General features: G+C 47.9%; 4 protein-coding genes and 2 long non-coding RNA genes across 10 annotated transcripts; 2 read left to right on the top strand and 4 right to left on the bottom strand.

The window, feature by feature from the left end:
• Window positions 1–37,818: 37,818 nt before the first annotated feature.
• On the bottom strand, window positions 37,819–98,148 carry RP1L1 (RP1 like 1). 3 transcript variants are annotated; one of them, XM_065518777.2, is made up of 5 exons: window positions 96,809–98,148; window positions 57,681–58,308; window positions 49,952–50,093; window positions 41,343–47,081; window positions 37,819–41,246 (listed from the first exon to the last, which is right to left on the bottom strand). In XM_065518777.2, the coding sequence occupies exons 2-5, from the start codon at window positions 58,287–58,289 to the stop codon at window positions 39,814–39,816; spliced, it is 7,923 nt and encodes a 2,640-aa protein (XP_065374849.1). In that variant the 5' UTR covers window positions 58,290–58,308; window positions 96,809–98,148; the 3' UTR covers window positions 37,819–39,813. The 3 variants fall into 3 exon arrangements, with proteins under 3 accessions (XP_065374849.1, XP_065374848.1, XP_045253791.2); XM_065518776.2 differs by having other exon boundaries at window positions 37,819–41,411; window positions 41,448–47,081; XM_045397856.3 differs by having other exon boundaries at window positions 37,819–47,081.
• Window positions 91,007–92,357, bottom strand: LOC135964616 (uncharacterized). The gene is made up of 2 exons (XR_010577115.1): window positions 91,426–92,357; window positions 91,007–91,190 (listed from the first exon to the last, which is right to left on the bottom strand). It is a non-coding gene; the product is annotated as an uncharacterized lncRNA (long non-coding RNA).
• A 12,388-nt stretch (window positions 98,149–110,536) lies between the features above and the next one.
• On the top strand, window positions 110,537–140,851 carry C8H8orf74 (chromosome 8 C8orf74 homolog). The gene is made up of 4 exons (XM_005562592.3): window positions 110,537–110,622; window positions 114,069–114,261; window positions 137,947–138,353; window positions 140,492–140,851. The coding sequence occupies exons 1-4, from the start codon at window positions 110,575–110,577 to the stop codon at window positions 140,726–140,728; spliced, it is 885 nt and encodes a 294-aa protein (XP_005562649.1). The 5' UTR covers window positions 110,537–110,574; the 3' UTR covers window positions 140,729–140,851.
• Window positions 140,852–164,022: 23,171 nt separating this feature from the next.
• SOX7 (SRY-box transcription factor 7) lies at window positions 164,023–170,854 on the bottom strand. Its single transcript, XM_005562589.5, has 2 exons — window positions 170,538–170,854; window positions 164,023–166,976 (listed from the first exon to the last, which is right to left on the bottom strand). Exons 1-2 carry the CDS (start codon window positions 170,773–170,775, stop codon window positions 166,042–166,044), a joined length of 1,173 nt encoding a protein of 390 aa, XP_005562646.2. The 5' UTR covers window positions 170,776–170,854; the 3' UTR covers window positions 164,023–166,041.
• LOC135964615 (uncharacterized) lies at window positions 169,819–198,631 on the top strand. Its single transcript, XR_010577114.2, has 3 exons — window positions 169,819–169,970; window positions 196,419–196,553; window positions 198,049–198,631. It is a non-coding gene; the product is annotated as an uncharacterized lncRNA (long non-coding RNA).
• A 4,544-nt stretch (window positions 198,632–203,175) lies between these two features.
• On the bottom strand, window positions 203,176–279,469 carry PINX1 (PIN2 (TERF1) interacting telomerase inhibitor 1). 3 transcript variants are annotated; one of them, XR_012417020.1, is made up of 8 exons: window positions 279,314–279,469; window positions 274,270–274,379; window positions 272,719–272,811; window positions 271,502–271,580; window positions 265,979–266,071; window positions 260,059–260,135; window positions 221,541–224,549; window positions 203,774–203,933 (listed from the first exon to the last, which is right to left on the bottom strand). XR_012417020.1 is itself a non-coding variant. In XM_005562590.4 (7 exons), the coding sequence occupies exons 1-7, from the start codon at window positions 279,330–279,332 to the stop codon at window positions 203,418–203,420; spliced, it is 987 nt and encodes a 328-aa protein (XP_005562647.3). In that variant the 5' UTR covers window positions 279,333–279,469; the 3' UTR covers window positions 203,176–203,417. The 3 variants fall into 3 exon arrangements, 2 of the variants coding, with proteins under 2 accessions (XP_005562647.3, XP_015309933.3); XM_005562590.4 differs by lacking the exon at window positions 221,541–224,549 and having other exon boundaries at window positions 203,176–203,933; XM_015454447.4 differs by lacking the exons at window positions 221,541–224,549; window positions 260,059–260,135 and having other exon boundaries at window positions 203,176–203,933.
• Window positions 279,470–288,358: the final 8,889 nt, after the last annotated feature.

Here is a 288,358-nt window from a genome sequence, read left to right as displayed (position 1 = left end):
CAGGCCCAGAGAAGACCAGAACATCGGGATGCTGGTGGGGTGGTGGTGGGGAGGGAGTGGGTTCCTGATCTATCAGGGGCTGCCGTGGAGCAGAGAGGCACATTTACTCTGAGTAATTCAAGGCAGATTCTAGAACCAGAGTGGGAACTCCTGGAAGCCTAGATCCTGTCAATAAAGGATGCCCCGCTATGCTGGAGGTGGACATACAACTCAGGGAAGGCAGTGAGCTCCCACCACGAGAAGCAGAGCAGTGGCATTTAGGAACAAGAGGGTGTCTGGAGACCATTGAGATGGGGCCAGGAAGCTGGGGCTTAGCTCACCCTGGGACCACCCCAGGCCACCCAGGGAGCCTGGACAGAGCTAAAACTAGAACCTGGGGAGTCCCCTCCCACACTCATATTCAACCAGAGCCCAGTTGCCTTGTCAAGGAGCCCCCCAAGTCAAGCCTGTGAAAAATAGGGAGGCCCGGGGGTCCGAGGGCTCCTCCAAACTCAGAGGCAGTCTTTGAGGACTGTTCAGCACCCCACCCCACTCCTCCCGCTCCCCCATGACTAGCACCCGTGCATTTAAATCCGATTCATCCCTCACTGATCCCTCTCACCGCCTGTCTTCTGGCCCACCTGGCTGCAGCTCAGAACATCCATGAGCTGCTGGGGTTCCCCTCTCTGGAACTAGCTCCCTCTTCCTGGGGATTTCTACCTCCCACCTGCCCCCGACACACCCCATGTCCCCGTGAGTTCACCTGGTAACTGTTTTACAGCTCACTTGCCCTGACGAAGCTTCTCTGAGGGGTGTTGAAGGCTCTGAGAAGCACTTGCCTCTGTCCTCATGGCAGCCTGCGGCAGCTCCACTTTGCACAAGTCATTTGCCTGGCTGATATGTGGTGTCCTGGGTGTCCCTGAGTGGCTCCTGACATTTAGGTTTCTACTCCGTATTGTGTGTGTGCATGTGTGTGCATGCATATGTGTGTGCCATGCATGTGTGTGTGTCATGCATGTATGTGCATGCGTGTGTGTGCGTGCATGTGTGCCTGTATGTGTGGGCATGCATGTGTGTGTATGTGTGTGCAGGCGTGTGCCCATGCATGCATATGCATGCATAGGTTTGCATGTGTGTGTGCACTCTCATGCACTACAAGTGGCTGAGTGCCCTGGATGAGGTGTGGAAAGGCCCTTGGGCCCAGGAGGAATAAGGAGTCTGCAGTTCAGGCTGCAGTGTTCTTTGTGAATGGGGCCAGCACAGCAAGTACTGACTGAACCCCGGAGAGATGGAGGCATGTGCTTCTCCCCTACAGCCCGTTCCTTCTTCAGAGGTTTCCTTTGGTTCATTGCTGGTCTGTTTGCTTTTCTTCAGGAGGCCCCCCACTTTAAAGAGACAGAGGTGATCGGGATTTGAGAGAAGAAGAATCTTCTGACTGTGAGAGACACAGATCATCTTAGGAAGCCCTTCCACACCACACAAAGACATGCCCAGGGGGTTCTCACAGTGGCGCTATGGCAGAGTGGGTAGTACTGCCCGGTTTGGCAGCATGGATGGGGATCAGGGCAGGGATCCTGGCTCAGCCTCTTTGCAGTTGTGTGACTTAGGGCAAGGTTAACCTCCCTGAACCCCAACATCCTTAGATGTAAAACGGGGATGTTAGAATCTATCAAGGGACTTTCACAGTGGTTGATGAGACAAAGTGAGTAAACCGTGAAGCACAGCTGGAGATAGATGTGGCAGCCCCTCCTTGCTTCCTTGACCTTCCAAGAGGGCAGGTGGACAGCCCAGGACCACAGAGAGCAGAGCTGGTGTGCAGAGGCCTCTTTGCTCAGCTGTCCCACCCCAAGGCTGGCTCTAATCTGACCCACTGAGGTCTGGGACTAGCAGTAATTAGGGTTATCAGTGTATTTCCTTTTCCATTTTTCAATTCCAGTGGCTGCCAAACTAGCAAAACCCCAGATAAGAGCTAAGAAGGCAGTCAAGGGAAACCTGGACCTTTCTCAGAAGCCACGGTGGGCCGAGGGTCCTACAACCTCACAAAGCCTCACATTCCAGGGACCTGCTCACCCTGCATCTCCGCCCCTATCCCATCTGCTCCTCATTCACTCACTCCTGCAGGCACTGTTTGAGGAGTCTCTGCACAGAGAACAGGTCCTACCCCAGCCTTTTCCTCCCAGGCTTGACAATCCATGTGACCCCTCCCCTTGGCTACAAGCAGCTAAGTAAGGAGGAAGAAAAAGAGACAAAGAGAAATGCCAGCTTTGCTGGGAGCAGTGGCTCATGCCTATAATCCCAGAACTCTGGGAGGCCAAGGCAGGTGGATTACTTGAGGCCAGGAGTTTGAGACCAGCCTGGCCAACATGTCGAAACCCTGTCTCTACTAAAAATTAGCTGGGCATGGTGGTGGGTGCCTATAATCCCAGTTACTTGTGAGGCTGAGACAGGAGAATCACTGGAACCCAGAAGGCGAGATGGTAGTGAGCTGAGATCATGCCATTGCACTCCAGCCTGGGAGAAAGAGCAAGACTCAAAAAAAAAAAAAAAAAAAGCCAGCTTCCTGCAAGCTACTTGCACTGGGGAAGGGACTGGTGCACCCAGCAGCCCTGGGGCTCTCCCCATCATTCCCAAAGCACTTCTCCCATCGTGGACTCGGAATCCAAAGGCAACTGAGTCAGGATCCAGACCCAACTGCCCCCAAGGCCAGGACCCTCTCCCTGCCAGGAGAAGAAAGGAGAGAACTCATCAACTGTAGGATTATCAAGACCCAGAAGAGAAAATAGAAGAAAATCTATTTCCCATGTTTGGGCAGAGGCGGGACCAAGCCACTTGCTGTGGTCAAACATGAGACACGCTCTTCTGTGCCCTCTTTTCAGCACAGGCTCCTCCTTGGGCCTCCTCGTCTGTCCTTATACAGTTCAGTTTAATTAAGAACCCCATTAGTCACCCTTGACAGCAGGTCAAATTCCTCCTCCGCCCCATCCCCTGGCCTGCCTTCGGCAAGAATCTGGTAGGTCAGTTTTGCCAGAATCCCTCCCTTTGATATCTCCCCTTAGTGATTTTCCACCTGCTCACCCGCTAACCTGCTCTTTGGTGATAAGTCCCCACTTATTCTTATGTTCCAAGTTGGGCCAATCTCTCTCCTCTATTGTGACAGTCTTGAAACCTGCCCAGACAGTCCTGAGTAAAGCCTTCCTTACCCTTTAAACACGCATCAAATAATGTTTCCTTTAACAGGTAATGTTAGGTGCAAACACAAAGACAAACAAATGCGTATCTGCTCTGGTCGGGTGCTCTGCTGAATACGGCGCTTGCCTGTGAGTTGCATGAGCTGTGGCGCTGACTCGGTGCCTCGAGGAGCCATTATGGGGCCTTATACCAACGCTGAGTTGTGGCAGGTGGAAAACCCAGTTGTGCGGGAGTTCCCTTTCAGGGAGGAGAGTCTGAGCAGCTCCAGGCAGCAGCCCTGGAGGGGAGCCCTAGCAGAGTGCCAGCTACTGCTCTGTTGGTGGTTACCAAGGCTGGATGCCTCTTTATTGAGGGTCTGACTTGAAAATGGAGCCTCTGCTGAAAGCCACCCTCACCCTGGAGACAGTCTCCCAGTATCGTGGGATGCTGGCCAGGGTCTGTGTTTCCTGGAGCTGTGGCTGACTCTTGGACGCAGATGAACAACCAGGTTTGTGTCCATGTCTTGCCGAGTGTGTGTGTGTGTGTGTGTGTGTGTGTGTTGAGACAGGGTCTTGCTCTTTTGCTCAGGCTGGAGTACAGGGGGGCGATCATAGCTCGCTTGCAGTCTCAAACTCCCGGGTTCAAGCAATCCTCCCACCTCAGCCTCCTGAGTAGCTGGGTCTACAGGTGCACACCACCACACCCACCTAATTTTTTTAATTTTATTTTTTGTAGAGACAGGTTCTCCCATTCTCCCCATGTTTCCCAGGCTGGTCTCAAACTCCTGGTCACAAGCGATCTACCTGCCTCAGTCTCCCAAAGTTCTGGGATTTCAGACAAGGGCCACCGTGCCCGGCTTCTTGTGCTCTGAGTGGAGCTCCTCTCCATGGGCCACATCCCAGCAGAAGATTTCACCCTTCGGTGCACACTCCATGTAATCATTAGCATTTAGGAACTGAAAGAGGCGCTAGAGATCTTGCTCACTCCCTCATTTGACAATTAGGGACTGAACCATTGGGTTACATTCCTCACTCGATGCCAAGCAGAGACTATGTGGGCACAGCCGGGATTGGAATCGGGGTGGAGCTGTGGGGAGCTCCCCTCCCAATCAGCGGGATCCCACAGGCTGCCTGAAAGGGACTTCACTTATTTTTCACCCTCAAAGTTGGGACAAAACTACCCATAAAGTTTTCTTTGTGGGAGGAGGAAAAAATAAGAATTGCAACTCAGCAGGGAATACGATTTTAAAAATAAGTTTTGGGGCTGATGTGTTTAATGCCCGCCCCATGGGGCTCCTGGGCCCATAACTCAGGAGCACAATGGCCTTTCTTGTTATGAATGAGTGTGAGGTGCCAGCAGAGGAAATAGGAAGCCCCCAATATAGTCTGAATGGACCTGTGAACAGGGATAATAAAAGTTGTCCTGGATTTCCGTCCCCACCAGGTGTTTCCGCCGGGACTTCCATCCATTCAGGCTCGGGATGGCCACTGGGGCCAAATCATCCCCCGCCCAGCCCCGGCCCCTTGCCCCGTGCCCCTGACCTCACCGTGTCCACCAGAGGCTCCTTGGGCCTGGGCTCCCAGGACTCTGTGATGAGCATGGCTTGATCCCTATGGCACCAGCTCTGTGGGATCTCTTCTGAAGGAGATGGCGAGGGATGAGGGAGAGAAGGTGGTCACCAGATGACAGCCAGGTCTGCCGCCCTCTCATTCTCCATAGGAGACACTCAGGAGAGGGGATCCAGGTGCACATGGAGACAGGTGGCCACAGGTGATGGGAGGAGAGACACTGGAATCAGGAGGGCCTCGGCAAAGCAGGGAGGACTGGGTTAGAAGCTGAGGAGCATCCATCCCCCTGCAGGAGCTGAGGCACAGCCACTCCAGGGGAACATCGCAGCAGTCAGAGACAGGAGCCTGGAGGCTGCCGCCTCTGACTCGCCTTGTGACCCTGAGCTCATCACTTTCCTCACCAAAGCTGGCCCTTAGTTCCCAAACAAGGAGGTGGGGATGGCCTGCTCACCCAGTGCTACCTGAAATGATCCCAAACCAGATTACACACAGGACACAATCTGTGGAATCGCACACACATCTGTGGAATCGCACACAGGGAAAGGGAGGCTTTGCTCACGTGAACCAGGCAGGACACACAGATGAGGAAAGTCGACCTGGCACAGACCTTAGGGAGGAATGGGGGCCGTGGGGCGCGGGTCCACCACCCTCCTACAGATGTCCGTGGTCTGTGTATTGCAACACCACGCAGGCCCCGGAACCAGGTGAGGGGCCCACTTAGACGCCTTCCTGTCACTGGATGATGAGGAGGCTGCTGGGGTGTGAAGTCTACGCTATGCTTTCACTGCTTCAGAGGAGCAGATTTGTAGACACGCTGCCCTGTCACTCTGAAAGAGGGGGTTCATTCTCTGGAGGTAGGAAATATCTCATGAATGACTTGGCTCTTTACACAGCAGATGGTTTGCAACACACACTGGCTGAATGGACAAGAGATCTTGGACCAGCTATAGTTCTGACCTGCTCAGGGAACCAGTCACTTATCCCCCATCCCCGGTAAGAAGGTTTACCTCCAGAGAACCTGTCTTGACTGTTCCACCCGGGGCACCCTGCTTTGTGTGTATGGATAGCTCACCCCAGTCACTAGGAACATTTTATAGGCACACCCCGTTTTATTATACTGCACTTTATGCACTTCATAGCTATTTCATATTTTTCACAAATTGAAGGTTTGGGGCAACCATGCATCGAACAAGTCTATCAGTGCCATTTTTCCAACAGCATGTGCTTACTTCATTCGCATTTTTAGCAATAAAGTATTTTGAAATTAACGTATGTGCATGGCTTTTTTTTTGGCACAATACTATTGCACACTTAACAGACTACAATGGAACATAACTTTTTTTTTTTTTTTGAGACAGAGTTTTGCTTTTGTGGCCCAGGCTGGAGTGCAATGGTACGATCTCAGATCACTGCAACCTCCGCCTCCTGAGTTCAAGCGATTCTCCAGCCTCAGCCTCCCGAGTAACTGGGATTACAGGCGTGCCACCAACATGCCCAGCTAATTTTTGTGTTTTTAGTAGAGACCAGGTTTCACCATGTTGGCAAGGCTGCTCTCGAACTCCTGACCTCAGGTGATCCGCCCGCCTCAACCCCGCAAAGTGCTGGGATTACAGGCATGAGCCACCATGCCCGGCTGGAAATATAACTTTTATATGTGCTGGGAGACAAACAAACCAAAACAAGTAGTGTGATTAGCTTTAGCTTGATAGTCTCTTTATTGCCATGGTCTGGAATGGAGCCCGCAATGTGTCTGAGGCGTGCCTCTGCCTGGAACGGAGCCTGGAACGGAGCCTGGAACAGAGGCTGGAACGGAGGCTGGCACGGAGCCTGGAACGGAGGCTGCAGTGTCTGGGAGGCGTGCCTCTACCTGGGGTCTGTCTGCTGTTCCAGCTGTTGCAGTATTGCTGGGGCTGGTGGTACAACCTCCAACCGTGAACCCTAAATATAACCACCTCCATGCCCAGCCTCTCTGGGTTCCACCTTCAGAAGAGGTTGGTGAGTCAAGAAATCAGTATTTACAGAAACTACTGGGAGCACAGCAGTCCTCTCACTGAAATTGTTCCCAGGCCAGGTGCAGTAACTCATGGCTGTAGGCCAAGGTGGGTGGGTCACTTGAGGCCAGGAGTTCAAGACCAGCCTGGCCAGCATGACAAAATCCCGTCTCTACAAAAAATACAAAAATTAGCCGGGCGTGGTGGCACGTGTCTTTAATTCCAGCTACTCAGGAGGCTGAGGCAGGACAATTGCTTGAACCTGGGAGGCGGAGGTTGCAATGAGCCGAGATCACACCACTGCACTCCAGCCTGGGGGACAGAGTGAGACTGTCTCAAAAAAAGAAGAAGTTGTTGGGAATATAAGTTCCAACTCTGGGCAGTTCAAGTATCTGATCGGTATCCTCACTGGTCCCCTGAGGGCTTTGGTAATTACTAATTAGAGTTGTGCATAACGACATCCAAGATAATGCACATCGTCACCTTCCCCTGGCCATGATCAGGAGGAGGAGACACAGACCAACAGTTCGAGCTGAAGCAGAGCTATGGACTTTTCATAGCAGACATTTTATTTTTGTTCTAGCAACTAACTGATGTAAGAAGAGTATAGATTATGGTACAGATAAGAACACGGGGGCTCATCGAAGTCAGAAGTCTCATAACTAATGAGTGGAAGAGACAATCTTTTGTCTTTTCAGCTAAGAAGTCAGGTCTGCAGAGCGCTGCCTAGCGCAGTGGCACCGCCCAGAAGATGCCAGGCCAGCTGAATATTGGCCACACCGGGAGAGTCTGTTGAGCTCTGAAGCACCATTGGAACTGGACGACTTCAGTATCTCTTACAACAAGTATGGGAAATTGGCTGTGCCTCTGGGAAGCCAAGTGACCCAGGGCCGCTGCTAGACTCTGCAGGATGCCAGGCCGTCTCTCCTCCATACTTCAGTCTGCAGACGTGTCAGGCTCAGGGCTGCCGGGCGTAAGGCAGATGAGAAGTGTGGTAGAAAAAAAAAGCCACCAAGCTAGATACCAAAAATCTGTGTCGAATCACGGGACAGCCACAGGACAGCCACTTTCTACCCGCGTGATCTTAACTGAGGGGCCCTTGGTCTCATCCGTAAAGTGGAGGAATTCAATTACAATCTCTGTTGTGTTTCCATCCAGTTTTATTATGAGTGATTCTAAAATGGTCCCAGGGCCCTTTGCGGGCCACTTGCACCTTCCAGAAGTCCACCCAGTGGATGCCACTACAATACCATCTTCTTACCCGGAGGAAGAGAGAACTGAGAGCGGGAGGCAGGTGCCATCCCTGAGAGAAGGTTCTCCTCATCTGCTCCAGCTGCCCAAACCCCAGCCATCCTCCAGGTCAAGACCCTGCTCTGAAACAGCAGATCCCAGAGCCACAACCCAGCCTTCCGTGACCCGGCACCCCGCTGGACCCAGTGCACCTCTACCCGCAGGACAGCACCTCCCCTCCCATTCCACTGCCAAGCCACACCCCTCGCACTTTTGCAATTTCCAAGTTGAGGTCTAAGTCTTACCTTCCAGAATGCTCCAAAGGTGCAAACCAGGACAGCCCTACCCCCCATCCCTCCCAGGCTCCCCGTGGCCTAGAATTCACTGACCTTTGGGTATGGCTGTGTTGGCTGTGGATGACTTTCTAATCCTCGTATTTTGGGGAAGGGTGTGGAATGGGAGGTGGGGAGAACTGGCTGCCTGGCGTTGCCTTGTGTTGATGCAGATGTTGGGGTTTTGCACCTGGTTTCTGGACTTTGCTTGCGGTTGCTGCCAGGGCTGTGAGGTAAGTGAGTCAGCCACAAAACAACTGTCCCCAGAGCTGAAAATTCTATCCCAGGAGCAAAGGAATCCCTTTGGAAGGAGGACTGGAATATGACCACCAGCAAGGCTACTGCTTTCATGCCTTCCAGGCAGGGAAAGGGGGAGGCAGGTGGAAGAAACATAGGATGGAGATTTTTATGCCCAGGGCAAATCACCCATGACTCAGGCACAGGTGAGAAAGCTCAGTCCTGACTCCAGCTTGGTGGGAGTGGGGGTGAGGCTCAGATTCAGCAGGGACAGGCTGATGCCATCCCCTTCCTCCCTCTCTCTCTCCCATCCCCCTACCAAATCTGTTCCTTTTCTCCATGTCGATTATCAGGTTATCACTATCTGCAAGCATCTTGTTTGTTACTTGCTCACCATTTCCCTTTCTGCTTCTTGCCGGGAAGAAAGTAATATCGTTTGAATGTATGTCCCTGCCCAAATCTCAGGTTGAAGTGTAGTCTCCAATGCTGGAGGCAGGGCCTGGTGGGAGGTGTTTGGATCATGAGGTAGATCCCCCATGAATGGCTTAGGCCATCCCCTTGGTGATAAGTCAGCTCTGGCTCTGAGTTCACATGAGATCTGGTCATTTAACAGTGTATGGCACCCCTACCCCTCTTTCTCTTTCTCTTGCTCCCGTCCTTACCATGTGACATACCCGCTCCCCTTTTGCCTTCCACCATGACTGGAAGCTTCCTGAAGCTGCCCCAGAAGCAGATGCCGCTGTGCTTCCTGTACAGCCTGCAGAACCTTGAGCCAATTAAACCTCTTATAAATTATCCAGCCTCCCCAACTTCTTTAGAGCAATGCAAGAACGCCCTAATACACCAAATTAGAGTTAAAGGAAAAGGAGGCTAAGAGAGGTTAAGTTATTTGCCCATGACACACAGCTAGTAACAGAAACAAGACCTCTTCCCAGGTCTTGGGACCCCCTAGTTAATTGTTTCCTGCATCATATGTGATGTGCCTCATTGCCCCTTGAAAGGAACGACGAGCTCCTCACCTCCTATCCTCCACGCAGTGAAGCAATGGGAGTGCCCGCAGGCCATTGCAGGCTTCCTTGGTGAGCCTTCCCTCCATCCTGTCAATGGCAGCAGAGTGGACCCAGGGAACAAAGTCCCCAGGTCTGGACTTTCACCCCAGCTCCACCACAGGCAAGGGCCAGTGGCTGAAGATTTTTGAACCCCAATTTTGCCAACCGTACTATAGAAATAACACCTCACATGGTTATGAGAACAGGCAGAAGGGTGGGGAAAATGCCGAGCTCCGGCGGGCTTTCTAAGCACCGCGTCTTCCTCTGAATGTGGAAATAATGAGACCTCACGTGAGAGGTAGGGACGAGGATTAGATGAGGCGATGCGCTTAGAGTCAGTAGAGGACTCCAAGCTGGTTAGCACTTGGCAAGTGGCAGCTGATGTTATCAGTTAATACCGAGGTCTTTCCTGGGGGGACTGCCTGTACCTGCAAAGTGTTCTAGGGGGTGGAGAAGCAGATTCTGAGCTTCCCGTCCCTATGTGAGGGGCAAGGGGAGCTCACACAGCTGCATTGCCTCATGCTGGGTAGTGCACTAAAGACACGTCCTCTGTCCTTCCCAAGGAGGCAGGGCTTCGCGGAGAGATGCCTGATTTTGGAGTCCATCAGAGGGAGGAAACAGCCAAAAAATGAAGACCCAACAGATGAAGGAAGGAAGGCCTTCCCCACTAGCTGCAGAACCTCGGGGAGGTTATTGAAACCTGCCATTCCAATTTCCTCCTTTGCAAAATGGGATCACAAGGGAAGACTTCCTAAAGGAGCAAGCATGTGGGTGGGGCCTGGGAGTGTGGATGAGATCTGGAGGAGTCCAGAGGAGGTGGAGAGGCTGTGGGAGGAGGGTTGCAGGGGAGGAGGGTCAAGAGCAGCTTTGCCCACCTGGGGCATGAGATGAGGGAGCCGAGTCGGGCAGGGCCTCCTCTGAAGCCGAGAGGGGCTGCTGAAGGTGTGGAGCCCAGGAGGCGCCTGCGCTGGGCCTTTGGTCTGTGTCAGAAGTGACCCTGTGGTATCATGGGGGAGCCGTCTGGGAGGCCAGAGACCAGCACCAGCAAGGGCAGAGAGCATGAGGAGCCTGGGATCCAAGCGTGTCTTTCTCTTAACCCCACAGGTCTGGGGGGCTTAGATGTGAACTTGGCAGCCTGGGAGTTTTTCTCATGATTCCCACGATGCCGTTCATGCCAAGAAAAGCAGGGAGAGGGAGACAAAGCCACTGACAAGTCCTGCTCCTGAGAGAGTGCGAAGAATGGGTAGGAGGAGTGAGCCAGCGGCATCTCTTAGGATGGAAATATGGGATCTGGTCCTTCTGAGAGGTGGGGACCAGAGGCCAGCAGGGCAGGAGAAGACTGGGCCAGGAGTGCGACTGGAGCTTCCCTGGGTCAAGAGGAGGAAGGGCCTAAGACTGTGGGACTCAGGGATGGGGTATCGGGAGACAATGCATGCGGAAAGGAGCGCCAGACCCACAGCCTAACAATCCAGAGTCCAGCCTCTGCTGCGGCTGCTGCTCCTCCACGCAGTCAGGGGCACCATCCAGCCGTCGTGAGCTCCGCATTGCATGGGGTCACTTTTGGGCAGTCAGGAGAAGCCTGGGAGATGGTGTGAACTGGCCCAGTTGCCACCCGAGGGAAGTTCTAGGTGCACGTGAGCCAGGTTTGGGAACCATAGGAAGACACAAGACCACAGCAGACACCAGAGTCAGAGGTCCACAATCAGGGAGACCCACGAGGGACACAGGTGTGAGGGGCTGGTGCAGCCCAGCCAGGGGTCCTGTTAGGGAAGAAAAAATAGGACCCCAGGAACAAAGCTAAACAGTGCATGTTCTGACTCCTATGTGGAAGCTAAGAAAATGATCGTATACAAGTAAAAAGTAGAAGAGGGTATTACTAGAGGCTGGGAAGGGAGAGATAAGCGGAGACTTGTTAAAGGACAAAAACTTGGCCAGGCGTGGTGGTCACGCCTGTAATCCCAGCACTTTGGGAGGCTGAGGTGGGAGGATCAGTTGAGCCCAGGAGTTCAAGATCAGCCTGGGCAACATAGTGAGACCCTGTCTCTACAAAAAAACCAGAAAAATTAGCCAAGTATGGTAGTGTGCACCTGTAGTCCCAGCTACATGGGAGGCTGAAGCAGGAGGATCACTTGAGCCTAGGAGTTCGAGGTGGCAGTGAGCCATGATCATGCCACTGCACTCCAGCCAGGGTGACAGCGAGACCCGGTTTCAAAACAAAGAAAAAAATACAACCCACAAAATCACAGCTAGGTAGGAGGAATAAGTTCTAGTGTTCTAGACCACTATAGGGTGGCTATAGGTAATGATAATGTATTATATAGCTTTGAACAGCTAGAAGGAGGATATTGACTGTTTCCAACACAAAGAAATGGAAAATGTCTGAGACGATGGACATGCTAATTGCCCTGATCTGATCACTATATGTTACATGTATCAAAGCATCACTGCATACCCCACAAATAGGTACAATTAAAAAATGTTTTAATTAAAATTAAAATTTTAAAAAGTAAAGTATAAATTAAAAGAAACACAGGCCCCATGCCCCAAGTCCTGGTTTAGTTAGTCTGGGATAGACCCTGGGCATCATGATTTTTTTTCCTAGAAAACTCTCTGGAGTTTTTGTTGGGATTACAGGGAATTTATAAACTTATATTTGTATTTATTTATAAATTTATAAACTTACAAAGTTAAAGTTTATAACTTTATAAACTTATTTGAGGAGTACTGCCATCTCAAAGTTTCAAGGGCAGCACCATAAATATGTTATACCTTCCATTTATATAGATTTTCATTTATATAGATTTATATAGATTTTATATAGAGCTATTTATAGATTTCCATTTATATAGATTTTTTTTTTTTTGAGATGGATTCTCGCTCAGTGGCCCAGGCTGGAGTGCAGTGGTGTGATCCCCACTCACTGTAACCCCCGCCTCCCGGGTCCTGATTCAAGCAATTCTCCTCCCTCAGCCTCCCGAGCAGCTGGGATTACAGGCATGTGCCACCACATCCAGCTAATTTTTGCATCTTTAGTAAAGATGCGGTTTCACCATGTTGACCAGGCTGGTCTTGAACTCCTGGACTCAAGTGATCTGCCCGCCTCAGCTCTCAAAGTGCTAGGATTACAGGCATGAGCCACCATGCCCGGCCTCCATTTATATAGGTTTTTTTTTTACAGCTTTATTGAAGTATACTTGATGCACAATAAAAACTACACTTTTTCTTTTTTCTTTTCTTTTTTTTTTTTTGAGACAGAATTTCATTCTGTCACCCAGGCTGGGGCACAGTGGCATGATCTTGGCTCACTGTAGCTTCGACCTCCCAGGCTCAGATGATTCTCCCACCTCAGCCTCCTGAGTATCTGGGATTACAGGCACACGCCACCAAGGCCGGCTAATTTTTTGTATTTTTAGTAGAGATGGTATTTCACCATGTTGAACAGGCTGGTCTCAAACTCCTGACCTCAGGTGATCAGCCTCCCAAAGTGCTGGGATTATAGGCATGAGCCATGGCATCCAGCCAGAACTACACATATTTAATGTAAAAAAAAAAAAGGCCATGACTCCCAGTCCCAGGGCAGAAGCTAGTTGCTCTGTCTTCCCAGCTACAGAGCTGATTGTGGTCAAAAAGAAGCAATTCTAGGCTGGGGGCACTGGCTCACACTTGCAATCCCAGCACTTTGGGAGGCTGAGGTGGGTAGATCACCTGAGGTCAGGAGTTTGAGACCAGCCTGGCCAACATGGTGAAACCCCATCGCTACTAAGAATACAAAAAATTAGCTGGGCTTGGTGGTGTGTGTCTGTAATCCCAGCTACTTGGGAGGCTGAGGCAAGAGAATCGCTTGAACCCAGGAGGCAGAGGTTGCAATAAGCAGAGATTGTGTCACTGCACTCCAGCCTGGGTGACAGAGTGAGACTCTGTCCCACCCAACGACTGCCCCCCCCCCAAAAAAAAGCAGTCCAGAAAATACTCTGTTTCTGGAGGGAGCTGTATGGACAGGTTTCCTTTCACTCTGGCCTCTTTGCCTAGTCCACATCTTTATTATTACATGTACATAATTGAAAGCTAATTTCTTCACCATGGAGAGATGAGGTTCACAGTAAGCCAAGCTTCATTCACCTCATTTGAGAATCAGGGTGGAATTTTTTTTTTTTTTTTTTTTTACGTTCAAGAACTTGAGATTCTTGAAATGAACCAGCAGCAGTTGAACAATGGCATTCGCCTAAGTTTGAAAGTTATCAACTATAAACAAAGTAAATGCGCATCCCTCCTACCACTGAATTCCACAGGTGATGGTTAAGCAGGGGTTTTGCGGAGGTGAGGTTTGGGGAGATTTAGCGGAATGAGCACGGGGCTCAATGTCACAGGGCCTGGCTGAAACCCTGACTATGGAACTCACCAGGTGTGTGGTTTCAGGTAAGTTACTAGCCCTGCGGGTGCTAGTGCTTCTTGTTTGTAAATGGAATAATGGATACTGTGAACATAGGGAAACTGTCAAGGGTGTGTGAACCTGAAAATGCTTTAGACACCTTAACGGGTATGTAGGGCCCCGGAACTGCTTTATGTGCCGTAGAAATAGGAAGGGTTGTAATTTGGGGGTCTTAGGATTGATTTTCTTGGCCTGAGTTCCCTCTTGCTCAAAGTTGTAAACCAAAAAGTGCTTGGACAGATGTCGATCAAGCTAAAGGCTTCTTTTGCCAAGGTTGAGGATGCGCCCAGGAAGAAGAAACACAAGTTACCGTAGGATCTGTGGCCTATGCTTTTTTGCAAAGACCGTCTTGAGGGCTTCAACATTTAAAGGGGAAAGGATGGGCAGGAGAGGAAGGGGGAAGAAAAGGGGAGGGTAGGAAGTGAGTAAGTGGTTCCCTTCCCCCAAGGCTCTGGGTACCACTCACTGAATCAGTTTTTTTTTTTTTTTTTTTTGAGACAGGGTCTCCCTCTGTCACCCAGGTTGGAGACAGGAACAAAGCTAACAGCACATGTTCTTACTCCTTTGTGGAGGCTAAAAATAAAAAATGATCTCATACAAGCAAAAAGTAGAACAGAGTATACTAGAGGCTGGGAAGGGCAAGGGGAAGGGAGAGATAAGGGGAGATTTGTTAAGGGATACAAAATTGGCCCAGCATGGTGATTCATGCCTGTAATCCCAGCACTTTGGGAGGCTAATATGGATCAGTTGAGCCCAGGAGTTCAAGACCAGCCTGGGCAACATAGTGAGACCCGGTCTCTACAAAAAAATAGAAAAGTTAGCCAGGTGTGATCTCAGCTCACTGCAACCTCTGCCTCCTGGATTCAAGTTATTCTCATGCCTCAGCCTCCCAAAGTGCTAGGACTACAGGCATGCACCACCACGCCTGGCTAATTTTTGTATTTTTTTTGTAGAGAGGGGGTTTTCACATGTTGGCCAGGCTGGTCTTGAACTCCTGACTTCAAGTGATTCACCCACCTCAGCCTCCCTAAGTGCCAGGATTACAGGCATGAGCCACTGTGCCCAGCCAATCCATATTTTACATGTGAAAGTAAATCTACATTTCACATGAGATAAAGTAAGAATGTGCCATTAGAGCTTTGTGTTTGGGAACAAAAGGAAGACTGCTTTTGCGTGACTCAGTTCCTAGCTGAACTTTTCCCTTTAGCATAGTGAGTTTGGTGTCCTGGGATGTGATTTTTTTTTTTCTTTCGTGTCATCCTTGTTAGCATTCACCATTGTCTCCCTCCTCTCCTTGGACAGTAGGGAAGACACAGCAGCCAGGGGTGAAGTCTGGTGGCTGGTCACCGGCTTCTCCTGGTCTGGATGGAGCCTCGTTCTCAGGCAGGGATGGAAGAGTGCACCCAGCAAGCCTGCTCTCCTCCTCCCTGCTGAGAGGTTGCCGGGGAGGCCCTGTGCCGTGAGCTCCTAGGAGGCAGGTAGGGCCGGGGATTCAGGGAAGGATGAATGCAAGTACTCCCTGAGCAAGGCGCTGGGTCACGCCTCTCTCTGGGGTTGAGAAGCTGGGAAGCTCTCAGGACATCTGCTGCCATCTCAGGCTCTGCGGGGTGGGAGCTGTGAGGTGTGCAGGGAGGAAGGCCAGCCTCAGAAAGTCCAGGCTCCCACCTCTGACCCATCACACTCATGCTGCAATCACGGCCAAGTCACACCCTCCCTCTGAGCCTTAGCATTTAGCCTGGAGTAATCTCTGAGATGTATACTAGCTCTAAAAAGCGAATCCCTGCCCCTTGAACACTCAAAATGTATTATTAGTCCACTCCCATCTGAACTAAATTTTGGATAGGGATCCATGGGCTTCTAATACTAATCCTTTGTATCTGATTTTTTTTGTATTTTGAGCATTTTATTTAACTCTTTTTTGTACTTTCTATCTCTCTGCCGAAATTCACCATCATGCATGTTGCATACCTTTTCTGGTATATCTTTTAATATAGTAATTATAGTTATTTTTAAAGTTGCTGTATGATAGCTGCAACATCTGGACCATCTCTGAGTCTGCTTCTGTTGATTGCATTATATATTGACAATTTTGTTTGTTTCATAATTTGAATGGCATCTGTCATGTGTAGAAGAAAAATAGAGACTGAGTAAAGTTGTATTTATACCTGGAAAAAAAATGTATTAGTCCACTCTTTTGTGCTTAGATTTCAGAGTTTAATGCTACAGGCAAGCACTCAGACTGATTCTCTCCTCCGTCCCCTGAATAATTCCGAGAGTTTCTCAGACCCCAGGCCAACCTCCTCTGTCTCTCCTGCCCCTACAATGTCCTACCCAGGCCCTCTGACTCCCCAGGTCCTGTCTGACACCTGTTGTCTCTTCCCAAACAAAGAGATTGAGGCCCTACATCTCCCTCACAGGCTTGTGTCCACCCCAACAGGGCTTTCCTGATACTATGCCCCAACTTGCAATGCACTCCAACCTTTGGTTTAGCCCAAAGAGTCAAATGCTGGCCACTTGCTTTCAGACAGATGTTGGTAGCTAAAGAAAAGATTCGGGGGTTGTAAGATCTACTCGGACCCTCCAGGCCAGAACACATGGGTGATCAGTGACACCGCTGAGGTAGAGGGATTGTGTCATTCTTGGTGTGAATCTGATGCCAAGGGCAGATTAGCCAGCTGGACATGTGTTGACTAAGGGCTTATCAGGGACCAGGACTCTCTCAGTGTCAGACGGCACAGTTTGGAGGACAGGAGATGGGTCTCGCTGCACTCAGCCTGTCCGAGGCATTTGAAGCAGAGCAACTCCATCTTGAGTAGGGATTGGGTAAAATGAGGCTGAGACCTACCAGGCTGCATTCCCAGGAGGTTAAAGCATTCTTAGTCACAGGATGAGACAGGCGGTTGGCACAAGATACAGGTCACAAATACCCTGCTGATAAGACAGGTTGCAGTGAAGAAGTCAGCCAAAACCCACCAAAACCAAGATGGCCACGAGCGTGACCTGTGGTCTTCCTCACTGCTACACTCCTACCAGCGCCATGACAGTTTACAAATGCCATGGCAACGTCAGGAAGTTACCCTATATGGTCTAAAAAGGGGAGGCATGAATAATCCACCTCTTGTTCAGCATATCGTCAAGAAACAACCATAAAAAGAGACAAGCAGAAGTCCCGGGGTCTGTCTATGGAGCAGACGTTCTTTTATTCCTTTACGTTCTTAATAAACTTGCTTTCACTTCACTGTATGGACTTGCCCTGAATTCTTTCTTGCATGAGATCCAAGAACCTTCTCTTGGGGTCTGGATCCAGACCCCTTTCCAGTAACAAGCTGAGCAACTGGGAAAGGGCCAAGTCCAGAGTTCAGACACTTCCTAAAATAAAGCTTCCCCGGCCGTCCTTTCTTCTCTAGTCAAAGGCGCGGCTATGTGTGCAGCCCTCAGAGGAGAGAAAGAAGAAGAGTTGGACACATCGTTAGGGTGCTCCTTCTGCAGACGGGGAAGCTAAGAACTGCACTCAAGGCCTGGCTTGGCCAAGCTCACCCCACAACTGATGGGACCTAGAGTCTTGTCTCCAATCTCAATGCTGGCAAAGATGGGACACCTGTCCCGACCCAGTGCCCTACACAGGCCTTCAGAAGGTCACCCAGAGAGCCAGACACAGGGCTCCCAGGGCGCAGGCCTATAAACAGCATCTGGATCTGGGCATGCACACTCCCGCCCGGCGTACAGGGCGGCGTGCACAATCCCGGGCACAATGAATGGTCCTGTTGGCCAGGAGATGGCTTGTATTCATCTGAATTGCTTGGGTCTGAGCCAGCCCCTTGTCCCCAAGCAATGCCATTTTGGCTATTGTGCCGATGATGGCTGATGATTATCTTGGTTGTTTATCCAGTTGCTGTATAGATTGACTTGCTGAATGTCAGGGTTTGACTGTTTCCATAACAGGAAGCTGCTCACTGTCTCACTGTATTAAGGAACTCTAGTCTACACAATAGAATCCCAACAAAACCCTAAACACTCCATTTGCTGGGGGAGCCTCATTGAATCCAGCTCTCATTGTTTCTTTTATAGGCTGAATCCTGTATTTACAGTGAGAGGGGTGTGTGTGGTTGTGTGTGTGTGTGTGTGTGTGCACGCGCATGCGCATGTGAGTTTAACAAGATATGAAGTCTGGTTTGTCACCTTCCAAGTTCTCCACTTGAACCTGAGCACAGATCAGGGGGCCACGATTCCCCAGACAGAGACCTACTAGGGTGGGAGGGGGTGGGGACCAGCAGGACCCTGCCCCTGGGGAGTCTCTCTTCAGTCCTCCCAGGGTCACCGTGCAGTCAGAGGAAGTTGGAGTTTTTGTTTTCATACCGAGACACAGTCAAACAGTAGAACAAAACTCCCAAGTCAGCGTTGAACCCAGGCGCCAAGACCCTATGGGGAAACAGAAGATGAAAGGGGAGACATTCGGCGCTGGTTTCTGTCACTGTTATTTATGACCTTCTGGGTGGTTCCATGCCCCTGGGAGTTTCCCAGAAGCTCTCCAGGCACCTGGTTAAATTGCATGGATTCCTTTTTGATTTTTATCTGGCTCTCTCCTCCCATCCTTAGCTGCCAAGGAGCTTAGAGGAGAAACAAATGGAGCATGACTGGAGGAGTCTGATCTCCATGAAGAGCTGCCTGCTTCAGGACAGAGGCTTGGTGCACCCGGCGGGTGGGTAACTAGAGCTGGCCAGGCGCTCCTGGCGGGTGCAGGCCTCCCAGTCTAGTACCTGGCACAAGGCAGGCACCCAATTGCCTAACAACCTGAATGCCAAAAGATGCTCCTGAGCGTGCAGTCCCTTGGGGTGCAAGTCTAGATAGAAAGTAAGCCTGGGCTGGGTGCGGTGGCTCACACCTGTAATCCCAGCACTTTGGGAGGCGGAGGCGGGTGGATCACAAGGTCAGGAGTTCAAGATCAGCCTGGCCAACATGGTGAAACCCTGTCTCTACTAAAAATACAAAAAATTAGCCGGGGGTGGTGGTGAGCACCTGTAATCCCAGCTACTCGGGAGGCTGAGGCAGAGAACTGCTTGAACCAGGGAAGGCGGAGGTTGCAGTGAGCTGAGATTGCGCCACTGCACTCCAGCCTGGGTGACAGAGCGAAACTCCGTCTCAAAAAAAAAAAAAAAAAAGAGAGAAAAAGAAAGAAAGAAAGAAAAGAAAAGAAACCTGAATTCTTGGGGTATGACCCCCCCCCGCTACTTTTAAGACTTGAAAATATCATAAACTCGGGTGAGTTTTGGCATTTTTGCCTGATGTAACCATTTAAGTCAGTGAAACAACTTGTCAACTCATCCGCAGTGATTAAGTGGAGGTGTGAGATATGCCTGTCTTCCGCAGCGTGGAGGCCATTCCTGAACACCATTCATTCTCATACGGGGAGGGGGAGAGAGCTACTCTACTCGGATGTTAACACACAGATTGTACGGAGGGTAGTAGTGTCCCAGATTGCAGAGGCTACCTGGCATTAGACGTCCACTACTAGGACCCTTTCTCCCCTTTGCAGTGAGGTGACTGGTCTACCCAGGAGGCGGCTGGTGGAAGGCTGGGGGAGAAAGAAGTGGGACTGTAGGTTCTCAGAGGGAGCTGGAAGATACTCCAGACATCATCTAGTTCAATCCATTTTGCAGGACAGAAGAGTGAGGCTGAGCAAGTCAAGCAAAGTGCTTGAGGTCAAAGGAGGCTGCCCTGCTCTCTTGGCCTATAGAGAGGGGCCAAAGAGAGAGGTAGCATTCATCTGAAAAGGCTAGCTAAGAAGTGAGTGACAGCTCTGCCACCCAGGGAACCAAGGAAGCCAGAGAACATGGACACAGGGCCTTTGTCACCAATGACTGAGCCCGGGTTATTTTAAATTACCATGTACATTGTGGCTCCAAGTGTCTTTCAAAGAAAATTCAGGTTTCCCAGGGAGACATTCAAGTTACATAAAGTACAGACGTCCATGCCTTCATCTCTCTTAAATTACGTAAAATTGGAGGTCCTGGAGAGATAGGTGTGCTTCAATCTTGCTTCTTAGAATAAGCTCCGAATTGACAAAGCCTCCCATTCTGTTTGCAAAGACCTGACCTGGGGAGATATAGACACCAGCCAATCCATTAGATCTAAACAGGCAGAAAAGTGTTTTGCTTTGCTTTTAAAATTATCCAACCAAATTCGGATAGTCTTGCATCCTGGTGCTGACACAGGTCTAAGAGCCATGTAGTCAAACCTCAACCCGATGTTTCACCCTAAATACGTTGCTGAGATGGAAACCTCTGCTTTCGCGGAAGGTGCTCCGTGTCTTAAGGATCAAACTCTCATGTGCACCTTGCTCCACTTGCCTTAGAGGGTTCCCTGCAGACAGAGCTCCCATGGGAAAGCTGTGCAGCCCTCCCAGTTGTCATGCTAGCTGTTTAGCAGTAGAGGGCATTGTTTACTTAAAATCCAAGCATGAACCTAGGCCAAGAGAAAGTTAGCGTTCTGACATCTTAAGAGTGGTCATCTGACCAGCTCCCCAGTCTCTCCCAAACCAAGTCCACCCAACCCGATAGATGAGAAGCCTGTACGTTCAAAGACCTCTCCTGCCTTACTCAGGAACTCGGTGTGGGTACAGCAGATCCTCCCTATCGAGAAACCCTTCAACCAACCTGCACCCATTGTGTTCCATTTCCTCCCGTTCTGTTCCACTGACTTTGAACCTCAGGTTCACATTGCAGCAGATCAGATTACTTCCCCAAAATGCCTTCCCTCTATTATTCTTGTTTACCGGGCATTCGCTACCATGTTAATGTCTCTAGGGTGGAGGACGGGGTAGGGTTGGAACAGGACAAATTGGGCCTAATTTAAACATTGGCAGATTCAATGTAACATTGTCTGAGAGTTCAGGATAAAGCTTGATCTTATAAATGGTAAATAAAGAGCATTTGATTATTTATTGGGTTTACAAGTAGGAAGCCTGGTTTCTATAAACACATGCAAAAATCAGAGTCACTCTTACCAGGCTATGCTTCTTGGAAAAATGTCCCTAAAACACTTGAAACACTGATAATTCTTTCAATATTAGCCATTTCTTTGTGGCTAATGTTAACATGATTTGTGTTGAGGTTTGGCCTTAGTGTAAGGTGTAGTGTGGGAGGTCTGTGGGTAAAGCTAGCAGAGGGGAAGACTCAAAGCACCCGAGCAACGTGTTCCCACAGCCATTTGTTCATGAAATTTGCAAAAGTAAATTTCATCACAAATTGGTGAAGACTGTTGTTTGTTGTCCCTCTGATTTCCCTTCCGTCGTACTTGCCCTATCATTGGGTGGCACTGGCGTGGCCAAGGACATTTTTGAAATCTGCCTAAGGGGATGTTGAGTCGAAGACTTATTTAGGCGAGTTTAATGGGATCTCATCTGACCATCCATCCATCCATCTATCTATCCATGTATCCCTCATCTATCCATCTATCTATTGATCTAACCATCTATCTAGCTATCTAATCGATCTCAGTCATCTCTGTAGAATGGTAAACTGTCCTGGTGTAGACATGGCCTGCAGACACTCACTGGGGACCCACCAGTGCCACAAGGTGAAGGTACAAGGCTGGTCACGGGGCCTCTGCGGGACCCTGCCTTAGGGCTTCAGTGCATATCCAGTGGAAGAGAAAGAAGATTTGAAATGTGCAGACCCAGAAGGTTGTAAGGATAATTTTTCTGGTTTTGTGATATTTGTGGAGTTTTTTAGCTTTTAAAAATGCACTATTTGGGCAAAACTATAGAGACAGTATAAAGCTCAGTGGTTGCCAGGGGTTGTGGGGAGGCAGGACGAACACGCTGAGCACAGAGGATTTTTAGGGCAGTGAAATGCCTCTGTATTATAATGTAATCAGTGGGTACAGGTGATTATACATTTGCCAAAATTCACAGAATGTTCAACACCAAGGTGAACCCTAATGTAACGTATGGACTCTGGGTGATGATGAAGTGTCAGTGTAGGTTAATTGATTGTAAAAAATGCACCACTCTGGGGTGGGGGCATGGTGATGATGGTGGGGGAGGCTGTGTGTGTGGGTGGGGGCATATATGGAGATTCTCATTACCTTCTGCTCAATTTTACGGTGAACCTAAAACTGCTCTAAAATATAAAACCTATTTTAAAATCTGTTATTTGTTGTGATTAACTTTCTCATGCCTAATCAATATGAACTTCTGAGCCTAATTATGCATTCACTGTCTTGGACTCTGCTTCTCCCAGTGTGGAGGTTGTTGGCCACCACAAACCCTGGGTCTGCCCTGTGTGTGTAGCACATCCTTTCAGTTGCACGGCTCGTGCTGACAACCGAGCCACTTTCCCATTCAGATTGTAGCTGTCTTTTTGCTTGTTTTTTTGAGATAGAGTCTTAGCTCTGTTACCCAGACTGGAGTGCAGTGGCGCCATCTCAGGTCACTGCAACCTCTGCCTCCGAGGTGCGAGAGATTCTCATGTCTCAGCCTCCCGAGTAGCTGGGATTACAGTCACGCGCCACCACGCCTGGCTGATTTTTGTATTTTTAGTAGAGACGGGGTTTCCCCATGTTGGCCAGTCTGGTCTCGAACTCCTGACCTCTGGTGATCCTCCCGCCTTGGCCTCCCAAAGTGCTGGGATTACAGGCGGGAGCCACCGCTCCAGGCCCAGACTGCGGCTGTCTTGACGGTGAAGCAGTGTCTCCCATTCCGGCATTCAGCACAAGGCGGGAACGCGTTCTGCGGCTGGAGTCGCCGGCCCCTCTCCTCGAAGGCCCTGACTTCCCTGCAGGGCTGGTGCCGTTGGGCCTGCCGGGCAGGGTTGGGGAGCTTCGTCCTGAGATCGCTGGTCACTTGGAGGTTTCGGGAGAGGCCGTCCTGCCTTGCCAGGCTGGGTCGCCAGGAGCCAGAAGCTTCCCTCAGTCTGGCCATCCCTGTCTGGTGCTTCCATCCTTTTAAGGGCTGAGAGGCCTTACTTCCCAGCCTGTTGGGTACGTTTTTGTTTCTAGAAGTTTCTGAGTTTCCTCCTTCTGCAACACAACATGAATGGGCTTTATATTTTGATATCTCTGAGTTCCTGCTTGGCTAGAGGGAAGGAAATGTTTTTTTTCAGTAACCAAGATTCACGAGGGTGAATTTTTCTTCACAGAAAAGCTGCCATCCAGGTTGTCCTGGGGGTACGAAGCCCTGTCATATCCGCACTCGCCAGCAGAGGGCGACACACAGCCGTCTGCAGGGACAGAGCTGGAGAAGGCTCCAGGGATATGTCCAGGAGCAGCGGGGCCACCAGGCAGCGTTCCCTACTGCACCCAGTGCCTCCTGACAAAGTGGTCCCATCTAAGAAGACAGCAAAAGTGCCTGGGCCCAAACGTCTGAGTCAGGCTGTGCCGGGGGCGTCAGACTCGGAGCATCCCCTGAGCCCCGGAGAACCAGCCTGGCCCTCAGGTCTCCCCTAAAAAGCCCAGGGAAGGATGCAGGGGAGAAACTCCAGGGAGGAACAGACCCCCCGCCCACCTGCTTCTGCCAGAACATCCCAAAGACCTCCCTGCAGCCTTCTAGACCCTACACGGGGCTCTTAGAATAGGGTTGCCCAAGAAAATAGAGAACTCCCAATTAAATTTGAATTCCAGATAAAGAACAATTTGTTAATATGCCTCCACCAAATATTGCACGGAATATGCATATATTTTTAAAAGTGGTCTTTCTTTATCTGGAAATTCAACTTTAACGAGGTGTCTTGTATTTTTTATTTGCTAAGTCATTACCACTCTCGTCGTGAGGCTCCTAGAATATTCTAGTCCAGCACAGACCAAAAGTGGAGTTCCTTCTCCCTTACCCCAGCCGATTCTCCCCAAAACTCCTTGGAGGAGCTTCCATATCAGGCCCGCTCCAATCTAAACCCCTCACTTCAGAAAGGGCAAGGAATAGTGGATGCTACAGGCCACTCGAACCGAGCCGCCCTCATCTCTCCCTCTTGTCTGATGGACAGTCCACAAAGACTCGTATTTCCTCGGCCTTCTTTGGTCCTTTCAATAAAGCAACAGGCCTGTGCTTAACAGAGAGGGAAACTGAGGCACAGAGAGTCCAACCTGTGCAGGGCATCAACTCAACAGACACACTTGGGGGCACGGCACACACCTCCCAACATCATAGCTGGAAAGTGGGTGCCTGGGCCAGAGTCTCCTTTCCCCCACCCTGAGCACCGAGGTCGGGATCCCACACGGAGAGCCCAGCCATGTGTTCAGTACCCCACTGCCCAGCACACCAGATGGCCGGGACTCAGGGAAAGGCCTGTGAGACTGCCTGTGTGGCTGCCCCCGCCAGCAGGACACCTGGGCCGTCCGTGCAGCCTCGGCGACAGCCCCAACGGCAGCCTCAGCGGCAGCCTGGCTTTCCTGTACAGCCGCTGCAGGGTGTAGGATGCTGATAACGGGAACAATGCCGCAGAGGAAAAGTGGCAGGAGCAGGACAATGAGCCGGCGGCAGGACTCTCCCAGGCCGGCGGGAGCGAGGAAGGACTTGCGGGTCCCAGGGGCCAGGCTGGAGACTGCGCTGTGGCGGGCGCTTGGGGGACGCCCCAGGCTCCACTCCCCAGGGCGGCAGCCACACATCCCTGTGGGTGGGGCAGGTGCAGACAGGGACTCCTGCCCCTGAGATGGGCCTTTCCTGCCCTCCATGTGCAGGACGGCAGGTTGCCTGTCGGAGTGAGGAGCGAGCGGCTCCCAGGATGGCCACAGTTCTGACCGCAGGTGATCCAGAAACCTCTCACTCTGTCACTCTCCTGTCCCTCCAACACCCAGCAGGAGGCCGTCTCACTCCCAGCCCGTGAGAGCATCTGTGTCCACACAGGACACGCAGGTGGGCCTGCCGGTCACTCAGGTAGGCGGGCCACTGGAGCAGCAGGGAGACAAAATAACTCAAGGCTTGGCCCAACATCGGCCCATATTGTGGAGATGGCCACATGCCTTGCAGGTGCTGCTGAAACGGTCCCCAAGAGCAGCCGTCTCTGCCTTGAGCCGGCTGGTGGCTGAGATGGCAGGAGGGTGGCACGCTCTTTCTATGGCTCATGGCACGCAGCAGGGGTGTGAGTAGGAGTGGACGTGAGTGGCATCTATCGTTCCACCCTCCCAGCCGGAATGGGAATCCTCACCAGGGGTGCCCAGGGAGCGAAGGCTAAGCCCTTTCCTCTGCAGCATTCCCAGGGCTGGGGCTGAGACCACGCCTGTGGGTTCACTCCCCAGCTCCACCTCATACTGAAAAGGCCTTAGAGCATCATACAAGATGCAAACAGTATAATGGGATAAAATACATTACTAAGGAGCAAAGTTGAGGGGAAAAGAAACACGGAAGGAAGGTAAAATGGAGCCAGGAGTGAGGCCAAGTTCACGAAGGTCACACTATGAAGCCAGCACGGCCAGGTCAGCTGCTAACATAGCAGGAAAGAAAACCACAGCCCGTCCCGGCTGTCCAGGAGGAGGAAGTCCAGGTGTTCTTTTCTGATATTAAACCAAAGGAACTTCTCATGCAAGGTCCTCCTGCAGAGGACGTGGTGTAAACCCGGGAACACCTGCCCCGGGGTCTCACTGTGACCACAGCCTGTCCCTCCCAGGGATGACTCTGGGAGCTTCTCTCGATGATAGGCAGGGGTAGCACAGGGAGGGCCGGTCAGGAAGAGACAGAGGCCGCTGTCTATCATCCATGTGTCCAGCCCTCTGCTGTGTGGCTTCAGGTTGGGGCAGACTGCCTGCGTCTAGAGAGGTCCCCGCAGTCCTCAGCCTGCCCGTTCCTCAGTGGGCCCTGGCTGGATGTCAGGTAGTCAGAGCTGGAGCCGTTCCTCTGGCCATGCGCGCTCCCGGTCCTTGCAGACCTCCCTGCTGAGCCCTGTGCGCTGGGTGGGGCTGCCTCCCGCTTGTGAAAAGCAAGGCGTCTGAGAGGCCATCCAGCAGTCTCCACCCTGGAGGGCGGGCCAAGGTCTGGCCTGATGAGAGTGCACCTTGTCATGTGGTGGGTCACCTGTCTTCACCCGCCAACCCCAGTCCCCAGAACCTCCCCCGGTGGACACCTGCAGTCACCTCAAAGCATCAGTTGTGAAGGGGAACAGTAGGCTCAGCTGGCAGGAGCCAGGGAGGGCAGCTCTTGAGGCCCCCGACTTCACCCCTAGGGGGCCCATAGGCCTCTGCCCAGGTTGGTCAGGTGCATGTTCTATGCCAGGTGCTGCCCCGGGGCCAGTCATGGGTCCCCAGCACGGAGCTGCGCAGCTCAGAGGGATTCTAGCACCTTCTCCGGGTGGGGACCAGGAGACCTTTGCATTTGCTGCCCTGGTCCAATGGGCCACTGCCTCTCCCTCAGGTACCCCGGGGACCACACTGGGCCAGGTCCCAGCAGGCCCCTCCCCAACACAATCAAGGCCGTTGCTCCAGAGCTCCTATTACGGTCTGTTTTGTCAGCACTTGGCATGCAATCAACAGTGGTGACACCAATTACTTGTGTCACAGCTTCTAGGGAAGACGGAGATGTATGACACCCAGCATGGGGGCCATCCATCAGGGCCTGAGAGGGACCGAGGGCCTGTCACAGTGACAGGGAGCTGGTTGATGGTGGGGGTGTGGTGAAGGCAGAGAATCTCAGGATAGCCGGGTGGCAAAGTGCTTTACATCATCAGAATTAGTGTCTGGGCAGGGAGTGAGGCCTGGCTTCCAGGAGCCAGGCATGAGCCAAAATGCTTCCCTCTCCCCCCACACCTGGGCTCCGGCCAAGCTGGACCCTGGCCATCTTCCAAGCCTCTGCACTGTGGACACTTCTGTTCCCTGCCCTGGAGTCTCCCCCACCCCAGCTTTTCCTCTTTCTTCAAGGAGCCTTTCCCCATTTATTGCACCTCCAGCCCAGTGTGAATGTGCTTTCTTGTTCCTGGCTGAGCAGCAGCAGCTTTCAAAACCGTTGAAGCCAATGTCAGCCTGTCACAATAACTAACTGATTAGCTATTCACGATGATGTGTCTGTACCATCTGAATTCCCACAACCACAGAGGTAGGTGGGAGGCCAATGTGGAAAGTGAGGCGCAGACACATTGCCAACTTGCCCTGAGTCATGCCCTTCGTGAGCAGAGAGTGGGAGAGGGGCAAACTGCAGGCGCGGAAGAAGGCGTGACAGGGTCCACCCGCTGCACCTTCAGGACCTACAGATGTGCTACTGGGGACCCCGGGCTAGATGGAGGCAGGACAATGGCTGGCTGGATGATCTGGTTCTGGAAGTTCCACCAGCCTCAGGAGGATGTGGGCTTTCAGGGGCGCCTGCCAGGGGAGAGAGAAGCCTGCACCCCCCGTCTCTGCTGACTCTCGTGCTCTGCCAGTCTCCGGATTCTCCCCACAAGAGACCCTTCCCCGGAGGAGCTCTCCAAGTCTCCCATTGATCTTTCTGCATCAGTTTTCTCATCCGTCCAATGGGTCTAGCAAGCCTGGCCTCGGCTCTTCATGGGCCACGTTGAGGGACAGAGGAATCCCAGCTGGGCTTTGTAAAATGTACAGGGCAACTCACCCGTGAGGTGTCATCTGCTGGGTTCCTCTGATCTGTCTGTGGGGCTGGGGAGGGGAGGGCAATGGAGCTCTGAGTTGTGGAGAACGTCATGTCTTAGCCATGGTTGAAAAAACCTGAGGCAGGGGCTGGGTGTCAGTGGCTCATACCTGTCATGCCAGAACTTTGGGAGGCCGAGGAGGGCAGATTCCCTGAGCCCAGAGCTTCAAGACCACCCTGAGCAACATGGCGAGACTGCATCTCTACCCCAAAAAAGAAAAAGACAAAAAATTAGCCGGGAGTGGTGGTGCACACCTGTAGTCCCAGATACTCAGGAGGCTAAAGTGGGAGGATCATCTGAGCCTGGAAGGTAGAGGCTGCAGTGAGCTGTGATTGTGCCACTGAACTCCAGTCTAGGTGACAGAGTGAGACCCTGTCTCAAAAAACAAAAAGAAGCAAAAGGCTGAGGCTGGTGGAGCCCAGGCTCTAAACCAGGACTACGTGAGTCCAGCACATGGCTTTGGTTCTATGCCAGGGAGTGTCGTGGAAATTTAGGGGTGACTCAGCCCTGTGTTTCAGAGCGGAAAAGGACTTCAGCAATGTCATAGGTGAGGAAACAGGCCCAGAAGAGTGAAGGAGCTGGTTCAAGGTTCAAGGTCATCCAGCTTATTACAAAAGAGCTGACACCAGAAACCCCCTCCCCAAGTGGCCAGGAGGGTCCCCCTACAACGGTCCCCTAGGAGGTCTTCCTAGAAGCCAATAATTGGTGAGTACGGAATTCTGTCTTCAGCCTCGATTCTTCATCACAGAGACCACTTTCACCGCGGCAGTGTTAGGAACTTCTCAATACACGTCTCCTTCAAGGAATTAACCAAGAAGCGAGGCCCAGGACCTGCAAAGAACTGCACAGAATCGTCTAATAAGTCACCTGCTGTGCCGCTGAGGAGGTTTAGGCCAAAAGGGTGTGACTCGGTCAAAGTCTCACCCCCTGTGCTGGAGAGGAGACCCCGGTGCAGGCCCTGGTTCTGCTCCTGCACTGCCACACCCCCACGCCACCCTGCATCGCAGGGCAAGTCACCCACACATAGCGCTACCTGCCAGGAAGGGACTGGCCCAGCCTGGGTCACTGTTCTAGCTGCTCCCTCCTTGATTTTCCTCACTCCTTCCCCAGCTCTTCATTTGCTGCACACCACAGGTCACCTGCAAATGCTCAATAAATGCATCCAGACGCCCAGATGTGGGGAACCAGGACCCCAGTGCCTGCTGGCTGCCTTGATGCTCCTGTCTTGGGGCTCCTGACTAAGGGCAGGCAAGCCAGGGATGGAAAATGCACAATCAGCACTGCTGTTATTTACGGGGCCCTGTTGCATTAATTAATTAAACTTCTTCTGTTTCTGAGAGGCGGCAGAACTGGGCCTGCTTAGAGCTGGGGTGCAGGAGGTGGTGGAGACTCCATCCTGTTCCCTGCAAGGAAATGTGCAAGCAGAGCCTAGAGTGCCGAGAGAGCGAGTGGGCAGCTCCCCTGTCTCACCCGGCGGCTGCCACCACGCCTGAGTGTAAACGGGATGTAAACCCTGAAAGGCTTTGCATCCCTGTCTAGGCTCAGCAGGCTGCGCAGAAGGCCCTTCCAGGCTCTGGAGGAACACACTAGAAAGGGGAGGGAAAAAAGGCACAGGGAGGGAACATCACACACCGGGGCCTGTCGGGGAGTTGGGGGCGAGGGGAGGAAGAGCATTAGCACAAATATCTAATGAGTGTGGGGCTTAAACCCTGGGTTTGCAGGTGCGGCACACCACCACGGCACATGTATACTTATGTAACAAACCTGCACGCTCTGCACAGGTATCCCGGAATTTAAAGCAAAATGTTTTTTAAAAAGAATAAAATCAACTGTAATTCCCTCACCCCACCCCCCACCCCCCTCCTCCCACAAAAAGGACAGCCAAGAAAATGCGCATCGGCTCAGGGAGCAGCGTAATGGGAAGATTTCAGGGTGATGTATGGTGCTGGGGACGTTATTAATGGTTTGCTGATTTTTACCTTTAAAACCTTTGGGCGGATTATTTATTATGTCCTTGGCATGCCTATGATCTATGGAGAGGCACTAATCTCCGAGCAGGGCCGCTCATGTCCCCCGCTCCTCGACAGTGTCTTAATTAGGCCGGAACGCTGCCCTCCCTGCCCCTGCCCCTGCCCTGTGCCCACCCCCGTGCAGGGAGGTGGCAATCTAAGGCTTATGCTCTCAGGCCCATGGACCCTGCAAACCAGAGAACCCAGTTCCTAGGCCTAACTCAGCATTGACTTGCTGTGTGACCTTAGGCAGGGGCACAACCTCTCTGGGCCTCTATGTTGTTCTCTCTCAAGAGAGCGCTGCACTACACAAGCCACAGTGACACGGAGAGACAGCACGGCAGAGCTAAGACGCAGCAGGCGTGTGGCCCTCCTGGTGCCAAAGTCCTGTTCTTCTACAGCATGGAGAATCAGGAAACAGCGACAGGGCTCCAGTGGCTGACTGTCACAGCCTTAGACACCAAGGGTTTCTGGGTACAGCGGCTGCTAATCACAGCATGGGCCTCTCGAATCCTTGGCTCCCAGAGCTGGGAAGGGGTGGCTGAGCCTCCAGAGACATAAGCATCCTGGGTCATTGTGCTGGTTGGGGACAGGGCTGGCATGAGAAGCCAGGTAAAGTAAGGAAGGCCATTCTGACTGGAGAAGTGTGTGGCCTCAGGCAGAAGCATCTGGAAGAGAGAAAGCCAGACCCCTCATGCTGGCCTGAACACCCTCCCTCAGGAACCCGGGCATCCCGATAGTCCTGGGCTCTCTCTGACACACACAGCCACGTCCCCTACAAGAAACAAGCCCAACCGACAGTGACCCTCATCTCTCTCAGACTCTCAGCCACTCCTTTCTGGGTCTGTGTTTGGAGGACCTGGTGGCTGCGTGGCCTTCAACCCAGGGACAGGCCTCGAGCTGGCAGCTGGGCTGGCTGAAGCCCCATCTTCACCAAGGCCACAGGCAGGACCTCGTAGGCCTGCCCCTCATTGACCAAAGCTCCACATTATTTTTCTGATAGACCCTGAGGAGGTCCCACGCTTCCTCCTCCCAACGTCGGCCATTCTAACAACACACTCACACCTTCCAAACGGGTGCCTCTCAGGTCTCCAGCCTGGGGGACATCGGAGTCCTCTCCTCAACTGGGCAGCATTTCTGTCACTCTCAGCTGCCTCTCTTCCCCACACCCACTACCCACAGACCCTTCTGTCCCCCCAATGCATGCACATAACACATATGCACATGTGCACACATGCACACAAGTGCATGCCGGGTAACCTGTCTGTGGTTTTTCGTGATTGGGGTCACCCCATCCTAAGGTCCCCTCACCCTCCTGGCCCCAGCTCGTGACCACTGGCCATCCTAGCCCAAGCCCTGCCTCCCAGAGAAGCCTCTTACTGCTACTGCCCCCCACCCAGGATCTCACGTGGCACTTGCTGTCCAGGCCACTTCTCTGCATCTCTCCATTTCCTCAGCCACCCTCTGGGTTCGGTGCTGTCACTGTGAGCCCTGGGTGCATGGAGCAGGACCGCTGTTCTATTCTGTCACTTATCTGTCAGGAGGGCAGCACCTGTGACCAACGGACCTCCGAGGAGTAAGAGGTGGCGCACACAGCAGGTGTGCACAGAAGCGGGGACATGAAGGGGCAGTGCTTTCAGTGCTTTTAGCTCTGCTGCCACATGGCCTGACCCAGAATAGCTGCTCAGACCAGGATGCAGTGGGCACCATCGAGCTTCATAGTAGCGGTGAAGAGTCCTTGACCCAGAAGGGAATGGACTCAGTTTATCCTACAGTTTTCTCTCCTCACCTTCATCTCTTAAATTCAGAACGTTTTGCAGGTTTAATTCCGATGTGCATTTGGGGAGCTCAGGTGTGCTTGGAAGCTGAGGTGGAAAACGAGAAAAGGCCCATTGCTACTCGATGGCAGAACAAAAGAGCTGTAAAGCACTGTCTGTGCCTCTGGGTCCCCAACACTTTGGGAAGCGGCCTGTCCTGTCAGGACGTGTCTCTCACAAGCCAGGTACAATCTCATGGTGCTGGGACAGATAGAACGTGGGGCCCAGCTTCTTCCAGGGAGATGAGTCATTTTCCAGCTCTCGCCCTTCCCACCTTTCCACTGCTTAACCCCGTGGGTGCCTGTCCCTGGCTTTGCCCTTTCTTGGAATTGCTGTGTTTGGTGGAGCTTTGGGAAGTCACCCAGTTCGTGGCTTTGCCTGGAGACAGGGTGCTGCCGAGCCAGGCTGGAGGGTGGGCGTCTTGCTCCTTCCGGGACACAGTGGGAAGAGTGAGGAATCAGGAGGGGGATGCTCATCCCCTCCTGGCCGTGGGCTCTGGGGCAGGCACCGTGGCCCTGAACGTTAGTCTTTTCAGCTGTAGAGTGGAGCCGTCACTGGGGCATCGGGGACAAGGCTATTTGTCCTTGTGCAGGACATGCCCATGTACTGCACGATGTTTGCTACTCCGGCCCCTGCAGGTAAAACAGCTCCGGCGCCCCGAGTCCCTGGGACGAGCAAAAACACTTGACACTGGCTGCCCATGATTGGAAAACCACAGAATCCCTGTTCCTTAGAAAAGACAGGCTGGTGGAGGGTGTCAGGTCGGGTCTTGGGGTGGGGTTGAGACACAACCTGGGAGAACGTGGGAGGTTCTGTCCTGCAGACCAAGGGCAGGGCTTCAATGTGGCCCAGAGTGCGGCCCAGCAAGGCTCAGCCACAGCAGCGGGGGGCGATGGGGCTTTGAGGAGAGATGATGGGGGTGAAGCCCAGCCCAGGGGGTGCAGGCCACAGGATTCTTGGCCCAAGGGGTTAGGGCAGGCTGCGTGGAAAAGGGAGCCCCTGTTTGGAGGGAGTGGGGTTTTGGTTCAAATCCTGCCTTCGGCATCTACCTGCTGAATGTCCTTGGAGGAGTTTCTTCTGAACCTGTATCTTCATCCAACACAACCTTGCAGGGATGTGGTCGGGATTAAAAGTGACTCTGTACACAAGAGCCTTTGGGGTATACATATTAGGAGTGCAATGAGGGAAAGGAAGTTATACTGGGCAGAGGGAGGAGATTGCATCTTCAAGAACAAGGCAAAGCCCCCATGAAGGAATTCCCAGGCACAGCTGAGTTCCCCAGGCGAGGACCCAAGCCCAGGGGAAAAGGCAGCGGTCCAGCTCCCGGAGTGCAGACCTCAGTCAGGCCCCAGATGATCCCAGGGCTGCTTCTATACCTCTGCCCCAAGGACAGGGCTGTCCTGGGCTCCGGAGGTCCCGAGGGCCTCAGCAGTGGGACCCCGCACACATCCACACACTCTCTGTTCACACACCTTGACCTGTGCCCCTGACTATTCCCTGTTCACCATCCGAGTCCATGCTTGGCCTCTCTGTTTCCACGCTCCTGTGGCCACCTCCATCTGGAACGTCTCCCACCTTTATCTTCCACATCAAAGCTCGTCCCACAAGCTTGGGCCAAGTGTCACTGTCCCACTGCTTTCTGGACCACCCACTGGGAGGACTCTGCTGCCTGCAGCGTCCACAGCGTCCACCCACATCCTGCTGCCCTCTCACTGGAGCATATCAGCGTTGGTCTTAGGGGAAGCTCCCCTGCCCCCAAATAAAAATGCCCCAAGTTGCTTTTCTTGGACTGACATACCCAACTCTGCTAGATAAAAAGGACAGAGTGGCCAGGCACGGTGGCTCACCCCATAATCCCAGCACTTTGGGAGGCCGAGGCGGGCAGATCACCTAACGTCAGGAGTCTGAGACCAGCCTAGCCAACACGGTGAAACCCTGTCTCTACTAAAAATACAAAAATTAGCCTGGTGTTGTGGTGCATACCTGTAATCTCAGCTACTCTGGAGGCTAAGGTAGGAGAATTGCTTGAACCCAGGAGGCGGAGGCTGCAGTGAGCTGAGATCTTGCCACTGTACTCCAGCCTGGGTGACAGAGCGAGACATCGTCTCAAAAAGAAAGAAAAGAAAAGGAACAGAGTGATGACATTTGCCAACAAGGAGCTTCTGTGGTGACCGGGGTGGCTGATGGCTTAGAAGCCTTGTCTCAGGGCCATCTCAACAGCTCAGTGGGGCGGGGACTATTAATTTCCTCCTTTCCAGATGTAGGCAGTTAAGTGAATGGCAGCTCCTGGTGCAGCAAGGCTGGAACCCCTCGGTGCACCCCAGAGCCTGCCCTCTGCCTCCCCGATGCTGCCTCCAGGACAGGGCCTGGGCAGGATGCGCCTGAGCCACCCTCCTGGGAAAGGGAGTCAGGAGGAAACCTCCTCCTCATCCCTGAGCTTCAGCAAAATATCGTAGTAAAAACACATTTTTTCCCAAGTCATTAACAATAAGGCTTTTGGTAGGTGTCTGTGATGTGCAGGTCAGCAGGCCGGCAGCAGCAGGGGCCGTGGGCAGCCCTGACCTCCAAGGCAGTGGTGTGGGCCTATGGGTACACTCTGAGCCCAGGAAGGTGCTGGGTGCTCCACAGGGCAAAGGCCCTTTAGTCCAGGCCGGTGTGAACCCAGGGGTGCTGTGCCCAGGGCGGGCATGGAGTACTCCATAGAGCAAAGGCCCTGCAGGCCCAGGCATCTCATGTTGGAGCGGGGGCTTCCTGCACACGGGGAGCTGCTAGGCTGGGGTAAGAGGAAGATGGGTGAAGAGGGAGGGGACAGAGGGCTAGGATCGGGGACGGGCGGTAGGAGAGAGAAGGAGGAGGGGAGGAAGGGAGGTAGGGAAATGGAGTAAGCAGAACCCAGGCTGAGCACCTGGCCCTGGCTGGGGTGGTGAGAGGCCCTTGGGCAGTTGCAGGCAGAGGCAGCATGGTGAGGTTTCTCTTTTCCAGAGGCAAGCGGTGGCAAGTGGTGAGGACAGAGTGGGGGCAAGTCTAGATGTGGGGACACCCTGAGGAGGCAGGTGGAGGGGTTGGGAAGGCAGGAACTGCTGGGCCTGGGGCAGCTTTGGTAGATTCAGGGCTGGGAGCTGGGGGTGGAAGTGGATAAGCCTGGGATGGCTGGGGGCCGGGTCTGGCCATGGGGACAAGAGCAGGATGAGGACGAGGACGGAAGGTGCCTTCTGCTCTGCGTGTGTGACTCCCAGGCAATGTGGTGAAGGGCACTCAGAGAGATCCTGGGCCTGAGCCATGGGCTTGGCAGTCCTCTGCCCAAAACCAGGAGCAGGAACAGCAGAGCACGGATGGGCTCACCCGGGGGACTGAAGGCAGAGGTGGGCTGTGGATGGAGACTGGGGAGATGCCGACGTTCCCCCTTTGAGGTGTCAGAGCTGGGCTAGAGAGAACCTGGAGATGGTCACTGAGCTGGGGTCAGTGTCTTAGGAGTGCTGGCCACCACCATCTAGGGAGATGATGACTGAGAACATCCCAGCCTTTGGAAAGTACGATCATAGCCAGCAGTGATTCGGGGCCCAGTGGGTGGTGGGGGCGGTGAGTGGAGAGGGGAGGAGAGAAAGAGGTGATGGAGGAGGCCGGCAGGGCCAGGGGGAGTACGCTCCTCAGCCACAGAGCTGCAGGGCCTTGCCCACAATCTGAGTGCCTGAGGCCATGATCACCCCAACTAGGTCTCAAAATGTGGGACCCAGGAGGGCACAGGTGGGCTCTGTCAGCCTCTCAGGGTGAGGGTTGAACCAGTGGGAGGGTGGAGATCCCTGATCCCTGGAGGAGCACCATGAGGCTGCCGCCCACCCCCTGGATCTGGAGGCTCAGTTCAGACCCCAGGCCAATGACCCCAGGAGGCCAGGCCCCGCTGGCTCCAGTGGAAGTCACGGAACAAGCCAGGGCCACTCTGCCCGGGGTACTTGGTTAGTGAGAAGGAGCGAGCCTTGGTGCCTTTGCAGCCCAGGTGTGTGTCTGTGCAGGCTGAGTCCCATCTCCATAGACAGGGGCCTGGGCTGCCAGCTGTGCCTGTGGACATGGGGGCAGGAGGGTCAGAGGAGGGAGATGGCTCCGTATCCACCCTAATTGCCTCTCCGGAGAGGGAGACAGAGCGGGAGGTTGACTCTGGCTGACCCCCACTGTCCCTTGGGGAGACTACATAATGAGAGCAAGGAAGCAGCCGCTGTGTGTGTGTGCGTGTGTGTGCGCGTGTGTGTCCGTGTGTGTGTTTGTTGGGCCGGGACTGGTGAGAGGTGCTCAGCCTCTCCGAGGACCACATATGCTGGTGGGAGGGTGGCCCGGCTGCAGAATGCAGGCAGGGGGGGTTTTGTGCCGGCTTTCCTCTGGGTGCTTGGTGAAATGCAGGTTCCTAGGCCTCAGACACACTGGATCAGAATTTCCTAAGTGGAACCGTTCATCTTAAAGCTCCATAGGTGGTTTTCATGTTCATTTCAGTGAAGGAAAAAACCCACGGGCCTGTGAGATCTTTGGAAACCTCAGGAACCTCCCCGCTCCGGGCATGCACTTATGGTGAAGGCTTCCTAAGATTAAGGATGCGTCCCCTTCTCCCCTGGCCAGGCTAGACAGGCCCTTCTGGAGACAGCCTGCCCTCGCGCAGAGACCCCTACGACGCAGGCAGTTTGAATGGAGAGGAACGGGGGCATGTGGGTGAGGGGACAACTGGTCTGAATGACAAGGGAGTGGCTTTGCTGCCTGCCTGTGTTTCTCTGCAGGGCCTTTCCTAGTTCTGGGATGGGGGATATTGAGTGAGAGATGGGAAAAGGCCTGGAATCTAGTCTGGGCTCAGCCACTCATACAGCTGTGAGATTTTGGACTGAATCAGCCATCAGCCACCTCCACTGAACATCAAACCCCTCCAAGAGCACTGTGCTGGAGCCCTGCCCCAGACTGATAAAGTTAGCATCTCCAGGTGTGGGGCTGGACACGGGTCTTTGGTTCTCAACCCCTAAATGGTGATCCTTTTCTCTGATCCCCACCAACTGGACAATAGACAGGAGAGAAGGGCTTGGTTCCTTCCCCTTCCCCTTCAAGGAGAAACTCCCCTGGCCAAAAGCTTTTGCATTATGCTGATACTATGGTTGCTTTGTCAGCATTTGAGTGACACATGACATGCGTTTTGATTCGGGGCAGGCTGAGGCTATAGGAATGCCAGCATTTTAAGAGATGCTAGAAGATTGCCGTAGAGAAGGCACAAAAATCCTCTCAGCCATTGGCCCTGAAATTCTTTATCTCCAAATCAGAAGGAAACACAGCGTTGTCCATTAACAGTAAATTTTTTAAATATAAAGCGCAGACATACTGGGCAGGGGTGGTTTAAAGCGGGTCTGTTTGTAAACTTAAAGGAGAATCCCATGGGCAGATAACTTTTCATTTTAATGCAGATAACTTTTCAGTTTAATGATCGGCTTTATAAACCCAGGTTCTCTCTGGCTGCGGATATCTGTACAGAAGTAGAACATTGCTAGAGGCAGAATGTAATCAGCTGAACCAAAAATCCCATTTAATTTACCCCCCTAAATTGTCACTACGTTGCAGTAAAGTCATTCAACAAAGTGTTGGCTACCTTTAGCTAAGGTGTTTATTTACAGAATCTAAATCAAAACAAAGAAAAAATATGATATAATGGAAGATGTGGACTTTGGAGTCTGAAATATCTGAGTTTAAATCCTGGCTTTGTTCCTAACTAGCTGTGTGAGTTTGGGCAAGTCTGTGTTTCTTCTAAGCGTCGGTTTCTCCATCTGTGAAATGGAACACCTACTTGCCTATTTCACAAACGTGTTGAGAAGTTTAAATCTCACAAATGATCATTTATATCAAGAGTCTAGTAGGGTACCTGACGCATTGTAGGTATTGAATACTTAGCAGTTATAATTAAAATATGGATCTATCCCCAACATGTGTGTAATAAAGTTTCATATTATGTATTTTGCAACACTACAATGAGGAAAACATCATTTAGCCCATTTTGCAGATGTTGAAACTGAGTTGGGATCGCTGGGACTTGAGCTCAGGTCCTTCAGCTCCAGGTCCCATGCTCTTTTCATTGCATGCTCTTAACTAGAGATGGACAATGCCATTTTAATGAGGTGTCAGGTCAGTAGGTGGCAGGGCTGGCTGTCACTGGCATTCGGAGGTGGGGGGCAGCAGGGAGGGAAACAAAGGGGTTGAAACATCGCTCAGAGAATGAATGGGGACTTCAAATCACAGAAGAGGTGCCCGGTGGATGCTTCATGCCAGCCAGTAGTGACAAGTGCTGCACGCCCCTGCATGTCACCATTTCCAGAACAAGCTCTAGCTAAGATGCCAGTTCTGATTGACATGTGACTTGTGAGTGTAATTCTTCACCAGCCCTTCATCCAATATGAAGAAACACTACCCCCCAAATATATCACAGTTTACATATATATAAAATTATGCTTTTATTGTCAACACCTTAAGGAATCACCTTTGCAGAATATTTTTGAAATATGCTTTTTTTTTTTTTTTTTTTTTGAGACAGAGTCTCGCTCTGTCACCCAGGCTGGAGTACAGTGGCACAGTCTGGGCTCACTGCAACCTCCGCCTTCTGGGTTCAAGTGATTCTCCTGCCTCAGCCTCCTGAGTAGCTGGGATTACAGGCACGCACCACCACACCCTGCTAATTTTTGTATTTTTAGTAGAGATGGGGTTTCACCATGTTGGCCAGGCTGGTCTCGAGCTTCTGACTTCAGGTGATCTGCCCGCCTTGGCCTCCCAAAGTGCTGGGATTACAGGCGTGAGCCACCACGCCTGGCACATGTCAAAATGTTTAAATAACATCTCCACTTGTAGATAGAAGACTGCAGACACGTAGAGACAGCAGATACCCAACCTTTGCTTTGTGTGGATACATTTAGATAACTAGTGGGCAGCACCTGCCACTGTAGCACAGACTCCATTTTAATACATTTGGATGCCACCAAATGCTCTGGTATATGCAGGAAAGCCAGTGAGAACCAGTCAAAGACATTCTACCCCGTCCAGGAACTCTCTTACCTGCATGGGGCTCAGTCTAAGCCCTGCTTTTGCAGGGTGTGCAGAGAGGCCATTTTTAAAATCTTACAAATGAGAAATAGAATTTAAAAAAATTATAAAGGACACAGGCAAATCAATTCATTAAAAGAAAAAACAGCTAGGATCTCAGTAGAAAAATGGGTCAAAAGCATGCACACATCATGTACATTCAAATAGTTTTTTAAAACCCTAGAAAAAAATTTTAATTTCATTAGTTATCAAATATATATCTAAGACAGTACCGCATTACAATAAGGTACTATTTTTTTGCCAATAAAATTTCCAAATGATTTTTCAATTTTGATGAGAATACCAAACACTGATCATACTGTCATCATGAGTACAGATCTTTAGAAAAAACAATTTGGCTGCAGGATATCAAAAGCCTTAAAAATGTTGATATCCTCTGGCCCAGTAATTCCATGCCTGGGAGTCTATCCTAAGGAATTAATCAAAACTTCAAGAACAAAAAAAAAAGTGTTAAGAACAAAAGAAGGGAAACCATGTAAAAGGTTAAAAATAGGAAAATGAGAAAGTATTCAATATACTCATTAACGGTACATTATTCAGGGGTTAAAATATAGGTTTATGATGATAAATAGAGATAGAGGAAATTCTTTCTTTAAGTTTTTAAAACGTGTGTAAATATATATATATATAAAGAATCATCTCAACTGTAAAATGGTTAGAAAAGGAGGAGAAGGAAATACATTCAATTGCTAACAGAAGTCTCCGAGTGATGGGATTATTTCTTACTACCTGCTTTTTTGCATTTTCCATTTTTTCATTACAAAAAGTATGAATTGAGGAAAAGCAACTTGGACTTTGGGGCTGAGAACAAACTTTATCCAATGACTCTGAAGTTATCTGCTTTGCCCAAGTATTTCTGCAGTCACCAAATACATTCAAGACTAGAAAAACAGTACCTCAAAGTCAAACGAGGTGAGTGCCAACAGAGGCCAAGGAGAAAAGTAACAGGAGATCAACAGGGAAAAGACGGAGAGAAACACTTGCTAGCAGAAAACAAACCCACAAACAAAAGCAAAACTGGAGCCTTTCCAATCAGTTCCATCTTTCGGGCTCTGAAGACAAATGAATGGGAACAGGGCTGGCCTCCGATAACCAGGCAGATCCGCAGACCCCGTTTCTTCACACTGCGTGTGGGACGGGCCACAGAGCTCTCTGAAGCTTCTGGATTTAGAATCCCGGGAGAGCATGGCATAGGCTGTGTCCTTGGCACGTCCTTGGTCTTCGTCCATGTGCTGTGGACATCTCCAGTGGACTGAGCGTTGCTCAGTTTTGTAGGAAAAATATGAATAAAAACAGAGCTCCCAAGCTCATGAGCATTTTGCAGCTTGATCTTGTCTAGAAATCTAAGTCATCTTGGCCAAAGCCGTCTGCCCTGCCCACTGCCTTGGTGGGGGCAGGATTTCCGAGTGTCTGGTCCTCTTGAGGGTCACAGCCTTCACTGGCCCCCTGCTCTGGAGACCTTGTGTCTGAAGGGGCCTCTTCTTGCTCAGAAGTGGAACTTTCTGGATACATCCTGGTGGCCTTCCTCTCTGCATGAGGGGCCCCCACGGACTTGGCGTCAGGGCTCCTTGTGTCTCCACATACATGGCCGTCTTCTGAGTCTTTCCACCAGCTGTCGCCCTGAGAGGATGCTCTGGAGGAAGAAGGGCCTGTCTGGGAGGCTGGCTTTTGGTGAGGAGTGTCTCCACCTGGGGAAAGGGGTGGAGTGGGCCTGTCCTCGGGGACTGGGCTGTTGCTTTCAGAAGCCCCCACAGACTGGCCATCTCCTAGACTGACCTGAGGGCTCCCCTTTTTCTCACCTTGAGTTTCTCCTTCCGACTCTGGCTGGGCCTCCCCTTCAGCCTCCAGGGCCTCTACACCTTCTGACTCTGGCTGGGCCTCCTCATCAGCCTCCAGGGCCTCAACACCTTCTGACTCTGGCTGGGCCTCCCCTTCAGCCTCCGGGGCCTCGACACCTTCTGACTCCGGCTGGGCCTCCCCTTCTGCCTCCTGGGCCTCCCCTTCAGCCTCCGGGGCCTTGACACCTTCTGACTCTGGCTGGGCCTCCCCTTCAGCCTCCAGGGCCTCCCCTTCTGCCTCCGGGGCCTTGACACCTTCTGACTCTGGCTGGGCCTCCCCTTCTGCCTCCTGGGCCTCCCCTTCTGCCTCCGGGGCCTCGACACCTTCTGACTCTGGCTGGGCCTCCTCATCAGCCTCCAGGGCCTCTACACCTTCTGACTCTGGTTGGCCCTCCTCTTCTGCCTCTGGGGTCTCTACACCTTCCGACTCTGGCTGGGCCTCCCCTTCAGCCTCCTGGGCCTCTACACTTTCTGACTCTGGCTGGGCCTCCCCTTCAGCCTCCTGGGCCTCTACACTTTCTGACTCTGGCTGGGCCTCCCCTTCAGCCTCCAGGGCCTCTACACTTTCTGACTCTGGCTGGGCCTCCCCTTCAGCCTCCTGGGCCTCCTCTCCTGCCTCCTGGGCTTTCTCTTCTGCCTCTTGGGCCTCTACACCTTCTGACTCTGGCTGGGTCTCCCCTTCTGCCTCCTGCATCTCCCCTTCAACCTCTGGGGCCCCTACAACTTCTGACTCTGGCTGGGCCTCCCCTTCAGCCTCCTGGGCCTCCCCTTCAGCCTCTGGGGCCTCTACACCTTCTGAGTCTGGCTGGGCCTCCCCTTCTGCCTCCTGCATCTCCCCTTCAATCTCTGGGGCCTGTACAACTTCTGACTCTGGCTGGTCCTCCCCTTCTGCCTCCTGGGCCTCCTCTCCTGCCTCTCGGGCCTCTGCATCTTCTGACTCTGGGGGGGCCTCCCCTTCAGTCTCTGGGGCCTCTACACTTTCTGTCTCTGGCTGAGCCTCCTTTTCTGCCTCCGGGGCCTCTACACCTTCTGACTCTGGGGGGGCCTCCCCTTCTGCCTCCTGGGCCTCCCCTTCTGCCTCTGGGGCCTCTATACCTTCTGACTCTGGCTGGGCCTCCTGAGCCTCTACACTTTCTGACTCTGGCTGGGCCTCCCCTTCTGCTTCCAGCATCTCCCCTTCAACCTCCCGGGCCTCTACACCTTCTGACTCTGGCTGGGCCTCCCCTTCTGCTTCCAGCATCTCCCCTTCAACCTCCCGGGCCTCTACACCTTCTGACTCTGGCTGGGCCTCCCCTTCAGCCTCCGGGGCCTCCTCTTCTGCCTCCTGGGCCTCTATACCTTTGGACTCTGGCTGGGCCTCCCCTTCAGCCTCCAGGGCCTCTATGCCTTCCGCCCCATCACTCTGTCCTGGATCTTGGTCACCTCCTGCCACAGCTTCACCCTGCAAGTTGTCCTCATGCCCAGAGCCCTGGCCCCCAGTTTCTCCCCTTTCACTTATGCCCTCTCCCTCCTGCTCGGCTTCCCCCAGCTCGCTGCCCACACTGGTTTCGCTGTTGTGGATTTTCCCTTCTCTCTCCTGAGCCATTGTATCTCCCTCTGCCTCCCCGAGTTTGGGATCTTTGTCTCTGTCGAGTCTCTGGCTTCCCTCACCATCCTCACCCTGGTCCATTCCAGGCCCGTGGCCCAGCCCCAGCCCTGGCCCTCCCTCTGCTCCCTGGACAGTCCTGGTGCTCGTGGGGTCTGTGCAGGTCCCGCCAGGGGCCACCTCTGCTGCCTCCCCATCGGTGTGTTCTTCCCTCTTCCTCTGCAGAATCTGCTGCAGGTCAAAGGCCTCTTTGATGGGACCTCTGGTTGCCCCCATTGTGGCCTTGGGGGACGCAGGGCTCACTTTCTTCCTCACACAGGCCTCGCAGGGACAGAACTCCTCGCCCTCCCCCTCCTCGCCCAGCTGGCTCCCCAGGGCAGTGCTGAGGGCTGGCTCGTCCTCCAGGGTGAAGGAGAAGGGCCCCAGGCCCAGGGTCCGCTCAGAGAAGGCCGAGAGGTTGCGCAGGCCCCGGAGACGGTGTCTGCGCTGCTGGGTCTGCAGGAGCAGCTCCCCAGTGAGGGCCTCCCTGGGAGGCCCCAGCACCATCCGCCCCGCCCGGCCCTGGAGCTTCTGGAGCTCTCTCTCGGTGCTGTCCTGGAGGCGCCGGGCCACATCCTGCTGCAGCTCGGCCGCCATCTGGTCCAGCAGGTCACTGTCCTGGAGGCCCCAGCGCGCTCGGAGCTCAGCCACTGCCCCGGAAAGGTGGGCCAGGAAGGCCTTCTCCATCTTCTTCAGCAACACGGACACCCAGATGGGGTCGCAGTCCAGAGCCGCTCTGCAGGCCACCGAAGAGCTCCTCTCTGCAGCCCCCAGCGGGGGATGGGCCTGCGTGTGCTCCTGGCCCATCATGGCGGCTCCAGGCGGCTTTTCCAAGCCAGGCTCAAGCTGGGAGCCACTTTGACTCTCGCTGACACTTGGGTCCGTCTCGCTGAGATGACTAGCGGGTTCTGTGGGTTCCTCTGTGCCCTCTGGGGGGCACGGCTCTGCAGAGGCTCTTCCCCCTTCCTCCTCCTGTATTGGGTCATCTTCCCAGGAGCCTTCCCCACCCGGAGAGCCGGCGTCTGACAATTCCTGCCGGCCGACGCTTCCTCCTTCTGGAAGCCCTTCCTCTTTGAGACCCTCTTCAAGAGCCTCTTCTTGGAGTCCTCCTTCTGGTCCTTCTTTAACTTCCTCTAACTGCGCCCCCTCTTCTTGTGGTCCTTCTTCTGTTTCTTCTTTAATTTCCTCTAACTGCGCCTCTTCTTCTTGCTGTCCTCCTTCTGTTCCTTTAGTTTCCTCTGACTGTGCCCCCTCTTCTTGATGCCCTTCCTCTTCTGTTCCTTTAGTCCCCTCTAACTGCAACCCCTCTTCTTGCAGCCCTTCTGTTTCTTTAGTTCCCTCTAACTGCGCCCCCTCTTCTTGTGGTCCTTCTCCTTCTGTTTCTTCTTTAATTTCCTCTAACTGCGCCTCTTCTTCTTGCTGTCCTTCTTCTGTTCCTTTAGTTTCCTCTAACTGCGCCCCCTCTTCTTGCAGCCCTTCTCCTCCTGTTTCTTCTTTAATTTCCTCTAACTGCGCCTCTTCTTCTTGCTGTCCTTCTCCTTTTGTTCCGTTAGTTTCTTCTAACTGCACACCCTCTTCTTGCAGCCCTTCTCCTCCTGTTTCTTCTTTGATTTCCTCTAACTGCGCCTCTTCTTCTTGCTGTCCTTCTCCTTCTGTTCCCTTAGTTTCCTCTAACTGCACCCCCTCTTCTTGCAGCCCTTCTGTTTCTTTAGTTCCCCCTAACTGCACCCCCTCTTCTTGCAGCCCTTCTCCTGTTTCTTCTTTAATTTCCTCTAACTGCACCTCTTCTTCTTGCTGTCCTTCTCCTTCTGTTCCGTTAGTTTCCTCTAACTGCACCCCCTCTTCTTGCAGCCCTTCTTCTGTTTTAGTTTCCTCTAACTGCACCCCCTCTTCTTGCAGCCCTTCTGTTTCTTTAGTTGCCTCTAACTGCAGCCCCTCTTCTTGCAGCCCTCCTCCCTCTGTTTCTTCTTTACTTTCCTCTAATTGCACCTCTTCTTGCATTGTGTTTTCAGCTAACTGCTCCAGGTTCAAGCTCGCCCTCTGCTCCTCACCGTCTCTTTCTGCTTCATCCTCATTGGTGGCACAAGCACAGGCTCGGGAGTTCAAGAAGGCTGGGGAACAACACTGCTGTTGGTTTTCCAGATCCCCTGGGTTCTCAGAAGTTCTGGAATCAGGCCTCTGGTTGGAGGTTTTCAGGGACAGCTCTGTCCCCTCAGGGACCAGGGCGCTGTCCGTGGCACAGGGTACGCTGCTCTCCCCTGAGCCTCCGGAGCCACTGCTGATATCCACACCAGAGGAGGACGTGGGTGTGAAGTTCTCCGTCACGGCTTGGGACCCAAGGTCTGGCAGAGCCTGGCTCCATGTGAGCTCCCAAAGGCCTGAGTCTAACTGGTCTTCCCCAAGGTCGCATCCTGGCCACAGGTCCTTTGAGATGCTGAGCAGCTCCTGGTACCGAGGGGAGTCTTTGAACCTCACTTTGCTGGCAGGAGACCCAAGGTCTTCATCAAAGAACTGAAGACTGGCCAGACAAGTAATGAGGGCCCCGGCTGAGCGGCTGAGTCTCCTGGCCATGGGCCTAGACACTTCGGGCATGCTGCTGGGCCGGCCCTGCTTGGAGCCCATCAGCGCCCTCATGATCTGTGTGGAGGCAGACACCCGACCAGGAAGTGCCCGCAGGCTCACCCCGCAGCTGGCTGGGTCCTCTCTGTCCGCTCCGGCCTCTGCGGGGGCCTCGGAAACTCCCTCTGGAGCTGCCCCTTGGGGAACACCCTCTCCTGATTGGGGACCAGCATCACTACTCCCCGGGAGGGCTCCCTCTGGCTCCAGGTCCTGGCCGGGGTCCCCTTCCAGGGGCTGTTGTCTGGCCAGAGCTGGCTCCCCCAGGCCTTCCAGGGAATGGTCATCCCCAGGGTCCACCTCGGGGCCTCTCAGGCCACCCCCTGCTGCACCTGTGGTGTCGTCCGCCATCTCATATGTCATGAGTACGGGCTCTTCTGGAATGTTGTCCAGCCATTCGCGGACCACAGCCTCTGGAGACGAGCGGGGCAGAGAGCTGGGTGACACACTGCTGGCCTCCTCCTGCCCCTGCGGGCCTCCCCAACTCCTCGAGGTCTCCTCCTGGGACAGCCCCCCAGATCCCACATCCTGGCTGGCACTGCTTCTCCTCGATGCCCCTGAACCGGGCCCCAGGGATGGTGTGGGGCCTGCCTGGTGTGTCCCCTCCTTCTGCTGGCTCCCACCTGGCCTCTGGGCAGCACTTCGGTGGCTGCTACCGGTGCTCCCACAGCTGGAAGAGCGCCTCTGGGGGCAGGGCCGCCCCCTGGGCGGGGTGGGACAGTACCTGCCACACAGCCAGCGGGCCTCAGGGGAGGGTCCCCGCTGGGCCTCTTCGGCCGGCTGCGTCCCAGCCTGTGAGTGGCAGCAGCTTTGGTGGGGGCCCGCCGCCCCTTGCTCAGGCCGTCCAACCTGCAGAATCAAGGGCGAGGAGGGTTGGGGGGTGTCCCTGGCCTGTTCCTCCAGGCTGGCAGCCCCAGATTTTGAGCAGGAGTCAGATGTGTGGGGTGGTGTGGGGTCCGGCGAGCATGTCCTGGACCCCGTGTCCCCTGCCCACCCGACAGAGGGAGCATTGCAGGGGGAGACCCCAGAAGCACAATCTGAGTGTCCTGCAGGAGTGACAGTGGCACTGCTGATTCCCAGAAGGTCCTGGGAAGGAAGAGATCCCAAGGAGGGAGGTCTCAGGTTCCCGGAGGCCTGTGTCCTGGTGCTCAATGAGCTTCCAGAAGATCGTGGCACTGAGCCATCCCGGCAGGCCCTTCGCCGCTCAGGAGGCCTCGGCACTTGCTTGGTTACAGAGGAGTCCAGCGGGCTGTGGGTGTCCTTGCAGTAGTGACACTGCCTGGGATGGCCTCTCGGGGCCACTCGGCCAAGGCCAGGGCTGCTGGGTGAGGACGTTGCACTGGCCCGGCTTCTGTGCCTTCTCCGCTCCTGCTGGGATGAAGCGGAGGTGGAAGGGGTAGAAGAGGCTCCTTCCAAGTCCCAGGAGCCAGAAAGGCCAGGAACCAGAGGCTCCCTCTTCACAGACGCCCCCCTGGCCTGCTCGGTGCCCCGTCCTTGCATCTCTGCCTGCAGGTCCTCACTCCTTAAAGATGAAAGACTTGGAGCTGGAGAACCAGGGTTGCCTCCCTTGGTGGCCTCCTGCTGAGAGGTCTCAGCCCTTGCCTTGCCTGGGCAGCCCCGGGGCTGCCCGCCCCATTCGCTGGATCCCTCGTGAGACCCGGTGCTGGCCAACGAGTCGGAAGAAGCCCCCTCCTCACTCCGGGCCCTGGGTGTCAGGCGGCCGCCTTGCTCTGGGCTGCCCAGCCCGGCTCCATCTGTGCATAGGCTGGGGTCCTCACCCAGGCTCCCTCCAGCTTCCCGCTCAGCCCCTCTCTGGGCAGAGGGGCTGCCGCTGTCCACCCTGTCTTCCGGGGTCCTGGGGCAGCAGGAGGAGTCTGGCTCTGAGCCCTCGGGGTGGCCGGTGCTGGAGGCTGGGCTGGCACTGTCCAGGCTGCATCTCTGCCTCCCGGCAGCCCCGTGGCCCCACAGGCCACTGCAGCGGACGTGCTGGGCCAGCCCCCACCTCTTCCGAGTCGCCACTCTCTCTCCCTGGGAGGCATGCAGGGGATTCGTCCAGATTTCATACTTGGGCCCTGGCTGCCCGCCTCGGCCAAAGGCTTCCCCACATCCCATCCTGCAGGGCCGGGGTCCCCACACCCCAGGGTCAGAGAAGCCCCAAGGGTAGCCCTCCCACACACAGCAGAGGGGGTCCACCTCCCCCAGAATGGGGTCTTCCCCGCTGGCCGCCGTGAGGGCGCTGGCCCTGCCCATCCTCCGGGACCACAGGAGTGTGTCCTCGCCGACCAGGTGGAAGCGGACTTTCATCTCCACGGACAGGCTGCCGTCCTCATTCATGCGGACCTTCTTCTTCATGTCATCGCCGGCCACCAGCGGGCCCGGCTGCGCTGGCGTGTCCTGAGGGTGCCTGTCAGGAGCAGGGCCCACCGGGGGGTTGCTAGGAACAGGCCTCTCTGGCGGCTGCGGCCTGCTGCCTGGCCGGGACCGTGAATGGATCACACTCGGCTTAGTCTTTGGCCCCCAGCTCCCTGGCACGCAGTGAAGAGGAAAAGAAAAGAGGAAAAGATTGTGAGCCATGGGGACAGCATCAGGGTAAAGGAATAAAATAGTCATGAGCCTCCCACGACCTGAACACCACCACTGCCTCCAAAATGCACGGTAACAACTGGGCACGGTGGCTCAGGCCTGTAATCCAAGCACTTTGGGAGGCCGAGGCGGGAGGACTACTTGAGCTTGGGGTTTCAAGACCAGCCTGGGCAACTTAGTGAGACACCATCTCTACAAAAAAAATAATAATAATAATTAAAAAATAATTAGCTGAGCACAGTAGTATGGCCTTACAGTCCCAGCTTCCTGGCTACTTGGAAGGCTAAGGCAGGAGAATCCCCTGAGTCCCAGAGTTCCAGGCTGCAGTGAGCTCTATGCCACTGCACTTCAGCCTGGATGACAGAGCAAGACCATTAAAAAAAGAAAAGAAAAAAAAAAAGCATGATAAGGGCAGAGCTACTCTAGAATGACAGTCCACAGAGCTACCAGTCTGTGAACTGGCATCGTCTAGCAAGGAGAACTTGAGTCTGAATTCAATCTCAACTCTGCCACTTACTAGCTGCATAGTTTTTGGCAGAGCCTGTTTTCTGAACCATAAAATAAGCATAATAATATTGATTGGTTGAGTTCGTATTGATGCATGGCTATGCATATAAAACTTCCTCTATAGTTGCTAGCACACAGTAGGCTCTCAAGAGATGGCAGACTTGGCAGGCAGAGTGGCAGTGCCGAGAGCTTGCTCTTGGCCCTCCTCGTACCCACACCCAGCACAGCAGGTGAAATCAATAAACTGCTGCATATGACCCTGATTGTAAACTGTTATATGCTCTGTGATTATTAGTGGTGATTTTTCACCCTCATCAAGCTCCTGGGTTGATAAATGACTTCAGGGAAGGACCTGTGCTGGAGATATCAGGTCCTGCTAGTCAAGCCTGCACCCCAGCCATGAAAAAGAGAAGAAGAAAGGGCCACTGGGGATGCAAAGGAGTGGCTCTAAGAAAAAATGAGTCAGGTGCGGTGGCTCACGCCTGTAATTCCAGCACTTTGGGAGGCCAAGGCAGGCGGATCACCTGAGGTCAGGAGTTCAAGACCAGCCTAGGCAATGTGGGGAAACCCTGTCTCTACTAAAAACACAAAAAATTAGCTGGGCGTGGTGGTGGGTGACTGTAATCCCAGCTACTCAGGAGGCTGAGGCATGAAAATCACTTGAACCCCAAAGGGGGAGGTTGCAGTGAACCTAGTTCACATCACTGCACTCCAGCCTGGGTGACAGAGCAAGACTCCGTCTCAGAGAAAAAAAAAAAAAAAAAAAAAGAAGAAAGAAAAAGGAAAAAAAAAAGAAAGAATGAATGAATGAAGCCCCTAAGTGCTTTCAAATTCCATCTCCTGAGCCAACATGTGGCAAGAGGGCAGGGCTAGCAGACAGAGGCTGAGCTGATGACCAGCAAAAGAACAGACCCCAGGTGCACATCTGGGCAGAGGATGACTTTACCCAGTCCTGCCCCTCCACAGGGACCAAATGCGACTGGGGACTCCTCCAGGGAGGGGCCCAGAGTAAACTGTCCTTGTGCCTCCAGTGCCTGGCCTACAGTGATCACCGAGCCTGTCCTTGTTGGTGTTTCTGAGCTTTTCACAAAGGATAGTACTTTGTTTACTCACCAAATTTTTCCATTGTCAGACTGCATTTGTTAATTGTGCTTTTAAAAATAAGTGTGTGGTTTTAGAAAATAACATAGTCCAGACTGTGGCTCTTTGGCTGGATATATGGTTGGTTGGATGGATGGATGGATGGATGGATGGATGATCCGTGGTCATGGTTAGTTTTAGTCCTTTTGACCTCCGTGCCGGCCACCACTGTTGTCTGAGATCATCGTGACCCTTAAAGGATGCAGCGCCACACACAGGGCCCATTGCTGCCATGATGTCATGGCCACTGTAGTTGTTTCTTTTTTGAGACAGGGTCTCTGTTGCCCAAGCTGGAGAGCAGTGGCACGATTGTGACTCACTGAAGTCCCAAACTCCTGGGCTCCAATCATCCTGCCGCCTCAGCCTCCTGAGTAGCTGGGACCACAGGCATGTGCCACCACGCCTGGGTAATTTGTTCATTTACTTATTTATGTCTGTGGTAGAGGCAGGGTCTTGCTCTGTTGTCTAGGCTTGTCTTGAACTCCTGGGCTCAAGTGATCCTCCTGTCCTGGCCTCTCAAATTGCTGGGAATATAGGTGTGAGCCTCTGCACCTGTGGTTCTTAATAAAATTTATTTTAGATTCTAGAAACTTCAAGTTCAAGATAACTTAACCCTGTTCCATGTATTTATTTATTTATTTTGAGACATGATCTTGCTGTGTCACCCAGGCTGCAGTGAAATGGTGTGATCACAGCTCATTGCAGCCTCAACCTCCTGGGCTCGAGTGATCCTCCCACCTCAGCCTCCCAAGTAGCTGGAGCTATAGGCATGTGCCATTATGCCTGGCTTATTTTTTTGTATTTTTTTTTTAGAGACAGTGTCTCATTATGTTGCCCAGGCTGGTGTCCAACTCCTGAACTCAAGCAATCCTCTCGCTTTGGCCCCCCAAACTGCTGGAATTACAGACATGAGCCACCGTGCCCAACCTCTGTTCCTTTTATATACCAAACACTGTCCTCTCCTATCTTGGTCAAATGTTCAACCCAAGTCAGGTTGACAGTACTGAGAAGGAGGAAGAGGCAAGAGACATCCCAACATTACTGGGATACCCGAGATTTGGGGCCAAAGGGAAGTTTCCTGGATTACCTGGAAGGGTATCCACTCAACCCTACTGAACCACCATCCAGTGCAAATCAGATGGGGGAAACCCAAAAGCCAACTCACTGTTTTTGTTTCTTGAAGTCAGCCCAGATAAAGTTTCAGCTTCACTTCTCCTGGCATTTTCCATGGCTGGGGGTCTGAAGGCCTCATGCCCGGCACACACCAGCACAGAAGGGCTGTGCAGCAGAGCCTGCAGCGAGTCCACCTGAGGGAGGAGCGGGTGGGGTCAGGAGGCCTGGGCTGCAGAAACCCCTCTACCCTGAGGCCTGGGGGAGGAAGAATCCAGTCTCACCAGCCCTGTCCTGATTTCTGCACATCTCACTCCAGACTCCTGGTCCAAGGAGGGGTCTTATCCACTCCCCATAACACCTCCATCACTGGCTGGAGGCTGAGGTCCCACCACCATGATCTCCTGCTCTACCTATACCCCTCCTTCCACCACATGTGAGGCCTGTGATCAAAGGGCACTCTGGATGCCCCTGCTGCAAAAGACTTCTGTAGGCTGCATTTCTGCCCACACGTCCACCCTCCAGAATATGTATTCCCTGAAGCAACTGGAGCAGCACGCCCTCCAGCTCCCACAGCGGGGCCCGATTCACTCTCACCCTTTTCCGAAATGGAGGAGCCTCTGTGCTGCCCGACCTGTGTTTTCTGGTACAATCTGAGTCTGTTGCCTCTGTCCCTGCCTCTGCCCAAGTGGAGGCGACAGGGGCTAGGCACCACTCTTCCTACAGGGACCCCTTCCCTTCCAGACTCCCGTAATGGTCTCTGGGCTCCTGACCCTCCCCAGACCCATCAGAATGTCCCCTGCCCACTCCTGGGCTCAGGACAGGCTCAGGGCAGGATTCCATTCCAGGAAACAGGTTCCTGGACCCAGAGACGCCTGCAGATCTGAGGGTTTGCACTACTGATGGGATTACATTGTAATTAGCAATGCTGGGGAATGTACTCCATCTTTAAAGCACAGAGCACATTCTTTTTCATTCTCTAAAATTATAAGGATATGCTCATTAACAAAAAAATGAAAAAAAGAGGGAATATTACATTCTCTTCCCCAAAAAATGTCATAGAAGTGTGTTGTGCACCAGATCTTTCAGCCTAGGTAATTAGAAGTTTGTTTTAAATGACGAGGTCCATTTCTTCTTTGATTTAGATTCCTAGTCCATCAAAAATTTCAAACATGACCCAAGTCTATCAATTCATGGATGTAGCCATGCTTCTAGGGAATCAAACTCTCCAAGGAAGATGAAAAAATTGAAGACTAAATGATGCTCCCATTCCTAGGGAGAGGTAGAAGTCTAAAATCTACAGGAAAAGGAGCATTTTCAAGAATGACTATCCAGGAGGGAACCTGAAAGTTGATAATCATGTCGCAGTCCTTCCTGGGGAGAAATGAGGTCATTATATTTACAGAAACTCTCACAGCTCTGCAATAAGTCTAGGTGAAAATATCCGAAGTCTTTTTCTCCAGTTCACTCATGTTATACCAGCTCTCTCCCCATCACCGCACCCACTAAACTACAGCTAACTGAAGGTGGGGACCTCGTCTCATTTGTCTGTTTATGTGGCACATGCTAGTCCACGGTAATGCATACTAACTCAAAAGCATCCTTGCATTACGTCGTAATTAGCAACGCTTGGGGATGTATTTCCATCTTTAAAGCACAGAGCTTGTTCTTTTTCATTTTCCAAGCATTAATGTTGGCTCTATCATTGGTCAGTCATGCAACTAGGGGCAAATTACTTAACCTCTGTGCCTCACTTTTCTTATCTGTCCCAAGGGGATAATAATATCAGCTACCAGATGCAGTGGCTCACGCCTGTAATCTCAACACTTTGGGAGGCCGAGACGGGTAGATCCCTTGAGCCCAGGAGTTTGAGATTAGCCTGGGCATCATGGTGAAACCCCATCTCTACTAAAAAGACCAAAAAAAAAAAAAAAATTAGCCGGGCATGGTGGTGGGTGCCTGTAATCCCAGCTACTCAGGAGGCGGAGGCAGAGAAGTGCTTCAACCCAGGAGGCAGAGGATGCAGTGAGCCGAGATCACACCGCTGCACTCCAGCCTGGGTGACAGAGTGAAACTCCATCTCAAAAACAAAAAAAAACAACAACAAACAAAAAAACCCAATAAAATTAGCCAGGCTTAGTGGCATGTGCCTGTAGTCCCAGCTGCTTGGAAGGCTGAGATGGGAGGCTCACTTGAGCCCAGGAGGTTGAGGCTGCAATGAGCTGAGATTGTGCCACTGCACTCACACCTGGGCAACAGAACCAGACCCTGAATCAAATATTAGTAATAGTAATTAATAAATTAATAATAGTAATATCAGCTACCTCATGAGTTTGTGTGGTGCACGCTATGCCCCAGACCAGCTGCTTCTATCCCACTGTCTTTCTGGTGTGCGTTCCAGTACTGCACAGGTTTCTTTCTTTGTTTTGGTTTCGGTGGTGTTTTTTTTTTTTTTGTATGCTTGTTTGTTTTTTGAGATGGAGCCTCGCTGTGTCACCCAGGCTGTAGTGCAGTGGCGCAACCTCCACCTCTCGGGTTCAACCTCCACCTCCCGGGTTCAAGCGATTTTCCTGCCTCAGTCTTCCCAGTAGCTGGGACTGCAGGCACACACCACCATGCCCGGCTAATTTTGAATTTTTAGTAGAGACGGGGTTTCCCCATGTTGGCCAGGCTGGTCTGGAACTCCTGACTTCAAGTGATCCACCTGCCTCAGCCTCCCAAAGTGCTGGGATTACAGGTGTGAGCCACCGCACCTAGCCCAGTACTGCAGAGTTTAGAAAGCTGCCAGCCCATTTCCTGAACTCGCTCGCAGCTTAGGATCTAAATGCGAAATAAGTCCCACGAACTGATGCACTTGCACATGGCATGAACACGGCAGTGAAGCAGGGGCCATCTTCCTTTTGTTCCTGACTCTTGCCACAAGCAAAAGGAAGTCAAAGATGCAGAGAGGTGTGTGCCGCTGAGATATCAAAAGACGCCCTCGTTGTTCTAGTACCCAACATCTTCCCATTTGGGATCCCAGCAATGGTGGAGTAATTCAGAGCTCAGTCATTCCAGAGGCAACCCCCCAAACCCACTTTCCTCATTTCCTAGACATCCCGGACAGGTCGGTCTGTGACATTCTGGGAATCTTTTCCAGGAACCCAGCCTGTGTTCCTCCAGCCTTTCACTGAATCTGTAAGCATCAAACCCTCTGAGTGTAATTCCTTCTTGCTTAAGATGCCGAGAGAGGGCTGGGCACAGTGGCTCACGCCTGTAATCCCAACACTTTGGGCTGCCAAGGTGGGCAGATCACCTGAGGTCAAGAGTTCAAGACCAGCGTGGCCAACATGGTGAAACCTCATCTCTACTAAAAATACAAACAAACAAACAAACAAACAAACAAAAAAACAAAAAAAAACATTAGCTGGGCATGTTGGCAGGTGCCTGTAGTCCCAGCTACTCGGGGAGGCTGAGGCAGGAGAATTGCTTGAACCTAGGGGGCAGAGGTTGCAGTAAGCCAAGATCACGCCACTGCACTCCAGCCTGGGTGACAAAGGGAGACTCCATCTCAAAAAAAAAAAAAAAAAAAAAAAAAGATGCTGAGAGAGGATTCTGTTTCCTGTACTGAAGCATGGATGATACAGTGTATCACATCAGAGGTGGCTGCAGGCAATGAACCTTCAAGGATAGGAATCTGGGATTTGTGTTCTCATCTGGTTGATTTGAAGGTGGTGATAAACTGGTGACAATGGGACACTCATAGCGCATGGCACACAGTGACAAAAGGGTTCTTAGGTGGTCCCTCTGATAGTAGAAAGTAGTGCTTCCTGAGAACAGGACTTTGACCCTCCACTGGCTGCCGGGATAGCCTCTTACAATGAGAGTAAGAGCTGCAAGGGCTATGGAGTGGGCTGGCTGCTTCTGACTTTTGAAAAATGGCAAGCTCAAGGTCTAAGCCCTGGTTCAAGGATGACCAGAGGACTTGGGGGCTTCTGCAACTGCTGTCAAAGAGTCTCTTTTCTCTTGTCAAAACTCAAACGCAGAACTGCTTCTGCTGGTGGCTGAAAGACAACTGAACTGGGTGTTAGCTGTTCCATCAAGCCACAAAGCAGGGGTGGTGTGCAGAAGTGGTCCCTGATCACCAGGTGGAGATGACATGGACTAGATCAGGCTCAAGAAGCTTGACTGAGGCCTCAGTTAAGTTGCTCGAGAAGGTGGCTCACACCCCAGCTTATCTCCTCCTGTTGCATCCACCTATGACTTCCTGGGAAATTCCCCCTCCCAGCTAACTGAAGAAGAAAAGATTCAATTCTGGCTTTCAGACGGTTGCACAGAGTATGTTGACATGACCAAGAGTTGACTGCTGCATGACAGACCCGGTTTGGCCATGAAGGGCAGTGGGGAAGGGAAACCCAGGAGACAGTGTGATTTGGTGACTACTCAGAAGAAGCAATGGCAAGAGGTTCTAGAGCAATTTATGGGCAATGGTTAGCAGTTAAATCTGACAATCAAGGGGCTTGAAAGGAAGGGGACTGGAGGATGGGTGACAGGAAGTCCAGAGAAGGACCTGTGAATGGATTGTTGAGAACTGGCCTAGAGGGTAAGAACATTGGTGTCCCATGTGGTTGTTTACCAAAAAGTGAAAATCCTGAGGATACATTGACCAGCTCTGTAGAGTCAATCATCCTCTTCCTTCAGCCACCCCAGGGCATGCTCAGGCAGTTCCTGAACAAAGTGGCACAGAAGCATCAACTAGCAGCAGACGCTCCACTCCATTCAAGCAAACTTGGCTGCCACCTCTGCTCGGGGCCTGATCTGCTAAAAGCAGAGACCAATGATTCGTATCAGACCTTGAGGGATACAGCCAGACCCCTGGTGGAAAGAACTCCTCTGATTTGGTGGCATTCAGCAATCTGTGCCAACTGTAATCCTGCTTCACGGGTAGATTTTGCACCTGGCCATCATCCTTCTCCACCCTCCATGGACTCACTGAACGCCTTGCTCATCCTTGCCAAAACCCATGAAGATTATTTCCACCCAAAAGACTGATTTTATAGCAAAGATGTGAGAAGATGGACTAACACCCATGAAACTCACTGTGTGGCCATGTACCCCATCATGCAAAGTAGCTCTAACTTATAGAACAATGGAATATTCTATGGAAGATTCAGTTTGGACAGCAGCTGGAAGACATCACTTTATGATGTTGGGGTGTCGTCTTACAGAATGTGATATGTGCTCTGAACTGGCAACTGATACATAGTGCTGTTTCTCTGGCGACTAGCACACCTGTGTCTTAGTCTACTACACCTGTGACCTCACTGCAAACATTTGGCTTTCCATCCCAGCAGTTTCAGTCTCTGCAAGCTATACAGTGAATTCCATGGGTGTTAGTCCACTGTCTCACTTCTTTTGCTACAAAATTAGTTCTTTGGATAGAAGTAAGCTGCATGGGTTATGGCGTGGGTTTGGAGGTCTCAGGACCCAAGGGAGAATGTTCCCCCTTAGAAGACACAACAGTGGGCTGGGCACGGTGGCTCATGCCTGTAGTCTCAGCACTTTGGGAGGCTGAGGCGGGTGGATCACCTGAGGTCAGGAGTTCGAGACCAGCCTGGCCAGCATGGTGAAACTCCATCTCTACTAAAATTACAAAAATTAGCTGGGCATAGTGGTGGATGCCTATAATCCCAAGGAGGCTGAGGCAGGAGAATTGCTTGAATCCAGGAGGCAGAGGTGGCAGTGAGCCGAGATTGCGCCACTGCACTCCAGCCTGGGCGACAAGAGTGAGACTCTGTCTCAAAAAAAAAAAAAAAAAAAAAAAGGAAGACACAACAGTGGCCCCATGGAGCTGAAAGCTGAGATGGTCACCTGGTACGTACAAGGCTTCTCATGACAATGAACCAATAGGTAACGAGGAGGTTCTGTGTTGGATGGGGTGGCTGGTTCTGATTGTCCAAGGGGGAAATAGGGCTACTATTACACAATGGGACAGGGAGGAAGTCATCTATTCCCCACGCAGCCCATTGGCTGTCATGTCCAGGGATAAACATGAACAGAAGACCATGGAAGCCCCATGTAGTGAGGAACCCCAAAGGCTCAGACCCCTGAGGAATATGGTTGGGTCACTCTGCCAAGTACATAACCATAATCAGCTGAGGTGCTGGTGGGAGACAGAGGAACAGGGAGTGGAGAGTGGAAAGAAGCTTTAAACACCAACGATGGCCTTGAAGTAGTCTAATTTTTTTCACAACTCTGCTAGGTATACATATTAATCAATTTCCCTTTTCTTTGCTCTTTATTTCCTATACTACTTAACATAGGGTACTTTGATGGTGCTGAACTACATAAGTAGACCTTGAGACAGATGATATCAAGGTGAGGTTGTCACAGAATAGAAGGGTCCAGTGATAATGTGATTTTGGGGAGAAGGTGAATGTGTTTTTTATTGTCGGAGGGAGAGCTCTATTACTACATGAGGGCATGTTGCTGTAGCTGATGTTTATAATGAAGTTTTTGTAATGATGTTATGATTTTTTTTTGAGATGGAGTGTGGCTCTGTCACCCAGGCTGGAGTGCAATGCATGACCTTGGCTCACTGCAGCCTCTGCCTCCCAGGTTCCAGCGATTCTCCTGCCTCAGCCTCTTGAGTAGCTGGGATTACAGGTGTGCACCACCACACCTGGTTAATTTTTGTATTTTTAGTAGATATGCGGTTTCGCCATGTTGGCCAGGCTGATCTCGAAATCCTGACCGCAGGTGATCCGCCTGCTTCAGCCTCCCAAAGTGCTGGGATTACAGGCGTGAGCCACCATGCCCAGTGATGTGATGTTTAAGAAGTATTGATGGAGTGGTGCATACAGATGTTGAGTAGCAACAGGACTGAATCTTGAGGAGACTGTGAATTAGATCAGTCAACCTCCATCCTCTGCTCTGCCCACCTTTGGTGGAAATTCATGTTCTGCGGAACCTGGAAAGGCAAAAATTACATTCACAAATGTCCTTAAACTCAATAATCATAGCGGCTTCCAGCAGAGGTAGTAGCTTCCTGCACGTGCTGGGAGCCATTCCTGCAGACCCAGCTTCCAATTCACTCTCTGGCTTCCCAGAGATGAAGCCCTCCAATGCCCTGTATTAAATCACTTTCTACTTAAGGTATCTTGAGTAGTTTGTTTCCTGCACTGAACTCCTGCAATAATAGGTTACTGGATAAGACAACAATAAGAGTACACAAGGCTGCTGGGCGCGGTGGCTCACAACTGTAATCCCCAGGACTTTGGGAGGCCGAAGCGGGTGGATCACCTGGGAGGCCGAAGCGGGTGGATCACCTGAGGTTGGGAGTTGGAGACCAGCCTGACCAACATGGAGAAACCCTGTCTCTACTAAAACTACAAAATTAGCTGGGCATAGTGGGACATGCCTGTAATCCCAGCTACTTGGAGGCTGAGGCACTGGAGAATCACTGGAACCCGGAAGGCAGAGGTTGCAGTGAGCCGAGATTGCGACATGGTCCTCCCGCCTGGGCGACAGGAGTTAAACTCCGTCTCAAAAAAAAAGAGTATGCAAGGCACAATGCCTGCCACTTACCACATGCCCACATGCTCTCTAAATGTACCTAAAAACGTGAATTACAGCTGCTTGTTGATTAATTGACTTGACTGAGTGTCTCCATGCTATTCACCTTTAATTAGTAGCAGGGCAATCAAATGCCTCTTTTTAAGGAATAATCTCCCTCTTCCACGTGAGTATTTTGACCTGAGGTCTAAAGAACTTTTTCAACGAACTGTCAGACCCCGACAGCCTACCTTTTTCCCGCTGGTCGTGTACAGCTGCTTCACAGGAAAGCGCAGGAGATCTGAGGCTTTGCTGAGAAAGGCGGCCAGGTTCCTAGTATTCCTGTGACTGAGAACCACTGTCTGCTGGAGGCGTGGGTCCATGTTCTTAACCAGCAGCATCCTCCGGGGGGTTTTAAGACTCTTCCGGGAGGAGGAGCTTCCTGGGGCTTCACGCCGGCCTTGGATATCCCGCAGCTGCTGAGCAGTGGGACTTCTCCCCTGTGGCCGGCCTGGCCCACTGGGGGTCTTGGGGGGTTTCTTATCAGAGCAGAAGTAGCAGCCACCATCTTCCAGCTGCTCCAGGGCGCTGAGGCTGTGCAGGCCCCGGGGTGTGGTGACGGAGCGCACCCCAAAGGAGAGAGGCACGCGCTGGGAGAGCTCGTCCATGAGGGCGCTGAAGGTCTTAAAGGCGCGCTGGTGAACGGCCAGGCGGACCCCAGCAAACTGCGGATCCCCTCGCTTGAGGAAGGTGATCTTCTTGGCTGGTGTGACCTTGGTGACTGAGGGCGTGCGAGCCACAGAGGGCAGGAGGCACTCACGGTGGCGCGGGGCCTGGGCATCCCTCGGGGTGCTGTTCATGGTGTGGGGGCTCCGGCAGCTGTAACAGGTCAGAGGAAGGGGGGTCAGAGAGCAGCGTGGGGGACTGACATTTCCTGTCTCTCCCCGTCTTTATAGAGGTGCTTCCTGCCCACCCCGAATGTGCTCCACACCACTATGGAGAGGCAGGCGAATCTGTTTGGATGGAACAGAAGGAAAGACAAAAGCGGGGCATGGGACAGATCTGAGTTCAAATTCCAGCCCCGTGGATCCCTTGAGCTCAGGAGTTTGAGACCAGTTGGGCAACATGGCAAAACCCCATCTCTACAAAAGTACAAAAATTAGCCAGATGGCGTGCACCTGCGGTCCCAGCTACTTGGGAGGCTGAGGTGGGAGGATGGTTGGAGCCTGGCAGGCTAAGGCTGCAATGAGCCATGATCATGCCACTGCACTCTAGCCTGGGCAATATAGCAAGACCCTGTCTCAAAAAAAAAACAAAAAACAAAAAACAAAAAACTCCATCTCCACCACCTACTCCTGTGTGGCCCAGGTGAAGGATGCAATCTGGATTTTGGTGGCCCCCATCTGTAAAACGCAGCCATAGCCACACTGCATAGTGGTTATGATCATCAGATGAGTCTAGACATGAAAGCACCTGGCACTGAGCAAGTATTAATTGTTTTTGAGACAGAGTCTCACTCTGTTGCCCAGGCTGGAGTGCAGTGGTGCACTCTCAGCTCACTGCAACCTCTATCTCCTGGGCTTAAGCGATTTTCGTGCCTCAGCCTCCCGAGTAGCTGGGATCACAGGTGTACGCCACCACACCCAGCTATTTTTATATTTTTGTAGAGACGGAGTTTTGCCATAATGACCAGGCTGGTCTCAAACTCCTGACCTCAGGTAATCCACCCACCTTGGCCTCCCAAAGTGCTGGGATTACAGGCGTGAGCCACCACACCCGGCAATACATCTTTATTTCTTTCCTTCCTCTTGTTTCTCTTGCTCACTTCCACCAACCTTGAACCTTTTTGAATAGTATTTCAGCGGTTTGTCTCTAAGGAGGTGGGCAAATAAAGAGAGGACCATGAAACACACAGGTACAAAGGCTAGACGGAGACTCGGGAGGCTCAGGCAGCATACCCCTGCTCATGAGGCCTCCCTGTGTGGCCACTGGGGGTTCTCGCCTCCTTGGACTCCCCCTCTCCAGGGTGAGCTGTTGGGTGAGAGGGCTGGAGTGGAAGGCATGGGTTTCAAGCCAGGCAGGGACAGGGGTGCAGACAGGGGGACTTGGAGCTCTGTGTCCTTAACCCAAAGGGGGTGCCACTGTTTGAAGCTGTGTACCTTCTTCATTATATGTTGAGGTTTGCTTTCCTATAAACATGATGCTGCCTCTCACATTCTCCTGAAGTCTGTGCAAGGTGCATGATAAACCCTACAGGTGAATATCCCAGCCACTGCTGCCATCATCGGAGAGCGGGGCTTAGAGCTGCTGTCCGAGGCTAAGGCCAGTCTCCCACAGTCCATTCCTGCTCCCACTGTCCCCCGGAGAGGAGCCTCACATAGGGCTGCACAGGCTTTCTATGCTTTTCTGTGCTCTTGCCAGCGCAGGAGGCCACGCCTGCTCTGGGCACCTCACCTCCTGCTTCTTGCTCACATGGGAATTCACCATTCCCCCCAGGCTGCCTGGCTCCAACGGTTTCCTGCAAGGTGGCCCCAGCCCTGCAGCCCCGGCGTGGCTTTCCTCTTTCGAAGAGTTTTACTCAGCCCCCAAAGCCTGGGGAGCCCCCATCTTCAGTGCAGCTTCTCCGACAGTTCCCACCCCTGGGCCTGCGTCCTTTCTGGCCAACTCCACCAGGGCCCAGGAGGCAGAACCTGTCTGTGCTCCCCGGGGCTCCAGCCCCACGTTCTGCACAGAGTCGGGCTGAGAAATGCACACAGATGAGTCAAGCGGATGCTTCCTAGAGCCAGGCCTGTTGGAAGTTGGCCCCGAGCACTTACCAGAGGCAAGGAGTCGTCCCAGCTTACAGGTGGCTCAGCCCAGGACCCCCGTTGGTGTACAGGCCATGGGCAGCCGCGGTCCTCCCTGGCTGTGGCCACTGTGCCCATTTCTGGGGTAGCTGGGGCCCCCATCTTCCCTTCTCACCCTCCTCTCCACGTAGCCCCATCTGTCCCAAGAGATAGAACTCTTCTCTCTTTTTCAAAATCGTGGTGCAGAGAAAGACCTGTTAATCTGACCTCATCTCTGACACGAGCTTTATAATTAGCTGGGCTGCCTCCTCCCACCCAGCATTTAATCCCTCGAAGCTGTTCTTCCCAGCCCTCGGCTCACCTTCCTGCAGAGCTGGAGCACTTCCCCCAGACACTGCTGTGGGACAGCCCTACTTCCAACATCTTTTCATTTGCACCTGCCACTGTGACCAGCCATCTGGCTCACGCTGAGGGAGCTAAAGAAATGAAGCCCACCTTGTCCCCAGTGTCACTGTGTCTCTCAGCACCATGTCCCAGCATTATTGTATCATCCAGCTTCATTTCCCCTAGAATCACTATATCCCCAGCAGCACCATGTTGCCAGCACCCTCATGTCCCTAGTGCCATCATGTCCCTCAGCTTCATGATGTCTTCAGCATCACTGTGTTCCCAGCATTAAATGTCCCAAGCATCGCCATGTGCCATGTGTCCAGCACCACAATTACGTGCGAGCACCGCCATGTTCTCACCATCACAATGTCATCAGCACTTCCATGGCCCAGCATTACCATGTGCCCAGTATTACCATGTCTTCAGTGTCACCGTGTCCCCCAGCACCTCCATGTCCCCAAAATGACCATGTCCTCTAGCATTACCATGTCCCCAGCACCTCCATGTCCCCAATACCTTCATGAACCCAGCATTACCATGTCCCCAGCACCTCCATGTCCCCAGTACCTCAATGTCCTCAGCACTTCCATGTCCCCAGAATCATCGTGTCCCCAGCATTGCCGTGTCCCCAGCAAAGCCATGTCCATAGCACCTTCATGTTCCCAGGACCTCCATGTCCCCAGCATTACCATGTCCCTAGAATCACATGTCCTTAGAGTCACCATGTCCCCAGCATCACTGTGTCCCCAGCACAGCATCACATGTCCCCAGCATTGCTATGACTCATTGTCACCCTGTCCCCCAGCATCACCATGCCACCAAAATGACCATGTATATCCCCAGCACCACTATGTCCCCAGCACCTCCATGTCCCCGGCATCACCATGTCCCTAGCACCTCCATATCCCTGCATCACTGTGTCTTCAGCACTGTCTTGTCCCCCGTATGACCTTATTTTGCAGCCATGGGGAAGGAAGTTGCAAACATGGAAGGTTTTCTTCTTGGGAGAGGCGTCACCTTCCAGGCCTCACTCTCAGAATACCCATCACATTCTCCACACATTGTGTCACTCATGACTCACTCTCTCATGTATCCAACAAAGATTTCTGAGCATCTATTGTATCAGGCTCTGCATGGTATCCTGGGATGCAAACATGAGTAGGACATGGCACTGATCTTCAGAAACTTCACATTCGAGTGTGACAGACAGACATGCTCCTACACACAGTAATAAATGTTCTGATGTGTATATGTGTACATACACACACACTCACACACACCACAATATACACTGGGTGTGACTGAATGCAGAGTAAAAGGAATGGCCGTGCAGGTCCAGGAAGGCCTCCTAGAGGAGGTGATGCAGAGACTCCTGAGCTGAAGCCTTAAAACAACTTAGGGATTAGCCTCTCTGGCCCTAGGAAGAAGTTAGGACCACAGCAAATAGATATGGCCCTGTCGCCTTCTCTGGCCAGCTGGGTGGTGTTGGAAGGCTGGCGGGGAGAAGGTCAGAGGCTTTTTGCAAGCTGGGATGGAAGGCTGGGAGGAGAAGATCGGAGGCTTCTCAAAAGCTGGGATCGGCTGCCGTAGAGTCAGGGTGGAGCAGGGCCATTCTGGGTGCTGGACACCTGCCATCCCTGCATCGGGGTGTTCAAAACCTGGCCTGGAAAACTGGGCTTTTCAGTTCCATGAGCTGACAGTTCTCTCCTTGGCTGAGTGGGTTTAAGTTGGGGTTTCTGTCTTGTAGATCAGGAAGAGCCCAACTGAGATGTGGGCCCCAGAGAGTGACAAAAGCAAGCACCTCGCCTTCAGTGACTCTGAAGCTGGATTTCTGAGTTAAGAAGAATCCTGGGTGGGGGTGGAAGCCGAGGCTCCTGTCAGATCCCCCAAGTTGTCCAGTGGATGACAGGGGACAATCACTGCATTCCTACGTTTCAGACCGGCCTTCAGAAGCTGGACCGAGGGTGAACCATCAGCTGATAGGCAAAGTCGCATATCACTTTTCCCTTGCTGGTTTCCTCCTTTCAAAATCATGAGGTTTCTCCTCCAAGCAGGAGCAGGGGAAGAACTGACCTCTTAACAAAACTTGCCGGGTGGGTACCAGGCCAGGCCCGGGGAGAGGTCGCCCCTGCACCAAGCAACTCTCCACCATCTCAGGAATCAGGCCTCCTGCAGGGTCACAGAGGCTCCCAAGACGGAGAAGATTCTTCCTCCAGTGCCGCTCACCTGTTGTGAGAGTCCAGGAACCTGGGCCTTCAGCGTGCGAGGAAATACTGGGAGGAAGGACAAAGGGAAGATCGGGCCAGGCTGGAGGACGGGTGTGGGGTGTGGTCCCCGCTCTCCACTCCATGCCCAACTGGGGGTCAAGTGGGGAACCCCGGGGAGCGGGGTAGGGGGGTGGGGGGAGCATCTAGATGAGGTATGAGATGCTCCACAGGCGGAGGGCTTCTGCCCAGCCAAGCCTCATGACTGAGCGATAAAGGCGCCCCCCAACCCACCTCCCACACAGGGCAGGGCCTCATCAGGTGTGGGCAGGTAGAATGCTTTAGAGGAGGCTCTGACATTTCACTTCTGAACCATCCAGGCACCCCAGGCTGCCGACAGGACCACGCAGGAGCAGAGGATCTGGCAGGAAGCAGGGAGCTGTGGTGGGTGATCTCGGCGAGCACAGAGACCGAGGGATCCACCCCTGGGGCTGATTAGGTCCCCAGCAAACCCCAGGGCCCACTTGCACCTATCAGAGCCAGGGGAGGCTGAGTCAGTGCAGGTGGGGGGTGGGCAGGGGGGGCAGCACTGTGGGATGGAAAAGGAGGGGGCGGTGCCGGGGATTTCGGGAGGAAGCAGGGAAGGAAAGCAGAGGCCTTCCAGCTGTGTGTGGGAGGGGGCAGAGGGAGCAAGGAAAAACAGATTACGGGGCAAAAGGAGAAAAAATAGAAGTCACAGGAAATGCTCCAAGAGTTGACAGCCCCTGTGGAGGAATGGGCAGGGCGGACCTGCGGGGAGGAAACCGTTTTCTTGGCAGCCCTGGGAGCAGGAGTGGGCTAGGCTGGGTAAGGGGCTGGCAGCGGGCACAGGCAGCAGGAGCGGTGGATTCAGGAACAGAGTGAATAGTGGGAGGATGGGGGAGGCTGGGCTTTGCAGAAAAGAATGCCAGTGGCAGGAACCCAAGCTAGGCCCCAGAGGGCTGAGCAGGAAGGGGGACAGGGCTGCCACGAGAGCTTGAAGGGCTGATCAATATCACACACAGGTCACTGAAAGAAGCCGAGCATGATAGGAATATGTCCCCAGAGAAAAACGCTTGGGGCACGCAGCCCCCAGGGAGAACAAGAGCTGCAGGCACGCAGCAGGGAGCTGGGTCCTTTGCAGGCTCTCCACCACCGCACGGGTCCACACGGGCCGCATGGGGTCAGGCAGCCGTTTTCAGCACCACCTTCCAGTGGCTCGCACTTGCCACCCGTCGTAAGAGCACTGGTATTTTACAAACCAATAAGAAAAGAAGAATGAAAAAAAGAAACTATGACAAATGAAGACAAAGACAAGACATTCATTGCAAAGATGCATCTTGGCTTCAGATATATTAACACATGGAAAAAAACCCAAATCTGTGCGTATGCGTACTAAAGTTCGGGAAATACAGAATGACAAAAAGCCAAGCACAAGTTGCTCACATATCCACGAGAAAGCCACAGATTTCGATTGATTCCGGGTGCTGAGAGCGTCAGGAGCAGGTCAGGCCTAGCAGGTAGGTGAACATGACTCGTGAAAAAAAGGAGGGACTACAGTGAAACGCTGCTTCACACCATTAGAACGGCTACTGTAAAAAACAGAAAACAGGTGTTGGCATGGATGGGGAGAAGATGGAACATGGCTGGTGGGAAAGTCAAATGATGTGGTTGCTGTAGAAAACAGTATGGCGGGTCCTCAAAAACGGAACCATCGAATTGCCACATGATCCAGAAATCCCATTTGTGGGTATCTCCCCAAAAGAACTGAAAGCAGGGCTCAAAGGGATATGTGTAAACCCACATTCATTGCAGCTTTATTCACAGTAGTCAAAGGGTAGAAACAACCCAAACAATCATCCGTAGATGAATGGATTAGCAAAATGCGATACCAACAAACAAAGGAGAACTACTCAGGCTTAAAAAGGTAGGAAAATCTGGCCCATGCTGCAACATGGATGAACCTTGAAGACATTACGTGAAGAGAAATGAGCCAGTTGCAAAAGACAAATGCTGTATAATTCCACTTGTATGAGGTCCCTAAAGCAGTCAAATTCATAGAAACAGAAAGTAGAATGGGGGACGCCAGGGCTGGGAGGAGGTGGGAGTGGGGAGTCAGTGTTTCAGAGGCACAGAGTTTTGCCCTGGGGAGTTCTGGGGATGGGTGGTAGTAGTCTGGGGATGGGTGGTGGTAGTGGTTGCACACCAATGGCACAGGACTGTATGCTTACAAATGGTTAAGATGGCCAATTCTATGTGATGTGTATTTTATCACAATACAAAATATAAAATAACGTAATAAAAAAAAAGTAAAAGGAGGGAGTGGGAGGAATTACCCTTTAGGAAGGTAATTTGGTGGAGGACGTCTTCCCTAAGCCAATTCCTAAACTAGTGAGAGTTTAGGGAAACATCACACCGTTCCACACAACAGAACTCTCTGGCACCCCAGGCTCCGGGCAGTACATTCAGATGGAGAGTAACAGAGCAAGTAGGGAAAAAGGGCTTCACAAGGGTAGTTAGTACTTCTGATGAACAGACACAAAGCAATCCAGCAGCAAATGATGACCACCTACTGTGTGCCAGACTTTAGACACAGAGACTGAGGCACAGCTTGGGGAGGCAGGCTCATGCCTCCCGGAATTTATAATCCAGGAAAGAATACAGACAGCACCAAGGTCCTCACTCTTTAGTGGTTGAGCAACCCAGCTGCTTCTGGAGGGCTCCAGGTTCATGGGCCCAACTTGGCTCTGCCAGTGACAAGCTGATGGCTTTGAGTGACCTACTTGAGTTGTCTGTGCTTCCATTGTCTGAGCCATAAACAGGCTAAACCACAGGATCACTGAGGTTACACTAGGAGTTTGTAGGGAAAGTTAGCACATGAGGCTGTACTGTCTCCCAATCTGAGAGACCTCTTGAGAAATTACCAAAGGCGTTCATTCTTAAAATTGTCTAGGTAGTAGCCTCCCTCCCTTTCAAAATGATGGCGAAAACCATGAACAACAGCAATGCCCCCCCCTGAAAAACAAGCACATTCCCATAAACACAAAATACTGCACACAATTGCAAGAGCATGGGCTCCTGCAGTTCATCATGGATGCACCCACCACTCCCAGCCCCAGAGATCCAGGAAGCCCAGGCTAAGAACCTGTGATCTAATCCTTGGTGATGAGAAAAAAACAAGGAGAGGAGAAACAACAGCGAGAGTGACAGTGAAGCTTTGGGCTGGCCATGGAGCCCTGATGGTGTGACTTCAAAAGAAGAAAAGAAATCACGTTCCTGAATATAGACACTCTTGTCCAACCTGTAGTCACTGGGAAAATTTTCCCAATGATAGTTCCCGTTCTGTCTGGTAATAAAAGAGGGACACATCCATGACAACTCAGGATAAAAGACTTCGGACTGGAAGAAACCTGATATTGACACCGGAAGTAGAATCCTTGGAAACTGTCAAGAAACAAAACAAAAACAAGTACTAGAGTATCTTCCTGTCCACCCCCCACAAACACACACTTGCTAATAGTCTCTAGGCCACTTATCAGCAAGGGAAGTAGGTTAATGAGATGGCCTGGATTTGCAGGACTTACAACACCAAGCGGGATGTGCAGCCTCATCAGAGCTCCCTTGAAGGCAGGAAGTGGGTCTGGTGCACCTCTGGCCCTGTGCTTGGCACATCACAAGTGCTGGACAAATGCTTGAAGAATAAATAATGCTTGGCGAGCTGAGCAGGGAAGAGAATGGAGTGAGAAGTACAGTAAGCACAGAACAGGATGATAATTAAACACAGGACAGGTAGAAAGCTCTCTTGCCCGATCATGGAGCAAGTGCATGGAGGAAACATATAAACAGCCAAGGAACAAGCAAATCCAGGGCCGAAGGTAGCCGCCAAGGGTCTGGAAAGTGCATGGACAGGGCACGCGCCCTGCCTGGGGCTACCCGTGGCCCTGAGCAAGTGAGAAGGTGACTAAGAGGGCCTGGGAGCCAACGAACAGTCACAGATAGAGCAAAGAACATCAAGATGAAAAGTAAACGGGAAGGAATAGGGAGAAGCTGGAGAGGAGGAAGGGACTAGATTTCTTTGGGGTGGTCCTGGTGGAACTGGGAGTTAGGATTGGCCAGGCTTTCCTCAGACTCTGAGGCAGATCTCAGCTCAACTTAGCAAACAACTTTAAACCACAGACGTGGTCCCAAGGCAGCTTGGGCTACTGTGCAACCAAATGCAATCAGGAATTGCATTTTATTGTCAGCAACAGAGACCCTCCCCACGAATGACTTAAACCAGGTAGAGGTTTATTTTCTTCTCATATAGAACTAGTCTAGAGATGGCCGCTCACACGCTGGCCTGGGAGCTGTATGGTGCCACCCATGTCCCCGGCTCCTCCTGTCTTTCCACCCTGCTGTCCTTACCACTTATTCCCTCCTCAAGATGCCTCACAGTCACAGGAACGCTGCTGTGGGCCCTGCAGTTTGACTGAGATCCCATTCTGCCTGGCATTAGTGGTCTGTCCCCAAGTCTCTGTGCTCACCAAAACCACTTCTCCCCTGTTCCTGCGTGGCCCTGTCGCCACCACAGAGGCATCAGGGTGGCTCAGGGAGTCAAAGGTCAGAGTCTTCTGCACTCTGTTTTGCCTTTAACATTGCCTTGCTGAGGCCCCATCCTGAGTGGGAGTCAGGTTGGTGGGGGATCTCCTTTAGAGCTCAGTCATGGGGCTTAGCTGGGCAAAGGCCCTCTGTCCTCGGAGCATCTATCTTCATGCCTGAATGGTCCTCCCTTGACCCACAGCTGGGAGTGCAGTGGAGTGGGGACCAGACCGAATCTTGCCGTCTTCCGTCCCTGACGTTTATTCTCTCTGCCACCCCATCCACACACCAGGTAGGAGGACGGGCAGAGGTAAAGGTACGGACTGAGTTAGCCTCGTATGAGGTTGACCTGACCTCTCCATCTAACAAGTCCTGCCTCCGCCCCTCTGCAGAGCTGAGTTCCAGGATTGTCCCTACATGCGCAGAGAGCCGGGAGGAAAGGACAGCAGGGATGTCACTCTCGGCCAGCCTGAGCCTTTCAAGTGAGAAAAGAGAAAGGGGCGTAAAGTTTGAGAGCTGTCAAGCACCGGTTGAAAGAAAATGTCAAGACAAACTCTGGAGCGTGGAGGGTTTTGCTTTCACTTTCTGTTGCCCAGCCTGCAGGGGAGCTGGGGTCCGAGAAGGGAGCTTTGCGCCTCTGCGTAGGCAGCCTCCTGCCTGGACTCTGCGTCCCTAGATAACCATAGGCAAATTGCCCTCTCTTGCTGGGACTCAGGTTCAAAGTGACCTCTAAATTCACTTCTGGCACAAAGAAGTGAATTTTTTCATATTTAAAAAGCTCTCCAGGTGATTCTCAGCTAGTGTTGAAATTCACTGAGCTAAAACTCTGGACATGATGGAATGACAACTGCATGCCAACTCATGTGATGTTAAGTCTACAACAGAGATTCAGAGGAGACCGGTCATCGTAGTGGGAGAATTTGGATGAGACTTCCCAGCTGGGCTTGTGGGGACTGGGAGGTGTGCACCGGCAGAGTGGGGCTAAGCGCGGCCCCTTTGCAGGTGGGGTCTTGCCTGAGTGGAGTGAACGCCTGGCTCTCTGGGGGAATGGCTTTGCCGGGTTTGTGGAGAGGAGGTTTGTTTACAGCCGCCACAGTTGGGAGCCATGGTCAGCTTCGGAGCAGGGCATGATGTTGTGAAAGCAGTGATCACCCAAGATCAACCAGCAGGATATTTTGGAGGGCCCCGGCGAGAATGTTGTCATGGCAACAGCACCTGCAAACACACACACACACGCACATACATATGCACACACACGCGCACACACGCACACACGTGCACACACACATGCACACACACTCTGGGTAGGGAGCACTTCTTCAAATACGTAATGACATGTGTGAAGCTCTTTTACGTTTATAGCGGGATTATATATACACATAAACATTATCTCAACTGTTCCTACAGTTACCTAGAGAGATGGCCGGGAAATCCCACTGAACAAAGGAGACATCCAAGGCTTGGCAGAGTTCCACGGTTTGTCCCTGTCCCCCCTCCTCCACTTCCGAGACAACCGCAGCAAGGCTGGAGCCAGCTCTCAGACCGCAAGCGCTGGGTTCTCTCTGCCAGCGCCGCCCAAGCCTGTGGACAAGGGCCGGTTGGAGGCCGAAGGGAAGCGGCCCACCCTGGGCACACGAAGACCAAGGGCGATGGGTCCTGGGGGGCTCTCCACGGCGGGGAAGACACTGCCAGGCAAGGTCTGGATTCAAAAACAGGAAGGGGGAAGCCAGCACGGGGCGGATTTGGAGTCAGGCCACGGACGTGAGCAAATCACTCCCAGACCTGCTTTCTCTGACACTCGCGGTGGCCCCAGGAACAGAGCAGCTCATTTCCTTGAGAATATTTTTGCCATTTTGTCATCGTGCTTCACACGGTGGGCAGTGGGGGAGGGAGGCTTCAAGGGCCACCGGAGGACAGGTCCTGTCAAGGAAGCAGACAGCACAAAGATGGGGCGACCCTGGCCTGGAGGAGGCTTCGGGTGAAGGCAGGAGTGTGGTTTTGCAGTCCTGCCCTGGTTCCAACAAACAGAGGGAAGCAACCAGGGGCACCAACGTCCGATTGTGGGAAATCCCCATTGTCCCTGCTTAGATTTAGCTATAACTGGGCAATACGCTGTGATCCTAGAGTTGGGTTGGTGCTATCTAGAACGTTCTAGAACATTCCTCCTCAGCCTTTTCTCCTCTGGAAATGGAGGCAGCATGTCTGAGATGGTGCTTATAAAGCACCTTTCACGTATTTTCATTTAACTGGTTGGTAACAATCAGTTCCTGGCTATGCAATCCAATTTATTGACGTACACAGATATCTCCACCTAAAATCCTGGGGAGGGACCCCCATCTCATCCTGACTTTTTCCTTTCCCCCTACACGCCTGCAGCCCCTTGTCTCCGCTCCTCTCATTCTCCTGCCAACTCACGGCCTGTAGAATCCCCGTGTGTGTACACCCCTTATTTCTCCCGCTAGACCAAGGGTGAGGATGAGGCCGCTGACTTTGGCTCACCAGTGCGCAGCACAGTGCACGGCACCTTGTAGGTGCTCTGGAACTGTTTGTTGAGTGACTGAACGAGTAAACGGATCAACATTCATCCGACACAGGGGTCCCCGATTCCCAGTCTGAGGTTGACCTGATATAGGATGGACGAGGTCAAGATGAGGAGCTGGAAGCCTTTGAGGACCCCTTGATGGCTCTGACACAACTCAGAGCCAAGAATGAGCTACCCCTTTAAGGATGCTCAGCCCATCCTTCAGCGCCATCCACATCCACTCTCCTCTCCTTGGGCGGAGGCTGCAACATGAGATGCGTGCTTCCTCACTCACTGCTGGGGCCACAGGAGCACCAATGCCTTGGGGGTCACTCTGAAAGTGAGGGTCTGCATCATGGGGTTTATGGAAGAGACATGGGTAGAGTGTCCAGCGCTCTGCATCCAACAGGGCACAGCAACGTTCCCAGGAGATGGCAGCAGCGATGACTGTATCTGTGGCGGGACGGATGAGAGGAGGCTGCTGGCCAGTGGGAGCTAGAGCTGCACAGCAGCTGCCCCAGGGCCGTGAGCAGGGAATGCTGGCCTCGCAAAGCCGCAGCCAGGTCAAGGATGGGGAAGCAGAGATGCTGACCTCTCTCCCCCTCTGCCCTCTGACCTCCCGCTGGTGCCCCCATTGACCAAATCCAACCTGAAATCAGAGGGCAAGAACCCTGACAAGGCCACCCAGAGAGGTCAGACCCTTAGGTCAAAGGACAAAAGGTAGATCTGGGGGCTGGGGCAGACAGGGATGTAATAATCCCAAATCCCAAATCACGTCAGCTTCCAGCCAAACAAAACCCTGGGCGAGCACACAGGTCCCATCCCTGCAACCTGGAGTGCCCTTCAGCCCCACAAACACTCTCCATGGCTCTACTGTGTGCCAGGCACAGGGGAGGCCCAGGAAATCGCAAGCCCACTCAGAGGAGTGCAGTGTCCCGCACAGGAGGCACAACAATTGTGGTCATCGTTTGAGTCCGCCATTCACCCAGAGCCACCAGGAGGACTCCAAACCTCTGGGGCATGACCCAAGTTGCCCTGGAACATTCTCCATACCTTTGTGCAGACTACACGAGCTTCAGCAACCACTGCTTCATGGCAAGGCATATTCCAATTATTGTAGAGAATCTCCACATAGTTCCATGAGGGACACATGAATTATATCCCTTTTCAGCCTCCCTGAATTTTTTCAGCTGAGAAAACCAATTGACCAATGTGAGGGGAACCCAGGCTTCAGGACTCTCAACACCCTGTCCTCCCTCTCTCTCTGCCTGTGGAGAAGGGTGCCCAACGGCCTGACCAGGTGGCCCAACTCATCCTGATCCCCAGCTGCAGGCCTGAGGCAGCCTCAGCTCCTACAGCATGGCAGATAGAGCTCAGAGTGTCAGGCTGGACCACACTACAGCTGTCTGAGTAAGAAGAGAAGTGATGGGAGCATAACATGGTACGGTACTCATGTCACACAGCACCTGCCAGAGGAAAAAAGAGTCCCCGGGCTCATCTCTGACACCACCCCACTTATCCACTTCCTAAATGAACTCAATCACGTGCCTGTCACCCTCTTCTGCAAACAGTTCTGAATATGCACTCTCCCAGGACCCGAGAAGGAGCAGCACTGATGCTTGTGGGCAGAGCTGCAAGAGGCTGCAACACAGGGCCCCTAGGATGAGCCCCACCCTCCAGATAACCGCATCGTCATCGGCATCTGCGAGGCTTCTCCCAGCATATGGACCAGTTTTCCGTGATGTGATGAGTGGGGAAGAGCAACACAAAGAATGCAAAACAGCCAACATGCAGAAAGCGAGGATCAGGTCTGGTGCTGCTGTGTGGAGAGAACTGAGTTTCCACTTCCATCTGGGGACCTCCCCCAGCGTTCCCGGCATTGTTGAGGCACTGCTTGCTGGAACTGCAGAAGGCTCTAGGTTTGGCAGAAGAGTGCCAATCACCAGGCTCCTGCTGGATTAGGAACCATCCCCAGGAATGAGTCCACAGGCTTGGGGACGGCTGCTGCAGTGGCTGCTATTCCTACCCACACAGAACCCACCAGCCCAAGGGACCCCTGTCCACCTTCAGGTAGAGCAAGCCCATCTGCAGGCATTAGGGTTCTTCCACCCAGTGTGAGTCTACCCAACCCCAACCGGGACTCCCTCTCCTCAAGGGACACCAAGAGTCATTGCCCCTCCAGTCTCCCCAAGACCCTCTTCACCAGGAATGAGAGGCCCATCTCCCCCAGAAATGCACCCACCACAACCCTGGGAGAGTGCTGGGGCTTCTTAGTCACTCTTTCCCTGCAGTGCAACCTGGGACTGTATGAAAGTGTGTGTGAGCTTTGCCGCATTAACATGGGCTAATCCTCATAAATGCACACAGCAATGGAACCAGGGAGGAAACAGGCAGAGGCTGGGGACTCGGGTGACGCAGTCTTCATCTGCTTTTGCCACTGGCCAGGGCGTGTCCTTGAGGAAGTCACTTTACCTCCCTGGGACCTGACTTTCCCCTCTGAAAAGTGGGGGAGGAAATGGAGGCTCAGGTGCCCTTCAACTGTCCCCTTAGCCTGAGCAGCCTATAATTCTGACACCTTCTCTAAGAGGGGACCCTTCTGGGCATCCAGAAATGCCCTCCCCTCAGGCTAATCCCTGGTCTTCTTCACCCTACCATGCCGGGTTACTCCCAGCGCACCCCAGAGATCCAACGCCTCATGCACTTTCTGCTCTCAGGTGTCCTGACAGAATGTAGCCAATGCAATCCAGGTTGTATGAGATCAATCCATTCCTCCACTCTACAAATCCCTATTGAATACCTACTGAGCCTGGGCATGGTCACGAAAGAAGACCAGGTAACTTCTTTACTCTGTTACTCTCCAGGGGACTGTGGAATTGAGAAAGGGAGTAGTCTTTGATCTACACAGTGCCCAGAGCCTCCATCTTCTCTGCTCTTTTCTTTCCTTCCCTCCTGGCACAGCGCTATTGATAGCTAGGAAAGTAAGTGGTAAGAGCAGCGAGTGTTTTTGGAGAGGGTGGCGGATGTGGGAGCTTTTTGTACCATTCTTGCAACTTTGCAGTAGATTTGGAACTAATCCAAGATAAATATTAGTTACTTACACAGCGTAGAGAGTGGGGACTCAGGATCAGCAGAAGGCCACCAGGTGGGATGCTTGGAGCCAGCAGACACTGGAAGATCCCCCAGGTCAGGCTGTAGCATCAACCCGCGGACAAAACCATCCCCATTGAAGAGGCTGGCACAGGCCTGAGAGCACAGGGAGCTGGGGTGGGGACGCGAGTCTGGCTCCCTGCCACGGATTCCATCATTCAACAGCTCCGCTGACCACCTGCCTTCTGCAAGATACTAAAATGCTATTTTGGTGTAGATGAGTTGCTTCACCTCTCTGGACTTCAGTTTCCTCATCTGTCAAATGACATTTGCAGTGCAATTGGACTCAACAATGCTTATGGGCCTTGCCGTTGCTCAGACTTTCTGAGTCTATAACAAGAGTTCTAGGACACCAAATATCTTGGCCTTAAAGAAGGGTGCTGGGGGCATCTGGGGCTGATGACTCTTGCTTTGTCCAGCACGAAGGTGTCAACATGAGGCAAAGGGAAGAGGAGCCCGTCTGCAGGCAGCCAGACCCCTCAGCATCCCAGGGCTAGCCTTTGGCAGCTGTGAAGCCTTGGAGGAATGAATCAACCTCTGAGCCTGGTCACCATCGTCTGTAAAATGGAGACATCGCGTCTGCCCTGTGGGGCAGTAGTGGGATTGGCTGAGCCTCGCCTGCGCAGTTGAGGTCCCGCCTTCTTCCCTTCCCCCTAGAATGACATCCCAGGCCCCGGCCTGACCACCAAGAGGACTCTCCTTCACAACGGCCTCCTTGGATGAAAGGCGTGGGGGCAACAGGAAGAGCTGTTGTTTTAACTGCTCTCAGCTTCCTCCCTTTGTCTCGGGCATGATAAACAAGCCTATTCCCCCAAGCCACAGCTGCTAATCCAGCTGCAGGAGGGCAGCGGTCAAGCAATCAGACATGCTCTTCGCTGGGATTAGGTAACTCCCAGCCGGGCCTGACCCCTCCCCCGCCCCGCAGCAGGTCAGAACCAACTCCCTCCTGCCTATCCCTGGGGTTGCTAGGCTTAGATGCCCCGGGAAGCTGGGCACCTGGATGGAGCTGGAGCAACCAGGACTGTGGCCAGTCTGTCCACACAGCTCCCTGGCTCCCTGACACAACTCCCAGGCATGGCAACCTTCCTTGCCCTGAGGCCATGACAGCAGGGCCCTATGTGGGGCCACTCGGAGGTGTACAAAGCATCCTCACTCACGCTCCCAGGTGGGCCTTGCAGTAGACTCGTGAGGGAGAGAGACAGGCCGAGATTTAGAGACAAAGATTTCGAGGGTCGCTCAAGGCCATAGAGCAAGCAAGGAGAGAGCTGAGCCTTCCTGATTAGGTTCTCGGACTCAAACTCAACGCTCACAGCAAGGCTGCCTCTCCCCATGTCATCAGGGGCATCCCCTTCACAGTCCCCAACCTGCCAGGCTTGGCCACGGAATGCACAGAGTGGCCAGGTCCTCTCGCCCCAGAGCAGAGCACGGGATTTCCTCCAGTAGTTACCAAATGCACCACAATTAAGCCAATTAGGCAAAAAGACTTAATGAGGACCTCCTGTGTGTGATGTCAATGTAGGGGCCAGAAAACTCCTCTAAGCCTTTTTTGGCATTAAATGAAGGAATAAACATAGCAATAAAAAATCAAAGCTGGCCACAGTGGTGTGTGCCTGAAGTCCCAGCTACTCTGGAGGCTGAAGTGGGAGGATGGCTTGAGCCCAGCAGTTCAAATGTAGCCTGGGCAACACAGTGAGACCCCATCTCTAAAAAAAATAAAATAAAATATATAAAAAATTTTAAGAAACCTTCCCATTTATAGTCACTTGATCTACTTGATATGTACTGGACACTCTAGCTAATTATAGCTCAGCTGAGTTTTCCTGCAAAGAAAGAGTTAATGTAGCTGTTATTTGTGGTAACTTATCTCCTGCATAGGAGTTTATTTCCCTAGGTTGGTTGAGACAGGAGGGGAAAGAGGGGGGAAGTAGGAAGAGAGAGAGGAAAAATGGATTAGCTTCAAGATCAAAAGATGCTCAGAGATCTGAAAGGAAACAAACTCCAGGGGTGGGGGGGATTTTCAGGACTGTATCCTCCTGATAAGGAGCTAGTTCTTGGGACAGCCCCACCCTCCTGCCTGCAGCCTCAGGGCTGGGTCCCTTTTGCAACAAGAACAGGCGATGGTGCCCACCCCAGAAGCTGGTGGCCTGCGAGGCCAGAGCAGCTTACGAGGCACAGCCGCTGATCCTGGGAAGCGCGCCCTCAGTTCATGGCGGGAACAACTGGGAAATACCTGCTTTGTTTATACTTTGTCAGGCTTAACGCAGTATTTTGTTAGTTCCAGGTAGGGCTTACATCGATTACACACGTGAACACAAAAATATCAGGTAAGCTTGCCCATGCAAATGAAACAAACATTCAAACACATTTCCACACGTATCCACAGGCACGTGTGATTCCCACCGAGGTCTGGTGGAGGAAAAGAGTTTGGGTAGCCTTGATGCTAGAAGTACAAACGGAAGCAAGAAATAGAAACTTCCCCTGAATGCTGGGGACTCAAGGAGGAATCTGAGACAGTTTCATGTGGGAAAAAAAAAATCAAAGGAAGAATTGCAATAATTCCCTTGATTATTTTTTTTTCCCACAAAATTAGATACAAATTTATACGTGAACTGTTTGAGGGTTGGAATAGTTGGAACTAGGGCTGAGGACAAACAAGGGGGCTCTCCAGACGGAGGGACACAGATAAAACCCCTTTGCTGCCCAGTGGATCATTGAGAAGCTGCAGCTGGGCAGTGGGACCCATGTTCCTGCCTCCACTCCCTGAAAGAGCAAGCAAGCAAGCATGGGCCAGGCACGGTGGCTCACACCTGTAATCCCAGCACTTTGGGAGGCTGAAGCCAGCAGATCGCTTGAGGCCAGGAGTTCGAGACCAGCCTGGCCAACACAGTGAAACCCCGGCTCTACTAAAAAATAAAAAATTAGCTGGGCGTGGTGGTGCATGCCTGTAATCTCAGCTACTTGGGAGGCTGAGGCAGGGGAATCACTTGAACCTGGGAGGCAGGGGTTGCAGTAAACCAAGATCGTACCCTGCACTCCAGCCTAGATGACAGGGCGAGACTCTGTCTCAAAAAAAAAAAAAAAAAAGGGGGGGGGGGAGGAAAAAAGCAAGCATTGCCTCTGTGGAGACCTTTGCTTGCCCTCAATTCTGCTCCTCAAAACCCCGTCAACAGTGGGAAAGGCTCATGCATCAGAGAGAGAAAGAGACAGGACAAACGAGCAGTGTACAACCAAGGAATCTGCCCACGTGGCTCTATCCTCCATGTGTTAACCTGTCCTGCCTCTTTTCCTTTGCTTCTTGCTGATTGTTTGAATTTATTTATTTATTTAGAGACAGGGTCTTGCTCAGGCTGGAGTGCAGTGACACAATAATAGCTTGTTGTAGTCTCAAACTCCTGGGCTCAAGCGATCCTTCTGTCTCAGCCTCCTGAGTAGCTGGGACTCCAGGCATGCACCCCCATACCCGGCTAATTTTTGTACTTTTTGTAGAGATGGAGGTCTCATTATGTTGCCTAGGTTGGTCTTGAACGCCTGACGCTAAGCAGCCCTCTTGCCTCAGCCTCCCAGAGCACTGGGATTACAGGTGTGAGCCCCTGTGCCTGGCCAGTTTAAATTTGTTGAATAAACCATGTTACTGAAGAATCTTATTGCGAGCCTTTCTGTTTCATGACCTCAGGGAAAGCTTGACTGAACTGTACATAGACTACCTTTATTTCAAGGAATCCCCACACAACAAATTTGAAAGATGAATGCCGTTTAACTTGAAAAAGATGAAATGAAAAGTATTTCCAGACGAAAGGACAAAGTTCCTCTATTATTTTCCTCTTTTCAGGGGATGGTGTTGGTAGAATGTTACATGGGGTGTATTTATTTATTTATTAGATACATTTTAATACAACATATGCGATTTATTTATTGTATTTACAGGGTTCTAAATAGTCAGGTGTTTTGTTTGTTTGCCTTTTAGTTCTAGTTTGTTTTAAAAACAAAACTAAAAAACAAAGCTATCTCAGGATGACACCCATCATGGGAAAGAAAACATGAAAACAGGCTGGAGGATTTAAGGGTGAGATTGATAATGGCCTTACACTGGCCCAAGGGGTAAAGCTGCATGATCCAAATGACTTCATTTGTTTCTTTGTCTTAGCAATGATGCTATTCTGACAGTGAGTTCTCGTCTACCTCACATAGTTGGTGAATGAACCATTTTACATAAGTGAATTTCCCAGGCAGGTAACAGAAATTTTCAAAGAAAAGATCAAGATTATTTTATATGCTGAAAATCATTCTAATTTTGTTTCTTAATACTTTGCGGCCAGGTGTGATGGCTCATGCTTATAATCCCAGCACTTTGGGAGGCTGAGGCAGGCGGATCACTTGAGGCCAAGAGTTTAAGACCAGCCTGGCCAACATGGTGGTCTCTACTAAAAATACAAAAATTAGCTAGGCATGGTGGTAGGTGCCTGTAATCTCAGTTACTCGGGAGGCTGAAGCAGGAGAATCACTTGAACCTAGGAGGTAGAGATTGCTGTGAGCCAAGATCATGCCACTGCACTCCAGCAGTGACATGAGCGAGGCTCCATCTCAAAGTAATAATAATAATAATAATAATAATTATCTATAAGATGTAGGAAAGAGATTGTGTTGTAATAGTTTGTGCTATAATATTCCAAGATCGTGCTATATATTTTTTGGAGACAGGGTCTTTGAGACAGGGTCTATCACCCAGGCTGGAGTACAATGGTGTAAACACAGCTCACTGCAGCCTTGACCTCCCAGGCTCAAGCGATCCTCTCACCTCAGCCTGCTGAGTAACTGGGACTACAGGTGCACACCACCATGCCTGGCTAATTTTCATATTTTTTGTAGAGAGGAGGTTTTTCCGTGTTGCCTAGGCGGAAAAACTCCTAGATTCAAACAATCCTCTCGCCTCAGCCTCCCAAGTACCTGTGACTACAGGCATACGTCACCATGCCTGACTAAATAATACTAACCCATAAAATAAAATACATTTTTCATACATTGCATGGCAGATGCAGTGCCACGGCTCATCCCACCCTGGGCCATGTTCTTCCATGTTCTTTGCATGTTTTCTTGTCCCTCGCAGTTAGATGGAGTCATAAGAGAAGTTCTTGCCAATGAAATATGAACAGACATGACATGTGTCACTACCATGTTGCTGCAGTCAGAATAGCAGAGCCCAAATCCTAGAGCAGCTTGGATCCTGGAGTCACCATCTACAAGACAGCGACCCCTGGGGGTTGTCTGGACTGACAATGACCTTGTATCAATGAGAAATAAATGTGTTGGAATAAGCCACTGAGATTTGGGGGTCATTTGTCACAGCAGCATAACTTTGCCTATCCACACAAATGCACATACAAACATGAGAACAAAAACGAAATACACATTTTAAAAAGATGTGAGGAGAAAACATTCCAGAATTTTTACATTTTTAGATGATGGCACCTATAGGTTAAAGAAATAGCTTTTAACCTTTTTGCATATTTTCAACGTTATCATAATGAAAAATGGACCATATGATCAAGCACTTGCACTCTTGGACATTTATCTTAGATAAATGAAAACTTAGGTTCACACAAAAACTTGTACAAAAGTATTCATAGCAGCTTTTCTGCCAAACACTGGAAATACTCCAATATACTTCAAAGAATGAAGACTTAATCAAACTGGTACATTCATATCATGGAATGCTACCATTCAGCATTGAAAAGGAATGAACTATTGATACACACAAAAAATTGGACCCAAATGTTTACCTACACTGTGATTGAATTTACATAACATTCTCAAAATGACAACATTGTAGAAATGGAGAATACATTAACAGTTACCAGGGTTAAGGAGGAATGGAGCTGGGAGGGAAGTGGGTATGGCTATAACAGGCAGCAGGAGGCATCCCTGTGGTGACTGATGGACGTGCCCTGTCTCTTGACCAGATCAATGTCAATGTCTTGGTGGTGATATTGTACTATAGTTTTACAAGATGTTACCAGTGGGGGAAACTGGGTGAAGACTACAGGTGATCCCTCTGTATTATTTCCTACACCTGCATATAAATCTATAATTAATTATTTCAAAATGAAAGGTTTAATTTTTTTCAGAGAAGTTTTTAAAAAGTCCAAAGAGTGACAGAGAAGTATGGTAAAGACTGTTAATATCTACTCTCCTTTTTTTCTTACTCACTGAATTCCTATTTTGGGGGACTGCAATAGGTACAGTTAATAAAACTACTGTCCCAAATTCTTTTCCAGGTGAGGATGGTCAATAATTTTCAACTGGAAGTCATTTGGAAGAGCTTCTAGGAAACCTCTTGAAAGGTTGCTAAAACCCTTCCCCCCTTTCTCCTTGCTTCTTCAGGATGCCTGGAACACGTATGCAATGGCTGGGGCTACAGATGCCATTTTGTGACCACAGTGAAACCTAGCACTAAAGACAAAAGACAAAAGGCACTCGGATGCCAGTGATCACAGAGACATCACAGCAGCGCTGGACTGCCTCTGAATTTCTCGTTTAAGTCACTCAAGTTTTATTTTCCATTAAATACAATCAAATCTAATCCTAATTGGTGCACCATATAATTCATCACATTGCTCTCTGCCTCATTTCCCCCTGACCATTCCCACTCCCCACAGAGCAAAGGAAATTTGTTGTCCTGGGTTTTGGTTGTGGTTAAGGGTAATAAGTAAGTTTGCAGAATCAAAAGAGTAGAGAGTGTGTGGATTTTTTCACATTAGAAAGCTCTGGAGAAACTTAAAAAATAACAACGATTAGGAAGTTGAAAGTGAAGGAAGAGAGGAGAGAACAATGAGTAGTACCAGCTAAGATCATAAGAAGATTTTAAGTGTTTTGAAAAATTTTGGAGGGAGAAGATAGATGAAGAATAGCTGTGGATGTTTTGCTATGGAATTATCTCCTTGGGGCCTCTTAGGAAGGTTTCAGTAAAGATTTGGGTTAAAAATTTTTTTCAGGCAGGGCATGGTGGCTCATGCCTATAATCCCGGCACATTGGGAGGCCAAGGCAGGAGGACTACTTGATTCCAGGAGTTTGAGACCAGCCTGGGCAAACATGGCAAGACCCTGCCTCTACAAAAAACACAATAGTTAGGTGGGTGTAGTGGCATGCAGCTGGAGTCCCAGCTACTCGGGAGGCTGTGGTGGGAGGATGGTTTCAGCCAGGAAGGTCAAGGCTGTGGTGAGTCATGATCACACTACCACACTCCAGCGTGGGTGAGAGAGTGAGACCTTGCCTAGAAAAAAAAAAAAAGTCTGATTCTGACTGCAGGCTGAGATGTGCCTGGTACACCGTCGGTCTCAATGTTAGTTCTTCCCCTCCTGGGACCTCTCCTAATCCAACATCTGCCATGGGATGGCCAATCTGCTGTAAACTACCTCAAGATTCAGGGATCAGGGATGAGAGATACACTCTCAGCTTCTCAGAAACAAGAGAAAAGCATTTAAGGTAATGTACTGGAAAAGAAAAAAAAAGCTGTCTTTCCATCTGACTCTTTTGCCAAGTAGCAAAGAGTCTGGGAAAAGCTGGAATGTGGTCTTTCCTGCCTGGGAGATGAAAGCCAATCCCTGCACCAGGAAAGAGAAGATCCTGGTGCTGCCAACAACCTAATGTGGGTGCTGGAAAAACACTGCAGCCTTGCCTGGGGCCTCGCTGGCTGCCTCTCACCTGGGCAGGTGGTGGTGCAGGGCAGAGCATCCAGTTCCAGGAACATGTTGATAGCACCATGGAAATTCAGAGAATGGAAGCAACCAGGGTGTTACCAGAAACTGATCTGCAAGACCAGGGCAACAAAACTGGCTACAGTCTCTATCAAGCAGGCAGACATGGCCAGGTTGGTGGAAGGAGGTTGGGAGGCAGTCAGAGGAGAAGTAGAACCTTCCCGCGCCTGTCAACAAGGATTATATTGCCAGGGAGTGGTTTGGGAGGTGAAGAAGGCTATGTTGGGTTCCAAGAGCACTCGGCTCAATTCTACCTCTTTCATAAGCTTGCGCTCTGCCCCCTGCCATCTTAACCAACCAGGCCCCAAGCTCCGTTCGGGGACAGGGCAACCCTGGTATCACAGGGTTACTCCCTCAGGACTGGGACTGAGTGACCAACATGCTGGTCTCATTGAGCAGTAAGGACTCAGGGATGTCACATCACACCTCCAGACTTTCTTCTCCAAAAAAAAAAAAAAAAAAAAAAAAATGAGGAGGCTAGACAAGGCAGTCCCTAGAGAATCTGCCCATCCTGAAATTCTATGACCCTACAGGAAGCCTTCCAGGACACAGCAGCCCCAGCTGAGCTTCTGGGCTGGGCTGATCTATTCATGCCTGGCCCTGACCATTGGAGGGTCACACGAGGCCACATGGGTATAAATCCCCCAGCCCTTGGCTGTGCAGAGAATTGTGATGGCTGAGAATTGATGGGTCAAGGTGATGCTGGACAGAGACCCAGGCACCAGTCCTTCCCCTCTCTAGTTTTGGCTAATTATTTCACCTCCCTGGACCTCAGCTTTTTAATCCTTTTCCATCAACAAAACCAGAACAAAAACCCTACCCCTCTCACAGGCTGGTGATGCTGTGAAGCTGGCACCAGGAGGGGCCCTGAAGCCACACCCACAGCTCCCGCACCAGCCACCCCAGGAATGCAGCCAGGGCTCACCCTGCAGAGAGGCCTATTCAACTCCTTTCTAATATCTTTCTGATGCTTCCTATGGGGTTCTAATGTACAGCCAGGGATGAGAATCGTATTTTACAACTCTGCACAAGTACAAGGGCTGTTATTACCAATAATGGTGAAAAATTCGGCCACATAATTTACTTTATACAACACTAACAACCAGTTTGACCGATTTTTAGCACTAATGATCACTTATTTTAACATTGTTTGACACTTCAGTGACCCCACTCACTGACCTCTTAAGTTTCTGTAATGTAGGACTGGGCCTGGTGGCTCATGCCTGTTATTTCAGCACTTTGGGAGGCTAAGGCAGGAGGGTCACTTGAGGCCAGGAGTCCAAGACCAGTTCAAGCAACATAGCCAGATCGCATCTCTACAAAAGATAAACACATTAGCTGGGCGTGCTGGTGCACACCTGTTGTCCCAGCTACTGGGGAGGCTGAAGTAGGAGGATCACCTGAACCCAGGAGGTTGAGGCTTCAGTGAACTATGATGGCCCCACTGCACTACAGCATGGCTACAGAGTGAGACCCTGTATCAAAAACAAACAAACAAACAAACAAAAATGTCTATAATGCCTCAAATTTTGGAAAGAATGAGGGACACAAAAGGAAAAGGTAAAAATGTAAATTAATTTTTATGACTCCCTTCTAAATTAGTGGTTTCCAAATGTCAGCCTTCAACACCAAATAGATCCTAATCACCACGGGCTGTTTTCCACATCACAGATGTCCAATATCACTTTGTAGAGCAGAGCCCAGCCCTTGGAGGGAGGATGGGAAGTCTGTCAGCAAGCACCCCGGTGACTCGGAAGCACAGTCAGGCTGCGGAATCGCTGCCATGGGCATGTCCTGCCAGGAGCAAAGGCCTCTGGGAAAAGAAGGAGTCACGAGGCTGCAAGCATTGGGCTTCCCTGGGCCTCCAGGTCCTCAACCAAACACACGGACACCTGCAAGTGACAGCACCAGTGCAAGCGAGTCCAGCCCTCCAGAGTCAATTAGGCCAGTCAGAAGGACACGCTCACCTGTCGGCCACCAGGAACCTCTGATCCCTGCACCAGGCCCCACGGGGCATGACAAGCATGGCACCTGACCTTTCTCTTCCTCCCTTTTGTCTGGGCCACCCTCCCCCTACAGAATGCCTCATCTCTTCAACCCCCTGCGAGCAGCCCTGCCCTCTCCATTCCTTCCCTCCGCAGGGGCAGACTGAGCGTCCCGCTGGTCACCAAGAGAAAAGGATAGACGCCGCCCCAGCACTTCCAAGCTTAAAGTGTAAGCTGGCAACACACAAGAACCAGGCTGCAATGGGAAGGGCAACAGGGTCCTGCGGGCATCGCCCACGAGGCTGCCAAGAGAGCCCGCTGTGCCGAGGACCTTGCATTCCCATGCCAACTTTGTCACCACACACTCCTGAGGGACACGCTATTCTATCTCCATTTTATGGTGGAGGACATGGAGGCTCAGAGGTTTAAACTACCTAGACTGATGCAGCGCTAGGGAGGGAGCTGGGGTTTCACCCCAGAAGCAGACACCAGGGCTGGTTTTCTGAATTGCTGGAAGCCTTGTATGCTCTCCTAAGACCTCGACTTTCATTTGGGAGCCATTTAGGCATCTTAAATGCTAACGGGCATTTAGGATTTTGCCCATTATCAAAGCCCATGAGAGGATGGAGCCAGAGAAGAGGTGACGCAGGCCCTAGAAACACCCAGGGAATTCCAGGTCCCCAGTGTGGGCTCCAGATGGGGCAGAGGATAACACGTCCACTTGGCCCTCTGGACTCCCTGTCCCCTAGGAAGTGGTGTGAACGGAGGGGACCCAGCCAGCCCCTCTGAGGTCCAGGGCCTAGGCAGGGCCTCTCTTGCCCACACCCACGGGTGGCACACAAGCACTGAGGACAGCTGTAAACCAGTTCAGCCACCTACTAGCTACGTGACTTTAGGCCACTGACTTATCTGCTCCACGCCCTCCTTACAAAACAAGGATAATACTGCTTTCCGCGGAGAGGCCATGAAGATCACAGTGAAGATTAAACAAAGATGGGTATTAAAGGCCTATTGTGTGTCCCCAGCTCTTAGGTACTTGCAGTCCCTTTTCTCAAATGCCAACCTCCCCCCTTCAGTTGTCAGCTTCCTTAGGGGGTCGCTCCAGCGGAAGAAAGCCTCGCCCGAGGCCGAACCCCTGGCAAGGCAGTGCATGACCAACAGAGATCCATGAGGGGCTGTAAAGGCCATGCATCCTCATCCGGCCCCCAGGCTGGGGCAGCAGGAAAGAGCTGTCCCGCCTTCAGAACCCCTGTAAAAGTGGCCGCATTTCCACTGAGGCGCCACGGCAGCCCAGCTTCTCCCCCATCCAGCCTGCTCCGGGGCCTTCCTACAACGGAAAGTGGTTACAAGGCAACCAAGTACAAATCCTAATGAATGTCTGCCCTCTAACCTTCTTCCCAGGGAACATATCTGTGACAGCTGAGCCTGCTACGGTTGTCGTTGCTACTGTTCGGGTTTTTATTTTTTATTTGTGGTAAAGTACACTTAACAACATTGACCCTCTCAGCCATTTTTAAGTGTACAGGCCAGTGGCATTAAGCACATTTATTGTTATGCAACCATCACCCCCATCCATCTCCAAAACTCCTTCCATCACCCCGGGCTGAAGCCCTGGAGCCTTTGCACACTCGATCCTCATTTCTCCTCTCCCCAGCCCCTGGCAACCACCATTTTGCCTTCTGCCTCTGTAAATCTGACGCCTCTAGGAACTTTACAAAAGCAGAATCGTGCGGTATTTATCCTTTTGTGACTGGCTTATTTCACTTAGCATCATGTCTCCAACGTTTTAACGTGTTGCAGCGTGAGTCAGCATTTCCTTCCTTTTTAGGGCGAATAATATTCGACCTCATGTATATGCCAGTGGTTTTGTTTATCCGTTCACTTATTGGTGGGTCCATGCATTATCTCTACTTTTTGGCTACTGTGAATAATGCTGCCATGAACAAGATGTACAAACAGCTTTTCAAGACCCTGTTTTCAATTCTTCTGGGCATATACCTAGAAGAGCAATTGCTGGACCCTATGACAATTGTACGTTTAATTTTTTGGAGTAACCTCCATTCTGCTATTCACAGCAGCCGCATCATTTTATATTCCCACCATGGTGCACAAGGAATCCAGATTCTCCACATCCTCGCCAGCATTTGTTATTTTCTGGTTTTTTTCTTTCTTTCTTTTTTTTTTTTTTTAGACAGAGTCTCCCTCCATTGTCCCGGCTGGAGTGCAGTGGTGCCATCTCGGCTCACTGCAACCTCCACCTCCTGGGTTCAAGCGATTCTCCTGCCTCAGCCTCCCAAGTAGCTGGGACTATAGGCATGTGCCACCATGCCCTCCTAATTTTTATATTTTTAGTAGAGATGGGATTTCACTATGTTGGCCAGGCAGATCTCGAACTCCTGAACTCAGGTGATCCACCCGCCTTGGCCTCCCAAAGTGCTGGGATTACAGGTGTGAGCCACCATGCCTGGCCAATTTTCTGTTTTTGTTTTTGTTTTTTTTAATAGTACCTATTCTAATGGCTGCTATTGTTTTTCAGTTTACATTCCCAGTGCCCCCTTAGAGCTGCTCTGCTCATAAAGTGTCCTAGGCAAGTCTGACACACAAGTGGGCTTGAGACCCACAGCTCTGAAACCCAGCAGTTGCAGCGTGCGTTCCAGCACAGATCCGCTATGCGTTTCCAAGCTTTTAAAATAAACATCATGAGGAACAGTGGGGCAGGTCTGGGAATATGCCATCCAAGGCCCTGGGTTCTCTGTCTTCTTCGAAGTGGCCCCGTTCCCAGCATTTATCCTCCTCTATCCTGCGCATACCATCACTAGAGAAGCCCCTGATGGTCTCATCCTCACGGTTTCCCATGATGCTTCACAGGAGCTGCAAGGAAGCTTCAGGGCCAAAGACATCCACTGCTCAGGCAGGAGGGGCCAGCGCAGTGAGGGTGTAGGCCCTCCCCACCCAGCCCCACTTTCGTACAGAGCTTCAGGGCCACGCCTGAGCCCAGACAGGAGCCTTCTCTGTTTAATAAAAAACCTTGTAGGGGTTTTCCCTTCCTTAGAAAATTCCTGGATTCACCGCTCCAGTGGATTCGCAAAGCTCTCACAGAGGAGGAAGCGTGAGATTCAAACAACCCACAGACATGACTTTCTTCCAGCAAAACCGATTCTACTCTCAAGTCCTTCTTCATTCTCCTCTTCCTCTTGCTGACCAAAGGCTTGTACTCACGGCCATTAGAGTTTCTTTCTGAAGCACTCGGGCAAGTGTCGGGAGCCTACTCTAGGGACTAGGACTATGTTCAGTTTAGAAGGAAACACAGCACATGATAGCAAGGCTTCAACCTTCATCTGTGAATCCTCAGGATCAAGGACTTTGCCTGAGAAATACTGTGGCCAGCTGAGTCCCGCTGGCTGTGGTCTCACTGTGACCTGCTAGACCACAGCCTGCCCCAGCCAGGACAGGAGGCTGCTCGATGGTGGGTTGCTGTCCCTGGCTCCCAGAGAGCTCAGTGTTCTCTTGGGAAGGCTCACAAATACCTATTTAAGAAGCTTCTGGCCAGGTGCGGTGGCTCATGCCTATAATTCCAGCACTTTGGGAGGCCAAGGCAGGTGGATCACTTGAAAGCAGGAGTTCGAGACCAGCCTGGCCAACATGGTGAACCCCATCTCTACTAAAAATATTAAAAAATTAGCTGGAAATTCTACTGGGGCCCCTTTCTGGCTGTGCTTCGGGCTCCAGGACAACACATGGGATTACAGATGTGCAAGCAATTTCCTGATGCCCGTGATTCTCCCTGGAAGAAACAGATAGTAGATGCGGCTGATACTGTTGGCTGCCTCCCCTTCAGCCACTCCTGCACCACCTCTTTCTTGCTGTCACAAGTCTGTTTGGGTGGCCTGCAGTTGGTGGGCCCCTCTCAGCCACAGGGGTTGAACATGAGCTGGCCTAAGTCAATCAAGCAGTTCCATTCCCCTCATTGTAGGGCACGTGATCCAACCCTGGCCAATGAGAGGATTCTGAGAAAGTGCTTTCATCCATCAAGAGAGACATGAATTTGAAACTCATCTCTTCCTGCTTCTGGGGATTGTCATGTGTGTGTGGAATGCTGGGTGCTGCTGCAGCCCCCACGTGATCATGAGGAGCAGGCCAAGAGAACCCCAGAGTCTCTACTCATGAAGCCAGAGAGTTAATCAACCCCAAATTTCCCTGCCTCTGGACTTCTTGTTAGGACAACAAACCCCACATTCTTCAAGCCACTTTTAGCTGGGAATTTTGTTTCCCACAGGCAGAAGCATACTAGCTGGTAATAGTCTCCCAAAATACAGCTTTGACCAAAGGGGCCAACGAGACACAAAGCGGCATCAGCCAGGGTGTTAAATGCAAACTTGCGTTAACCACATCTATGATAATGAGCTGTCACGTGACCAAGGCTGGCACACCAGTGGACCCAGTGGCCCTTCTGTCACATTGGGGATGCAGAAACTGAGGCTTAGGGCAGTCATAAGAGCAAGCCTCTGTGGTTCTTTTTTTTTTTTTTTTAAATTGAGAGGGTGTCTCGCTCTGTCATCCAGACTGGAGTGTAGTGGCATGATCTCAGCTCACTGCCAACCTCTGCTGCGCAGGGTTCAAGTGATTCTTCTCCTGCCTCAGCCTCTCAAGTAGCTGGGACTACAGGTGCATGCCACCAGAACTGGCTAATTTTTTTTGTATTTTTAGTGGAGACAGGGTTTTGCCATGTTGGCCAGGCTGTTCTCGAACTCCTGACCTCAGGTGATCCACCTGCCTCGGCCTCCCAAAGTGCTGGGATTACAGACATGAGCCACCACGCCCGGCTGACTCCATAGTTCTTTACACTTTACAAAGTGCTTTTATGTAGATCATCTTACTTAATGTTTATAAAAATTGCCATTACTATCCCCATTTTATAGGTGAGCAAGTGAAAGCTAATGGGGAACATTAAGCCACTAATAGCTATAGTGTTTTATGGTTTGCAAAGTGCTCTGGGATAATTTGTCTAATTATCACCTTGAGGTCTAGTCTGTAAGGTAAAGGTTAATAAATCAGGAAGCAGGCTCAGAAGGGGCAACTGACTCTGCCAAGCTCCGCTAAACTCCAGGGCTGTTCTTTCCATACTAGAGGTTCTCACAGTGTAGGTCTTGGGCCGTCAGCCTCAGCCTGGACTGGGAACTTCTTAGAAATGCAAATTACCTGGGGGTGGAGCCCAGCACTCTGTGTTTTACCAAAACCTCCAGGTGATTCTGCTCACACTTACATTTGAGGAACGCTACAGTGCTTTCTGTGATTTTTCTAAAATGACCTTGCCAGGTGAATCTGGGGCCTTGGTCAAGGACCAAGTGCTCTTTCTAGCACAGCAAATTTATGCTAAACTAAAAAATAGTGTGGAACCCAACCACAGAAATAAAAGCTATGCTCAGACTGGGCGTGGTGTCTAACGTCCGTAATCCCAGCACTTTGGGAGGCTGAGGTGGGCAGATCACAAGGTCAAGAGATTGGGACCATCCTGGCCAACACGGTGAAACCCCATCTCTACTAAAAATACAAAAATTAGCTGGGCATGGTGACACATGCCTGTAGTCCCAGCTACAGGAGGCTGAGGCAGGAGAATCCCTTAAACCCGGGAAGCGGAGGTTACGGTGAGCCAAGATCGCACCTCTGGACTCCAGTCTGGCAACAAAGCGAGACTCTGTCTCAAAAAAAGAAAAAAAAAAGGTTATGCTCAGAGCTATTGTTCCACTACTGTAAAATCTCGAGGCATACAGTACACAGTCACGCACCACACAATGGCATTTCTGTCAATGACAGACCTCATCAATGACAGTGCCGCATGAGATAATCATGGTGCTGCCTATACAGCTGTGCCATATTTTCAATCTTTTATACTGTATCTGTACTGTCTCTTTTCCATGTTTAGAAACACAAATATTTCACATCGTGCTGCAATTGCCTGTCGTACTCAGTATAGTACCATGCGGTACAGGTTTGCAGTCTTGGAGCAATAGGCTACAGCGTAGGGCCTGAGTGTGTAACAGACAACACCATCTAGTTCTGTGCAAGTACACTCTATGATGTTCGCACAAGCACACAGCTGTCTAACAACACAGTTCTCACAATGCGTTCCCATCATGAAGCTACACATGACTCCACTATAAATAAAAGACTGTCCTTCAGGGTTGAAGGAAATTATTTTAGGATCAAGAAGCAGGGACTGGCCTGGCGTGGTGGCTCAGGCCTGTAATCCCAGCACTTTGGGAGGCTGAGGTGGGTGGATCACAAGGTCAGAAGATGGAGACCATCCTGGCTAACATGGTGAAACCCTGTCTCTACTAAAAATACAAAAAAATTAGCGGGGCGTGGTGGCGGGCGCCTGTAGTCCCAGCTACTAGGGAGGCTGAGGCAGGAGAATGGTGTGAACCCGGGAGGCGGAAGTTGCAGTGAGCCGAGATCACGCCACTGCACTCCAGCTTGGGCGACAGAGTAAGACTCTGTCTCAAAAAAAAAAAAAAAAAAGCAGGGCCTGTAATATGATACACATCACAGAGTGGACTCATAGAACTTAGAGCCCCAGCTAACAGTCCGGCTGACAATATAGATATCCATCCACAAGGGTTGGGGGCCTGTTCAGAAACTGATCCATCATGAGTGGTGGAGAGAAAGCGGATTATACATGTAGATCTCCTGCTAGGCACCACACACTTGACGAATGAGATGTCATCTAACTCATATATTCCTTCCTGCTGGGTATAACCAGCCCCACAGTATCTTAAAGAATCTGGGACTTGGAAAGCGTCAATGAGTCGCCCAAGGTTCACGTAGCCAGTGAGTGGTGAAATCACTCTTTGAACGAAAGTCTGATTTTCTCCAAATTCTAAATGTTTCTGGCTACCTCATTTTAGAATTGATCCTTCTGTATTGAAGGAAAAAAAGAAAAAAAAAAGCCTTCAAAGCAGCCCACATCTGAACACCAAGGTTGCATCTGCAGCCTGAGGGTGGCCGGCTCTCCACGTTGAGCCCACGTCCCCCGCTGGTTCCCTATCTCCTCCCATCCTCCACGCATACTGCCCTTCCTGAAGGTCATCATGCTCACTTCTGTAACTAGCACAGTGCCTAGCAGAGCGCTGAATAGAGCAGGTGTCCAGCTAATGTTACCTAAAGTATTTTCACACATTAATGTTGGAGGAAGGCTCCGGTCTTTGGGGATCGACGACATCCCAGGGAGTGCCCAGTGCCTCAGGCCACTGTTGGACAAATGAACTCCTGGTCTGAGGCAGGGTGAAAACTCTTTTTGTTCCTGTGTGGTTGGATTGTATCAGCCCAGCACCTTCAGCAAGCCACAGAGTGGTTGCTCAAGAGCTATTGTTGACAGATTGATTTACTGACTAATTTATATGACATACTTATTCAGTGACACAGGTCTCTTGGAGGGAGTTCAGAGGAAAGTAACCAAGATGATTAAAGGATTGGAAAATGTGTTTTACAGAGGAAGGTTACAGGGACGGGTTATTTAACTTGGAGCTGAGAAAGCTGTTGAACGCTGCAAGCACAGGCCATCGAGCTGGAAAGAACCGGAGGCTTGTTTAGTCCAACCCCCTTGATTTCCACCTAAGAGACCAAAACCCAGAAGCAAAGGAGCAGAGAAGTCTATCGCCAGCCACAGGGGGTCTGTGCTTTGTGACTGCAGGTCCAGGCATCCCTCCAAAACACCAGGTGTCTCCCTCCAACACACACACACACGTACACACACACACCAACACATGCATCACATGCACACACACACACACATCACATGGGCACACACACACCTGTGCACACATGCACACTCATGTGCACACACACACACAAACACCCCCACACATGCATCACATGCACACACACACATCACGTGGGCACACACACACCTGTGCACACATGCACACTCATGTGCACACACACACACAAACACCCCCACACATGTATCACATGCACGCACACCCATATACACATGCATATTCATGTACACACACCCATACCCACATCACATGTGGATACACATACCTGTACACACATGCACACTTACGTGCACACCCACCCCCCCCACACACACACATTAAGCACAGAGGTGCAAAAAACGGCAACCAGCTCTTCTTGTCCCCTCCTGTTAGAAGAGAGCAACAGGCCTGTCTGAGGTCACTAGAATTTGTAAGAGGATTTCTGGAAGATGTTTATATAACCGAGAGGGTACATAAGGAATGGTGTGGAGTGCCCAACTCGAAGGTGTGTTCTCACCATCTGAGATGCGTTTCTGGGCTGTGCACCTCCCCCAGGGAAGGAGTCCTGGTGCCTTCCCGCGACCTCCTCCAAGCTTTCACTGTGTAGCAGCTGGGGAGGGAGCCTGGGGCAGGGGGATGAGTTGGCTGTGGGGCATGCCCCATGGGGAAGTACAGAGCTGAGGCACAGGGACAGTTAGCCACAGCCGCGCTGGACCTGGTCTGAGGAACCCAGTCTGGGCCATGGATCTCTGTTCACTTGCCCTTGGAACCACCAATCTCCCCTAAGCCTCAGTTTCTCCACCAGAAAACTGGGACAGGAGACTGGCACTTGTCCGGCCGCTGGGGGTATGTTATTACCACAAAAAGAGCAGACCCTGGTTTGATTTTGTGGCCCTTCCATGACTTTATCTGTCCGGGTCCAGTCTCTTCTGCAGAAATGGGCCCAGGATGCCAGCCTTGATGCTGGGTAGAGAAAATTCAGTGACCTCATTTATAGGGACCTTCCACGCCCCTTCCTTGCCACTCTCTCTTTTTTGCCCTGGATCTTCAGAGATTCTTGAAGTCTGGGTCCTCTAAGAAGCAAACTGGACCTCTCCCCAGAACCTGCTCCCACCCCAGCCGACGCCACCCTGCAGGAGTCAAGGGGCAGCGGCCCACCTCTCCCTCGTCTCCAAGAGCCCCAAGAACTCCTCGGGAGGGATTTCTCCCTCTCTGGCTCCGGCGACTGCATTGCTCACCCTCCAGGTCCAGGTGGGAGAACCTGACAGGCTGTGATACTAACATCCTGTAAATCAACGAGCAGAAACCTGCAACTCCACTGCGCCGTGTTTAAACATGATCTGCTCCCAAACAGCCCAGCAGGCCTTGCAGAACAGACCCGATCTTGCGTCACCACAAGCATCCTGTTCAAGACATCCCCCCCAGGCTCTCAGGCTGAAACGCCTCCCCACTTGCTGCGACTTCCCAGAGCCAAGGCGCTCTGCCCCTCGGGTGGCTGGCTGACCCTGTGGGACACAGGCAGCTGCTGACTCACCGTCCTCCAGGGAGAACAAGGGCATGGCTCAGCTCCCCCGAGCCCCTAAGCCTCAGGGGGACGTCCTTCGGAGGAAAGTCAGGCCAATGTGGACACCGCCTCCTTCCCTGCCACTGGCTCAGCCCCCCTGGGCCGCAGGGCTGGCCACCCTCCTCCGGACAGTCCTCGGGGCCACTCTCCTTGGCCTGAGAGCCTGAGGCCCCAGTCCCCTGGGTAGGAGCCCAGCCTCCTGAGCTCCAACAGATGGTCCATTTGCACAGAGACCTGCCACCCTGGCCACTCTCCCCAGAGGGAGCTGGATTATGGCAAACCCAAGAGGATTAGTGCGGGAGGCCATCTGCAGAGAGGATAATTAGCTTAGTGGGGTTACACGGATTGTTCCTGGCCGTCTGCCCAAGGGTACACTTGTCAAGACTGTTAAACACAGCCTGGGGACTTGCAGAGGAGCCCTCTGAACACCAGCAACTCCCACCGTGTTCCAGCCATCTGGGTGGGCCATGGCAGGCCTGCAGGATTGGGAGAGCGCCCTGCCCACTGTGGTACTGGGCAGGAACTCCAGGTCCTGAGTGGGGGACACCAGGGAAAAGGTGGGGAACTGTTTTCCATCTCCCAGAAGAAAGCAGAGAAGGAAACACGACGATATTGCATCGGACAGGAGGCAGCACATGAAGGCCCAAAAGAAGCAGCAGAGAAGTCAACCCGTCCTCAGCTGTTTTCTCCGCCAAAGTCGAACAGCAGCTTCCCTTCGGAGGGCCCTCCTTCTTCATTTCAGACAACAGGGATCATTTTGGTTTTAGGTTGGCAGCGCCTATGGGGAACCACGGGAGCCTGGAATTTTCAAATCAACTCTCTTGAAGGGCTGGAAATTTGTTTTTTGTTTTTTGTTTGTTTAGAATACACGTTTAGGTGCAGGGCTGCCTGGAGGCAGGGGACAAACTGTGACTTCCAGTCTGGCAGTTTCCTCTTTCCTCCCTAGAAATTAACTAGGTGGAAGGGCAGCCTGTGGAAGTTGTGGGGACTCAGGATGTGTTGCCATCAAGAGGCAAAGATTTAGTGTATGTGTTGTCCGCATTGAACTGATCGGTTCCACAAATGAAATCACTTAAGGCTGGCTTCTGGCCAACAGACATGGCAAGTCAGTCCCAGTGATCAGATGTGCGTGGATGTGGGCTCTGGGGTGCAGACCACACTGTAGGTGAAAGATAGGCTTGCCCAGGTAATTGTAATAAGTTAGCACAAGCATCGTCAAACACAGTAGTGATCAGCTGAAGTCCAGATGCTTCATGCAGAGCACAGAATACAAGCAGCGCAAAGGCATTTCAGATGATGTATGTTTGGTTCACATGTATTGAGCACCTACCTGCAAAGTGTACAGCAGTCATTGCTATTCAGTGAATGCCAGTTCATCCAAATCCATGAACAAGCATAGAGTGGCAATAAAACATTTCACCTAGCTTCTTTTCCCCAAGGGAATGTGGGAAAACATTGTAAGTAAAGGGAAAATATAATCTGTTCACTGTCCACACTTATAAAGTAAGGAGAGTATACTTAGTGGCCTCAAAGTGGGGTTACCGCATATTTTATCAGCTAAACCAAGGCACTTTGGGGGAGTGAAACAGGACATTATCAATTTCATCTGGAAGACAGGAGTAAACTGCAACAGTCCCCAGGCAATTAGGACCCAGAGTTACCTTACCTCCAAGAATGACCAAGTGTAATATCTCTGATTTTGTGGGTTGCATGGTCAAATAGCCTTTGTACTACAGAGAACCTACTTCAATGATTCAAAGCTGCAAGACAGTAGCTAGAACTTTTGAACCTGAGCCTCAGAGGTCTTTGTACCAACCAATAAGAGATTCATGGCTCTATGTTTCCCAAACACCTACTATGTTCCACCTGCCCTCTTAGCCACTACTGAATAGGCAAAGAAACCTCAGAGAAGCCAACATCAAATTGGAGCCGCAAGAGATAAGCCAGCAAGTCAAATACCAGTCCTAGACTTTGACAACCCTTCTGAGTGGCTGAAAGCAGAACATGTAAAGTGACTATTATTGACAGTAAGTGCTATAAATATTCCAAAGCTGGAAAGCCTGTCATGATTGGAAGGAGGACACCATTCTTGAAGGATGAAAAGGAGAGGGCATTCTGATCCAGATGAAGCAGTGTATCTGTGCATGAATTTATACCCTCTGCTCCAATTTCATAGCCATGAGGGACCAAATGAAACAAAGGAACAACAAAAAGATATAACTAGGGTTTCCCCCTATACTCCCCAAAAGGCAAACATCTCTATTGCCCAAAATCAGAAGAAAAGCACAAAGCAGTGAGTAGGGCTGAGACCGCAGGCTGGTTGGGCTCCTGCATAGCTTTCAGACACAGAAGCTGTAAAAGGGAACGCTGACCCCTGTGTGGGGGCATGGCTTTATGATACTAGATGTCTGCTGGTGGATCAGGGGTTGCCCACGGATCACGTGGCAATGGTTGAAGACATTTTTGGTTGTTTCAGCTGGAAGGGGGAGTGATACGAACATCCAGTGGATAGAGGCCAGGGACACCGCTAAACACTCTGCAATACACAGGACAACCCTCTGTATAACAAAGGATTACCCAGCCCCAAATGTCAGCAGTGATGAGATTGAGAAACCCCAGTTTATAGGAAGCCATTGGTATAATACACATAAACTATCTGAAATATATTTGTGCTACTCATATTCTGGACTCTGCATGAAAAATCAGGACTTCAGCTGATAACTACTGGGTTTAATAACCTTTATTCTAACTTATAAAAATTACCTGGTTTCTAAGAAGCCATTGGTATTATAAGTAAGAGGAATCAAAAAGATTCAGCTGCATGGCTGGTGACCGGGTCTAGAATATCCCCCAATATATTTGTAGAAGAAGAACTCCCAAAATGTCACTAGGAGACTCAGTTCTGACTAGGGAACTGCATGAGGGCTGCCACAAAACTACTACCCAGGGAGGGTAGCAGACAGAGGGGGAGAGAAAACAGAACAAAAGCAAACCCCCTACTGTAGGTGAGCCTGAAACCAACATTTAAAATCACATGACAAACATGATGTAAAGAAAGACAGTCAACAAAATCAGCAATGAGAACATGAATTCACTCCAAATGAAACTAATTTCATGGGATGGTCTGACAAAGACTTAAAATGTGCCTTATCTGGAGATAGAGAGGGGTAGACAGGAGAGCTCTGGAGGAGAAAGGCTTCATAATTATCATACAGCAGCCACTGTCTAGAGTTTCAAAAACTGTAGGCGGTAGGTATTATCATACCACTTTCTATGTGAGGAAACCGAGTCATGGAAATGAGAACTAATTTCCCAGGGTCATTTGGCCGGTATGTGGCAGAGCCAGAATTTGGGTCTAGGCAGTTTGGCAATGGCCTCCACGCATCTCATCGATACACTGTGCTTTGGGTAGAGAGAACAGCATAGCCCCAAGAAGGGATTTTATTAAAGATATAAGAAAGAGAATGAAGCATCAAAAAGGGAATAGAGAGAGAAGAGTCAAGAGGTAGGAGGGTACAGCAGTGTGAAAACAGGCTAAGCGTGTTTGCAGGGTGTGGGAATGGTAACCCAGCCGTGGTTGCTGAGACACCCAGGAGAAGAAAAGGGAAATGGCACCAGTTCTTGGCAGTGCAGGGAGCCCTGGTGGCCTTCAAGAGAGCTGTTCAGTTGAGAGGAGAGGGCAGAAGAGAGACTATACGTGAGAAGGTGGTGGGGAAATAGAGGCAGGAATTACAAATCTTTTGTTTGGGAAGTAGCCAATGCAAGGCGGGAAAGAAACAAGATGGTAGCCAGAGCAGGCAGCCTGTGCCTGCCTAGGGACAGAAGGAAGCGGCCAGTGATGGGGAGAGACTGAGGATGCAGGAGGGAGGGGACAATGCAGGTCCTAAAAAGGTGAGAGGAGGAGCCACAGCTTGTCACTGGGGCCTAGTTCCCGGGACCGGTATGTAAACCCAGCCACGGGGCATTTACGCACTGAGTAAGAACTACAGTGGGCTCCATATCACCTGGCACAGCCCAGGACAATGCAGCCTCTGGACCGTCACTTCCTCGGCTGTTCTCAAGGGAATTCTGCCACCACAGCCCCTCCTAGGGATGGGCTGGTTTTCCACAAACTGCCGCTGCCAGGCCATCATTCTCACACGTGGGCACAGCCCCTCCTTCCTTCAAAAGGCACACCCCCCTGTCAGGTTCCACCACCATTGGCAGCTCCTTGCTGCTGTTGTCCTCGGACCTCATGGACTCACTCCCTCATTCATGAGGAGTTTGGCACCTGGCCGTGCAGAATCTCCCTTTCCACTTTAGAAATGCCACTGTTCCTTGATGCCCCTATGTCTGTGTGGCACCCAGCCCACAACCTGGCCTCAGATCCCCTCAACCCAACACCCTCCATCCACACTCCAGCTCACCAACTCACTCCCCATCCGTTCCCCAGGCTTTATCACGCAGATGTGACCAGCTCTAGAAGCCTGAACTTAAAGAGCTCAGTCTCAGGCCACTATCTCCTACGCGTACAGCTCTCTCCTCTCCCGCTCTCAGCACAGGACTGCCCGGTAGCCTTTCAGCCATGCTGCTCCCGTGCTTTCTCCTGCTTCCCAGCTCTACCAAGGCTCTCTGCCTAGCCCCACTCTCATGGGACACACTTCACACACTCTCTTGCAGATCAGTGCAACGACCTACCTTCCTCTCCTCCACTGCACTAGTTGGAAGCTTCTGGAAGAATTTGCTCACTTCTGTGGATTTAAGTTACTTCAAATTCACGGTCTCAGCATTAACTGAGACTTTGATTCATTTCCTCCATGTTTTTCTCATTCCCTGGTTCAGTCTTCGATGCTCTTTTCAAGGTTTCTCTCATTCTCTGGTCAGGTCCAGCCCTCACAGTTGCTACTCCAAATCTTCACCAGTTTCCCCGAGTCACCGTCTCCATGGACCTTTGGGCAGGATAATAGGAGGTGAGCTATTATTAACATTGTTCCTCTGCTAGTTGCAGAGGAATAGCAAATCTCCCTGAAAGAAGCTGCTCTGTGTCCTGTTATAGTTCTGTCTCTATGATTGCCTTTACCCAGACACCACAGTAAGCAACATTCTGCAGTCACGTGAGCTCACATTGACTTCAACAGGAAATCCACCAAGTCTTTACTGCAGAGCTGAGGTGGCTGCTGTGGTTGAATTAGGAGTTTTGTCTTCTTGTTGCCATCTGGATTCTTCGCTTTCCTCCCCCTCCGCACCCCTCTTTACTCCTGGATGGGAAAGATGCTCATTTTTCTCCTCCTTACTTTTGAGAAAGCTCCCAGCTGCAGGCAGCCAGGCCATGCATGAGTGGCCTCTACAGGGCGCCATCAATGGGGGTGTGGCTCACAGGACCCCTCGGAGCTCCCCGCTGGACACAGCTCCCCAAGTGTCTGATCTCTAAGGCCAAACCAATCCTGGAATGAGTGGCAGGGCTTTAGAACAGTGCTTCTAGAAGGAATTGCAGCTAACAGTGAGTTGTGGGCAGTTTGTTACCTACACAAAATGGGATAAGGACAGACATCGTGGGTATGCATTGAGAAACTTAGAACAATTTGACTTTGTGGTGATATCCAAGTGCAAGGACGCTTGGCTCACATTTTGTGTGTCTAATACATTTTTAATAATTCCTTTCATTGTATTCTTTTAAGTACTGACCGACAATAGATTCACCATTTTTAAACCCAACAAATAGGTTCTTCTTTCCCAGGCGTCATTGGAGAAGCACATATCTGCCCTGGGAGCCATCATATCTTTCCCCTTTCTTTGGAGGGAGCCACCAACCTGGCTCACACCTTTACAAGGCTGGCACCCACACTGCAGTCGGCTTCGGCTCCCATAACACAGGACCACAGACCGGGGGCTTAGATAGCAGAAACGTATTTCCTCACAGTTCTGGAGTCTGGAAGTCCGACTTTAGGGTGTTGGCAGGGCTGGTTTCTCCGGGAACCTCGCTCCTGTCCTGTAGACGGCCGTCTTCTCCCTGTGTCCTCACATGGCTGTCCTTCTGTGAGTGTCTGTTTCCTAATCTCCTCTCTTTGTAAGGACATCAGTCCTATGGGATTAGGGCCCTTCCCATATGACCTCATTTTACCTTATTTACTTCGTTAAAGACTCTGTCTCCAAATACAGTCACATTCTGAGGAATGGGGGTTAGGACTCCAACATGTAAGTCTGGGAGGACATGATTCCCCCCTCACACCATGAGTTCACACACTCAGGGCCCTGTCCTCCCAGCTTTTCATCCTCTCTGTGTGACTCCCACAGTCCCCAGCAGCTCAGCTCTCCCCTTTCAACAGAACCACAGATAAGAGCGGACTCGAGAACCTGGGCTCATTTCCGAAGTGCCCGACCAGTTGTAACCTGGTAAACCCCCAAGGCTGCTGCTCGCCAAATTACTATCATCAGGGGATTCTTTCTTTCATTAATTCAACAAATATGGATCTGGTTTTTGCTTATGTGTCTGATACTGTTCTAGGCACAAGAGATACCAAATAAACATGCAGTGCTCTCACGGGCTAAGGTTCTGGGTCTCCAGTTCTTCCTTTCACCTCTCAGGCTCCCAGGATCGCTCCCTCCTTTCCAAAGACTGCTTCAGGCCAACCCTCCCCAGCCACTGACCTCCCAGCCACGGCCTCCCCTCCAGGAGAGGCCTTGACCGGAACTCCTCCAGCCAGTGTGCCAGCTCTCCCAGGCATACAGAGGACAGGTTTTGATGAAATTAAGTTTCCATGTGGGTCTGAGTACTGCAAGGCCACTCTTGGAATCACTGGTGTCCTGTTCTCTACAAATGAACTTCCAAACCTCTGTAGACCCACCCCCGCCTCCACAGTGACTTCATCTCTGCTCTGTTTTGTAAAGTGGAAATCAGACTGAGGTCTCTCTCTTTTCAGAGATTCAGGTAAACAGGCTCCAGCCCCATCTTACTGGATAGGGAACTTGGCATCTCTCCACAGATCCCTGGGGGCATTTGGGGGTTAACGCTTTCACCTAGTTAGAACCAAGTCTGGTTTACTATGGCCAAATTTCTCGTCTATCATCTGTTGGGATTAGGAAAGGCAGCTGAGGTTAGCTCACAGCCCTGCAACGGAGGACCTTTGGGGGTGACCAGTATGCAGCCCTGCACACCAAGCCCTCAGGCTCAACCCTCCGTACATTGAGGAGTGTCCTGGTAGCATCTTCCCTGAAACTCCCTACTGCCTCCACTTCACTCTTGACTCCAACCTCTTCACTAAGAGCCCTAACTCCCCACCTCTCCTACCCTCCTAGTGTCCTGCCACATCTCTTTTCCAACCAACATTTCCTTATCCCCAGGCAGAAGGTCGATGCCACTGTGGCAGAGGGTGTTGGCTGTCCATGTGACTTCTCTACCTCCTTCCTGACTGGAGAAGCTACTTCTGTCCAGATATTGGAGGCTCACCCCTTCTTACATAGAGCCCTGAGCCAGCACTGGCTCCAGGAATCACCCACAGCCATCCTTCCCCAACCAAAGAAGCTATTAAAAACAAACTAAAAACCAAAGCTATTAAAACAAGCCATTAAAAAGAAACTATTAAAAACAAAAGACTCTCGCCGGGGTGCATGCCCTAGCGCTAAAGCTCACTTCCACACTGCACTTTCCCACACTAAAGTGAGGGTGGTGCTAGGGATGGCTCCTCTCAACCTCCCCCCACCGCCCACCTCTCTGCCCACCTCACCATTGGTCCCATCACCCTCCCACTTGCCCTGACTCCAGACACAGTGATTCCCCAGCCAGCCCCAGGTAGCTCATCTCCTCTCTCTCTGCCAGACCCTCAGTCCCCAGTTAGTCCTGCTCTATGTCAGGTGCAGAGTCACCTTTTGCAGCCAGCTGTCACATCTGGGTCAGGGCCCACCTCTCCTCCATCCCAGTCCCCTGAGGGTTCTGTCTTCACATTCCAGGTGCAGGCTGGTGACATGGTGTACTCCTCCCTTGTCCTGGGAGCTCTGGACACTCGCCTGGGTGCTTTCATTCAACAAATACATTGGAAGGGTCAACTCCATGCCAGGCACTGCTCTGGGCACAGGTCCCCGCAGGGAGCAAAGCCAGGACCCTGCTTTCCTAAGTAACACCCTAGTGGGGAAGACAGACACAAAGTAAACCAGTCCAGGGCAACGGGTACCCTGCTGGGGAGGAGGATGAAGCTGGATGGGGAGGTGAGAGGAAGGGGAGCTGTTGCAGAGGCGTGCTGGGAGGATGCAATCTGAGGATGTGACATTGGATGAAGGCTTGGCCAAAGTGAGCTGGCCAAGCAAGCACCAGTGTTCTGGACAGGAGAAAAAGGCACAAATGCATGAGCAGGAGCACGCCCACAGCATGGAAAGTCCAGCAGTGGGGATTCAGCAGAGGAGATCACGCCAGATGGTGCCGGAAGTCAGGGCAGCGTCATATAAGCCCTCACAGGCCATCTCTGTAGCTCATGCTCTTAGCAGTGTGGCTACTGTTAAGGGCTCAATAAACATTTGTTGAGTGAGTGAATGAATGAACGCCTGCTTTGAAGCATGCTTAGGTTGACTGTGTCCTGAAAATGGCCTTTCTGGACTGTTTATCTTCCCCTTGCCACCTCCAGGGGCCTGGGCTTATGGTAACCTGGGAGCAAGGCCTATGTTCTGGCTGCTCCTTCCCCAGAGAAATGAAGGTTGCCGACCTGTCTAACAAGCTGCGAGCTCACAAGTCCAAATTGATGTTCTGAGAAAGTGTCCACCATGGGGTAGACTCGAGTTTCAGCACGATGATTTGTCCCTGATGGGAGTTCCTTTTACGTTAATGAGAAGGCTTCCCAGCCCCCACCCCCATGCTCCCACCCTCCCCCAGTCCTGGAAAAGTCTCCCAAGATGACGGCCTGACTGCCCCTTTCTCAGGGATCTGAGAGGAAGTAGGAGGTGCAGCTCACATGGGTGACAAAAGGAGACATCCTGAGGCCTCAACACCCCCACTTCCTGGCTCTGGCAAATCACTTTACTTCTGTGAACGAGAGCCCCTTGCTGCCTGGGCCACCTCACAACCTCATTTGACCCAACCTGAGCCAAAGCAATTCAGGCCTATAGCACCTAGTGCAGTCATGTGGAAACCTAAGCCCAAGCAACAGCAGCTCAACCCAAATGTGGGTGCTTCCTTCTCATACATCATGGAAAGTCCAAGAGTTAGGAATCAGTGACCAGTGCAGCAAGCCTTGGCTGTCACCAGGGACCCCGGGATGGGATGCCCATTCGTGTGCTTGCAACATGACTGCCAGAGCTCCAGCAATCATCCCAGCATTCCCTGCTGTAGGAAAGAAAGGGATAAAGGGTAAATGGGCTTCCCAAAGCCCAGAAAAGCTGTCAAGGATCATGTCACATGACTAGTCCAATCTGCAAGGGAGGCACCGAAATGTCCTTTTTTTTTTAACAGTGTACATTGCTGTTGGCACCGCCCCACATGCACACAAAATGGGAATTCTCTTATAAAAGGACTAGGAGAGAACAATACTGGATGGATCACAAGCAGTGTCTGCCACAATCCACCCTCTGGAGTGACCCTTCAGCCATAAACATCTTTTTCATATTCACCTACAATTGGCCCTTCCACTAAGGAATAGACAGGGTCTCTGGGAAGGCTCTCCTCTCTATCAAGTCTAGATGTGGTCCTTGTAGTTCTAAAAAGTCAAAATCGAAGAGTCTGTGCCTAGCATGTCCCACACACAATGGCAGAAAAGGAAGGGAACTGTAGTAAAAACTTCCTTCAAGAAAAGAGAACTGGCCAGGCATGGTGGCTCACACCTGTAATCCCCACACTTTTGGAGGCCAAGGCAGGCAGATCAACTGAGGTCAGGAGTTTGAAACCAGCCTGGTGAAAACCCCATCTCTACTAAAACTACAAAAATTAGCTGGTCATGGTGGCAGGTGCCTGTAATCCCAGCTACTTGGGAGGCTGAGGCAGGAGAATCGCTTAAACCTGAGATGCAGAAATTACAGTGAGTGGAGATTACACCACTGCACTCCAGCCTGAATGACAGAGTCAGACTCCATTTCAAAAACCAAAACAACAACAACTATTAAAAAAAAGAGAGAGAGAGAGAGAATAATGGGAAACACTCAGCAGTCACTGGGCCATGACAATTATCAAATACTCTTGAACAGAAATAATGAGGGATCTCTGTCTTGGCAATGGATTACATTCTTTGGTTAAAACCAACCTGGCCAATTTGGCTCCAGCTTCTGGGTGAATCTCCCTTAAGCATTAGTCCTCCATTGCTTTTTCTCTGGAAGGTTCCTCTTGGTCTATTATAAAGCTAGCCCGGTCTTCCTAGTTTTGTCTCAGAAGAGTGTTTGGGAGGATAACCTTCTTTATAAATGCACAGCTTTTAAAGCCTACCTCTTATTCATTTGGGTTTCAAGGTTCTCAAATAGTTTCAGAGATTTAAGAGTTAAAGGATGTTGAGGGTCAGGTTGGGCTTTCTATAGTGAAATGGTTCTCTCAAAACTTAGTTCACTTTAGTTGTAATTGCTTCCAGTTGATTTCATGCAAGTAACACGTGGAACCAAAGATCTTATCCAGGCATAATTTTTAGGGCTGAAGCTGCTTGTCTTTTACTTATTGGACATAGCCACTGTGCAATCCCCCATTCCCTAGCACTTAAAATATAGCTACCAACTTGAGGTAATTTCTAAACCAATAAGCTCAAGCTAGAAGGTTAAAGCCTATCTTTGCCAGAAGACCATTGCTTTGTCTGATGAGATAGCTCCTTTATCCCACTGTGGCTGCCATTTTGAAATCACTACTTACACATTGTTCAATTTGGGATATAGAAGCCGCTGGGCTGCGTTGATCCTGCAGGACTCCAAATTGTAGTGTTCTCCTCTGTACACTTATGTTTATAGCAGCTTATGCACAATAGCTAAAAGGTGGAAGCAACCCAAGTGTCCGTTGATGGAGAGGTGGATAAACATAATGTGGTAAATACGTACAATGAAATATCATCCAACCTTTAAAAAGTAGACAATTCTGACACATGCCACAGCATGGATGAACCTTGAAGACATGATACTAAGTGAAATAAGCCAGTCACAAAAGGACAAATGCTGCATGATGTGTGAGTACTGCAAGCACTCACTTATATGAGGTCCCTTTTATAAGTAGTCACATTTATACAGACAGAAAGTAAAATGGGAATTGCCAGAGAATTGGGAGTTAGTGTTCAATGGGTACAGAGTTCTAGTTTGGGAAAATGAAAAGAGCTCTGAAGATGGGTGATGGTGATGGTTGCACAACAATGTGAACGTACTTAATGCTATAATACAGCACATGTAAAATGGTTTAAATGGTACATTTTATGCTATATTTATTTTGTCACAATTTTTAAAAGTCATCTTAAACAACATATGAACAACAAAAATTGTAGTGATTTCAGTCAATATAGATTACAGATCACAGGTAGAGGATGTGTCTTCTAGAAAAGCAGTATTTGGCCAGGCATGGTAGCTCGTACCTGTAATTTCAACACTTTGGGAGGCTGAGGTGGGAGGATCACATTAACCCAGGAGCTCCAGACCAGCCTAGGCAACAAAGTAAGACCTCATCTCCACAAAAAACAGAAAATTTAAAAACATCAGCCAGGTTTGGTGTCATGCTTGTGTGGTCCCAGCTACATGGAAGGCTGAGGCAGGAGGATTGCTTGAGTCCAGGAGGTTCAGGCTGCAGTGAGCCATAATTGCACTACTGCACTCTAGCCTGGACAACAGAGCAAGATCTTGTCAAAAAAAAAAGAAAGAAAGAAAGAAAAGAAAGGAAGGAAGGAAGGAAGGAAGGAAGGAAGGAAGGAAGGAAGGAAGGAAGGAAGGATTTCTACCTATTTCTGCTTGCAGACTGTCCCACCCTAGTCCAAATTTATTTATCTGTCTCTGAACTTAACTGCTAGCAATCTGGATTCTTCCTACCATATTCTGCAATGCTACAGCCTTGGTTAGTGTGTGGTACATGATCCAAGGTACAGCAGGTGACACAGTTTTTAAAAATGTTTTCAAATGCATCACAAGGTCACTAGCTTTTAGTCTGTAATGTTTGATATATTAATATTTCTCTACCTACCTTCTTCATTCAGTCCCTGTCAAATATTAGCTTCTTTCACTTATGGCACCCCACTTCTGGTACCATAGTCATAAGTTAGGAGATGTTAGAGCTGTGAGTACCATGACTTAAGTATGGTGGCTTAAACATGAAAGGGTTAGTTTTTGTCATCTGATGAGAAGTCCAGGTATAGTCACTGCTGGTATTGGCTCAGTGTCCCATGGTGTCAAGGTCAAGTCCTCTCTGATTAGATTGGTCTTTTCCCTTATGATCCTAAATATGTGCTGAGGCCTCAGCCATAGTGCCCATGTCCCAAGTAGGAAGAGAAGCAGAAAAAAAGGCAAAAATGTGTGTCCCAGCTGGGAATACTCTTCCTAAAAATCTCTCCTGATATTCCACCTAAGAAGTCCTGCTTATATTGGGAGCAATTTTATCATAGGACCACTCCTAGCCAAAATAGAGGCTGAGGAAGGTAGCTTTTGGCTGAGCCTATTGCTCTACCTGCCTCTCCTCCACAAACTATCAGGGTCCATTAGGAAGACAAAAGTAGAGAGTAAATATTGGAGGACATAAGCATTCTTTGTATCTTCACTAAAGAAACTCAGGTTCGGCCGGGCGCGGTGGCTCAAGCCTGTAATCCCAGCACTTTGGGAGGCTGAGATGGGGGGATCACGAGGTCAGGAGATCGAGACCATCCAGCTAACACGGTGAAACTCCGTCTCTACTAAAAAGTACAAAAAACTAGCCGGGCGAGGTGGTGGGCATCCGTAGTCCCAGCTACTCAGGAGACTGAGGCAGGAGAATGGTGTGAACCCGGGAGGCGGAGCTTGCAGTGAGCTGAGATCCCACCACTGCACTCCAGCCTGGGTGACAGAGCGAGACTCTGTTTAAAAAAAAAAAAAAAAAAAAAAGAAAAGAGGCCGGGCGCGGTGGCTCAAGCCTGTAATCCCAGCACTTTGGGAGGCCGAGATGGGCGGATCACAAGGTCAGGAGATCGAGACCAGCCTGGCTAATACGGTGAAACCCCGTCTCTACTAAAAAAATACAAAAAAAAAAAAACTAGCTGGGTGAGGTGGCGGGCGCCTGTAGTCCCAGCTGCTCGGGAGGCTGAGGCAGGAGAATGGCGTAGACCCGGGAGGCGGAGCTTGCAGTGAGCTGAGATGCGGCCACTGCACTCCAGCCTGGGCGACAGAGCGAGACTCCGTCTCAAAAAAAAAAAAAAAAAAAAAAAAGAAAAGAAACTCAGGTTCTCTTGACACCATAAGCCAACATTTCCCAGCTGATCTGTCCACTGTCCTATTAGACTGCTTTCACCTTTTCCTTGGTCATTCTTAGTAGATAGAAATACTGTTTTGGGTTGCTTTATTAATTTATGTATTTCCTTTAAATTTAAATATGTTGTATTTGTAAACAAAAAGTTACTTGTAAATAAAAAGTTACTTGTGCCATATAAGTCCCTTAGGGCAGTATATCAACTAGGGTCCTCCAGAGAAGAAAGCCCAGTGGGATGGATAGATTGATAGATTGTAGAAAGATAGGTGATTGACAGATAGTAGTTAATTGATGGATAGATAATTGATAGATAATAGTTAATTGAATGTTAGATGCTAGATAGATAGATGATATAGATAGATGATAGAAAGATAGATGATAGATGATTGATAGAAAATAGATAATTGATGGATAGATGATTGATAGGTAGGTAGATAGACTGTAGATAGATAGGTAATAGATGATGGACAGATAATAGATACATAGATGGATGATAGATGATGGATAGGTAGATAGATGATAAATGATGGATAGGCAGGTAGATAGATAGATAATAGATAATTAGGAGATTTATTTTAAGGAACTGAATTGGCTTGTATGATCACCTTAGCTGGCAAGTCCAAAATCTGTAGGGCAAGCTTGCAGGCTGGAAGCTCAGGATGAAGTTGGTGCAACAATCTTGAGGCAGAAATGTTTCTTTTTCATGAAATCTCAAATTTTTAAGGCCTCCTTTGAGGCAGAATTTTTTTTTCCAGGAAACCTCAATTTTTGTAAGGCCTCCAATCAATTGAAGGGCTGGAAAAAATTGAGGTTTCCTGAAAAAGAAATATTTCTGCCTCAAGACTTCAGCCTTACTCACAATATTGTGAGCAATCTCCTCAACTTAAACTCAATTCATTATAGATGTTTACCACATCTGTAAAATACCTTCACAGCAACATCTTGATTCATGTTTAATTAAATTCCTGGGTATGACAGCCCAGTCACATTGACACATGCAACTGACCATCACAGGCAGGTAACATGATACAGATGAAGCAGCACTAATACCAGATCAGAGGCTTCAGTTAGAATCCTGACTTGATACCTGACTACTGATGCCCCCTTTGCTTCTCTGAACCTCATTCTGTTATCTGGAAAAGTTGAGGGCTTGGGCGAAAGGATCTATGTGCTCGCTTCCAGATGGAATACTTTCAGATAATGTGACCATCCCAATATACCTTCTTATACTTCCAGCATCCAAGCTCACGTCTTAGCAGGGGCTCAATGATGATGACAATGAAGATGATAAAAACTGTATTGACGACGATAATAATGATAGAGAATAAAAAGGGAAAAATTAAGGTCAAATCTTGCATGCAACCAAGGATAGTCAAAAATCCTTATTGTATAGATGATTCTTGTAGCTTGAAGCAAGTGGTGAAGTAAACTCTGCTTTAGCACTAACTAGAAGCCTAAATGTCAAGTCCTACCTGGAAAACTCCTGAATCCTGCATCAGGGTTGATAGTATGGCCAATTGCTAAGATTAAGTGATTTTTGCACAAGATATTTAACCCCTCTATGCTCAATTTCATCATATATCAAATGGGAATGTTAATAATTATATTCATCTTATAGAACTGTTGCAAGGATTAAAAGAGATAATGTATCTGAAGCTCTTGAAATAGAAATATCTACTAACAAAAAACACTCTTCACTGTTGTTTTGTAACTCTGTGAGGTTTTTATTTCATTTTTATTACCAAACAGTCCGTTAGGATAGGTAAACTGAGATCCAAATATTCATCCCACACACAGTAAATGGGAAAAGACACCACAGATGCCACTAAGCTCAAGCCTGCCAGGCCATGTGACTTTTGCATGGCTCTCAGGAGAGATTTGAGAATGCCCATGTTTCTTTAGCAAGAGAACATTGGATGTGGCCAAAATGAGTCAAGAACATAGGTGGGCTCTGTCCATAACCAGTTGTTGCCATCGACATCACTTTGTGATTCTTTTGATTATTCACCAGTAAACTTGTACTGAGTCCCAGTCACCATCCAGGCCTGCAGTGGGCACCAGGGCTCCAGACGTGACTAAGACATTGTCCATGCCCTTGCAGGACCAGCAGGCTATAGGGGGAAGCCACCATTCAATCAATACACAAAGCGCAATGTCGTGAGAGCCATGACAGAAATGAGCACAGCCATGCAACACACAATTGTGCCTACTATGTGCCAGGTATGTACAGCGATAAATAACACAGTGATAGATAAAACAACATGCCCTCTTTGTCTTACAATCCAGGAGAAAGCAGCATTAAAACAATCATCTACATGAAATGAAAAAATTACAACGTGCAAAGTGCTACCGGGGGTGCATTTAGTGCTACAAGAGCACGAGACAGGGACTCAGGAAAGATTTCCTTGAAAAAGGGATGATTAAGCTGAGACATGAAAAACCAGAAAGAGTTATCTAGATAGCAAGGGAAGAAAGAGCATTCCAGGGAGAGAGGACAGCAGGCAAAGTCCTGGAGGGAGTGTGGGTGAAGCCAAGGCCAGTGGGCGAGAGGCCAGTGTGGGCTGGAGAAGAAAGAAGGTCACACAAGGCTGGACAGCCACATGAAGGCCTTGGGGCTTATGAATGAGCAGCCATGGAAGGTTTGGATGAAAGAAATTAACATAGTCTAGTTTCATATACGCATGTATCTGTGTGTGTAGAGAAAGGGGAGAAGGTGTAATTTACATAAAATAAAATTCAGAGATCTGAAGTGAGACGTATATATACCAGGGTAACCACCTCCTGAAACACGATGCCACACAGCAGCACCCTATCGAGTGCTCTTGTCAATACCAGTCCATAATTAGATTTTTTTTTTTAGTTACCTCTGGCAACAGTGTGGAGAATGGATGGTGTAGGTGTGGGGGTGGGGGCTGGCAAGAAATGGCAATGAACTCTACTTGGGGTGGCAATGGGTTACAGAGAAGAGAATGGGCTCAATAAATGTTTAGGAGGCAGAGTTCCCAGAGCTTCAAGGCAGCTAGAAAGGAGTGAGGGCGAGGAGTCAAGAATGAGGTCTAGTCCGTCGGGCATGGTGGCTCACACCTGTAATCCAAAAGCTTCTGGAGGCAAGGCAGGGGGATGGCTTGAGGCCAGGAGTTTGGGACCAGTCTCGGCAACATAGTGAGACCCCGACTCTACAAAAAAATTAAGAATAATTATCCAGGCATGGCAGTGGGCACCTGTAGTCCCAGACACTTGGGAGGCTGAGGCAGGAGGATCACTTGAGGCCAGGAGTTGGAGGCTGCAGTGAGCCGTATTCATGTCACTGCATGGCTTAAGCAGTGACGGGCACCTGATGAGGAGCCAGGGTTGAAGAGGGATCTGGAGGGTTTTCCAGAAGAACTAAGTTTCGTAGAGGCTGTTTTGTGGTGTCAGTTAAGAGTCAGCCAGGTGAGGGGGTTTAGAAGTGCATTTAGGGAGGACCCTGAGAATGGATGAAGACCAGGCAAGCAGAACCAGGGGTCAGGAAGGCGTTCCTCACAGCCCTGTGCCGAACCTGGCCCCCGCCTGCCTTAAGCAGACCTGAGACTTCTCAGTCATGTGAGACAGCACATTTGCATTTGGCCTAAGGTCAGGCTGAGTCTCTGATAATTGCAGGAAAAAAGCGCTGTACTAATACTGACTCTGAGAAAACGGAGCAGGATGGGACAGGGGATGAGAAGGGGTTCTAGGCTTGGGGTATGGAGCCCTATCCCAGCTGCATCCTGCGGAGGTCCTGGGGCCACAGACTTGGGAAGGACTCGAGTGAGGGGTTCCACCTGAGGGCCGAGGCATGGTGTCAGCCTGGGGGACACACCCAGCACTGCATTCAGGACAGCCCCTGCCAGAGGAGCCTGGACATGGAGACCCCTGTCTGACCCTGGATCGGGACTCCTGCCAGTGACACACCCCAAATGCTCAGAAGCCCCTGAGGACCCCTGGACACCGCACAGGCGGCGCAGGCCCGCAGGCATTCGTTCTCTGGGGAGAGGTGTGGTGTGTCACACACCCCAAGGCGAGAAGGGGTGAATACCTCCACTGTGTAAATGTGTGAGTCATTTGCTGTGGATGGACATTGAAATCATGTGGTTGTATAAAGTCATTCAAGACTAGGTGGTCAGGAAGGGCAGTGAGGGCGCTGAAATATCACCATCATGACGGGAGGAAGGTGGGCTGGGCCTTGACAGAGTCACATGGCTGAAGGAGGAGGACGGTTCAGGGTGGCTGGAGCCTCTTCCAAGACAACCCACTGGGGAAATGGGGTGACCTGGGGAGCCAGGGGTCCTGGGCAGCTGCCCGCCAACCCTAATCAGTAGGCCCAGCTTTTCCTCACTGGGACTCTGGGCAGTGAGGCAGAGGAAGGACTTGCCTCTCAGGCGACTGGTGGGTGCCAGGGACTTCCAGGACAGAGAAAAGCAAGGCTGGCCCAGAAAAGGAGCGGACCCCTCCCAAACATCGCCTTCAGGGGCTTGGGCACTACACTTGGGGACACCCCTGAAGAGCTGTTTGCTGCACCCCAAAGCAAAGTTATGACGCCAGAAACAGGGCCATGGATGCTACAGGCCAGTGGAGGAGGTCGGGGAGGCCAGACCCTAATAGGAGGAGTCAGGGAGGACGTGGAGGCAGCAAGCAGGGGCAGTCTCTTCCGTGGAGACAAACACGGGCCTGTGGGTGGGCAGGAGGCATGAGGCTACAGTCAGAAGAACATGAGGATGATGGGCAGCATGTGTGCAGGTGTGTATGTGTGTGTGCATGCATGTGTGTGTGCGTGCATGTGTGTACACGTGTGTACCTGTGTGTGTACCTGTGTCTATGTGTGTGCAAGTGTGTGTGTGTGTGTTTACAGGAAGCCTCAGGACGCTCACTTCCTGAAGGAGAACAGGTTACGAGGGAGAGGCAAGGGTTCCAGTCCCTGAGCAGGTGCAGGTGACGAGGCCCAGAGCATTGCAGGAGGGGCCAGGAGGAAAGAAGCCTGGGAGAAGCCATTCATGACTTAACAAAGCTGGCACTGGCCACCCCCAGGGTTCCGGAAACTCTGAGTCAGTCTGGCTCGGTCTCCTGGCAACCAGATGCAGGGGCCATGGCACTCTTAACACCCCAGGGAGTGAAAGAAGTCTTCCAATCTCAGGTGAAGGAAGAGAAAATGTGGCTTTTAAATAGAAACTGGCTCACCCTGGGCACATAAGGAGGTGGGCACTGGAAATGCCTCTTCAGGAGACCCTGGGGCAGCCACCCCGGCTGGGCACAGCACCTCTGAGGTGCTGTGATGAGATGTGCGGGCCCAAACTCCAGGCCAGGGCTGACCAGCCCCTGGACCTTGTGGGCTGTTTTTCAAGCCCACATGCAGGCCCAGAGGGGGCAGATCCTGCCTGAAGGGAACTGAGGGACTGTGCCTGCCTCCCTTGGGACCCTCAGGGCCCTGTGAGCCCCTGTGTGCAGGGAGTGTGCTGGGGGAGGCTCTGTTGCTTTCTAGGGGGTGCTGTCTGGATTAGGCAGAAGAGTGGTGGCTGTGGAAGAGGAGTCTCTGGGGGCCAAGGACATGACTCTGGGCCTCCCTCTGTCACTAAGGCCACCATGGGTCCTCCAGGTCCCTGGGATCCTCCCAGCCAGAGGACTCCTTTCCCCAGGAAAGCAACATGCCTGCGTGTGGTGGGTGGGTCTCTGCATCACCCCAAACATTTTTTTGCCACTTTCTTTAAGTGCCACTTGCTTCTCCTACATCTGCTGGTGGCCTATAAGAACTTTCTAGAAGGGCCAGATGAACTCTCCAGTAAAATAGGTTTTTACTTCTAGGCAGGGAAAAAGTTTGCCTTTTCCTCTTGGCCTGTCAGTGTATCTGAATTTTCACCAAGCAAGTCTCATTCCTTCTGCTCATTACATCACCAAGATCCCTCTAGGTCAGTCACTAACACTGCAGTATGAATTTCATTGTCAGTCACTAACACTGCAGTATGAATTTCATTGTCAGTCACTAACACTGCAGTATGAATTTCATTGTCAGTCACTAACACTGCAGTATGAATTTCATTGTCAGTCACTAACACTGCAGTATGAATTTCATTGTCAGTCACTAACACTGCAGTATGAATTTCATTGTCAGTCACTAACACTGCAGTATGAATTTCATTGTCAGTCACTAACACTGCAGTATGAATTTCATTGTCAGTCACTAACACTGCAGTATGAATTTCATTGTCAGTCACTAACACTGCAGTATGAATTTCATTGTCAGATCAATGCCTCTAGTGCAGCTAGTTGAGAGTAGGCGGAGGAAAGTCAAATTTTATTTTAGGGAAATGGGGGAGGGATCATATTTCAGAACCTGAGGCCTGCTGGAGGTACACAAACCCTGGACTACAGTGGCCAGCATGAGAACTCTTAGAGGAAGGAAAGTCCTAGAAGAAGAACAAGTCCCAGGAGCAAGAGGGAGTGCTGCCCAGAAATCAAAGCACAGCTCTTCCCAGGGGTGCGCGGGTATCTAGTTACTCTTCAGGGCTATGGAGCACCATTGTGGGGACCCCAATAGTGTCTTACCCAGAAGACATGGCTTCTTGACTCCTCAACTCCATGTCATACCCTGCAACTCCCATATCATACCCTGAAACCCCGTATCATACCCTGCAACCTCGATATCATACCCTGCAGCCCCATATCATACCCTCCAACCTCCATATCATACCCCACAACTCCCATATCATACCCCACAACCCCCATATCATACCCCACAATCCCCATATCATACCCTCCAACCTCCATATCATAACCCACAACTCCCATATCATACCCCACAACCCCCATATCATACCCCACAATCCCCATATCATACCCTCCAACCTCCATATCATAACCCACAACTCCCATATCATATCCCACAACCTCCATATCATACCCCACAATCCCCATATCATACCCCATAACTCCCATATCATACCCCTCAACCCCCATATCATACCCCACAACCCCTGTATCATATCCTCCAACCCCCACATCATACCCCACAACTCCCATATCATACCCCACAACCCCCATGTCGTACCCCACAGCCCCCATATCATACCCTGCAGCCCCTATATCAAACCCTCCAACCCCCATATCAAACCTTCCAACTCCCATATCATACCCCACAACCCCCATATCATACCCCACAATCCCCATATCATACCCCATAACTCCCATATCATACCCCTCAACCCCCATATCATACCCCACAACCCCTGTATCATATCCTCCAACCCCCACATCATACCCCACAACTCCCATATCATACCCCACAACCCCTATATCATACCCCACAATCCCCATATCATACCCCGCAACCCCCATATCATACCCTACTACCCCCGTATTATACCCTCCAACCCCCACATCATACCTCACAACTCCCATATCATACCCCACAACCCCCATATCATACCCTGCAACCCCTGTGTCATACTGCACAACCCCCATGTCGTACCCCACAACCCCCATATCTTACCCCACAGCCCCCGTATCATACCCCACAACTTCCGTATCATACCCCACAACCCCCATGTCGTACCCCACAGCCCCCATATCATACCCTGCAGCCCCTATATCAAACCCTCCAACCCCCATATCAAACCTTCCAACCCCCATATCATACCCCAAAACCCCCATATCACACCCTCCAACCTTCATATCATACCCTGCAACCCCCATATCATACCCCGAAACCCCATATCATACCCTGCAGTCCCCATATCACACCCTGCAACCCCCATATCACACCCTGCAACCCCCATATCATGCCCTGCAGCCCCCATATCACGCCCTGCAGCCCCCATATCACACCCTGCAGCCCCCATATCACACCCTGCAGCCCCCATATCATGCCCTGCAGCCCCCATATCACACCCTGCAGCCCCCATATCACACCCTGCAGCCCCCATATCACGCCCTGCAGCCCCCATATCACGCCCTGCAGCCCCCATATCATGCCCTGCAGCCCCCATATCATGCCCTGCAGCCCCCATATCACGCCCTGTAGCCCCCATATCACGCCCTGCAGCCCCCATATCACACCCTGCAGCCCCCATATCATGCCCTGCAAACCCCATATCTTGCCCTGCAGCCCCCATATCATGCCCTGCAGCCCCCATATCATACCCTGCTGCCCCCATGTCACACCCTGCAGCCCCCATATCACGCCCTGCTGCCCCCATATCACACCCTGCTGCCCCCATATCATACCCTGCTGCCCCCATGTCACACCCTGCAGCCCCCATATCATGCCCTGCAAACCCCATATCACACCCTGCTGCCCCCATATCACACCCTGCTGCCCCATATCACACCCTGCTGCCCCCATATCATGCCCTGCAAACCCCATATCATGCCCTGCAAACCCCATATCACGCCCTACAGCCCCCATATCACGCCCTGCAAACCCCATATCATGCCCTGCAAACCCCATATCATGCCCTGCAAACCCCATATCACGCCCTGCTGCCCCCATATCACGCCCTGCAAACCCCATATCACACCCTGCTGCCCCCATATCATGCCCTGCAAACCCCATATCATACCCTGCGATTCCCATGTCATGCCCTGCAGAGACCACAAGGTCGGGAGCGCCTGCGGAGGCTTCTGAACTGGGAGGAGTTTGACGAACAGAGAGACTCCCGGAGGAGCATCTTGCTGGACACCCTCTACGAGAGCATCATCTTTGCAGTGGGCAAAGGCTTCCCATGGGTGGAGGTGGCCCAGGTGGTCAAGTTCACGGAAGAGCTGCTAAAGGAAACCAAAGGTAAGGGGCGTCCAGGGCAGGAGTCAGCAGAGGCTGGTGGGATGGGTGGGTGCACGTAGGACTCCCCTGCCATTCACAGCCCTGGCAGCCTTGGAGGAGCCAGGGCCCCTTCCTGCCTTTCCCTGGCATTGGGCCTCCTCACACGCTTGAAAATATGGTCTCTACCCAGGCTCCCCAAACAACCTCTCTGAGTCTTCATTGGTCTGCCTGACTGTAAATCTGAACCACTCCAAGCTGTGGGCACAACAGTCAGGGTGTTTGCTTTTGTTTTGGTTTGGTTTGGTTTTGCTTAATGTAAATCAAATGTGTCACCTTCCCCGACTTAAAACCCTTCATGGACCCTGAAGGGCGGCATGTTGTTCCTGGTAGGAGATCTGGCTTTGCTGCAAGTCCCAGGGGAGTCCCGGAGCTTGCTCATGCACAGATGGGGGATGCAGTCAGGCGGGTGCACGGAAGCAGCATTGCTCCCACCCTGGCCCTGTGCTGGGTTTGCATGAGAAAAGGACCTGGTGGCATGAGGAGCTCTGGTCACTCCACCCACCTCTTGGGCAATGAAGTGCAGATTCATTCATTATGTAAATACAAGCGGCAGGCTCTCTGTGGCTGCCCTCACAGTGGTGCTTCATTCCACTGAGAACCATCCGTGGGTGCTGAAAGTAGTGGGCGGATGCTTGATGAGAAATGGGATACTTCCATGCTTTCTAAGAACCTCTCCCACAGCATCCTTCCTAGTGACAAAGAGAAAGGAATACTCTTACAGGGAAGAAGCTGACAGCTGCCTCCTTAGTCAAATGATCCAAGTGGACATTGTCAGTAAGAGGCCACACAGAGAATCCCATGTGCCTGGTCGGATGCAGCGAGAAACCAGCATCCTCCCATTATAGTTCCAACAAAGACTCACGGCCCAAATCTAATCAAGAGAAAACAGCAAATTAGGAGCATTGCTCAAAGTAGCTCTCCTGCCAGATCCAAACACTCAAAGGCCATAAGAGCCAAGGAAAGACTGATAAACCTTTCCAAACTGAAAGAGGCGAAAGGATGTGTTCAAACGTGACCTGTGGCCGTCTTTTTGCTATAAATGAGGTTATTGGGAGAACTGTGGAAACCAGAGTGAGGTCTGGGGACCCGGCGGTAGTGACACGTTCAGGGTGAGGGTCTGGATCGGATGGTCGTGATGATGAACGTTCTTGCTTTAGAAGATATACATGAAATGATGCTTCGGTGAGGTGTGTCGGGTGGGGTACTCCTTTTAAGTGGACTGGGAAGAGTTTCTTTCTACTATTGTTGCAACTTTTCATGTAATTTATTTTGCTTTGAAATTATTTTTCAAAAAAAGTATAATAAGATTTTTTTAAAGTGAGGCACATTAGAGGTCTTCCCTGGCTTTCTGGTCATAATCTCAGTAGCTGCCAATCACACAGGCTGCACGATGCTATGTCTCTCATGCACAAGGCGCCATCCTCAAGGCAGCCATAACTCATCACTCAGTACTGCTGGCAGCATGTCAATGTCCTTCTCTAATCTCACCACTTCTGACCATCCCCAGGGCCAGTACCATTTCCACCCCTCTCTCTTGATTGGTCCACTACTTTCAAATCTTGCATTCTGCAACTGATTTACCAAACTGCGAGTGCTTTTTCAGACACACAGAATGTCCCACGGCACCTCCGTTTGAAGGCATCCAGTGCTCCCAGCCTTAGGCACACCTGGGTCAGCCTTTCTTTAATCTCTTCGGCTGCCAGGTTCTCTTCCAATTCTCTCCTGCCAGGCTGCGTTCCTACCCAGTGGTCCCAGCCTAAAGGCTAGAGCAAGACATGGCATCACTCACAGGCTGGACTCAGAGATCCTCGGGACATCTCATCCCCCTCCTGCCATCCCTAGCCCCACGGACAGGAGCCTTCAGGGTATCTCTCAGGGTCCTGCCTCCCCACTGCTCACAGCCACATGTGGGTACCAGAGTTCAATCCTGGTGTCTGAGCTCTGGAGGGGTTCGTGGCCAGAACAGACACTGACAACCAGGAAGAGGGATGTCAGCCGCAAGCAAGCAGGTGGGAAGCAAACTCTTTCAAGTCCCCATCAGAACCTTCATAGGCCAAGCCCTTGGAAAACAGTCGATGATGATGCAAACCCAACTTCAGCCCAAGATGAGGGCGCCCTGGAGCTTTCGGCACTTCTGGTTGGAGCATGCCTTACCAACACAGCACAGCTATGTCTCATGGACTCTCCAACTGAGTGCACAGAAAACTCCTCTCCCTGACTACAGGGAGCCCCTGGATGCCAACTAAGCTCTTCCAGCTTCTGCTGGCACCCCCTAAGGGACAGGGAATCCCTCCTCCTCCTGCACTTCATTCCCTACATGACCACACTCATCATTAGGAAGTTCTTCCTTGTATCTAGCCTATAGCTGCCTTCTGCCCCTCTCCAAATCTGTCTTCCAGATTCTCAGCAGCCTGTGGGCCCTGAGCATATTTATTGGGCTTCATATAATGCGACTAGTACATCTTTCCATTTGGACTAGGCATCCTAGTACCTTTTATTATTCTTTTTAAAAATTCAAATATTTACTGAAATGCTAGCTAAATTTCTGCTACATACATTTATTTGGAGCTTCCATAAATCATATATATGCCATTTTATTTATTTAACATATATTCATTATTTACCATAGTTTAGTCTTCAGATGCTGTATATAATGAGTCAAATATGCCTGTGTTTACTACCACCCATACCACATCACCTCTTTTTCTATTTTAATATGACATCCTTCCCATAGACCCTGCCCCCCACCACCTCCTAACTAACCTCTGCCACCTCTCTCGCTGCCCTCATCCAAGTAGCCTTGTGTTTTTCAGTATTAGTCTTAACATATGGTATCTGGGCCGGGCGCGGTGGCTCAAGCCTGTAATCCCAGCACTTTGGGAGGCCGAGGCGGGCGGATCACAAGGTCAGGAGATCGAGACCACAGTGAAACCCCGTCTCTACTAAAAATACAAAAAATTAGCCGGGCGCGGTGGCGGGCGCCTGTAGTCCCAGCTACTCAGGAGGCTGAGGCGGGAGAATGGCGGGAACCCGGGAGGCGGAGCTTGCAGTGAGCCGAGATCGCGCCACTGCACTCCAGCCTGGGCAACAGCGTGAGACTCCGTCTCAAAAAAAAAACAAACAAACAAACAAACAAAAAAAAAAACATATGGTATCTGGATTCAAACACAGCAATCAGTGAGGTGGTCAGGGATGTGCCATCTCCCCTGTGCTGGTCATGATGCCCCTGTTTATATAGCCGATGAGGGCATTGGCTTTATCAGCATCAGGTACACAGACTGGCATCAGGCTGGCAGTCCACTAAAGCCCCTAACCATTTCCCCATCCTGCCCTTGTGCGATGGCGATTTCGAATGCACTTGCAGACCCTCACAGTCACCCCCACGGATGCCACCTCGTTCAGACTGGCCTTCCTTTCTTTCCTCCTGAAATATTCTCCGCCTTAATCCTGGCCCATCCAGCTTAGGAGTTTCTCCTCTCACCTGCGCATCATCTGAAGAAGTGTGAGGCATGGTTGATACAAACACAGACTCGAAACAAGCTCTTAGGTGGGCTTCCCGTGCCTGAAGTTAAACTGGCTGAAAATAGACATCAGGAGGTTGGGGGTTCAGAGGGAAAATTCAGGTCCTACCTGGCCCCTTACTGGGTGCATGATCTAGGGCAAGTCTCATCCCTCTGAGCCTCTGTGAACACATCTAGAAAAATGGGGATGCAGGATCACTCTCCTCCTGGGATTATTAGAAGGATCAAATGAGACCGTGCCTGAAAGCCCACAGCATGGCGCTCGGTGCCTGGGAAGGGCCCAGTGAGTGGCACCTTTATTTTTAGTAGACACAGGGACCTGGGAACTCGAAGGAGCAGGATGTGGTCCAGAAACCTGGCATAGTCAGGGGTCACCTGTTTCAGATCAGCCCTAGCAAGAACAAGGCCCAGTAGACACGTGCCAGGGCCCCTTCTCCTCAGCCCCTGCACTGCCCAGTGACCCTGCACTGCAGGAGATGGGGCAGGGTCAGAGGCAGGGCCAGGAAGTAATTAAAAAAAAAAAAAAGCAAACTGCAGATTTGTTTCAGAAGTCAGGAGGGAGACAGGAGGCAAATGAGACTGTCCCAGTTCCGCCCAGGGGGTGACTGACCCACCAGGAGAGCTGGCTCCTGAGAGCCATGTCAGGCTGGCTGCAGTGCGGAGAGAGTAGGCAGCCGAGTGCAGCTGGAGCACCCCAGGATGCAGAGCCCCACGAGAGCCAGGCCTCCTGCACCTCGGCTCACCACGGTGCTGGTCAGGATGGTGCCTGCTGTCCCTGAGCCAGGAGGCTGGCCCAGGTGGTGTCCTTGTCAGCACCTGTGTTCTTACTGCCTTGCACAGGGACACTCATGAGAACGTGAACAACCCCACAGTCCCCCAGATGCAGAGGGTAGAATTCCAGCAGCACCTCCCTCCCCAGGTCCTCCTCACTGACAAACGCTGCCATCACCTCCGGGCCCAGGCCGAGCCCTACATGTTTCTGGGGCCCCAGTTTTGCTATTTCCTAACTGTGGGACCTTGACCATTCTCTCTGTGCTTCAGGCCACTCATCTGTAAATTTGGGACAAGAACAACAGCCGCTTCACAGGCTTGTTGAGTTCATTTATGGCCCTGGAAAGGTGACCAGCGTAGAGGAAGCCCTGAAAGTGTGCACTGGAGTCTGCCTGTGTGTTACACCCACTTGCAGGGGTCTCAGGCACCCTCCTGGGCTCCACTGTCCACCGGGAACTTTAGGTCCTCTGCCTGCCCCACCCGGACGGCAGTGGCCTAGGCAGTCCTGGGGCACCGCTCATGGAAACCGCAGGCTTGCCTCCCCCGGCTTTGCTCAGTTGTTTCTGCTCCAGTTCTGCCCAACCCCAGCCCTAACCTTGATCTTCTCTGGTGACATCCAAGTGGCACTGCGCAGGTTTGGACCATAGGCTCTGAGTCACCAGCCCTTATCTATCCTCCATTCCCTCCTCTGCCCTCCAGCCCTGGGTAAACTCCCCTCCTGACTAAGCCTCTCCCTGTCCTTGGATCGCACCACCCAGAGTTGATCTTGGCCCCTCCAGCGCTGGGCCTTATGGGCTAAGCTTCTCTCTCCAGGCCATGGCCACGGCCTGGACACCTCACACCTGCATTTCTGCAGCTATGTTCCCTCTGGGCCCTGCAGGCGTGCCCAGTCCGGCTCCTTTCCTGTGATGACTGTCTCGTCTGTCCTTCTCACGCCCTGCTTCACCAGGCCATCCCCCTTCCCTCTCCACTCAGACCACAGGCCTCCCTGGAGTCCTTAGCTGGAGAGTGAGAAAGGCCTGGCCTGGAGAGGCTGGAGCTGTGGGAGAGGGGTCTGCACCCTGTACATCTTTGTCCCCTCCGACCCCCGAGTGCTGAGTGACGCATATGGCACAGAATAGGAGTTGAAGGAAGAAACAAATGAACGAACCGATAAATGAGTCGATTCCTGATGCCCATGGAGACAGAGAGTTCAAGATGCGCAGAGGAGGCGAGGGCTGGCCTCCAGTGACGCTCCTTGCCCCAGTGACTTGCTCCAATGCCTTGCCCCAGTGACGCTCCTTCCACACTGCACACGCCACTGATGTGAGAGGCAGCAGAGCAAACTCTGCAGTCAAGAGGTCTCAGTTGAAATCCCACCACTGTCACTTCATTGCACAGCCTTGAGAACATTAGTTTCCCTCTCTGTGCCTCTGTTTCCTCTTCTGTAAAATGGGGGCAGTAACAGTTCCTACTTACAGGAAGGAGCAAATGAATCGGACATGCAGCACTCGCGGCAGGGTGAACAGCACATAGTAAGTGCTTAATCAATGTTCACTACCATATGCCTGGAGGCAACACGGGATGGTCCCATGTCCATGTCCACCCATGTCCAAGACTCGCCAAGCAGAGAGAAGGTGCCGCTCTCTGCAGTCATGGTTCAGGGCAAGAAGGAGCTGCATGCGGGCCATCGGGGCGCTCACTGTCTATGCCCTTTCTTGCATTCCCTTCATCCTGCAGATGGGTTCAAGGCATGGGCCAGCAGAAGGGAGGGCCGGACCACCTGTGGCCTGGACTCTAACCAGCTGCGCACACTCATGCTTGGCCCTGGGCACACGAGGGAGCCATCCTTGCTGCCTACCAGACCAAGAAAGCAGGAAACTGCTGTCCTCAGGAGGGGGCTCTGGTGGCCAGGGGCAGAAAGAGCTGGCGTTGGTGGCAGGTCAGGTCCCTGGCACATTCCAGCTCTTTCCCACCTTGCATCCCACCCTGTCCTCCTCTTGGCATTATCCTTATCTCAGAATGTGGGTGCAGGGAGCCAGGGCAGGGGCGGGGGTTCTGTGTCTGTTTCGGCTAAAATCCATACTGGGCTTTCAGTCGTCTTGGAAGGTGGCTTCTCCAGGGATGTTTTCGTTGTTAGTCTGGAGCTAAGGATGGTTGTGTTGTGTTTGCATTCTAGATAAGAAAGTTGGTAGTCGCAGTGGAGGAGGGTCATGTTTGCACAGCAGTGATTCAGAGCTCTGCCAGGACAGCTACCAGTGCAGCATATCTCCCGGCCCAATCAGGCCTTGGCACGGGGAGGGAGGGGGCCCTTTCTTCAAAAGCTTTGGCTTGCCCTGGCCTGGCAAATGTCTCTCCAGGACATTCTGCTCCCCACACCAGGCCAGAAGAAGCAGTCCTTTCCTTGTGCCTTCTTGGCCAGCCTCCAGGAATCTCTGGGCAGGTCATATCCAGCCATCTCCCCTGGGCCAAGGGTGAAGCCACCAGCTGTGACACAGAGCGGGAGTCTTCCAGCTTGGGACGTCCTGGTGGGAGAAAACCACAGGACGGGGGCACAGTTTGCCCACCTTGTCTAACCCCGGGGAGGTTCAGGAGAGGAGAGGGATGTGGGGGCCTTGAGGAGCCACAGAGATTTAGGGTACCCAGGAAGCCTGCACAGGAGGCAGGGAAGGTGGGGACAACCTCCCCTGCTTCAGGCTTCCCTTGACAGAAAGCTGAGCCTGGAGGTGTCCCACTTGTGGCCACCTGGCACCTGTAGGACCTCCCCAGCCCACCACCGCTCTGACTCTGTGCCGCTCCGCCCTTCATCATCATCACACGTGGCAGGCACAGCCTCTCTCAGACGCTCCATCAAGACAGCTGAAGCAGGAAGAACCTTTTCATATGGCCAGGCCCCCAAATCCCAGGCCTGGCAGGAGGTGGGCCTTGAGGCTGGTCAATGGAGGCACAGGGCATCCGGGTGAGTGCCTGGTGAAAGGCATCATGGTCCTGGCATCTGCAGTTCCACCCATGGTCACTCCTGATTCTAAAGGAAATGTTGCCCAGGTAGCCTAGGACGGGAAAGCAGCCACCTGCCCACAGCAGCCTGGGCTGGAAGGAGGCAGTGACTCTTCCAAGCTCCTGGCACAACAGTTCTTGCTGGGATGATCATGGCCATGCCTAGGGTCTGCCCAGCAGCCCTGAAGTACTCCGCCCTCAACTCCACCCTCAACTTGAAGTACTCAGCCTCTCAAGACCCGCGAAGCAGAGAGAAGGTGCCACCCCCGCAAAGCAGAGAGAAGGTGCCACCCCCGCGAAGCAGAGAGAAGGTGCCACCCTCTGCAGCCTGGGAAAGGCCTCCAGGGACCCTCCTTCCCAACCAGAACCTGACACCCCTCAGGCGAGACCTGGAGGGGCCTTTAAATGAGACTTCATGATTGACGGATGGTGGAAGTCTCCACGGCAGCTCTAGATTGAGATCTTAGAGGGGCATTCTTGGGACGAACGGGCAACTCTCCTTGTGTAGATGCCTCCCTGTGGTATTAGTTCACCAGGGCTGCCGCACAGAACCACGTACTGTGTGGGTTCAACAACAAACATTCATTTCCTCATAGTTCTGGAGGCTGGAAGTCCAAGGTCAAGGTCCTGGCAGGGCTGGTTTCTCTTGAAGCCTCTCTCCTTGGCTTGCGGACGGCCACCTTCTCCTCCCATCCTCTCGTGGTCTCTCTCTGTGCACCTGTGCCCCGGCGTCTCTGTGTGTGTCCATGTTTTCTCTGCTTATGATGACAGCAGTCCTGTTGACTGAAGGCCGGCCCTAATGATCTCATTTGACCCTAATCAACTCTATAAAGACCTTCTTTCCAAGTACGTCCTGACATACTGGAGGTTAGGACCTCACCACGTAAACTAGGGTGTGAGCAGTCCATCTTGTAACACTGAGGGAGGTCACCACTCCTTGGGTGAGCCAGTGTCAGTAAGTAGGCCAGAAATCAAGACGGGGCCATAGAAACCTTCCCCTGCCTTCCGCAAGAGACCATCCATCCCACAGAGGGAGGCCTTGTGTGTCATGTGCCTGGCCTTTTACACAGCTTCTGCAATTGTCACTGCAGTCTGGCATCACAGGTGCCATTTGAAAGATGAAGACACTGAGGTCTGGAGAGATTAGGTAACTTGCCCAAGGCCACACCTCGAGTGACCGGTGTCGGGATTTGAACCAGGTCAGCACCCACCCAGCCGCGCAACTTTTCATTTTGACCACGGGGACCTGTCCACTCGTCCAGGGGTGCAGGAAGGCCTGAGAAGCAGGCAGCCCAGGAGAGCCCCCACAGCAAGTGGGCCGGGGCTGACAGAGCAACACCTGGATGAGCCAGGTCTGACACCTACTGACTTCCTAACTGGGTCACCCAGAGCTGTTCACAGGAGAGGCTGGGATCCTGGCCCCAGCAGGAAGCCTCCAGGATGGTGAGTGGCCCAGGCCCAGCTGGCAGGGTGAGTTGTGCCCTTTGGCTAAGGTGTCCTGGCCTGGATGTGCCACCTGTGTGTGGGCAGATGGTACACATTCTCTTAGGACCCCTTCCCACGTCTGAATTCTCAGGTTCTTCCCCCATCAGCTGGACATACTGGTCAGCCTTGGAGTCCCCAGCATTAGAGGGGACAAGGTATGAGAATGGAGTAGCCGCATCTCGGGCTGGGAATGGCACTGTGTCCCCGAGACAGTGGGACTGCCCAGTTGCTTTCAGCTCCGGGGGATGATGACCATGAGGATGTCAAGGATCCCAAGTCAGGGCTTCCCTCACCAAGCTCGAGTCAGCTGAAGGGCTTGGCCAAGATGCACTGGCAGTGCCCCCGTTGTGGCTACAGGGACTGTCAGCTCCATGGAAATCCCCACAGCTTCTGAGAGTTGAGAGGGGCCCCAGAAGTCTCCGGATCCAACCCCCACCTGACACACACATCCAGGAATCCCGTCTCTCTGGTGTCTGAGCATCCGAGGCCCTCAGCTGTCAGACTGATGGGGAGCACCTCCTCACTTCTGGAGAGGAGACCTACTCTGCCAGTGAGCAGCTGGTGCTTCTGGAAAGTTCTTCCTGCTGTTGTACTGAAAGCTGCCTCTTTGAGCCTTCTGCTGGCTGGCCCCTGTTCTGCCCCATTCTCCAGCAAGCCTAGAGTGAACCCAAATCCCTGCGCGCTAAGGAGCCAGCCTTCCTGTGAGGCTAGGCAGGAGGTGACCGCAGCAGGACAGGAGCCCCATGCTTCCAGGAGGACCAGGGAAGGGATTGATGATCATAATCTCAGCCGTAGACATGGCACACTGAGCCCTCTGCACATATCATCTCATTTGATCTCCATGGCAGTCTTGGGTGCATGGGTACTGTTGTCCCCATTTCACTAATACAACTGAAGTTCAGAGAGGTTAGGTAACTTGTCAATCATCGCACAGTAAAGCGCAGAACCAATATTAACCTTGGGTCTTCCTGGCCACAGAGCCTGTCCCTTCTGCCAAAGCTCTTTCACATGAATCATTCTAGCTTCCTGATTCCTGAGAAATGGGGGCAAGGATTGGTGAGGTGCCGAGTCTGCTAAGCGGACCAGGTAGGGAGACCATTGTGGACAAAGAGAAGGGCGTGGACAAGAGCCCATGACAGTCTTTAAAGCATATGGTCCTGGCCGGGTGCGGTGGCTCATGCCTGTAATCCCAGCACTTTGGAAGGCTGAGGTGGGTGGATCACGAGGTCAGGAGATCAAGACCATCCTGGCTAACATGGTGAAATCCCGTCTCTACTAAAAATACAAAAAAATTAGCTGGGCGTGGTGGCGGGTGCCTGTAGTCCCTGCTACTCTGGAGGCGGAGGCAGGAGAATGGTGTGAACCCAGGAGACGGAGCTTGCAGTGAGCCGAGATTTCGCCATTGCACTCCAGCCTGGGCGACAGAGCGAGACTCGGTCTCAAAAACGAAACAAAACAAAAAAAAATATGGTCCTGTGCTTGCCCTCTGAACCCTAGGCAAGTAACCAAAAAGAATGTCTTTAAAAGGACAACAAAATATTTCTAATCCTAGTGTTTGAGTAGATTTTCCCTTAATATGGCTATTGGTTTATAGTAGTCCCCTCTAATCCACCATCAGGAATATATTTCAACACCCCCCAGGTGGTGCCTGAAACCGGGGATAGTACCACACCCTATATCCACTACTCACAAATTTATTTGTCTCCCTTCACAGTTTCACAGATAGAAGATTTGTTCTTATGTAGTTCTTAGAAACCTCAGCATATGATTTTCTTTCTTTGCTTATGAAATCAAGAATTTTCACCTTTTCACTGAAAGGAAGCACTTGGTAGCTTATGTTTGGCATATCCAAACTGCCAGTATCACTACTATTGCGCTTTGGGGCCATCATTAAGCCAAATAAGGGTGACTTGAGCACGAGCGCTGTGATAACTTGACGGTCCTTCTGATACCGGAGATGGCTCCTAAGTGACCAACGGGAGGGTGGCGTTGACAGCAGGGGTCCCCTGAAGGAAGGAGTGAGCCACACTCCATGTGGGACAGAGCAGGATGATGCAGATTCCATCATGCCACTCAAAACGGTGCAACATCTAAAACTTACGAACTATTTATTTCTGGAAATTTCTACTTAATGTTTTTGGACTACAGTTGGCCACAGGTTACTAAAACCAAGGAAACTGGAGCTGCGGTTAAGGGGGGACTACTGTATCTTAACAAATTGAAAAGACATAGTGGATGAAACCAATATGGCGGTTCCTCAAAAAGGCAACCATGGAATTGGCATATGATTCAACAATTGTTCCTGTGGGTACACACCCAAAAGAATTGAAAGTGGAGACTCGGGCAGGTGTTTGTACACCTAGGCTCGTAGAAGAATTGCTTACAATAGCCAAAAGTGAAAGTCACCCAGGTGAGCATGGATGGATGAATGGATAAGCAGAATGTGGTCTATCCATACAATGGAATATCATTCAGCCTTACAAAGGAAGGCAATTCTGCCCCATGCTACAACATGGAGGAACCTTGAAGACATTATGTTACATGAAATAATCTAGATGCAAAAGAATAAATATCGTATGAGTCTGTCTGTGAGGAACCCAGAATAGTCAAATTCATAGAGACAGGAAGTAGAATGGGGATTGCCAAGGGCCGGGAGGAGGGGGAGTGTGGAGTTAATGTTTAATGGATATGGAGTTCTAGTTTGGGATGATGAGAAAGTTCTGGAGATGGATGGTAGTCATGGCTGCAAAATAATGTGAATGTTCTTAACGTCATAGAACTATACATTTAAAAATAGTTAAAATGGGCTGGGTGCGGTGGCTCACGCCTGTAATCCCAGCATTTTGGGAGGCCGAGGCAGGCAGATCATGAGGTCAGGAGATTGAGACCATCCTGTCTAACACAGTGAAATCCCGTCTCTACTAAAAATACAAAAAAAATTAGCCAGGCATGGTGACACATGCCTATAGTCCCAGCTACTCAGGAGGCTGGGGCAGGATAATTGCTTGAACCCAGGAGATGGAGGTTGCAGTAAGCCGAGTTTGTACCACTGCACCCTAGCCTGGGTGACAGAGTGAGACTCCGTCTCAAAAAAAAAAAAAAAAAAAAGAAAGAAAGAAAAAGAAAACAGTTAAAATGGTCAATTTTAGGTTATATATATTCACAATAATTGAAAAATTAAATTTAAATCCAAGAATGCTAGTGGACATATTGTAGTGCTGTGTATTTCATATATCTTCCATTCACTCCTAAAAAATGGCTGTGGTGTACTCTCCTTGGAGTTGGAGTACTCTCCTTGGAGTTGGAGGATCTGGATTGAGAACTGATTTCACTACTGAATAGCAGTAGACAAGCCACACGCATGCTCTAAACCTCAGTTTCTTCATCTGTTAAATGGTGTCAAACACCTATTTCATAGGTTGGTTGTGGTAATTAAATGAGTTGATGGATAATGTAAATGCTTTATAACTGTAAAACAACACACTAATGTAGTGGTAGTATTATTTCCTGAGAGCTTAGCACTGGGCAGCTCCAGAGCTTTCTGGGAAGATTTCTCATTATCTGCCCTGTCGTTCTCATAAGCACCCACGTGCTTTTCAGTGCAAGAATCTAGACTTGGGTCTATGGCCATACCACCTTGAACGTGCCTATCTTGTCTGGTCTTGGAAGCTAAGCAGAGTCGGACATGGTTAGTACTCGGATGGGAGACCATCCTGGAACACCTGGTGATATTTAAAAATTAATTAATTCAATAAAGTAATAGTAAGAAAAAGAGAATCTTGATTTGGATCTGGTAAGTCTGGCCCATCTAACAGTTTCTTGCCATGGAGGCATCCACAATAGTGGGGAGAAAGAGGATACAGCACAAGGGCCTGTTGAGTTATGTAGTAAGTAGGGGCCTCTTCCCCTACCCTCTGCACCCCATAACTGGGGACCTAGCCCACTCCCAGTTGTCCTGTCCCCTCCACTGTTTGAGTGCCCAGGAAAGAAAGAGCCTCCACTACTGTTCAGGTGAGGCCCTGTGCCCGCTCATGGCACCACCATAGGTGAATAGAATCACCGGGCAACTGCCAAGAAGGGATTGGATTGAAGAAATCCAGTCTCCAGGGTTATTGTCCTAGAGCCATGCTTCAGTCTCTGCCAAAGCAGGTTGAGTCCAGGAACCCACACAGCCCACCAGGGAGTAGGAATGCCAGCAGAGGCCTGATGATGGCAATGATGGTGACAATGGCATTACTTATTGAGTGTTTACTGTGTACCAGGCACTGTGGAAAGCACCATATATGCATGCTGTCCTGTAATCTTTGAGGTAGATATTTTTATTGTCTCTATTTTACAAGTAAGAACACTGCTGCCCATGTCCCTTAGACTGTGCAATCAATATATGCAATGGTTTTTATTAAAAGTCTTGCATAATAGAAATAGATTGCATTATGGCCAGGCACAGTGGCTCACGCCTGTAATCACAGCACTTTGGGAGGCCAAGGCAGGTATATCTCAGGGTGAACTACCTGAGATCAGGAGTTCAAGACCAGCTTGACCAACATGGTAAAACCTCCATCTCTACTAAAAACACAGCTACTTGGGAGGCTGAGACAGGAGAATCGCTTGAATCCGGGAGGCAGAGGTTGCAATGAGCTGAGCGAGATCACATCACTGCAATCCAGCCTAGGTGACACAGCGAGACTCCATCTCAGAAAAGAAAAAAAAAAAAAAAAGAAAGAAAGAAAAGAAATAGATTGCATTAGAAAAACTGCTTCCAGTGTGAAAAGATTCTGCTTTTAAATACTATTTTTTTAAATCTGTTTACTTTTCTGTGATTTTATCATCATTGCACAAATTAGGAATAACTTATTTTTCAGGGTCACCATCTTCTTAAAGTAAATCTTTCATTTAATTATAGCATACACAGAAAAGTGCGTACATTATAAATGTTCATCTTGATATTTCTCCGAAAGTGTGCCCATTTAACAGCATCCAGAACTAGAAAGTAGAATTAAAACATTATCAGCAACCAGGCCAGGCGCAGTGGCTCACACCTGTAATCCCAGCACTTTGGGAGGCTGAGGTGGGTGGATCACTTGAGGTCAGGAATTCAAGAACAGCCTGGCCAATATGGCGAGCGCTGTCTCTACTAAAAATACAAAAATTAGCCGGGCATGGTAGTGGGCACCTGTAATCCCACCTACTTGGGAGGCAGAGGCAGGAGAATCACCTGAACTGGGAGGCGGAGGCTGCAGTGAGCCAACATCACTCTACTGCACTCCAGCCTGGGCGACAGAGCAAGACTGCATCTCAAAAAAAAAAAAAAAAAAAAAAAAAGAACATTATCAGCAACCAAAAGCCTCTTTCTGACCCTTTCCAGAAACTACTACCAACTTCTAACACATAGTTGTGCCAGTTTTTGAACTTTAATAAATGGAATAAAAAAGACAAAGGAAAAGAACGCTGATGCCCAGAGAGGCAAGATAACGTGTGCAAGTGATGAAGTCGTGCAGCCCGAGGTGAGCCCGCATCTGCCTGAATCTCCAGTCTGTACTCATACCAGACACACCCCACTGCCCCTGACAGAGGAGCTAGCTTCAAGGAATGGCCCCAGCATCAGTGCCATCTTCAGTCCAGGTGTTCCCTAAGCTTAATGGTGGCTGCCGTGTGGCCGTGAATGGTGGCTGAGAACAGAACGTGCAGTTATTGAATCCTTGGTGCCGAAGTAACAGGGCAGGAGGACGATGCATCTCCAGCCAGCGTGGTCCTCCTCTGGCCAGTCCGGGCCCATCCTGATGAGGTCACGAGGGATGCGGCAGCCCCTCCTTCCCACGGGAGTGTCAGGCCCAACCAGCCTGCCCTCTCTCCTCTCCCTGCAGTTTACCAGGTGGCTTTGGAAAGGGGTCATCCTGAAGGGACCACTTGTGCTGCAGTAGGAGGTGGGGAGGCCAGCAGTCCAGGGACCCCAGGACAGGCAGCAGCCACAGAAGAGGTCTCAAGCAAAGGTGGCAAGCTCTCAGGGCTGTTCCTGACAATCCTGTCTGTCCCCAGGCCGTGGTCAGCAGGGCAGCCACAAAGATCACTCCAGGGAACAGCGCCTGGCCCAGTCTCCTGCCCCAGCTCCTCCATTCCCTTCCCTGGGCAGACAGTGCCCCAGCCCACATTTCACAGACACTTCTGACCTACCAAAAAGCACCAGGGCTGGGGCAGTGAAAGGAAACAGACACCAACCCCTTCCCTACACACGGAGTGGTGACGGGAAGGGCAGCTCTACCGCCAGGCTCCTGACCCCTCCCCGCTGGGCAGAGCTCAGGTCCTGACTTTGCCACAGGTTAGCTTTAGGCAAGTCTTATCCTTTTTCTGGGCCTCAGTTTCCCCATTTGTAGAGAAAAATGATTGGACAAGCTCAACATTTCTCCTTGGTCCAGAGACATGTGCTCCTTGGTCCAGAATGACTATTTGCCCTGAATAGATTTGAGAAACATTGCAAACGCTCCATGCCTTTTGGTGATCTGCTAAGCTCATTTGCATATTTTGAGTTCATTAGCATATTAAGACTATTTAATCTCCTTGGATCCAACATATCTTAAAGGTCTCTCTGGTTGTGAAACATTCATTTTTTATATACAGGTGACTCTTGAACAACACGAGATTTAGGGCCACCAACCTCCCGTGCAGTTGAAAACCCGTATGTAACTTTGGACTCTTCCAGAATTTACTTACTAATAGCTTACCGTTGACCAGAAGCCTTACTGATAATATAAACAGTTGATTCACATATATTTTGTATGTAATATGTATTATGTACTGTGTTCTTACAATAAAGTAGGCTGAAGAAAGTATTAAGAAAATCATAAGGAAGAGGAAATACATTTACCCTTCATTAAGCGGAAGTGGATTATCATCAAGGCCACTATTCTCGTCATCTTCATGTTGAACAGGCAGAGGGGGAGGAAGAGCAGGGGTTGGTCTTACCGTTTTGGGGGTGGCACAGGAAGAAAATCTATGTGTAAGTGGACCCGCAGGAGCATTTGGAGGCCAAAAGTTAGAATTCAGCCCAGGGACTCCTTCCTCTTGCAGTTCCAACCCATGTTGTCCCAGGGTCAACTGTAACAGCTATTGCAAAACATTCTTTGGAAAATGTGACCAATGGGGTTGGAGGTCCCTTGCAGTGTCCACCTCCAAGAATCTACAAAAAGACCTCAAAGCTGCTTGGAGCTGGATGGCCTGGAGTTTGAATTCCAGCTGAGGCACTTACCACCTGAGTGGCCTTATGCAAACCCCTCAGCCTCCTTGAGCCTCGGTTTCTCTCCCGGGTGAAGAGGGGTTGGTGCCTGTGCCAGCCTCACTGTGCTGGGAGCTGGGAGACTGAGTGACCTAGAGCATGCATGGCACAAGGCAGTGGGCGCTCCCTAACTGAAGGGAGCTCACCTGGGCAGTACAGTCCCTGGCACCCAGGGGTGAAGGAGTTTACTAGTAGAGTCTCCCCAGGAGCACAAAGGGGGCAGAGGGCAATGCGGGGGGGATGAAGGATGCGGTTGGGTGGAGATGGTGGGCCCTTGCTTTCGTCTGCTTCCCACCATACCGGGTCAGCCCTGGTAGGCGCTCAGGTGTTGGGAAAGGTGAGCAGTGCCAGGCTGTAGCTTGACTTGGTTCCTGCCCCTGGGAGGCAAGATGGGGGAACCAAACTGGTTTATCGGGGTACCTGGGTCCTCCCGCTCAGGCACACCCAGAAGGAGCAGCCTTCCCCATTTCCAGCCCCACAGGGACATGGCGCATCTCCCCTTGCTCGCCCAGCCCAGACTCCAGGTTTGAGGGGCCAAGGAAGCCACTGGAGCCTCCTGGTCCGAGCGGTTTCTGCCCTGATCATGGAGCTTCTGCTGACATCTGCCCAGCAAGCCTCCCCCCCCCTTCCCCTCCTCATTCCTCCCCTCCCCCACTCCCACTGCATCTCCTCACAGGTGCTGGCCTCCAGGGGCTTGGGGACCATCTTCAGGAAGTTTCCAGCAGCCAATGCAAATGAAGGCCACTCCCTGTTATTGAAGAGCAACTTGCAGGCACAGATCTGTCCGCCCTGCAGCCAGCGGCTTCTCCCTGAGACTTAATCCCTCTGCTTTCTGAGTCACCAGGAACTTCTCAACCCGAGGCCCAGGGAGTGTGGTCCAAGGCCAAGAAAGTATGTCTCATGAGCCGGCTTCCAACAAGCTTTGCTGAAACCCAGAATCAGCCAAGAGTGTCTGGGGGCCGAAAGTTAGAATTCAGCCCAGGGGCTCCTTTCCTGTTGACCCAGGACAAGGTCTGCACTTGGTTTGTACGACCTGTTAGGTGCAGGCCACAGCCTGTGGCCATAGTAGGGCATCGGCCAGGATGACAAGCCGCCAGGAAACCCTGGCTCAGCACAGCTGCTGAGCGCATTCGCACTACTGAGCCTCGCGGACTTCTCCTTTCAGATCTGGGCTCTGTACAGCTGCTAGGGTTGAACAGAGGGGCTCAGGGGCTGGCTTTCGCCAATGAGGCAGACACAGCCACCCACAGCTGCAGGATGCAGGTGGCCCCACCCCATGCTCCGTCAGGCCAGGCCAGGCTAGAGGAGGAGGGCACCTTCTGGCCAGTTCAGAGAAGGTGTGATGAGTCACCTGGTGAAGCTCACACACCGTCGCCCCCACACAGGCCCCGAGTCCAGCTTGCTGATCAAAAATGATGGCCTCGTGTCTGCTCACCCTCTGGGATCCCTTGATGGGCAGTCTCTGCTGTCCTCCACGTGGTCACCATCTTCCCTCTGGGATGGTGCCAACCTCTCATGTCTGGCCTCAGTACCTCTCCACCAGGTTCTTAACCCTGAGGAGTTTGATAATTCTATGTACGCTATCCTCAGAGGTCCTCGTGTTCCGTGATGAAGTCAACTCTTTCACATCGCACACAGGGCTGTCATGAACGACCCTGTCCACACCGACCACAAGCCCTGGGTCCCCCAGCTCAGTCCCCAGAATCCTGCTTTGCCTCCTGGACAGCTGGGTGTGGCCCTGTGCACACAGCCACGCCGTGCCCCACTCGCCCCAGGCCTTCACCGCTGCTGGCCCCTCTGCTTGGGGTGGCCTTTCCCATCGGCCTCTGGACCCCTGCCTGGTGCCTCCGACATGGGGCATGTGCAGATCCCATGGCCTCTCAGAGCTCCTCCTTCTCTCACTGTGTCCCTGCGGGGAAGCTCCTGCCAACTGACGGCAGGCCTGCGTGCTCTGACGCCCAGCTCTGCGTGAAAGGACGGGAAGGGACACAGGGCATGTGGGGCCAGGCGGGTCTTTGCTGTCCGGAGGGCAGCAGCAGCCAAGAGCTTCTGGTCAGTGAAGCTGGACCTGGATCCTGCCCTAGGCTGATCCCCTCCGAGGCCTTGGCCCTTCCTTCCGACACAGCTTGTTCCTCCTGCTGCCAGAATTGGCTCCCTGGAACCTGGCTCCACTCACCCCCTACCGGCTGGAAACCCTTCTGCCATGTCTGGGTGGGCCTGGCCTGTGGCGCCTGTTCTGCCAGCCCAGCAGCCTCCATAGTGAAAGCCTTGGCCACAGGCAACATCCCTCAATGCCTGGCACATGGGGATGTTCCCTACATAAATCCTTTTGTGTGTGTGAGAGACAAGATCTCACCCTGTCGTCCAGACTGGAGTGCAGTGGCACGATCTGCAGCCTTGACCTCCTGGGCTCAAGTGATCCTCCTATCTCAGCCTCCTGAGTAACTGGGACTAAAGGCATGCACCACCATGCTGGCTATTTTTTTTTTTATAGTGTTGGGGTCTTTCTATGTTGCCCAGGCTGGTCTTGAACTCCCAAGCTCGAGTGATCCCCCTGCCTTGGCCTCTGAAAGTGCTATGCCCATTCCCTTGTGTCCATTCAACAAGGCTCTCCTTCTCTGCAGCGCACCTCCTAGGAGCTGGGCACTGCTCTGGCACTTGGTACCCAGCAGTGAACAGAAAAGATGGCCTCTCGCTCTCTCACAGCTTGAGTGCTAGTGGAGGGAAAATGACCAAGAACAAATCACATCAGTAAAATGCGCAAGATCAAAGACCTTGATGAGTACTCTGGAGAAAGACTCCCTTGGGGGTACTGCCAGACGGTGACCCTGGGGGTGAGACCCCTGCAGGGCAGGGCATGTTAGGGGCTTTCAGGGCCTGGCCTACCCAACCTCATCTCCAGCCAGGCAGCTCCTCACCTGCAGATCTCCAGCCTGCTGACTGCCTTCCTCCCCCACCTTTCAGTCCCTCAGAGGGCCATGCCTGCTTCAACCACAGGGCCTTTGCACAAGCTGCTGTCCCTCCTGCCTCGCTCTTCACCACCTCTTTGCCCAGCAAACCCCTTTGATCCAGTCCATCCCAGCCCCTTTACTGCCTCCTCAGGGAAGCCCTTCCTGACCTTCTTCCTGTCCTGTGTGCTGCCAGTCCCAGAGAGCCCTGTGCAGAGCTAGATATCTGTGCATTTCCTCCCCAGCCCTCCACCACCTCCCTGGAACCTGCAAGAGTTCTTGGCACAGGGAAACCCCGAATAAGTATTTGTTGACAGAATGAATGAACACCTCCACCTTGACATATTAGAGCTGGTTCATTTACTCTGTAGACTTTGACTGGGCCCCTCCTGTGCACAAATCCCAGTGCTGGGGGCCGAGAATACAAAGGTGGCCATCATTTATTCAACTGTCTCCTCTTCAAGACTGGAAGCTCTCTGAGGGCAGGGGTCATGTCAGAGGTCAGCATCTCACCATATGGTATTCTCTCTGTTGGTAGGCCCACTGTCCCTCAAACATCCCCCGTAAGAACCCGGGGGTTGTGCCAGTTTCTGTCTTGCACACCCTACGTCTGAGGATGGCCAGGTCCTGCCACTCAGATCTGCTCCTTCTGTGCACTGCCCAGAAGACAGAGCCCTGGTTCTGAGTATGGCATCCATCCAAGGCCCTTGTGTCTGTCTTCCACCTACCTCTCCATGCAGCTCTTGCCATCATCTGCCTCCACCTTTAGGTGCCAACGACAACAAGCCTCACCTTGCTCCCACCCAGGCCAGGCTGCTTCTTGCTCCTCTGCTGTCACTCAGCTGGGCTGTGAAGTGGCCCCACCTCTGGGCCTGGCTCAGCCTCACTCTGGGATGCAGCTCACACATCGCCTTCTCTAGAAGGACCTGGTCCTGAAGTCCATGCTCTTCTTCACCCAACTCTGTTCCTCTTTACTATGCACTGCTTGTGTCTGCTTGTGTGTTATTATCTGCTTGTGTCTCTCCTGCAAGCATCTGAGAGCAGGAGATATGACTTATTTGTTGTCAAGTATTGCCAAAATCTTGCATAGTGCCAAGTAATTAATAAGCAGTAACAATTTATAGGTTCAGTCACTATTTGACAAACTAATCTTGGGTGAATGGAAGGACAAATGTGTAAACCGAAAAGTATCTGAGACAGGTCTCAATCCATTTAGAAGGTTATTTTGCCAAGGTTAATGACATACCTAGAAGAAAGATCTGTTCCTTTCTCCAAGGATAATTTTGAGGGCTTCGATATTTAAAGGGGAAAGTGGGCTGGAGGGAAAAAAGGAGGGTATGGTGATCCACATGTTGCAAGAGAAAAGGAGCAGGTGGGGAATAATCAATTATGTGTTCCTCCTTTGCTCAGTAAATTGGCACCTTATATAAGATAAGGTGAACATAGAGTAGCTACCTGTGGAGATATTTAACCTTTTATTTGTAGCTACCTGCTTAGGAATCAAAGGAAAGGCAGTTTCTTGTGTTACTCAACTTTCAGGTTAATTTTTTTCTTTTGGCATAGTGAATTGGGTTCCCAAGTTTTTATTTTCCTTTCACAAATGGATAGAAGGATGGGTGAATGGATGGGTGGATAGATTGAAGAATTAATGGATGGATGAATAGGTGAATGGATAAACAAATGGGTGGAAAAATAGATGGGTGGATGGAAGAATAGATGAATGAATGGATGGATGGATGGATGGATGGATGGATGGATGGATGGATAAGTGGAAGGATGATGGATGAATGGATGGATGGGTGGGTGAAAGAATGGATGAATGGAAAGATGGACAGAGATGAATGAAGGAAGGAATAGAGGGAAGGCTTGATGGGGGAGGGGAAAGGGGAAGAGAGAAACATTTTTTTGCAAAGGTAGAAATAAATTCTTTCTACAGGCCGGGCGCAGTGGCTCAAGCCTGTAATCCCAGCACTTTGGGAGGCTGAGACGGGTGGATCACGAGGTCAGGAGATCGAGACCATCCTGGCTAACACGGTGAAACCCCGTCTCTACTAAAAAATACAAAAAAAAAAAAAACAAAACTAGCCGGGCGAGGTGGCGGGCGCCTGTAGTCCCAGCTACTCGGGAGGCTGAGGCAGGAGAATGGCGTAAACCCGGGAGGTGGGGCTTGCGGTGAGCTGAGATCCGGCCACTGTACTCCAGCCTGGGCGACACAGCGAGACTCCGTCTCAAAAAAAAAAAAAAAAAAAAAAAAAAAAAAAAAAAAAAATTCTTTCTACAGCATTTATTGATTGCTGGCTTGCATTAGGCTCTGTATGAAGCTGGACATCTTACCCCATTTGACCCTTCCAACAAGCCTATGAAGTCAGTATCACTATTCTGAATTTTACCTTTGAGGGAAAAAGGCCCAGTCTCATATCTAAGAGGGACAGAGTATCTCAGACCTCCAAACCCGGTACCCTCACAAGAGGAGCGTAACCCTTGGGCTCCAAGCCTGCTGGTTTGCCATCACAGAAAGGAGAAGTACAGCCTCCAGTCTGTAATTCTGCATGGTGGAGCAGTCCCTCCTTCCCTCCCCCAGGAGGCTGAGATGCCAGAATCCAGGCGTCACTCCCAGCACATCCTAACATGGCTCCAAGTGGAGTGGTGCCCCTTTGCTAATATTTTCCCAAGACCACGATGTCTCCACCCTCTGGGTACTTTGGGGAGATTCAAGGTGAATATTTCCATACAGAGCAAGACAGCCTCAGGGACCAGCCAAGAGGGAACATGAAGGGACTGGGGGTGGGGGGACTTCAAAACAACCTTGTGGGCAAGGCTGAGACAGTCCCTGCTGAAGGGGCATGCAGCACTCTAGCCGGGGGTGAGGAAACCGCATAGCGCCCCATGGAGGGCTCACACAAAGGAAGAGCAAAGGGAAGGGTCTGTGGACAAGCCAGGTCCCCCACTTCGGGGAAAAGCCTGGCTCCTTGCCTACAACATGCTACTTTCATTGTCAGCAGAGGGAACTGTGGAATTCTCCAAAGTGCATGATCTGGTGGGCGCCTGGCCCAAGCCCTCATTCTTCAGAGGGGGACACTGAGTCAGGGAGCAGGATAGGCTTGGCCAAGTCCACAGTGCAATTCCAGGACAGTGTCTATGAGAACCCAGGTCTCCAAGCCAGGGCCGTGCTCTCCTGCTGCCCTTGACTTGCCTGTCTCTCTGCCTGATGTCTGCTCATCTACTCACCAGGGTAGGCATGTAATTCAGCCACGACCCTTCATGAACCACCTCCTCTGTTGAGAACCAAGCAGATGATGGGAGAGCCCTGCCTCCAACCACCGTGCTGCGCACCTGAAAGAGTTGTGAGCAGGAGGAGTGAATGGGAGAGGAGGAGAGAAGAAGTGGGGAGATGGGTCACCCCCCGAGGAGCACTGCCCAAGTGCTACCTTCAGAGCCAATCCTTTGCACGGTGTAAATAATATTTTCCAACTCTGCAACACAAGCCACCAGCACAACAGTTGCCTGGGCATCAATCACCTGCTTCCACTCTTTTTTTTCTTTTTTTTTTCTGGCGGGGGGATGGAGTCTTGCTCTGTTTCCCAGGCCGAAGTGCAGTGGCATGATCTCGGCTCACTGTAACCTCCACCTCCTGGGTTCAAGCAATTCTCCTGCCTCAGCCTCCCGAGTAGCTAGGATTACAGGCACCTGCCACCACACCCAGCTAATATTTGTATTTCTAGTAGATATGGGGTTTTGCCATGTTGGCCAAGCTGGTCTCGAACTCCTGACCTCAAGTGATCCGCCCGCCTCAGCCTCCCAAAGTGGTGGGATTACAGGTGTGAGTCACCGTGCCCAGCCACCTCCTACTCTACTCTTATGGGGATTCCTTTTCTGCATTCTCATCTCCTTCTGAAGAGAAGTAGAAACAAGATAAAGCAAACTAAAGTAAGCCTTTAAAACAGGCATCAAAAGACAAAATACTGGCCAGGTGTGGTGGTTCACTCCTGTAATCCCAACACATTGGGAGGCCACAGCAGGAGGATCGCTTGAGCCCAGGAGTTCGGAAAAACAAACAAACAAAAAAGACAAAATACTGGTAATGATAATGTGATTATACTGAGATCATAAAATCATATTTATATGATTAAACTGGGGTAATTATGTAAGAAAAAAATGGGATAAGTGTAAGTTACTGCAAGTAAAAAAAGAAACGTGGTACACTCCATATTTTTCAAGAGCTAATGCATGGTAATAAGAATTGCAGTTAGAGCAGGCACAGTGGCTCACGCCTGTAATTCCAGCACTTTAGGAGGCCAAGGCAGGAGGATCGCTTGAGTTCAGGAGTTCAGCCTGGGCAAAATAGTGATAACCTCATCTCTACAAAAAATAAACAAAATTAGTCAGGTATGGTAGCATGTACCTGTAGTCCCAGCTACTCAGGAGGCTGAGGCAGGGGGATTTCTCGAGCCTGGAATTTGGCGGCTGCAGCGAGCTACGATCGCACCACTGCACTCCAGCCTGGGTGACAGAGCTAGACCCCGTCTCAAAAAAATAAATAGAAATAAATATTTTTTAAAATGCGGTGGGGACATGGGCTCTGTGACCAGGCTGTCTAGGTGCAGAGCCCACATCCACTGCCCGGCAGGGCAGCTCTGTCCCACTGCCACTCTGTACCTGGCCCCTGTGCCCACAGGCTGCTCCATTACTGAGGCTGTGACGATCCTGGGGAACAAGCTCAGAGATTACCAGGACCATTTCAACACCACCCACCTGCTGGCCCTCTGTGACTACTTCCACCATACCTTCATCCGCCACTACAAACTCTACCAGTATGTCCTGGGCCAGGACCAGCAGGTCAGCCTGACCGTTGCCCACCTGGAGGTGTGCATGCCACCCCAGGCCCTCCCGCTGGCCGAGGGCATGGACAGGGACTTGTGGACCCACCGGCAGCAGGTGGCGGCGCTGACGGAGGCCGAGGCACAGAAGCGCGCAGACGTGCTGCTCCTGAAAGAGACGCTGCTCCTGGAGCTGGATAGCTCACTGCAGAAGGTGTTCACTGCTGCTGCGCCTGCGCAGCCTGGCCGGGTCCTGGAGAGACAGGTGAGGCTCTGACCACCTGCCATGGGTGGGCACCTGGGCCAGCAGAGACATCAGCCAGGTCTGGCGTCACTGCAGATGGGAGCTCCTCGTTGGCACCCATGGGAAGGGGGAGAGATGCAGGGAGGAATCAAGAGTCTACCACGGGTTTCTCGGTAGACTAAAGGTAGAAATTCATGTCCCTGTTTTAGTGATGAGACGACTGAGGCTCAGAGAACTTTTCAACTCGCCAAGGCCACCAAGCTAGCATGAGGTAGAGTTCACATTTGGACTGAGGCTGACTGACCCTGAAGTCTAAGTTCCTTCCTCTGTGTCATTGATCAGTGACAGATTCCACCAAGAGAGGCATGAGAAAGACTCCAGCTTTGGAACTGCTGCAGATTCTCCAGAGCCAGCACGCCCCCAGGCTAGGGGAGAAGATGGAGGAGGCAGGGACATGGGGACAGCTCGGGGAGGGTCATGTGACCAGGGAGACAAAGGGCGGAGCTGGGACCGGGGGAGGACTTGGGAGGATCTGGTGCCTGGATCTCAGACTTTGGGCTGCCCTCTTGGACAGTCTGCCAGACCACTGGGGCTCTAGCTGCCAGCATTTCCCATGACCAGCTCTTCAATGACCGTGACGACCCCAGCCCCAGGGTAGCTGACTTCTTGAGGGCCTGGCCAAGCCTACATTGGTTTCTTAGCTATACATAGGCACTGAAGTCATCATTGTTGCATCATCTTTGAACATACTTTGAGAGACAAGTATGTGCATGTGTTTCAGGCATTGGGGTCGGGGAGTTGCAGGGCCTGTGAGTTCCAAGGGATTTTGGTTTCTGAATCATCAGCTGAAGAGCAAATGGCCTTGGGAAGTATTCCTTTAGGGTTACACACACACACACACACACACAGGAAAATCTCTACAGAGCAATGAGCACAGCAGCCTGGATGGTGCTCATCTCAAATAGCACATCAGGGGGCCAGGAAATCTTAGCTCATGAAAACATTCAATAAAGACCCAACAAAACCCCTGCAACAGTCTACGGACCTTGCTCTAGCACACGGGGTGGGGCGGGGCATGGCCACAGTGGCCCAAACGGCCCCACACGTCCCACAGCTGTTCCTGCCTGCTCCTCCCAGCTCCCCGCCCAGCCTCCAGCATGGCACTGCTGGCCCCAGCCTGGCGGAGCTGGTGAGCCAGAGCTCCCTACACCGTGTACCCCAGCTATTCACCTGAGATGGGGCACTCAAGGGCATAGAACAAACACTGCGCATTCTCCTATAGCACAACAACCTTCCCCAATAATTTTTTCTACAAAAACAACCAAGAGGATATGCTGGGGCAAATGTGCAATTTTGCATACCTTTTAAGTGAATACAAGATCTCAAAGAAATGCACTATGGACAACCAGTTACTTCCAGTGTGTCCCCTGACAATAGCTCCTCTGCTGTGTGGTTGCTCGGGCAGGGAACCTGGAGAAACACACTTACGTCGTCTGTGTCTCCAGGCTCTGTTGGCCATGACTCTGATGGAGCTGACAAATGGGGTTTCCTGTTTAACTCGGTGGATGGACAGTGGCTGAGTTTCCATTCTTCCTATGGCTGGCTGGGTGGATGACACGCCCAATCTCTGAAGCCATTTCCCCTGTCCCCTCCCATGAAGCTGCCACTAGAACTTTGAGAGGTGAGAATGAGGATGGTTGGGGGTGGGGTATCCAGATGGAGCCTGCATTGACCAGGAAGTAGGGTCTATAGGAAATACGGCACTGGCCAATGGGCCCAGAACAAATGACACACTCAAACAGCCTGGCCATCACTCTAGGCCAAAAGAGAAAAGGGAGGGAGTGACTATTGGAATCTAAAAAGAGAGCTTTACTTCTAGGCAAGGGTTGAGGGACAGGAAGTGTGACTACCCATGGTCCGTGGCCATGGCCAGCCCACAGCCGGTCAGGAGAAGATGAAGATCTCCCCACCCTCAGACCTCCCACCCCTAGTTGACTGAAGTCAACCAGAAGCCAGAGGTCAAGGCAGCCACGGCCCATGGGCAGGGTGAGATGGGTGGACAGTGGACACATCCTCATACCCGCAGTAGGGCCTGAGTTGAGAACCAGATCTGGTGAGACCTCCCAACCCCGCTCACCGGCCCTCCCCGTTCCTTCCAGGAGTTGGAGAGCCTTGTCCGCCAGGTTATCCACATCCAGATGGAGCTCCTGCAGGAGCTGCTGCAGTGCAAGATCCAGAACACGTTCGCCATCTTGGACCTGAAGCTTCAGAAGAAAACTCTGAACCTCAATGCCCCCACCCCTAACCCGCCCCCCATCACCAGTCATGCAGGCCAGGAGGAAGCCCTGAAGCCCCACAGAGTGAACAAAGAAAAGAAAGTGAAGGCAAGGAAGTAGGAGGTCCCGACTGCCACATGAGACTGACTGGGGACCGGTCACCCACAGCCATGAGCCATGCGGCACGGTGAGTTCAGCACCCACCCACAGAGAGACATGTCACGATTAAAAGAAACAAACCCATGCCATCAACTGGTCTCTGTCTTGGAAACCACCTGCTACCACCTGAAATCCAATCCAAATGATTTCCTCCGACGGCTGTGCGCCTCTGCTAAGCGTGGAGCTTTGCTCTGGGGGTACTTATCACATGCTGACAAGTCTGAGCTCTGCTGAAGATGGAGCCACCCATGGGTGCAAGCTGGTAAGAATGAGGGTGCTCCACACACCAGCGAAGCCCTCCAGGGAATCCCATGCCATGTAACAAGAATCTATCCTAGGATTCTTCCTCCTAACATTTAAACCACAGGCTGCTTTGCATGCAGCCCAGCCCATAGGTCTCCCGCAAGAGGACCCAGAGCCATGTGCCCTCTAGAAAACTGTTCCTCCCAGGAACATCCGCACTGGCGGGACTCAGGCCGGGGGCAGGTGCTGTCCCAGAGGTCGGAGACCTGGCCTGGAGCCCGCTTTGCTGTGGATCTGCTGTGTGATGCTGCCTGTGTCCCTTTCATCCCCGGGCCCCAGCTCTCTCTCCTGTCGAGCAGAGGTGCTGTGGGATGGTGTCTCAGGTCCCTCTCTCACTGAGACGTCCTAGGAGAAAGACAAGGTGAGGTTTGCTATTCCCATGTGTCAAGGGTTTCAAGGTTCACGGAGGAAAAGGACCTACTCGAAGTCACACAGCAGAGAGCAGAAGCCCTCCTGCTTCCGTGCTGTTTCCCAGGGGCATCGTTCCTCTTACACAAACAGTGGCACACGTCCTGGAGCTGTTGGTTTGACAGGTGACCGTGGCCCTCGAAATCAGAACGGTGAGGGGGTCACCACATACTGCCTCTTCCCAAGCCCAAGACTGCCTCTGTCCTGCTCTGCCATTTGCCTGCTGCACCCCTTGTGTCCAATAAGGCAGGCCCGTGTCATTAGCTCATCCTGCCCATCTCTCCTTTGCCACCTACTTTCTAGTTTGTGCCACCTGAGGTGCACCTGGTGTCTGTGTTTCCAGGCAGAGTCAGCTGCCTTAGGGGGTCGGGGGGACTTAGCGAGGGGTGCCCTGCTGAAGGAGAAGAGCAGCCCTCTGCAGCCCTGGCAGAGAAGTCCAGGACACAGGAGCCCCCAGCAGGGGAGGCAGCCCTGCTGGGAGCCACACCTGAGACTCTCCTCCCATCTCACCCTGATGCCACGGCCAGGTCTGTTGATCCCCAAGAAGCTTGATGAACTGTCTGATACCTCTTGGGATGGAGGAAGGAGGTTCTGGGAGTTTCTTAAATTTTTTATTCCTTCCTTCCTCTTTCATTCCATAAACATTTTTGAACAACTATATCTACTGTATGGATGAAGCAATTATGGTCTTGAGGGAAGTGTGAGAGCTGCCATCGGATTCTGTCTAGGGCCTCACCAGGGTCCCAGACACCCTCATGGCCAGCGTGGATGGGTGTACTCACATGTGTGTGTGGGAGATGGTGGAGGGGCAAGTGGGTACAGCTTCTACCCAGGCCATGTGCCAGAGACCCACACCTGGCTGAATTCACATGACTTCCATGACCATTTGGTGGCATTTATTCAAGGGCAAGCAGAGGAGGCCTGGGGGCCTGGCATCATCTGAGGGGCAAGGTTGGAGGAGAGGGAAGGCCCAGGTGGATCTCAAGGCCTTCCAAACCCATAAGTGAAAGAAGTGGCCTTTGGAAGAGTTGCATTTCAGGTGATGGGGTCCTGAGCCAACGTGAGAAGCTGCCATCCTCCCTCAGTCCCTGCTGGCATCTGCAGGAGTCCCAGATGTGGTGCAGTGTAGACATATATTTCGTGTGTAGCTGAGCTGTATTTATGAAGAAGTCAGGAGGAGTTGGGAGAGTCACAGGGGCCAGAAATGTGGAGAGAAGTCACAGCAGCGAGTGGAAGAAAGGCCTTGGGCCCCAACCTCCATGGAAGTCAAAACTGGGCTTTCTGTCTCAAGGTAAGAATAGCAAATGGGTGGTCCCATGGGAAAACTCCTCCCTCCCACCTGCCTGAGGCAGCAGCAGGGAGCACCCTCTTACAGCAGACACTGGATAGGCACTGAGACAACTGTGGGACAGTGAACTTCCCACCCATGCCCCCTACTCATTCAAGGCCTAAACTCTCACACCACACAGGAGTGGAGACCCCAAACTGGGAAACTGTCCTCAAGTCCATCTGAAACCAGAATACCAGCTAGAGCCTGTGGATAAACGTACCATATGTTCTGGGTTCTCTGGGGCTATCCTGGGTGACTCCTGTTATCCCAGTGTTGGGCCTGCTTTGGCATGCACGCAGCTTTGCATTGCTCAGTGGAGTTCGCTGAAGACTTGCTCTAAAAGAAGCTGGGGGAGGTAGGTAGCTCCCCACCTGTGCTTCAGCTCCTGCCATGACTGCATCTCATGGTGTGGGACTCTCCTGGTGTGTAGGGCACATGGGGTGTGCCGTGAGCAAGTTCTCACCTACGCTTGAGGCTGCAACTGGAAGAGGCAGAGCGCTGACCTGCCTCTCCCTCCTAACACTCTCTTGACTCAGTGGAACCTTTCAAAAACAGCACCCGGGCCATTCCTGAGATACTGAAATGCAGGCAGACACAGGTAACTGAGGAGAGCCAGCTCTTCCCATGGTGGTGGTGCTGAGAGAAGGACACAGCACCTCTGCTCCCACCAACTGCTCAGCGCCTCAGCCACTTGCACAACCGCAAGATACATGAAGCCACTAGGCTCTGGGGTCAGTGGGAAAACTGAGAGAGACAAGCCAGGCACGTAGGCAGTATGTCCAGGAGCTGGGAGGAAGAAGTGTTCACAGAGGGGAGTCCCCACGGCCTTGCTGCATTGACTTTGCTACTTACCACTTGCTACAAAGCTACAGTGGTTTAGTTATTGTTTGCCACTGCATTTTCATTTTTCAATAAACCCTTTTGGTAGCAATGAACTCAAAAAAAAAAGGAAAGTGCCTGAGTAATGAAAATGTAAATATATTGACTTTCTCTTGCCTAAGAAAGTTAATTATGAAACTGTAACATGCACAAAGTTGTTCTCTGCATCTACCATCTGCCAAGAACCACAGCAATACCACTGACTACCGAAAAGTCTGCTCAAAAAGTGTCAGCAGCTACCTCAAAGGTTCACAGGAACTTTAAGAAGCCTTTCCAGGACAGGCGTGGTGGCTCACATCTGTAATCCTAGCACTTTGGGAGGCTGAGGCGGGTGGATCACCTGAGGTCAGGAATTCAAGACCAACTTGACCAACGTAGTAAAACCCTGTCTCTACTAAAAATGCAAAAATTAGCCAGCCATGGTGGAGCATGCCCGTAGTCCCAGCTTCTCAGGAGGCTGAGGCAGGAGAATCGCTTGAACCCAGGAGGTGAAGGTTGCAGTGAGCCAAGATTGCACCACTGCGCTCCAGTGCTTGGGTGACAGAGCAAGATAGCATCTCAAAAAAAACAAAAAAGAAGAATAAGGCTGTCCAGAACCCAGAATCCACAATTTAACATGCACAGGGGCAACCGAGCAGGTGGCAGTTTAAAATCGAGCTTGCTCTGTGTTTTAAGTTTTCTTATATGTAAGCTGAAAATAAAGCAGTGGTCATTCATTGGATAGCATCTCAGCAGAATTTCACATATGGTGAAACAATGCCAGTTTTAGCGTCACCAGATGCATCAATTGAAACATCAATCAATTTCAATAATGGTTCACTTTATTCATCCAATTCTGGCAAAGTAAAGTTTTTGAGAATTCATTCTGGTGCGGGTGAAACACCTCTCACTACTGCAAGTACTACTGGAAATTCACTTAAAAAGTTCAACATTCAAGATAAAAGCACTCAATTGTAAGATGATTAAACAAATATGTTTGTAGATCTTAGCACCTTTGTCAAAGCAAAGGTCTCACTAGTGTTTATAAAAAACAGAACCTAAGGCACAGAAATGTATTTAGAATTGGCTGTTGGGCATACATTAAGTCATAACTGCACCCAGAGGAACAGAAACTGGAACTGAGGATGGAGAGGGATGGAGAAGGCTCTAGGCAACCTGAAAGGGCAGAATCAGGCTCCTTCTGTCAAGACACTGAGTCTCACAGACAGTTGACGTTCATTTCACAAATATTAATTGACCAATTATCTGTACCAGAGGCTGTCAGGCACAGAGGACTTGGCAGTAAACAAGCCAGACAAGGTCCTCGCTTTTGAGGAGCTCACGTTTTAATGCGGGACGCTAACAAGTAATTGAACAGAAGCAGTACTTGGGAACAGGGATGGGTGCTGTGAAGTCCAGAAGCAGGTATCTAACTCAAGTAACTCTGGAGTGTCAGAAGCCTCCCTGGCAACACTATTCCACAGACATGTAGAAAGTGCCTACTGCATGCCAGATACTGGGATGGGTCTCATATGTAAGGATACAGAAAAGACGCATCAGTACCCTAAAGCAGTGGGGGCAGTCTGGTGTTTCTGACGGGGGTTCCCAGCCACAGCACCTCCCCCTGGCCAAAGGGTGAGCCTTCTCTCAAGTGGACCAATCATTGTGCTCCATTGCCCTGGGCCACAGTGATTGGAGCAGACATGGGCACATGGCCCAAACTGGACCAATCAAAGTACCCCATCTTCAACCCACCCACCACACCCCCAGCCAGGATGAGTGATTCTGGGGGTTTTCTTTCTGCTGCTGCCAGGGTTCTCTTCCTTTTCGTTGTGAGGCTTTAAGGATTGCAGGAGGCCAGAGCAGCCTGTAGCTGCGATTCCAGCATTGAGAGAAAGAAGCCAACAGGCAAAGGGAAACAAAACAGAGGAGAGATTGATTGAGAGACTGCTTCCTTAATCCAGTCGCCCTGGAGGCAGCTCCACCTGTCATCCAGCGTTTGGTTGTGGGAGCTGATGCGCACACACCCAGTATTTGACTGAGGTCAGTGAGACAGGCAGGGCAGAGAATGCTTCAACCATGACAGACAAGGAAACTGAGGCTCAGACAGGTAGAAGGATTGCTCAAGGTCACTTGACTAATAGTGGGAGAACCCCAGGCAGAAGCACATCTTTTACCCCCTAGATGAGGGCTCTTGCCCCATCCACTGCCTCCAAGGACACAGCCCCTGGGCAAGTCCGTCACCCTGTCCACCTATGTAATGGCCCCTGGGTATGAGGTACCCCTTTGTTCTGGACTCCGAGGAAGACCACAGTGTCCACTCTTGGATGGAAAACTATTCCGGACCCAAAAGCAGAACTTCTCCTCTGAGAACTTGCACATGAAAAGCCAAATGAGGAATTTGAGCAAAACAAAACAGAAGTTAACCATCCTCATAATACCCTCTTCAGAATGCCTGCCCCAATAACAATGTCCTCTGACTTGGCTCAGGAGGGCATTGGCCTTGCTAAAATGCACTGAGTCCGAATCTCACCCATGAACCTTTCATCATCCACACACCTCATGGTGTTGCTTAAGAAGTGTCCCCCAGAGAACTCAGAGGGCTTTCTGGTGCTTCCTGTTAAGTAGTTTTCTACCTACTCAAAAGGCTGAGAACACAGGTTTTTCCCAGGGCCCAGATTTTTGAAATGAGAACCAAGGTAACCTTGTGTCCTTCCTGCTCAATATTCTAGGAACATGGCTTCCAGCACCTGGGACCTGAAACATAGGTTTTCTAAACCTAATCTGAACCTCCAATACCATGAGGCTATGTTATTCAGGCCCCATAATTTCAGAAGTGTTTCTCAGGAGGCTGGCCCTGCTGTGGGTTTCAGGTTTCCAACAGAATCTGGAAATTCACCTCCCTTGACCCACAAAGTGGAGGAAGTGGCACTGCCCAGGGCTTCTCATGTCAACCGGCCTGAGTGTATTTTTCCTGAGGACTCCAAATGCCTCCGATGTTTATGTGAATGGGTTTAGACCAGACAGGTAGACGAAGGCTTTGGAACTTTTCTGGCAAAAGAACAGAGCTTTAGGTAAAAGTTGGCTGGCCCTGCCCAGGACTCTGCAGGAAGCACTAACAGGCCAGTTTCAACTGGCCAGCCAGGCATCCTGGGTGTCCTGGGGACACTCACGTTCAGACTCTGAACATGGTGGTGGGAACTCACTGCCCAAAAGGAAAACCTGCCTTCAGACTCAGCCAGTTATAGACAGGTGGCTTCATGTGCAGAGCGGAAACCTGAGACTGCAAGCTCTTCAAAGGTCCCTGTCACCCCCAACCCCTCTGTGGGCCACCTCCTACCTCCATGGCCTTACCTTTGATTCTAGCCAAGGTCACAGAAAACTGTTCCAGGTAGGTTCCTCCCACTGCATGTGGCCAGCACTCATCTCAAGTCTATGCCAAATGTCTGCTGCTTCCTCTCCTGTGACTTCTTTGATGTCATAGCATGGGACACCTTCAGGAGCCAACATGACATCTTCTCCTGCACATCCTGGGGGTGCAGGGAGCTTAGCAGTCCATAGAACGACCCAGCCAATGGGAGATGGGAGCCTGTGACCAGCTTCTCTTGCCTTTCTTCCCTCAGGGAGACTTTTTTTTTTTTTTTTTTTTGATACAAGGTGTTGCTCTATTGCCTATGCTGGAGTGCACTGGCACGATCACAGCTCACTGCAGCCTCGACCTCCCAGGACTCAAGCTATCCTTCCAGCTCAGCCTCCCTAGTAGCTGGGACTACCGCCTTGATTTTCCTCCATATGGGCCTCTCCATGTGGCTGCTTAGGCTTCCTTACAACATGGCAGTTGGGTTCTAAGAAGGAGGAAACAAAAGCTGACAGTTCTCTGAAAAGGGGAACTGTGTCTGAAGGCAGGGGCTCCTTCTGTGCAGTGAGTTCCCATCTCCCAGCTAATTTTTTGCATTTTTTTTGTAAATACAGGGTCTCACTTTATTGCCCAGTCTGGTCTCAAGTTCCTGGGCTCAAGTGATCCTACTGTCTCAGCCTTCCAGAGTGCTGGGATTACAAGTGTGAGCCACCACACCCTGCTAGGGAGACAATTCTGAGCTATAGCTCTATGTTCCTCAAAAGGTCCCAGAGGGACCAAGTCCCAGTCAATCATAGTGGTGGACAACTCAGGGATACACCTTATATTAGCTTTTCCTTCTTCTCCGTCTTTCTGTCTTTGGTCCTCATTCCTGCTACTCCTGGATCACTTCCCAAAGAAACTCTACACTATGAGTAAACCTGGGTCTTGGGTTCTGTTTTTGAGGAGGAACCTGGGCTAAGACATGGGACTTCATCTTCATGTTCCCATATGCCAGCATGAGCTCTGTCTGTGCTAGTTACTTATTGCTGCATACCAAACTATCCTAGAACTCGGTGGTTTAAAACAACAATCACGGCCGGGCACAGTGGCTCATTCCTGCAATCCCAGCACTTTGGGAGGCCAAGACAGGCGAACCATCTGAGGTCAGGAGTTCGAGACCAGCCTGGTCAACATGATGAATCCCTGTCTCTACTAAAAATACAAAAATTTGCTGGACGTGGTGGCGTGTGCCTGTAATCCCAGCTACTCAGGAGCCTGAGGCAGGAGAATCACTTGAACCCAGGAGGCAGAGGTTGCAGTGAGCAAAATAGTGCTACTGCACTCCAACCTTGGCACCAAGAGTGAAACTCCATCTCAAAAAATATTAATAATAAATAAAACAATAATCATAATTTTGCAATTTGGGCAGGGTTCATGTGAACAGCTCATTTCTGCTCTACATGCCATCAGCTAGGGCAGCCCAAAGGGGGCTGAAAGATCCACTTACAAGATAGCTGGCCTCTATGGTGGCAAGTTGATGCTGGTTGTTGACAGAGACTGTTGACAGGGAGCCTTGATTCCCTTCCACATGGGCCTCTCCATGTGGCTGCTTGGGGCTTCCTCAAAACATGGCAGTTGGGTTCTAAGAAGGAGGAAACAGAAGCTGACAGTTCTGAAAAGGGTCAGAACAGGCAGAGCATCACTTCCAATGCACGCTATTCATCAAAGCAGTGTAAGGCCTGGCCCAGAGGAAAGAAGGTAGGAAAATAAGACACACCTCTTAGCTCAGGGAGTGACAAGCCATTTTCAACTATTCTTAACCTGCCACAATGGCGCAGAACACTACATTAACGAAGACTTGAATAAACAACTAAGTAAAGAAATCAATTAATTAATTCAACCAGTCATTACTCAATGGTAACCTTCCCTCAACCCACATAGTCACTACTACTCTTCTGAAATTTTAGAATAAAATATTAATTTGATAACTTATTTGAGACTAGAAGGTTTTGTGACCTCGGGGTCCTAAAATATTAGAGCTTTGGAATCTTAGGGGTAACCCACCTCAGCCACCTCAGGCTGAGGAAAAGGAAAACGGGAAGGAGAGAATTTGTCCAAAGTCACTGTCTTGGTTATTGGCAGTGCAGGTCGCAACGCAGGGCCTGGATTCCCACCCAGGTCCCCCATGTCACACCTCAATGCCAGCTTAAGGGATGTGAGGACTGCGGCCTTTCCCACAGGAAACTCCACTTCCTGGGTTCCTCGTGAATCTTCATCCCCAAAAATGCCACTCTCCAAACTGTTGTAAGCAGTTTTTGAAAACTTTTCAGAAACTGGGCACAGGAGGGACCCTATGAACAGGTTGAGGCTGTCAGTGTGGAAAAGAAGCTCAGACTCAGGTCCAAAAATGCTGCTGGGTGGCACTGCCCACTTCATGCAGGCCAAAGGCTGGCCTGCTTTGGTGCCAGTCATGGGCCAGTCAACCACACTGACCTGGTCAATCACACTGATCCAGTCAATCACAGTGACGCAGTCATTCACACTGATCCAGGCGATCACACTGACCCAGTCAATCACAATGATTCAGTCAAACACACTGATCCAGCCAATCACACTGATCCAGTTGATCACACTGACCTGGTCAATCACACTGACCTGGTCGATCACACTAATCTAGTCGATCACATTGATCCAGTAAATCACACTGACCTGGTCATTCATACTGATCCAGATGATCACACTGACCCAGTCAATCACAATGATTCAGTCAAACACACTGACCCAGCTGATCACACTGATGCAGTTGATCACATTGATCTGGTCAATTGCACTGATCCAGTCATTCACACTGACCCAGTCAATCACATTGATCCAGTCAATCACACTGAACCCAGTCAATCACACTGATCCAGTCAATTACACTGACTCAGTTGATCACATTGGCCCTGTCATTCACACTGATCCAGTTGATCACACAGACCTGGTCAATCACATAGATCCAGTTGATCACATGGATCCAGTCAATCGTGCAGACCCATTCAATCACACTGATCCAGTCAACCACACTGACTTTGTCATTCACACTAATCCAGTCGATCATGCAGACCTGGTCAATCACACAGATCCATTTGATCACACTGACTCGGTTGATCACACTGATCTAGTCGATCACACTGACTTGGTCATTCACACTGATCCAGTCATTTTCAATGGTCCAGCCATTCACAGTGACCCAGTTGGTCACATTAACTGCCACATTGATAGTGGGCAGCTTCCACATTTCATGAGCATTTGTGGAAGCCCTGGAATGTGCAAGGCACAGAGGAGGATACAAAAATAATATAATGAATGTAGTCTCTCTCTTGATATTGAGTAGCTACCATAGGTCAGGCATTTCATTTCATTATCTTCATTTTATGGATAAGAACTGGGTAATTTCTGTTGTTCCCTAGCTACTAAGCAACTGGCTGGGGTTTACCCCAGGCCCAGCCGACCTAACCGTCCTCTCCTTTCCCTAAATCACCCTGCACACTGGTCAATGTTCTCCTCTTCTAGGAAGTTTGATCAAGTCTGGAGGCCAAAATATCCCACACTCAATCCATAAGGAGATCATACCCCCCAACACAGAGGCAGAACCCATCACAGAAGAGTCAGCACTCGGGCACAAGAGGCCTGGGAGGGAGGCTGGGCAGGGCCGACCCTAAACTAGGCAGAGGCTGACTGTGGGAGGAGACTGGAAGGTAGTTAAAGGCAGTGGTCAGAGACAGGTTGCCTGGGGGAGCCAGGGGGAGCCATGGGTTCCAGAATTTCTGTGTAAGGGGGCAACTGGGGAGCTCCTGTGCACCAAGTTCAAAATCGGAACTCAGAGACCTGTCTCAAAGCTGCCTTTGCACAGTGTACCCTACTGTCTTTTCACCGCATGCATACCAAGGTGCCACGTGCCCTCTACCAAGCCTGTCTGGGTGCCAACAATCATTAGTGGGGGAATGTGGCCAAGGGCCCTGAATATAAGACTGAGGCTCTGAGCTCTGGTCTTGTTGTTTGGAAGCCCCTGGGATTTCAAGATGGGCAATGACAGGACAAAGCAGGAGGAAAAGTGCCCATTTATGGAGCAAGCACTTGCTTTGAGTCATTTGACCACAGTGTGAAAGTCAATGCACCTCTCCACTGGGTGAGGGGGTCTCAGGATCCCAATTCCTCCAAATGAGGAAGCCGGGGCTCAGGGGAATGCAGTGACTCACGCGGGTCTCAGCTAGCAGGTGGAGGAGCTGCGCACTGGGCCTAGGTCGCTGCCCTTTGAACTGCACTTCCCTTCCCCTCAGCAGTGAGCTAGACCGGGCTCCACCGTGGGGCATAGGAGCCAGGAAGACCACATCCTGCAGGGCCACAATCCAGCTGGACAAGAGAGACACACTTAGGAAAATGCCCACCAAAGCCCCCTGTGCAGTTTCTAGCAAAGGGAGGCATCTCCAGGCCAGGGGCACCCCGGGGCCTTTGCCCCTCCTCCTCAGGAAGAGAGGTTTCCGCCCTGAGCAAGACAGCACACGTCAGAGGCTGAGGCCGACCAGGGGCCAGTTCCCAGCACTCGGGGTAGCTGGGGCCAAGCTGCTGACTCACCCTGTAGCCCTCAGACAAGTCACTTCCCTCCTGGGTACCCAGCATGGAATTGAAAGTGGGCATCCCTATGTCCCAGGCTGCCAGAGAGGCCTTTCCAACCAGGGCTGACTGGCTGGGTGGAGAGGGGATTGGATGATTGTCAGCAGAGTGCGAAACATGTTCTTTGGAAACGGATATTCAATGGAATAACAGAACTTAACATTTAGAAAGTGAGAACACAGTGGCTCAAACCTGTAATCCCAGTACTTTGGGAGGCCGCTTGAGCCCAGGAGTTCAAGACTAGCCTGGGCCTGAGCAACATAGCAAGATTCCGTCTCTACAAAAAATTAAAAAATTAGCCAAGCATGGTGACACACACCTGTAGTCCCAGCTACTCAAGAGGCTGAGGTAGGAGGATCACTTGAGCCTAGGAGGTCGAGGCTGCAGGGAGCCGAGACGGCGCCCCTGCACTCCAGCCTGGGTGACAGAGCGAGACGCTCTGTATTGGTCAGGCTCTCTCTCTGTCTCTCTAATATATATTATAATATATATAATAATAATATTATATTTATATTAGAGAGAGATATCTCGCTCATATGTATATATGAGATACATATATTATATATATATACTTAATAAACTCACATATATATATGAGTTTATTAAGTATGAACTCACAAAACCACAAGGTCCCACAACAGGCTGTCTGCAGGCTAAGGAGTAAGGAGAGCCAGTCCGAGTCCCAAAACTGAAGAACATGGAGTCTGATGTTTGATGGCAGGAAGCATCCAGCACAGGAGAAAGATGTAGGCTGGGAGGCCAGGCCCATCTCTCCTTTTCATGTTTTTCTGCCTGCTTTGTATTTGCTGGCAGCTGATTAGATTGTGCCCACCAGATTAAGGGTGGATCTGCCTTCCCCAGCCCCCTGACTCAAATGTTCATCTCCTTTGGCAACACCCTCACAGACAGACACACCCAGGAACAATACTTTATGTCCTTCAGTCCAATCAAGTTGACACTCAGTATTAACCATCTTACCTCAAAAAAAAAAAAAAAAAAAAAAAAAAAAGCAAGTTTCCAAAACAATGCAAACCCAACATTCTAAAAGAAAGCTAAAATATTCACATAAGCACACACATCTGGAAAAAAAAAGTCTAGAAGCAATACAACAGGATGTTAACAAAAGATGTCTTTGCATGGTGAGAGATACGGGAATCTCCCGCTGCACACTCTCTTCGCTGTGTCTCTGTACTTCCAGGTCTCCTACGTGTACCTACACAACATGTTTAACAATAAAAGGTTTGTAATTGGGCTTGGAAGAATAACTGACCAAAGTGCCACTTTACTTCCAGAGAGAACTTAGCACCCTTATTACTACAGAGTGAGCAGCTCACTCCTTACTGAGATAAATCCTAACATGAATCATCAGTGTCAGCCCCGCCAGGATCTGTCCCAATGGGGTCAACAGGAGAGCCAGATTTTGTAAGTGTGTGTGTGTCCATATGTGTCACATATTTTCTTCCTAATCACACACTTTGGTGAGGACAGTGTTACAAATAGCATTCCTGACTGATGGAAAGGGTGGGGTATGGACACAGCCCAGGAAGTGGCAGGGATCCAGTGAAGAATTAAACTTTTCCAGGGATCATTGAGGGGAAATTGTATTAGGAATTAACATCTCACCCTCGGCCCTCTCCTAAGCCATTCCCGTTGCTTCTATCACCATAATCCAAAACCTCCTGGCTGAAAGTAGGACCAATTTACAGATAGAAAAATTGAGCCACAGAGAAACGAAACAAATGATCTAAGATCACATGCTGAGCAGAGGGCGCACCAGTCAGTGTTTGCACCCTGGGTAGCTATTCAACCCTCTAACAAGCATTGATTGGACGCCTACTATGTGCCTGGCATGAAGCAGGCCCCATGGCATGAAAGATACATAAAATGCCTTTCCCAGATAAATACATTTCCAGACTAGTGGCAGGAGACAGACTTAAAAACAGAGCTTGCATCATGACGCTGTGAGAGCTATGTGAGAGGCTTGTGAGAATGTACAGAAAACGGGCCTGCAAACTGCATGGCTGGAGACTGGCCGTGGGTAGGCTTCAGCGGGTGGAGGGCTGTTGCAAAAGCTCTTTGAGAGGAGGAACACTGTGCTAGGTCCTGAGACAGGCGCAGGAACCTGCCAAGAAAAGGTGTAGGGAAAGGTATTCCAGAGGGAACAGCTTATGCAAAGGCACTGGGGTATGAGGAAACATACCCTATTTGGAAATTGGCAATGCCCAGAACCCACAGTGTGCTGTGGGAACTGTGTCAGGTGATGAGGGCCAGGTAAGTTGGGACTGGATTGTAAAAGGCCTTGAATGTCCCCCTGTGAAGTTTAAGCTTTACCTTATTGGCAGGACTGGGCAGATAAAACTTTTTAAGTAAAAAGGAAATGTTGTTAGATCTTCCGGAAGCATTATCTCTCTAGCTGGATGGGACAGGGGAGTCTCAGGGTCATAGTCAGTGAGTGACGGGGTGACTGTCTGGGGCGGACAGTCATGTTAGGATTCAAAGCATGGAATCTGGGAGTCCATGGGGCACGGAGCCCCTGCCTCTCCCAGGAAACCAGCAGCAGCCTCACACCGGGCCCTGCCTGGCAGGGAGCGTGCTCCTGAGTGCCAGGGTTACATGACGATCCACAAGGTTGGGCTCAGATGACAGCGGCCTCTTGCCCCATCCCGTCCAGCCCAACACCCAAGGTGGAGGGGTGGAGGGATCGGGTGATGTGGGCAAGGCAGGGCAGAGTTCCCAGGAGGTGGGGCCAGGGCCGGTTATGCATGGGAACAGGGCCAGGCCAGGTGTCTGGGGGCCTCTTGCCATGGCCTGGTGACAGAAGGTGGGGCAGCAGCCAAGGGCAGCTGAGGCAGGATGGAGATGGTGTCGTGGGAGGTGTTCCCTGCCTGGATGCAGTAACTGTGGCTCCAGCCCAGCCGTGCACAGCACCTGAGGCTCACCCTGCCACGGCTGTGCACAGTGGGATCCCCACCCAGGTCACCCCCCAGCTGCCACCTCCCTAGAGACCTCCAGATGCCAAGGCCAGGGTCAGAGAGGAGGGGACCCTCCCCTTTTCCTTGCTCCCTTTTCACAGACTCAGAGAACCAGGAATATTCCAGCTCTTGGAAACTGTCGAGTCCTGCCACTGAATTTACTGAGACCCAGAGAGGGGAAGCAACTTGCCCAAGGTCACACACTGGGCAGCCCCACAGAGCATTAGATGAAAAGGCCTAAGTAGACCCCCACCTTCCTTCACCCGCCCCTCCGTGCTCGGGAGACACAGGCAGTGGGGGCAGTCCAGTGCCCGACGCCTGGGTGCAGATGGTCTCACTGCACGGGGAACTCCCTGCCTGCCTCTGGGCCACCCATTGGCTGTTTCAGGACCCCAGACTCAGCTGCGGTTGCGGGAGGCTCACACAGGAGCAGCCCGGGAGATGGCTGCTCCTCCTGGGCAGGAACTGGGGCAGGAGACAGGGAGAGACTAAGGGAGCCGGGGGCCAGGCTCCCACCCTCTAGCCATGTGTGTGCTGCTCCATGGATGGAGACCCAGCCCACCCAGCTGTGTGGCCTCCCTCAGCCCTTCACCTGGCCTCAGCTCCAGCTTTGCCACCTGTGAAAGGACAGAAGCATGCCTGCGTGAGGATTGCCGTGACGGTCGCATGAAATCCTGAGGTGAGGCCGCACCTCGCAGATTCGAAGGGCAGAGCTGCCGCCTGCTCTCCAATGTGCCCGTGCAGTCAGCTCTCAGGGACACACGTCCCCTTGTCCCCAAGGCAAGCACAGGTTCATCTTTTCTGGCCGGTAAACACTCCCTTCATGTACCTTTTGTTACCAACAGCCGACTCCCTGAGGAAGGCGGGAGTGCCTGTGTCAGTGGGGCTCGGAAGGCAGGTCTGTAGGGAAGGTGGGGCCCACCTACAGGTTGGGGGGAGTCCCTTGGGCCCAGGGCCCACTGGAGGCTGTGCTGCAGCAGGAGGCTTGTGTGAGAGCTGGCGCAGCTCTGGGGAAGCTCACATCTGGGACTGTGCCTCTGAGCGGGCTCCTAGTCTCCCAGGACCTCAGTCCTTATTTCACAGCTAGGGCACTTGGCAGATGCTGCAGGCATCCCTCCCAGCCACAGGCCCCCTGACCGGCCCCTCTCTTGTCCCTCCATCTTGTGCACATCCCTACCCCCAAGCTGGAGCCACACATCCCAATCCCCCAGGGCAGGAGATGAGACTGGCCCTAGAGGGCAGAACAGAGAGTGGAAAAACCAGAGGGTCGGTCCAAGATGACACTGAGAAGGGGGAGCTCTCCCTCTAGCTGCCGCCCTCTTCCTCAGCAGGGACTGGGACTCTGGGCTGCCCTTGGGAGTGGCCAGCACCCCTCATCATTCCTGATGCTTCTGGAAGGGAGGGAGACCCTGAGCTCGCATGTGGCTCAGCCCTTCCAGTAACAGACAGGCAGCGAGGCTCAGGGAGGGGTGGGAACTCATCCAGGCCACACAGCTCAGGGCGGAGCCGGGGTGGCGTTGGGGTCCCAGGATGCCAGCCCCTGCCTTTTCTCTGTGCCAGCTTGCCTCCAAAGCCCACAGCCCTCAGCTCAGAGGATGTCCTTCCAAGATGGACACAGAGACAACAACTGACCGGGTGGAAGGAGGCTGGTCCATGGACTGTTCGTGAAAAAAGAGACCAATTTTCTAAGCCCAAATGCTAGGCAGGGGGTCTGATAAAGACAAATGATGTGCGGTCACTACTATCCTTGAAAATGGTTGATTTTGGAGCAAGAAGGCATCCATTCTGGGGGACCGGGGTGGTGGGGCCCTCAGAGAGGCCGAGTGCTCCAAGGCAGAGACCTCTGGACTGCTGGGCCCCCGTCGGCTTCCTGCGGCTGCTGGGACAGGGTGGGGAAGGAAGGCCAGCCGGAGCGAGCTAATCTGGAGAAGTGATTTTCCTCCTGGGCCAGCCCTTCCCTGGGCAGGGCCCTCAGCAGGCTCGAAGGTAGGGCGGCCAGGGCTCTGCAGGGAGGGCCCGGCTTATCAGGCAGGAAACACTGGGCTCCGGCCACATCCTCCTGCCCCTGGTCACAGCAGCTCCCATGGGCAGGAAAACACTCAGCAGCCACTGCTCCTCGGCCTTCCCCGGCCCCTCCTGTGAGCCTTCCTCCTCCTTGGAGACAGGAGTACTGTGTGCTGGTTCTGCCGCCCCCAGCTCTGCCTGCCCCGCCAGGTGCTCTGGACCACCTGCCGCCTACTAGCGCCCTGAATCCTGGTCACAGTACGGCAGAAACCCGACTGAGGGGCCTACGGTGCTGGGGATGTCGGGGTGGGCTCCTTGGACCCATCTATGCCAGACCGGGCTGTCAGAAGCCACCACCTGTTCCCTCCCACGGTGGCCCACAGGTGCACACTGGGACGCCCCCTCCTCTGGAGCGTGTTCTCAGCCCTGCTGTCCTGGGCCAGCACCCACGGAGACAAGCTGGGCTTCAAGCAGCATGACAGCCAAGGCCTTGGGAAGTCTCCTAAATACATGGAAGCCCTAAGCTTCAATATCCCCTCCCGCCTGCACTCTCCGGCCCCTTCCTCGCTTCACCCCACACCTCTGGAGCTGTGCTGCCAGCCCCTGCCCCTGCTGAGACCCTGATGCAGCTGAGCCCTCCCGAAAGATCCGCTTTGGCGGCTTCTCTCCGCAGCCCTGTGCCTCTCACCCTGGCCCGGGGGATCCCACCTCCCCAGATCTCTCCCTACCACCCACGCTCCCCCCACAATCCTTCACCGACTTCTCCTCTCTGCTTTGTGCCCTGGGGAGGACACCATTCCCTCTCTGGGCTTCCATTTCCTCTTTCATCTGATCTGGATTTGACAATGACTCCCGCCAGCCTAAACAGTCAGTGATTTTATTTTTCAAGGTTACAGAGCTTGATTAGGGATTACAATCTCCTAATTTCAAGCCTTGGTTCTTTCTGGCACCAGTGCAACTCTGCTGTTTACCTCTGGATGCCTCCGAATGGCCTGACGGGAGGGCAGGATGGATCCCTTAGAGTCTCCTGTCTCCTGCAGATCTTATGATGTTTCATACTTTCTGTAACTTTCGTGGTGCCCTGACCTGTGGGAGCCGGTGCTGATGTTTTTCAGGGAAAGGAATAAAGAAAAAGAAAGTTCCGTGGCTCCCAGGGATGGGGATGGAGGAGCTACGATGCCCTCTTGGGTTCTCTGATAGGATGGGAACACCAGCTACTGTGCTGAGACGGCAGGAACCCAGGGATGCCTCTGGCCACCCACCCACTTTGCACGACCTCTCAGGCCTGGAAGTCACAGCCTTACCTTGCAGGTGTCAACAATGGGACATCTAAAACCCAATGACGAGTCTCCCTGAGGCCCCTGGAGGCTGCAGACCTTTCATTCATCAGAAACCGTGACTTTTCTGGGTGGAATATTGTCCATTTTTTATCGTCCTCCGTCCATCTTTGTCCCAGACCCGCGCCACCCCACGGCCCCTCAGATAGATGGAGATGAGTGACCATAAGAAAGGACAGTGGCCAGGGATGGGGAACCAATCACCATTTGAGCCAGGAGTGAGCATGAGCCTCTGAGAAATGACTACACCCCACACCTACATGCAGAACATTCCAGAAGCACCTGCAGAGCACCCCCTCTCACCCCCTGCTGAAACCCCACTTTCCTCTCCCAGTCTTTTGTAATGAGCCTTATCTTCTCCCTCCCACCCCCACATCCATGTGACACTCGGCCTCTAAGGGGAACGCAGACCAGAGAGGGGGTCTGGAGGAAACCACAGGCTCTACCCGAGCCTCAAACACAGTCCCCAGGGGAAAGAAGGGTGACTGCCAGCCGTCAGGGACCAGGATTGCTCCAACCTCCGCAGATGACGTCAGCAGACGTGGACCTGAACTGCAGCAGAAGGGACTTAGGTGAGACGGAAGGAAGGACTTTGGGATGATGGAGCTTGTTAGACTAGCTTATAGAAAGCAATCCCTCTTTCTTTTCAGGATTCTCCAACCAAATAGAAGCCCATCTGCCAAGAATGGCAAAGAGGCCATCCTCACTAGAGGAAGGAGAATGGGCTAAAAAAGGACCCAAATGGTCTCTTTCAATCCCAGTTCCGTGGCCAAAGAAGGAAACGGACAGAGTTCCTCTATAATCCACATTAGGTTTACTCAGGGGGTCCTCTCCCCTCATTTCTCCCTCACAGTCCATACCAATGTGACAATTGCTGAACACATGGGCTCTGAATTTTTCAAGCTAGTACCCACCTCCAGGCCTAAAAACATCTAAATGATCTCAAGAACTCCAAAATAGGCAATAGCTCTGCTACACATTCACATAAAGCTCTGCCATTTCTAAAATGCATACGAATCCACTCACTACCTCCTTAGATGACAGAACCGGTTCAGGGATTTACCCAAGTCCCAATTAAAATCCAGGGATGGGTAGGGCCAGACCGTGCCCCCAGGTCCCGGCTGCTTTCGGGCATCCTCCCCCTGTATCAGGAGCTCCGAGCGACCTGAAGATGCAGCCAGCAGCATGGGCGCGTGTACCTGGGAAACCTGGGAGGACCAATCCAGTTGCCTCGGTAACTCACAGAGCAATCCTTTGCCCCATATAAGAGGTTGATGCTTAAACTCAGGATAAAAACCACTTTCACACATCTTGGGCTGAGAGCAGTAGAAATGGGTCAGAAGCCAAGGAAGAGTGTGTCATTCACGGTGGTGTCTGGGAAAAGGGACGCTTTTTGCTATTGGAAGCCGTCAGGAAGCACAGGAGAAGGCAGAGGTGCCAGGACAAGTGACGCAACGGAGCCCAGTCAGATTTCAGGCAGTCTTATAAATAGTCTTCAGACTTTAATTCTTCCCGTTAAGAAAAAGTGAGTTCATTCTGGGAATGGAATGGAGTCATTTTTCCTTCGACAATCAATTGAGACTCTGGGAAACCAATGAACCATTTGAAGCAAAGCCTGCAAACATGCTCATGCGCTTAGACCCAGTGACCTCCTGCTGGGAATCCAGCTGTGAGTGCAAACCAATAGACTCACTGCGGTGCTGTTGATAACGGCAAAAGAGCAACAATTTAGTGATCTGATAGCAAAGGGATGGTCGAAAGCGCTGTGTATTCACTGCGGTATTCTGCAGTCATCAAAAATGATAAAAATTAAGATGGATATGAATGTGGTAAAATTTCTACAACAGAATATTGAATGGAGAAAGCTGAATGCAAATGGCATCTATAGCTACACAATGTTCACAGCATGTGTGCATGGATGTGGGACTAGGGAATTCAGTGTACAAACATGAGTGTATTGAAAAAAGGTCACGGAGTGGGTGGTTTTTCTTCCCCCCCCCCCGTTTTTTTATATTAATCTTTCAACTAGGAAGAGAACATCTTTTGCAGAAAAATGAAATTTAATGGCATGGAAAAAAGTTTATTTAATATTATGGATAAAATGTCTATTACAGAAGATATGTATATATGCATTATATCTACATCAAAAAAAGAAAAAAGGGCTTCATAGATATATACCCAAAGTATTACCATTAATGTCTCTAAGTTGTGGACAATCGATGACTTATTTTTTTTTCTTTATGATGTTATTTTTTTCTATATTTCCGACAAACACTGTATGTCCCTTTTGAGAATTGAAATATCAGTGAATAAACGGATGGATGGATGGATAGATAATAGATGGGCAGGTGAGAAGGCGGGTAAGGTATGGGATGGATGAATGGAGGTGTGGGTGGGTAGGAGGATGTATGACTGGCCAGCTGGATGTACAGGTATATGTGTGGGTAAGCTGATGGATGAATAGAGAAAAAAAAAAGAGAGAAAGAGAGAAAGGAAGAAAGGAAGAAAGGAAGAAAGAAAGAAAGAGAAAGAAAGAGAAAGGAAACAGAGAAAGAAAGAAAAAAGAAAGAAAGAAGGGAGGGAGGGAAAGAGGGAGGAAGAAAGGAGAAAAAGAGAAAGGAAAAAAGAAAAAGAAAGGAAAATAAAAAAGAAAGGAAAAGAAAAAGAAAGAAAAAGAAAAAAGAGAAAGGAAAAGAAAAAAGAAAGGAGAGAAAGGAAGGACTAAAGAAAGAAAAAGAAAAACGTAGGCTGAATGACTGGCTGGATTGATGGATGGGTGTGTATGGATTAAGGAGTGGATGGAAGGATAAATAAAGAAGGAAAGACAGAGAGAGATGGGGTGAATGGACAGATGGATAGATGATAGATATGTAGACAGATAGCTAAGTAGATTCATATAGATGTCTCTCTCTTCTTTTCCTTCCTTCCTTCCTCCTTCCTCCCTCCCACCCGTCCCTTCCAAATTCCTTTCACTGGGATGAAACCAGGAGCATAGCCTCCTCAAAAGAAAAGGGAGGCGAGAGCGATGACAGCAATCTTCTGCCCTCAGCCCTCTTCTGCTGCTCCACGCTGGGGTGGGAGAGGAGTGCTCTCCCTGTGTCTCCGTGCCCATCTCCCACCCCAGTTCTGCCAGGCTACGCTCCAGCAGGTGCAGAAGAATAGTCGTGGCCACATCAGACCCAGCTTCAGAGCCCCAAGAAGGACACACACAAAGGCCCCAGGGTCTTGGTTTCCAGGGAAATGGAAGGTAAAGTTAGGGACGCAGAAGGATTCATTCAGGTCTTTACCACCAAGATTAACTGGCATACCTACAAGGCATCCCAGGTGATCTTTTAATTTATATGTTCATTCATTTGTTTCTCCAGCAGCCTCTGTGGGTCACCTGTGGGAGAGAGTGCACAGGGCGGATGGTTCCAGGCCTGGCGGTGAGCGCAGTAACCAAGGTCCGCCTGAGTCCTGTGGTCGCCTGGGGAGGACAGTGACTGGCCCCTCTGCTGAGCGAGGTTGGGCGTGTCTGAGCTGGACTAGGACAGTGAGTGTGATGTCACCAGATGGTGACGGAAGTGAGGGTCGCCCAGGTCAGGGAATCAAGGATTAGCATTGGTGAAAACACAGGAGCAGAGAGAAGGCAAGAATCTCCCGGGCCCCACAGGCTTCCCTGTGGTAGGGTACACTGCAGCAGGCAAGGGCTGCGTGAGAGGCTGCTGGAAAGAACAGGGGCAATCACAGGGGTGCTCACATGGGGACTGAGCCTGGTGTTCTGAGGCTTATGGCTTGCACAATTGGGGCAGGGGGTGGGGAGCTCTTAAAGAATACAAAAGCATTTTCCTTTTTGCAAAGGTTTTACAAACCAGTGGCCATGTGAACACATGACTAGGCCCCTCCCAGGACCCTGCACAACGAGGGGCCCAGAGTGGGAGCCACAGTGAACCCACCCTGGTGCTACCTGTGTGCCCTGGGCAACTAGCCGGCGCTGAGGGACCTTAGGGAAAAGGGTGGAACGGCAGCACACAGGATTCCGAAAAGGAACTTCTAACTGTGCATTGCCATCGATTCCCATTGGCTAAAGCAAGACATGTTCTTTGCACCAGAGGCAGCGATGTGCCCAGAATGGGCAACTAAAACTCAGAGATGCCCCTGGCTCCTGGGCACGACTGTCTCACCCGCAGCTGAGCACGTGGAAGAGCAGCCCGGTTGTCAGCCTGCTTCCTGCCTTCCCAGAGACAGAAACCATGCCCCCACAGTGTGTCCTGGAATGAAACATGCCCACGAGGCAGTGACGGGATGAGGTGACTATCAGGCTGTCTGAAGAATGAAAGTAAGTTTTGTCTCCTTGTTTGCTTACTTAAGACTGTCACAGCTAATTTGTTTGTTTGTTTGTTTGTTTATTTTTGTATGTTTAGTGGAGATGGGGTTTTGCCATGTTGGCCAGCCTGGTCTCGAAATCCTGACCTCAAGTAATCCACCTGCCTCGGCCTCCCAAAGTGCTGGAATTATAGGCATGAATTATAGCATACCTTGCTATCCAGGCAGGCACTGCTAGACAGGAGCTCCAGGCAGCTGGTGACTCTGCAGACTGGCACGGGCCACGGCCGCAGCCACCGGCCTGGATAGCAAAGTCTTCAACATCATCTCACTCTGGCCTATGATTTCCTCTCCTCTTTCTTTCTTTCCCTGGGCCGTGATGGGTATGAACTAGACCTCATATGACTCCATGCCATAGTAAAGTGGGAAAAATCAGGCAGCACCAACCCCAGCAGTGAGACCGACTAATGCTGCCAACACACATCTGACAATGCTAAAACCCAGGTAACAGGACCACACGAGCCAGCCACCCTTCGCCCACGCCCACCCTGGGCTTCCATGTCCCCTGCTGCACAATGTGGTGGGTGGATGACGGGCCCCACCTGGGGCTGTGGATGAGAAATAGCCCATAAAACTTTCCGTAAAGCTCTGTACACCTATAAAGTGCTATTAAAGTAATGACTATAGATTAGGATCAAAACTGAAGGGAACACGCATGCCCATTTGGGCTCTCCCAAGACCCACTCCTTGGCCCAGAGGGCCTGGGAAAACACACGGCTGCCCTTAACTTCAGCAAGTTACAACTGCTTCCCCATAGACAAAAGCCAGACAGAGGTGACCTGCACAGGGACTGAGTCATCCTCAGTTTCTTCCAGTGCTTTTTGGCTGGGATGTTGCTCCTAATCCTCACTAGATTTGCATCCTTTTATTATTACTCTGTGTGCTCTCCTGCCTTCTCCACAATGTCCCAGTGAGTTCTGAGAGCCTGTGATATATTTCCACAGCACATCCATAAACACAGGTGTGTTTCCAGATTATTTCAAAAGGAAGAAAAAAAGTGACAGTCTTTTTTTTTTTTTTACAGAGTCTCACTCCATCGCCCAGACTGGAGTGCAGTGGTGCGATCGTAGCTCACTGCAACCTCCGCCTCCTGGGTTCAAGCAATTCTCCTGCCTCAGCCTCCCAAGTAGCTGAGATTACAGGCACCCGCCACCACACTCACGCCTATAATTCCAGCACTTTGGGAGGCCGAGGCAGGTGGATTACTTGAGGTCAGGATTTCGAGACCAGGCTGGCCAACATGGCAAAACCCCATCTCCACTAAACATACAAAAAACAAACAAACAAACAAACAAACAAATTAGCTGTGACAGTCTTAAGTAAGCAAACAAGGAGACAAAACTTACTTTCATTCTTCAGACAGCCTGATAGTCACCTCATTCCACTTTACGAGTGTAAAGTCATCACGAGGAGAAAATTGTTCTACATGTAGGTCATGAGTTGACATTTTCTTTCATCATCAATAAAAACAGCAGGTTCCAATGTGTAAAATTTGGATTTATCTCTTTAGCATAACTCAAATGAAATAAACCATCCCTACCAGATAATAACTTTTTAAAATAAAAAAGTTGATGTAGAAAACATTTTAATCAATACCGCAAGTAGCACTCGATGTAATATTTATGTCTTACTTGGAAACCGTTTCTTTTTGCAAAACTATATTTCAAAAGACAGAATAGTCGTGGTACAAAAACGTTTATTTAAATTAAATATTTTCAACAAATTAATATTGACAACTGTTTCAAAGTATGTGTCGTTCTTTCAAAAAAATGAAACAGTTTAGCTTAATGGCTGTGATACTGTTTTATGAGATTATTCATACATGCTCTGGACTGCACACCCGTCAATCATATCATCAACAATTTACTATTTATTACCAAATGGCATATAAAGTAATAGCATAAAGAGTAATCATATCTTATAAGTGATTTTACAATAGGACATCTTGGGAGGGCAAAAAGGATTTATCAACAATACAAAACATAAGATAAAAATAATAGGAGATTATATAAAACATATTTCATACAGGAAATAATATGCTAAAATAAAAAAACAACAACAACTGTCTTTCAGCACACTGTTACACATGCTCCTTCACAGGAGGTCTGGGAGAAAGATGAAAATGTTTTGGGGTCAGGTGTCCAGGGCTCAGAAACATTTTTGGAATCACAGTGAGTTTCTGATTTGTGGGAAGTTGCTCTAAAGCACTGGCTGAGGACTTTGCCTGAGGACCTGGCTGGTGAGGAAGGCACACTCTCACTGCTGCTGGAGGAAGCATGCTTGGGCTAAGTCAGGGGCTGTTTGAGTTAGCGACTAGTTCAGCAGTGGAGGAAGAGTAGAAAGAAGAGAAGAAGAAATCCCAGAAAAGAGAGTAAAGAAACTGGAGACGGCTGGGAAGGAAGCACCTTTCAAATCTACAGAGGGGGAAGTGTATATCCAGATTTGAGGACAGTGACTTTGCTTGGTTGTAAAGTCCTTTTAGGAACCCGGGCTCTTTGGGTCATCAGAAACAGGGAGTTGGCAAGAAGCTGTCATTGTTAATAAAAATATCTGATTTAGACTTTAAGAGCTGCATGAAGTGGGCATGTGTCTCTCACACTCCTTTTATATATTCAGACTGTGCAGATTCTTTTTTTTTTTTTTTTTTCCTTGAAATGGAGTTTCACTCTTGTTGCCCAGGCTGGAGTGCAATGATGCAATCTTGGCTCACTGCAACCTCTACCTCCCAGGTTCAAGACATTCTCCTGCCTCAGCCTCCCAAGTAGCTGGGATTACAGGTGTGCACCACCACTCCTAGCTAATTTTGTATTTTTCGTAGAGACAGGGTTTCATCATGTTGTCCAGGCTGGTCTTGAACTCCTGACCTCAGGTGATCCACACGCCTCGGCCTCCCAAAGTGCTGGGATTACAGGCGTGAGCCACCATGCCCGGCCTAGACTGTGCATATTCTCTTGAAGTGTGTGTATAATAAAGAGAGACAGAGACAGAGACAGAGACAGAGACAGAGACAGAGAGAGAGAGAGAGAGAGAGAGAGAGAGAGAGAACTGCTTTAAAATGTATATTTAAAATAAAATAGTTTTAACTCAATCCCATTTTCTGTAATATAGGTAGCCATACTGATTAATGTCTCAAATCAGGTTGACTGTTTTTTGTCAAATTGTGAGTCCCTTTGGAATTTTGTGGTCATTTTGGAAAGGAGTGCAGAAAGTGCAGAAAGCCTCGTGGTCCTTGGGCTGTGCACACAAAATTATCACCAGATCATAGGTTAGTGAGCTCATTAATGAGTCAGATTTCCCCATCTTCCTTTATTAACCTTGAGAGAACCCTAAATCAGAAAACTGTGGACCAGAAGGGACCTCGGCTATCAAGTCTGTCCCACCATTAGTTTCGACGATGGCTACAAAGAAAAGAGGTCGGTGAATATTCTACTGGGAGACAGCAACTCTCAGGGGCTGGAGGAAAACTCACTTGAAGGAATATACTTAAAATGCAGGCTGCAGGGGCTTGAATGTGGGGAAGGGGATGGAGGCGGCACTCGGATAAGCAGAGTCCAGCTTAGGCCAAAGGCTCTGGGGCCACAGTTCAGACCTCCCTGCCCTGAGTGGTGGGAGGAAAGCTAGTGTGGCTGCCGGGCTCCCCCGCCACTCAGGGCACAGGAAGGAGAGGGTGTGAGGGCTGGCTGGACGCGGCGCCTCCAGCTCTATGACACACTGTAGCTGTTGTAGTACGTGGCCGTGGCATCAGCCAGGACAGAGATGAGGCTGGTCTCTGTGGGACCCGTTGGTGTCACCTGGGAGACGGGGACATGCCCACTGAGGGCCATGGTCCCTGTGGCAGAGTCTGGGTGGCCAGGAGTGTTCAAATACTGGTCGAATTCATTGCGATCCATGTCCCCCAGGAGTTCCACCTGACTCAGTTGATCCAGGGCATCCAAGCCAGGGTGCTCAGGAGGCGGGGAGAGCTGGCCCAGGTGGGCTTGGAGGTTGGAGTGGAGAGGGTGGTAGGTGGCCGGGGAGTAATAGGCAGGAGATGGGGGACAGCCGGGTACAGGGGACATCATGGAGACGCCGGGGGACTGGCCAAGGGCCAAGGAGCCCAGGGAGTGGCTACAGTGGAGAGGGCTGGGGGCGTACTCCGGTGAGTACGGGGGCCCTGGCAGATGGGGGATGCGGCGGGGGTGGCCGTGCTCCTCCTGGCAGGGGGAGGAGAAGAAGGTCTGCTCCGGCTCCAGCACGTCCAGGGGAGACATTTCAGGAGGTGTGGGCAGCCCGTACGGGTACCTGTCCACACTGCTCGGGGTGCCGCCGCCGCCGCCGCCACCACCAGCCGGCCCCTCGTGGTAGCAGCCCCGGAGGCTGGGCAGGGCAGTGCCGGGGGAGTACTCACCCCTGTCCTCCTTCTCCCCCAGCGCCCCCCGGCTGCCGCTTCTCTTCTCCGGCAGGGCGTTCTGGTCCCGGGAGAGGGAGCTCAGGAGGAAGCCGGGGTCCACGCGCTTGCACAGCCGCTTGGCCTGCTTTTTTCTGCGCGGCCGGTACTTGTAGTTGGGGTAGTCCTGCATGTGCTGCAGGCGCAGCCGCTCCGCCTCGTCCACGTACGGCCTCTTCTGAGACAGCGTCAGTGCCTTCCACGACTTTCCTGCTCACACAAGGCAGAGGAGGCCATGCTCAGTGTTGTGCCCCTCAGGCATTGCACATGCACACGCGTACACACACATGGGCACATGTACACACACCTCCCTTCACCCTCTCAGTCACAGAGGACACGGGCACCTCTTGCACCCTCTTCCCAACCCAGATCCTGCAGACACAGTGAGGCGAAATCAACACCTCTGCTTGCATCCATAAAGCCAGATCGTGCACTGTGCACACAGAGAGCATCGCCTCTCATGTAAGAGCCACCAGAGCATGCCCAGGCTACAATGCAGGGTCCCCAGTGAAAAAAGCCCACCTGACCATATTCAGCTACAGGAAGAAAATACCTAATGATCACAATATTGATTGGGGCTCTTTTTACCCTTCGAGGGTCCATTCTAAACATTTGTGCATTCTCATGAAAATCTCTGCCTTCATTGATTAGTGCAGGCTAAAAAGATACTGTCATAGTTACCTATGGCATAAATCTCACAGCCCTTTCTGGGAGGGAACTCAGGCTCAGTCAATAGTTTCACAGATGTCAGTAAATCAGAGATTTTCACTTAGGTTAACAAATGCCTATTCCTTACCTCTGAAGGTCAAATAGGACCCTGCTGGATGACCCAGGCCGGAATGCTAACATCTGCCTGCAACGCATGTATGCATGCCCAGACACATGCGTGCACACACATATACATGCAAACCATCACTTCCAGCCAGCCACCTTTTGGGGACCCTTGACGGTGCCAGGGCACCTGCTTAGCCACAGATCTCCATGCAGAAGCCATTCCCTGCACTTCTCTGAGTCTCTATTTTCTTCAGTATAAAATAAAGATATTGTGACACTCTCCAGCTCCAAACTCTCTCTTTAAAAATTATTCCATGCTTGCAACCCACTGGTGCTAATATGCTGGCTGTGCTTGATCTTCTATTCACCATTGCTTGCTTGTCTGTTGTTTTTTCAAGTCCCCGGAGCATCTTCCCTCATCTCTCAGTGTGCACTGCACACCCCTCCTGCAGTGTTTTCTAGGGGTGGAAGGCTTCTTGGGTTGCTTTGCTACCTCCTAAGGTGGGCTCAGGATTCTACAACTTTAACATGTTCTCCCACGATGCTAATATGTCCTGAAGTTTGAGATGCATTAACCTAGAGGTTAAGGCCTAAGGAAAGGGCTATGTGTTCCATTCAGCACATTCTGCACAGGGCCAGGTGCAGAGCCGTGCACACAGCAGCCCTCAGTACCTCTGTCGACTGGTTCCTTGGGCCGGGGCTCACAGCCAGGGTAGGGCAATGATTAAGGGCATTGTACCACTTGGATGAAAGTTTATAGAAATTCTGTGGAGCTTTTAACTAACATCATTAGCTGTCACTTAAAAGCGTGACTTGAAAGTGTTAGGAGCTGCAGATTCAGGGCTGATCATCAGTTCCCAGCCTGTGGCTGAGGCTACAAAGCTGTTGCAAGCGATCCAAGATTCAGGTGCACCCCATACCCTGTCCGTGGTCTCAGTATAAAATGTGGCCCTAGCTTCTAAATGTATCCGGATGTTATATGATCAATAAAATACGTGTTCATTTTAAAATGCTACCAAATATCTCCTTCTCTTTATGCACTTTCTCAATCATAATATATTAAAAATACCAGTGTGACTAGGTCACATTTTTAATGTTAAGGTTTGGAAGGTTTATAGTGGAAAAAGTTGAGACTCTCATATGCAGGCTTTTCCTCTCAGGTCAGAAAGGAAAGAGCCAAGAAGGAAATGTCACACAGGTGGAGGGGATCATCCCGCTGCCCCCTGCTAACAGGTGCACAAAGTCCATATTGTGAAAAGCACCAGTGTTGCGGTTTCCCTCACCCAGTGCCAGGAGCTACATGGCTCAGCAGGAAGGAATCCGTGTTTTTTCTGCAGAATGAACTGTAACCTCCTGAAGCTGAAGTGTAGGCCCGACTGGGACCAATTCACAGGAAGCATCTGTCTCCTGTGTCCCTGTGTCTGCCCCTTTCCTGGGAGCAGGCTTCCCCAATTCCGAAGGGCCGTGCTTCTCACCCTTCCCTCCTCCCCAATCCCTGGCCCAGGCCTGCACAGAATTCCTTCTCTATCACCCTCACAGCAGTGGCTTGCTTCCCCCTCAGCAGGCATGGTCAACAGGCACAGTGCCCAGGGTCCGTGGAAAAAAATGTTTGGGGATCCACAACAAACATATTTTCATTTCTTTTAAAATCTAAAGAAAAATATAAACTAATCGGTTAAAGAAAATGTTTTATTATTGTACATATTAATATATTTGTCTTTATGCCAACACTGTGTAAAATAAAAATGTTACTGTTTTTTGATGAGGGAAAAGGCCCCAGAAGGCTGCAGACCACTAACGCGAGTTGGTGAAGCCAGCCACGAGGCTGGGCCCTTTGCAACCAGCACTCCATCAACTGCTTTACACAGCAGCTAAACTGCAGGAGGGCTCGGCCTGGGACCCGCTCTGCGGGCCTGCGGCTTTGACCAGCAGAAAGAGGGGCGTCAGTCCTATCTCCAAAGTTCCGCCCCGGGAAAGAGCCCTGAGCGCTGAACTCCGACGAAAAAAAAGAAGGGATCTGTTCTGGGCAGGGTGGGGTTTGGGAAGGGTAAAGACGGCCTCGGGTGCCCACACGTCCCTTCTTATAGGACCTGTCTCCCGCTGCGTGCACCAAGTGCTTGTGCTTTGAAAGGTTTTCGCCGATTAAAACGAATAAAAACCGCGTCGAAAGGCAAAGAAGTTAGGGGTTAGGTAGGGTCGAAAAGTACTCAGCTCGACACCAGAGGAAAAAGAAACCCCCACAGGAACTCCGGTTGTTCGGGTGTGTCCTAACAGCCTCACTCCGGACCTCTTGAACCTGGTGGGTCCGTGTCCCCAGCCCCTGCGGGGACAGCCCAGGAAAAGGCCGGGTTCCAGGACAGCCCAAGCATCCAAATCAAGTTATCTACACCCCCGAGGCTGATAATAGATGAACGAATCGAGTCTATTGGGGTAAGTTTTTTGTTTTGTTTTTCTCTTAATTATTTAGTTAAAGCAAGGATTCGTTCCGCAGGGTCTCTCTTCAGGAATATTCGTTAATTATAATTTCATCTGTGACAGCCTTCCTCTGAGATGGCCCAATTGTAAGATCCAGGGAATGCTGGGTCTTCCCACTTCGGTATTTCTAGCAAACGCCGGTTCCACCCAGCCTCGACGTTTCCGTCCCTGCCCTGTCCATGCGTGCCGGTCCCTGCGGCCAGGCTTCCCAGCCTGGCCGCTGCCCCGTCTCCCCGCCCCCTGGGGCGCCGACCTCCGCTCCTGTCCCAGCAAAGGAGCCTCCCCTGCCTGCCGCGCTGTTTCACTTTGGACCGCGCCAAGTGCCCCCGCTCTGAATCCTGGGCACCGCGAGCACCCACGCTCGCGCAGACGGCCAGCCACGCGGGCACGAAGAGGGCCCTAGCCCCGCGTGCCGGGTTGTCCCCAGGCTCCGCGCTCGCACCCGCCCTGCCAGGCAGCCAGCCGCTCGCCGTCCGCCCCCCGCCCCCAGCCCCCAGCCCGCCCGACCGCGCGCTCACTCACCCAGCATCTTGCTGAGCTCGGCGTTGTGCAGGTCAGGGTTCTGCACCGCCAGCCGTTTCCTCTCGTCCTTGGCCCAAACCATGAAGGCGTTCATGGGCCGCCGGATACGGCTCTCGGAGCCCTTGTCCCCCGGGGGTCGAGGGGCGGCGGGCGGCGACTGTCCATCCGACAGCTCGGCGTCCAGGGCCGGGCACTCGAGCCCCTCGGGCCAAGGGTAGGCTCCCAGCAGCGAGGCCATGGCCGCACGCGGGTCGCCTCGCTTAGCTTGGCGGGGCCGGCGCGGACCTGGCCCTCGCACCGGTCGGGGCGTCCAACTTGGCCCGGAGCCGCGACCCGGCCCCTGATTTATCAGCTTCGGGCGGCCGCGTCCTCCAATGACTCTCCAAGGCGGCGCGGCCCCTCCCTCGGTGTCGGCACGGGTCCCCTCCCTGCGTCCCGGGCCGCCGCCGGGTCCCCGCTCCAACCTGCCGGGAGGAGGAGGGAAGAAGGGAGGGAGGCAGGGCCTCCTCCCCGCACCCGCCCCCGGCCCGCCCCTCCACCGCCAGGGGCCCGCCCGGGGATCTGCGCCGGGCTGGCCCGGGCCGCCTCCCGCCCCCTGCCCTGGACCCGCAGGTGCCGCAGAGCCGCAAGGCAGGCGCTGGAGGCCCGCTCCAGCCCGGGCCTGCCCGGGTCAGACTCCACTGCCCCTCCTGCGCGTGGAGCCTCGGAAAACCCAATCCAACCAGGTTTCGCCGAGCTCGCCTGGGCGTGAGAGACACTGACCATGAACCCCTCAGATCAGCCGTTCTTAATACTCCGACTGCCATTCCTTTCTAAAATGACCGGGTTTCGGCCACCGCAGCCCCAGCCAACTGGGGTCGCCACAGAGGCCGGCCGGAGCCGGAGCTAGGGACTGCACCCCGCCTCGGGTTCTGTGCAGTGTTCGCCGAAGGCCCCGCGACGCCCCCGCCGCCCCTGGCTCTCAGGAGGGCGAGGCCGGCGTTCTGGTTCTCAGCCACCTGGTTGATTTCTCCTCTCACTCCACCCGCACCCAGTCTCCGGGGCCAGGCCTCCAGCTCCCTCACTTCTGGCTCTTCTCACCCTGAATTTTCTCCTTATATTTTCTCTTTCCTCCTCGGATTGGCAGTCCGGCTTCTCCGAAAGGAGTCGCTCCCGCCCTCTCGCGTCCCCCCTGGCTGAGCTGCGACCTGCTAACTCCCCCAGTTTCCCTCATCTGCACACCCTGGTGTACACCGACCGTGCGTGCCGGGCCCGTGTGCAGCCTGGGGACTGCGGGCTGGGAGCTCACGGCCGTCGCTTGCTCGAGCTCACCGCAGCTCCCATGTCACCCGGCCCCCTGTGTGGAGCGCTGTTCCCGCACTCTCATATAAGCGCCGGCACACAGTAGGCGCTCAAGGCCTGCAGAATGAGTGAGCAAATATGGCTCAGACACCTACTGAATGAAAGTCGGCAGGTTTGACTAGATCCTGGAATTCAATATTTACTGAGCGCCCTCCATGTGCCGGGCTCCACAGAGGTGATCCTGGAAGGAGGCAGCGTTGTGGGGGTGGGGGTGGGGGTGCCGTGGGATCCGGTGTCAGAACCTGTCTTAGTGTTTAGGTGACTGAACGTGCGACTCTGGACAAGTCACATCTCTCTGGATCGCCTTTCCTAATCCTAACACGGGACGATGATAAGACTGACCTTTCAGGGCTGTTGTGAAGATTCGGTGAGACAAATGTAGAGAAAGCTCCAACCCTTCCTGTGATGCTTGACGTTAACACAACTCTAGGCATGAAGCCCGTGAGCCTGAGTCCGAATTTCAATGTTCCCGCGCGCAGCAACCGATGCCTTGCATGCAACATGCAGCGGGCCCCACGGCTAAGACCCGGCAAGTGTAAGGTGAACTGCAGCGTCTCTGTTTTCACGTCCTAATATTCACCTCTAGAGCCCGGGACAATTTTCATCCGAGAATTAGCTTTTCGAACAAAAGAGATGGCTGGGCTTGCCAGGATTCAGTAGCAGCACCCTGGGCCGGTGCGCCCCAACCGCTGCACTGGCGGGCCGGGAATCTAAGGGTATGGGGCGAGGTGCGCGCTGCGCAGCACGGGCAGAGAACAGGGTGCCCACCGCTGGGGCAGCATCCAGGAACCAGAGGCGGAGCGGTGGGGGACCCAGTGGGGGCCGTTTGCAGAGAGTTTGTCCTCCATCTAGGCGGACTTCCCAATCCTGTAAAGCCCAGGCCATCTCCAGTGGCCGACCCCTTTCCCGCATGTGCCTCCAGCAAAACCCCTAGGCCAGAGTGCGCCTCGTGGAATCCAGGGCCGCGCCTGGCCAGGAGAAGGGAGCTCTTTGAGAAAGGGGAGAAAGAGGGTCCCACTTTGGGGCTTGAGCTGCGGCGGAAGATCCAGGGAAGAGCTCGTCCCCGACCCTTTCTGACCCTACTGAGCTCCAGGGCGCGGGCGGTGCTCAGCAGGGTCGGAGGCCACGAGGGGACAGCGCCCCCTTCCCGACGACTGGTGTCCCCACTCCCCGCCCCAGCCCGTAGCGCCCTCCCTGCATGGCCCCAGAGCAGAGCGCGCAAGCCGTGGGGCCGCGCCCGGGCACCAGGTTAGGAAGATGCGCCCTCCCCAGTGAACACGGAACGGTCAAGTTAGATCCCAGACACCGACGGCAACAACAGAGAAAACAACGGGGACGGGGCCAGAGAATACGTGTTGTGATTGTTGTCTGCACTTGTTTAGTTTCTTGCTTTTCCTCTGCAGAGAGCTTGCAAGCCTGGGCTGTCCAGGAGGTGATCATCAACCTTTCCAGTGCTGATGCGGGCGCCGCCCGGAGCTCGGGAATTGCCAGCACCGCAGTAGCCGGGCTCGCTTGCTCCATTCCTTCATTCCCTTGCGTCCACGCATTTATGCACCTTGGCAACCGTATGCGAGCGCGCCCTGGTGCAGGCGACGCCAAGGGACGCGGGGTCGCCATAACCTCGCCGCTTCTCTGGTCACTGCGAGCTTGTCCTTCCAGAGCTCCGCGCTGACCCTACGCGACCCCAAAGCCTGGAGCTCGGAGGGCTGAGCTAGAGGCGGAGGGAGCCAGCCCTGGCATGCCGACACTTGTGTCGCCAGTGCTGGGTTCGGGGCTGCGGCCAGCTGTGGGTCCAGCGGCTCTTAGGTCGAGGCTAGGCGCGGCGAATCGTCACGGCGCGGACCCTGAAAGACCTGGCGGAGAAAGGTCAAGGCCCAGGGCTACCGGGTTGGATCTTGCGGGGCTCTGACCTTCGGCGAGACCGGTCAGGGGCAGCCAAGCAGAGGCGGAGAGGCAGGGCCGGGTGTGATGACGCGGGGCACACTGGACAACGCGCGTGCTCCACGCAGCCGGCCTGGCCGCACCACCGGAGCTCACGCCTCCCGCGCGAGTTACCTGAACTGCACTCTCTTAAAAGATGTTTTCTTTCTTCCTTCTTTCTTTTCTTTTCCTTCCCTCCCTTCTCCCTCCCTCCCTCCTTTCTCCCCGACCCCCTTCTCTGTCCGTTTAGCTCGGTAGTTCTGTGAACATTGGTTTCCAAGGACACAGGACCTGAAGCCAGAAATCCCCAATTCCGATTTTCTGCAATTCAATTGCGTTGTGATAACTCACTTAACTAATCTCGGCCGCAGTTTCTTCACCGGTAAAATGGGGATAATACAAGGTGGCTGACACAGTGTTTGTAAAAGCTCCTCGTAGAGTTTTCTGAGTTGTGAAATATGAAATCGTGAGTGGGTGAAAACCTAAAAAAAAAAAAAAAAAAAAAAAAAAGTCGGGCCTCCACAACTTTCCTCTCCAGGAGCTTTTCCGAACAGAGGAATTTCAGCTGCTCTGGGGTGCAAGGGGAAAGAAAGGGGCAGAAAGAGGGGGAGGAGGAGGGGGAGGAGGAGGGAGAGGAGGAGGGAGAGGGGAATCCAGCTGCAGTACCCCTGGTACCTGCTCCGAACCCGCTGCGAACCCGGAGCTCTGAGCCGGACCAGGCGCGTCCTGGGCCAAGGGCCTGCCTTGGGCGGGGCCACCGCGGATACTCCGGAGGCTCGCGGCAGCGCCCGCAGGCGTTGGGTGCAAGTGTTCTGTGTTTGCTTTTAGTTCCTCACACCAGGCTAGAGGTTGAAGTTATTATCATCACCATCTTCGCTCACGCTGATTTGTCTGTACTTGATTGGCAGTCTTTGCAAAGCAGGTTCCCATTCACTGGCTCATCCCCGCCTCCACACAACCCTCGAAGCAGAAGGCTCAGAGTTTTAGGATTGAGCCACTTCCCAGACAAGGCGGGTGAGGCTGCGGCTACAAATGCCAGAGCAGAGACCCCAGCGCGCGGCTCCTGACCTCACGCCTGGACTACTAGGTTCCTGTGCGCCCAAGTAGTGCCCCAGCTCGAGGGAACGGCTTCTAACCAGCTGCTGCGACGCCTCCTGGCTTTGCGCTCCCTCTAGCCTGGTCTCTGGAAGTTCCACTGCACCTTCCCTCATCCAAAGGGTGCCTTCAGTTTAAGGCGTGTCCTGAACAAGGTAACTGAAAAGCAAGGGGACAAACCCTGCTGGCCATGGCCGAGGTGCGGGCTGGAGAGAGGGGAGAACCGGCCAGGCCTGCCAGCCCCACCTCCCGCCCGTGCGGGGTCCAGGAGTCTGCAACTCGGGTTTTCTACAAGACGCTGTAGTGGAGTTCCTTTTTCAACCCACGGAAATCTCTCCATAGTCATCTAAGAGAAGCCCATCAAGTTCCTAATTTAGAATAACTGTCTGTGATTAAAACAGCAGGGATTGGCCGGGCACAGTGGCTCACGCCTGTAATCCCAGCACTTTGGAAGGCAGAGGAGGGCGGATCACCCGAGGTCAGGAGTCCGGGACCAGCCTGACCAACACCATGAAACCCCATCTCTAGTAAAAATACAAAAATTAGCCAGACATGGAGGCATACGCATGTAATCCCAGCTACTTGGGAGGCTGGGGTAGAACTACTTGAACCCGGGAGGCGGAGGTTTCAGTGAGCTGAGATCCCATCAATGCACTCCAGCCTGGGCAACAAGAGCAAAACTCTCTCTCTCTCTCTCTCTCTCTCTCTCTCTCTCTCTCTCTCTCTCTCTCGCTCTCTCTCTCTCTCTCTCTCTCTCTCTCTCTCTCTCTCTCTCTCTCACACACACACACACACACACACACACACACACACACCGAGCAGGGATTTCAGATGTACACCTGCAGCTTCACTACACTGACTGAAGCAGGCAGAACAAAAGGACATTAGGTCAGTTTCACAGAATCTGAGGTCCAGTAGCTTTTCCACATGAACCTAGGGAAAAAGGAATGTTGTTTTCAGACTAGATTGCTCCTGAATGTGGGTAGTACAGACCCCTTATAACATCAAAAGCTTTTTGTAGTTGCTTAAAATACTAAGATACAGTTTCCCTGGGTCAGGCATTCCTGGTTACTGCAGAGGCCCCCCCCCCCGTACACACATACTTGTGAGCACCCCTAACCCACCACTTGTCTCTGATGAATCATGTCTCCAGTGGATAATACCTAAAACCTCCATGGTGGGAAGAACACTGACTTGGAGCCAGAAGCCACAAGGCCAGTCCAACCTGCCACTACTGTCTGTGCACATTTTAGCAAGTCACTTCACTGGTTAACTCACAGGCTCTGGAGCCTCAGTGAGGCCCTGAGAGATGAAGGACTTGCCACATTTTGTCCACTTGGATAGCACTGAGATAAGCTGATGTTCAGTCTGTGATTTGTGTTTGCTTCCCCCTAGCACTGAGGGACATCAGTCCCAAGCCAGTAACACCCTTTTTCTACACTAACTTTCTTCCACTCTACTCTGAACAATTATCGGGTTTCCTTTAAGGGGTCAAGTGTGTCAGATTACTGCACAGAAATGATCTTTATTTAATTGGTCATAAGCTAGACTTTCAGACAAATTTCAATAGAAAAATTAACAAACTACAGGATAAATTAGCAGTTGGTTTGAGGGGATATTTATTTATTTTTATCCTATTGTCTCTTCTTTCCAAATGTCTAAGATGAAGAAGTGAAATTGATTAGAAACAACCCATAATAATACAACATGGAAAATAAGCTTTTTCTTAGGACATTTGTACACACATCTGACTTCTGGGTAAATAGGATATCAGGCTAGATGAGACAGCCTAGATAGAGATCTCATCACAGAGAATTCTGTCATCAGCCAACAATTCCAGTGTGAGAAGTTGAGGATACTTCGTGTTTGTTTAGATCATGAGATTGCTTTTATTGTGTAGATTTCAAACTACTATGTTCTGTTTGTAAGATAAAATGTATATTGAAGTATAGCATCTCTACAGAGAAGTGCATGGAGTTTTCACCAAGTGAACACACCACATAAGCAGCACTCAGATCAAGTAACAGGTGTTGCGAGCCCTGATATTTTTAAGGCTCCCTACCACTGAGTTGTGAGCTCCCTTAGAGCAGGGACTGAGTACCATTCTGGTTTAAAATATAGTACATTAATAGAAAATTTGAGTATGGCTTGTGTCTGCTTCACTGTGTCTGAGTCTGGAAAGACGTGAACAACTAGAAGTCACCTGAATGGCCAGAAGCTAGAATTATCTGGAGGCTTCTTCACCCACAAGTCTTGCACCAGAGGAGGGGTGACTCAAAGATTGGGCTAAGTTGTGACTGTTGACTGGCATGTCTACACATGGCTTCTCCATATGTTTTTGGCTTCCTTTTTAGCACGGTGGCCTCAGAGTAAATCTTACATGTCAACTTGGCACTCCAAGAATGAATGTTCCCATAAATCAAGCCAAAGGCTATATGGCCTTCTAAGACTTAGGCTCAGAAGTCACATTACATCACCTCTAACCGATATTTGTTGGTCAAAGCAGTCACAAGTATGTCTAGATTTAACCAGAGGAAATACAGACCTCCACCTCTCAAAGTGGGGAGTGTCACAGAATTGTGGCTGTGTTTTAAAACCATGAGGTATGTGTATGTGTAGAGATGGTGGAAATGAGAATACCAGAGGTTTATCACAGACAAAGTAGCTAACTTTGTAACTCATAACACTCTTTCCCACCCCAAGGCCAATGTCAGGGCAAAGAAGTGCACCTTCTTTTTCCACACACTTAAACGAAGCCTTACACAATGGCATTCCTTCAAAAGGTTTTTCAAAGTTCCTCAAAAAAACTAATAGAAATCGGACTATAGTAATTTTATTTTTGAGACAGAGAATGCTGAAGCACAAGATGTGCTCAGAAACTAAAGCAATTTAAAGGATAGGGCTGGAGCTGGGCATTGAAGTTGTATTTGAAAAAAAGCTTAATGAGTTATGGTTCTATATTTAGAACTCGAATTTTTAGGGTTTGATCAGAGGGAGTTGTCAAGGATATTTTGAAAAGAATTTCAGTGCAGGTAGAGAAAATGAGTTCTAAGCCCTTCCTCAACTAGCTTCTTAATAGCCGCCATCCCCTACGTTTCTGACACTGGATCTAGTTCATGTATTATATGGAGCAGTACTAATCACAGTCATGCTTACCTGTGTAAATAGAATTTTTAAGGTGCTCTTACACATACCATCTCACTTCATTTTCAAACACCTTATAAGGTAAGCTGGGAAGGTGTTTGATTATCGCTCTAATTTTGTAGAGGAGAAACTGAGGCTCATAGAAATAAAATGACAGGTGGCAAGTGACAGACCTGGCAAAATGACTCCCCATTCAAGGCTCTCTCCAAAATATCATTCATTGCTTAATTCTCCATGGGATTTAGGGCTTGACTGAAATGAAGTTGGATCCAAACAAACAATATCACATATAAGAAAGTAAGTTTTAAATTATAAAAACTTCCACTTCTGCTTATGCTGGAGTAACAGGGATCAGATTAACCCCCCACCTTAAACAAATCCAAAACTAAACAATATCTGAGTTTTCAGCTATTGCACAACAGACAGTGCACATAGTAATTCTGGAAAAGAGAAACAAATGAGGTGAACCCAATACGTGCCCCTGATCATTGTCTGGAGAAGGTCTCTAGGCCATGATGCAGGGAAGGGGAAAACAGAAACCAGGGAGATGCTGAGTAGAAGAGTCAGAGTTCTGAGCTGAGAGAGGATGAAGCAGAGAAGAGTTTGCACAGACAGGGCTTCAGAGATTGGAAGAGAGGTCTGCTGGAATTTCTGCCTGACAATGATCTGCACGTGTGTGTGAAAAAAAATCCTAAGGCCATGGAAAGAACCACTGGAAAAAAATTAGGTGGAATAATCTCCTGAGCTCATACCAGGACAGAAAGTTTCTGTTCCCACAAGTAGGGTAGAAAGACCTCCTACTACACGGGACATCAGGTAGGATCCTCAGAAGACTACTGTCTGATGGAAAAAAAACCAGGAAAATAGAATCCACAACCAGAATGAAAATCAGTCAATAGAAATGGCACCAGAAATGACAAAGATGATGGAATTGGCAGATATGGATGTTAAAAAAGTTATTTTAAATATACTCCTTGTGTTCAAGAAGGTAGAGGAAAACAAGATCACAGTTCTTGAAAACAAGATGTAAAAGATCTAAAAAACAAAAAAAGAACCAAATCAAAATTTGAAAGGTAGAATATTTGAGTTACAAAATACCCTATAGAGGATTATCAGTAGATTAGACATTGCAAAAGAAAATATTAGTAAACAAGAAACATGCCAATATAAATGATTCCAAATGAAAAACAGAAAAAAGACTGAAAATTAACACAGAAGTAACAACTTGTGAGACCATATTAAGTGGCCTAACATAAAAGTAATTAGGCTCAGAAGAAAAGGGAGAGATTAGAAAAACGTATCTGGGAAAATAATGTTTTTTAAATTTAATGGAAACTATAAATTCACAGATTCAAAAAGCCCAACAATCCCCCCCCACCAAAAAAAAAAACTAAAGGAAACCATACTAAGGCACATCATAATGAAATTGCTGAAAATCTTGAAAGCAACTAGAGGGAAAAGGACACATTACACACAGAAGGAAAAAACAAAAACTAAAGCAGACTTTGTGCTTGAAACTATGCAATCCAGAAGACGATGGAATAACATTTTTTAAAGTACTGAAACAAAAAAATTTTAAAACCACTCAACCTAGAATTCTATATCTAGCAAAATTATTTTCTAAAATAAAAGCCAAATAGGACTTTCCAAACACACAAAAGCTGAGTGAATTCATCAGGAGACCAACATCATGAAAAATGTTGAAGGAAGTCCTTGAGGCAAAGGATAGTGACATAGATGGAAATTTGGATGCACACAAGGGAACTGGTGAACATAAAATACTTTTCTTCTATTTTTAAAATCTATTAAAAATATAATTGTTAAAGTAAAAATAATATATTATTGAATTGATAGCATATGTAGAAGTAAAATTTTATGACAATAATAGCAAAAAGATCAGGAGGAGGGAAATGAAAATATAGTTTTGTTAGGTTCTTGTAAATATATGTGAAGTGGTATAACATTATTTGATGATAGACTGACCATTTAAGATGTAACGTTAAGATGTAAGACCATTTACTGTAAACGTTAGAGCAACCACTTTTTAAAAAGAGCTAATATGCCATCAAGGTATATACAATGGAATAATAAACTTCTCAATTAATCAAATCTATCCAAGACAGAAAAAGATGAAAAGGAAGCAAAGAATAGATGAGACAAATAAAAAACAAATAGTAAGATGTTGGATTAAAACACAACCATAATTATGATCACACTAAATATTTATTTAATTTATTAAATATTACATTTAAAAGCGGGGATTGTCAGATTAGATTTTAAGAAAAAGCAACATAGAACTATATGGTTATAGGATGGTCTAAAGAAATCAACTTTAAACACAAGACATAGATTAGCTAAAGGTCAAAGGATGAGATTATTTTATACCCAGTCCAGCATGTAAGGAGATTGGAAATCATTAATCCCATCCTAACAACAAGAGAAAAAGCCGAACAAACTGAAAATTGAAAACTCTTCTTGGCTCCATCAAATAATTCAGGTCATAAAGCAAGCCACTGTCCTATGTTTGAAGAGACAAAAAGGTGGATACACAGATCACAACTTACCAGAGCAGAAACCCATGAGCAGAAACCTCCACAGGAGTCAGTACCAGGTTCCGCTGATGCAGTACATCATGTTTGGGTTTTGACAAAAAATGACAAGGCATATTAAATGGCTCACAGCACAGTTTAGAGAAACAGAGAATGAGAATCAAACTCAGATATGGCAGGGATGTTGGAATTATTAGACTGGAAATTTAAATAACTATGATTAACATGCTAAGAGTTCTAATGGAAAGGTAGACAACATGCAATAACATATTGGTAATGCAAGTAGAGAGATGGGAATTCTAAGAAAGGATCCAAAAGATATGCTAGAAATAAAAAGCACTGTAACAGAAATGAAGAATGCCATTGATGGGCTTATTAGTAGTCTAGACATGGCTGAAAAAGAATCAATGATCTTGAAAATACGCCAGTAGAAACTTTCCAACCTGAAAAACAAAGAAGACTGAGGGAAAAAAATGGAACATAATATCCACCAACCGTGAGTCAATTACATAGAACATACACACAATGGGAATACCAGAAGGAGACCAAAGAGCAAAAGGAACAGAAGAAATATTTGAAGCAACAATGACGGAGAACTTCCCAAACCACATATTCAGGAAAGTCAGAAAACACCAAGTAGCATAAATGCCAAAAATGACACATAGGCATATTGTATCCAAGTCATGGAAAATAAAGACAAAGAAAAAAATCTGGAAAGGAGCCAGAGGAAAAAATCATCTTCCTAATAGAATGACAAGGATAATAATTACATTGGATCTCTTCAAAAGCCATACAAGCAAGAAGAGAGTGGAGCAAAATCATTTAAGTGTCCAAAGAAAACCCCATCAACCTAGAATTCTGTATCTAGCAAAATTATCCTTTAAAAGTAGAGGATAAAATTTTTCTCAGATCAATAAAAAATTAACGGAATTTTTCATTAGTAGATATGCCATGCAAGAAATGTTAAAAGAAGTTCTTCAAAGTGAAGGAAAATTATATAGGCTAGAAACTCAGATCTGCATGAATAAAGGCAATTAAAGAAAGAATAAGTGAAGGCAAAATTAAAACATATTTTTTCTTCTTCTTTTTTTTTTTTTTCCTTGAGACAGGGTCTCACTCTGCCACCCAGTCTGGAGTGCAGTGGTGCATTCATGACTTACTGCAGCCTCAATCTCTTGGGCTCAAGTGATCTTCCTACCTGAGCTGCCCAAGTAGCTGGGGCCACAGATATGCAGTATCACACCTGGTTAATTTTTTTATTTTTTGCAAAGACAGGATCTCATTATGTTGCCCAGGCTGGTCTTAAATTGCTAGGCTCAAGTGATCCTCCCATCTCAGCCTCCCAGTGTGCTGGGATAATAGGCAAGAGCCACCACAACTGGCCAACAGGTAATCAGTTCGTTCAAAGTAATTAAAATAACAATGTATGCAGTGATTATTATAGCTTATGGACAAGTGAAATCAATGACAGCAATGATATAAGAGACAGGAGAGAGAAGGCAGAAATACTTTATTATAAAGTACTTAAACTGTGAAGCAGTATAGTGTTACTTGAAGGTAGACTTGAATTAATTGTAAAATGTATATTGCAAACTCTACAGCAACCACTAAGAAAATTAAAAAAAAAAAAAAAAGAAAGAAAAAAGATAATTAAAGGAGGGAGGAAAAATGAAATCTAAAAAACCCTCAATTAAAACCCCAAAAGGCATAAAAAAAAGTGAAAGACAAAAATAGAAACAAAGAATAGGGGCAAAAAATGGAAAACAGTAACAAATATAGTACATATTAATTCACCTATATCAATAATCATGTTAAGTGTCAGTGTTCTGAATACACTGTATTAGGCCATTTTCACATTGCTGTAAAGAAATACCTGAGACTGGGTAATTAATAAGAAAAGAAGTTCAATTGGTTTATGGTTCTGCAAGTTGTACAGAAAGCATAGCAGTATCAGCTTCTGGGGACGCCTGAAAAAGCTTCCAATCACGGTGGAAGGCAAAGCGGGTGTAGGTACATTGCATGGCAAAAGCAGGAGCAAGAGAGAAAGAGAAGGAGGGGAGGTGCCACGTACTTTTAAACAACCAGGTCTCAGGAGACTTCACTCACTATTATGAGGACAGCACCAAGTGGATGGTGCTAAATCATTCATGAGAAATCTACCTTCATGATCCAATTACCTTCCAGCAGGCACCACCTCCAACATTAGGGATTACATGTCAAAGTGAGATTTGGGTGGGTATAAATATCCAAACCATATAATACACCAACTAGAAGACAGAGACTGTAAGAGACTTATCACGAAACAAAACAAGACCTAACTATAACTTGTCTACAAAAAAAACCCACTTTAAATTTATAGACACAGATAAGAGTAAAAAGAGAAAGATATACTATGCTAACACTAAGCAAAAGAAATCTAGAGTCGTTATATTAATTTCAGATGGACTTCAGAGCAAGGAAAATTACCAGCAATAAAGACAAGCATTACATAATAATAAACGGGTCATTTCTCCAAATAGACATAACAATCCTTAATGTATATATACCTAACAACAAAGTATCAAAATACATGCAGTAAACTAATAGATGTCCAGGAGAAATAGATGAATCCAGGATTATTGTTGAAGACTTCATGATTCTCTTTCAGTAGTTGACAGACTCAGCAGGCAGAAAATCAGTAAGGACATAGCTGAACTCAATAGCACCTTCAATCAACTAGCTATAGTTGGCATCTATATATTACTTCACCTAAAAACAGAAGAATACGCATTTTTCTCAAGTTCACATGGAACATTCACCAAGATAGACTACATTCTGGGCCATAAAATACACTTAAACAAATTTAGAAGAAGAGAAGCCATGCAATGTATGCTCTCAGACTACAATGGAGTTAAACTAGAAACCAATAACAGAAAGATAGCTGGAAAATCCCCAAACACTTGGATATTAAACACCATGCTTCTAAATAACACATGCGTCAAATAAATAAATCTCAAGAAAAATTTAAAAATACTTTGTACTAAACAAAAATGAAAATGTAACTTATCAAGGTTCATGGAAAGTAGAGAAAACAGTACATAGAGGGAAATTTATAACATTAAATGCATACTTTAGAAAAGAAGATATAACTAAAGTCAATAGTGTAAGCCTACACCGTAGGAAATGAGAAAAGGAGGAGTGAATTAAACTTAAAGTAAGCAAAATAAAATAAAATAATAAAAACTAGAGCATAAATCAATAAAATTAAATGCAAAATATCAATAGAAAAAAATCATCAAAACCAAAAGCTGGTTCTTTGAAAAGATCAATAAAATTGCTAAATTTCTATCCAGGCTAACTAAGAAAGAGGAAGAGAAGAAACAAATTGCTAATATCAGAAATAAAAGAAGGAATAGCTATTGACTCCACAGACATTAAAACATAATAAAAAAATTATAAACAACTCTATGCCCCCAAATTGGATAACCCAGATAAACTGAACCAATAGATACAGAGAAAGCGTTTGACAAAATCCAGTACCCATTCATGATAACAAATCTCAGGAAACAAGAAACAGAGAAGAACACTCACAATTTGACAAAGAACATCTACAAAAACGACACAGCTAACATTACACTTAATGGCAAAAACCTAGATGCCTTCCTGTTAATATCAGAAATAAGGCAAGGATAATCCTTTTCACTACTATTTTCAACATTGTGTTAGAAGATGGCTAATGCAACAAAATGAGAAAATAAAATAAAAGGTATACAGATTGAGAAGTAAAAGATAAAATTGTCTTTGTTCATCCATGACATGACTGCCTATGTAGAAAATCCCAAAGAATTGACAAAAAAGCCTCCTGGAACTCGCAAGCAATTATAGCAAGATTGCAAGATACAAGGTTAATATACAAAATTCCATTGTATTCCCGTATGCAGCAATAAACAGTTTGCATTTGATATTAAAAACACAACACTATTTACATCAGCACAAAAAACCCGCCGTAATACTTAATTATAAATCTAACAAAATGAACTATATAAGATTCATATGAGGAAACGTACAACATTGTAATGAAAGAAATTGAAGAAGAACTAAACAATTGGAGAGCTATTCTCATTTCATGGATAGGAAGATAATATTATTAAGATGTCAGTTTCTTCCAACTTGTTTTTTAGATTCACTGCAATCTCAGTCAAAATCTTAGTAAGTTATTTTGTGGATATTCACAAACTAATTCTAAAGTTTATTTGAAGAGGCAAGAGATCTAGAATAGCCAACAAAATACTGAAGAAGAACAAAGTAAAGACCTGATGCTACCCAACTTGAAGACTTACTAACCTTATAGCTATATAGTAACCAGGACAGTGTGGTATTGGTGAAAGAATAGACACATGTATCAATGGAATAGAATAGGGAACCCAGAAATAGACCCATGGAAATAAAGTCAACTGATCTTTGACAAAGAAGCAAAGACAATTTAATGGAGAAAGAAGAGATTTTTCAGTAATTCTAAAACAGGTGAACCTCCTCATGCAAAACAAACAACAAAGAAAAAATGAATCCAGACACAGACACTTACACCCTTCAGATAAACTTCTGGGGGACACATTTAAACCATAGCACCAGTTTTCCCAACATTTGTTGAAAAGACTGTCCTTTCTCCACAGAACCATCTTGGCACCCTTGTTGAAAATCATTTGACCATAAATATAAGGATTTCTTTATGACTCTTCCTATTCCATTGGGCTCTATGTCTCTCTTCAAGCCATTTCCACATTGTTTTGATCACCATAACTTGTAGTAAATTCTGAAAAGAATGTGTAAGATCTCTAATTTTGTTCTTCTTTTTCAAGATTGTTTTAGCTATTCCAGGACTGTTGACATCCCATAAAATTTTCAGGATGGATTTTTCTATCTCCATAAAAAAACTGACATTGGGATTTTGATAGGGACTGCATTGAATCTGTAGATTGCTTTGGGTAGTAGTGACAACTTAACAATATTATCTTCCAGGCCATGAAGGGATGGACGTCTTTCCATGTATTTGTGTGTTTAATTTTTTCTAGTAACATTTTGTAGTTTCCATTGTGTAAGTCTTTCATCTACATGGTTAAGTTTATTCCTAAGTATTTTACCTCTTTGATACTACTGTAAAGGGAAATTTTTTAAATTTCTTCTCCAGGTTGTTGCTTGTTAGTGAATAGAAATGCAACTGATTTTTGCACGTCAATTTTGTGTCCTAAAACTTTGCTGAATTCTTAGTTGCAGAAGATTTCTTATTGTGTCTGTGTGTTTAATCTTTAGAGGTTTCTACACTGTAAGATCATGTCACCTGTGAATAGAGATAGCTTTATGCCTTACTTTCCTATTTGAATGCCTTTTATTCCCCCAATTCTTGCCTGATTGCTTTGGGTACAACTCATAGTACTATGTGGAATAGAAGAAGTGAGAGTGGCCATTCTTGTTTTGCTCCTGACTTTAGAGAAAAAGTTTTTAGTCTCCTACCACTGAGTATGATGTTGGCTCTGGGGCTTATATAAATATTTGGCTTTTAGTATATTAAGGTTTTATTCCTTTTATTCCTAGTTTGAGGTAGTTGCCTTTTATTCCTAGTTAATTGTTTTTAAATCAAGAATGTTGATTTTTATCAGGTGCTTTTTCTGCATCAACTGAGATGATTATATTTTTCTCCTTAATTCTTTTAATGTGTAAATTACCTTGATTTTTACATGTTGAACATTCTTTGTATTTCAGGAATAAATCGTACTTGATCATGGTGTAGAATCCTTTTAATAGCCTGTTGAATTCAGTCTGCTAGTATTTTATTTTACTTTTTTAGAGATGAGGTCTCACTGTGTTGCCCAAGCTGGTGTACAGTGGCTATTCACAGGTGCGATCATCGCACACTATAGTCTCAAATTCCTAGACTCGAGGGATCCTCCCATCTCAGCCTCTCAAGTAGTTCGGGACTACATACATGTGCCATCATACCCAGCTAGTATTTTAAATTCTGGTGAATTTTGTTTGCTAGTTGAGCATTTTAAAATCTATATTCAAAAGGGATGCTATTGTGTAGTTGTTTGTGTTCTAATCTGGCGTGGATATCAGGGAACACCAAAGTCATAGAATGAATTTGGAAGCATTTCCCCCTTTTCAATCTTCAGAGGAGTTTGAGAAGAATTGGTGTTAATTCTTCTTTAAATACCTTGCAGAATTCATCTGTGAAGCCATCTGATCCCAGGCTTTGTTGGGAGGTGTTTGGTTTTGAAATCAATCTCCTTACTAGTTGCAGCTCTATTCAAATTTCCTATTTCTTCATATTCAGTATAGGTAGGCTGTGTATTTCTAGGAATTGGACCTTTTCATTTTGGTTATTCATTTTGTTGCCATACATTTGTTAATAATATTCTCTTATAAACATTTTTCATTTTGGTAAAATTGGTGGAATGTCCCTGCTTTCATTTCTGATTTGCGTTTTCTCTCTTTTTCCTTAGTCAATCTGCCTAAAGGTTTGTCAATTTTATCGATCTTTTCTAAGAACCAACACCTGGTTTTGTTGATTTTACCTATTGTTTTTCTATTCTCTATTTTATTTGTATCTGTTCCAATCTTTTTTATTTTCTTCTTTCTTCTCATTTTGGGTTTTGTTTGCTCTCCTTTTTCTAGATCTGTAAGGTGTAGAATTAGTTTGCTGACCTGAGACCTTTCTTCTTTTTTAGTGTAAGCATTTACACCATAAATTTCCCTCTTAATACTGTTTTTACTGTGTAAGTTTTTGTTGTTGTATTTTCATCTTTATTTGTCTTAAGGTCTTTCATAGTTCCCCTTGTGATTCCTTCTTTGACCCATTAGTCATTTAAGAATGTGTTAATTTCCCCAAATTTGTGAATTTTTCAGTTTTCCTTCTGCAGTTGTTGCCTAGTTTCACTCCATTGTGTTCAGAAAAAATACTTTGTGTAATTTCAATCTTTGAAAATTCAGTAAGACTTGTTATGTGGCTTAAAATACAGTCTTTCCTGGAGAATGTTCCATATATACTTGAGGAAAATCTGCTGCTGTTGTTGGATGGAGTGATCTGTATATGTCTTTCATGTCTAATTGGTTTATACTGTTGTTCAAGTCATCTGTTTCCTTATTGATCTTCTGTCTGGTTATTCCATATATTATTGAAAGTGGGTACTGAATTCTCCTACTATTATTATAGGGCTATTTCTCCATTCAATTTGGTCAATGTTTGCTTCATATATATTTGTACACAAACGTTAGAACTTCCTGTGTTCTAACTGACCATAATCTAAGGACATAATTTTAAAACATAATTTAACTTTTATGTTCTTGCTATCTTCTTAGTGAACTGACCCTTTTATTATTTAATGTCCTTATTTGTCTCATGTAACAGTGTCTTAAGGTCTATTGTATTTAAAATTATAGCCAACTTTTCCCCTCTTTTGGCTATTTGCATGGAATATCATTTTCCATCCTTCTACTTTCAGTCTCTGTCATGAGATCTAAAGTGTGCCTCTTGAGGACAGCACACAGTTGGACTCTATTTTTTTAAAATCCATTCTGCCATTCTATATCTTTTGATTAGATAATTTATTCCATTTATATTTAAAGCAATTTCTGATAGGAAAGCACTTTTGCCATTTTGTTGTTTTCTGTATGTCTTACAGCTTTCTTGCCCCTCACTTTTTTCACTACTGCTTTACTTTGTGTTTAGTTGACTTTTTATAGTGGCACATTTTTATTCTCATTTTCTTTTTTATATATACAGAGTCTCACTCTGCCCAGACTACAGTGCAGTGGTGCAGTCATGTCTTACTGCAGCCTTGACCTCCTGGGCTCAAGCAGTCCTCCCACTTCAGCCTCCAAGTTGTTGGGACTACAGGCATGCACCACTATGCATGGCTAATTTTTTTCTACAGACTGATCTTGAACTCTGGGGTCAAGCAATCCTACTGCCTCAGCCTCCCTAAGTGTTGGAATGATGGAATGAACTACTGCACCTAGCTTATTTTATTTGTGGTTATTGTGGACATTAAATATAATACTTAGAGTTATGGCACCTTAAATTGATACCAACTTGACTTCAGTGACATTAAAAAACTCTACTCCTTTATAGATCCTCCCTCCACTCCCCGCTTTGTGTTGCTGGTGTCACAAGTTACATCCATATGTACTTTATATCTTTTTTTTTTTTTTTTTGAGACGGAGTCTCACTCTGTCACCCAGGCTGGAGTGCAGTGGCATGATCTTGGCCTACTGCAACTTGCACCTCCTGGGTTCAAGCAATTCTCCTCTCTCAGCTTCCTGAGTAGCTGGGACTACAGGTGCACAACACCATGCTCAGCTAATTTCTGTATTTTTAGTAGAGACTGGGTTTCACCATATTGGTCAGGCTGGTCTCAAACTCCTAACCTCAGGTGATCCACCTGCCTTGGCCTCCCAAAGTGCTAGGATTACAGGTGTGAGCCACTGCAGCCGGTCTATATCCATTACTATAGATTTGTATTTATTTTAATAAATTTGCCTTACAAATCCTGCAGAAAATAAAAAGAATTACAAACCAAAATTAAAATAAACTTCTTAATATTTTTCCACGTATTACCTTTATACTTTGTTTCATATGCCTTCAAGTTGCTGTCTAGCATCCTTATATTTCAACTTGTAGGACTCCCTTTAGTGTTTATTGTAGGGTAGGTCTAGTGGTAATAAACTCCCTCAGTTTTTATTTATCAAGAAATGTCTTAATTTCACCCTCATTTTTGAAGGACAGTTTTACCAGAGATTAAATTCTTAGTTGATAAGTTCCCCCCACCACTTCATGACTTAAAATATATAATCCCACTGCCTTTTGGCTTGTAAGGTTTTTTTGGCTAAGAAATCCATGGGTAGTCTTATTGAGGATCCCTTGTACATTGTAAGTTATTACTGTCTTGCTGCTTTCAAAAATTGTTGACTTTTAACAGTTTGATTATGATGTATCTTGGTGTGGGTCTCTTTGGGTTTATCCTACTTGAAAATCTTTGAGTTTCTTGGATTTGTATCTCCATGTATTACTTTAAAATTGGGAAGTTTTCAGCCATTATTTCTTCAAATAACCTATCCCCTTCTCTGTTCTCCATCTCTGTAATGTGTATATTGGTCTACTTGTTCAGGTCCCGTAAGTCCCTGAGGCTCATTTTTTGATTTTTTATCATCTTTTTTTTTCCTTTTTGTTCTCAGACTTGGTAATTTCAAATGACTGGTGTTCAAATTCAATGTTTGCTTTTTTTTTTCCCCTCTATTCTAGGCTACAGTTAAGCCTCTGGTGAATTTTTAAATTCCCTTAAGTATTTTTCAGCTCCTGAATTTGTTTAGTTCTTTTTTAAATATATAATTTCTACCTCTCTGTTTATATTCTAATTTTGTTTATATATAATATAGTATATATTTATATAATATTTATTATATATAATTATATAAATTATATTTATATTTATATAATTACATAATTAAATTATATAATTATATAAAATTATATAAATTATATAAATTATAAAAAATTATATAAATGTATATAGTTATAAAAATTATAAAAATATATATTTATGTAATAATTATATAAAATTATAAAATTATATAAAAATATAAAATATAAAATTATATAATTATATTTTATATGATTATAAATTATATAATTTTATATATAAACTATATATTATATAATATATAAATATATAATTATATATAAAAATATAAACATATAAATTATATATAAATATAAATATATATTAGATATTTATATATTATATAAATTATATATATTATAAATATATATATTCTCTCTCTCTATGTGTGTGTGTGTGTGTGTGTGTGTGTGTGTATACTACCTGGCCTGGCAAGTATTGTGCTTTCAATTTTTATTTTCACCTCTCTCTCTCTATATATATATGTATACACACACACATATATATATATATATATTTTTCTTGATTTCCTTTAGTTTTTTGCCCATGCTTTAACTCTTTCAGTACATTTAAGATGGTCATTTAAAGTCTTTTTCTAGTAAGTACTCTGTGTGTTTCCTCAGTGACTATTTCTGGAGGTTTATTTTGTTCCTCTGAATAGATCATGTTTCCCTGTTTCTCTGTATGCCTTGTAATCTTTCACTGAAAAAATGGACGTTTGAAGAACACCTCTTCCAATGTTTGAAGACTAGAGTTATTTATTATCAAGCCCCTGAACCTAAAGATCGGCCCAGGGTAAAGGCTTAAGGGCTGCTCAGGTCTTCTGGGCATGCATCCTATCTGGGCCTATGTGTGTGTATTTCTTCTAGCTGCTTTCAAATGTCTTAATTTTCCAAAGCGTCCCACCTCAACTTTTTCTCAGAGCCTTAGATGGCCTATTGTATTCCTCTGCCCATGATCTCTTGCTCACAGTTGTCCTCAGATCTACAGTCCTCCTACAGTTTTCACACATCATGGTGCACCCCGCTTCCTTCTGAGGCTTCCAGCCTAAGCTCCAAACTATGCTACCCTTCCATCTGAGCCAGGCGAGACAGATACTGGTTTGTTGGACATCCCACAAATAGGCGAGAATTATACAAAAATTTCGACTCTGCTCTTTCTGGCCCAAAGGAGAGAGTCAAAAATTGGTCCTGTTCCTCTGGCCTTCACTGCATGGGTGAGGCATGGGCAAGTAAAAACGGCACTAAATTTCCTACCATTCTGAGTGTGGCTTTTTTCTGATTGGTATTCGCTTGGTTGCTACAGATCTTTGGTTGGTTTCTAGGGCTCTTTAAAGTGATTTCAGTCAGTCTGTAGTTGTTTATTTGATGTTTTATGGGAGAATAAGGGCCTGGAGCTTCCTGGTCTGCCATTTTGTTGATGTCCTCAGTATTTTAATCTTTTAAAAATTGATTGGACATGGTATTGTGCCTTTTTTTTTTTTTTTTTGAGACAGGGTCTCGTTCTGTTGTCCACGTTGGAGTGCAGTGGTGCAATCAGCTTACTGTAAGCCCGAATTTCTGGACACAAGCGATGCTCCTGCCTCAGCTTCCTGAGCAGCTAGGACTACAGGTGCATGCCACCTTGCCTGGCTATTTTTAAAACTTTTTTGTAGAGATGGCGTGTTACTATGTTGCTCAGGCTGGTCTCAAACTCATGGCCTCAAAGTGACCCTTCTGCTTTGGCTTCCCAAAGTGCTGGGATTTCAGGAGTGAGCTACCTTGCCAGGCAAATATTGTGCTTTTAATTTTTATTTTCAACAGTTCATTAAAGCATAAAAAATTGTGTGTTGTTCTTGTATCTTGTAAGCATGCTAAATCCATTATTAGTTCAAGGAGGTGGTTTAGGTAGATTTCTAGAGGTTTCTATGTAGAACAATCACCTTAAAACTCAATAAAAAAATGCAATGAAAATGTGGTCAAAAGATTTGGACACTTTACAAAAGAAGATATAAGAATAGCCAATAAGCATATTAAAAGGTGTTCAGCATTATTAGCTATCCAGAAGAAAATACAAACCAAAAGCAAAATGAGATACCGCTATGCTTTAGGATGACAAAAACTTGAAAGATTGAGAATATCAAGTGCTGGGGAGGTTGCAGAGCACACAGAACTTTCATGAACTTCTTGCAGGGATGGAAAGTGGTACCTTTTAGAAAACTGTTTGACAGTTTCTAAATTAAACAAGCATTTATCATATGACCCAACCTGTTCGCTCCTAGGCATTTTCCAGGGGAAATGAAAGTGTATGCCCAAAGAAGGACTTGTATTTCAATGTTCATAGAAGTTTTATGCACAAGAGTCCAAAACTGCAAAAAAATCCAAAAGTTCAATAAACTGTTATCTATCCATACAATGGAAACTAGCTAGCAATAAAAACTATGGACATTGTTGAATCTCAAAAGTATTATGCTAAGTGGGAGTGATTCTATGTATATGAGATTCTAGAAACAATAAAATTATAATAGTAAAGAACAGATCAGTGGTTGCAAGGCGCAAGGGCATGGGGGAGAGAGGACCGACTGTAAAGGGGCTTGAGGAAACATACTGGCGGATAGAAATGTTCTATATCGCAGTAGTTGTGGTCATTACACAACTGCATATGCTTCTCAAAAGTGACCAAATTGCACACTTCATAGTGGTGGATTTTATTGTTTGTAAATTATACTTTAATAAGTCTGATTTTATAAATGTAATCTTGAGTAGTAGACAGATTTCTTTGGCCTGCAGGTGCCCACTTACCACCCTGAAAGGCCCCACTTGCCTAAAAATAGAGAAATAAGAGAAAATAATTTCATTTATTCACGTATTCATTTCATCATTTATTAACTTTATTATTTATTTACTAAAAGTATTTCTTAAACATGAATTAGGGGACAGACAGTACCAGGTGTTGGGACAGAGTGGGGAGAGCTGCTCCTGTGATAAGCATGCACCCAGCACTCCATGAGTGCACAAGAGGGACATCCAGCCCACACCAGGGTGTCCGGGCAGCAGGTGGCTGCTGAACTAAGTCCTAAATGATGAATATGTTGTGCTTTTCCCCTCAACATGTTCACATAATGATCCTAGGGAATAGCTGGGAGGCTCTTGTAGCACAGAAGAAAGAGTGGACACTTTAGAGTCATGCAGGTGTGGGCTCCAGTCCTGACCTGGCTGTTTGCCAGCTGTGGAACCTTGAGAAAATGTCAATCAACCAGAGTCCCATTTTTTTCACACCCAGAGTCACAGCAATCATAATTATCTATACATTGCTCTGAAAAGAAATTAGAAAATATTTCTCTTTTTTTTGAGATGGAGTGTTGCTCTGTCACCAGGCTGGAGTACAGTGGCGCAGCCTCGGCTCACTGCAACCTCTGCCTCCTGGGTTCACACCATTCTCCTGCCTCAGCCTCCTGAGTAGGTTGGATTACAGGCACACACCACCATGCCCAGCTAATTTTTGTGTTTTTAGTAGAGATGGAGTTTCACCACGTTGGCCAGGATGGTCTTGATCTCTTGACCTTGTGATCCGCCCACCTCGGCCTCCCAAAGTGCTGGAATTACAGGCGTAAGCCACCACACCCGGCCTAGAAAATACTTCTAAAACATCTAGCTCAATAAAAGATTAGTCATGATAATGAGACATACATATCAGGTAGCCTCTTTGGTCACCATAACCTCTTCCCACCATCCTGGTCAAACACTAGGAATGAAAAATGCAGGATTTGGGGTTCCTGAAACTCAAGACTCACACAATATCACAGTCAGTAGAGTTGCAGCCAAGCAGTCTTTGCTGCTGGCACCCGTCAGGAACCAGCCAGAAGAAGACCACAGCCCAGGGAGAGGCCACGAGATGCCACCCACCCCTTTTCTGCTGTCTAAGGTTGTTCTGCATCAAATCATTGCCTTGTTTTGCACCTCTCTGGTGAAATTTCTAAGCTTCCTTCCAGTTCTAAAATCCAAGGTCCATGAAGCAAAACTCAAAACACAAAAGTCAAACCCCAGCAAAGGGGGTTCAAAGTCATCATTCATGAACTTCACTGTGAAGAGAAAAATGTACTCAGGCACAAGCTCCTTCTAACGCTGAGCTTTCATGCCCGTGCATCCACGCACAGGTGTTTCGCTGCCCTTAGACACCGAATGAGCATTCCTTGGCTTGAAAACTCTCTTAAGGCTGACAGCCTCCTTTTGAATTTGGATACATAAAATTGTTAATATCCAAAGGAGGCACATGGCTTTGTTTTTCCAACTTTAGTGACACAGTTAGCTAAATGGCGAGCTCTTGAGAGCTGGGACCATGTCTTTTCACACCTGTATTCCCAGCCTCCAGCACAGAGTCTTCACCACTGAAGCTTGTGTAACAAATGACTGAATGAACACATCTGATGGTGCTTTCCCGCAGCATTTTCTACATCTCTCCTCTAACTCATGTTGGCACAAAGGTACACTACGTGCCAAAATGGACTAAATCACACGCAGAAGAAATTCAATTATTAAAAACAAAAATCAAACATAGTCCCCATCACATCTTTAAGATGAAAAAGGGGTTAGTCCTGGGGGAGAGAGCCCGGGGTGATGGACGTCACACCCTTCTGCCACCCTTTATGAACTGGCGAGCCTGGCCAAGGTGCTTATCGACTCTGAGTCTGTTTCTCTACCTACAAAATGAGGAGCATAAGAATGCAGCTCTTACGGGGCTGTGGTGAGCAGGACTGCTTGTTTCAGGGATGAATGCTGGGAATGGTCCCCTGATTTGGAAGACCTACTGGCTCATGTGTCCTGAAAACACTCTGATTGTCCCTATTCCAGCTCAGTTAACATCAGTTGTTCATTGCAGATTGCAAGGGCCTTGCCCATCACAGCAGGATTTTGTAATCCCTCCAGGCTAAATTGCAATAACTTGCTCTATTGGGGCTGCCTAGGAGTCCCGGGCAAGGGCAGGACCTGAAGCCTGTCACCTGAGCGAGTCTGAGTCACTGTGCCCACGCCTCAGTCCTGCCCCAGGGCCTGCACAGGTTACCACCTCCAGTGGCAAGCCCTGAACCTCCCTGGGACTCTGCTGTCTCCAGGATGACCTGGACACACCTTCCTGTGGCACATCCTGGAGCTTGTTGGTCCTGGGTAACAGTCACAGGAGCAGGTAAAAAGTGGCTCAGGAGACTTAGGGATGGCTCTGCAGAGGACGGGGCCTGCTGGTGCCAGTCCCTCATCGGAGAGAGGATGGCAGTTGCCCTCCTGACCAGGACTAGGCTCCCTAGTATCATGTGAGGAGCACTTGGCATTTTTGAGAGACTTTCTTTTTTCTGAGGCAGGATCTTGCTCTGTCACCCAGGCTGGAGTGCAATGGTGCAAACATAGCTCACTGCAGTCTTGACCTCCCAGGATCAAGTGATCCTCCCACCTCAGCCTCCCAAGGAGCTGAGACCACAGACACGTGCCACCACGCCCAGCTAATTTTTATTTTTTGTAAGAGATGGGGGTCTCACCACGTTGCCCAGGTTGGAGGTCAAACTTTATTGCCCAGGCCACTCTTGAACTCCTGGCCTCAAGCTATCATCCTGCCTTGGTTTCCCAAAGTGCTGGTGATATGGTTTGGTTCTGTGTCCCCACCCAAATCTCATCTTGTAATTCTCACAATTCCTGCCTGTTGTGGGAGGGGCCCGGTGGGAGGTGATTGACTCATGGGGGCGGGGCTTTCCCGTGCTGTTCTTGTGATGGTGAATGGGTCTCACAAGATCTGATGGTTTTAAAGAGGGGAGTTCCCCTGCACAAGCTCTCTTTTTGCCTGCTGCCATCCATGTAAGACAGGACTTACTCCTCCTTGCCTTCCACCATGATTCTGAGGCTTCCCCAACCACGTGGAACTGTAAGTCCAATTAAATTTCTCTTGTAAATTTCCCAGTCTCGGATATGTCTTTATCAGCAGCATGAAAATGAATACAGCTGGGATTACAACTCTGAGCCAATGTGTCCAGCATTGACTTTATTTTCTTAGAGCCATTTTAGGTTCACAGCAAAATTAAAAGGTACAGAGAATTCCCATATAGCACCTCTCCTATACCCAGGCACAGCCTGCTCCACTATCAACACCCCCCACCAGAGTGGTACATTGGCAACCATGGATCAAGCTACCTTGCCACATTATCATCCCCCACAGCCACAGTTATGTTAGGGTTCACATGCACATTCTATGGGTTTGGATGGATATACGACGACAGGTGTCCAGCATTCTAGGATCATAATTTCCTTGCCCTAAAAATCCTCCACAGCACTTCCTTTTCATTTTCTACTCTTGTATGTGTGGAGGGAGAGAAGAAAAATGCATGGAACGCCTGCTGTCAGGTATTGTGCTGAGCCGCATTTCATTTCATCCTACAGCCACCCTTTGAGCAAGGAAGACTTGAAAACAAGGCCCTGTGAATGAGTTCACTGAGATCCCAGTGGCCAGGGGACAGTTACAAGGAAGACCTAGGGAGACGTGCAGACGAATTCAGAATCAAGCTTTCAAGCAAGGTGAGTGAAGAGGTCTCATCTACTGAATGCAGTTCTGGGAGTCAAGGGAACCTCAAGGGCGGGAGCCAGGGTGTAGCCACAAGAGAGCATCACTGGTCAGACACCTTCATCCTGGGATATACCTGAGGCCTCCAGAACATGGGTTCTTGCCTGGGTATGGTCTGTTCATTTGTATTCATTTAAGAATCCTGTTAGCTGAGCATGGTGATGTGGGCCTGCAGTCCCAGTTACTCAGGCATCTGAGGCAGGAGGATCACTTCAGCCCTAGAGGTCAAGGCTGCAGTGAGCTTTCATTATGTCACTGTACTCCATCCTGGGTGACAAAGCAAGACCCTGTCTTTACTTTAAAAACAGGAAAGAGAGAAAGCGGGGGGGGATAGAGGGAGAGAGATAAGAGCGAGCGAGCTATACCTTCCTTGTGCCTGGCACCGTCCTGGTGCTACAGGAATGCAAAGATGAAGGTTGCCTTCAGAGGTCCTAGGGTTGAATGGGGAAAGTGACATACCCCAAAACACAAGTAGACTTTGATGAGCACAGAGAGCACTGTGAACATTCAGAAAATGGAGGCTGCTTCTGGGGACCGGATCAGGACTGGCTGGAGAAGTGGATGGCACCTGTGGCAGGCCTTGAAGCCAGTGGCTGGAGAAGGGAAGCCTGGTCAGAGCCACAGATATGCACCAGGGGAGGGACTGTGGGCAGGAGGCAGAGCCGGGGGTGCAGGTCCGGGGGAGCGGCATTACGGAGGAATGATGGGAGGCGCAGGGCAGCACTGTCCTGGCAGGGGTCAGATAGAGGGGTGTCGAGCTGGGAGCTCCCTGAGGGCGAGGACCTACCTAGTGTACAGTGGTGGCAGACACTTGATTAGGTTGGACTGCTGATAATGCCTCTTGATGTTGGGGTGAGACTGAATGACAGCATGGGGTGCCTGTAATAATAATGGCGGGGGGGCGGACAGGAGGCAGCCTGGAGAGGATGAGTTCCTCTTCAGACCCACTGCATCTGACAGGCCCTCTGGACGGTCGGTTGGAGATGCAGGATGAAAGCTTGAGACTAGTGGGGACAGAAATGCTGACCTGGGAATCACACAGAAAGCAGCAGAAACCCCAGCCGTGCAGATGTACATAGAAAATGGATAGTCAGAGGACAGAACCCACAGCTCAGAACCACTCAAGGGCGTCCCATCTTCCCACACTTAGCTGACCACAGGAGGAGGAAGAGCCAAAGAGTATTCAGAAAAGGCGGAGACTTAAGAGTTGCATGGAGTCGAGATAGTTGGAGAAGGAGACTAAATGGTCTGAGATGCAGTTACTCACCGGGGCAGCCACATACCTCACAAAGGTGAAGATGAGGGTGCTTCCTTCCGTCAAGGTGCTGGGGTCACTCTGGATTGCTCAAGACCTTGATTCTCTAAAGTTTGAAGACCGGAGTTGGAGTTTGCCTTCAGCAGTTTTCCATGTAACATATGTGTGTTGATACCTGTCTTTGTCCCATCCAGGTTCGAGGGGCATCCCCAGTTAGTGGGTGGAGGGAGGCTACCTGGAGGCCACCTCTCCTCTCCCATCCCTGTGCACCCCATCTGCACACTCAGTGGATCCTCTGGAGACAGGAGGGGCAGGAGGAAGTTGGGCTTTATCTTCAGACTGACCTGTTAAGAGCCATCCCACGTAAGTGAAACACATTTCTAATGCATTCTATGTGCAGAAGGCACATAATAGAATTTTGTGAATTTATCGCAGAGTTAGAAATGTTGTTAAATGTAGACAGTTCCTCCTCAGGTTCAAGTAAAATGAGCTGGCAAAGAGCTTCTCACAGCTCATGCATGAATGCCAAAGGGGAGAGGACATTCGCTAGCCATGGTGGAGGAGGCTGCATCCTGGGCATCAATGTGTTGAGATTAATCCAGGACACGGCAGTCCTTTCTCAATGACACACATTCATAGAACTTGAATGTGCGTAGGCTCTGTAATGAGTCAGTCACTCTGTTGTCAATTGGCCTGGAGCCGGGAGTCGGTGTTCAATAAATGTTTTCAGAACAAATAACTGCTTTCAGCACCCACGCACCTTTTACTAAGGAAACTCAACATAGAATATACAAACAGAAAATTTCAGCTATAACTGATTACAAAATTCTCCCCCCCAGCTAAAGACTTCACTGCTGCTTTCCTTAAAAGTTCACTGCTAATGCCTGCGCAACAGGTCAGCTGAGGTGGGAGGACTCGCACAGCCTGCACCAGCCCCCTACCCACCCGTCCTTAGGAGGCGAGGCCCGGCCCCACCCACCCTTCTTTACCTGCCATCTTTCTCTGGCTTATTCCTGCCTCTTACTGGTTCCATGAAGGCTTTGTGTATGCCACTGCAGTATTTTCAGTATTTCCTAAATAGATCGGACACTTTTATGCAAGAAGTTTAGTCATCGACTTTACTAGGACACAGTACTAATTTGCTCATTAATAATCAAGCACTCTAAAATCACACACCAAGCACCCGACCTGACCTCCTGCCCTGCCTGCCGGCACAACAGGCTCCGAAATGCAGCGGCTGCAGAACCAGCGAGATAAACAGGGCGGTGACAAGGAGGTTCTTACTCCAATCTAAGTACAGCCGCTGCCTGCTGATCCCAGGGCTGAGATCACTCGGACAGACTGTGCCGAAAGCCTTCTCTGATGCTGTTTCTTCTCAATAAACAGGTCTCGGCATGTGCCTGCCAGTCAGTGAACAGGTGGAGGAGGAGGGAGGCAGAGGGATGGCCTCTGCTAGGAAAGAGATGCTCACTGGGATTTCAACTCTCAGAAGCATCAATATTTTCTACAAATTGAAAATACTCTTTTTCAGAATTGCAAACAGGGTTTAAGAAGCCGACTCACCCAATTTCCCACCCTCCTCTTGACCAAGTTGGAAAAGAAAATCCATTGAGAATGTCTCACGTGCAGCATATCTCAAAGTATTTTCTATAGCTCATCCGAATCATACTAACTCAAATCAATTGTGAAACTCTTTGCCGTTTGCCTGCTGCTTTCAAATCCATTCCCAGTGAAAAGTAACAATGACACGTGAAGAGCATCTGCAATAGGGAGCCTCGCAGGTGGAACTGGCTGTAGCAAGGATGGAGGAAAAGGGGCGCAGGTTTGTGACCACGGTAGATAGTGGGCTGGGGCATTGCGGGGCCTCTGGGAACAGCATCAGTCTAGTTATAAAAAGGCTGGGAGCCGGGAGCAGTGGCTCACACCTGTAATCCCAGCACTTTGGGAGGCCGAGGCGGGCAGGTCATCTGAGGTCAGGAGTTTGAGACCAGCTTGGCCAACATGGCAAAACCCTATTAAAAATACAAAAATTAGCTGGGCGTGATGGTGCACACCTGTAGTCCCAGATACTTGGGAGGCTGAGGCAAGAGAATCACTTGAACCTGGGAGGTGGAGGCTGCAGTGAGCCAAAATCACGCTACTTCACTCCAACCTGGGTGACAGGGCGAGACTCCATCTTAAATAAATAAATAAATAAATAAAATAAAAGGCTGAGAGGCCCTTCTGTAAAAGGGGATGATGATAATGGTTACCTCCTGGGTTGTTTGAGGACTACATGAGTTGACTTATTTGAAGTGTTTGGAATAAGGCCAGGCATCCAAGACCTCATACAATAATAATAATAATAATAATCCATTAAAATTAACAGAAAAGGAGAGAAGGTTACTGCAGGACAACACAGAAGAGCCTCTTCAGTCGACAAATATTTCCTTGGGAGCCGCTTTTCCTCTTTAAACTGAAAGAACCAAGGAAAGCACTGAAGACTAAAATTAATGTATTTTTACCTGGCAAAATAATTCAAGGCAAAAACAGGGTTAATATGCTATCCATTTTTAAAGTATCAAGCATAAAATGCAATTCAGAGTATTTGTTTTGTTGTTCTAATTTCCACTTAGATCCAGAAAACCAAGTGAACTGAAAAACAGATACAGAAAAATGAAAGCTGAGGGTATCTAGAGAAAAGAGAGTCTCCACCTCCTTTGGAACGAATCTGCTCTTTGCTGAGTATGTGACTCATTCTCAGGCTGCCCACTCAGTTATTAAAATAATTCAGGAGGGGTCAGAAGCAGTGGCTCACACCTGTAATCCCAGCACTTTGGGAGCCCAAGGTGGGCGGATCACTTTGAGCTCAGAAGTTTGAGACCAGCCTGGGCAACATGGCAAAACCCCGTCTCTACTAAGAATACAAAAATTAGCAGGGCGTGGTGGCCAGTGCCTGTAATCCCAGCTACTCAGGAGGCTGAGGCAGGAGAATCACTTGAATCCGGGAGGTGGAGGTTGCAGTGAGCTGAGATTGCACCACTGTAGTCCCTCCTGGGTGACAGAACGAGACTCCCCGTCAAAAAAAAAAAAAAAAAAAAATATTCAGGAGGCTTTTCTCCAGTCTATGAAAACAATCATCACCACATTCTACATCCTCTCAGTAAAAGTTGCATGTGGGCCAGGTGTAGTGGCTCACACCTGTAATCCCAGCACTTTAGGAAGCCAAGGCGGGAGGATCACTTGAGGCCAGGAGTTCAAGACCAGCCTGGGCAACATAGCAAGACTGTATCTCTAGAAAAAATAAAATCATTATCCAGGTGTGGTGGCATATGCCTGCAGTCCCAGCTACCGGGGAGGCTGAGGCAGGAGGACTGCTTGAGCCCAGGAGTTCGAAGCTGCAGCGAGCTTTGATCAGGCCTCTGCACTCCAGCCTGGGCGACAGAAAGAGATCCTATCTCTGGGGGGGAAAAAACCCAACAGTTGCACGTGAACAATCTTACAGTCGGGCTGCCTTGGAATTCCTAACTCCAGGAACTACCAGCTCCCTTCTGTACCTCCCTCCTCTGGTCTTCCCATCCAGCCCCTTCACCCACGCCTGACCTAAATGCATTCCACCTGCCTCCTAAATACGCCTGCACACAATTTGGTATATTCTCCCGGCTCTAATTTTTACTGGTAAAGGAAGTTAAAACAAAAGGCAAAAAAACAAAAAACAAAAAACAAAAAAAACAAAAAAAACCCCCCAATCAGCATCTACTTATTTTTTTGAAAGTTAGCTTCCCTTAGGTTCCAGGCATTCCACTTATTTCTGGATCTCTGGTTTCACAGGCAAGATGGGACAGGCAGACAGAACTTGGGCATGTGCCCTCTGTGGAGAAAGTGACTTCAGAAACCTCTGAGGCTTTATTAGCCTGCGATTCTAAACTCGGGGGGACATGAAAAACTCAGAGACGAGTCATCAGGCTCTATCTTCATAAGAGTCTTTTTTTTCCTCTGTGTGTGTGTGTGTGTGTGTGTGTGTGTGTGTGTCTTTTCAAACAAATAGCACTGCGCAGTATCCTTAGAAAACTACAGCCAAATGTCCTTCACGTATTTTCTCTACATTTCAAGAATCTCAGGACCATGCTTCTTTTCTAATGTGTGACCTTGAGAGTTAAAAATCAAGGGGAAAAGGTCACAGAATTGGGGGCAAGTTTGAGTTCCCGTCACCAGTCACAATCTCTAGATCAAATGGAGGACAACACACTGCCTGGGCCCTGGCCAGGTTTGCCTGAAGCAGGGCCAGGCAGCCTCAAGGCCTCCATGGCAGGCTGGGGATATGGGGACGTGGAAAAAGGGGGTGCAGGGAAACTGGGAACTGGTGGGGGAGTGTGAGAAAGGGAATAAACGCGTACGTGGATGAAGAGGAAAAGCAGGAGGAGATGAAGGCAGTGCAGAGGGCAGAATGGTGGACACGGGGCCGGGAAGGTGGCAGGGCTGCACTCCAGAACCTCAGCTGAGCGTTTTCTCCTCCTGTGTCCCAGGGATGGTGTGAAGTGTCTGCAGGCGTCCAAGTGAACCCACAGGGAGAGTTCGGCTGGCACACAGGGAGATGGGCCAGGGCGCGGCAGGCGAGGGCAGCACAAGCACGGTGCTGCGACACCACTGCTGGGAGCAGGGTTGAAAGGCGTCTTTTGCTCTAAGGACTTTCATAAGGCAGTCCCAATCCAAAGACCGACCTTAGTTTCACGGCCTTAGCCTCTCAGTTTCTTAAGCCTTCTGAGGGCCTCCTGATCATGACAAATAAGTCACTATTTACAGCCATGAGACAGATAAATCAGTATAGGTGTTTGTCCTGAAGGACCCCCAAAGGGAAATACATCAGAGTACCCACACTCGGCACAGGAACAGCAAGAGTCCTCCTGTGAGAGCTGAGAGAGGACACTGGCCCTGAGTCTGTCCACTGCTGAAGCTTGGCAGAGGCGGGGGGAGGACCTCAGAGCAGGCGGCTGCCACTGCTTAGTGGAGGGGAGGGCGGTAAAACGTTTCCCCATCAAACCAAAACACAACAAAAAACCTCTCTGATTTGGGAATGTAATCATATAATTTCCACTTGGCAAAAATGTTGGTTGGCTATAGAACAAAAAGAACAATCTGAATCCAAGCTATTGCCTCTTAATCCTTTAATTAGGCCGAGTCTTTCAGAAGAAAGCACCATTCATTGTTACTGAAGGGAACCAAGAGCAAACAGAGATAGTGACACACACACACACAGAGACACGCGCATGCACACACGTGTGCACACTTACATGAATGCATGTATTTGTAATGATTATAATTAAACACTCTTGCTGAAGGGCTCAAAGTTTACAAGAAAATTTATTTGTGTCTGAGAGCCACTATTTAGAATGTCAAAAAGGCCCTCCTGGGAACGTAACTTGGGGGAGATGTGGTGAGAGGGCGGGACCCAGCAGCCCACAGGCATGTCACAAGATGCGCCCAGACGCTCTGGGGTGAACTCTGCTCTGACTTCAGACCAGAGGTGTCTGCCCCAGCAGTGCCCTAACAGCTGAGCGGTCGGAAGGCTCCGGCTGGGGAGGATTCATTTGGAATCTTTCTTCTTCTTCTTCTTTTTCACCGGCGTTTCTTCTGGCGTAGCGTCCTCTGCTATCTCTACTGGCTTTTGCGGCTTTTTCTTTCCTCTCCTCTTTTTGGGCTTCAGGGTGAAGTCCCCGCCCTCAGGTGGCTGCACATGGTCCCCTGCATCCGGAGCAGAGGCCTCGGAACTCTGGTCCCAGCAGGGGCCTCTGAGCTGCTCTTCCGCTGGCCCGCTCTTCTTGGCCACTCGCTCCTGGGCCTTGGCCCTCTCGGGCTTTCCCTCCATGTGCCTCTTGGCCTTAGGCTGGGGGTAGCTCTCCACATCTTCACCTGTGGCCTCTTTGTTTCTTTTCTTCCCCCTTTTGTGTTCCACCTGCGTCTTGGAAGTGTCAGACCCTGGAACAGGGACCTGGGGCTTGTTCTTCAGTGCTGCCATCCGCTTGGCAAAGTACTCCTGGATGGTGAAGGCACTGGTTGTCGTGGTTTCGTTCTCATCTGGAGTGGAGGGACTGGCATCGCCCTATGGTGCACAGAAGAGTTAAAAGGCAGGTAAGCATCAACTTTCATCCCTCACTGCACCCAGGAGGCACTCATACCCGGCACTCACACCTGGCACTCACACCTGGCACCTGGCACCTAGGAGACAAGGCTGAGTGCCAGGCTTCTTTCGGCCTCTCTCCCTTCTGGTCGGCCTGAACTGCAGGCCTGGAGCAAGGCGGCCACACACTCTGGCTGAGTACTAGGTGGGGTGGTAGATGACAGGCAGAAGTTAATGTCAGAAGGGAGCTGGCAAGCCGCCTCGATGGAATTCTGAGTAAACATCTCCCTAGAAACAAGTGTTGTGGTGACTAAGCTCCCAGAATCTCCCATCAGAAACAGGGACACTGGCGTTCCAGAGCTTCGTGATTTTGTTAGACAACGATTTCACCTTCATTATGAATTACACCGGCCTCTGTGTTGATCTAGAAACTTAAGACACCACCTAGATAGGTTAACCTTCCATGAGGACAGGAGCCGCACTCCACCCTGAAACCTGGCCTGCCGGGGGTACCCTTTCTCACCCAAAGGCGGAGTGTGGCCGCTCTGGCAGCTGCTCCTGAGTGGAGTGCAGAGCGGAGACTCCGCGCGTCTCAGCCTCCTCCCCGAAACAGCGGGCCAGCCTGGGGGCTTCTTTCCCTCAGCTGGGGGTGGGGAGGAGGGAAATGCCCCCTCCTTCCCTAACAAACACTAGATACTCAGGACTGTGTTCGGGCTGTTCTTACATTTGAGGAGTTACACATAACAGCTGAGATGAGGATTTTAATTTTAAATGAGTACATTGCATTGTCAGATAATATCCGCTATGAGAAAAAATGTGAAAAAAGTATGTATCTAAAAGTACATTTTGCTGTAAAGCTTGAGAAGTGGGAGAAAATTCCTAAGGGGAGAGGCTGGGATAAAGAATGAAATGCTGGAATCGCCATTTGGGTTGAGGCTGCCAGTAAGGTGAGGAGACATGCCTGTGAGGCAGGAAGTGCCTTCGGGTTGGACTACAAGGAATATGCTCGGAGTCAAATCAATGTCTGCAGCAACTCTGCCCACAGAGACTCTGGAAATAAGTCATTAAGCTATCACGCTACACTTAGGTTTTCATAGTCGCCTGGCTTCTTCCTTCATACTCATTTATCTCACAAGAAGAGGCTGGGTATTCCATGCTTTCATGGTGGGAGGGTGGGAAAGGGCTCCTGAATAAAGCAGTCTCCAAATCAGGATTCTACTAGGATCCTAAACTCGGCTGGCAAGGTTCTGCTTGTGCAGGTAACTGAATTACAAACCACCTATAAACAGACCCTGTATTGTCTTGGCAGAGTGGTCCTCAAAAACCAGCTCGGTGGAATCCAAGATAATGTCCCATTTGCAGTTCCAGCAGAATCGATATTATTATATATCAACGGACAACTAGGGCTTGAGTGGCAAGTGCCTCAGAGAGCTTTCACAAAAGGGTACATAAAAAAATCATGTGGTCACTTTTGGAATTTCAAAACAGGCAGAACATGAGGAATAAATCAACTGAGTTTTGGGAAGAAGTTTTAATTTTATCCATCACTATTCAATTTGTGCTGGAATTCCATGGGGTGATTTTGAGAAAAATAAAAAATATCTGCCCCCAGGAGATTTGTCTTTTCATTCTTTAAATGTTGAAAAAGAGCTGAAATGCTGCACAGCTGAATGAAGGATCTTCTCAAGGCTCTCCTGGCGCGAGCCAATCCCAGGCTCATGAACGAGAGAGATCCTGCCACCCACAGACGGGCACCTCACAGCCACACGGGGACAGGCTCGGTGACCAGCCACCCTCACAGCCACACGGGGACAGGCTCAGTGACCAGCCACCCTCAGAGCCACACGGGGACAGGCTCGGTGACCAGCCACCCTCACAGCCACACGGGGACAGGCTCGGTGACCAGCCACCCTCAGAGCCACACGGGGACAGGCTCGGTGACCAGCCACCCTCACAGCCACACGGGGACAGGCTCGGTGACCAGCCACCCTCACAGCCACACGGGGACAGGCTCGGTGACCAGCCACCCTCACAGCCACACGGGGACAGGTTCGGTGACCAGGCACCCTCACAGCCACACGGGGACAGGCTCGGTGACCAGCCACCCTCACAGCCACACGGGGACAGGCTCGGTGGCCAGCCACCCTCAGAGTCACACGGGGACAGGCTCGGTGACCAGCCACCCTCAGAGCCACACGGGGACAGGCTCGGTGACCAGGCACCCTCAGAGTCACACGGGGACAGGCTCGGTGACCAGGCACCCTCACAGCCACACGGGGACAGGCTCGGTGACCAGCCACCCTCACAGCCACACGGGGACAGGCTTGGTGACCAGGCACCCTCACAGCCACATGGGGACAGGCTCGGTGACCAGCCACCCTCAGAGTCACACGGGGACAGGCTCGGTGACCAGCCACCCTCAGAGCCACATGGGGACAGGCTCGGTGACGACGGCGGGCTCGTTTATGCAACAGAAATCTCACTGACAGTTTTGCAGCACTACAGGCGCCTGCAGTCTGCGGGCCCTCTTTTGGAATGTATTTGTGAGGTTGGAATTCACATCTGAGTCGAATCCTATGACTCCTTACCTTGCTTATCTATTTATTACCTTGTGAATTCCTGATTTTAACCACAGGAGCTAAGTGCTGGTATTAATCACATTTTTTATTATCAGGAAATACAAGACCATTTTTGAGTCACTTGTTGAATTCAGTGGGTCTTCCTAATCCCAAAAAGTAAGTAGGCTCATAATCAATTCCTGGGATGTAAGTTTAATAGGCACGGGCCACTGCACAGGCTTGGCAGGGCATGGAGACAGGCTAGAGAGGGGCCAGCACCCGAGTCCTACTTCTTCCCAGCAAAGTGCTGGCCACATAATGACCGGCTAGAGAGAGCTGCTTAATGTGGGGGTAGCCACCCTCCCACACCACAGAAACATGCCTATTGTACAACACCATGGACTCAAAGGAAAAATACACTGAAAATCTGACTCCTGCAGGAGCAATGGCCAGGACTCATCTTTTTATACACCAAAGTCAGAAACTCAGTTTCACTGCAGAGATTCGAATCCTGCTTCTGCATTCTTGAGCATGGCATCACATAAAAATATATACATATTTTCAAGAAAACTAACGCTTTTGTATCTGGTCTCTATCAAAGTAAACTAGTATTGAGAAAAACAAGTTACTTTAAAGTATTTTGAAGTGACAATAACTTGCATTTTCCCACATTTCCATTAAACACACAATACAACCTCAAAAAACAAAATCTGTAATATTTAAATGTGACGTTCACCGCTTCATAAACGTTGAGAATGTCTGTTTGCTAACTGTGTTCCAAAAACTAATGAAACAAATTTAAGAGTAACTTGAAAACTTCTGGTTCTATATAAAATACTACCAATAAATATGGTTAATCATCTTGCCAAATGTGATTTAAGCTCAGGGATTCAGGAAACGTCTCTCTCTTTTTTGAATTCCAATGCCTGCTGTTCAACTAAAGGAGGTTTTTGTCACTAATGGCAAAAACCGTGAGTACTGTTGCACCAACCTAATAAAACAAGCAGGACTAGCCTTGTCCGTTCGCAGCAAGCCTCACGGTCCTCTCCCTTCCTTCAGCGCTAATGAGTGCATCGCATGTGTCAAAAACATTTGTGACTTTCCCAGATGGTAAGTGGGCCTTAATTTCTACCCAATCAATAAGCACTTGTGGGTTTGAACTGAGATGACTCCGGAGCACCTGCTCCCCAGTTCACAGAGCCCTGAGAGTTGAAAGCCAGGCCCATGGGAGCACCTTGCTCACTCACGTGAGGAAGCTTCACCCAAAGTGATCAGGCCCAGGGGTCCTGAGGAAGGCAGCTATCACCACTGTGCCAGGCACTTGACATCAAGTGGCATCTCAGCCGACTCTTGCGGCAACCTGAGAGGCGCCCTCTCATGACACAGGCAGTGAGACTCCTAGCACTTAATCCGCAGAAGGTCTCACAGCTGGAACACGGCAGGAGAGAAACAGCCCTAAGGCTGCCGGAAGCAAAGCACTTGCTCCCTCTACCACAGGACCCTGACTCCTAGCTCCCATCTCATGGACTGCCTTGTCACCCTTCCTCTCTCTTCAGAAGCCACCACCAAAACTAAAGTATGTATCAAGTGACCACATAATCCAGAGACTGAGGTCCACACTCACCTAAGTTGACTGATGCAGAAAAAATATCCACAGAAATAGTACTTTCAAAAGAGAAAAAAAACATCATCTTGGTTTGCAATTCATATAAATAAAAAACAGCCTGAAGCCAGGCTTAAGGGTTTTATAATTTATCAAACTAGCATGTACAGTCACTTGAAAAAGTGTGACTGTTTCAAAGCAGAGAGTAAAGCCCAAGTCCAAACCTCCACCCAGGCAAGAAGCCCTCTCAAGCAGATGCTAGACAGCTTCCACCTGGACACTGCCAATATGGAAAGGTGGCTGCTCTGGTTCTCTGACTCAGTTTTCGCATCAGCAACAGGTCGATTCAGGTAGTTCATGGGCATCCACCATGTGTCATGATGAGAGCTGGAGAATCTTAACACCATCTCTGGCAAGTCCAAATTACCACTGAGGAAAAAATAAAGAGTGGGTACAAAGGCAGGCTGACCCTGCAGAGAGTCCCTGCAGGTATCAATTACAAAACGCCGCAGTCCTCTCTGGTCCCTGAAAGATGCCTGAAGCTACACATATCAACTCTTCTCAGAGGTCTGCAGAATTAGAGTCTGTCTGCTTCTTTTAGGATCCTCTATCTGGAGACTGTGCAGCTCCATGAGTATCTGCACAAGCTCCTCTGGGCTCACGGAGGACTTTGCTCTTGTGTCATTCAAATGTGTATACTGAGGTGGATTATTAATAAAATGCCCAAATAGAGAGGATTCTCCATTATTCTCAAAAGAACCTTTTGGGGCAAGGAAATGAAGCAGTCTGCACACAGGCCTTAGTGAAGTGCCTGGAGAAGATGCACCTCACTATAGAATCCCCCTACTTATGACCAACACGCCAGTCCAGGGAATGGACTTCAAAGGCAAGTCTTTCAGCTTGCCAGCCTTGCTCACACATCACCACTGATCTTAAGTGAGAGGATGACGGAAGCTTTCTGATTTCCATGTTAAGACATGGAGGTCATGCTGCAACAGTAACTCTTCACTGAACTTTGTTAACAAAGTAGACACCCCGAGCTCAAGGGTAATGGATTTAGCAACTGGGGTTGTGAGTCCTGATGGCTATTGCCTGTGATGAACAAACGCTCACTGCCACCACAGCCTGTCTGTCATCAGCCTGTGCTGGGTTAGTTTGTGAAAAGTTAAGAAAGCTTGGCAAGTGAGTGGTTTGACAGAACATTCTGTACCTTTTCCAAACTTTTCAGTAGGGCAGTTCTGACAAACACAAATTATGTATCCCTTCAGATATGAAGTGACTCTGTGTGACTCCTCGAGACAAAGGGATTGTGGAGACCCCCTGTCAGCTGTGTGTGTCCTTTACACTCCGCCAACAGAAGGGGCAGGATGAACTGACCCAGTCACTCCCTATGCTAGCCTACAATGTTCTTCCACATCCCCTGTACACAGTCTCATGCATCACTTTCTTGAAGATCAAGTGTAAAACTGCTTCCTTCCACAAGTCTGATCCCATGTGAACACCCTTTCTTGTTTATTGCCCATAATAGCAATTTGTTGCTTCTATTTTCTGTATTTGTTTAATTTGCTTTGCAAGCATCTTCCCAAGGAAACAAGTTTCTTGAGGACAGGGGTCATTTCTATTTCATTTGTATTCATACAATCCACAACCTCCCTAATGAGGAACAAGGTACAGTAAGTGCTCAACAAAGGCACAAAGACACCAAACCCAGCTGGACCAAGGCTGTGAAGAGCTCCCACCGCCACCCACTGGCCCCAAATGTTTTGTGTTTGTCAGCACGAACTTGTCTGCATATCAGGCAGGTCTAATGTACAGAAGGGGCACGGGAGGGTAAGAAGAGAATCAGCATTTTGAGTGCAGATTCTTCCCATCCACATGAAACCACCCCCTTCTCATCAGACAGCACCTTCCCTTGCCTCAGGATGCAAACTGCTTCTCTAACTACTGCAAGGTATATCTGAGTGTCCTCTGCTGTCAGCCAGTTCCTTCCTGGCCCTTAGCAATAAACAGAAACTCAGTCCAGTGATCCATCCATTTCTCCCGCTCCATCATTCCACATGTTACCATAGTTGCCTTGGGGGGGATAAGTCCATTGGAAAAAAGCAAAGTACTGTGTGGTACGGGAACTGCCACGTTTTTTCTGTGGGATTAGTTGAACACAAGCAATGCCAGTAGGGACTGAACTGTTCTCGCTAAAGAAGACAACTGTTCTTGGTAAAGAGAAGAGAGTTCTCAGGCATATCAGATACAAAGGTAAGCAGCTCATTTGGAGAACAGCAGTGGGATGGAAGTTCCACCAGCAGCCTCTGGTAGCAAGCTGTGAAGGCACAGCCTACATTATATCTTAGCTGAAAACACAACCTGGGCAAGCTGATTCTAGGGAATCATTGAAATGGGTTTGCCACTGAAGGCTGAGCTAGGCAGTGATTCACAGCCATTCGTCGTAAAGCCTGCCCTGAACCACCATGGCGGGAGGCCCTGCTCTTCTCTCTATGAAACCTCTGTGGTTTCATGCTTTTCCTTTGTGGTTTCTACATAACTGAAAACATCCAGTGTTTTACTGACGAACAGCTATTTTTACACTCACAAAAAGCTTTTCAAGTGTGAAATCTCGTACATTTTTCAAGACACTCATCGCTCACATCTGGAATTAGGCTAAACACACACAGTCTCGGCAATGAGCAGCCTCAGGGAATTTGCCTGGGAGATGCAATCAGTTTTAGCATTAGCAAGTATCACAAGAGTCAAAAACAAATATAAAACCCCATCGACTGGAGCTGTGATTTGAAGTGGTGTTAAAAAGCAAAGATAAAATAACAGAATGAGAATTATGGAGCAACTCAATTGGAAAACACAGAAATTGTGTGTGTGTGCACACGTGAAACAGGTGTAAGAACCTGTGGCATGTATTAGAAGCCCACTATGCAGGGGTTCCAGAGGGTTCTCTCTAGACAGAGACTGGTGAACTACGGCCGTGGGCCTAGTTTTTAATGATTTTTTAAAAACCATTTCTAAATGGTTAGGAGGAAACAAAAAACTTATGACATGTAAAAATTACATGAATTTCAAATACCAGTGTCCTTAAAGTTTTGAATTTCCTCAGTAAAAATCTTGTGAAAATTTGTTTTCTTTCTCGTTATACAAGTATATGCAATAGGTGCTAAGTAAATATTTACTGAATAAATGTATTATAAAATCGGCTCTGCGATTGTGAATATAGTACTGCTGACTTTTGGAAGTGGCAGGTGCTTTTCAAGTGCACACACACAATATACCTTTATATACACGCATGTACCTATACACACGCATGGAACTGGAGGACACTGGGCTTTGACAAAGTCCTCAAGCTCTGTCTCCTGCCAGTGACAGAATGCCTACCTTTCTGAACTGTGTCAGCAAGCAGCAGAGAGGCTGCTAACTGCTGCCTGCTTTTGAGTAGCAAAAGACAGCAAAGAAAAAATTTGTTTAAAAAGTGATCTGACGTCAAAGAGAACTCTCAGCAATGCAATAAGTATGCAGAGATACCTTTCTAATAATCAGGCATCAGAACTGTGCTTGGAATTTACAAACTCAGACACACCGGACATCGGAGAAGATAATACGAACTAGAAGGGACAGAATAGCTTGCTCTTCCCTGGACTTTAGTAGAGAAATACACAGAATGCCAAATTCCTCATATGAAGGCCAATGCTAACAGAGCTGTTAATTTTATGTCTTTTTCTTTTTCTCTTTTCCCATATGCCTAAACAGCTATTCCGATTGCCACTTATTAGGAAAAGCCGACACAAACATGTTTGACAAGGATGGTTCTCTATGGCAACAGCTTCTCAAGTAACCAACATCAGGATCACTGACAAAGAGTCATCCAGCTTCTGTGGGAAAAGAGGGAAAGAAACAGGAACAGGCTTCCTGCCTCCCTGAAAGGTCCTCAGGCTCGGAAAGTTGCAGTGACAACCATTCCCGACACACTGGCCATGAAGATAAACGAGGCTCCTCCAGAGCTGGAGATGATCAATGTGACACAGGCCCCAACTTCTGTGAATGATGTCTAAAAATAATCCAAATTGACTGCATTTTAAAATTCCAGGTCAACTGGTTCTCTCCCCTGCTCTCCAGAGGCAGGACAAACAGCTTTGATAAACAGCTGAGACCCAGCATTGGCCTCTCACAGAACAGAGCAGAAGCTTCCAGAGGGTTCTGTCTCTTCCATCTTTATCCCACATGAAGAGGTGAAAATTGCTAAAGAACCATGACAACTCGAATGCAGGCTCCTTACTATAGAAAGCAAATCACAGCAGTTCTTAAAGATTCTAGAAAATCTAAAGTCTTCTAATTTCTAAAAAGAATAAGGTCTTTGTTTTTTTTAGACGAAGTTTCACTCTTGTTGCCCAGGCTGGAGTGCAATGGTACAATCTCGGCTCACCGCAACCTCCGCCTCCTGGGTTCAAGTGATTCTCCTGCCTCAGCCTCCCAAGTAGCTGGGATTACAGACATGTGCCACCATGCCCGGCTAATTTTGAATTTTTAGTAAAGACAGGGTTTCTCCATGTTGGTCAGGCGGTCTCGAACTCCCAACCCCAGGTGATCCGCCCGCCTCAGTCACCGAAAGTGCTGGGATTACAGGGGTGAGCCACAGCGCCCAGTCGAATAAGGTCTTTTTTAGAGAATAAAATCTTTATTTTGAAACTAGGAATAGGGTATGCATAGTTATATGGATTAAGTAGTCATGATTGTTTATAAAAGAAAGGTAAATTAGGTGAATATAGTTGACTAATACAAAAAGTTTCCTCTTTCAATTTTTGTAAACTACATAAGGCTAATATTTTCACATACTCTTTCTTTCACCAAAATCAATGTAGCAAATAAAAATATTTAAGAAATACTTTTAGGAGTAAATTTGGCAAGGCAAAGTCATTCTATGTTTAAAAGGTATCGAAATTAGTAAGAATAAATAAAATTCTGAACTTAGTCATGTTAAAAAAGTAAATGATATAAAATAATACACCAGATAGTGTTCTTATCACAATAAAAAAAGACAATATACCGGCACAACTTATTTTTAGCATAGACAAAAACTAAACAACAACAAACCAACCACAAAACCAATTCTACTCAAGAAAAACCCTAACCAGTTACACTGAGACGGTAATTCCAAGGAGCTGATAAAAAATAAAAATTGTTACTGCTATTAAATATATAATCCTATAATAACATCTTCTCTTAGGTTTACAGAAGCTATAATTTTTTTATTTTATAAACACGAAATATACTGAAAGCTTAAGTGAAAAAGTACAAGAAACACTGTCTCCCTGCATGCTCAGAATCCAAAAAGGTTCTTGCAGCAAGACCTGCCTCATTTGGAACAAAGCATTGCCTGCAGTCCTGAAGCCACCCAACCACCAGAAATTCAGTGCCCTCCAGTATCTGCTTCTCAAACTATCAGGGGTAAAGGATTAGCTCTGTCTGTTTTGTGTTTGTTTTTTTTTTGTTTCTTTTTGCCTTTAAAAATTTCCAATCCATTACGGGATTACAGGGCAAGATTTTTATACAGTTAAAAAAGTTACCAGAAAAATGAAGTTTTAAAAAGATATCTAAAACCCAAGTCCTAAACTATTGTCAAATTTCTAGAAAAGCTTCTAAATGCTTACTCTTAATTTCTGTCTTTATCTTGTCTATGGACCATACTTTGAGTGGCACTGCTATCAAACATCAGCTAGCAAAGGACAGAAAACAGGTGCTCAATTTAAGACAGTAGAAGTGGCACTGAACTGGCTGTCAGAAGATCGGACGCACAACGGACAGAACGTGTGATCTAGGACAAGTCCCGGGACTTTCCAGCCCTCAAATGCAATCATTTGCAAGACAGAAATAGGGCTCCTCAGTAACTTTTTTCAACATAGTTTCTTCACATGCCTTTCTTCAAACACAATCTTAAACAGAAAGCCAATCTGTACATCTCGGGGAGCTTTGGCTGCAGCGGGGTGGAGGCAACCCAAAGCTCATGTCCCAACTCTCCCCTCCAATCCCCTTGTAAAGGCCCCTGGGGACCCTAGAACTCTATGGAATCCAGTTTGAAAATCGACAGCTATATTTTTAAGGTCCATTACAATTCTAGCATTCATTATAGCCTAGATAAGTCCATAGCACTCAGCAAAAGGAGAAGGCGAAAGCTTTTGAGAATAAAATTGGTCTTGGGCTGGGCGCGCTGGCTCACGCCTATAATCCCAGCACTTTGGGAGGCCAAGGCGGGTGGATTATCTAAGGTCAGGAGTTCGAGTGCAGCATAGCCACCATGGCGAAACCCCACATCTACTAAAAATACAAAAATTAACCAGGCATGGTGGTGCGGCCTGTAATCCCAGCTACTTGAGAGGCTGAGACAGGAGAATCTCTTGAACCTGAGAAGCGGAGGTTGCAGTGAGCAGAGGTCGCACCACTGCACTCCAGCCTGGGTAACAGAGTGAGACTGGTCTCAAAAAATAAATAAATAAAAATAAAATAAATTGGTCTTTAACATTATGTAATATACATAATTCTTAACACTGTCATTAACCTTTGGAATGTCAACAACTGGCAGTCAGAACTGTACAGTCAACCAATTTCTTCCAAAAATGGTAACAAAGAATCAAGACTGAACTCCCCAATATTGTAAAGTCTCAAGTTGCAAAGTGGGTCCTCCTGAGGCTCACAACGGCTGACGATGACCTCAGGCTGCCCACTCTTCCGGCTCTGCCTCGTGAGGTCAGGAAGGGACCACAAGGAAAGGGAAGCAAGGGACGGGATGGTGCTGCCCAGACCTGTCACCACAGTTGCCACCCTGCTCCCTTCAGACTACGGCTGGAGACGCAGAGCTTTGCCTTCTCCGCCAACCCTTCCCCCACACTGCAACCCAAAGAAAGGTCCCCCTTCTTCCTGTTTTCATGACGTCACAGAAGGAAAATCTGGGGAGGAATGTTATTTCTGCTTTCCTGGCAAGAGAGAAGTACAGAAGGAAAAATGAGCCGGTGTTTCCCTCCTCTTCTCCTGCAGTAGACCATGTGTATGTCAATTTCTTACTATCACAAAAGCTCTTAAAACCACTTGCTTCATCTGTCAACACATGAAAAGCCAAATCTAATCCTTTCAGGCCAAACCTATGTCCTGGTGAAGCTCTAACCAAACAAAACAGCCCAGCGACTTCCAACCCTTGGGTGTGTTGGCAGGCCCTGCCCTCACCCCCACTGCTTTCTCATTTCTTCTTTACGAGTATCTTATTATGAAGTTATGTTGCTGATCTACAAGACGACATAAATTTTTACTGGTACTAAAACAACTTTCAAAAAAGTCATGACCCACTTTCTCCTTTCTGGCTCCTCTAGAAAGTAGAGGCAGACCCAAGCCCCGTTTGAAGTCCTTGCTGCCGGGAGATGGCCAGTTTATGTCTCTTGTCCTAGGACAGGAAAAGGATGCACTCTCGGCACCATGTGCTAGGGTGAGATAAGACCAGAGATTCTGTCCTCAGCACCTTATCAGCTTTTCCTGCCACTTTCCAGAGCAGACAGCACCATGGCTGGCAATGAACGAAGCTAGCTGAAGGGGGATGGGTGTGTGAATGGCTTGGGGACTGTAGGGAGTGAGGTAGGCAGGGTGTAGAATGAGAAAAGGAAAGAGAAGAGGTTCTTCATGTATCTTAAAATGGTTTGGTCCCCCCAAAATTGCTTTTTTTTTTTTTTAAACACATGGATTTTGCATCTCTGTTGAAACTGCAGCAACCAGGATAGATGTTTTTATAAGACTTCCGTTCTTGTTAGAATGAACCACCACTTTCATTGCTTCGCGCCCTGCCCCTCACTGCCTTGTGCGACTGGCTCCTGGGCACGTAGCACAGGACGGATCTGCTATCAGATGCTCCATGGAATGCCTGTGGGGCCCAGGCTGCAGAGCAAGTGCCTTCCACAGGCACGCGAGCCTCTATCTGCACACCCAGTGATCTCCTGGGGCCAGGACACACTTGCTCACATGGGACAATCTGCCTCACAGCGCAAAGGAACAAGGGAGGCTACGGGACACTCCTTCAAATACAGACGAATGGCATCGATGAGCTGCTTTGTTCTGCAACAAATAACATCTGTGAATCCAAGGATTATACTCTTTAGAAACCCTGGTCTTTTGGGGTTGGGTTAGGGAGGGGGTGAATAAAACTCTTAGAAAAAAATCTAGACTAAGCAGGAAAATTTTAATTTGGTTATGGACTCAGTTATTGACAATGAACTCATGAAAGTTCAGGTAGAGTATCCCTTATTTGAAATGCTTGGGTTCAGAAGAGTTTCAGATTTTTGATTTAGGGATATTCAACCTGGAATAGCAATATAAATATACTAAATTGATATTCCAGGTTGAACATCCCTCTCTTGTTTTTGCAATTTGTTGTTGATGAAACCAAACCACGTGTCCTGTAAAGTTCTCTCATAATCGGATTTTTGCTGAATGTATCCCTGTGGTATAGGTTAACACATTTCTCTGTCTCACGCATCTCCTGTTCGGGTCGAGTGAGAGGCAGGCTTACTTCCTAACGGAGCACTTTTCCAACGCCAGCATGTTGTTTTATGAAAAACTGGCTGGATTCATGGTCTAAGGAAGTTTGGGAAACGAGCCTGTGCTATTCCTCCCTTTGATTCATAACGCACATCACCATCTGAGACACATGGTGGCTGTTCAACTTCAGAGTGGCCCACATTTATTTGATCCTGGAACATTTTTGGTAAACACCCACCGGCATCCCATGAAATCAGTGCTCTGCCGAACTGACTTTGAAAGGGCTATTCAAACAGATAGTTCCATTATCTGGATGAAATGAGTAGTTCTCTTGTTAAATCTTATAGTTAAATCTTTGTTTTGTCCCAGACTGTCCAAGAGGGTGGGCTTTTACCAATGTACGTTTTTGCAAAAATGACAAAAGCATAGCAGGGAAGTGAAAAGAGGGCCTGGTAAGCATCCCGCTATGGACACTAGCTTGCAGAGCGCCTCCGGGAGGAGAGGTTAGCTCTTTCGTAGTTATACGTGATTGAAATGGGAATGTCTGTTCCTAGGTCTAGAAAATTTATGCTTCCATTTTGGAATGGAGGGTAGCGGAGAAATAACATATCCTAAATGATGCCGAGTATGGATATATTTTCTTTGTTTACTTTTAAGACTGCCTACAATCTAGCCGTATTTTTAAAAGGATTATGCAGTAAGCAGCAAGCCCTGCAGAGTCTGACAGTGAGATGACCACTGTGAAGAAGAAAGATCTTGGGCATCAGGTTCCACTTAAAGTCTGTGCAAAGTTCAAACCACAGAACCAAGAATAAATGTATAAAATAATCAAGTGAATAGCATATGGAACATAGAAGTCAACAGACACATAACAAAATCTAATTCAAAAGAGCAATTTCTAAAAGTGAAATGAAACAAACTTGATTCTGCAACTAGCTGGTGAAGAGCCATACAAAAAGAAATTCCAAATGACTTGAAACATAATAATGTAACTGTATAGACTGAATAGGAAATACATAAACACAAAAAGAACTGCCGCACACCAAAAACAAACCCTCTGAATCTCTCTCTCTCTTTTCTAAAATGACTAAGTTACTAGCCTTATTCTGTGACTACTGTGTGTATAATGGGAAATAAGCAAATGAGTACTGTGATATTTTAATGCTTTTATTTCTGGAACCTGTTGATTCCAGAATCTTACTGTGGGTAAGTAAAGATAAAAGATGAGCGGGGTTAAGTCCCTGTGGTCCTGAATCTAAACTAGCAATATGACTATAAACTCAGGATATATTTTATTATAAAGAAATTATAGTTATATACATGTAACAAGGCCTCAAACGAAGACCAATCTAGGAATAAATGAGCAACCCCCAAGCCTAGATTGTGTTGCTAAATATCATTTACCACAAAAAAAGGAATCAGGGAGAAAGGGATGACTCCAAGTGTGGGGCAGCAAATGTACACAGTGGGCCTGGAAACTCTTACACTAGATTGGAAGGAAGCTATCAAATACCACTTAGGGTCATGTCAACAGTACTCAGGTCATTGTCTGTGTACCGAAATACCACAGATTTTTGTATGTTGATCGTGTATCCTGCAACTTTACTGCATTCATTTAGTTCTAACAGTTTTCTGGTAGTCTTTGGGGTTTTCTACATATAGGATCAGGTCATCTGCAAACAAGAGATAATTTTAATTTTTCCTTTCCAATTTAGAGACCTTTTATTTCTTTTTCTTACCTGACTGCTCTTGATAGTACTTCTAGTCCTATGTTGAACAGAAATGGCAAGAATGGACATACCTGTCTTGTACCAGATCTTAGAGGGAAAGCTTTCACCTTTGCCCCCTATCAGTTATGACACTAGCTATGGGTTTTTCATAAATGGCCTTTATTTTGTTGAGAAATTTTCTTTCTCTACCTAAACTGTTGAGAGTTTTTACCAATAAAGGATGCCGAGTGCTTTTTCTGTGTTGACTGAGATGATCATGTGGTTTTGTCTTTCCATCTGTTAATATGATGCGTTACACTGACTGATTTACATAGTTAAACCAGCCTTGCACACCAAGGATAAATCCCAAACAAATGAAAACCTAGCTGAAAAATCAAGAAAACAATCCCATTTATGGTAGCATCAAAAAAAAAAAAAAAAATCAAAATACTTACGGATAAATTTAACATAGGAGGTAAAAGACCTGTACACTGAAAACTATAAAACACTGATGAATGAAAAGGGACATAGATAAATGGAAAGATATTCCACGTTCATGAATTAATAGAATATTATTAAAATGTCTATATTACCCAAAGCAATATACAGATTCAATGTAATCCGCCAGAATCCCAATGGCATTCTCAATAGAAATAGAAAAAACAATCCTAAAATCCATATGGAACCACAAAAGACCTTGAATAACCGAAGTAATTCTGAGAAAGAAAAACAAAGCTGGAGACACCACACTTTCTGATCTAAAATTATACTACAAGCTATAGTAATTAAAACAATATGGCACTGGCATAAAAAACAGACACATAGACCAGTGGAACAGGATAGAGAACTGAAATAAATCTAAACATTCACAGTCAACTAATTTTTGACAAGAGCATGGAGAAGACACAATGTGGAAAGGATAGTCTCTTCAATAAATGGTGCTGGAAAAACTGGGTTTCCCACGTAAAAGAATGAAATTGAACCTTATAACATACACAAAAATCAACTCAAAATGGATTAAAGACCTAAACAATAAGACCTAAACCATAAAACTCCCAGAAGAAAACACAGGAGAAAAGTTCCTTGACATTGCTTTTGGCAATGATGTTGCGGATATATACCAAAAGCTCAGGCTACAAAAGCAAAAATACGTAAATGGGACTACATCAAACTAAAAAGCTTCTGCACAGCAGAGGAAACAATCAACAAAATGAAAAGGCAACCTACGAATTAGGAAAAAATACTTGCAGACCATGTATCTGATATAAAGTTAATAGCTAAAACTTAAAAAGAACTCATGCAACTCAATAGCAAGAAAACACATAACCTGATTTAAACATGGGCAAAGGAGCTGGACGGGCATTTCTCAAAAGATGACATACACATGACCAAAAGATGCTCAACATCATTAACCATCAAGGAAATGTAAATCAGAACCACCATGAGATATCACCCCACACCCATTAGGAGAGTTATTATCAAAAAGATAAGAAATACTAAGTGTTGGCAAGAGTGTGGAGAAACAGGAACCCTGTACACTGCTGGTGGGAATGCCGATTGGCATACCCTTACAGAAAACAGGGTGGAGGTTCCCAAAGGAATTAAAAATAGAACTACCGTATGGCCCAGCAATTGCTCTCCTGGGAATATACCCAAAGCAAATCAAATCACCTTGTGAAGATAGCTGCACTCCCATGTTCACTGCAGCAGTCTGCATAATAGCCAAGACATGGAAACGTCCTAAGTGTCTGTCCACGGGTGAATGGATAAAGAAACTGTGGTGTGTATATACGTATACGGTGAAATATTATTCAGCCTTTAAAAAGGAGGAGATCCTGCCATTTGCCATGACATGGATGAACCTAGAGGACACTATGCTAAGTGAAATAAACCAGACAGGAAAGAAAAATATTGCATGATCTCACTGATATGATGGAATCCTTTTAAAAAAAGCAAATATACAGAAATAGAGAGTAAGATAAAACAGTGGTTACTAGAGCAGGGTGGGGACAGAAATGGGGAGATGTACGTCAAAGGATGCAGAGTAGCAGGTGTGTCAGTCCCCACGCCGTACTTCAGATCTCTGAACTTCAGATCGAAGGTATGGCGTGGGGACTGTGGTTAATAAGAGTATACTCTGTCAGGAGCTTCACTAAATGAGATTATAGCTGCTCTTGCTATGAAGGGAAAATGGGTAACTATGTCACTATATATATGTAACTCATAACATGTACACGTTAAATATACTCAATAAAAAAAATTTTTTTTTTAAATACTCAAAAGGCCAGGCACAGTGGCTCATGCCTGTACTCCTAGCACTTTGGGAGGCCGAGGGAGGCAGATCATCTGAGGTCAGGAGTTCGAGACCAACCTGGCCAACATGATGAAACCTTGTCTCTACTAAAAATATAAAAATTAGCCGGGCACAGTGGCTCACACCTGTAATCTCAGCCACTCAGGAGGCTGAGGCAGGAGAATCACTAGAACCCGGGAGGCGGAGGTTGCAGTGAGCCGAGATGGTGCCACTGCACTTCAGCTTGGGCAACAGAGCAAGATCTGTCCAAAAAAAGTACTCAGGAACCAGGCTCCCATTGGGTAGAAACGGGAAATTTGATCGCCAATGAAGATAATAACTGCAATGCACTGAAACATCAAACATTTCAATTCACTAGCAAAAAAAAAAAAAAAGGAAAACTCTCCAGTTTTCTTTGGAGAATGCTAGAGCACCTGGTTTGGAAATTGCTAAATAAAGGACATAAATATTTATCCTGTCTTTTCCATATAATCTGTTCCTCAGAGTAATCTACTAATAAGGGGAAATACACATTCCAAATTTCATTCTAAAAATGAAAGAGGAGCGGAAAGAAATATGGAGGGAGACTCCACAGATTGAAAGAAATTTAAAAGATACATCAACCAATTGTTATGTGTGCCCCTTATTTGAGTCTTAATTCAATGAAAATGTAAAGAAAACTCAAATTTATGACATTTATGAACACTGAACTTTGAACACTTATTAATAGTATGCAATTACTATAAATTTTTATAGAGTATAATGGCATCAGAGATATACATTTTAAAAAAGAACCTCTTAACCTTTGGAGATAAATACTCACATACTAAAATACCTGTGGATGAAATACTGATTTCTGGGATGGATTTGTTTCAAAGTAACACAGACAGGAGAAGTGTCTGGAGCACTTACAGACTAGCCATCAGTAGGGCTGTTGTTCCCCAAAAGGATCTGTGCTTTCAAGAACCCGTGTCTTTGCAGATATGGTCTTTTTTTCTCTCTGGAAAGCCTCTGAACCTGCCAGTTGCTGCTCCTTCGAGACACATGCAAAGGTTATCTTCCTTGGTCTCTGCAAGCTGAATCCAGTGCTGCATCACATATGCCCCCAGTCCTCTGGCACAGCACTCAAGGCCTTTGCTCCGGTTGACTGTGAATGTCCCAGACTTCCTGATGAGGTTGTGAATAGGGATTATACCTTACCCATTTAATCATCTGTCATGAAATAATGCTACTGGGTAGCAAGAAAAACATCTGAGTTAAGTAGGAAAAGGAATTGGAGGGGACAGGGAACCAGAAAGGAAAATGGTTAAAGCACTATTACATAGAAGAACTATGAAATAATGAGATATTATCCTGAAGGGAGTCATTCTAAGACTATAGCCTCGTGTAAAGACACTGAGTCAATTCAAGTCTGATCCTATACTTTTAAAACATAGATGACTAGAAAGTAGGCTGTTTATGGATCACTTGGTAACCTCAACTCAAAGACAGCTGATTTGATTCACTAATTTTAAGAGGGTGCCACCACAGTATGAGTCTAACAGTGGTTAAAGCCTTCTAAGAATCCCTATAAAGAGTCTAAAATAAACTGTGACCAATGATGATAATGTGTCATGCATCATGATTAATCCAATTCAGAGTACCTGAGGTCTATTAAAAAAATAAAATAATATGAAAGTCATGCTTCTGCCTGTATAATAACACATAGATCTCCATAGCAGGGAGGACACAGGGGCTGAGAGTGAGGAGGCTGATCTAAAATGAAATGACTGATTTAACTAAATGAATAATGTCACTGTTTAACTTTATAAAGCACATCATACATTTTAGAAGATTTTAGTGGCCTTCCTTAGGATCACAAAGTAAGCAGGTACACAAATCCAATCTGAAACTTTAACAATTTGGGAATCAGAATTGGATAAATTATTTTAAAGCTGATATTCTATTTACAAGTTTCAGTGCTACCTAGAAATAAAAGAAAACTAACTGCACTGATTCCCAGAGTCTACTCAACAATTTCCTACAAAAGCCATGTTCCTTTTAGAAATGGTGCTGACATGAAAGGTTCAGATTTACTTAAAGTAGCTTTCCCAGGTCAGCTTTTCTGCTTGCAGAAAAATAAACCTCACAAAACCTAGTTTACTGAAAGGCATAAAATAAGTTTAAGCACTTGTTAAAAAGCTATTTGGAGTTCAGGCCCACAAAATACTTCAAAACCAGTCAGGTAAAACTTAAAACCTCCATGTGATTTTAAGAGTCAGAATGAGAATTACAGGAGCCTGGACTAAAGTTAGGGGACAGAGGTAACTGGAGGGGGGATGTCATTACTGCTACTACTTTGCTTAAAACAAGCCTTTTTGATGCAGGAAAGATAAACTTGTCAAAGAACAACAGATGACAAATCAAAGACTAAAGCATTTCAGCCTTGTGCTCTTTGGCAGAGACTGCCCGCTGTTCGAAGAAATACAAACTCTGAGTGAACTTCCTAGAGGCTCAGGCGGCTTCAGATAAGAATTAACAGAACCTTGAGAAACAGAAAAACCTACCAGCACTCTGATCCCTAATAAACATAAAGAGCGTATCATTTCAATCTTACCAAGGAAAAAAACTTCTTTTTAGATAATTCCCATAAAGTTTTAAGCTAGTTCAAGATTGTGTTTTAAACAGAAATTTCTGGTTGTTACAAAGTAGTTCCAATGGAATTATATAAGATTACAATTTCATGACAGATAAGCATCAACAGATATTCTAAACTACACTTAGAGCTATTTAGGATTGGTTTAAGCTGCTTCTTGCATTATTCTATGGAAAGATTAGCCTAGCAAGTTAACCCATCAGAACCTTATTTTAATACTTTACTTTAGAACCAGTCTACGAAAGACAAGATTCTTAGACTCCATCCAACTATGCTTCGATGATAAATTATCCAAATGACTTAATTACAAACAGTTTGAATTACAAAGAACTCCTAAGGCACAGGAAAATGTTTATTTAAATTACTATAAAAAAACACTTTCAGGTAGCTTCAAGCAATAGGATAACACTCACTTATACAAACATTTGCTGTACTAATTACAATTAGTTCTTATTATAGCAATCCCACTGGGACAGTTTGAACAATAAGCTGGGGTTGAAGCTGTTTTTTCCTCTAGAACAAAAGTTCTTAAACCCCAAACTCAAATAAGAAAGATCTTAAATACAAATGCTTTTTGCAACACTGAGCTAATTCGTGTTGAAAGACCGATTTTTAAGTACCCAGTGTGTGGAGGTCTGTTGCTTGTGTGTGTGTACCTACATATACATGTGTACAGCACCCCCTCCACGTAAGGAACAAACACTACATACTCTAATAGAACACAAATCATGTACTGAGAATAGTTCTTTTCTCTTTAGCTAGACAAGTGTTTAGGTTTGTTACCATGAAAATCAAATTAAAGATGGAAGGATTCGTTACCTGAAAGAGATTCTGGACTGGATATATCACCACCAGATTAAGGGAGCGTATATGACGAACGCAGAGCTAGGCCACAGTGAGTAAAAAGGAGGCAGTCACTTTCCTCACTGAGGACATCCAGGTTGTATGTGGATCCACTGGTGTCTTTGGTTTATAATCCTTCTTTATTTTTCACATTTTCATCGACTCAAAATGCCTTGTTATCTTACAAAATTATTCTTAATCATTTGTTCACTTCCTTGCCAATATATTTAAAGAGATGTTACATTTTAGGTGAGTTTCTTGGGACTGATAAACCTGATAATTGAACATCAGGGTTAGGTCTATAAATGGCATCAATACCTTCCTGAAGCCAATACAAAAGTGAAGAGGCCTTGTGATTCTCTTGCATAGCGGGGAGTTGCATGGTTCACACGTGACATTTCCTAAGCAAGGGGAGCCAAGACAGTGTGAGCAGAACTATAACCCTGAGAAAGAAAGAAAAAGTTCCAAGTCTCAGTGTGGCTGCAGCATAGGTAGGACCCCTCCAGTCTACTTTAGGAAAATTAAGCATGAGTTATGCCCCCGCAGGGCTCACCCCGCAAGGTTGGACCGTGTGACTGGTCAATGCAGGGGCACAAAGACTCTTCCCCCTCCAAAGATCTGGGGCAGTTGGGAAGAGCTCCCTGTGGAGTCAGCTGAAAACTTCAGTGTACACTGCAGGCCAAATCCCCTCCCTGTGTAATCTTGCTTCCTCCCTCTTGCTCCCGCAGCGGGCAGTCCTGAAAGCACTCCTATGAACTTTCTGCAGGCCAACTCCCAGGACCCAACCTGCAACCACACTTGCACCCAGCGCCTCTCCCCAGACAGCCCTCAGCTGCTGGCAGATTGCACCCCAGTGTGGACCGCTAGTGGGGAGCCTGTCCATTCGACTGTCTTTAAACATTTTTAAGACTACCAAGTAGCCCCCCTGGTCTGAGTGAATTATCTCATGAGGAAACAATTACTGTGCATGTGGAGGGGTAGGCAACATGTATTCTGGGTGCAAAATGACACACATTTTAACAGTTTGACTCTTACCCAATTTTTCCCATGAGCTCTGTTATTTTTATATTATTTTTATAAAATATAATATTTTTCATGAATGCATAAATTGTGTTATAGCAGAAATGTCTATATTTGATATTATATATAAATGTATTTATATATATATATATATATACACATATATACATATTTTACACACACACACGCACACATTTTTTTTGTTTGTTTTTTTAAGAGACAGAGTCTTGCTCTATCACCAGGCTGGAGAGCAGTGGCACAAACACAGCTCACTGTAGCCTCGAACTCCTGGGCTCAAGCAATCCTCCCACCACAGCCCCACCGAGGAGCTGGGACTATAAGTGCATGCACCACCACACCCAGCTAATTTTTAAACTTTTTGTAGAAATGGGATATTGTTAGGTTGCCTGGGCTGGTCTCCAACTCCTGGGCTCAAGCAATCCCGCCTCAGCCTCCTAAAGTGCTGGGATTACAGGCGTGAGCTACCATGCTTGGCTGACATGTCTTCTATTTGACATTATTATTTTGAAAAAGTTTACAACATTATTACCTTTCAGATTACACTGTAAGCTACATGACAGCAAGAACCATTTACCTTTTGGTAACAAGAGCCACACCAGGGAAATTAAGGATAAATGTGGATTCAGCAGGGACTGTATCTATGTGGTAAAGCCAGTCAGTGTAGGGTCTCTTTACAAAGTGAAGATACTAAAGCCCACTGGGAAGGTGAAATCAATAAAATTCAGGATAAGGGAAATTCTGTAAGATAAGGAACCCAAAGTGACTTCAATGATAAAGTGCAAAGAAAAAAGAGAGAAGGAATGAGAGCCTATCGGTCAGGAGAGTCTAAAAGACATTACCGAATAATCTATAATATACAGACCTTGTTAGATTCAAATACATATGCAAAGTAAAAACTTACTAGACAGCTGAGGAAACTTGAACATTGACTGGATTTGATGATACTGAGAAACTGTGGTTAATTTTTTTAGGTGTGATAACAGTACTGTGATTGTGTGTTATGGAGACCTTATCTTTTAGATATGTAATACATACAGATAGAAAGATATGATGTCCAGGAATTGCTTCAGTAATGGGAAAGACGGGTGGGAGTACAGCTGGAATGAGGCTGGCCACAAATTGATCATTGTTAAGCTGGGTACCAGGCATGGAGAGACTCCTTTATTATTCTCTCTACTTTTAAACACATGTAGAGTACTCCATAAGCAACAGTTTTAAAAAGTGAATGTAGGCTAGATACAGTGGCTCACATCTGTAATCCCAGCACTTTGGGAGGCCACGGCGGGCAGATCACATGAGGCCAGGAGTTGGAGAACAGCAGTTGGAGACATGGTGAAACCCTGTCTCTATTAAAAATACAAAAAAATCAGTTGGGCATGGTGGTGTGTGCCTGCAATCCCAGCTGCTCGGGAGGCTGAGGCAAGAGAATCGTTTGCAACTGGGAGGCGGAGGTTGCAGTGAGTCAAGATCGTGCCATGCCTCTACCTTGGAAGACAGAGCAAGACCCTGTCTCAAAAAAAAAAAAAAAAAGTGAATGTATATCTGTTGGTATAATATCGTTACAGTTTTTCCTGGAGTGTAGTAGGTAACCCAAGGAATCTGTGTCTAAGTGAAAGTGGTCACAGAAAGTGGCCTACCTGAAGCCTGGCAGTTCCATTATCCTAGGAGAAATAATCGTGGACTCTCGCAGAAAAACAAGGCTGAGGGGAAGCCAACCAAGGCAGAAAGGTGACCCCATCTGTGCGCTGACTCAGACAGCAAAGCGGTGGGTTTCCCTTATGAGATCATGGATTGGCCGCCAGTGACCGCTACTAATGTTAGAACAGGGTTTTTCCCTGAAAGAGTCACAATTCCTCTCCCTGGCAAAACAGGAACTGGTCCTAACCGGAATATTATGTAATACCAGAACTGAGGAGCTCAGGAAAAGCAGGATGAGGGTGGGGGTGGGGATGGAAGAGCAGAGCCCTTTGTGGGAGCGTGAAAGGGACAAGCCCAGTACCGGCTTCCTGCCAGCCTCCCCTTCCCGCCTGCAGCACCTTCTGTCCCGGGATGAGCAGGCATCTCGCAGGCAGACAGAACATGGAGCAGGAATAAAAGAATCCCACCTCCTCCAAGGCTGACGGTAACTGAGACTGTAACTACAGTGTAACTGAGGGGACCCTGCATATAGAGATGGGCCAGCGAGATGAGGAGCTATGCTGGACGAACGTCCTTTCTTTTTTCCAGATGTAATAAGGTATAAGTGACAGGAAAACTCTATGTTTAAGGTGTGTCATGTGATGTTTTGATCTACATATTCATAGTGAAATGATAATAGTCAAGCTAATTAACACATGCATCACTTCTCACAGTTACCTTTGCGAGTGGTGAGGACACCCAAGATCCACTTTCTTAGCAAATCTTGAGTACACAGTGTGTTCTTATTAACTGTGGTCACCATACTGTACGTTAGGTTTCCACAACTTATTCATCTTAGCCTCTGTCCAGAGGGGAGCTCCCTTGCAATGTAGAGGGCAGTGGTCAAAGGAGTAGCATTTTAGGAATGTCCTCAAATAGCACAGGGACCATAAACAACACATGTCACAGGCCCAGTGGCAGAGCCAAAAATGCAAGCTGCTAAAGAGACAAAACGTGTTCAATTGTTTTTTCAAGTTCAATATTGTCCGTATCCGATGACTCTGCTTTTGAGACAGACAGGAAGGGTACACACCACTGAGACCACACGCACACACCTCCATGTGCCCAGCTTTTCACTGCAGTTATCTCTGGCTGTTTGGATCATAGATTTTTCCCCCTTCTTCCTAACGTATTATATATAGGTCATGATTTTTCTAGAGTGGACAGGTACTGCTTTTATAATTTAAAAATAGTTGAAATTAAAACTCACACAGAAAAAAACCCTACAAGCCTAGTGCAGAGTGCTCTCTCTGTGAGGACAACTGCATTCAGGAGGCCAGGAGGCCGTCACAGCCAAGCGGCAGGTGCTGGCCCTCATCTCTGGACAGGACACAGGTGGAGGTGCCATCTGCACTCACTCTCAGGACTCAGGTTCCCTCCTCATCCCTTTCACTTCCAGAAGGTCCCCATGCTTCTCTCAAGGCTCCTCCCCCACTACACCCCACCGGCTGTGTCTGTAAGGGATCTAACAAGGCTGAATAAAAGTCTTCTAGCACAGCAAATGACAGGAAAAAGTGTTCAAATGAGAACGAAGGAGGCTTTTCAGGAAGTCACAACCCGATGGCAGAGAGGGCTCTGATATGCATTGATGAGTACATGAAAGAAGTGAAGGAGCTCACAGCATCAGATCAGATGTGAAGGAAAAGTTAACAGCACGAGTGACGAGATGACAGGCAAGCAAGGGGGAGAAAGCAAGGGTGTACCAGCAGAGGCTTCACATCCCGAGCTGCTCCCCTCCGCACGTCTGCCCGGCCGTGCGCTCCTCTCCCGGGAGCCGTGCCACCATCCATCCAAGCTGTCAGAGCCTCAACTTGTCCATACTGTCGGCCCCCAGTCCCAGGGCCTCGACCTCCCAACATGCCCCCACCAAGCTGCCCCTTTCTCTTCAGGTCTTGCCACCACTGAGCAGCTCAGGCTGAGGCTCAGGCTCGGGCTCTGGCGTCCTCTGGAACAGCAGCCTCCACCTGCCTGCCTCAGTCTGGCCCCTCTCTGCCCTCTTCATTCTTAGTGCCTTATCTCTGCTGCTAGAGGGATCTTTCTAAAATGCAAAAGCAACCAGCCCTGTCCCATACTTCAAAGCCCCCAGCAGCTCTCAAGTACATGCAAAACATACAGTCTATCCTCCCTGCAGATGTCTTTTGGGGGCTCTCAGGGAAAAAAATTCCCCCTCCCCCGACTCTTTTTTTTTTTTTTTTTCAGACGGAATCTCCTACTGTTGCCTGGGCTGGAGTACAAAGGCGTGATCTCAGCTCACTGCAACCTCCACCTCCCAGGTTCAAGAGATTCTCCTGCCTCAGCCTCCTGAGTAACTGGGATTATAGGTGCGCACCACCACACCTGGCTACTTTTTGTATTTTTAGTAGAGACGGGGTTTCACTATGTTTGCCAGTCTGGTCTCGAATTCCTGACCTCATGATCTGCCTGCCTCGGCCTCCTAAAGTGCTGGGATGACAGGCGTGGGCCACCACGCCCAGCCAAAATCCCCTCCTTTTTAGATGCCAGCTCATTTTTCAACACCCACCCAAAAAGTCAAAATTAATTCATAACAAGACTCTTTTTTCCAACATCCAGCTGCACCTAAAGCATCTGAAGCCTCCAGTGGCTCCCATCCTTTCTTGGTGGAAGCACATATTGCAAATGCTCTGTACACAGCATCCTCAGGTCACTGCAGGGGCAGTACGAAGTGACCAGCTTAGGGACGGCAGCTGCTCCAGGATCCTGGCCACGAAGAGCGCTGAGGGATCGATCCCTCGGATCACCTACCATCCACTCGTGGCATGCCAGCTGGTAAACTCTGCCTAAGAATAAAGGTGACTGGTGAAACCAGCTTGCTGAGCCACAATTCGAATTTAGGCTTCAGTGCAAAGTTGGAAACATAGCTATATTCTTTTAAAAGGATTAGTGGGTTGTTTTGGTCTGGGGAGCTCCGGCCCCCATCTTTGTGGCTGCTGCTGATGTGCTTGGGGGATCTGCTGGCCCCCTGGCTTTCTACACGGAGTCTGACTACAAACCGTAAACCCTGGAAGAGGTGCCAGGGTGGTGGCGGCGACCTCTCTCCAGTACTATGCGCAGCAAAGGACTCGAATCTGGCCTGTGGTGCTGCCACGGTTCCTGCCTGGGAGCGGGTGGACATCCTGCCCTCTTCCAGGCTGACCAGAAGCGTGTAGCTTTTGGAGGCCCTGAGACCCCCAGGACAACATGCCCCATCTCAGTCTCTCCACAGAGATGCCAGTTACAACTAGGAGTGATGAGACTCTTAACTCCCCGTGCTGGCCAGGACAGCCCATCTCTCCCGCTCAGGACCAGCAAGGGTAGTGGTGGAGCTTGCCTGTGTTACAATCAACCACTGGAGTCTGAGTCTCTGGATAAAGGTCCAGCTATTTAGAGATCTAGAGAATTATCCTCTAACTGGACGACAGCAAGCCCTGCGGATGCACTGGCCTCGCCCTTCCCGCACTCTCCGCGCTGGATGGGCCTGCAGCTGCAGGTTCCTCTCTGCCCTCTTTCCACTTCACATCCACACCCGATGCAACTTCTGCTTGAAAATCCTCCTGCATCTTCTCTTACTGACCCTTCTGTCCTTATGGATTAGCAAGGACAACACCTCCTCCAGGAGCGCAGGAAGCCACCTGAGAGGGAGGTGCCCAGGGGCCACGTGCATGCCTTGCCTCCAGCTCCAGCTCAACAGTTACCAAACTGCATCAAATTCATTGACTGTCCCTCTCCTGTGACATTGTGTGCTCCCTGAAGGGACAGACTGTGCATCTTCTTCACAGTCCATAGTTATGAGTGCCTGGCACCTGGCACCACTCAAGAGTGGGTCTGGGAGAAATGCATGAAGTAAAGCAGATTTACAGCAAACAGAAATACTCTCAGGGATGGAATTCATGAAAGATTTGCAGATGGCACACCACATACACGTCGCAGGGACTCTGGCAAAGGTATTTTTAGCATCTTGAGATGAAATGGTTTTATCTATAGATGAGTGTAATAGGAAAAAAAGAACTACTTCAGGGACAGGATTGTTTAATTGCTGTGATGTGATAAACAGCAGTCTACATTGTATTCCTCATGGGATAGCTGTCATCTGTGTGAATTACTTAGATCACAATGTTTACTATGTTAGTTAGTGTGAGTATATACAATACACCATCTCGTTATCTGAGACGCCCCCTTACCTCTCCCAGTCAAGCAGCTTTCATTCCCAGGTAGAAGCTGACCACACACCGTGCCTCATCCCTTTTCCAGACTGTCTTGTTCCCACTTCCATGGATTTGCGAGATCCCGCTCCCAATGAACGTGTTTCACGGCACGCTATTCTGACCCTCACTAACATCTGCCGAGTGCCTACAATGCGCGAACGCTCGGCTAGGGGCAGATACCCATGATGATGAAAGCATGATCTTCCCCTTGAGGTGCTTCAAGAAGTGTAAGCTTGAGGAGCTCCTGCCCTCAAGTCTGTAACTCCCAGCGTCTGCATTCTCTAAACTATTTTAACAAGAATATTATCTACATGATGCTCAATTAGCTGGTCTACAAACCAAATTATTATTGACAAGTTCTTCTGAGCCAAGTTATGCTCCTGAGCTTAGTTTGCCCAAATGTTTTCACCTAGACCAGGGGTGTCCAATCTTCTGGCTTCCCTGGGCCATGTCAGAAGAAGAAGAATTGTCTTGGGCTATCCATAAAATACACTAACACTAATGACAGCTGTGGGCTATTAAAAAAAAAATGTTGCTAAAACATCTCACAACATTTTAAAAGAATTTACGAATTTGTGTTGGGCCACATTCAAAGCCGCCCTGGGCTGGACAAGCGTGACCTAGACCATTACCTTTCTACCAAAAAGCTTCTAAGGAATTAATGCTGAAGAAAGGACATAGATGAGCACTGGAACGGGGGCATTTGTTTTAATTTTAATTATGAAAGGTCGTTAATTTCAATAGCCAGAAAAAAAAAAAAAAAAAAAAAAAAAAGACCTTACTTGAAAACTAAAAGTATAGTGAATTTACAAATCATTTTGCCTCAGGGATCTCTGTCAAAGCAGCAACATGAATACACTTAATGCTGTTGTAACAAATCATGACACCATGAGTCACTCAGGAGCCTTTCAGTATATTCTTTATTACCTATACAGATTTAACTTAAGATAAACTTCAAACAAATACTGCAATGAGTATGTAGTAACAGATTCAAAGAGGCAAAATAATTCCATTGGGGTGTGTAAAAGCTATGCTGCTTAACACAGCTTTTGTGTAAGAAGAAAACTACATTCAAAGATCTGGAATGTTTTTAAATTTGAATAAATGTAAACTTTTAAAAAATAGACTTGCTAGTTGCTAAGGAGTTGTCACCACCAGAATAACTCTTTTCATTAATTTTTCTCTTCAAAAGTGAGAATATTATGAAGTGGCAACGAAGGGGTATTTTTAGAAATGGGCTCAGATGAACCAAAATATTATTGCTCAATCACTGGTAATCTATCACAATTAAAAATTTAAATTACAATTTTTAAAATAAAATTGTAAATTACATTTTAAAACATACAGATCTTAAAATCGCAAATATTTCCTTTAACCTACACAGAAAAGTAATTTTTGTTTATTCGCAAAAAGCATCTTCATCATATACTGACTTAAAATATCTGAACAGTATTACAAAGTAAAAAGGAGCAAACCCTTCCCCTTTGCCTGTTACTACCACTTTTTTTTTGAAATGGAGCTTTGCTCTTCTTGCCCAGGCTGGAGTGTAGTAGTGCAATCTCAGCTCACTGCAACACCTCCGGCTTCCGGTTTCAAGTGATTCTCCTGCCGAGTAGCTGGGATTACAGGTACCTGCCACCACGTCTGGCTAATTTTTGTATTTTTAGTAGAGACAGGGTTTCACCATCTTGGCCAGGCTGGTCTCGAACTCCTGACCTCAAGATCTGCCCACCTCGGCCTCCCAAAGGGCTGGGGTTACAGGCATTAGCCACTGCGCTCAGCTGCTGTTACTACTTTTAAATAAGTGGGAAGATGTGTTCAAATTAGACTTTTAGGGGTTTAAAACTAAAATCTGAGTGCATGTATGTTTTTCAGATTGCATTTTGTTTTTAGTGACATCAATATAACAAGTGCTCTGAATTCCTCCCAAGAATAGAAAGACCATTTATCTACTGTATCTATTCAGGGCAAGCTTCCTGTCTGTGTCAGACTGAGAAATTTAACATTGCTGAAGAACGCAGGCGGTGATAAAGGGGGTGATGCTAGAAATGAACACCTCACATGTTTCCAAATACTTTTAAAAAGGACGAATACTATACTCATCTAGAAAGTGGGTATGCATTCAGAGAATCAGAAGATAAAATCCAAAAATTTATTGACTTTATAGATGCAAAATTCTAAGATTAATTCACTCAAAAAAAAAAAAATCACTTGGGTTGGGTGAAAATCCTAATATCAAAGTAAGAAAATTCACCAAATCTACATGGTGAAGGATTATCAAACCTCTGCCTCTGCCAGGGTAAGTTCATAGAAATGTCTTTGACCTGGCTACAAACAGAGGGCTTGGCTGGCTCCCAGGCTGTCTTTCTTAGCTGCTATAATCAATGAAGCAGAAAGGGTCCTTTCTAAAGATGCTGGCACAATTTTTAACAATCAACATCACCTTAAGTAAAAATTAAAAGTTTCTCTCCCCACCACCAAGATGGCGTATCGCTCTGTCGCCCAGGCTGGAGTGCGGTGGCGCAATCTCGGCTCAGTGCAACCTCCGCCTCCCGGGTTCAAGAGATTCTCCTGCCTCAGCCTCCCAAGTAGCTGGGACTACAGGCACACACTACCATGCCCGGCTAATTTTTGTATTCTTAGTAAAGACAGGGTTTCACCATGTTGGCCAGGCTGGTCTCGAACTCTTGACCTCGTGATCTGCCCACCTCGGCCCAATAAAAGTCTTTAACTTGTGACTTTATGACTTACTTTTATAGTCACTGCTTGTAAGAAAAATTCCCAAGACTCTCAAAGCATACTGTATTACCTAAATAGGTAAAGTTAAAAGTAAAGTGATCTCACTTTTTAAACCAAAATCTCTGTTAGGGAATGCCAAATATTATGATAGTTAGGAAAAAACAACAAAAAGGCCCTTATTCACAAATCCCATTTTATTTTATTTTATTTTATTTTTTTCATGATGCCTAAGCTTCTGTACCATTCAACTGAACAAAGATTTGTATGGACGAATAAAATAGAGTAGTTGCTTTAGTTGCCTAAAGGTGGTTTAAGAAAAACTATTATCACCACAGAAGAAAGATACAGGTGTTTCAAAAAGCGAACTGGTTGATGACTTTGGAGGCCAAGTGGTAAAAGAACTTAGAGATTTGGAGAACCAGTCAGTTCAAATGATAACGGGATGCAAGATTCTGAAAAGAGCAGATAATGACTTAGAAGAGCACACAGAATTGTATACTGCTGAGTGCATGGAAGGAGCTTGTTTGCTCAGATAAGAGAGGCTTCCAAGAGACTGTGAGCAAAACCCAAGAAACAGGGCAGCTTGGGGGAAAAGAACTACCATTGGAAGTCCAAGACTCCAGGCATACGAAAGGCACAGGATCTCCCAGGGGGAAATGGAGAGTAAAAGAAGTACGATTTGTTTCATTTCAACCAGAACAGAGACAGCTGCAAGAATCCGATGAGTTCCATTTCTACCTCTCATATCCGGCCTTTACCATTAAGACTCACTCAGCCATCAGCCCCCCTTCCAGAGAGCAAATTGGGAAAGGGAATGAAGAACTCTCTATTAGATGATGACTCAGCTCGTCAGGCTGCCTTTCGGGTTGCTGTTCTGTTTGTTTAGTTCTATTGTGATAATAGATTTTCTTTAAAAGATATAATGTTTAAAATATGGGAAGTACTAGGAAACAAACTTGTTCACTCCAGACAGGTGATAAAAATCCATTACTCTGCCTACATTTTTTTATCTGATTTTTTTCCCTTAGTAACCTAGTGTAGCTTTCCTCAACTTATTCTAAGGGCTGTTAAAAAAAAAAAAAAAAAAAAGAAGAGTTCCAGTCAAAAAAGTAACATTAAGATTTAGAGATGAACCATGTTCATTACCATATAAAAGGCTCTAAGAAGGATACAATGAAAAAGTTGTTAAATATCTACATGTTTAATCCGTGTTTCCCAAATGTATCTGAGCACGTGACAATGACAACCATCAGCACTCCCCTCCTCCCGTGCCAAACATCTCCCAGCAACACCGATGGTTCCAAGGAACACATTTTGGGAAACTCTGCCCTACAGCAATGCTGACAGCAAGAACCAAGCAGAAGAAACAGCCCGACAGCTTGAATTGAGCTGATGCAGTCTCTGTCTCCCCTACCCTGCAACACACGTGAACCTGCAGCACAGTAAAGCGGGTGACAGAGAGTGTTGCTGCTGTGGAGGGAGAGGGGCCTGGTTTTTCATTAGGGGTCTTCACGCTCACTAGTCTGCGTCTTCAGCCAGGTTACTTTAACTTGTCACCTTCCTCATGAGTAGTTCCTACCTCTCACGGCTGGTGTCTCAGGGACCTAAAAGGAAACAGTATTTTGACCGCACTCTAAAAACCAAAAGCTCCCTCAAATACAAGGCACTGCTGTTGTTAGTAAGCCACTGACTGTGTGACAGAAAGGGTGTGCTGGAAGACACTTCTACTGCACTTAGCTCAAGCCTGCTAGCAGAGCCTGAAATAGTCGACAGTGGCCTCTCCTGAGCTCAAAGTTTTGAACACAAGGTTATAGGAGACAATATTGTTGCTTAAAACAGAAAACCAAAAACTTTCTAAAGATAAATAGAGCCTAAGTCATGTAGATTACTACAGCTTCAGGAATATTTGTAAGCCACTATTTTATTGAAAATGAAAAGAGGATCCCTGAATCAGAGATTCAGAAGAAACCTAAACATTGAGGACCACCAGTGTTGCTCGAAATTCACTTTATTTCTAGTGCTTCATCATCACAGCAAAAGGTGCCTCAAACCACCTTTTCATATTTTCAAATAATTTGAAGAGAGAGAAAACAGCATATTTTCAGTCACAGAAATGTATTAACTCATAATTCATAATAATTTATTCAAAAATTTGAATTAGGAAATGGTATAGCAGGAACTAGTGAGCTCTCCGCTGTCTGATGTAGAGAAGAAATCTGCACTAACGCAACCATGACAACCACGTCAGGAGAATCTCAGCCATCTACTAATGCATGCACGCGGGACATTCTCAGTGATGAGCTAAACAGTGCCTGCTACTTCACTCTATCAGAAATAAAGCAAGTGTTCTTAAAGTAAAGAAAATAATGAAGTACTGAACCGACTTTCCAGGAGTAAGAGCTACACTAGAAGTGAGGAATAGATGGGGAGACAGATTCCATCCTGGAACTGCCCCATCAACACACGTGTTTCTGGGATGTTTGCAAGACATGAGTAGGCTGCCTTTGAATAAACTGGTCAGCCAACATTTTTGAAAACTTAACTGAATTTCTTTTAGAGTCCATGTGGCCTGGGCAATGCTTATTAAATGTCCACTGAAGTGTGCATGTATGCATGCTCACATGTGTGTTGTTGAAATAATGAGAGCAGCACAGGCCCCAGCCTTGAGAAATTATTACTTCAAGTTGACTTCCACCCCCTCCCAAATCCATTTCCCTCAAACATAATTGGAAACAACTCAGAATAAGACTGTGGCAATATGTCATTTTTACCGGTTTTTAACTAGCATATGATTTAAAAACTCAGGATGAAATTACACTTCCACTTGATATATATAAAAGAAAATATAACAGTGGAAATTACTAAAGAGGAGAAAAATCATTTCTTTTTATCAGTCAAACATGTAGCCAGGACTCCTGGGTGAAAAAAAGCCAACCAGGCAATTCAAAAGCTGCACTGATGGCCATTTAGGAACAGTCTCTTTGCAGTAAGCCAGGTAAAACTAAAATCTTTTCATCTCCTCCTCAATTACTTTTGCAACTCTCTCAAAAGGTAGAGCCACCTTTTCTAAATTCAGAAAAAGTGAATTATTTTCAGTCTAATGGTCTGGTCAGTGTTTCTGAAATTACATACCATATTACCTGGGAGCCTGTTAAAAATGCTGATTTCTAGTGTCCAGCCAGAGCCTACAATATGCATTTCTAATAAGTCCACCAGGTGATTCTGCCAGCTTAGAACTGGAGGTGGTGAATCAACTACTGCTCAGTAGCTCCTCCTGGTGTTAACTTTTCAGAAAATAATCAGTTTTCCCAAATTGTGCACAAGAAGCAATGATTTGATATTAGAAGAATCATTATCCAAATCATTAGTGTGATCAGAGAAAAGGCCATCTGCTTGCCCTCTGAGATAAAAATCCTCCTCCCTTTTCTTAATTATGTAGACTATTTATGACTCTTAAATTACATATTTTGTCTGCACATCGTTTTCTGCCCTTTCTCTGTGAGAAAGGTTGTCCCTTGCATCACATGATTTGTAAGAAAATGAGTTTGTACCCACATACACTTTCACAGCAAAGAAATCAGAGGTAAGGACCCTTCCTACTTTCTTGGGAAACTGATAAGCTGTATCATAATATTTAAATTTTATTTCAATAAATTACACAATATTTAAAGAAACGTTTTCTAGTTTGTCAATTTTTTTTTTATTTCAGTGCATTTGGAATCTATATCTGGACAGAATAACTGCAAAAAGTAATAACTCAGTTAAATAATTGTATTATAAACCTGAACTTATGTTTTATGCTGTTAACTATATTTGAATACAATCATCAATTTAAGATGGTCTCAACAGAACTGATGAGACTTTAAAGGGTGTGTTCATGTTCATGCATCATGTGTTTGCTGTTGCTTTTTTTTTTTTTTTTTTTTTTTTTTGAGAAGGAGTCTTGCTCTGTCGCTCAGGCCGGAGTGCAGTGGTGCGATATCAGCTCATTGCAAGCTCCGCCTCCCAGGTTCATGCCATTCTCCTGCCTCAGCCTCCCGAGTAGCTGAGACTACAGGCAGCCGCCACCACACCCAGCTAATTTTTGTATTTTTAGTAGAGACGGGGTTTCATCGTGTTAGCCAGGATGGTCTCAATCTCCTGACCTCGTGATCTGCCCACCTCAGCCTCCCAAAGTGCTGGGATTACAGGCATGAGCCACTGCACCCGGCCTGCTGTTGCTTTTACAAGCAAACAGTTGTCCTTGAGGCCCCCAGAGGCCTGACAGTTGCAGGGGAAATGATGGGACAGACGTGCCTGCTCCTGTTTCCATCCTTCTTCTGCCTGGCTCTGCCATTTCTCTTACTGTGCATTCTAGATCTGCCATCAAAGATTCCAGTTAATTCCCCAACACACCTGCTTGGCTTATGGAGGTCCATCTTGCCTGACTGCAAGAAAGCATTCAGGGAAGAGCAGAGCCACTCGGACCACATTGGTGACCAACCCACAGCTGTCTAATCTCACTTATTTTCCCTCTCTAAACTGGGGTGCAGTGGACAAAACCACAATCCCTGCATGTCTGAGCGAAGGGACATGACACAGGGCCATTAGATAAGAGGAGCCCACTGGCATGGGATCAAGGGAGGACAATGTCCAAGGACTATGGGCTGGAACATGGATCCTGGGAATTTTACTGGGCAAAGTAGGTTTTTTCCAAGTTAGGGCCACTTCCCACAAAGTTGAACAGGGAACATGTTCTCAACCAGGGTCTGAGTTAGTCCTTACTGGGCTATTTGTCATTCCACTAGCTGACTACTAAGGCTCAGAAAGGTTAAATTCCTGCCTAAGGTCATATGACTCATAAGGGCAGAGCCGAGACTGCGATCCAGGTCTGCATGATGACACAGCCTGGACTCTTTCTACTACACCACACCATTCTCGCGTCTGTTACTACTAGTCTTTAGGATTGTTTTCCTTCTCCGTTTTGATGGAAATAACATTTTTTATCTCCACTGTGACTTCCACAAAGTGAGACCGTGGGTGCAGGAATATTACCTAACAGGAGTCTGATGTACAACATTTGGTATTATTCTTAAGGATTCATGAACAAGAACACTGCGTATGTATAAATGAACTTGTCCGACTTAAGAGTCACCCTGTTGCTAAACCACACTGATGCAACTGGATGTTGCCGCAGGGCTTTAAACAATGTCAACGATAATTATTTTGTGGTTCTTTTACTGAAAGTGCTGTTATAAGTAACTTGGGTTTTTCTTGGTCATGGTCACTCTAAAACAATAGAATAGAGTTTATCTACATGATCTAACTGAGAATAAAGTAAAAATTCTTTTTTTTTTCCTTTATTTGAGAGCAAGTCTCACTCTGCTGCCCAGGCTGGAGTGCAGTGGTATGATCTCGGCTCACTGCAGCCTCTACCTTCTGGGTTCAAGCAATTCTTCTACCTCAGCCTCCTGAGTAGCTGGGATTACAGGTGCACACCACCACACCCAGCTAATTTTTGTATTTTTAGTAGAGAGAGGGTTTCACCATGTTGGCCAGGCTGGTCTTGAACTCCTGACCTCAACTGATCTGCTTGCCTCGGCCTCCCAAAGTGTTGGGATTACTGGCATGAGCCATTACACCCAGCTGAGAATAAAGTAAAAACTCTTTTTTTTTTTTGAGACAGAGTCTCGCTCTGTCACCAGGCTGGAGTGCAGTGGCACGATCTCCGCTCCCTGCAACCTCCGCTTCCCAGGTTCAAGCAATTCTCCTGCCTCAGCCTCCCGAGTAGCTGGGATTACAGGCGCCCGCCACCACACCTGGCTAATTTTTGTATTTTTAGTAGAGGCAGGGTTTCACCATGTTGGTCAGGCTGGTCTCGATCTCGTGACCTTGTGATCCGCTCGCCTTGGCCTCCCAAAGTGCTGGGATTACAGGCATGAGCCGCCGTGCCCGGCCAAAGTAAAAATTCTTAATGTTACACTAGCCTCAAATGAAAAACGACGGCACTCTCTTCTCTTTGCTTTCCCACCACAGACCATACCACCTGATCCAGGCGCTTAGCTTACAGGACCCAAATGTTGAAGCATGCAGATGACAAATCTGTCCCAACTCTCCTTTCTGCAAGACGGACACTGAGTCATTGTGAGATGGTGGACCCTGGGGGAGTCCTTGGCATCAGTCTCTTCAGCTCTATTTTCTTAATAGATGGATAATGGAGTAGAAGCTCTATATTTTATTATGATCTCAGCAAGATACAGAGAAATATATTTTAGGAAGACACTGCTGGTAGAAAACTGAATTCCAGAACACAAAAACCTCAGTGAACTCTTCCCAGTACCACAGATTAATCATGCCCATCCTGCAGAAAGGGAAGGAAGGGGGAAGTGAATAGAGGAAAGGGATGGATTTCCACTGATGGCTTACGAAAGCGTGCTTCCAACTCCCCTCCCATATGCTAAAGGAGGAGAGGATGATGGTGCCCCAGCTATCTGCTTAGACTTACTTCCTCCAACACAATGATGACTGCACATTTGCTTTATGCCTTAAAAGAGTCTCCAAGTACTTTCAACCCATACAATTTCATCAGTTGGTAAGGTGAGCACAGGCTGTCATCCACATTTCCCAAGTGAGGAGGCAGAAGCTCACAGCAGGTGTGGTATGCTCCGCTCACCTAGAAGCAAAAAGCCAGAATTCTCTGCTCAGCTCTACAGTGGGCAAGCTTGACCTCTACAAACTTCAGTTTCCTTTTCTGGAAGTCAAGGGAAGACCTAGATGGTCTTCTCCAGCTACAAAATTCTACCACTTGCCCAAAGTCATGCTGAGGGTTCAGTGACAGAGCTGGGACTTGAGCCTAAGTTTCTGACTTTTAAAATAATTGGTCCGTAGAGAACTACACCAAACCACCTCCAATGAAAAAGAATTTCTGGTATCATTCTAACCTGGCTCCTGGGTGCTTTAAACCTGTGAGCAGTATCTCAGGAATCCAGACTGCTAGGAGAACAGATTTGCCTAAAAGATAAAGGCCCCTCCATCGCTGCCCACGGGTATCGTCCTGGCCCCATGAGAGACCTTGTCACAGGAAGTGGCAAGGAAAACATCAAATGCACAAGCACCACTGGAATGCAGCGATCTCACAGTACTGCCCCGTCCCTGCACTGGAGAAGCAGAAGACGTGCTGCGAGCCGTACAAGTGCCAGCTGTATCCTACTGACAAACTGGAAGACGTACAAAGAAGAAAAAGCAAAGGGCCCAAACGCTTCAAAGAAATGAACAAGTTAAAAAGATAGTATGGGGGATGGAAGGCAGAAGAAAAAAAAACTTTAGCATAATCAAGAACTTCTTCGGAACAAGTTGAAAAGCCTGCAGCATTCAATGCCAGGGAACTCCCTCCCCTGTAACAGAGAATTGCTTTAGGGGGAAGCTCAAGAAGCTGACCGCACCGGGGGAACCGTCACCAAGGAGACAAACTTCTGGGACTTACACACAGCAGGTCACTCATACACTAATGACATTCCCTCAGAGCACTTCACCCCACAGACAAGAACAAGGCTGACATGTATGAAGACAACCTTCACTCTGGAGACATCAATCAAATTTGGATATTCCAGGCCTGGAATAGCTTTGCATTCCACTCCATCATTTATGATGAAAAAGTTGCTTTTTGGGCTTGTTCCCATTTTGGAACTCCTACCTCTTTGCCAGAATCCAGTATCAACAAAAATCTACTGGTTACTCGGCATTCCCAAATCTTCCTAACTGCTTGCTATACCCAACCTTGATTTCCCCGGTAGCCAGGAGTGCACAGAGGGCAGAGGCCCGGAGGAACCAGGCACACTCTACTGCTTCTACACCTCACTTCTGTCCCATGGGATCTGGGCGAAGATCTCTGTGAAGGGAATGTGCCAGTCCTCCGAGGTGGGAGATAGGGTGCTCTGCTCAGAAGACTGGGGAATTATATTCCAGGAAAGAACCGAGATATGGATTCTCTTGGGACAACTATCTTTCTTCTCTTTGTTTGCTTCCAGCCCTGACTTCTATTAATATTAGTACACACAGCAAGAAGACTTATTGAAGGGATTTAAGGAAGAAATAAACTAGGACGTATGAGGGCAAAAATAAATTGAACACTAACAACTTCACACTTGCAGGATGACCATGACATTGTGAACTTAAATGTCACACAAAATTAAACCATTTCTGTGGTGGGACTAAATAAATGTTAACGTATTATTAGCAGATTAAAAAAACTTTTTTATTGTATGAACAATTTCAAATGTACAAAAATATTAGTGAACCCTAATATTCCTATCAACAATTAACAAAGTTTATCACACTGTTACATCATTGCTTTGTTCTTTGCTAAAGTATTTTAAGGTGAATCCCAGATATCAAGTCATTTCATCCTGAATGCTGCAGTAAAAACCATTAAAAAGTATGGAAATTTCCTTACACAATCACAGTGCCATTAGCACATCTAACCAAACAGATAATAATTTCTTGGCATCTAATACGATCTACAATCAGATTTCCTCGCCAGCTCCGGGTGTCTTTTTATGGTTCAAATCAGCTCATAAATAAGGTCTATAATAGCGTGTGATACTTGTATCTTCTAGGGTTTTTCTAGTTACCACGCCCTATTCTTTCCCACAATCCCATATTTTTTTTTCATTCCACTGACTTGTTGTAGGAATTGGGTCAATTGTCTTGAGTTCTGTCCCATATTTTGGATTTTTGTTTGTTTCCTTCTAAGATTGCATCTCTACAACTTGTATTTTCCGTGAATGAAAAATACTTTTAGAGATTTGATTAGATTTACGTTCAGCTTTTTGGCAAGAAGAGTTCAGATTTATACTGCATTATGTCAGGAGCACACAAGGTCTGATTGTTCTACCTCTGTGGTACCAAGGCTGAACCATAAACAGTAGGTTCTTTATTAAGCTGAAAAATACTCTTTTTCTGTTGAAAACAGATTTACTATGAAAGTGTATAACTCTTAGTATACACTTTTTTTTAGTATACACTTAGTATATACTTTTTTTTAGTATAACTCTCAGTATAGTGGATAATGTGTCTGGATTTTAGTAGGAAGCAGAAACTTAATAATTCTTTCATAGGGCTATCAATTAAGAAGCAAGGAAATCAACTTGCAATATAAAACTACCCTTGATTCCCATGAGTATTAAAGAAGTTCAAACCAGCTATCATTTTAACTACACCAATGAACTCATAGTTACCTAGTGAGCAACTACTAATGACCCTGAGCCAGGGCCTATGAAGGGACAAAGGCATGGCTTCTGTCATATGGGTAGAAGAGGAAGACACACTGTTGAAAGGACAGCACGCAAGGCAACAGACGGTAATCAGCAAATTCAGACCAAGGCAGAGCACAGTGAGAGGCAGGATGGAGAAGAGGAAACCTTCCATGAAGATGTCACTGCGGTGTTAGCCGCTGGGGGCAGTGACTCGCATCACCAGAGCCTAGAACAGCGCCTAGCACAGAAGTACTTAATAAAAACCTGCCAAATAAAATAATGAGCCAGAACGTGGTCAGGGTCCTAAAAGAGGCAGCAGCAGACTGGGTGACAGAGCTGGGTGAGAAGAGTCCCGGGAGGTCTGTACCAGGAGCCAGCAAGCATCAGCATCAGGGAAGCAGGTTAGCGTGAGCTGGGCAAGGGTCTGGTGTGTGCATTAAGGGAGCTGCATCTGTCATACGCTGGACACTGCTGACATGGGACAGGAACACTGGAGAAGAGCCGATTTTGAGAATAAGCTCTCAAAAATGCTCTGAAAGGATGCCCTGCAAGCAGGAAACAATGGGGCTGCGAAGGCCACTTAGGATTATAATTTTGGGTCATGATGATTAGGAATGGTTTCATTGGAAGGAATGAAAAAGTAGGATGGATGCTGGAGGTGTTAAAAACACAAAATCAGCAGGCCCTGGTGATGTCAAAAGAAAAAAATAAATCGCAGATCACACTTAAGATCCAACAACTCTAGGTAAGTAAGATATCCAATGATAAAAAATGTGCTTAGTGCTTGTACTTTTTCCCCCACAACTCTAGGTATGGGTTGAATCCACTCACCATCATTCTCACAGGAAGTGACCCTGTCTATGCTTTAATCGAAAACTCAAGAAGGACCCAAGAAGACTTGGCTTAACACTACAAAGGGAGCTGCCAACAGACCTCGGACTGAAGTGAAGACTGGTGGCACTCAGCTCATTCCTCTTTTCTCTCCCACATCACAACTATAGTTTCCACTAATCTTTCCCAATAGGGCAGTTATTATTACTAAGAAAGGCAAACCTGCAATAGGTGAGGCCTGTCTCTCCTGGCAGAACACCTCACATTCTTTCTGTGGGAAAGGAAAATGGAGCCAGGGGCAACGTATCTGACCTGGTACAACCTCCTGCAGGGTGTGCTTGGAGGAACCATCCACCAGAGACAGCCTGTTGGCTACAGGAGGCACATGCAAAAGACATCCACGTCAGGGTAATAACGACCAGCATGTATTTATGGAGGCTCAGAGCACTTTCTGCAACCCACCCCATGTTTCAGTAAGATAAGTTAGGAATGGCGTATTTCCATGATATACTTTAGACAACCAGAGTACTTGGAAGATTCATGCTTAACTTGCCGGAAGGGGCCACACTAGTGCTGAGGGGAGGAGGCAGACCACAGTAAGAGGCCACACTAATGCTGAGGGGAGGAGGCAGAGCACAGGAAGAGGCCACACTAGTGCTGAGGGGAGGAGGACAGAGCACAGGAAGAGGCCACACTAGTGCTGAGGGGAGGAGGACAGAGCACAGGAAGAGGCCACACTAGTGCTGAGGGGAGGCAGAGCACAGGAAGAGGCCACACTAGTGCTGAGGGGAGGCAGAGCACAGGAAGAGGCCACACTAGTGCTGAGGGGAGGAGGACTGAGCACAGGAAGAGGCCACACTAGTGCTGAGGGGAGGAGGACAGAGCACAGGAAGAGGCCACACTAGTGCTGAGGGGAGGAGGCAGAACACAGGAAGAGGCCACACTAGTGCTGAGGGGAGGAGGACAGAGCACAGGAAGAGGCCACACTAGTGCTGAGGGGAGGAGGACAGAGCACAGGAAGAGGCCACACTAGTGCTGAGGGGAGGCAGAGCACAGGAAGAGGCCACACTAGTGCTGAGGGGAGGAGGACAGAGCACAGGAAGAGGCCACACTAGTGCTGAGGGGAGGACAGAGCACTATCTCCTTCACTGCACAGCGGGGGCTTTCTCAGCTTTCTTCAGGCTTGGATCTGACAGGCTGCAGCCAGAGCTTGTGGACGCACGTGTAGGGGAGAGGTCTGCATGAGACCACGGCCCTACTTAAATACAACTCATAAGGATGTCAATCTGAGGAGCAAACATAGTCAGTTTTTGTGTTTTCTGTTTATGTTTTAAAATGGGAATGATGCCAGGGCTAGGATTTGAAAAGAGCAACCACTCCCACCCCTCCCACATCTATTGAGATAAAATAGTTTATAACATTTTGGAATTGATGGATGAGAAAAAGGGTTGTTACACTTTAAAATAAATATTTCTTTTGAATTGAAAGGGTTTTCTCTTACTCTTTCTCCACTCTTTTCCTTCAATAATGATTTGCTGAGCCTAATGACCCAACCACTTTCCTGAGTGGCGAACAGCAGTGTTTCCTCTACAAGAGAAACATGTGAGGCAACAGAAGGTATAATCCCTGGAAAAACTGACCCCCAGAGGTTCCGCCAGCAGGACCTGGGATGCAGCGGAGGGCAGAGGAGGCGCTCCTGACAGGGGGGAGGCGCTCCTGAAAGCGGGGAGGCCAGGGCATGTAGGAGGACCTCCCTCTTGTCCACCAGAGCCCAGGTCCATGGGCCCAGCGAGATGGCTTCTCTAGAGAAGCCAAGACCCACTGACAGAAAGACCCGCCGACTCTGACATCCGGGGATTCCCTAAGGAAATGGCCAATTCCCCATCTGAGAAGGCTGCCTCTGCAAACAGCTTCCAACTGGCTCTTCATTAATTGACTGTTAAATGAGAGTGGACAGCAAAGGATCATCGGACTATGTCGGGGAAATCCTTCGTCATGAAGGCAGCAAACCAAAACCAAAAGAAAAGAGGAACTCAGAGGACAAAGACAGAAAAACAATCTACGAATCTGTGAAAAACACAATGCCTCCAGAGGCCGGGTAACATATGGTTGTATCCATGACACAAGAACAGGACATTATTAAAAAACAACAAACAATGAGATAGTAAGACACAGCTCTTCAAAATTAAAAATATGACAGCAAAACTTACCTTATAATAAAAAGGTTGGAAAATAAAAACCAAGAAAATGCCCCCCACCCACCCCCACCAAAGTAGAACAAAGATACAGAAAAATTGGAGACAAAAGGAAAATCTGAGGAGGAATTCAAGATGTCAGTGCAACTACTGGCTTCCTGACAAAACAGAGGGGAAAACAACCCCATCAAAAAGTGGGCAAAGGATATGAATAGACATTTCTCAAAAGAGGACATTCATACAGCCAACAGACACATGAAAAAATGCTCATCATCACTGGCCATCAGAGAAATGCAAATTAAAACCACAATGAGATACCATCTCACACCAGTTAGAATGGCAATCATTAAAAAGTCAGGAAACAACAGGTGCTGGAGAGGATGTGGAGAAATAGGAACACTTTTACACTGTTGGTGGGATTGTAAACTAGTTCAACCATTATGGAAAACAGTATGGCGATTCCTCAAGGATCTAGAACTAGAAGTACCATATGACCCAGCCATCCCATTACTGAGTATATACCCAAAGGATTATAAATCATGCTGCTATAAAGACACATGCACACGTATGTTTATTGCCACACTATTCACAATAGCAAAGACTTGGAATCAACCCAAATGTCCATCAGTGACAGACTGGATTAAGAAAATGTGGCACATATACACCATGGAATACTATGCAGCCATAAAAAAGGATGAGTTTGTGTCCTTTGTAGGGACATGGATGCAGCTGGAAACCATCATTCTCAGCAAACTATCGCAAGAACAGAAAACCAAACACCGCATGTTCTCACTCATAGGTGGGAACTGAACAATGAGATCACTTGGACTCGGGAAGGGGAACATCACACACCGGGGCCTATCACGGGGAGCGGGGAGGGAGGAGGGATTGCATTGGGAGTTATACCTGATGTAAATGACGAGTTGATGGGTGCTGATGAGTTGATGGGTGCAGCACACCAACATGGCACAAGTATACATATGTAACAAACCTGCACGTTATGCACATGTACTCTAGAACTTAAAGTATAATTAAAAGAAAAAAAAAAAAGAGGGGAAAAAATTATGAAAGAGCTAATTTTCCAGAACTCAAGAAAGGACATGAATCTTCATATTGAAAGTTCTACCAAGTGCCTGGTAAGTAAAAACCCCCAACCAACTCATATTCCTATGAGGTTTTAGAATCTGAACATGTTAAGATTCTAAAACCTCCTGAAAATGAGATAAACAGGTCTGTGCAAAGGACTAAAGTAAGAACTGCAACAATGGCTATCAAAAGACACTAGCTAATACCTTCAAAATGCTGAAGGAAAATGATTTTCAACTCAGAATTCTATACCCAGACCATCTGCCATGGTATTAATAGAGATTTTCAGATCTGGGCCCTTCTCAGAAAGCTGCAGAAGATGAGTGAGGAGACAGAGGAGCTAAAAAGAGCAAGGCTGGGGAAAAGTCCAGGAGGCCAGGGAAGTGGCGGAGCCAGCAACCAGTCCTGAGGGAGCCAGGAGGCGGAAATCTTAGGAGAGGTCTCTTGGGAGACAGATCCAGCCGACAGATGATCTGATGCAGCTGATACTCTGCAAGTTTTATATTAAGAGGCTACCAGAGGGTCTAGAGGGAAAAAAGAAAATCACACAGATATACAGAATGCTTTTGTTTCCCATCAGAAAACCAAAAATTGTTACAGGAAATGTTATTATTGCACACTGTTTGGCTTAGCAGGGTACGATATTTACATAGCAATAAAAATATAAACCCCAAATAATAAATTCACTAATTATTATACAATACCATCAGTAGTTTGAGTGGTGTAAAGGCCCAGATCTTAATCTACCAAAATAGAAGTCCACATTTTAAAAATTACAACGTTGAAAAATGTCAATGCAAGTTATTATTCTAAAATATGAAGGTAAATACCAAATAACTGAAGAAGAATTGAAAGTGCTGTAGGGAGGAGGCTTGTGAGGTGAAGTGGCACGGATGACTACAGAATGCTCTTTCTTTAAAAGCTGTTTGGTGGAGCTTAATTTTTTTACAACTAGGTGCATATATTACTTTGATTAAAAAATAACAAGCATTTAACACATACTCTCTTTGTATGAGTCATTGTTCAAATGCTTTACAGGTGATCTCATTTAATTCTGCCTTATAGATGATATTACTATTATCCCTGTTTTAAGATATGAAAATTAAAGTACAGGCCAGGCGCGGTGGCTCAAGACTGTAATCCCAGCACTTTGGGAGGCCGAGACCGGGGGATCACGAGGTCAGGAGATCGAGACCATCCTGGCTAACCCGGTGAAACCCCGTCTCTACTAAAAAAATACAAAAAAAAAACTAGCCGGGCGAGATGGCAGGCGCCTGTAGTCCCGGCTACTCGGGAGGCTGAGGCAGGAGAATGGCATAAACCCGGGAGGCGGAGTTTGCGGTGAGCTGAGATCCAGCCACAGCACTCCAGCCTGGGCGACAGAGCGAGACTCCGTCTCAACAACAAAAAAAAAAAAAAAAGAAAATTAAAGTACAGAGAGGTTACATGGCGTGTCCAGTAGTACAGTGCTAGCAACTGATGGACCCAGGATTTTAACTCACGCAGTATGGACCAGAATCTGGAGATCTTAACTCACAAGGAAGCCAGGAAAAGATAATTTCATCTTGGGAAAAACGATCTGATTTTCACCTATTGGTAAACCTAGATAGTCAAAACCAATCAGCCTAACTGACATGAATAAGTAGGAAGCATTTATTTTCTCATATCTAAAAATCCTATATTTTTCTATCAACAACACAAAAACACAGCCTAAACAGCAAGAGCAGCAGAAAAGGAAAAGTTGGAAAAAAAAATTGCAGTCACACAAACTGTAGTTAAAAAATGACTAAGTTTCCTTGATATATGAATTTCTCGGAAAACCATTTATCAACAGCCTGTTTCTCTCTAGCAGAGTCCCTCAAGCCGAGAGCCATGTCATTCCCCTTTGACTGATTAATTAGCCAATCAGGGGACATTTTTCATTGTGAGATATGATGGTTTATTTCAGCTAATGCTTGGTCTCTAATGGCGACACATTAAAGCCAACTCGGCTATTTCAGCCTTGTGGAGTGACCAAAAGGAAAGAACAGAAGATAAATCAAAAGAGCTCCCTTCAGTTCCCCTTCAGTCCTTAACAAAACCCCTAAGGAGCAAGTGGCTGGAGGGAAGATCCTCTACCATTAAAAAGAAAAAACAAGTAAAAGAAAGGCACACATGTCTTCGAGCCAAAGAGTAGCCTTCCTGCTTCTGAAGAGCAATAATTTATCTGTTGATTTACAGACCACTGATAGAACAGGCCCCCAAAAGTCAATATCTAGCTCCTCTTCCTTTTATCAAAAGCTGTGCTCAATAGAAAATCTAGCTCTGTAATGCTTCTTACTCACAGGGCTGATTTTCCCTGCACTCTGAATTGGAAGAGGCTGTGAGTAACCCACCTCAAGCACTATTCAACCAAAGTCACTCCCCCAGCCAATATTCCACTGCACTGCAGGTTCTCTAAGCTTCTTACCTGTCCCTATGCTGTGAGGGCACTGAAAACACAAAGAAGTAGAAGTTCAAGAGGAGGACAGATGGGAATATTCACATATCCAGGACAAGAAGCACATCTTCAACACGTCCACTGACAATAGTCACCAAGGCGGTTCTAAGGAGCTGGTCTTTGCTATGCAGTCACACACTTTATCATCACCATCCTCATTCATCATTCTAATTTTATGAATCTTGGAAGCTGTGTTAGTCTGTTTTTGTACTGCTATAAAGAAATACCTGAGGCTGGGTAATTTATAAAGTAAAGAGGTTTGATTTTGGCTCACAGTTCCGCAGGTTGCAAGAGGTGTGCCACTGGCATCTGCTCCTGGTGAGGCCTCGGGAAGCTTCCAATCATGGTGGAAGGAGAAGGGGGAGCCAGCCCATCACATGGCGAGATGGCAGGAGGAGGTGCCAGGCTCTTAAACAACCAGATCTCATGTGAACTAAGAGAACTCATTCATTACCATGAGGATATCAAGTCATGTGTGAGGGATCCGTCCCTACAACCCAAACACCTCCCTCCGGGCCACACCTCCGACACTGGGGATGACAATCCAGCATGGGGTTTGGAGGGGACACACCTCCAAACCATATCAGAAGCCTTCAGACAAGACACCACTGTTTCCTTCCTTCCCAACTGATTTAACGATGACTTCCACATGGCTAGTTATACTCCTGGACACCACTGGCATTTGTGTTTGAGGCCAGGACGAGTCATGGCTCATGCTGCTTCTGCCTTTTGATGCCTTGTCCAGCGAGAGAACTGCCACCCTTCAGGCCTAGCTCAATTTCCAATTCTTCTGTGTGTCTATGTCTCCTGACAGACTCAGTGAGCATTAGCAGCTCCCTGCCTTTGCCCCCACATGTTTAAGGCATATTTCAACAAATGAATTCAATTCAGCAAGAACCTTACTGAGAACCCACTCCATGCCAGGCATAGTTCTAGATACGAGGAAATATAAAAATTCCTGCCCTTACAGAGATCCCAGCCTCCTGAGGGAAGGTAGGCAGTCAACTAGGGAACCACCGAGCCTGTCAGCGGGCGCTCACTACTGTGAAGGAAAACAAGTGACCAAGGTCTGTACTTCCACCCAAAACTGCAGAGAACATGGCATTAGAAGGTTATTGCCTTAGTCATTACTTATCTTCAACATCAATTAAACAAAATTGATGCGTTAGGAAGTCCTGGGCCATTGCCGTAATGGCAAAACGGCGGGCAGGAGTCACTTCACTAGAGGACTTTGAGAAGGACGTGCTTCTCAGCAATGACCCCGTTTACTCAGTAGGTTTATACCAAATATTGTGACTATGCACACATAGATATAATTTTCTCAGTTCTAAAGGATGTTTCACAGAAATTATTACTGGCTATTTTAAACTGTGAGAGTGTTGATGCTGACTGTGATGACAGTGGTCTCAGCAGCAGCAGCTAACTAAGAGTTTTACGTGGCTTATCATTTAATCTTCCCTGGATCTTTTATTATCCCCATTTACAAATGAAGCAGCTGGGGCTCAGAGAGGTTAAATAACTTGCCCCAAATCACGCAGTCTTCAAACTACTCTTGGGCTCAAAGGCAGGCATATGAAACTCTCAAGTGCCTATTCACAACACTATATGGCCCTGAGTGAGTTGCCCTTTAGAAGAAACCAGAGTAGAACATTCATTAGATGACCTGATTTCCTCCTTCTACTGGCTCAGATGGTTCTACCAGGTATATATGTTTGATACCAGGTATCAATGTCTAATCACAGAACCACAGGAAGACAAATCCTGAGACAGCCATTTCAGTTATCTACACAACAAACCATCCTGACACTCAGTGGCTTCAAACATAACAGCCATTTCCCTGTTCACCCTATTTCTGTGGGTTAGCAATTAAGAAGGGCTGGGCTGGGCAACCCTGGCTCAGGGTCTCTCACGCGGATATTGTCAAAAGGTGGGAAGAGCCGGCAGACCCAGGAGCTGGCCAGGCACACTCAGGGAGCCTGCATAACTTACTGCTCATGGTCTCTCCATGGGGGCTTGCCTGGGCACTGGGCCTCCTCACAGCTTGGGGCTCGGGGCAGCTGGACTATTTACATGAAAGCTTCAAGAGCAAGTTTTCCAGCCAACGAGGCCTCAGAAGTCACCTGGCACCCTACTGCTAGACTGTCTTGGCTACAAGCAAGTTCCAGGCCTGCCCAGGTAGAGGGGAGGGGACCAGACTCCACCGCCTAGTGCGGAGGCAGTACGGGCCCACCTAGAAGAGCATGTGGAATGGGAGGTATCGCTGACGCCATCTTTGGAAAACAGAATCTGCTACACAAACACATAACTCAAGACTCATTTATAGATATCTGAGTTTACAGATAAAATAGGAACACCCTACCCAAGGTGAAAGTAACTTCGCCTTGATACTCCACAGTTCCAGTTGCTCTTTCAAGTCTTGAATCTGCTAAGACAGATGACTTGCTATTTTACCTGAAGTCTATTTGATCTCTTGTTTGCACACATCAAGACCCTTTCACATTCGTCTACTGGATAAACGGCGTAAGTAGATAAAGCCAAAATTGCTCAAGTATGTAAGAATCAAGAATCCAAGTAATGTTCTCTTCTTTGTTGTCGAGGAAAACGTAAAACTTCAAGTCTTAAACCTGCCAGCACCGTTTCAAATGGGATCATTTCACATCTTCTCTTTACTCCAGAATGAGAGAAGGACAGAACTGGAAGGGCTTGAATGCATTTAGCTGGGACTCTTGCCTGGTACCAGAACCTGCACAGGGCACTCCCAGGAGGCGTGCACTGTGCCCAGCGGCTCTGCCAGCCCATGCAGGCTGCTTCCTTTTCCTGAGTTGTTACCTTTCTATGAATTTCATCAGTCAGTGCTAGTTCTTCCTTTGTCCAAACTGTCACCCTGGTAACTATACCCAATTCTTCCATCTGTTTCTGTACATAACATGCTTTCCAGGCGCCATTGTCCCTGAAGGCCATTCTCTGAATGTACTCTTTGAAAACATGACCCCCAGGTCCCCAAAGAGCTGTTAAAGCACAGTCACTTGTGAGGAACACAAGTTACAAGTCTGTTGCTTTCAGCAAGTGGGCACAGCCTCCCTGGCACAGCCCAGCCTGCACTCAGGACAGGTGCCACAGGATATAATTTGGCTTAGGTTAAACTTGTGGTCAGGATACATGTCCTACCTTCTAACTAATTTTCATCTAGCTGCTACCAAGTTCGATCTTTCTAGAACTAAATGAGACTGTACGTATCTTCATAAACTTTCACCTTAAAGCAGTGAAAATGTTTTGGCCAACTGTCCCAGCTAAAAGAGATCATTTTGAATCAGGATTCTGTTATCAATGGTCAAAACGATGACAAGAATTACTAAGGTCATCACTGTTGGGAAAAAGTGAATTTTGGAACTCAAGTGTATTATTTGTCTTGTTTGTGGGCTTATATTTCTCCCTAACTAAAAGGTTTTTAATTAAAAGATTACTTTGGTGTCCAGATGTGGAGCAGGGGGAGGGTGGGCAGAGCGATGGGTACAGGAAGGGGGATTCCATGCAAAGCCCTCATGAAACTCACCTAACCATAAACATTGGGTATCAGTGTAAAAATTCAAAACAAAAGGAGAAATGCCCTTCAATTAAAAGGCACTTGAAAAATTAAGGCAATAAAGACTCTTCTCAATGATCTTCTCCATGAGGAACTTAAGGCATTGAATCCAACCAGAAAAATGAATGGTCCAAGATACCTCATGAATTCCACCAAGCAAAACAGAAGCGTCTGCTTGGAATTCGTTTTCAGACTGGATAATCAGCAAGCAATGGGGAAAAAAGGGGGACTGACAAAGAGAAGTGAGAAAGGAATACAAACTGCAAAGAAGTCATGCTTTGCTTCAAAAAGCAAAAGTCAGCAGAAGAATTTCAAAGAAAATGATTATTGATTTGGTATCCTGGGAGAGTGTAACTCTCATGAGGGTTCTAATTCAATCAGGCTAGAGAGGTGAAGAAATGGACAATTATTTCGCCAGGAGCCCATGCCAGAAGCATGCTAAACAGAGAAACGAAGTGAGAATGCTGGTGACACATTCTCCATCCTCACTCCGGTTTCGGAGTATTTTCTCTAGTGATAAGGCTCAATCCGGAAACGAGCTGGAGAGAGGAAGGAAACTGGGAAGGTGGGGGAGGGAAAAAAATGAGAGAGGAAAAAAAAAAGAGTAGCAGGAAGTTCAACCAGATAGGACTGATGGAATTTGTTTTTCAGTGTCTCCAACTTCAAATTGCAAACCAAGTGAGAAAAGACACACACTTATGTACACAGGCCCTGGCAGGCACTGGCCAGCACAAGTACTGCCGCAGGTCCCAAGGGGCCCTGGGAATCTCAATTCATTATCTTCGATCATTTCTTTGTCCCCATAGAAAGTGCATACATCTCCAATTTAGGTGCACTCCAAACCAGAGTTATTATCTTCCAATCAATATACAACAAAGATGGTGGGAAAAGGAAGAACTTGGAAATTAGAAATGTGCAACCAGCCGTCCCCACACAGAACAGTTTATGAGAAGTTTTCTGAGCAATTGGCAGTTCATGATGATCTTTCACCATTGAAGCCAGTACTTCTGAATAGAAGGATTCAGCGGGGAAACAGCACCTCCTGACAACTTCTGTGTCTGGAGGAAGTACTAAGCACCAATAAAGTTAGAGGAGAGTCCTTCAAGCAATAGGAATGCTTTATCTTCTGAGCAAAGAAAAACAGCCAGAGCTGTGAAAAACTATTCCAGAGTGAAATGCAAGGTCTGAAAGCCAGTTTCTGGCAAACTGGGTTGATTTTTAAAAACATAAAATGGTGTGAGCGAACATTTATTCAATAATCCTTTCTCCAGAACCCACAAGTAGATTGTGCATGGCGTGCAATGTAGATTATGAATATTTCCTACTCTCAGAGAAGAAATACTTATCGATTAGAACATTTCAAAAGGAAAAGACATTTCAAATATCAATGATGACGCTATACAAACCGTGATTTTTATGGTGACAAAGTCCATTTTTAAAAAGAGATGAATGATGAGGCTTCAACTGACTGAATCCCTACCATGTGCCAGCGACTAGAGCCAGTCGCATGCTGGGGGCCTAGAAATAAGAACACAAATCCTCTCTAAGGTGTTCGCTGGCCAGTGTACGCCACAAATGAAAAGGCCCACATGTAAAACACAGTGAAGCAATTTCTTCTTTTTCTTTGTTTTTTTGAGACAGGGTCTCGTTCTGTCACCCAGGCTGGAGTGCAGTGGCATGATCATAGCTCACTGCAGCCTCAATCGCCTAGACTCAAGCAACCTCCCATCTCCAGCCTCCTGAGTAGCTGAGACTACAGGTGGATGCAACTGAGCCTGGCTAATTTTTAAAAATTTTTTGTAGAGACGGTGTCTCACTACATTGCCCAAGCTGATTTCAAACTCCTGAGCTCAGGCAATCCTCCTGTCTCGGCCTCCCAAAATGTTGGGATTATAGGCGTGAGCCACTGCGCCCAGCTAGCAGTTTCTTCATTAGACACAAAAAGGTCAGAGAGAGGACAGAAAGCATGATTTAAGTTTCATAAACATGTCCTAGAAATCTTGCATTTAGCTTGGATTGTTGCTGTTTCGTTTTGATGTAATTTTCTTTTTATTTCTATACATTATATTCAAAATAATTAAGAGAACACATTCTTCACTTGGCATAGTTTGTTCCACTACACAAACAAAGTTCATTCCTACTATGCTCACAAAGGAATTTTACATTTTAAGTGATTTTTTTTTTTTGAATGAAGACTTTTAAATGCATAGTCTTAGATTTTAATGCTTCTTTTTGGACCAAGGACACCTTCGAAAATTCCACATTTTGCATGCAATTTAAAGGAGGTCACAAACTTACTACAGTGAGTTTACCCTGAGACACTGCCAACACCATGAGCTCTCCAATACCAGCACGCTACAGATGACAAAACTGTCACAATACCACTTAGTACTTATATATCACTTCACAGTTTAACATACCTCTGAAGTTACTAAGTAATGATTTAATCAATTGGGGTGAACTTTAAAGATGTCAACTGATTTGATCTCTATAAGGAGTTCTCTAAAGACTCATAAAATAGAAAATAACACTGAGCTTGGCTAAGTGCAGGAAGTAGATCACGGAAACGACAACCGGCCTTTAGCACTGGGTAGTGGCCCCTGCAGATCTCAGCAGCCTCAGCGTCAAACTGAGAGACCATGTGGTCTGTACACACGATATTCCACTCCTAGTCAGACAATTCTGTCGGCAGCAGTGGTTGCCAGGATCACGGGCAGTGCTGGAAGGGTATGCAACTATGATTGGGGTTAGCATGAAATAGTTCAGGATCTTCACTGAACTATTAGTTCAGGTGGTAATGAAATAGTTCAGGATCTTCACTGAGATAATAATGGTTACACAATCCACAAATGTGATAAAGGGGCACAGAGCTATATGAGCAGATGGTACCAATGCCCATTTCCTGGTTTCATCATCCTGTACTGCAGTTAGGTAAGATGTAACCACTGGGGAAAACCAGATGAAGGGTACACGGAACCCCTCTACTATCTTTGCAACATCCTGTTAATCTATAAAAAGTTAAGGAAAAAACCCTCATGACTATTAATCAAGGGCTGCAGATGTTTCTTGGATATAAATATATTCAGATCATCCAGTTCAATAGAGAGATGAAAAAATACACAAGCAACACAACATCAATGCTCCACATGCTCAAGTTCTTTCTTAATTCAGCCTCCAGCCCCAACAAGGAAGTCAAGTCATTCCCCAGGCTGGTCCAGACACCTAGTTACATGCTTCTCAACCCTAACAGCTCACCTCTGACTACAGGTAACAAAGAACTTTTGAAATTTAAACCATTATTTTCTACAAAATAGGAACAGCCAATCATTTTCCCACAAAGTTACAATACAGCATCAACCACTGGTGTCTCTGATGAAGCTCAACAGAAGCTGCTAAGGCCTAACTAATCCCCTTCAATGTAGATTTTTTGTTAAATGTGAAAGAGTTCATTAACTTCGGCAGAACTGCGGTATAGGAGAAAGAAGGCTGATTTTGAAATTGGAGGGACACAGATTTAAAGCCCACGTGTGCCATTTTGGAGTGTTCTAACAATTCTCTCTGTGTTTCCGTTTCCTCACTGCTACAGAGGGGATGCTGACGCCTACGTGACAGGATTGCTGCAAGGATGAAATGAGAAAAATCCAGCAGAGGATTTGGCACACAGGTGGTTAATAAAATTGGAATTCTACGATGGCAGTCAGGAGCTATAGAAATTAAAATCAGTAGGCTTCGCTTAATGCAAGGGTGATGCTGTTACCCAAGCCAAGAATGTGGTTAACGCCAAGGTTCTGGAACTCGGGATGCTGAAGACAGATCAGCGTCAGCACCTAACTAGAGCACCCACAGAGCTACTGCTACCTTAACGGCCCGCACTACCATGGTTTCCAGGATTCTGGAGGTAGGTGGCCTCCAGCAACACCTTGGCCTCTGCAATGCCAAATACAAATCCAGGCCGACGCAGCTATGAGAGTCAAGCGAAGCAACAACATGCAGTATTCCCGCCCACTGAAGATGGGAGCCGAAAGAGGTTGTATTTTCAAACAGATCTGATCAAAGGCCTCCTGCCTTTGACTATAAGGGCTGTTGTAACTAACAAGGTAAGGTTTCTTAGCAATAGTCTACTCAAGGAAGGTACCAGTATACTCAATAAAAGCAAACTTAACATATGAAAATCCACATGGATGTCAAAGATAAATTTAGAGGTCATTTTGCTTTATAGAAAGAATATTCTGTTTGTCTTAAATGTGATAACATTTAAATAGATTCTGTTTTCTGCACACATGCGGGCAAACGTCTAATGGAAAATACTGTCTAGGCCCAACCTCCTCAGTGTGGCACACGGGCCAGCAACAGTGTCACCTGGGAGCTCCTCGGATGAGTACGTGCAGGCTCTCAGCCCCTGCCCAGGCTTCCTGAGTCGGGATCTGCAGTTTGACAAGGAAGCCCTGTGTACATGGCAGGACTTGAGGAGCTCTGTCCTCAGGGTCGCTCACGACCCCAAAGCCAGAAGCTCTCAGTACAGCTGCATGGCAGGCTCTCCCTGGGTTCTCAACCCTCGCTCCTTATCGAACGTCAGAATAACTGCTGGAACAGTTGGGGAGGTATTGAAAAAAAATTTTTGTTTAATTTTTCTCTTTTTGTAATACAGATACCTGGGCCCTGACCCAAGATTTAATTTAATCGGTCTTGGGCAGGACCCTGGCATTAGCGTTTGTTTAAAGCTCATTAGGCAATGCCAGGGCAACCTTGCTGAGAACTATGGCTACAGACAGAGAGCAGGGCCTGGTAGAAGACTGCCTCATGAATAGGTAGGACCTAAATTCATCACTGGAAGAAAACACTGAACTGGAAGAGAGAGAAAGATGTGACTAACGGAAATCTTGCACAAAACACCATGTTGCATCAAGGTTGATCATCTCCACACCAACTGGACCAAAAGAGATTTTCCCGGGGGCTAGCGTTAGGGAACTGCTTCTGAAGCTCCTCAAACACAGGTGGGTGTCTCACTTTAACATGACTTAGCCACCAGAGTCAAGTAACACCACATAGTGCTGAAAATCTCAAGGCACCCAACACAAATAAATTCTCAAACAGAAATCTGCCAGAGGATCAGAAACCTCTGATCTCTGACAACTAACAGCTTTCTGCACCAACCACATAAATTCTCTTAAAGTTCTACAAAAGCCGACAAGTAATATTCCCCCCCGCCCCGATCTGTTCAACTGTACCTTTTCAAAGAGGGTGTCCGGGAGGGCAAAGCCTGGGGGTGGTGAGTGGGCGGCAGGGAGAAGAGAGAGGGTCAGTGTGCAGGGATGTGGAAGCACCAGTGCAGAAGGCACAGAAGGCACCGTGCGCCCCACGGGGCTGGGGAGATGGGGGTTATCTCAAGGTGTGGGAGGGATGTGGAGTTGATGCAAAGGCTCAGGCTGTGATCGTGGGGTGGGGGCAGCTGTTGGGCACACCAAAGGAGATGGAGTGCAAGAGGCACGGGACTGGAATTCCACTGCTTCCTGAGGACACGGAGACAACTGAGTCAAGGAGGAGGGGTTGGAGGGGAGGCTAGGATAAGCCAGAGGCCATGTCCTCAGTGAACAAGGAAGAGTGGCCTAGTCCAGGTCTCACGGTGGGCACTGAGGGCAGAGTTGCAACCAGAAGCCAGCCTGTCTGACCATGGCTCTTTCCAGCAGCCCCTTGTGAAGGAGCAGCCAGCCTGGCGTGATGTCAGAGAGCTTCTCCCTAGTGACCACTGCCTATCCCGTGACTCAGCACAGTCCACACAGGCACCAAAGCCAGGTATCCTTTCCCAGCCTGCTGTTTCCATCTGCTGAGGGTACAGGGGCAGACAAGGGCTAAGATACCAGGGAATTTAGTCCCAATCTGCACAGGGAATCACCAAACAAGACTTCTAACCACTGGTAATTCTGAACTCTCTAAAAATTATTACTATTAAGAAACAAATATCTACCACCCTAGAAATAAAGATTTCTGTCAGTCTGGAAAAATGCCAGGAATTAATAAACCAAGTCTTCTTTTTTGCTCTCTGGTCACCAAAGGCCCTGGCTAGGAACCAATAAAAGAACATCAGTACAACATACCAGGTTAGCTGAGTAACAGTGGTCACAACCATATGTTCCAGATTTTCTTAGACAATACCAGTTCTAAGTATTTTTAGCCTGTTATCTTCAGAAAACCATATTTCAAAATCCTAATATATCTCAAACTATATCCAGGGCTGTCTCTTACACTTAAAAACAGCACAAAAAATTCTTTGCAATATTATACAGCCCAATTTAATAATTAGAATGATAAATTATGGAGTTATTCCATTAAGGGTACAATTTAGTCACCCCATCCTTTTCTTCCAGTTGTAAAGCAAAAATATTGAATAATAGCGGAAACACCCCATCGAACCCCCTTACAGATGGTGCTGATCTAGCGCTGTCTCAAATGCTGTTAGAATGGAACAGGCTGGTTCTAGAGAATGAAGGTGACATGCTTCCTCCCACCTCCATTCCAAACGGAGTAACGCAGTTGGAGCAGAACGGACAAAATCCCTCCCTCTTCGGCCATGGAAGAGATATTTTCCCCTCCGATTATAACGGCAATGGGTATTCTTCCCCAAGTTTAATCTAGTTCTCACACCAAAACCAAAAGAACAAAAGCCAAAAACCAGATAACACTTACTCTTTTTCTTAAGATTCCTTATAAAACATTATCTACCCACTAATATTATTAAAGGGATCATATCTAGGGTGTGTATGAAGCCTCCAAAGTGTTTTGGAAACTTTGTCGGAAAAGTACTAGTCCTAGATAGAAACAGTCCCATACACAGGTGAAAATCAGACAGTATTAAAGCGGAACACAGACACTGTACTGGGCTTTATACCTCGGGAGTCTTCTTACTCTGTCTTTTCCCAAAAATGCAGTCAAGATCTGTTTTGCTCCGAGATGATAGATCCTTCCCTAGAAAAACAATGTGATGCTTTCAGTGAGACCGCTCTTCCTAAAAGAAGGAGCACAGATATGAGTTATGCAGCACCTCAAAGGAAAATGGCTTTTGGGAAAGAAAGAAACAACTTTGTAACTACTGACTTTCTACCCACTGTTTCATTACAACTCTTCCATTAGTAAACAAAATTAATTAAATTTTAAAAACAAGTAAATGTTTTAGAACCAGAACTCTTGACATTCACTTAATTATAGAAACAACCCAGAGCATACTGACTGCAAGGAAAGCTAAATTCTACAGCTCACTCTACTCCCGCTATGCCCTCAAGGTGCAATTCCTGGGTCTCTGGGTTCCTCATTTAAAAATAGATCTCATTTGCTTCAGAGACATGAGCTACTTAAAGATTATGAAATGCAGATTAAAAAATACTACTAGATACATAGCTTCAACTCCACATATACACATGAATGAGAACGTATCATATTTGACATATGGGAGCTTAATAATTAACTCAACAAACAAACATTTTGAAAGAATATATGTAAATAAAAAATACTGTATAAGGGGGACAGGGTTTCAGATTTTCTTTCTTAAAATGTTCTTTACTGCTCTAGCTGTATTGTCTCTAAATAAAAGGCTACATAGGGAGAGCAGGAAATTAAATGGTTCTATGGTTCTTATTTAAAACACTAAACTCTTTAATTTCAAACCCACGAACCAACTAATTTAAAATTCACTTCTTTGAATTTCCACTTCTACCCAATAATCCTCTGTGAGCAGTCGGCCAAATCTATCCCCATTTGTCAACGGCGTGGTGAATGCATTGTAAAATGTGACTACTCCACGGAAAGGCTTGAGGCTCTGGGCGAGGGAGGTTCTGGGTCAGACACAGGAATGTGAGTTTCACACTGGAAGCCGAGTTCCACCATCACAGACTCACTCGTCTTCTTGGTTTCCTGTAGCACACTGACTTGGCAAAGTAATGTCGTGACCCAGAAGGTTCTAGTTCACTGACTATCACTGGGGCACTTAAATATGACATTGCTCAGTGACTCCGTGAAATTAAAAAAACAAAACACCCTTCAATTTAACGCAAAACCAGGTGCCAAAACCAGTTTCCAAGGCAGCAGTACCAGATGAAGTGGCCCAGGCGGTATGACCTGTTCCTCCCAGGAGGGCAGGCTCCCTGGGCTCTGCCTGCTGCTCTCCTTCCTACCTGAGCTTGACACTAAGCCCTCCTGCTTCTCATTTATGATTAAATAGAACCTACACAAAAAGACCCAAGGGAAAACCTACTTAAGAATAGACAAGCACATCACAGATAGCGCAGAAAATGAACCGGGAAAGTGGGGAAGAAAACTGGTTGTAGCGGAAAGAGGTGGACACACTCATCGGAGGTGTAGAGATGTCCCCACAGCTTTGCTGCCAGCACAACCCATTTTCCAAAGCAAAGCACAATTTGTACTTCAGAAAAGGCAGCTGTACTTACTTCAAAATGTGTACTGGCCATCTATCCCTAACTTATCCTCTGGAATACAGACACTCTAGAAAATGCAAATTAAGATCTCTTTTATAGGAATTCGACTAAAAGGAATGCTGGAGGGATTAAGGAAGAGAGGGTATATGCAAGATCACAATTCTAAAATACGATGTCAAAAGACAAACACACAGAGATTCAAAACAGATCTGAAAGTCAAAGGGGAAACTGTCAAGCTGGCAGAGACAGTAAGCTATACCAATGAAGGTGCAATTGTGTCTAAAGTTTTGATGATGGATTCTTGTATCAGAAATTTTTATCCTTTAGCAAAGTTCACTTAAATAAGTGTAGAAACCAGGATTGTTACAGGCTTTGCTCTGGATTTGATCTGGAAAACAAGAACACAGAGGAGAAAGAAGAGTCAGAGACCAGTGGAAAGGAATATAAAAGGTGGATAAAAAGGTGAAGATGGAAGTGACCTTGAGACTGTTACTAATTAATGGTCCTGATGGAAAGCTTATAAACACTAGGAAATTATGGCCACTTGTGAATAAATACCACAAATTTAAAACGTATTTAAAAAGCTTATTTGTTTCAATTCTGAATTATGGTCAAATCATACAAAATACTGTTGACAAACTTAGAGAAAACGACAATTAAGAAAACGGGATAGGAAACAGATCTATCTGGATTTGGTTCATCCATTAGTCTTCAATGCATGACATTTGCAGAACCAGTAAGAAAGGCCTCCGAGGGTCAGACTGCAAGTTCCTGCAAGGATGAGCAGGTGCTTTCAGGGAAGAACGCTCTATTCAGGGTCGTTTTAGCTGTTGTGTAATAATCATGATTATCAGTCTCCCAGTCTATCAGAGTAGCTACTGGGAAGGGAGGAAAATTACTGCTATAGTCAGACACATTTACAATACCAAGAAGTCCACAAGGGAGGCAACTACAACTTTTATAGACACGAGAACTTAGGAATCAAGATGATTTGGAACCAGTTTAGCAATAACCCAACACGCTGTATTAGAACTGAGGCTCGAAAAACCAACTCCGCGGAAAAGCAGAGTTGAGCTGCCGAGCGTAAAGCGGCGAAGGGCGAGGAAAATGTTTGCTAAAATAAAAAACACTTAGGGTTTATATAGGTAGCTTTGATTGTTTAGAAAATTCATTTTCATTATTCAATCAAGAAGGACAAATAAAATGAAATACTTTTATTTTTATTTTTTTTTTAATTGCAAACACACAGGACTGGCAGTCAGCTGAGGGCAGAAGATAAGGGTAACTCCACTAAAAGCCACCGTAAACCAGGAAAGTGAGAAGAGTCAGTGCGGGTGACACAGGTCAGACCCTAATAACCAATAATGAGAGTCAGAATTTTCAAAAAGCCTACAAGGTGCTACTTGATATTTATTTAAATGTCAAAAGAATCAGAAGAGGAAACTGAATGCTCCTCACCACCAGTGTGCGACTGAGGGGCGGGGCTGACTGCGCTGTGAATACCAATTCTGTATTTCCTGACCAGGAAGCTGAGCACCTGAACACCTGAACACGCGTTAGGCATGTCGTTTCCTTGTTTAAGAAGCACATAAAAGAGCCCAAACTCTCACAGGAATAAGAAGTCTGCAAGATTCCCAGGATAAAGCTGCACAATTACAGTTTATGCAACTTTCATCCAACGACTGCATAACTAAGGGGAGGAAGCACTGCTCTCCTGCCAACATGTCACCATCCAGTCAGAAAACCTCAAAAATGGCTTTGTATCGATTGACATTTTCCCCTCTGCAGATATAGCCTCTATCTGCAGACATCTTTTAAATTTAAAAAAAAAACTCACAAACCAAGCTGGAGTTGGGCTTTTAAATAAGCATGGATAAAACCGACTTTTAAAATTATACAATAAATTAGCTCAAGTTAGAATGATAAACTCAGGACCAGGTAAAGGAATAATTATATATCAGAACTAAAAAGATATAACCAGCCAGGTGCAGTGGCTCCCACCTGTAGTCCCAGCACTTTGGGAGGCTAAGGCAGGAGGATCACTTGAGCCCAGAAGGTCAAGTCTGCAGTGAGCTGAGATTGTGCCTCTGTGCTCCAGCCTGGGCAACAGAGTGAGATCCTGTCTCAAAATAAAAATAAAAATAATGATAAAGCCAATATTTAGGCAGCAGCTCTTACCAAGCTATGTAAAATTTCCATCTTCCTGTTTGATTTCCTGGACCATACATGAGTGATAATATGAATCATCCTCATCAACTAAGTGAATGAGTTACTGTCATTATGAGCATGCCCATTGGTGAAAATCTTTATGGTCTATAATGCTGAAAAAGCAAAAGTTCCATAAATGGGTCACTTCTTATAAATCATAAAACAGAACCTACCTTAGAACTTAACAAAATGTATCCACATTTTACAAAAGAGGAAACTGAGTCTGAAGGGAAATGGGTAGGTGACTTGTCTAAGCGAGTAATGGCCAGAGTCAGATTTTCTGTGATCTAAGATAGTGCACCCTAGAGGAAACTTTAAAATAAGCTTGCACCGAGGACTGAAAAGCCAGATGGTAAACCATTCTTTTCTTCACTCCCTGGACTTGTGCTTCCTTCTCTCTTTCCTACATAGGCCCAGTCTGCATGTCCTTCCCGTCTCCACTCCAGCTACTCTCTGCAATCTGACAATAGATCCAGGACTCTGTCTGTTCTGCATACTGACTCCCCCTTCTTCCCAGGCAAGGCTAATAGATACAGAACCGTCGCTGGAAGACAGAAAACGAAGGCACAAGTCACCCAGCAGTCTGACAGGGTCACCCAGCAAAGGAGTGGCTTAACTAGAAATAGAAAGCAGATGCTCCCGGCATCCATTAGATTAAAGCAGATTACAGAGGCTTATCCCAGCCTCAGCAAATGCTTCAGATGAAATCATGCATGCAGTCTGGCACCAAAGGAAAATCAGAGGATTCTACCTGTAAAAGTGAAAGCGTAAAATGCTGCCACACCATCCGAAAGTTACAGCTCACTGAGTTTTATTAATTTGCTCTGCAACAGCACCTTCTGTGATCTTGCTTTTTTCTACAGTCTAATGAAAACAGAAGTGCTATTTCAGGGATTGAGTATGAAGTGAGCATTTACCCTCTCCTCAAAAGGACTGAGGGCCAACGAAGCCTATATTCTGATCCGTAGCAGGCTGGGGTGGAGAAGAACCCCAGTCAGAAGGGATACAGGTGACAGCCAAGAAAGTTCCACGTGAGAGAAAGAAGGGATGAAGCGGAAGAGCCACGGCTGCTGATGAGAGAAGGGAGGCCCAGCCTCTCCCTGCACACAAGCCCTGATTCACTCAGCTCTGCCACGGCCTCTCACCTCAACCAAACCCAGTCCTTACTTTTGGGGTCCTGGCCCCAAATGAAAAACATCATCAATACTTCAAAGTAGTGGGAATTCCAGCTCCCACTGCTATCCAGGCTGGTTCTACAAGTTAACAGCTTCCCAGCAATGCCCTGATATGCATGACATTCATAGAAGACCAAAGCAAAGAGATGTGCTTTTCCTGGCATATCGAGGTAAAACACATCCAACCTCCCAGGAAAGAACCATCGGTAGAGACTAGATATGACAGCATCAGCATCATCATCATGCTTCTTATGTATACTATGTAATAAGTAGGTTTCTAATTCATGATACTGTTCTACAGGCAAACAACTGGGGAGTTGATGCGATTAAGTTAAATTGTTTCTTTCCAATGCAAGACCGCCACCTAGTGGCTGAAGAGGACAACCGCATGCACAAATGATTTCACACTGGGAAGGGGCTGGGGAGGTGGTGATGAAGGAATAGGGATTCTCACCCAGTTCTCAAACGGCTTTCTACCCAACTCGGCAATGACCATGGAATGCCTACGCTGTGAAACAGATAAATTACGTGGAATAAAGGGTCAACCAGGGAGTGTGCTTTATCACACTGGAAGTCTCAACATAGAGCATAATTCTCTAACTTGGCATATTAAGAGCTATTTAACACCAACACTCAGCTGTGAAAAAACACAATGCAGCTAAAAATGTTGGGCAGGAAATAAAAATTATTTTCTGACCTAGCTACATAAAGTCCCTTTTTCCTCTAAATATAAGCTGATTCCATTTTTCAGCTCAGCCACAGGATTTGTTCCCACTCTAAAACCTAACCTGGATCCCATCTCAAATCTCCCAGATCTGAATTCTAACAAGATCCTCAGGCACACTACGGACAACGTGAAGACTCCAGCACCGTTTCAGAGCAATTCAGTCGGGCTGTCCATAAAGCATGAAGTCACTGTTGGCCAAGAGCTAAAATGCTTCAAGCAACTCAGGACAAACACACAGATTTCAACAAGTAAAGAAATGCTTAATCTTACCTTTTGTGAATTTCATATAGTGAACACGGTTTTTGGAGATTTTGGACTTTTCCTCAAGGCTAAAAGATTTCTTTTCCTTCTTGTCTGAGGAATCTTAAAAAAAAAAAGAAGAAAAAAAATACATTAAAGTCTTTGTAATCCAATCTCATTTATTCTCCTAACAGTGGATAGTCTTTAAAGAAAATTTTAGGAACCATATCATTTATGATTGAACTCTTTCATTTCTTTCCTCTGCAATAGCACCCTTCTGCTGGATCTGTTTTCTTTCTACCGGTCAAATGATTAGAAATATTTCCTTAATTTGCATACTATGGATCAGGCCAAGCTGCCCTCCAGAAATTTAGAAAACCCTTGAGGAAGAAATGAAAACTTGTGTTCACACAAAAACCTAGACACAAATGTTCATATTAGCCTTATTCATCAGCAAAATACCGAAATCACGCCCAAGTCCTTCAACATGTGAATATGCATGAACAGCCGAGCAAGCCCTGGGCCATCCTTGCAGTGGAATACCACTCCACAGTGAAGAGGGGCGGCCGCTGCCACTGCAACGGCCAGGACGAACTCCAGGGTGCTGTGCTTAGTCAAAGAGTTCCATCTAGAAAAACACATCATACGACTCCACCTACAGAACATTCTCGACGTGACAAAACTATATAGAGAGAGGACAGATGAGTGGTTTCTCGGGGACAAGGATAAAGATACAGTGAGTACAAATACAAAGATGAAGCATGAGGTTGCTGTGCCGTGGTGGCCAATCCTGAATCTTCACCGTCGTGGGTGCTGCATGAATCTACACTTGTGATAAAATTGCACAGAAGCATATACCCATGTACAAATGAATGGAGGCCAAAAAAAAAATGATGAAAACTGGATAAGGTTTGTGGTGCAGTTAACAGTAACACCAAGTGTCAACTTCCTGGTTTCGAAAAGCCACAGCAATATAATGTCTCTCCACCCTGAGAGAACAGGGGAAAGACGTTCAGGACTCTTTGTATCATTTTGCGAATTCCTACAAGCCTGTAATTATTTCAAAATAAAAAGTTATTTAAAAAAGTGAATAGAGGTAAGACAGGTTAAATGATCATCTAAATACAGATCAGAAATGACGATTAGGTGACATGTGACGGAGCAGCACTGGCTCCGAGTCACCTCCTCAGGGTTTCGGGGAGGACCACTGGCAAGGCAAAAGGAGCAGGAACACACCACTGAGGAAGACATCCGAGTGGGAACTCCTTTGACAGAAGGGAAAATGTGAGCCAGAAAGTAGTCCCTTGCCTGAAATATCAGAGCAGGCTGATCTGGGGTTAGAGTCAATTATAAACTGGCTAGCCACCTGCATTCTCTCACCTGTATCTGCTTGTCAAGTTCAGATAGAAGAGTGCCACAGAAACAGATCACAGGTAGAAGAGAGACTAAATTTTCCTATAGTTTTAAGAACATTCAGTTATGAGGTTAGAGAAACTGGAAAAAAAGTGGCCGGGCGCGGTGGCTCACGCCTGTAACCCCAGCACTTTGGAAGGCTGAGGCGGGCGGATCATGAGGTCGGGAGATCGAGACCATCCTGGCTAACACAGTGAAACCCTGTCTCTACTAAAAATACAAAAAATTAGCTGGACGTGGTGGCGGGTGCCCGTAGTCTCAGCTACTCAGGAGGCTGAGGCAGGAGAATGGCGTGAACCCGGGAGGCAGAGGTTGCAGTGAGCCGAGATCGCGCCACTGCACTACAGCCTGGGCGACAGAGCGAGACTCCATCTCAAAAAATAAAAAAAGAAAAGAAAAAAAATCCAACAACCCAACCGTCTTCAGAGGACACAAGAGAAGCTGGAAAAAAAGAAACTCTCACCCTAATACTGGAGCGAAACAAGCACGTGTCCATTCAACAGCATGTGACTGCACTGAAGTCCCTCCCAGGAGTGACTTATTTCAAAGCTGAAATGGGAACTATACAGCAGGCTCGGAAGAACGTGAAGGCAGACGTTCCACACTTGAGGCAAAGCCCAGCACGGGTTCATTATTTCCACAAGCTGAAACATTATCTTCTGCAGCCACTTCCCAGGGACACTTTGGATTTTTTTGCAAAGACATCCTACTAGTAAATTCTTCTCTTTTGCACTTCATATGGCACATAACGTTTTCAATGCTGATGTTCCAATCACAGATCACAGAGGAAGTTATCAGCTTAAAGTGGCTCCTACCAACTGCAAATGTATGAGGGACTAGGCGCTGGACTGGAGGCTTTCCATGAATTCTTGGATTTCCTTCCCACAGCCACTCCATAAGAGAGCTGCTGTGATGCCTGAACTCACCACAGAGGACGACACTGATAACGCACACCCAGGAAACCACCGTAATGGGACCGATGCCCAGAACGACATGACTGCGAGGCCACATCCTGAACCACCACACTGTGCCCTCACAGAGCAGCTCTCAGCCTTGAGAGGACAGAAGAATGACCTGGGGAGCGTCTCTACCTTCTCGGTATGCAGGTATCAAGAAGGATGCATGAGTACCGCCAGGCCTTGAGGAATCACTTTCTATCCATTTGTTCATGTGCACTCGTGCTTGAAACTGCTCGGAGTCTGAGTTATGCGTCAATCTCGCTGTCCTTTCCCAGGTGCCCCCTCCCACTTTACAAAGGAAAGGCACAACTTTCCTCTTACTGGGATCAGTGAGGGACAAGCGAAAATACTGGTGTCAAAGCAGCTGGCCTAGTCCCCACACCCCTACGCCAACCCAGCTCGTCAGGAGGTACACTGCTAAAGAGATGTGTTTAATAAGCATTCATTAAAACTTATAACAGATCCGCTAATTTTACTAACTATAATCTACTAATCATGAGGGCAGGTACAGTGGCTCACACCTGTAATCCCAGCACCTTGAGAGGCCAAGGTGGGTGGATCATGAGGTCAAGAGTTTGAGACCAGCCTGACTAATATGGTGAAACCCCTGTCTCTACTAAAAATACAAAAATTAGCCAGGAGTGGTGGCATGTGCCTGTAATCCCAGCTACTCAGGAGGCTGAGGCAGGAAAATCGCCTGAACTTGGGAGGCGGAGGTTGCAGTGAGCCAAGATTGCGCCACAGCACTCCAGCCTGGGCCACAAAGCAAGACTCCATCTCAAAAAAAAAAAAAAAAACCAAAAAAAAAAGGGAGAGAGAAAATAAAACCCTAGATTCCTTATCGAAATCCTTCAGAGTAAAGTAAATTTTCTAGCCTTAATCGTAGTTTATGGCTCTAGACTTGCCAGCTACGCTATCAGGAAGCTTACAGTGCTGAGTATCTCTGCTTGCTTTTCTCAGATGTTATAACGCATTTAGTGCTCACAACAACCTTCCAAGGATGACACTACTGCTTCCATTTGACCAAAGAGGAAATCGAAATACAGCCATGTTCAGCAATTTACCCAAGGTCATGCAAATGAAGAGTCAGACCAGGATTAAAATCCAGGCAGTCTGACTCTGGTGTCTGTCTCTAAACCACTACATCCTATTTAATCTCCAAGTCTTATACAGTCATGCTTACATTCTTACATTCTTTTTTTTTTGTAGATGGAGTTTCACTCTTGTTGCCCAGGCTGAAGTGCAATGGTGCGATCTCGCCTCACTGCAACCTCTGCCTCCCAGGTTCATGCAATTCTCCTGCCTCAGCCTCCAAGCAGTTGGGACTACAGGCATGCACCACCACGCCCGGCTAATTTTGTATTTTTAGTAGAGACAGGGTTTCTGCATGTTGGTCAGGCTGGTCTCGAACTCCCGATCTCAGGTGATCTGCCTGCCTCAGCCTCCCAAAGTGCTGGGATTACACCGTGCCCAGCCAAGCTTACATTCTTATCTGTATTTCTACTGAGTTCAAGTGTGATCATAAATATCAAGATGTTTTCTGTGTATAATTAGTAAGGAATAGTGTCCTTGAACTTTACTACTTCATAGATCCTGTATTTCCTAATATGAGTCACTCGGTATTTTCAGAAAACATTTTCCTTATCTTTTTCTTCTGCTAATAAATTATTGGCCTTCATATTAGGACCACATACAGAACTGTTAGGATATTTCAAAATCATGATCCTATGGATAAGGAAAACTGTCCAAGTTATACATTCCAACAAAAAGTCCAATCTGGTTAGAAAAAGTACCAACAAAGCACCTTTCCCTTCATGCTTTTGGGCTCACTTCCACACACAGCACTGCAATAAACCTTCCTATGGTTAGATGTGTGCTGTGATTTTACCAGGTAATTACCAGCATATTCTGCTAGGTACATCCAAGCAGGACTGTGCCTGACACCCCTGCACATCCTCACACCTAAACTGGTACCCAGCACACAGCTCAATAAATATTTGCTGAACTCAAGTCTAATTCATTATTTCACTCCACAAAATTCTCTTTCAATCTATCACATATCTTTTGATTATTCACACATGATACACAAGGAATAGAATGTTTATAAACTAGAATGTTTATAAAAGTGCTTGCAGATTACAACAACAAAATCCAATTAAAAATGGGCAAAGTATTTAAATAGACATTTCTTCAAAGAAGATATAAAAATGGCCAATAAGCAGATGAAAAGTTGCTTAATATTGGTCATTAGGGAAATGGAAATCCAAATCACAGCGAGACATCATCTCACACCCATTAGGATGGCTACTATCGAAAATATGAAAGATAAGTATTGGCAAGGATATGGAGAAATTGGAAATCTTATGCACTATTGATGTAGTCACTATAGAAAACAGTATGGCAGCTCCTCAAAAAGTTAAAAATAGAACTACTATGTGATCCAACAATCCACTCCCGGCATTACCCAAAGGAAAGGAAATCAGCATGTTGCAGAGGTGCCGGCAAACCCACGTTCAGTGTAGCACTATTCACAACAGCCAAGATATGGAATAAAAATAAGTGTCCACCAACACATGAACGGGAAAACAACATGTGGTGCATACACACCGTGGAATACTATTTACCCTTACGAAAGAATGAGCGTTTTCCATTTGAGGCAACATGGGTGAGCCTGGAGGACATCAAGTGAAATAAGCCAGGCACAGATAAATATCGCACATTCTCATTCATATGGAAAAGCTAAAAGAGTTGAGCTCATAAAAGTAGATAGCAGAATAGTGGTTATTAGAGTTAGGTAAGGAGAATAGCTAGGTGGGAATAGCTAAAGATTGGCTACTGGATATAAAAGTCCCACTAGATAAGAGGAAAAAGCTCTAGTGTTCTATAGCACTGTAGGGTGACTATAGTAAATAATATTTTATTGTATATTTTCAAATAGCTAGAAGAATAGATTTCAAATGTTCCCAACACAAAGAAATAATAAATGTCTGAGGTGATGTGTATGCTAATTGTGCTGATGAATACAACACATGTGTACATTACAAATTGTGCACAGGTATTGACATATCACACTACTCAATACATATGTAGAATTATGTGTCAATTAAAAATAACAAAAGCAAAAAACAAAAAGTAGATAAACATATTTTCACTGACAGCTTATGTCATCCAATTTCCCTACCTGCGGTTTCCTGCCCATGGCAAGTGTTCAGTTCAGCCAGAAGCTGGTTAAAATCATCCTGATGGGCAATCCAGTTGTCCTGAAAATATCAAAGAAATGAATGAGAGGTAAGCCTGTAGTTTACCTACACTGACTGAGATGATATATTTTGGAATCAAGGAAATCCAGTGGTTAAGAAATTTTAAATGTTTTACCAAAATATTATTTGATAAATTTAAGTGGATTCAAGAAATAATATAAAGTTAAAATGCTCTTTATCTAGGTCAATATTAAAAAGGGGCTTCCTGGAAGCTTAAGGCCTGATCTCAAAAGTGAATGACTGTCAATCAAGTCAATCTATAGTAAAGAATCAACAGGCAACGTGTGTGCTAAATGTTAAAGTAAAACACAATAAAATTACTGTTTTTTTCTCACTAGGGGAAATTCCATAGTTCAAAGGACAAGAACCATGAAAGACACAGAAATGTTCTTCTTTGCTCAGTAGAAATTAAAATATTCTAATTACTTGCATCAACTCCTATTTTACAAAACTCTGAGGAAGGGGAGGAGGAAGGACCTCAAGTCCCCTGAATCAATGAGCATCCATTTGTGAGGTGGTTACCTAATAAGTTCATTATTTTATGAGAGAATGAAGATCTCCCAAACCAGTGGGAAGCAGGGTTTCAATGTGGGCATCTGCCTTACTCACATTCTTATGCATTTTTAAGAATACTTAAGGTAAAGCAATATGGAATAGGTTTATTGGGCAATGCTTCTTCTAAGAAAATAAGTGTATCTGTGTTATCTATCCCTCAACAACTACATTTGAAATCAACCTTATATAAACTCTTTCTTTAGTGGCTAAAAATTTTAGCTCCGCCAATCCACTACTCAGAGATACTGAACTAACCGAAGTAATTCAATTTACCTAAAGTAATTCTCCAGATTTCCTACCAGATTCTGTTGGCTGCAAAAACTGAGGAAGAAAACTTCCAGTTTAGATACTTTGCAAAAGGGAACAATGATACTAAAAATGAAAAGCACAGTAGGCCACGGACTTCGAATTACAGTGCCACGCATTCAAAGTGTCAGTGTTCAAGAGGAAATGTGAATAAAATGAAATGCTGCACCAACAGTCAGAAACGGATGAATCAATCAACTGACTGGACTAAAATTTTTACATTTACAAGACTAAAGTCAATTATGCAAAGACACCCAGGAGGCACACTGCTGCTCACTTCATTATTGATGGTAGCTCCGAGTCCCAGGTGGTTATTTTTCACTTGAACTTTAATATGATCTGTAGCTCCTTGCTCCTGAGCCCCTAAACCCTGTGGAGATTAAACACAAAGAGAGTTAGAACATGCCTCTCACTGATACTCAGAAGCAGAGCACTGCTACAAAACTCACAGATGCCCATGGCAGGTGTTCTGAGTGGATGATTCTCTCCATTAAATACTTTCACAAAACAACACGGGGCAGGACTCTAAGTCCTCTGTATCAATCAGCACTCATCTGTAAGATTTTCCAGGTAAGGGAAGATCAAGTGCAAAGACCCTGGGTGGGAAAAACTCAGTGTACTGGGAAACCTCACAGGCACCCGGGTGGCTTCCGCAAATGAAGGAATGAAGGAAATAGGATGACGGAGGGGCTAGATCTCACATAACCTATGGAAGGAATTTGGATTTTATTTTAAATACAATGGAAAACCACTGGTCTTTTAAGAATGACATGATCTAATTTCCATATTTTAAAAGATCATTCTGGCTGCTGTATAGCAAATGGGCCAGAAGAGAAAAAGGAGGGAGGAAGGGAGGCAGTTGAGAGTCTAAGGAGTCAATGAGTGCAACTGATGACAGTGGCTGAAGCAGAGCACTGCCCTGCATGGAGAAGAATGATGACTGGGGGTGCAGGAGGTGAGAGGGTGGAGGAACCAAGCATGACTCTCAGGTTTCTGGCTTGTGTAAGTGGCAGATGGTAACACATATGAAAAATGGGGAAAACTTGGGAAAAATATATTTGGGGGAATCAAGAGTTTTATAATAGAAATGATACCCTTGAGATGCTTACTCAAGTGGAAATATCAAGTAGGCTACTGAATTTACAAATCTAGAGCTCAGAGGACAGAACTGGACTAGATACAGAAAAATGACAGTTCCCAGACTTTAGCTAATCCAAAGTGTTGCAAGGGAATGAATGAGATCACCGGAGCAGAGTGCAAAAAAGGGCCTGAGGTTGAGCCTCAAGGAGCTCTAATAATCAAAAGTCTACAGAAAGAACAGACAGCAATGAATTTAGGAGTGGCAAGTGAGGTTAAAAGGAAGAACAGAAGAGACAATAGTACTGTGGAGGCCAAGACAGAAGTATTTCAAAGAGAGTAGTCAATTACATCCAGCACCACTGAGGAGTGAAATAATATGAGAACAAAACAAGGCCCCACTGGATTGGCACTTAAAGATCACTAACAACCTCAACGAGAACCATTTAAGTGTAGAGATATCAGCAGAAGTTCTACTGGAGTCACGAACAAATGGAAAGGGAAAAAAGCGTGTAGCCCTAGTTTCACAATCTACAAAAGATGCTAAGCATGGCAGCTTAAATGATAGACAGTTGACACTTATGTTCAATCCTAACTTATCATTATAAGGTCACAACAATTTTTGATTTTGGATCAAAATCACTTACTGATCCAAAGCATAAGTTTCTTCCAGTCTCCTAAGAAGGAAGTTTCCCCCTAATTTCTAATCTCTTTTCATAGCTCAGATTTTTTCTGCTTTTCTCCAAAATACCTTTCCTTTAGACCACCCCATCTTCTCTAGCATCCTCTGGCCAAACTTGGAATCGTCATTACTCCAGGCAGTGTTCTGAGGATCCACAGCCCACTTCTGCTTCCGCCGACCTAGAAATGAAAAAGCATCTCATCAGCAATGCACTACCTTTCAGACCTGGAAAATACCACACAAACATATACATGCATAACTTTGTGTATTTTATGTATGTTTGTAAAATATGACATACATTACAATACAGAAATTAATTCAACCCTCAATAGAATGTTAACAGACTGGATCATTTATCCTGGTTTCCCTAATAAATGTACATTCTAGACATATAAGTTGACCTCTTAAGATTAAAATTGAAATATTCCCTCATAATGTGGCAAAGCAAATACTCAATACACTGGAGCTGCGCCTTCCATACTCCACCATCAGTACAACTGAAAGCCCCTGTGGACACCAACGTCCTCATCACCATCAGGAGTGGTAGTGGCAGCAGTTACAGCTTCCACTGCCATGTGTTACTACATACAAAATAATATGCAATACCAAGGATGCACTTAAAATAATAAATGCCAATTGTTCAACCTGAGACTTGCTCCAAACGCTGTACATAATAAAGATTCACAGTAACCCAACAAGGGTGGATAGTACCATCATCACTGGCAGATATGAAAATCTGAGGCTTAGAGAAACAAATTTGCCCAACATCCCCAAGCAAAACCCAGACCCTTTAAACCAACCTTGGTCCTACTGACTTAAAAGCTTATGTTCTTAATCCACAACATAGAATAGTCATTACACTCTTGGGGAGAGTCAACTGTACCCTCCACACATATGACCTACAGAAAATAACAACTCCATCCCTCTCACAGAGATGCCCTGAAGCCCTCTGACTCCCCTATGAACTTCTAGAATAACTTACCTGTTTCTTAACATCTACTGTATTAGAGCTATTTACATCCACCTTTCGGGTTTCCCATTAGACCATCACGTCCTTAGGGCTCATATTCATGTCTTTTTTCTGAGGCTTCATTGCAAGAAATAAAAAAATCACTGTGCCCACAGCAGGCACTCAATAAATATGTGAATGGAATAAATGAATAAAAATGAAGAATGGAAAGAGGGAAGAAAGGAGGAAAGAAGAGGGAGAGGAAAAAAGGAAGGAAGGAGTATAACTGAATTAAGCGAACTGCTTTGAATCTCATCAAAGCAACTTTTTTTAATGCATATAAACTACTGATCATTATGAACTCAAGTTTATCACTGTAGTTTTAAGGAAAATTATGGCAAAAATAAAGAACTCCAAAGGTTCAAAGAATAAGAATATGAAACCCAAAAGTAGACTGTGGCCAAATGAGAAATTTGGAGGTATCATTACCATTTATCTGCCACATCAATGTAAGCACATTGTCTAACCATCAACACAACCCCTCCTACCTTGCCCATCTCATCACATAATTAAAAAAATAACACGACCCCCTGGCAAAGGGGCTCACTGTGCCACACATAGAATCAATAGAGGCCCATAACTATGCACCCTCCAGCAAAAATAGGAAACCCTTTACAAATACACAGGCAGAAAAAAGGCCACCTAAAAAGCAAAACAAGCTGGGCTCGAATTTGTAGTGTTTTGCAGAAAAAAAAAGGTGACCCAAAAATGTTCCATCTAAGTTACCACTTCACTTATCTTGGCAAATACTCAGCATAACACTGCCTCTGCTAAGGAACAACACACCAGAGAGAAGCCTGTTAGCCAGTATTCTATATGCAAGCTGGCATCAGGGTGTCAGAGTTCATGTGTCTATGCAGTGCTTGCCAGGGTTCTTTGACTAGGGTTTGTATGAAGGAGACAGTTTTGAGAATAAGCTCACACTCTGCAATAAGAACTGCACACACTTCATGTTACATACTTATATAAAACAAACGATAATGCCTACACGAGAGATTAGCTATTCGAGGTCAGTTCCTCTCCCCCGGGGAAATGGCAGTTAGCTTCAATCAATGGGATCACACCAGTGTTTCCAAACAAGGATGCTAAAAGGGAAGGGGGGCAGTTTCCCATTGAAAATGAGTAACACTGGGTTAAACAAAATACTGAAGAATCTCCTGGAAACTTTACTATGCAAATGTGCAGATCCTCTTAGGGGAGGCCAGAGCAGGCCTGCCTGTTTCCCAGACTTACTTGACCAGAACCCTGCTTCCCTGGAACACTTCCCGGCTCTAATGCCACGCAAGTTTCCAGGTGTGGAAAATCATGGTAAGGAAAAGACTGCCTCCGAGCTCTTCCAATTGGCTCACCTTTTACATGGCCTTTGTAATTCTCATGCCACAGTCTGTTCTGTGCTCAGATCTCAGCTTTGTTCACTAACAGAGCAGGCCTGACTGCTATCCTTTGAAAGGCCTGTTTATAACAGGGAACCCAAGGGTTCCTACCATTCGCAGAACTGATAAGAGTGGCTCATTGTTCCTGTTTACACAAATGATATGGTTTATGCTGAATGCCTGCTTTCCTTCTAGGAGCCTGGAATTTTGGGGCCTGCCAGGTAGAGGGTGTCTATGTGCCCAGCCCCCAGGAAATCCCTGGCACTGAGTCTCTCTAGCTTCCCTGGTGGGCAACATTCCACATTTGCTGTCAGAACTCACTACTGGAGGAATTAAGCGTGTCATGTGTGACTCCCTGGGGGAGGGCTCTGGAAGCTTGATGCCTGCCTTACTCTGGACTTTGTCCCATGCATCTTTTCCTTCTGCCGGCTTTGTTCTGCATCCTTTTGCTATAATAATCTTAGCAGTGAGTGCGACTACATGCTGAGTCCTGTGCCTGAATCCCCCAGCACATCGCTGAATCTCGGGATGATCTTGAGGACCCTTGACACGATCTGGAATAGCAGTGTTTACAGCATGGCGCTGGACTTCAGGTAGAATGCCCTAAATCTGCAGAATCACTATTTGGGATGTATTTAACCATCCTCTAGCAGCTACTCCTATGTGGAGATCTAACTGTAAATGGATCTGTCGGGATACTTTTGGGCAAATCCAATAAAAACCATCCACACAACAGCTCAATGCCACATGACTTATGCTAGAATCCCATTTACTCTAAAGGGCGTGTTGAGTCCCAAGAGCCAGGAGCAAAAGTTTTAAACAATCTCTCAAAATTCAGAGGTTGATCAGAAGGAGCGAATTATTATACTAAATTTGGCCTGAGGAGGCCTCCGTACTTGAGTCCTTACGTAAGGAACTACAACCTACGTTAGAACTTAAGCGAAGCGAAAGCCTATCGTAGGAGTACACTCTTGTAACATATAACTGAGTCTCAATCCTTTACAGCAGCTGAGCATCAATCACAGGCAGCCAGCTGATTCAAATAAGGCAAATCAGAGCGGTAACCCTAACCAAGTTGTCTCGGTACCTCACTTACGTTTACTGTCCATAAATACTGCCTGACAGCATAGGCTTGGAGTTCTTATAACCTGTTCTAGTTCTGAAGGTTGCCTAGTTCTTGAATCATTCTTTGCTCAATCAAACTGTTTAATTTGTCTAAGGTTTTTCTTCTTAACAACACCAATCCTAAATATCTAATTACAGAAGATGCTATACCCATTTGGCAAATTATGGAGAAAAAAAAAACACAAAATGTTACATATTATAATGACAAGGATTTGACAATTTGGAATAACGTTGGGAAAGGAGAACTGAAAACACTCTCTTGAAATCATGCAATCTGAATTACGGATGTCTACAAATAGTATTTTACACCTCTACAGATTTTTCCTACTATGTTCATGTTCACCATCTCATTGATTTAAGGCCACCTGGAGATAAAGATAGTAAGAGAAGATTTTAGTGGCCTCACAAACACCGATCAAAGGAACAGACATAAATGAATAGCAGAATTAGGGCCAAAGTCGCCAAGTGCATGCTGAATTGAGCAAACATCAAATACGAAAACCAGAAGAGATCTTAGCTATCTAGGCTCTAACCCTGACTCCTGATTTTTTACTGGTGAAAAAATAGAACCCACGGGTTCAGTCTAAAACATACTCATTTCTATGGGTCTCCGCTGGTCTTACTGGCAAGAATATAAAGATACAGAGATAACTGGATCAATTTTGCCATTTTCTAGCTCAATGACTAGGGGCAAATTATTTTCCTTTGAACGTCAATTTCTGCCCCTGTAAAACCGGGATGATGACTGACCCATTTTGTTTTGTGCTCCTAGTCCTCCATCCTCTTAGAAAAGAGTGCTAACAGCATTTATTTCACAAAATCTCTGTGCTGGTCTGGTTGATCTGTTAAATAAGCTGTTTCTGTTCATTGCTCACTATACAACTCACAAGAAGGACCCGCTTTTCAGGATCAAAGCACGACTGCCATCTGGTGGCAAGCGACCTTAGCTGCAGGCACAATTCAGAAGTTCAGCAGCCTCTCCAGAGACAGGGGTTTCACCCGCTCCACAAAGTGAAGGTAAATGTCAAAGGTAAACAGGCAGGACCGGGCGCTGTGGCCAACAAGATCAAAAACGCCGATCTCATTTAGAATTACGCATTAGCCCTGCACTACTCCCCCGCTAAGTGGCTGACGTCCCATATTTGAGACTTCTAACTCCTTTGCTTTTCTTTTTCTGGGTCCAAGACATCTTGGACAATGTGATTACAGTTCGAAGTGATCCTTCTGCTCAACCTTCTCTTTTTAACCTGAGGAAGCTGAGGTCCGGGGGCAGTGAAGCAACCAGTCCGGGTCCCCACAAAGGGCGGCGGCGGGGCCAGTCGCGGGACCCGGTGTTCTGACCCACTTCGCGCGCGCCCCAGGGTGACTGTGAGGAAGGCGTCTCCGGGAGACACTCGCGGTCTTTCTCACTAGCAGACCCGCGGCCAACTTTCGGGGAGCTCTGCGGCGAGCAGGACAAGCAGAGCCAGGCTCGGCTCCCCGGTCCCCCGACCCCATGCGCCAGGCGCGCCTGGAACCCGCGCTCCCAGTCACTTGGGACTGCCGTGCGGGTCACCCAGCATCTTCACCGACGCGCCCGGGTCGGGCCTCTGCTTCTGACACTCACGCTCAGCCAGCATAGACATGTCGGAGAGCCTGTGATACCGCGGCCTCTGGACCTGGGTGACTGCGGCCACTGGGCGGGCAGGAAACTCCACGAGAATCAGGACCAGCGTAACTCCCTCGCAGGCTGACTGCTGCAGACGGGGCGCGTGCTGGTGACGTCAGTGGCGCGCGACTCGCTCCTCGAGCACGCGGCGGTGAGAGGGCGGAGCAGGGCGGGGCAACCTGGGGCGGTGACGGGACGACCAGAGGCTGAGGGGGCGGTGGCCGCCCGGCGGGAGGTGGAGAAAGGAGTACGTATTCGCTCATTGGCTGGAGGGAGTGTGCGTACTAAGTGATTGGATGTGAGTAAAGCCCGCCTGGGCGTGTCTGCCGCGGAGTACGCGCTCACGTGGGTTACCTGTAGGGTCTCCATTAGGAAGCCGTAGGTGCCGGCAAGGAGGGTAGTGGAAAGACGTGACCTGCCCTCAAGCAGCTCAGCCTCACGGGGAAAAGAAATGTGTAAAGAGCTGAAGTTAGGGTCATCAATGTTGTATGGACAAGGAGTTTGAAAAACTTGGCTGGAGGGGAGGACTTTGTACTGTATTGTCCCATCTCTTCTTCATACCCTACCTCTGCTTTCTGAGATAAACAGATGGATGATAGATGGATAGATGGGTGGATGGATGGATGGATGGATAGATAGATAGATAGATAGATAATTAGATACTAGATAGATAGATAGATAGATAGATATTAGATACCAGAAGATAGCTCTGCTATCTATCGGTTTTTGTGTGGGACCCGATGGATGGATGGAGGGATGGATGGAGGGAGGGAGGGAGGGAGGGAGGGAGGGATATGAGAGATAGATATTAGATACCAGAAGATAGATCTGCTATCTATTTATCGGTTTTTGTGTGGGACCCAAACTTAAACAGGTAACTAGTTCTGGGGAAAATGTTATCTCTTTAATTAATGGGATGCCTTCAACAAGGCAAAGATTTTATTTATTTTCTCCACCACAGTGCACACACTGGAACGTTGCCTTTATCATATCCATTTCTGTATTCGTACCAGCACCTCGCAAAATAATGTGAGTACGGTAAGGCTCCATAGATGTTTGCAACATTTAATTAAAGTGTCCCTGTCTCCAGGGGAGTTCTAATAAGATCCTAGCGATAACACTTTTAAGTATGGTAAACACATGTTTTTGGATGAGTGACTCTCCGGTAAACTTCAGGTGACAGTGCACACAGAAGCCTTTCCTACATAAAAGGAAGGTAAAAAGAGACAACTCAGACGCCAAGAAAAGCAATTGAAGATTCTCGTTTACAATGAAATTCTCCCTTTAGGAATCTGTACGAAAAAGGTAAACTCTAGTTTCATAAAAGTTAGAAGAAACACAAAAGGATGCTTATAGCTATCAGTGAATACTCGGGGGGTGAGGGGAGGCAAGTGAATGGAATCTTCCCAGCCAAGGCAGGGAAGCTGTGACATTGTGACATAGGGAACAAGATAAAAAGTAGGGCGTTGGACTCAGGTAGGCAGGATCACAAAAATCTCAGGATAATTAGCAGATCTATTTGATTATGCCAGAGAGAGTGGAAGGTAGATACATAGAATGAAGGACACTGAATTGGTCGGGAAATCAGTGTATTTCAAGCACCTCCTGTGTTGGTATATTATTTCAGAAAGGTGATTTTGTCTCTGAGATGGTCAGGAAGATTGAGGCAGACATTTATGGCCTGTTGCCATGGTTCAGGTGGTAAATGGTTGAGTTATCATTGGATCTTGTGTTACAATGAGGTGTCTCCTGGAAATGCTCAGAGGTCACAGAGGAATATAGTAGGAGGGACTCTGCCTTTTGGTGAATGCAGGATGGTTTCCAAATTTTGTTTCAACCCCAGCATTCTGTATGGCTATGAAATATTAATGGAGATCATCTACTGAAAAAGAATATTATTAAGTTTGGGATTTTAAAAAAATTACAGAATCTTGTTTGTATTTTAAATCTTCTGGCTACACCAGCAGAATTAAGTACTTGGGAGAGACTAGGTTTGGCCACCCCCCAAAACCTAATATATTTACTGTCTGATCCTTTAAGAAAACTTTTGTGGGCCCCTGAATTAATTTCAAAAACATGATGCTCAGTGAAAGAAGTACATGGTATATGATTCCATTTATACGAAATTCTAGAATAGACAACACTAATCAGCATGTAGGACAGATTTGAGTGATCCAGGACAGAAGCCATTCTGTACAACAGAAAAAGCCAGAAGATGTACGAAGAGAAGAAGACTGAGATAATGAGGGGTAGGTCTCCCAAAGGCAGGGCATCAGAGGGAACTTACTCACTAACAGCTTCTGCTGAGGCGCAGGAGAGGCTCTGGGGCCCCAGCGCACTTGCCTTCAGAGCCTGGCTGCACTCTTGGTCCTTCATTCCCTGTGAGGTCCAATTATTTGGCTTTCTTCCTCCCTTGGTTCATTTAGCTGAGAATCATATTTCCTTTTCATACTTCTAATATACTTCCCATTACATAAGGTAAGCCAAGTGAGTGTTGGTTCTTACAAGCAGAAAAGCGAAATACACATAAGAAAGTGCTTAAGATACATAAAGAGGAAAAAAATCTCTAGGACACCAAGTTGTACCAATGGTTTGATCATTCATAGTTCATTTAATATCAGTAATTTAAAAATACATATTAAAGTCTAAAAGGTAATACTCTAATTCTTAACTGAAAACCATTTCTAGTTGGTAAGGTTATGGGTTATTGTTTGATCTTCCTAATGCTTTTTTTTTTTTTTTTTTTTTTTGGTACATTTTTCTTCCGGAAGTGAGTCACATTTTCCTGTATCTTTCACACTGGTAACCTTTTTATTTTACATCTGACATTGTGAGTGTTACTTTATTGGGGGCTGAAGGCTTTTGTATTCCTTTAAATATTTTGTTCTGGGATACATTCCCCTTGGGGAAAATGTGGCCTTTGCAAGCCTTTTGTGTAAGCTTTGCTAAATGGGCCCACAATAGTCTTTAAGTTTAGTTATAATCTGGTCCCACTATTAAAGCAGCACCCTATCGAAGATTCTGCTTGATGCTCCATGTGTTTAGAAATTATTTCCACTGGGGATACACAAATTGCTTTTGGCTCTGTGCGAGCTCTGGGGATTGTTCTGCCTGCTTGTCTCTGGTGGTTCTTTCCCACTAGTTTCCTCCAGTGCAAGTGCTGCTAAATCTTCATTTGAAGACTTGAGGAGACCCTTCTGCAAATATCTGGAGTTTCCCTTAGTATAGTTCTCTTCTCTCTGACACTCGGCCCCAAGAATCCTAGATTTCTTGATGTTTGTCCCCTAGCTCAGTGAGACCTCCAGGTTCTGTCTGAGTTCCTTCTCCCGGTGCTGCAGCCTGTAAACTCTTCAGGCCAGAAATGAGGGCTATCAAAGGGCTCACCTCCTTTATTACCAAATTGTTAGAATTGCAGTTCTTCACTGCCTTTTGCTCAATGTCTCAAAACCATTGTTTTGTCTATTTTTCCCAGCTTTGTAGTGAAGATGAAAGGGTAAATCCAGTTTCTTTACTCCATCATGGCCGGAAGCAGAAATTCCTAATACTCTTTGACTATTTCAAATGATCTACAATTTGTATACTAGCTGTGAGTACTTACAAAAGTCAAGTATTCAAAAAGTGGAATCATTCTATCTGTAACTGGCAAATTAGAACTGTAAAGGTTTTAAGTCAACAAACCAAATTTTGCCTTTGAATTGAAACCACCTTTGCAAAAATTGTAACAGTGAGAAGATTATGACAATGAAAGAGACCTGACCTAACCAACTCCATCTTGCCTTTAATCTCCAGGCTGCCCTTGTTCGTTCCTGGGGGTAGGCTGAACTAACTTTGGGAGGAATTTAGTTTATAGTTTAATTTTAAAACATGGATGCTAACAGCCCCTCCCTGAAACAGCCCCACCATGGCTCAAGTGTAATGCAGCCAGAGGCCACAAGAGTGGTAACGTCCCTATTTGCTCCTATAGATAACATTACTATTATAAAACCTAAGGTTGGTATTTTGTAATAGACCAAAACATTCTGCATTCTGATGGATCCACCAGAGCCACCCAGGCCAGTAAACTGGCTCATCTGGTCTTGTGGCTCCCCACCCAAGAACTGGCTCATGCAAGAGGAGAGCTTCGACTACCTATGATTTCATCCCCAACCCAACCTATCAGCACTCCCCATTCCCCAGCCCCCTGCCTGCCAAACTATTTTATAAAAATTTCAGTATCTGAATTTTTGGGACAGCTTATTTGAGTAATAATAAAACTCCAGTCTCCCATTTAGCTGGCTCTGTATGTATTAAACCTTCTATTGCAATTCCCCTGTCTTGATAAACCAGGTCTACGTGGGTAGCCTGCAAGAGAAACCCATCAGGCAGTTACAGAATCAATGTTTTTTTTTTTTTTCAGTGATGACAAATAAACCTGAAATGACATAATGCAGAAAAATAAAATATCATGTGCTCTGAACGACTGCTGCTGGAAAAAAAAAAACAAAACTAAACATTTGACAGAACATCTTGAATTTTAGTAGATTGGTGTATATTGTAGATGTTGGGGGTGGCAGGGTAAAGGAAGAGGAGAGCATTTTTTTCATGTATTCAAAGCTAATTTTGCCACTGGTATTTGCTGTAGGTCTCTCCTGCACCCTTCCCCTGCCAACATTTTGGGTTATTTCTCTAATTTGCCTAAAGAGAACTGATGCAGCCTGTGGCATCTTTTTGTGTGTGAGCATCCCAAAAAACTGTCGCCATGACCTTGGCTCTTGACCAGTTCACTTTTTCTTTGACTGGACCATTTCCATGTCTTGGTAGCCATTGCTTTGATTGTGCTTTGTCTTCAGGATTGTACTGGTAAAGCTGTGGTTTATCTCCTGTTTCAGTTCTTCAAAGAAGTGCTTCAGGATCTTGATTCCACTTATTTCTAATTTCCACTGAAAGCTCTGCTCTTGTCTGCGGCTGATCTGGGTATAATAGTTCTGGCACCCATTGAATGGAAAGATTGCTCAACTCTAATTTTTTGGTCAGAGTTGTATACACTGAACCAATTGCGATGTCTATGGTTTAGCTATTGTTTCTCCTGTAAATAATTAGCCCTCTTCAATTAGTGCATGAACAAGCTTACTTTTTTCCTTGCAAATTAATGTGGATGGTCTACCATTGCAGGTGTAATTTTTAACATCGTCTTGTTCCTTCTTAAAGTAAGTTATCCACTTGTAAACTGCTTATTTCTTTGGGACATTGTCCCCTTAAACTTTTTATAAAGTATCAGTGATTTCACCATTCCACCCAAGCTTCACCACAAATTTGGTGTTTGTTCTTGCTTCAATTTTAGCAGAATTCAGGTTGCTGTGAAAGGGGCTCTTTCAAACTGATGTCTTAGTGCTAGATCATGTTCAAACATGTTATAACAAGTAATTACAAGTATATTTTGGTGCAAAAAATTTGAAATCCATGCCTAATATGACTTTTCCACAAACTTTTGGAAGACCTCTCCTATGCTTATGCATACACTCCCCAAATGTATCAATCCAGTTGCTATTGCCCAAAGAACAGAAGGCTCATCACTCCATGGAGGGTTTTTCCTGCAGCCCCTGAGACTTCTCACTTTCTCTGACAGTCCTATTGTCATGTCGTAAAAGGCCTGCCCACTTAGTCCAACACACTAGAAATGGATGATTGATAACAAGTTTATTTACCCATCTCCTGGGGGCAAAGTCTCAGATTTTGTGAGGTTGTTTGCCCCTGCAGTCTGCTTTAAACTCAACTTTCTGTTGCTTGTGTCTCTGGGTCAGAAGAATTTGTCAGTGATAGTGTTTTTGATAAAGTCTTATGCCCAGTTAATGCCAGCTCAGGGCTCTCATCCCCTAGGGCTCCTGTAATCATTTTTCTTGTCTTCTCTTGCAGTTTCTATATATTATAGAAGTTCAAAGAAGACAGACTCTAGCCAAGAGCAGTGTGAAGAAAAGAAGGCTCTATATTGATCGCAGTCCAGGGATGCCTTCTGGCTTCCTGGCAGCAATTCCGGCCTGAGATTCCTTCTCTGTCATACTTCCTGTCAATGTTGTATGATATCAAGCTGTAGCCATCACAAAAGGACTGCGAACACCTGTAAATCCCAACCATCAAAAATCACACCGAGGAATCCAAATTAGCATTATTACGTCAAAAGAAAAATCTGATTTCCCCACTGTCTTATAACTGCTTTCTTTATTGCCCTAAACTAGCCTTCCCTAACCTTTGAGTGAGATAGTGACACTTCAGTTTCTTATATTCTAAAATGTTTTCAAGGACAGCTGATGGCAGAGGAGAGGGCAGTGAGGATAGGCAGGGAGACAGATAGCTGCACAAGGAAGGTATAGGGTCGAGGTGGGAGTCAAGATGATGAAAGGAGAGAGGGATGGTGACTGATTTAGTCACCCATTTGAGAGGATCTCCAGACTTGGACTGCTGGCTAAGGACCCCTATCCTAAGTGAGAAAGCATCATATCAGGCAGGAGCTCTACCCTGGTGGTTAGAGGTGGACATTCTGGAGTCATCTAAGGAGGCTTCCCAAGCCTCACTGTTGGCTCTCCCTGACCCCTTCTAAAACTTTCTTTCTAGCTTCTGCTGCCCTCCAGGTAAGCACTCCACAGCCTGTAGAGCTCTGTGAGTATAGTCTGTCCTTCCCATAGTGATTTGCCTTGGTGCAGTAATTAACAGAATGAGCTCCAAAGTTAAGGGTTCAAATCTGGCTCTGACACTTGCAATTATGTCCCCTCTCTGATTCCTCATCTGCTAATCCATGGGGTTGCTGTGAGCACATGGAATACCTCATGATACTGCAAGGGGCCACTGCCAGGTGCCCTGAGAATTACAAGCAGCTCTTGGTGCCTAATCTGCTCCATCTCTTATTCTTCATATTCTTTGTATGTCTTCCTCTGCCACTTACCAGCTGTTGACCTTGGGCAGATTACTAAATTTCCTATGCTTTTCCCCATTTATGTAAGAATAGCAATGGTACCTACCTCAAAGGTACTATAGATGCTATAGATGGAACATTGGTTTCCTCCTTAAAATTTACATGTTGAAATCTTAACCCCTAATGTGAGAGTATTTGCAGGTGGGACCTTGAGAGGTGATTAGTTCACGAGGGTGGAGCCCATGTGAATGGGATTAATGCCTTATAAAAGAGATCCTAGGGAGTCTTGTCCCTTCCACCCTCACCAGACACCAGTTCTGGTGAAGTGGTCCCGTCACCAGACACCAATGCTGCCAGCACTTTGATCTTGGACTTCCCAGCCTCTAGAACTGTGAGAAATAAATTTCTGTTGTTTATAAGACTGTGTTACCCACTTTGTGGTATTTTGTTATAGCATCCTGAATTGACTAAGACAATACATGCATTGCTATTCAATGAAGTGATATATACCACTCAGGACAGCAGCTGGCACAGAGAAGGAACTCAGTACATGATGTGCCTGTTTTGAGTGCACACAGTTTTGCTTTGTTTTTAACTATATACCAAGGCCACTGTCTTGATCTGTCCACAACTGATGCCCATGTAGGTAATAGATGAGAGACTCCTGGGTGGTTGGGGGTAGTTTCTTTGGACATAGAACCCTTCAGAATCATGACCTGTTACATCATTAGCTGGGGGTTATTGCTGATTGAGGCGGATGATAAAGAGGAGGCCATGACCACAGAGTACAAATACTTGCATCAGGCACTACTTTAAGGAAATCTCTATAAGTCTTAGAACACTTTTATTTATACAGTGTTAATTTACACACAGTCACTTTAAAAAACTTTGTTGCAAGAGATATTAAGTCAAAACCATTTGCAAAACTGTAGCACCCCATTTTTTAAAATCCCACTTTTAAATAGAAAAAAGTATATATAATAGTCTATATATGCATACATATATGGTTTAGTATATGCATGGAAAAACTGGGGGAAACCCTATTCCAAATTGTTAATACTGATGTTTTCAGCAGAGGAGGGGAAGACATTACAGAAGACGTTTATTTTCTACAGTATGCATTTCTATATTGTTGCAACTTTTAAATAGTAAAAATCCCATGTTACTTCTTTATTATATCAGAATAGTTGAAATTCTCCTATTCATTAAGTTGAGAAAAGGGGCATGCAACTGTGGAAAGTGTGGTCTGCACATGAAATGGACATAAGTGTCTTGCCTGGAAATTTAACTCCATCTCATCTACTCACTCCAAGGCATGCTGGAAACCCATTACAAGCACCCATGACAGAAATCTGTCAACATTTTGGAAACCACTTGACCCCTATAGGATGCCTATGTGAATGTGGAGCTGTTGAAAGTGTCACTCAGTTGGCCACAGTTGGGTCCTCTGTAGACGCCCTGGCTTCTGGTGCACATAATGTGTCTGCAGCAGCTCTGCTCTGCCATTAATCCACATTTTATATTTGTTAGTAGCTCGGGAGAATTTGGGGTGGAGTTAAGAAGACATATTCTGTGGGCTACCCTCCGGCTTACTCCTCCATTAGACAATTAACGATGTTCTGAATTGACGGGGTCAGATTCCAAGACACCAACTGGACCACATTTTCTAGTGGTCAGAGTCACTGTGGGTGGCAAAAGTCACAAGCCACATACCTAGATGTGACTTTCTCTCTGATGGCAAAAGGAATGGGCTGAGCCAGAGTTGTCTCTCTGGGAAGGCTTGCCCATCTTGCTTTCCACCTCTCTCCCTCTCTGTGAGTACGAGTGTGGCAGGTGTATAGATCAGCCAGCTGGGGAAGCAGTTAGACTCAAGGCAGAGAAGCAGCCTCACTTAGGCGCTGAGCCTGGTCATGGACTCCAGTTTGGTTTACCAGAAACCATACATGAGGGTAAACACCACATGTCCAGGTCATAGCGATGTACAGTGAAGGGAAGAGCTTCATTCACTGATGTCAGCTCTTGCTTGGAGCCACTTCCTTTTTCACAGAACAAATTATTCTTTGAAGTCCAACTCTTCATGGTACACCCAAAGCCAGTGATGACTGGGATGCCTCCTG

The sequence above is a fragment of the Macaca fascicularis genome, chromosome 8, assembly GCF_037993035.2.
Source record: "Macaca fascicularis isolate 582-1 chromosome 8, T2T-MFA8v1.1".
NCBI lineage: Eukaryota > Metazoa > Chordata > Mammalia > Primates > Cercopithecidae > Macaca > Macaca fascicularis.
Note: the sequence above shows the minus strand (reverse complement) of the source record. Positions and strands in the feature narration are given on the sequence as shown.

Excerpts from the sequence above, each read along its gene's own strand:
- PINX1 (XM_005562590.4), bottom strand. Across the intron at positions 272,812-274,269 it reads TGGGGTGGTCTAAAGGAAAG|GGTTTAGGGGCTCAGGAGCA; the intron begins GTATTTTGGAGA and ends TAATCTCCACAG. Across the intron at positions 271,581-272,718 it reads GAGCTACCATCAATAATGAA|GACAACTGGATTGCCCATCA; the intron begins GTGAGCAGCAGT and ends TGATATTTTCAG.
- SOX7 (XM_005562589.5), bottom strand. The coding sequence starts at position 170,775 with ATGGCCTCGCTGCTGGGAGCCTACCCTTGGCCCGAGGGGCTCGAGTGC. Across the intron at positions 166,977-170,537 it reads CGAGCTCAGCAAGATGCTGG|GAAAGTCGTGGAAGGCACTG; the intron begins GTGAGTGAGCGC and ends TTGTGTGAGCAG.
- C8H8orf74 (XM_005562592.3), top strand. The coding sequence starts at position 110,575 with ATGGCACTCTTAACACCCCAGGGAGTGAAAGAAGTCTTCCAATCTCAG. Across the intron at positions 110,623-114,068 it reads AAGAAGTCTTCCAATCTCAG|AGACCACAAGGTCGGGAGCG; the intron begins GTGAAGGAAGAG and ends CATGCCCTGCAG. Across the intron at positions 114,262-137,946 it reads GCTGCTAAAGGAAACCAAAG|GCTGCTCCATTACTGAGGCT; the intron begins GTAAGGGGCGTC and ends CTGTGCCCACAG.
- RP1L1 (XM_045397856.3), bottom strand. The coding sequence starts at position 58,289 with ATGAACAGCACCCCGAGGGATGCCCAGGCCCCGCGCCACCGTGAGTGC. Across the intron at positions 50,094-57,680 it reads ACACGACCAGCGGGAAAAAG|GTGGACTCGCTGCAGGCTCT; the intron begins GTAGGCTGTCGG and ends CTCCTCCCTCAG. Across the intron at positions 47,082-49,951 it reads GACTTCAAGAAACAAAAACA|GGAGCTGGGGGCCAAAGACT; the intron begins GTGAGTTGGCTT and ends ACTGCGTGCCAG.